Below are 288,358 nucleotides of genomic sequence, written 5' to 3'. Positions count from 1 at the left end.
ATTATTGATTCTTCCAATCCATGAAGATGGGATATATTTCTACTTTCATCAATGTTTTATAATTTTACCATAGAGATCTTTTACCTCTTTGCTTAAATTTATTTCTAAGTATTTTTGTAGCTAATGTAAATGGGATCACTTTCTTGATTTCTATTTCAGATAACTGGCTGTTGACATAGAGAAGCACTACTTTTTTTGTCTATTGATTTTATAGCCTGCAATTTTGCTGAATTCATTTATTCTAAAAGATTTTGGGGATCAAGTCATCTGCAAATAGGGACAATTTGACTTTTCCATTTGGTTGCTCTCTCCTACTTTGTCTCATCTAATTGCTCTGGCTATGACCTCCAGTGCTCTATTGAATAAAAATTTGCATTATATCTTAGTGCAAATCTTAGAAAGCTTTCAAATTTTCCTTATTCAGTATATGTTAGCTCTTAGTTTATTATAAATGACCTTTACTACATTGAGATATGTTTCTTGTATACCTAATTTGTTCAAAATTTTTATCATGAAAGGATGTTAAAGTTTATCATATAGTTTTCTGAGTTAATTGTGATGACCATATATTTTTTTACCTTCTTTCTGTCATTATGGTGAATCACATTGATTTCAATATATTAAACCATCCTTGCATTTTTGGGATGATTAACTTGGTTATGGTAAATAATCTTTTTTCATGTGTTGCTGGACTCAGTTTGCTAGTATTTTGTTAAGTATTTTTGCATCTATGTTCATCAAGAACCTAGGTCTGTAGTTTTCTTTGTTGTGGTGGTTTCTTATCTGATTTTGGCATCAAGATAATGTTGGGCTAATAGAATGTGTTTGAAAGAATTTCCTCCTCTTCTATTTTTTGAAATAACTTAAAAGAGAATTGTATTCTTCTTTAAATGTTTGGTAGAATTCATCAGTGAAACTACCTGGTTCTGGACTTTTATTTGATGTGAATTTTTCTGTTTTTTTTTTTTTTTCTCTCCAGATTCAACCTCATTACTTGTTATTGGTTTATTCAAGTTTTCTATTTCTTCATGATTTGGTCTTGGCAAGGTGTATGTGTCTAGTTCATTCATTTCTTCTGGATTGTTGAATTTGTTGTCACATCATTCCTCATTTTAATCTCTGGAGGTCTATTGTATTTCTATGATGTCAATTGTAACATTTCCTTTATCCTCTCTGATTTTGAGTGTTTTCTCTCCTTTTCTTAGCCTAGTGAAGGGTTTTTCTATTTTATCTTTTCAAAGAACCAGCTCTTTGTTTCTTTATTTTGAATTTTGCAGTCTCTCATTTATTTCTACTCAACTTTTTAATCATTTCTTTCCATACACTAATTTTAGGTTTAATTCTTGTTTTTTCTAGCTCTTTGAGTTGCAGTGATAGATTATTTACCTGAGATCATTCTGTTCTCTTGATGAGGTCATTGATTGCTATAAACTTTCCTCTTATAGATGCTTTTGCTATACACCAGAAGATGTGGTATGTTGTCTCTCCATTTTTATTTGTTTCAAGGAAAGTTTTTCCTCCTTCTTTTCAATATTTTTCATAGTTGTACATAATGATGGGATTGTTGTTACATGTTCATACATGTGCACAACATAATAATATAATTTGGCCAATGTCATTTCCCAGTATTTCCCCTTTCCTTCCCTTCCTCCCTTTTCCTCCTCCATCTCTACTCTACTGATTGCCAATTTTCATAAGATGCCCGCCCCCGACAGACATATTTCATTTTCTTTTCCTCTCTAGCTTCCACATATGAAAATATATGACCTTTGACTTTCTGACTTTGGCTTATTTTGCTTAACATATTGTTCTTGAGTTCCATGCACTTTCCTGAAAATGACCTAATTTTAATATTCTTTATGGCTTAACAAAACTCTGTTGTGTATATATGCCACATTTTCTTTTTTCATTCATCATTGATATACAACTAGACTGGCTTCACAGGTTTGGCTATTGTGAATTGTGCTGCTATAAACATGGGTACATACATATCACTATAATATGATGAGTAATTCTTTAGGATTAAAAAATCAAGGAATGTATAGCTGGGTCATAGGGTGGTTCAATTCCTAATCTTTTTAGAAAACTTTATACTGATTTTCATAGTAGTTATACTAATTTATACTCCCACTAATCATGTTTTTAAAAAATTTTTCCTTTAAAATTTTTTCTTAAATAAGCTGAAGTGTCAAAGATTTTCATTTCCCTGATGGCTAGAGATGTTGAACATTTTTTACATATTTGTTGGCTATTTGTATTTATTATTTTGAGAAATGTCTATTTAGTTCATTTGCCTATTTATTAACTGGGATTTTTCTTTAGAGAGAGAGAGAGAGAGAGAGAGAGAGAATTTTTTTAGTATTTATTTTTTAGTTTTCGGCAGGCACAACATCTTTGTATGTGGTGCTGAGGATCGAACCCGGGCCGCACGCATGCCAGGTGAGCTCGCTACCGCTTGAGCCACATCCCCAGCCCATTAACTGGGATTTTTTGTGATTTTTTTTGGTGTTTTTTGAGCTCTTTATGTATTATAGATATTAATCTGTTGTCAGAAGAGTAGCTAGCAAAGATTTTTCTCCCATCCTGTGGGCCTTGCTTTCATAATCTTAATTGTTTCTGTTACTGTGTAGAGCATTTTAATTTGATGCCATCCCATTTTTAACTCTTGGCATTATTTCCTGGATTTTATGGGTTCTATTAAGAAGTCATTGCCTGCACCTATGTGTTGGAACACTGACCCTATATTTTATTCTAGGGTTGCAGAGTTTCTAGTCTATTTCCTAGGTCTTTGATGCATTTTGAGTTGACTTTTGTTCATTGTGAGAGATAAGAATCTTGTCCCATTTTCCTACATATGTATGAATAGTTTTCCCAGCACCATTTGTTAGTATATTTTTTATGCAGTGTATGCTTTTGACACTTTTTTTAAGAATCAGATGACTGTATCTGTGTGGGTTTAACTTTATGTCTTCTATTCTGTACCATTAGTCTATGTGTTTGCTTTTATGCCAGTACCATGCAGTTTTTGTGACTATAGTTCTGTAGTATAATTTGACATTATGTATGACGCATCCAACATTGCTTTTTTGGCTTAGAATTGTTTTGGCTACTCTAGGTATTTTATTCTTCCAAGTGAATTTAAGGACTGTTTTTTCTAGTTCTGTGAAGAATGTCATTGGTATTTTGATGGGAATTGCATTGAATCTCTATATATTTTTTGGTAGTATGGTCATTTTAACAATATTCATTCTGCCTATCCATGAACATGGTAGGTCTTCTCTTCTTCTCTTTTCTTCAGTGTTCTATAGTTTTCATTGTAGAAGTCTTTCACCTCCTCCTTGGTTAAATTTGTTTGTTTCTTTGTTGTTTTCCTTTGAGGCTATTAAGAATGGCATTGTTTTTCTAATTTCTTTCTCAGTAGATTCATTATTGGCAAATAGAAAAGCTATTATTTTTTGTACATTGATTTTATAACTGCTATTATCCTAAATTTGTTGATTAACTCTAACAGTCTTCTGGTGAGTCTTTTGGATCTTCTAATTATAGGATTATATCATCTGAAAACAGTGATAATTTAATGTCTTTCTTTCTTACTTTTATCCCATTTATTTCCTTCTCTTGCCTAATCACTCTGGCTAGAATATCTAGTATTATACTGAGTAAGAGTGGCAAGAGTGGACATTTTTGTTCCATATTTTAAAGGAAATTGCTTTCAGTTATCCCACATTCACTATCATGTTGGCTTTGTTGTGGCATATATAGCCAATATATCTTCTGATATTAAGACAGTGCTTTGGTCTGCTTTCTTCACTGCTGTGACTAAATTACCCGACCAGCACAACTTTAGAGGAGGAAGAGTTTATATAAGGGCTCACAGTTTTAGAAGTCCCAATCCATAGACAGCTAGCTCGATTCCTCAGGACTTGAGGTGAAACAGGAACAACATGATAGAAGAGTATGGCAGAAGGAAACAGCTCATATAATCAGAAAGCAGAGAGAGCAAGTCCACACTCCAAATACAAAATATATATATATCCAAAGCCATGGTTCAATTTTCCACCTCCTCCAGCCATACCCTACCATTTCAGTTACCACTCAGTTAATTACTATCAGGGGATTAAATCAATGATTGGGTTAAGATGCTTACAACCCAATCATTTCTCCTCTGAACCTTCTTGCACAGTCTCACAGGTGAGCTTTTGGGGGATACCTCACATCTATACCATAAAAGATAGACTCTTTATATCCTTGGTTTCTTCAGTGTTTTTGTCATGACTGGGTGCTGAATTTTATTGAAGGCTTTCTCTGCATCTAATGAGATAACTAAGGGATTTTTGTCCTTAATTCTATTTGTGTAATGAATTACATCAATTGATTTGCTATATATAATCATACTTGCATTTCTAGGCCTAACCAAGTTGGTTATGATATACAATCTTCCTAATATGTTATTGAATACAACTTGCTAAGATTTTGTTAAGAATTTTTAATCTAATTTCATCAGAGATATCAGTCTATAGTTTTCTTTCCTTAATGTGTCCTTATCTGATTTTGATATGAGTATGATACAGACTTCATAAATGAATTTGAAAGTGTTTCATCACTTTCTATTTCATGGAAGTTTTGAGGAACATTAATTCTTCTTTAATTCAGCTGACAATCCATTTTTCCTTGTGTGATGGTTTTTTATTACCGCTCTTATCTCATTGCTAGTTATTAGTCTGGCTAGGTTTTGTATGCCCTCTTGATTCAATTTTGGCAGAATATATGTATCTAGAATAGTACTGATTTTTTTCCCTAGGTTTTCCAAATTATTGGAGTGTAAGTGTTCAAAATATTCTCTAAAGATCCTTTGTATTTCTGTGATGTATGTGGTGATTTCTCCTTTTCTTCTCAATTTTTCCTTTTGTTTGTTTAGATAAGGAATTATCAATTGTGTTTATCTTTCCAAAGATCCAACTCTTTATTTCATTTATATTTTGTATTGTTTTTTTACACTCAATTTCATTGATTTCAGCTCTGGTCTTAATTCTTTCTTTCCTTCTACTATTTTTGGAATTGGTTTGTTTTTGTCTTTTCAGAGGCCTTTAGATACATCATTAAGTTGGTTATTTAGGGTCTTTCTGATTTTTTTAAATAGCTATGAAAGCACGCATAGCTATGAACTTTCCACTTAAAATCACCTTCATAGTGTCCCAGAGATTCTGGTATGTTGTCTCATTTTTCTTATTTGATTCTAAGAATTTTTTAATTCCTCCCAATTTCTTCGTTCACCTATTTGTAATTCAAAAGCATATTGGTTAACTTTCAAATGTTTATATAGTTTCTGTAGAATTTATTGGTGTCAGTTTCTGATTTTATTCCATTGTGATCTGAGAAGATACAGAAATCAAATCGATTTTTTGTATTTGCTAAGAGTTGCTTTGTGGCCTAAAATATGTTTTATTTTGGAGAAGTTTCCATGAGCCACTGAGAAGAAAATGTACTTAGCTCTTGTTTGTTAAACTATTCTATAAATGTCTCTTAAGTCCATTTGATTTATAATATTTTTTAAGTTCAAAGAATATTTACTGAGTTTATGCCTGGATAACCTAACTATTGGAGAGAGAGGTGTGTTGAAATCACCCAATATTACTATACTGGGGTCTGAGTCTTTAATTCAAGCAATGTGTGTTTTATGTAATTAGTTGCACCAATATTTTGAGGCATATTTATTATCATTATATTTTCTTGTTGAATTGTTCCCTTTACCAGTATGGAGTGATCGTCTTTGTTCCTTCTGATTGATTTTGGCTTGAAATCTGCTTCATCAGATATAGGAGTAGCTAATTCCCTTTGTCATTGGGTTCTATTTGCATAGTATCTCAATTTCCACCTTCCCATTTTAAGTCTGTGGCTATCTTTGCCTATAAGGCGAATCTCTTGGTAAGCAGCCTGTAGTTGAGTATTGTTTTTAAATCAATTCTACCAGTATTTTAATTGGAGAGTTGAGAACATTTACAATCAATGTTATTGTAGAGAGATGTTTATCTCTACAACGTTTAATTTTGTCTTGTTTCTCATTTGCTTAGCTACTCTTCAAATGAGATTTGTCCATTTGTGAGCTCTGGGGTTTGTTTTCTATTTCTTCTTTGTGAAGTATTAAGTATTTTCTTAGTGCCAATTTAGTAGTCATGAATTCTTTTTAGTTTCTCCTTATCTTGGAAGGCTTTTATTTCTTCTTTGAATCTGGAAATAGCAATCTTGGTTGACAGTTATTTTCTTTCAGGTCTTGGAACACATGATTTCAAGTTATTTTGGACTTCAGAATTTGTGCTAAGAAATTAGAAATAACTTTGATTGGTTCACCTCTGAATGTGAACTGATATTTTTTTCTCTTGAGGCTTTTAAAATTCTATCCTTGTTCTGTATGTTAGGCATTTTAATTATAACGTGTCATGGAGAGGGTTTTCTTTTAATATTTTCTATTTAGAGTTCTGAATATACCTTGTATCTGGATGGCTATTTTATTCCCAATGTTTGGAAATTTTTTCTCTTACTATTTCCTTGAAGATGCTATCCATTTCATAGCTTGCATCTCACAACCCTCTTCAATTCCAAAGATTCTTAAATTTGGTCTCTTAACATTATTCCAGAGTTCTTTTATATTCTGGTCATGGTTACTTATTTTCTTTTCTTTAAGACTGTCTGAATGTTCAAGGTTATCTACTTTGTCCTCCAACTCTGAGATTCTTTCTTTAGCATGGTCTACTCTACTAGAGAGACTTTCAATTGAATATTTTATTTGAGTCATTGGGTCTTTCATTTCTATGGTTTCTGTTTGGTTCTTTTTTGATATCTATATCTCCTTATTGAATTTCTCATTTATATCCTGTATTGACTTTATTAATCCATTCAGTCATTTTTTTCTGTGTTCTCTTCAAATTCCTTGATTATTTTCATAATCATTCTTTTGAATTCTTTATCTAATATTTCTTCCACTTCAATATCTTTGTAATTGGTTGCTGGTGAATTATGAACTTTAGGAGGTACAATGTTACCTTGTTTTTCCATATTTCTTATATTCATATATTGGGTTTTATACATCTGTTTAGATGGATTTCTCTCCCACTCTTATGTGTGGGCTTTTTTAGGGAACAATTTTCTCTTGCCAAAATGTCCTAGAGTGTTCTAAATTGAGACCCCTTGTAGGTGTGTTATCCACAACTTTTTCATTAGTTCTGGTTTTTGTTTTGGTTTGGTTTGGTTTTGGTTTCTGTAAGAGTGGATGTCCATTAATGGGACCTAAGGACTCCCACCTCACCCATTTGGACTTGGTGCCTGGTTTTGGGGGCAGAGGTGTTATCTTTTATATTCTTTGTATTAAATTATAGCTGAAGTTTGAGAGCAGTTAATTTGTGTGTGGAGCAAGGTGTACCATCTTTTGGCTGGATTTAGTTAAGCAGAAAAGTCTCTACCCTATGAACTTGTAGTGTCTCTGTAGATTCCCAGCACCTCACAGAAAATGGGGAATAAACATCTAAAACACTAATTACCACAAAAGCAGGAATGTTGGGGTCAGAAATTATCAATAGCAAAAGCAATAAATAACTGTGATATAGATATGATATTAAAGTAAACAGCAGGTGTTAACTATGTCATCCATAGTAATAACTACAAGAATATAAATGATGGGGATAGGATATAAGCCAAACAGGTTTAAAAGATGGTAAAAATACAGTTCATTAAGAGAAACAAAAGTATGATAAAAAGGTAGAATAAAGGTTAGAATGTTTAAAAGGTGAGAATGCAGAAGAGATGTGGCAAGTAATAGTTATAAAGAAGGAGAAAAATAAAAAAAAACAAAGTCAAAGAAGAGAGAGAATAATTGACAGTAGTAGGAGGAGAAATAAGAAAAGTAAAACAAAACCAAAATAAACAAACCAAAAATTCTTAACACTCAAAAGATAAGGAAAAAGTAGCTATTGTTGAAAAAAAAAAAAAGAATACTAAAAACCCAAGTGAGGGGGAAAAAATTATACACACACACACACACACACACACACTTCTACATATGTACACACACAAAAATCAATCAGTACATCAAAAACACACAGACAAAAAACTAACAAAAAAACATAATGAACAATGAAATAATGTCTCAACAGGTGTTCAAAGCAATCATTGAGAATGGATGGTCACTGCCAATTCTGGACTCTCTCTTTCTCTCTTTTTTTTTTTTTTTTAGGTGTCAAGGATTGAACCCAGGGGCATTTAACCACTGAGCAACATCCCTCAGCCCACCCCCCCCCCACCTTTTATATTGAGAAAGGGTCTCACTACATTGCTTAGGACCTTGCTAAGTTACTCAGGCTAGCTTTGAACTTGGGATCCTCCTGCCTTAGCCCCCCGCCCCCCCGAATCACTGGGATTACAAGTATGCTCCACCACTCCTGGCCTAGACCCCCCCTTTTCATTTCTTCTTGTCCTATGGAGGGAGAGAGACCACAAGTGCAAGGAAGTGAGCAAGGGCTGAGAGTATTAACCCCTTTCTCCTTTTATGTTGCTCACTGAGCTGTCTGGAGTGATCTAAAATTGAAGCTGGTTGGAATGGCTCTCAGCTCCTCCTCACCAGTATAAGGTAAGGCAGAATGGGAAGTACTGTTTAGAGTTTTAGAATTTTGTCTCAACCAACCAGATGAATGAACTTTCAGGGTGGGGCTGTCACAGAGCTCTATGAGGGGAGTGGCTGGGGCTTAGGTTTAATCAGGTCTTAGGGACTTTGTTGGGTGGTATCTGCTCTGGAGAAATTAGATGAACACACCCCTAGGAACAGGCAGATGCCAATCTCTCCTGGAAGTCTGGATCTCAGGAACCTTCTGAGAATTCTGGCAGGGCAGGGGAGCCAACCCTCCTTATGCTGTACTTCCCATAAATATGGCCTTCCTGGGCTTAGTTCCTGAGTGTATTCACACATGCTGTTCGTTGTCTTGAACTTCAGATAGTCATATGAGCTGCAAGACTCAAAGGGAAAGTGAATTGCACCCCCCTCTACTTTTCTGACTGAGTACAATCTTCTCTGTGACCGTTTCACTTACATTCTGCTAAGTGCTCCCTGGGTCATACAACAGGTGTTTGCCAGACAGTATGGTCAATGCTTGCTAAGATCTCCCAGGTTCCTGCACCAGCAAGCTACAGCATGGCCTCTTCAAGGTGGCTCCTGTGTCCACTTTCTACCAATTGAGAAACACAAAGTACTTTCAAACACCAGTTTGCCATGCAGCCTTTGGATCAGCAATGTTCAGGCTGTTTTTCTTATCTAAAGATTTTTCTATGTTGAATTTGTCTATTTTGTTTCTTTCTGTATTTCCCCCCTCTGTGGTTAACCAGCACTGCTGCTGCTGTTACAACCTGATTGGTTCCAAAGTACTCTTTCTTATTGTTTATTCCATGAATCCAAATTTCTGAGTCTGTACAGACCCTGGCTATTGGATATTGAATTTCAGTTAATTCCCTCTTAGACTCACCTCACTGAAAAGCACTACTCCTGTTTTAATCCTGAGCCACAGATCAACTGGAAATGCATGCAGCCTTCCTCTAATCCACCATCTTGAATCTATTTCAAGAAATTTTAAAAATTCTTTCTTGAGCTATTCAAAAGTTATTTCCATGTATTTGTGTAGTTTTCAAAGTTTTTCTTATTATTGATTTCTAGCTTTATTGTACTCTGGTCAGAAGATACTTGATATGAATTCAATTTTTAAAGCTTTGTTGAGTCTGTTTTGTGGCTTCTGATATGATCTACTCTGGAAAATGTTCTATATGCTGGTGAGAAAAATGTGTATTCGGCAGCTGTTGGATAGAATGTTCTATAGGTGGCTGTTGGGTTCATTTGGTCTAGTGTGCAATTAACTGTTTCTTTATTGATACTCTGTCTGAATGATCTATGCATTGCTGAAAGTGGAGTGTTAAAGTCCCAAACTTTTATGATATTGGAGTCTCTTTCTTTTTAGGTCTATTGATATTTGCTTTATGCTTGGATGCTTCAATATTGGGTGCATATATATTTAGAAGTGATATTTCCTTTTGTTGATTTGACCCTTTTATCATATAATGACCTTCCTTTCTCTTTTCACTGCCTTTGATTTATGGCTACTTATAATTTTTCTTCTATTTGCACTGAATATCTTCACTTTCCTTTCCTTCACTTTCAGTTCATGTGTGTCCTTAAAGGTAAGGTGGCATTTTTTTGTAAGCAACATATAGTTGCTTCTATCCATTCAGTCAGCCTCTCTTTTAATTTAGGAATTCATTCAATTTGCATTCAAAGCAAGCATCAATTGGTAAGTTCTTACTACAGCTGTTTTGTGACTTGCTTTCTGGTGTTGATGTAGGTTGTTTCTTTCCCCATCTTTTATAGTCTTCCTTAGTGGATAAGTGAATTATTCTATTAGTGAACTTTGATTTCTTATTCATTGTTTTTGGTTTCTTTTTTATAGATTTTTTTTCATTGTGGTTACCATGAGGCTTATATAAAATGTTTTGATTGTAATGAAATATTTTGAAGTGATAGCAACTTAACAGGATCATAAAGATAAGAACAGAAACACCGATGAACAGAACAAAGGAAAGCATGAGCATAAGAAAACTCCAGTTTTAGAAAAGATAGCCTCTTCAACAATTGGTGCTGGGAAAACTGGAAATCCATGTGCAACAAAATGAAATTAAACCCCTATCTCTCACCATGCACAAAACTCAACTCAAAATGGATTAAGAACCTAGGAATTAAACCAGAGACTCTGAGTCCATAGAAGAAAAAGTAGGCCCTAATCTTCATCATGTGGAATTAGGCCCCCCAACTTCCTTAATAAGACTCCTATAGCACAAGAATTAAAACCAAGAATCAATAAATGGGATGGAATCAAACTAAAAAGTTTCTTCTCAGAAAAAGAAACAATCTGTGAGGTGAACTGAGAGCCCACATCCTGGGAGCAAATTTTTACTACTCACACATCAGATAGAGCACTAATCTCTAGGGTATATAAAGAACTCAAAAAGCTAAGCACCAAAAAACCCACAAATAACCCAATCAACAAATGGGCCAACGACATGACATGAACAGACACTTCTCAGAAGAAAATATACAATCAATCAACAAATATATGAAAAAAATGCTCATCATGTCTAGCAATTAGAGAAATGTAAATCAAAACTACTCTAAGATATCATCTCACTCCAGTCAGAATGGCAGCTATTATGAAGACAAACAACAATAAGTGTTGGTGAGGATGTGGGGGAAAAGGTACACTCATACATTGCTGGTGGGACTGCAAATTGGTGCAGCCTATATGGAAAGAAGTATGGAAATTCCTTGGAAATCTAGGAATGGAACCACCATTTGACCTAGCTATCCCTCTCCCCAGACTATACCCAAAGGATTTAAAAACAGCAAACTACAGGGACACAGCCACATCATTGTTTATAGCAGTACAATTCACAATAGCTAAACTGTGGAGCCAACCTAGATGCCTTTCAGTTGATGAATGGATTAAAAAAATGTGGCATATATACACAATGGAATTTTACTCAGCAATAAAAGAGAATAAAATCATGGCATTTGCAGGTAAATGGATGGCATTGGAAAAGATAATGCTAAGTGAAGTTAGCCAATCCCCCCAAAAACAAATGCCGAATGTTTTCTCTGATATAAGGAGGCTGACTCAAAATGGGGTAGGGAGGGGGAGCATAGGAGAAATAGATGAACTCTAGATAGGAAAGAGGGGTGGGAGGGAAAGGGAGGGGAGAGGGGATTAGCAAGGATGGTGGAATGTGATGGACATCATTATCCAAAGTACATGTATGAAGACATGAATTGGTGTGAACATACTTTATATACAAAGATATGAAAAATTGTACTCTATATGTGTAATAAGAATTGTAATGCATTCCACTGTCATGTATTTTAAAAAATAAAATCAATTAAAAAAAGAAAACTCCAGTTTTCCATTTCTTCCCACATTTTGAATTTTGATACTCCATTTTACATTTTTATATATTTCCTATCACTTAACATTCATGTAGTTATTATTTGTTTTGTTTTGTATTCTTCACACTAAGGATATGAATGATTTATGTATCATGCTTACAATATTAGAGAGTATTTCTTAATTTGTATAGTTACTCTTACCAGTAAGTATCATGCCTTCCTCTGTTTTCTTCTTACTAATATCTTTTCTTTCAGTTTGAAGACTTTTTTGTACAAAAGTCTGGTGGAGCTGTATTCTCTCAACTTTTGTTCAGGAAAGTCTTTATCCCTCCTTCATTTGTAAATGATAGTTTTGCTACATAAAATATTCTTGGTTGATAGTTTGTGTTCTCTTTTTCCTTCAGTACTGTGAAAATGTCATGCCACTCCCTCCTGGCCTAAAAGCTTTCTACTGAGAAGTCTATTGTCAGGTAAACTGAGGCAGCCCTCCATTTTATTTCTAACTTTTCTCTTGCAGCCTTGAGAATCTTCTGTTTATCTTTCCCCAGTTAGAGCTTGATTGTCTCAGGGTCGAGTTCATTGAGTTAAATCTGACTATTTAAATTCGCCCTATTCCTGGATATTTGTATTCTTCTCCAGGTTTTGGAAGCTTTCTATTGTTACTTCTTTGAATAAGCTTTCTACCTCTTTGACATTCTCAAGTTCATCTTAATCCCTCAAATCTCAAATATTTGCTTTTCTAATACCATCCCAAAGGTCATGAAACTTTCTTCATCCTTCTTCATGTTCTTTTCTTTTTTCCTCTTTCAATTGTGTGATTTTAAATAGCCTGTTTTTTAATATTTTTTTTAGCTGTAGATGGACACAATACCTTTGTTCATTATCATGTGGTGCCAGGGCCTCATGCATAGTCAGCCTAGCACTCTACCACTGAACCACAACCCTGGCCCAAATAGCTGTTTTTGAGCTCACTAACTCTTTCTTCTGTTTGGTCTATCCATTTTTAATTTTTTCAAGTCTATTTTTCAGCTCAAGAATTTTTCTCTTTTTTTTTTTTATAAATTACTTCCATCTCTTGGTTACATTCCCCTGTTTTCCTTAAGCTCCCTGAGTTTCCTTAAAATGGTTGTTTTAAATTCTCTAAGACTTCTTTACTAATTACAGCTTGGTTAATTTCTGTATCTTAGTTTGAGTACTAGGTCAGTTCATTATTTCCTAAAAGCTCTTGATGTTTTTTGACATGTAACAATGTCTGGACATTGAAGGATCAGGTTTTTATTGCAGTCTTCTTAATTTGATTTTGTTTGTGCCTATGTTTCCAGAAATTCTAATGAGTCTTTTTGTTTCCTCTGAGTCTATAGTCACTTCCAGTGTTTCAGCACTAGATGATGCATAGGTCCAGCTTTGCCAGGAGTCTGCTGTTGATGTTTTTTTCAATGCAAATCAAAACTACTCTAAGATACCATCTCACTCCAGTAAGAATTTTGCAGCTCTTATGAAGACAAACAACAAGTGTTGGCGAGGATGTGGGGAAAAAGGTTCACTCATACATTGCTGGTGGGATTGCAAATTGGTGCAGCCAATTTGGAAAGCAGTATGGAGATTCCTTGGAAATCTGGGAATGGAACCACCATTTGACCCAGCTATTCCTCTTCTTGGACTATACCCAAAGTACTAAAAACAACATACTACAGGGACACAGCCACATCAATGTTTAAAGCAGCACAATTCACAATTCACTGTGGAGCCAACTTAGATGTCCTTCAGTGGATGAATGGATAAAAAAATGTGGCATTTATACACAATGGAATATTATTCAGCAATAAAAAAGAACAAAATCATGGCATTTGCAGGTAAATGGATGGCATTAGAGAAGATTATGCTAAGTGAAGTTAGCCAATCCCAAAAAAACAAATGTGAATGTTTTCTCTGATATAAGAGTGGTGACTCAAAGTTGGGTAGGGAAGGAGAGAATGGGAGAAAGATTATTTCTAGATAGGGAAGAGAGGTGGGAGGGAAAGGGAGGGCGAAAGGGATTAGCAAGGATGGGGGAATGTGATGGTCATCATTATACAAAATATATGAATGAAGATTTGAATTTGGTGTCAACATACCTTATATACAAACAGAGATATGAAAAACTGAGGTATATATGTGTATCAAGAATTGTAATGCAAAAAAAGAGTATATGTAAATGGCATATTTTGGCGTGAATGTACTTTATATACAGAGTTATGAAAAATTGGGTAATAATGAGTGTAAGGCATTCTACTATTGTCATATATGTAAAAAATTAACTAATTCATTCATTAATTAATTTTAAAAAGAGAGAGCGGGCAATCCACACCCAGGTTTGTCCCAAATACTCTGTTGGTGTTATTATTCATTAAAATAGAGTATCTAGAGAGATAGACTATAGACTATCTCTGTTCCCATAAACCTCTTCCTGAGGCCAGCATATGCCCAGATGCCTCATTCACAGTTACTAATCTTTATTCAGACATTTCAGGATTCTACCCAGCTCTGGGCAGAGTCACCATGGATGGGCCAAAGGACATGTCACCACAAGACCATACCTGTGGCCACCAAAGCTACCAAACTGTGTTAACCCTTGATCACATAGCCCACCAAACCAGCAAAACACTGGTTAGGACCATGGCCCATATTTCTATTAGTTGCCTATTGCTGAAGTGGATTTTTGGCCCAAGACCATTGCTACCAACCACAAGTGATGCTGGCTGGAAGAGAAGCCTGAATAGACTAGGGCCCTGTGTCTTCCCCTGGCATTGGAACTGTTCCAGAGACTGTCCACAGCCAGGCCTGGGGCTGGCCTGTGAGGAACTGCCCAGTGTTGTGTTTCACCAGCCTAGCACTAAGTTCTAGAGTAAAAAGTCTTAAATTTACTACCCTGTCCTACCCCTAGCAAATGAGGTCTTGCACCACCTTATGCTGCCAGAGGTTGGGCTAGTGTTTGTGATTGCAGACCCTGGACGACCCAGGCTGATGCTAAGCCAGTCATGGCTGGGTCTCACAGTCACAAAGACCTGAGCAGTTTCAGGGGTACACTGAGACCCATGCCCACACTGGTAGTCATATAAGCTGTAACAGGAGTCTGTTCCTCTGGGGTGCAGGTCTCTGCCTGGTGTCAGGAAAGTTCTAAGCCCTACGCTGTGGGAACTAGCCTGGTAATACTGTGCTACTGGAGGTTGGGGATGGAGTCAGTCCCTTGGCCACCAGTTTAGTGTTAAACTGGATTGAACATGAGTATTCCAGGCCATGGGGCCTACATAGTCTTGGAAGAAGGCAGTTGTTCTGTAGATGCACTCTAAGACTGCAACTGATGTGGCAGAAACTCGGGCCTGTCTTATAGCTTCATAGGTCTCTGCCTGATTCCAGGGTTAGTCTAGAGGCTCTGAGCTCTGGCCAGTTCCTCAGTTTCTCCTGGGTGTGTGGTCTCATCACAGTAGGCCTGACCCTGGGCTCTGAGACAAAGCCGTGTGCTACTTTCATGCCCTGTTCTCCAATGGATGGAGTCTTGCTACCTGCCCTGCTGCCTGAGGTTAGAGACATGGCGGAGGCAGGCTTTCTGCCACTTGGCCTGGCAATACAGTTCCAGCAACTCAGTCCTCCGACTGGCATTAGGGATGATGGGGCTTTGCTCTGGGTTTTACTGTAGTAGGGCTGGTACTGAGTTTCAAGACTAGGGCCCAAACTTAATTGCTTTTCCTTCCTCAAGTTGGAGATATTACACTCCATGGTGGGTCGCTCAGTGTTGGGCGAGGTGGAATGAGGCAGACAACTCCTTCTTTCCTGTCTTCTTCAATGTGTCTTTTCATTTTACTACGCTAAGCAGGCAGTATGGTCTCTTGCCTGATCTCGCTAGCTCTGGTGCTGGCAGTTTGGTGTGTGAATAGCTGTTCAACTTGGCAGGTTTGTGGGAAGAGATGGCCAGAGAATCTTAGTCGCCATTTTACTCTGCCTTAGGCATCACTGTTTGTTAAAACTCCCCAGAAGATTCCATCATACAACCAGGTTTGGGAAGCACAGGTGACATGTTGGGCAGTGTTACTTAAACCTGTTTTTATTATTACCTCCTCTACCACTTTCCCAGGAGCCCTTTAAGATATTTTTTTTCCTAATGCTCCTCCCATGAAATTTTCATACCACAGACATACTGTACTGTCAGCTCTCCGTATCTGCAGCTTCCATATTCACAGTGCAACCAACCGTTGATTGAAAGTATTTGGAAAAAAAATCATGTTTGTATTGAATATGTGCAGCTCTTCTCTTGACATTATTCCCCAAACAATACAGTATAATAGCCATTTACATAGCATATATATTTTATTCAAGTTTTATATTTTAAATTATACAGGAATACAGATGTAGGTTCTTTGCAAATATAATGCCATTTCATAGAAGAGACTTGAACGTCTCAGATTTTGATACATTTGAGGGGTTCTGGAACCAATCTTCTACCAATACCAATGGACATTGTGTGTGCATTCATGTATGGCTGGTGTACCTGTGCTTTATACAATTAGGAAAGCGAAAGCTTTTGTCTCTTTCCTCCTGTCTTCAACCCCTTTTCACCCCCTGGGGGGCACTACTGGCCCTGTTGAGAATATACAGTCTAGAGAAGAAGAAATAACCTTGGAAAGTTGTTTATAATGATGAAAATAATACTCGATACTATTTGAGATTCAAGAGCGTTAATCATTTACACTGAAGGAAAATGTCACTGTAGGCCTAATAGCATAGATACAAGAATACAGTGTGGCCACAGATCCACTCTGTTATGTTGTAATTGAACATGTTACTATCAGATGTGATGATCCCCTGCTGCTAGATTCCTACTAAGGAGAAGTGAAAATGTTTACTTTTCCTAGAAAGAAGAAACAGCTTTTATGTTAAATAACTCCCAATTATTCAGTCGTTATTCCTTTTTCCTATTATTTACAAGATTGATATCGTTTGTATTTCCTGATGGAGTTTTGTGCCTTTTTGTGGTATCTGATCACTTTGTTATTACTCACCACTTTAACAAAAGTCTTAGCATGAGTTTTAACCCAGAGGGGGGCATTTATTCACCCATAACACACTGTGATCGTTATCATTTTCTATTTTCCCTTTTACTTACAACTGAAAAAATCCTCAATATTTCATAAGATACTGCAAATTAAATACAAATGTACAGCCTTGTAAATAAGCTAAGGGGCAGAAATGCAGGACTTGGAAGTTTTCGTTACTCTCTTCCACGACCTTCAGTGTCTCCTCCCCCATATGGCAGCTAGCTCCACTGCTACCCCTGACACTCGCTTTGTCACCTTGGGAAAGTCACTTCATTTTGCCTTGTTTTCACCTCCTGTTTATAGAATTGAAAACTATCTTCCGTACCTCAAAGTCTTCTGGTGAGAACAATCATGCAAAGCTGTTTTGTAAAAGCAGAAGGTGCTGCCCAGATAGAAGGAAATGGTGACCTGATGCCACTGAACAAGCACTTATCAGTCACCCAAGTTCCAGTCCTACCTTCACATGCAGAGCCCAGAGAAAGACAATACACCTGTGCCTTCAGCGAGATCCCACAGACAGCCTTCTGCCAACAAGTCTTATTGGTTTTCATAACATGTGGATTCTTGTCTCTCCAAAAGAGAAATGGTGGGCACCCCATTCAGATAGGAACCAAGGGAGAAGTGTTCAGGCCCTCTACATATTGTACATGACATCAGGGGTTGCAGAACTGGTTTTGGAGTTTGAATCTCTGGCTCGTCCTCAGTGCTGTGATGGATAGTCACAGAGGTGCCTCCTCAGTATCATCACTGCTGGGCTCCATGCATTTGCCCCCAACACCAATGCTGGGTCCTTTATTAGAGAGTAGCCCCCTAAAGGTCAAGCACTGGGAGGCTCCATAATGGGCTTCCAAGCCCCTACATCACTGACCCAAATTAGATGCTGACTGGTGGAAAGAGGAACTAAACAAGGCCCTTGTTGAACAGTCAGGGGCAGAGGGATCAGTAGGGCCAGAGTCTTATTAATCCCAGTGTCCTTCTTTATCAATGACATCATCTCAAGCCCTCCGCTGACATGATCGCTTCCCACTTTCCCTCTGGTTTGTCCCTGGAAAGTCCTGTCATAATCCAGAGGAGCAGGGCGCTGGTCCGTTCCTAGCATCCCGGTATTTCTTTGCTCCTATTCTCTTTCTCTCAGAAGCCCCGTGGCAGCAGCTTTTAGGACTCACTTAGCAACCATCCAAAAATGAAATGAGGCTACTCTGAGCGAAACCTGCTGTCAAAGCCCACTGGGCCCATTAGGGCTCAAGACTTCTCCGGCTGCTGAGGACAATCTGTCACAATGATCCAGTTACCAACAGCCCCTACTGCAGGGCACAGGGAGTCAATCAAAGCCCTCCTGTGTTCAGCAGTCATGGGCTGGAGAGTACCTCTGGGAGCCTGAGAAAGGAAAGCCAGATGCCGGGAAGGCGTTGGCTGAAAGAGTGACTTACTAAGGAGCCACATTAGTCACCTCAGCCTTGGGGTAAATGAAGTTTGCTGTAGGAAGCTCCCTTGGCAGGAGTTCCCCTGAGGCCTGCCAGCTGCCTTAAAAACACTTTCCTCTCCTTGCAATTAAAAAGCCACATGCTTGTGTGTCACGCTCCTAAAAAAAAAAAAAAAAAAAATGCAAGTAATGTATTTCAGCAAATAGAGGTGACAGGACCCCCAATCTCAAGTCCATCTGTGGTGGAGCTTTTCAAACCCTGCACTAATGGAGAGATGACATAGGCCAGCTGGTTAGAGTTGGAGCCAGAGAGGTGGGAGAGGCCTCAGCTCTGCTGATGGCAGTAAGACCAACGTGTTTATTTTTTAATGATGAGCACTTCAACATGAGCAGCCTATTTTGACACTCGGAGCCTCCCTGAAGTTCAGCTCCATTAAATTGGGTAAGATGGCCAGACCTACGTAATACGGAACAGGAAGACGGTGGTGGGTGTACGCAGTTGTTTAATGTTTTTTATGTTCTTGAGAGAATTCAGCCAGTCACACAAAATCCCAGGAACGTGGGCTGACACAGCAGTTTCACTGAGCTCAAAGCCTCTTCAAACTGGTCCAAGCATCCTCTCTATTTTATTTCTCAGACATCCCAGTTGCATTGGGCACTATTCCAAAAAAAGGACAGCCACTTCCTGTCCTGGTTTAATCAGTATCATATTTTTATAACGTAGATAAATCTGGTATAATCTGCACTGCACTTAAGGTTGGCTCTTGAAACTGGAACACTCTAATAACCAATAACCTCCTGGTGAGGTTGCAAGTACTCATGACAGGTTATCAGCAATGATAAGTGTCACTTAAGCCCAAGCCTACTCTTACACAAAGTGTGACCTGTTCTAACTTCCTTCTGAGTTCCCAGAATTGCTCTTCCACCCTTTCTCCTGTTGAGAATGAGGAACTTCTCATACCACTTGCCCAGCTCCTATCCCCTACCTCAAATCCCAACAGATCACAGACTGGAATATTAGCACCTCAGTTTCAAACTGTTTGTACCCTCTACTTGGAAGGTGATTTTCTGAATTGTTACTGAAATATAAACTTTACCCTCCATCTTCATATGTTGGAATGTATGGCAGCTACCTGGCTAATCATGATATATAACTTATTCTGACATGTACAATGTGGGTTCACAGGAACTAAAGGGCCTCTCTGAACACTCGTGTGCATTAACAGACTGGAGCCTTTTGGGTAGAGTTTAACTTCAGGGCAGTTTCCCAACCTGCATTCTGTACTGTCAGAAAATGTTAACATGACTTCATTATGAAAAGGACACATGGTCTAATAGGTTCGGAAACCACTAAATACCAAAGGTCCCTTTTGGAAATTCTCAATGAAAATTATCATGGTTAAAACCTTAAGAAATCCCATAGTACAGAAAACTTCCTTTTACCCAGAATTTTCTAAACTCATTTGAACCTAGAATAGCTTTTGCTCGGGTACCCCCAGAAAGCACAACTGTGGAGATATAGGAATAAGACATCTCTAATTAAGAAGATGTTGCTAAATTAGGAAGGATGTAAGAACATCCTGTTAAATGAAGTTCAGATGTGGAAAGAGCTATAAAGCATCCTGGCCCTGACATTGCTAGTATTTATTGAGCTTGTATGTGTCAGGCACCATGCTAAATCCTTTACCTATGCATAAGTCCTTTATGTTAACTATTACAACAACTCCATAAGGTAGGTCTGACACACACCCAATTTTATATCCAAGGAACAGAGAGATTAAATAACCTGCATGGGGTCACGCAATGTTTAATGAGTGCTTTGTCGCTGCTCTGTATCCTTAACCAACAATACTTCTGCTTACTTGTGAAGACTTTGTATCCTCAGCGTTGCCTCCAAAGAGACTTAAATGATGACTAGTATGGATCAGGAAGATGGGCAGCTCTAGAATATAGAAGGCAGAGTGTTTTCCTACTTCTGCCCTGCCTACTGCACTTATTATGACCTACATAAGATGAATAACTATTGAAGTGATGGATATGCCTTGGCCAGTATTTCCAATGACAGGGCCCGAGTGGTCCTTCTTGGTTTCTGTCATGGAGTTTACTACCCTTCCTACTCTGCAGAAGCAGAATCTCTACCCTGAGCCTCAGAATGAAGACATTTTTAATTGCGCAGAGCCTTACCCTATGCCAAGGAACGGAACCATCCTCTAGTTCAATGTGACTCCAAGTGTGGTCCCCAGATCACCAGCATCAGCCTCTCTGAGTATTGACAGAAGGCCAAATTCTTGGGCCCCATCCAAATCTGCTAAATGAGCATCTGTGAGGTGGGAGTCCAAGAAACCATTTTTATTAAGCCCTTCAAAGGATTCTTAGACACTCTAAAATTTGAAAATCCCTGAACTGATTAGCTTAAAGCTCTCATTTTATGGATGAGAAAACTATATCTTAGGTCAAGTGATTTACTCCTGGTCCTAGAGTGAGTAATGGTAAAAACAGATGGAATGACTCACTGTTGGTTTTACCTACCCAGTGTCTATAGCCTTTTCTTTTGATAACAATATCCAGATTTTTCTTGGAGAATTTCCCTCCTCTCTGTGTTCATGTGTTTTGGATGGGGCTAACTCAGTTCCCAAATTCAAGGGTGGGGTCATGAGCCAATCTGGCTATACAGGGTATAATCCCACTCCAACACCAACCTAGCCTCCAGCAGGAATGGACACATAACTAAGGCAAGCCAGTGAGAGTGGTTGTAGGAACTATATTAGAATCCTGGGAAACAGGAACTTGTTTTCCATAGAGATTGATAGCTAATAAGGATTAAAATAGCTGTGTGTCCTGAAGCCCACCCAAATAGAAGTCCCATCCCATCAGGATTTTCCCTACTCTGAACTCCAAAACCTTGGTTTATAGCCCCAGAAGTTCAGGCATCTATTTAAGGGACACCTGAGGAGACACAACTTGTTATTTCATGATGGCACAGCTCTTGATAATGTGGCCTGTCACTCTGGTTTGAGAATCTCATGGAGTTTACTAAACAGGGTGATAATCTTCGAGCACTAAAAGCCAATGTGGCTGTGATGGGAATCATTAAATCTTTCTTAAGTCATGATAATCCTTAACCCATATGGTCAAGATTGTTCTGATCTGGACTCTCTACTCAATAGAAGTATGGATGCAAGATACTGTGGAATTGCCTTAGACACACTATAGAAAGGAAGCAGTAGTTCAAGACCTCTGTGTTCAATATAATGTAATTTATCGAAGTACTTCTAAACAACAAAATATCTTCACTTTGAAATACAAATTTTTGATTCTGTTTCCTCCCTGATCAGTTAATAGTCTGAACTTGAGAAAACCATCTCCAAACCTTGCTATAAAACTGTAAGAACACATTCATTGAGCAAAATGTGCTAAACACCATGGTAAAAATTTGGTAGATATCATCTCATCATCCTAGAAGCATCATTTTGAGGAACCAATCACAGTAGCATCCTATGAGCTAGCTCTCTTTATATACCAGGCATTGTTTCGAGTACTCAATAATGTGCATAAACATATCAACTCATTTTATTCTCCCATCCTACTACAGATGTGCATAATTAGTAAACAGCAGGGAAGCATTTCAAATACTAGACATCTAACACAGATTATTCTCTTAACCATTGTATGTTAGTACTTATGAGGCGCTGGTACAGGGAAATGGAAATGGCTGGAGAAAAGGCTTGTTATCTTTTATTGTTATGTTTTTGTTTTATCAATTACTGTAGCAGGTATGAATGACATTTCATTGTGGGTTTGATTTAAGTTTTTTTGATTTTGATTAGTGATATTGAGCTTTTTTTTTCATATGCCTGTTAGCCATTTGGATGTCATCTTTTAAGAAATGTCTTTTCAGGTTCTTAGTTGGGTATTTGTTTCTTAGTTGGATTATTTGGATATTAACCTTTTATCACATATATGGCTCATAAATGTTTTCTTCCAATCCATAGGTTGTCTCTTTATACTTTTGATTTTTTCCATTGATGTGCATAAGCTTCTTAGTTGGTGCAATCCCCTTGAGCTCATCTTTGAAACTGTGAACTTCCCCAGACACAGGAAGACAATGGAAGAAGTGAGAGAGAAATGCAGCCATCGCTGAGATCAATAAAATTTGCAGAGTTCAGCGAAGGAAATTTTGGCTTGAGTGTTCATGACACCAGGTTTCACTAGGGCTTTTTACTTTCCCATGTTCCTGTAAAATGGGAAGCTTGACTTGCCCTGTGTCTTGTAGAGAGATGTTAAGATGGACCAGTTACAATATTTTGAACATTCTGAGCTATTAATATGTCCTTCAGAGTACCATGAAAAGGCTAAATCATCATCTACTTCTGCATAGCCCTTTGAGTTCTTTTAGTATGTTTACACATGATAGAGTCTCCCTAGAAAGTTTGATTGCAAGGACTCACCCAAAGGGAAGATGGAGTCTTGCTGGTAATATACAAGGGAACATTCTATGGCTGAACCCCCTAAAAACTGTGACTAGCAATAGTATATTCTAGATCCAGGTTTATTAGCACTAAGGTCTTAGTGCATAGGAGTCTACAGGTCTTCATGCTAGTATTCTAACAGCAGTATAACCAGCTCTTATCTCATTATCTGCTTCTCTTACCCTGACTTCTCAATTCTCCTGCCTTCATTGTTTTCTTAACCTTCTCTACTTCCATTAGAACTTCTAGTAATTAATGTTTCTCATTCTTCAGAACATCAGGTTATTCAAAACTTTAGTTTATTCATGACCCCCCACACACCTTTTTTGGGGGGGGGAGGGTACTAGGGATCAAACTCAGGGCCTTGCACATGCTAGACAAGTGTTTTATCCCTGAGCCACATCCCCAGCCCCCCATTCTCTTTCATTTGATGTTGCAGCTTAGACCTTTGCTTCTTCCTTCTTTCAATATTTTAAAATTCAAGTTCATTGTAGAGAATAATTGTCTACCTGGTTCCTGTGTGAGCAGAACTTTTTAACTGGGGTCACCTCATAGCCATTGTCTAGGCTGCACATGCCTTGACTTGGCTCAGTTGCCAGCTTCAGGTGTAAATAAATTACTTCAGGTGGGGCATGGGACGGGGAGAGAGCTGGCTTCACAGGGAACAGAATCTATTTTCCAGGCCTTTCTAGAGGCATGAATATAGAGAAGACTTCAGGCCAAGTTGTCTAGTTCCTGTCTGGGTTAGGAAGAATACATATAGAAAATGTAGGGATTGTCTCAGTAGCAGGGGCTTTCCTTGTCATCAGATGTGTGCTGGGAATAAGACTAATAAGATTTAGTTTTTCTTTCATTAAGTAAGTCATAATTCATATAGTTACAGAGGAAGAAGATGATATCTAGAGATGGTGATTCTTTTCTAAAAGTTTGATTATAAAGGGAAGAGTAACTCAAGGTGATGGCAGTGTTGGGCAAAAGATTAATTCTGGTGTGTGTGTGAGGATAAGGAGCTCTGACCATACTGGCTGATGATAAAGCCATACTGAGGATAAGGGAAATCTGATGATGTCTTTCAGTTGCTTCTCATTGCTGGTTTATCCCATGCTGCTTACCATGCACTAAGCTTGGTGCTAGGCTCTGGAACAAAATAATGCCCTCCCTGAAAGCAAAAATAAACTGAAATCTGTTCTCTACTCTTGTGTTTCATTTTGGATCTAGAATGTCACCCAAAGCCTCAGGTGCTAAAGGCTGGGTTCCCAATGCTGCAATGTTCAGAGGTGGGACTTTGAATCAGGAGGGCTCTGACCTCACCAGCGAACTCATCCATTGATGGATTAAGAATTTGATGGCATTATTGGGAGGTGGTAGATACTGCAGAAGGGGAGGCTGTAGTTGGAGAAAGTAGGTCTTGGGACCATGGCCTGCAAGGATATATTGTGTCCCCACCCTCTTTCTCTGTCCACTTCCTGACTACATCAGTGGAGTCGCACTCTTCTGCCACACCCTTTGGCCATGGTGTTGAACCTCATCTCAGGCCCAAAGCAATGGAGCCAGCTGACAATGAAACCTCTCAAACCATGGGCCAAAATAGATCTTTTCTTCTTTAAGTTGTTTATGTCAGGTATTTTGGTCATAGCAACAATCAGCTAACACTTCTCCCTTCTTCCCTGAACTCCTTATTCCTAATCACTTTCATATGTGCTGCTCATGCTTACCTTCACTCAGCCCAAGTCTTTCCAACTCCCATCAATTTTTTTTGTTGTAAGAAGGATCAGAGAAGCAACACAGTTGTTGCTGCCTTGGGAAAAGTCCACAGGAGCCTGGTGATTTGGCGCCCCCCAGGGGCACCCAGTATGCCCCATTCCTACTCTATGATGGATAAGGAGAACTGAAGGGCAGAGAAAAGCTGGCAATTACTCTGGCCCTCCTGAATGACACTTTATTGATGTGCCCCGGACTTTTCTTAAAAATCAAGGTTCAGGGAAAGGGGAGGTGTAGCCCCTGAAAATTTTCCTTGGTGTAACTGAGAACATGAGACTTAGAGAGTCCTAAGGCACACATTGGAGCCTAATTCTGCTCTGCCCTAGTCCTATGATGTTGCATATGAGAATTTTCTTAATTTGTAATTCAGGGTCAATAATTTATAATTTGAATGCTTCTGTTAAAATGAAGTGAGACAATGATTTAGAGATTAGCTTCAAAATGAACCAGAGAGTATCATAATAACTACATCCTTGACCCTAAGAGTCTAGAGGGGTCCCTGGTATTTCAGAGAGCGAAGAGAGCGAGAAGTGACCAAGCCATTCCTACTACTAGAGAGTCATTTCTCATCCTGAGAACTGGAGCAGCCCCAGAAACATTGAAATGGCTCAGAACAAGGGAACCTGGGGGTGTCGGGTGCCAAGTGGCCTAGGAATGACCTCGGGGATCCCAATGGGTACTGATTGGCTGACCTATCCTCCAAACAGTCAGCCAGTTCCTATGGATCTCGACCATGCATGATCCAATCAGGTGAGGTTGTGAGGCTCTCCTTGGCTTGCTTTTCTGTTAGTCTTTAATCATCAGGTGGGAGTCGGAAACTCATTACCTTGGCAAGAAATCCCAGGCATTGTAATTGGTCTGTCCCTGAAAATCAGGTCATGGTGTTTCAAAAGACAGTTCTCTAAAGAAAGAGATTTTTTTAAAAGAAAACACCTAAACTTTCTGGCATTTTCACAGAGATATTATTGATCAACTCTCCTTAAACTCTGTTTGTCTACCTTCTACTATTGTTATTTGCAATATGTCTTATTGAAGTAGAGGGTCAGGTAAGACTGACCTGTGTAATGAAGAAACCAAACAGAGTTTTAGAAGTGGTAAGATTCCCTTGGTGGAATTAAGTCATCACTGGGACTTAGGCCATCTGTAGAAAGATGAACTGTGTGTTCTTAGGGATTGGTGCCTTCCATCAAAAAAAAAAAAAAAAAAATCACAGACTACCAGAGCTAAAAGGAGCCCTAGAGCTTTTGTCAGTCCAGCCCTTTCGCTTGATAAATGTCGAAACTCAGACCCAGACAGATGAGTGTTTTTCCCAGGGTCACCTAGAAAATGAAAGCATTAGGATTTGAACCCTAAGCACAAAACCTTTTGTCTCATTAGCTAATTCTGCTAGATGTGGTTAGCTGTGTACGAAGAAAGGAGATGGATAACCCCCGCCATGTTTATACACCCAGAGACATTCATACAGAGGGGCTGAACCAGCAGAATTCATGAGAAAGTATTGGGGACTTGAATAGTCAGATGTGTCAGTCAGCAGGGAGGAGCTCTCTGAGGTATGGGGCATCTCTGAAGGAAGGAGAAAAACTGTGGCATTGGCACATAAATTCTCAGAGACTTCATGACAAACTTTCAATCAATCACACTCTACAAAACAGAAAAGCATGGCAGTAAGCATAGTCATCCACCTCTGTGGCATTGGTGTCTGGAATACCCATTCAGTAATTCCCACATTAATGGAGGGTACACAGTGGGTCAACCAAGCCTGTGCCAGGTGGTGGGAAGAAAATGTGAAGCAGATATTGCCAATGGCCTGGAGATCATACTTAGTGACAAAGACAGAAAATCAAATACTCACATGATCAAATGTAAAATTACAACACGAAGAGAAAATAGAAATTTCACATGTACAATATCTATGTGTGTTTACATGCAATGAAAAAGGATGAGGCAACCAGCCACATTCACCGTAGGAGGCTTTAGAAACAAAAATGCACTGATGTGTCAGAAACCAACATGGTGGCCTTTGCTTTTGTGGGTGTAGTCACTGAAAAGGACTGCTTTTAAGAGTCTGGCATTATCTATTTCTTGATCTGAGTGCTGGTTACATGGTGCACTTTTGTGAAAATTCATGGAGCTAAATTTTCATGTATGAAGTTTCTGTATGTGTTACATTTCCACAAAGAGTTTGCCCAAATTGTATTCATGTAATATTTTGGTATTAATAAATGAAAGTTTGAAAATGTCAACAGCATAAAATTCTCCAAAACAGATATACAGAAATAGCATCTGTCATGGGCTGGCAGTGGAGTCTTACCTTGTCAGGGGAATTGAGGCAAAGCTTTCTGAGAGTGTGAGCTTTGAACTGAGATCTCAAGGATTGAGGAGTTTTTTCGTGGAGAAGGAGCAGCATGTGTGTCAGGTGGTAGGAGGAGACATGGCATAAGTGAGCAATTGAAACAATGTATGTCAGACAGGAAAGTAGTCACTAAGAGAGAAGATAGATGAGAAAAGACTTTAGAAGCAGGTGAGGCCAAGTAATTCAGGATCTTGTTGTCCAGTTTAAGAATTTGGGTGTCGGTCCTAAGAACTGTGGTTAGTCATGGCAGTGCTTTTAATGGGGACTGTCATGATGGGGCCTGCTTTTCAAAATGATGTTTTTTGCTTCTGTCTGGAAGACGGATCCAAGGGGTAGGTGTGAATGGGAGAGAACCATTAAGAGGCTAACACATAGTAGACCAGGCTGTTGGTGGTAGGTGAGGAGGTGAATTGATTTCAAGGGTAGAAATTCAAGAGGTATTAAATAGTAATATCATTAGGACTTAGCAAAGGAGCACAAGTGAGAGGTAGCAGTGATAACCCAATGTAATCATCCCATCCCACCTAAGAGGATTGGCACCAAGAAGCACTGGTGAAATTCAGTCCAAAGGCAAAGGATCCTTAGAAGCCTGAGAGCCCATCATAGGACTATCCAGTGCCACAGACACCCTCCACCTCCACATCTCACCACCTCGTCACTTGGCAAGCTACTTGCCACAACTCTTTTATCTAATAAATACATCATATCCAGATGCCCAGGTGAAAACTAAAAGGCATAATAAAAGGCAAAAGACAGTTTTAAGAGACAGAAGTCATCAGAAGTAGCATCAGATTGGCAAGGATGTTGGTGTCAGGTCAACGGCAGTGACTTAGGAACAAAGCCCAAAGCAGCCTGCGATGTGCAAAAGAAACATCAATCAAGCACCTGAGGGAACCTCCTGTATCCTCAGGGTCTCCTGGCCAATCCTGGATCTCAGCCCGTTTCCCCCAACCAATCCATTGGGACAAGGGGCCCTTTTTCTGTCCCAAGCCCTTTCCTTCCTGCCATAAGCCCCATAAAATTCCAGTCCGGTAGAGCCCCCATGCGGTTGCTCCTCAGACCCTCTTCCTGTCCACTCTGTCTGATAGAGTTCTGCCCAGGAGTGAGTCTCAATAAAGTCTCATTCAGCAGCCTTTTAAACCTGCCTCCTTATGGTCACTGCCGCTGCCTGACCTTACAATTGGCATTATCAGATTTGGAATTTAAAACAATGGTCACTCTTGGGAATTGAACCCAGGGCCTTGTGCATGTGAGGCAAACACTCTATGGGTTTGATCCTCAGGACCACGTAAAAACAAATAAACAAAATAAAGGTATTGTGTCCATCTACAATTAAAACAAATATTTTTTTAAGAAAAATGGTTATTAATATGTAAATCTTTCTAATGGGTAAAAGTAGACACATGCAAGAACATATGGACAATGTAAGCAGAGAAGTGGAAATGCTAAGACTAAAAAAAGAAATACTAGAGATAAGAAATGATAATAGAAATGAAAAACGGGGACCAGACATGGCTGAAGTTCTCTTAACTTGAGGATATCTTAGTAGAAACCTCCAAAACTTAAAGAGAAACAAAGACTGAGGGTGGGGGAGCAAAAAACCCTGAATAGCTAAGAACTGTGAAACAATTCTAAGAGGTATAAGAGAACACCAAGCAGGGTAAGTGGCAAAAAGCCAAAACACATACCACAACAAAACTTCCCCTGGGTATATTATACTCAAATTGCAGAAAATTAAAGAAAAGCAAATCTTGAAAAAAGCCAGAGGAGAAAGAGTTCATATAGAGGAAAAAGAATTGCATCCAAGTTCTCCTCAGAAACCTTGTAAGCCAAAAGAGAGTCGAGTGAAATCTTTATTTTAAAAAAATCACTGGGAGCGGGAGAGGGGGGCATCAGTCTAGAATTGTGTGCCCTGTTGCTATGGTTTGGCTATGGTTTGAGTGTGTCCTCTAAGGGTTTATGTGTTGGAGACTTGGTCCTCAGTGATGATGTTAAGAGGTGGTGGACCTTGAACAGGCGGGGACAAGTGGGAAGTTCTGAGGTCATTGGGAATGCTGCCCTCAGACAGGATTAAGATACTGCTGGTGTCTCTTGAGCTGTTTCTCAAGAGACATTGTTATAAAAGAACAAGCCTGGGCATCCCCAGCCTCCTCGACTTCCTGTCTCACCATGTAATCTCTCCCTCCAACAGGCACTCTCTCCAGTGAAGCCATTCACTGTGAGGTTCTTACCAGAGCCAAGCCAATGCCAGTAGGATGTCCCTGAAGCTTCAGGCTGTGAGATAAACCCTTTTCTATATAAAGTAGCCAACCTCAGGGATTTCATTATATTAATAGAGTAGTCTAATACACCTGGGAAATATCCCTTGCAAAGTAATGAAGAAATAAAGACTTTGTCAAACAAACCAAAATTGAAAGTTTGTTGTCAGTAGACCTGCCTTACAAGGAATGTTAAAATAAGTTCTTTAGAGAACAGGAAAATTATATAGGCCAGAAACTCAGGTCTATATAAAAAAAGTAAACACTGAAGAAGAAATGACTGTAAGTAAAATTAAAACTTCTTATTTTTCTTATTTGATCTGATATAAAACACTTTGTGAAAATCAAAACAGTAATTATTTTATTATGTATGCTAATATATTTTTACATATATGAATTCATATATATATGCTTTGGTATATTCATGTATAAATGATAGCAATGAAAAGGTAAAAATTAGGATAATTTTGTTATTATAAGATGCTTACATTACCCATGAAGTGCTAGAATGCTATTTGAATGTGACATCAGATTATATGGAGATGTATATTGCAAACTCTAGGGCTGCCACTACAACAGTTAGAAAAAAAAAAGTGTAAATTGTATACTAACAAAGAAGAAAATAATAGAATCATTAAAATGCTCAGTGAAAACCAGAAAAAGCAGAAAAAAATTGAAGACAAAAATAGAAATTAAAAAAGTAAATAGAAAAACTATAAACCTTAAATGATAATGGTCTAAATTCACCAATTAAAAGGCAGAGATTGTTGGAATGGATCAAAACACAAGATCCAACTATATGCTGTGTATAAGAATCCACTTTAAATATAAAAATACATAGAAATTAAAACTAAATGGATGGAGATAGATATGCCAAGGTAACACTAATTAACAAATACTGGAATTATCTATATTATTTCAGACAAAGAAGTCTAAAGGACAAGAAAATTTATGAGGGACAAAAATAGACATTACGTAATGACAAAAGAATTTATTTTCTAAGAAGACAATAATCTTTAATGTGTTTGTACCCAACAAGAGACTGTCAAATTATATGGGGCAAAAACTGATAGAACTACAAGAAGAAATGGATGAATCCACTATTATAGTTGAAAATTTCACCATCCCCCTATCAGAAATGGACAGATCCAGCAGACAGAAAATCAGTAAGAACCTTATTGAACTTAAAAGTATCATCAATCAAATGGATATAATTGACATCTATTGGCCACTGTATCAAACATCAAAAGAACATACATTCACTTCAAGTTCATATGGAACAGTCATGAGGATAGACCATAATCTGGGTCACAAAACACATCTTAACAATTTTAAAGGAACAGAAATCATACACTGTTTCCTCTTAGATCACAGTTAAATTGAACCTGAAAATAACAGAAAGATAACTGAAAATTTTCATAATATTTGGAGATTAAAAAACTCACTTCTTAGTAACGTATGGGTCAAAGAATAAATTTAAGGGAAGTTTAAAAATGTTTAGAACTAAAAGAAAATGAAAATACAACTTCTCAAAATTGGGAGGATGCAATGAAAGCAATGTTTAGGGGGAATTTGTAGTGTTGAATGTATTTATTAGAAAAGAAAGATAAAAAGTCAATATCAAAGTTTCCACCTTAGATCACTAGAAAGAGAATAAATAAAGTAAATCCAGAATAAGTAGAAGAAAAGAAATAATAATAATTTGAATGGAATCAAAGAAATTAAAAATAGGAAGTCTATAGAGAAAATGAACAGAACCCAAAGCTGGTTGTTTGAAAAGATCAATAAAATCATTAAGCCTGTAGCCAAGCTAAGAAGTCAATAGAGAAAATTCAACAAAACTAAAAGCTGGTTGTTTGAAAAGATGAATAAAATCAATAAGACTCTAGCCAAGCTAACTTAGAAGGTGATAAAAATGATTAATATCAGAAATGAAAGAGAGGACAGGACTCCAGATGCTATTACCAGTAAAAGGCTGCTCCAGGAATGCTACATACAAATGTAATAAACTAGAGGAGGCTGAACAAGTCCTTAAAAGGCCCAATTTGCCAAAACACACACACAGGAAGACAGATAATTCAGACAGTTCTATCTCTATTAAAGAAATTATATGAATAATTAACCTTCCAAAACAAAGAAATATTAGTCCCATCATGGTTCACTGGTGAACTCTATCAAACATTCAAGGAAGAAATTATGCCCATTCTTTATAATCTCTTTCAGAAGATAGAAGCAAAGGAAATACTTCCTAAGTTGAGCTAATACTTTCTTATGAGCTGGCATAACACTGATACCAAAATCAGACATAGATAAGTTCAGGTTGAGTATCGCTAATTCAAAATGTTCTGAAATCAGAAGCTTTTTGAGTGCTGACATGACACTCAAAAAAGTGTTGGATTTTGGGGGCTGGGGTTGTGGCTCAGAGGTATGTGTGAAGCACTGGGTTCAATCCTCAGCACTAGATAAGGGTAAAATTCAGATATTATATCCACCTATAATTGAAAGATAAATGTCTAAAAAAGTGTTGGATTTTGGAGCATATTGGATTTGTAATTTTCAGATTAAGCAGTGTTTAACTGGTAAAGTCCATACAAGTATTCCAAAACATGTAACACTCTCAAATCTGAAATTTTGATCTCAAATATTTCAGATAAGGAGTACTCAACTTACATTTTAAAAGGAAGCTATAGGCCAAGATGTCTCAGGAGTACAGATGCAAAGGCCTCAACAAAATATTAGCAAATTGAATCCAGCAATGTTAAAAAAAAAAAAAAGAATTGTACACCATGATCAAGTGGGATTTATTCCAGGTACAATAAGGGTTCAATATTAAAAACTCAGTTAAATAACTCATCAAATCCTATGCTAAAGAAGAAAAATCACATGATTATATCAATATATGTAGGAAAAACTGATAAGACACCTATTTATCACACATACACACACACACACACACACACACACAAAATAAGCTCTCAGTAAACTAGGAATAGAAGAGGAACTTTCTCAACTTGAAAAAGTATGCCTGAAAAAAAAAAAAGTTATACTAATGGTAAAAAACTCAAAGCTTTCTCACTAGGAACATGAAAAAGGCAAAAATATCTCCTGTCACTGCTGCTTTTCAAATTGTAATGGAAGACCTAAATAATACAGTAAGAACAAAAAAGGAAATAGAAAGGAAAGAAGAAAAAAAATGTCTTTTTTCACAGATAACATGATAATCTATGTAGGAAATCTGAAAGTTATTCCTGGCTCTAGTGATTCTAGCAAGTTTGTAGGACATAAGATTAATATGTGAAAAGCAATCACTTTCATATATTATGAAAATTAAAATGTGAAATTTGAATTTTGGAGCAGAATACTATTTACATTGGTACTCCTGAAAGTAAATATTTAGAAGTAAATCTAACAAAATATGTATGAGATCTATATGAGGAAAGCTATAGAATTCTCATAAAATAAGTCAAAGAATAAAGAGAATCCCATGTTTATGAATATGACTCAATATTGTCAAGATATCAGTTCTCCCCAACTTAATCTATACATTCAATGTGTCTCAGTCAAAATCCAGGCAAGTTATTTTATAGATACCAACAAATGAATTATAAAGTTTATAAGGTGGGGGAAAAGGTCCAGAATAGCCAACACAATGTTGACACAGAACAGAGTTAGAAAACTGATACTACCTGATTTCAAGACTTACAATAGAGTTATGGTGATTATGCAGTGTGATGTGAACAAAAGTATAGACAAATGGATCATCGGAATAGAACAGAAAGTTTGGAAATGATCCTGTATAAATATTGACATCTGATCTTTGACATAGAAGCAAAAGCAGTACATTGGAGAAGAGTCTTTTCAACAAATGATGCTGGAACAACTGGGCAACCACATGCAAAAAAAAAAAAAAAAAGAATCTAGAATTATACTTTAGACCTTTCACAAAAATCAAGTCAGAATAGATTATGGGCCAAAATGTAAAGCCCAATAATATAAATCTCTTAGAAGATAACATAGAAGAAAATTTACACAACCTTAAGTTTAGATATAACTTTTTAGATATGACATCAAAGGTATAATCCATAAAAGAAATAATTGATGACGTGGACTTTGTTAAAATTAAAAACTTTGGTTGTGACAGACACTGTCAAGAGAATAAGATGACAAGCCACTCAGTGGGGGAAAATATTTGCAAAAGACTGATAAAGAACTTCTCTAAAATATACAAAAAAAAAAAAAACCTTAAAGCTCAACAATAAGGAAACAGCCCAGTTAAAAATGAGTCAGAGACCTTAACAGAGACTACATCAAAGAAGGTATACAGATGGCAAATAAAAAGATGCTCTACATCCTGTGTCATCAAGGAAGTATAAATTAAAACATCAGTGAGATCCCATTGCACACCTATTAGAATGCCCAAAACCCAGAACACTAACACCACCAAATGCTGGTGAGAATGTGGAGTAATCGGACCTATCATCCATCACTTGTGGAAATTTAAAGTGGCGCAGCAAATATGGAAGACAGGTTGCAGTTTCTTATACAACTACACATACTTTTACACACTCCAGCAATCAGGCTCCTTGGTATTTACCCAAAGGAAGTGAAAACTTGTCTACCCCCACCCCCCAAAAAAACCCTGCACATGGATGTTTGCAGCAGTTTGTTTATAATTGCCCAAAGTTGGAAGCAACCAAGATGTCCTTCAGTAGGTAAATGGATAAATAAACTCTGGTTTATCCAGATAGTGGAATATTATTCATTGCCAAAAGGGAATCAGCTATTAAGCTAAGAAGAAACATAAAGGAGTCTTAACACATTATTACTAAGTGAAAGAAGCTAGTTTGAGAAGGCTACGTACTCTATGATTCCAACTAGATGATATTCTGGAAAAGGCAAAAGGAGAGAGTAGTAGTGGTTGCCTGGAGTTAGAGGGGAAAGAAGGCCTAACAGTTGATGCATGAAGTACTTCTAGGACAGCAAAATTATTCTATATGTACTCTAATGATAGATACATGTCATTATATATTTATCAAAACCCATATCATGTATAACATCAAGAAAAACCCCTAATGTAAACTGTAGATTTAGGTTGATAATGTCATGCTGATATAGGTTCATTTATGTAATAAATATGCCACCACGGGGGGGACTGTTGATAATGAGGGAGGTGATCGTGTGTGGGGACAGCAGATCATGCAATATCTCTGTCCCTTCCTCTCAACTTTACAATGAACATAAAACTGCTCTAAAAATAAGTCTATTAAGCAAAAAAGTACAGTAAAGGAAGCATATTTCAGAGCTGCACCTCCGCCCACAGGCAGGGTTTTCCACTGTGATGCAGAGAGAACAGTTACTCCCTCCCAGTCTCACACAGTACCATGAGAAGGGTTTTTGCTTTTTTGAAACTGAAAAGCCCAAAATATCTGCCCCACCCCTTCTGGTCCCCGACCAAAGTCACCTCAGACTCCCCCAGAGAAGAACTCCAAACTCACCTTCTCAAGAGAGAACCTACTTAAAAATTTGAAAATGGCCATTTCTCACCTTTTTCTATCCTACAAACTATGAAATTATGGTTTGTTGACTTCGCTAAAATATCCCTTATTCCAGGGTTTGAGTCCTGAGATTGAAAGGAACCCCGGAAGCTTCTTCTTCTTTTTTTGTACTGGGGATTGAACCCAAGGTTGCTTAACCACTGAGCCACATCCCCAGCCCTTTTTTATATTTTATTAGAGACAGGGTCTCACTGAGTTGCCTAGGGCCTTATAAGTTGCTGAGGCTGGCTTTGAACTCCCAAGATCCTCCTGCCTCAGCTTCCAGAGCTGCTAGTATTACAGTCATGAACCACCATGCCCAGCTCCCAGAAGTTTCTTGCTTTAAGAATTCTTTCTGAATAAAGAAAAGCTATCAAGATGGTTTCTCATGCCTTATCTTTCTCAGGAGCCTCAGTGCAGATCATTTCATGGAATAAAGCAAGAATCAGAGGGAACATCCTTTAGCTCAGAAGTTTCATAGTCAGTGCTAAACTTTCAAGCACTGCGGCTTTCCATATTTTGATCATTTCTGTAACTCATGATGTCGGATTCTTCTAATCTAGAACGGTGAGGAGGGATGGATTGAATGACCCATTGCTTAGCATAGTAAATCTAGAAGGTTCAAAGAGCTCAATTAGCACAACAGAGATAGTGACGCATCCAAGATTACTCATATATGTAGAGGTTTATTCTAGAAGGCCAAGCCCCTGAATTCTGCCTAGCAGTTTAACTACCCATACCTACTGCAATTGAATTGCTTTTCAATTCCTAGACACTTGAGGAGTGAATAAGTGAATTAAAATACTGTAATATAATTGATTTCCAAAAGATGTTGCAGAAGACTCCAATTTTAGCATTTTTTATCTTTGCCACAACTTTAATTCCTATAAATTGGGATGTTAGCACTTGTTATTCATTTATTAAGTCAACAAACTCATCATTGTGCCGTCAGTTCCAAACACTGGATCAGACAGACCTTGGGACTGAATGATGAGCAACAACATAAAATCTACTAAGCTTAGAGCCTAGTGAATATAATGCCCTAAAATCTAACATGGAAGGGGAAACTGGAGCATTTCTTTGGCGAAGGGAACCTCGACATAGAATTTAGTTGGTATTTCTTCCAAGGTCACATGAAGGTAGACTAGCTGAAACCCAGTCATGGAATAGAATAGAGAGAACAACCATGAGTTAGAAGAGATAAATGATCAATTGTTTCTCCTCTTCACTGATAATTCCCAGCCTACCTCCTGAATGTCATCATTCTGTAACATTCAAAGTCTATCCCTTGATTCAATAGTTGGATTAACATGCTTTAATAACATGGCAGTGTTAAATGACAACGGGCATTCTGATGGCAAGAGTAACGTGATAAAGTATAAAATATTTGCCCTTTTTTAGTCAGTTCCATTTTTCAGCATAGGAAAATAAATATTTTTTTTCACTGACTTTGATCCCTCTTGCCATTCTTTATAGCAAATGTTAAGAGACTTTACATATTGCATATCTACTCATCTCTGTCCAGTCTTGCTTTGTCGTTAATTCTTTGGGAGATGGATGGCTGTGTAGCAATCCTAATTCATGATACAGGACTGTCACTAGCCTATAAATAATTAATGAAAGGGGACTTTTCTAGTGAAGGAGTCTGTCAAGGCCATTAGATTTAAGTCCTATTTCAGTTCCCTTCCTGTAACTTTTTATTGAAATTTTTACAGTATAAAATCAACTTTTTGGTAATGCAATAAAATGACACTAATTCAGAGTGGGGACTGGGAGTGGGAAGGCCAGTTAGAATGAATGAAAAATATGTTTTCTGAAGGGAAGATTGATTTCTTTAAAAGAGAAACATCCATGAATTAAAATTATGTTATCCGAGGCTTTTCTAGTAGAACTGTTCTATTAAGAGACTATTTGGATACCAACAGGGACTCACTCTAGCTTAAATGTGAAGGGACGTAAATGGATGGAGGTCACAGCAGAGGCTTCCAGTAGTTGCCCCAACTCCCCTGTGTTCTCTGATTCTTATATGATGAGGACTTCTTCATGAAAATCTACCTGTTTTTCTGTTTCTGTCTCTGGCTCACTGGACAGAACAGAAGTGTTGGAAGTTAACCATCCTGAGAGGAGCCTCAGCTGATGGAAGAACAGGAGTTAGTGGATAAATACCACTCCCAGTAAGACAACTCTAATCATGTTCTACAAAGTCTCCTACAGATGCCCCGTGAAATTGTACTCCAGCGACCTGCAGCAGCAACCTTCTCTCACACATATGTTACACTGGCTTCCTTCCTTCCTGGTTTCAATTTCCCATGTCTCTGCCAATGCCTCTTGGGATCACCTCCCAAAATCCTTGCACTCAAATTCTTGTTTCAGATCTACTTCAGGGGGAATTCTGCTGAGGAAATTAATGAATGACTTCAAGACATAATCTCAATAAATATCTAGGGACCACTAACTAGGTATAGCCAGGTAGATAAAGAAATCAACCTATCCATAATAAAATGGCACTCTATGTTAGTAGTTAGTGAAAAAGGGTTTCCAATTTAATGATAGATCTACAATTTTTAATAACAAACATTGCAATATTTTCTAAATAACACATTTAAAGGTGTGATGTATGACTTTAGGCTTGCCTTCCCTGTCTGAGCAGAGAAACATAGTTCTCCTGACTTCTACCTGAATGTCTACTGGATCTCTGTCCCACTGATCATATGGTGGTCTAAGACTAATTCTCTGTTTGGCTAATGCACGTTATATCCATGACATAGTGTTGTTTTTAAATTATGAGTGTGAGTTCTTTGTTTCCTCAAACAAGTCACATAGGAACTTAAGCTATGAAGTCAGGAATTCTTGAGTCTGTCCTGAATCTGTTCCTTTCTCTTACTTTCGATTCTCTGCTTTTTTCTTATTATTTTATTGGGTTCTGCTGTTGGCCCAAGTCCAGTAATGCCTGTGGTTTCAGTGACTGCAAATTTGCAAGGAAAGGAGAATTTGATTGTCTCAACTAAGCCTGTGTTGATGCAATTGGCTAGAGCCACCCATGCTGACCCCACCAGTGAGGGTTGTTAGGTAAAATGTCAGTTCCAAGTGAAGAGGGATGGGCCAGTAAGGTACATGCTATGGAAATTGCAATATTAACATCAAAATATCTATTAACCTGAATGTATATTGCTATGAGTAAATGATACTTCTAAAGTGCTTGATGTTATTTGAAGGTTATTTTCTTAAATAGAATAATCTTCCCCTTCAATCTCTGCATTGGTAAATTTATGCTAAACCTAAATAATTAGTGATATTTAATTTTACTTCAAATGTAACATTAGCTGTAATAATTTTCAAGTGTTTCCTTTTTTCCTGCCATATTTCCTACTTGTTTTCATTCTCCACATGTTGTTAAAAGAATAACTATAGATACAATATATTTAATAGTTTATTTGAGCAAAGAATGATTCATAAATTGGCACTCACACAAGTTGCAATGAAGTTAGTAATATTATCATTTAGTAAAAAGTAAATGAAAAGCCTAAAAAAAAAACTATCAAGTAAATATAGACTGTCCTTTTCATGTGCTTGCATACTGTCAAGAAAGATCATTTTTATACCTTATAGTAAAAACAAAAACCAGAAGGTGTTCAGAGAACTCTGCCCAGCAGTGTGAGCAGCAGGCTTTCAAAGACCACACCAAAAAGCAAAGTAGAGTGTGGGAGACCAACCTTGCATGTGACTGAGTCACACTCCCCAGCTGGGTGCTGAGGCACTCAGTTACAGAAATGTGGCAGAGCTTTCCCCACCCCTCTTGGGTTCGAGGGTCAGTGTCTCCTGCAAGAGTGTGTCTTGCTATAGCCCCATGGGTGAAGCTATGCTCACCTGTTCCTTTGTAATATAACCCCTTGCCTTGTTTAGGATAGAATCTTCCATGGAAGTGCCTTGTGTGTGTCCTCTTCTCTTACTGTGCCTTTGGGTGTGGCCCACCCAGATGTCAGTCAACCTGCTGACAGTGGACATCATGAAGATAGACTCAGCCCCCTGAAACCTGACCCCTTCCCTCATTTGAATAGCTTCTCCTCAATAAAAGGGGTCAGCGCGTGCTCTTGCTCTCTCTTCCTGTGGACCCTTAAGATCAGAGGAGCCGTCACAGCAACCCCAAAGAAAAAGGTATTTGTGTCTCTTGTGTGGTTACTTTGCGCAGCCCAATTAGCCCAGTTCAACTGAAGTGACCCCTGAGCCTTTTAGTCTCGAACAGAAACTCGGCAGTAGAGGAATCACCAGATTGGCTACAGCTAGGCCTCTGCCTACCTGGACACATGTGATGAGGCCTTCCCCTATTGTCCATGGTGTGATGAGTTGGTTGCCTGTGATTGGATGAAGTTCAGCTGTTTGCATTTGGCTGCCATCAGGATATTACAAAAACTACACTGTTAATTTAGGTTCTGATTTGTTTGTGTACTAAGTTAGGTTGCAGTTTGGTACATAGGAACTCAAAAGTACAGAAATCGCCTCAGGCAATGGTCTACTGTTTATTTAACATTGTGTCAGCATACTTTAAACAATGCTCTTTTCTCATTAGAACTAAATAACTTTTGTGGGAAAAAAATAATAATGATAATAAAAGACAATACGTGAGTCTGTAAATTGTGGCTTCTTATGAGGATCCATTGTGGAAATTTAAGCATATGGCAGGAAGCGGGAGATGCTAACAGCTACAGGCCAATTAATTAATTGCATTGATAAGGATTTGCAATCACTTTGGTGTGATTCTGTGTGCCAGGGTTAAGGTTTATCTCTAAGGCTGATAATAAATTAGCTTAAGTTTTGTGCATTGGGGCTGGGGTTGTAGCTCAGTGGTAGAGCACTTGCCTTGCATGTGTGAGGCACTGGGTTCAATTCTCAGCACTGCATAGAAATAAATGAATAAAATAAAGGTCCATCAATAACTAAAAAAAAATTTTAAAAAGCATTGTGTGTGTGTGTGTGTGTGTGTGTGTGTGTGTTGATGTTAGCCTTGGAGGCAGCCTTGCAGAGGGATTAAAAACAAGGATGGGCTTTGGCACCACACTGTCTGCTTGAATCTTGGCACTGCTACTTATGGGCGACCTTGGACAAGTTGTCTAAATAAACTTGCATGCCTGTCATCCTCTTGCGTGAAATAAGAATCAAAATGCTCTGCCTCGTAGACTCATTTTTAAGATGATTTCTGGAATGATACTTGAACTTATATTTAGTAAGTTACATTAAAGCTAACAAGAATTATCATTTAGTAAAAAAGTAGATTAAAAAACCTAAAAATTAACATATAACTATCTAGTGTTGTAGAAAAGTGTTTACATATTATTAGAAAGATAATTCTTAAACTTTGTGAAAAAATGGAAAATATTTTTTCAGAAAGGTTTAGCATTAGACAGTGGGGATGGGGGTTTGAAAAAAGAAAATTAACATTCATTGAGCATCAGCTGGATGCCAGAGACTTTATGTACTTGACCTTGTTTACTCACAGTTTATTAGGATTCAATCCAGACCTGTGTGGTTCCAAAATACAATAAAATGCCTGTTCATCCCTCCAAAATAAAATACCTGCTCATCTTACTCATTGAGCTATGTGATAAGGCAGGACCATGGGTTTGAGTGTACCTTCAGTCATTGTGATGTTAGGTGACCTCTCTGATCCTCTATCTCCTTCTTTTTCCAAACTATCTTTTTCTTTCCATGTGAACAAACTCATCCAAGATCATTTCCAGTCCACTCAAGTCCCTCAATGTTCTGATCCTGTTTTCCCACATACATCCCTGGGCCCTGCTTGCTGTTGGGGCTCTACTTGCTGTTTTAGCTCTACTGTCTTAGCTGCAGCTGCTTAACCTGCAAACCCAACATAAGGCAGGGTGAAGCAGTGCTTGAGCTTGGATGTGCAGGAGCTGAGCTCTTGGGTGTTCCCTGAACTTTTTACTTCCTCTTGCCTTTCCAGGAATCAGAAAGAAGATTGTATTTTTGCCGAAGCCCCAAAGGAAGGACACTGAGGTGTCAGGGCTGCTTTGGGCGCCCCGCTGTCTGGAAATCCTTCCTCTGTTCTCAAATTTCAATGAAGCAACTGACCTTTTTTTAAAAAAAGCAGATTAATTGGAGGTTTCTTATGTTTTATAGGCTTGTTTTGTGGGAAGTTGTTTGGATGTAAGTCCAGGGAGTGATTTGATCTTTGTCCATGAAGGTCACTGTGCATTACCTAGCATAATAGCTAGGTTAAGCAAAATATCACTAAGTGCACAGGGCATTCTCATAGGTTTGTACAACTTACCTGCTCCTATCTATTTAATGTCATTTATTTGTGCATAGTTTACAAGCAAATATTCTCACTACTAATGAGTAGTTACAAAGTAAACAAGAAAGTATGCAAATTCTGGTGATGCTCATTAGCAAAGGCTTTTCTTACAATAGATTAAATGCCACTCCTCAGGATCTAATAAACTGGACAACATATATTAGAATGTTCTCCTCCTTTATCCCCCGCCCTTTACCTAGTCAGAACTAATGAAATGCCATTTATTTAATGACATATACATTGCCTATTTCCATTGTATCTGGGAACCTAGTCATGCAGTCTTCTTTCTTTAATTATCTGACTCCAAAGAACATTTCAATAGTCTTTTCAAGATCTTCTGAAGTTATTATTTCACTTTTAAATAAGATTTACTCTTCCCCTTGAAACACATAATCTCTAATCATTTTTTCTCAGAATAAAGTTGACAATTCATTTGTCTCCTAAGCAATAAGACATGACTACCTCTGTGCATAATGAAGGATTCCAAAGCCTGAATTTATTGTGAAGCACCTAGCAAAACTAATTGCATTTAGCCCCAAAAGTCTAATCTGTGTAAAAAATTAGAATATATACACTCATTTGAATAGTGTATTCAAGAGTGCCAGAAAGGACTTTAGAGATCATTTATTATCAGCTCAGTTTACAGATGACAAAACTCAGGTCCAGGAAGATTAAGAAACTTCTGAAGGTCACAAACTAGCATCAGGCAAAGCTGGTTCTAAAAATCTTGCTTGCCGGGGTCTTCAAACAGTGCTCATTTTTCTTAAACTAACTTACTTTCTCATACATAACACTTTGTTTAAAAAGAGATTAAAAAGATTTTTAAACGTACTTAGAAATTTAACTTCTTGAAGGACATACGTATTTTAAATCTTATACCAAGACCAGGTCAAATGCCATCTACTCCATCTGGGAGAGCTTTTCCTCTCTGAGTTCCCATATGACATCCTTAACAGTCACTCGTCTCTTCCTTTCTTATATCACACTTTCATGTATACAGGTCTTATCTTTTCTATTACCCATTGAGCTCCCTAAGAGAAGATTTTCTATCTTTTACAGCTTCTTGATTCTCTAAGTGCCTAGGACACTGGCTGTGTCAGTGTGGACATGGAACCTTAATTTTTCCCTCTCCTCCCTGTCTACCCATCTCCCTTTCACCTGTAAACTTCAAGTGCCAAACTCCAGGAGTCTCTAAACTAGTATGGACTCTTCCATTCTGAGGAAATTTTTGTTTGTTTTAAACCAGTAAAAATGATGGTACAATGTGGATGATACATGAGAGTCTGTAACTTGAAAATGTAATGGTATTAAACTTCATGCCTTTCTTTCTGGCTTTCAGTAAATGCAAGCAGGGTGCAATAAAGCTCAAGTTAGTGGGACATTTTAAATAATTAAAGAGTTTAAATTTATTTTTGTTTTCACCCAGCATTTTTAATTGGCCTTTTTTTTTGTCATTGCTTCTAAAATTAGGAATAAGATTAAGATTGCACTGCCACTTAGAAAAAAGTCAAAGATCAGGCAATATAATTTAAATAACATTTTGTCTTCAAGATATTTTGTGTCTTCATCCATTCATTTGGTCAACAATTCCTTATTGAACACCTGCCATGTGCCAGTCTGATACAGCAGAGTATAAGAAAGAAATGGTTACATTCCTTTAGAGAACTCATAATGCTGGGCAAGACAGGTGAACTAGGGAGACAACAGAGAAGTATGCACATTTTGATGGGCGAAGCACTTGCACTCAGTCATGAGGACAGTAGAGCAGGCTTTCCAGAGACAGTAGCATCTCAGCTGAAGCCAGAGGGGTAAGTGAGAGTTAGCTAGGTTGGAGAGCCAATAATGGTAAGAATGTTCCAGATAGAAAACCACATTTACAAAGTCCCAGAGCCAAGAGAAAGCATGATGTGTTTCGGTGATGAGAGGAGTCCAGAAGGTTTGCAAAGGCAACTCAATTCCATCAGAAGCCTCTATATTGTAAATAAATGGAGATGGGCCTTTGTAACCTTTCAAGAAGCAGCACCTGTGATTTGCATGTGCATGTTATTGCCAGCAGAAATACAGTTCTGTATTATTATATTAACAAATTTTCCAACAGAAGTTTGAAGTCTAGATTTTTATGAGAAATCTGACTATTTTTAAATGTTGGTAATTAATGCAAAAAAAATTGAAACACTGGTCCAATAAAAATAGTCTGCCAGCTGAATCTAACCAACAGTAATTAGTTCATAATCTTTCATGTAGAGTAGTCACTCTCAAGGTATGGCTCAGAGGCTGGCCTTAGCATCACTGCTGAGTATGTGCACAATGGGAACTCTCAGATGTCACCCCAGAAGTAATGAATGACAAGCTCTGGGGGCTGGAGCCCAGTCATCTGTGATTTCAAAAGTACTTCTAGCAAGTCTGATGCAGCTGATGTTTAAGTGCTCTGGTTTGGACATTTTTTTGTGAATTGCTTGAAATCTGAACTTTCTAAGGTCATCCATACAATGAATTTTGGTGAGGGATTTCTTATGTCCCGGCCAGATTAAAATTCTACAGTTTAATCTGTCTCATGTCTCCCCTTTCCCCCAGGTCTCAAAATCAACCTCACACCCTCTATAAAACCTTCTAGTACCTCCTTCCCAAATCTATAGATAATCTGTCCCATCTGTTTGTCCCCAGGGCATTTTACAGTAACCCTACTAATAGCATTTATCATTTTTAGTAATGTTAATAAAACACAGTCTAGAAATAACCAGAATATTCCATCAATATGGAACTCTATATGTTATGATAATGCACTGAAAGACAGGGATTAGAAAGACTGAGCCTAGTCTTTCTTCACTGATCTGAATGGTCTCCAAGATACATTAAGTGAAAAAAGTCAGGTGTAAGAGAATGTGCATTCTATGCTACATAGAGTGGGCATTAAGAAAAAAAACCAATATTTTATTGACTCTAAGGTACCCTTTATTGTAACTGTTATTATTTAATCACTAACAAAGAACAAACACTGTTGCCTATTAAAATTATGACATCATTAATTGAAAGACATTAATGTCTTTCAAAGATGTAAAAAAAAATATGTGGTTTTAGTACATTTGCATTTGCTTGTGTGTGCATGTAATATCTCCTATTATCATATTTGATATGACAGAGCTGCTCTGACCCAGTAGGCTCCTCACTCTGGGAGGGCGGTGTCGACTACAGAACTTTGAGTTCACCTCTGAAAGCTGCTGAGAGAAGCCACAGAGTGGTATGATCACATACTGATGTATAATCTTTGCATGGTGTGTTGGTATACTAGTGCCCTTCTCTGGTGGTCAGTTTTTGCACCTCCTGCTTGCTGGTTTGGAAGTCAATAGAAGTGAAACAGTTCTGAACCAATTCCAAGCTGTGATTCTCATCCATTCTGGAACAAGGACCAGATGCTGCAATTTGTATCTGCCCTGCCTTTGAAAGCAGGCAAGACAATTTGGCACTCCTTGGGTAATGAGACACCACCACATCAGTCTTAAACTGAGTGTTTGCCAGTTCAGATTGTTCTCTTAGAAGAGTCTTTGGCCTTGGAATAGGCAAGGTGTAATGGAATGCACAGGGAGGTGTTCCTAACATGGGAAATGCTAACAGTTTCTGGAGTTGATTCCCTTTGGTATTTCCCCCAGCAATGAGCATAGGTTGCTTTTTAAAGGAAGATCATCAAAGGTGAGAAACAGGCTGAAAACTGGGATCAGACTTTAAAGCGTGGAAACTGGAATTTGACTCGAGGGAAACTCTCCCTTTTTAGGCTGTTTATTAAGGATTTGGATTCCCAGGACATACTCCCAGGGAGTGTGTGGAAACTCTGTAAAGTCACATGGGCTGATTGAAGCCACACTGATGGAAAGCATGCTGGGAATTAGACACTGCAATTACGATGCCTTCTTAACACTGTAATAAGGCATCGATTGTCCCTGTAAAAAGTACATTATCCCTTATGGTATTCTACTTGGGTAGAATGTTCTAGAAGTTTTCATTTATTTATACATGGGACCCATACTTGAATCTGTATAATATTGAGTAATCTTAAAAAAAAAATTTATTTATACAAATTGACCAGCCTAAAGAATGCTGTAATGAGTATGAATTCTCTGGAAATATTTAAATGTAAATGACCACCATTGGGCTGTTTGTCCTTAAGTGAAATTGATCCTTGAGGTCACATTCACTCCAAATATTCCACATGCTGAAACTTCCCAAAAGAGAAATCATGCTGTCTTTATTAAACTTTAGCAAACAATAATCTCATAATTTCAACAGATATTTCAAGCTAGTATCACCTTTATGAGTCAGCTTCCCCAAGAGCTATCAGTCTGTGGAAGGCCAGGGGTGTGATATAAGCTTGTGCTAAGAGTCCCACCAGCTCGGAGAATGCCAAAAGAGGCTTCAAGCTCCTGCTTTTCCCAAATTTTGCCTTTCTGGGACCCTCAGAGCAGCCCTAACCGTATTACAAATTTCGACAGTAGGGCAAAAATAGGCACTTTGCCTTCTGAGGAATCCCCTTCTACATGCAAGTAAAGTGTGGAACATAAGCTACTGGCAGGCTGAAAACAGGTGTAATTTAGAATCTCTCTAAAAATTAGGGGCTCTGAGGGTAAAAATACAAGGAAAGTAATTTTGCAGAGCCTCATTAATATAAGAGAAAATTGTAGTGTTAAGCAAATAAGACGTGTCTAGAAGCTTTAACTGACCAAAAATAAACATGACTGAAAGAAAAAGCAATTAACTTAAGGTATTTTATTTAAACCCATTGGAAGAAAAATATTTTTTGTAATGACCTAAAGGTAACTTAGCTTATTGTTTTAAAAAATAGTTCAAAATTATAGTCAAAATTGGTTTAATTTATTGGATAGAATTACTTACAGTAGGGGAAAAAGTCTCAAATAGTATCAAATAAAATATGTGTTAGAAGAGCAAGTATTATCTAAATTATGACATACCTATGCACTGGAATATCATATAGCTACTGAAAAGAAGTACTTTCCAAGTGCTTAAACCATTTTGTGTTCCTAGAATCACTGCAGGAATTCTAGTTGCCCATGTCTTATTGTCTGTTCATCTTCTTTACTTTGGTCAATGCAGTGGGTGTGTAGTGGTATTTTGTTGTGGCTTTATTTTGCCTCTAATGATGAGGAGTGTTGAGCATCTTTTCATGTGTTTATTCATTCATCTTTTGTGAAGTGTCTATTCACATCTTTTGTCCATTTTGTTATTGGGTAGTTTGCCTGTTTATTTTAATACCACACACACGCGCACACACACACACACACACACACACACATGTGCACATCACATTCTGGGTACAAGTGTTTTGGTAGATGTATGACTTCAAATATTTTCCCCTAGTCTGTGATTTGCCTTGTTTATATAGTTGTGTCTTTCAAAGAGCAAAGGTTTTTAATTTTGAAGAAGTCCATTTTGTCAATATTTTTTTGGTTTCTTGATTTTTGTGTACTATTTACAAAATATCTTTATAATACAATATCTCAAATATATTCTGTTTTCTCCTATAAATGTACCATTTTATCCATTAAATTTAAGATACATTTTGACTCATGTTAAGTTCATTTTGTGTATGGTATGAGGTAATGAATTATGTTCACTTTTTTTTCCATACAGATATCTAATTGCTATTATTTTATATAGTTAAACCCTTATCATACAAAAAAAAAAAAAAAAAACTTACTACATAACCGAGCAATCCCATTCCTCAATATTCAGCTATAAGGATTGAAAATGTCCACACAAAGGTCTGCATGTCAGTATTTAGAGGAGCCTTATTGGTAATACCCAAAACTGTAAATAACCCAGACATCCATCACCATTGTCCATTAAGGTGAGTTGATAATCAAATTGTGGAATATTCAAACTATGGAATGAATGCTACTCAGCAAGAAAAAGGCACAAAAATAATGTACTATGAATGAATCTCGAAAACATTGTTAATTGAAAAAAATAGATACAGAAGATTATATGAGGTATGATTCTACTTATATGAGATTTTAGAAAAGGCAAAACTATGGTGACAGGAAGCTGAGACTGTCAGGGGAAGAGGCTAATGGCAAAGGCATGTAAGAAAATATTTTAGGACAATAAAAATGTTGGGTTTTTTTTGTTTTTGTTTTTTTGGAATGGGGTGTTAGGAACTGAACCCAGGAGCTCTTTACCACTGAGCTATATCCCAACCTTTTTATTTTTTAAAATTTGAGACAGGGTCTCACTAAGTTACTGAGGCTGGCTTTGAACTTGTGATCCTTCTGCCTCAGCCTCAGGAGTTACTTCTCACCAAGTTGCTGATGCTGGCCTTGAACTTGTGATCCTCTTGCTTCAGCCTCCTGAGTCATTGAAATTATAGGGGGATGCAACCACACAGGGCTACCTATCTATTCTTACATGTGTTTCTGCTTTATCCATTAGAGTTCTTAGCATATGAATCTTAGTTGTTTTAAACTCTGAGTCTGGTAGGTGTAATTCTAGTATCTCTGTAATTCTAGTGACTCTGATGCTCACTCTGTCTTTTCAAAATGTGGTTTTTGTTTCTTAGTGTACCTTGTCATTTCTTGCTCCAAGCAGGGCACAATATATTGAGTAAAAAGAACTGAGGTAACGAGGTCTTGGCGTGTGGCTGTTGTATATTTATCTGGCTGGGGTTAGGCTATGCAAACTAACTACTTGCTATAGGTATCAGACCACACTTTCCTCTGGTTTCCTTGTTTTTATCTCCTTGTTGTCTTGTATTTCCCTAAAGCGTTGTAAAATACATGCCCAGCTCTTTTCACTGTACTGCCCTGTTATTATACAGGGACCCACTACTGGTGGGGTTTCAGAGAGAAGATTCCTAGAGTTCTGATTAGGTCTCAGTCTAGTCTTGAGCCTGTGCCCCTGGGCTACAACCTTTACAAGTGCTTCTCAGTTTCATTTTGTCCCTGGCACCAGGAGAAACAGGAAGGCTAGAGGTTACTACAGTTGGGCATTTCCCTTCTGCCAGGTTGGTCAGGTTCTGGAAAAGCCCCTGTAGATGGCTCTGATTGAAGACTTTCTCTTGAGGGCAGGCCACGTGAAGAAGAACAGAATACCTTGAGTGTATTTAAAATGTCTACTTTGCCCCTTCCCCTTAGGGAAACACAAGATGATGTGTTCCAGATCTTCACTGTGAGAACCTGATGAGACTCCTGAAGGTAAAGTTCACTCCCTGGAGCTTTTAGCTCTCAAACTGACCAGCGGAGCCTTTAGCAATTCCTTAATGTTAGAGTAGTTGTCCTATCCTGGTACTGCTTACTGTGAGTTTTCTGCCCTTGGGTTGCTGCTCAGGTAGATTAGGACTCCATATCTGCCTGTTTACTTTCACGGGCTATCTTCCGCCCTGTGATCACCATTCTAGGATAAAGCTAAGAAGAATTGTTAACTTTCAGTTTGTTCTATTTTTCTCTTGTCATGTGAATGGGAAAGAGATCTTCAAGTCCTTACATGCTGCAAGGAGGCTGCAAGTCTCCCAAACATCTCTAGGAGTGATAATATTACACGTGAATTTTTTTCAAAAAAATTTTTTCCTACTAGATTAGACAGCTTTGTGTTGTTATAGTGAAATATCTGAGGCAGGCTACTTCTGAAGAAAAGAGGCTTATTTAACTCTCATATCTAGAGGTTCATGGTCCCAGGTCAATGGGCCTCATTGGTCTGGCCTCTAATGAGGAAAGTGGATGGCAATGGCAGGAGGTCGTGCCACCCTTTCTCAGGAGATTTGTTATGTTAAGCCAGAAAAACAGACAGCCACCGGGGGTCCCACAGTTCTCTTTGGAGGTGCGCCCTCAATGACCTAAGGACTTCCCAAAGGTTCTATTACTTTCCAGAAGCTGCTTTTCCCTGAGAACCAACCCTTTACATATAGCCTTTGAAGGACCCTCAGATCACACACAAGTGTGTGCTTGCACTTCTACCTTCTCTACAATGTGCATGTACTCCTTTTATAATGGAAAAGAGCATAACTAATATTCTTTATAATAGAGAATAAGATTAGTCTCTGTTTCTTGACTTGAAAGAAAATATTCAATGTATTGTTAAGTGGGAAAGACAAGTTGCAGACAACAGCACGATATTAAAAAAAAAAAAAAAACCAATAACAAACCAAACGCCTGAAATATCCTTAAAATACAGCTGAGAACTAACACGATTTATCCTCACAGAGCTTTCAGGCTATGATTCCTTTGTCTTCCTTAGCACAAAGAATCCAGGAGATTTTTGCCCAGGCAAGGAGCTACTGCTTGTACAGGGGCTTCCTGAAAGACACACAAACTCTTTAGTAGGCAGCATTGCCTGAGAGTCATGTCCTAAGATGATTTGACCCATCTTCAAAATTCTCACCGTGCTGTTTCCACCAATCATAAATTATGTCATGACCTATACTGAATCCTAATCATATCCAATATGGAAAGACACACTTGCAATCAAATTTTAATGAAATCTGATCTTGATCTCCCTCAAAGAAACTGTCAAGATGGCAGGCTCCTTCCTGAATTCAGCTTCCTCTTGTAAAACAGATTGCATTGGTGATGGTGGATAGCTGAAATTTTACAGCATACCTGCTTGTATGTGATTATATGACCAAGAAGAAAGGTGACCACATCAGGCCTTTAAAGCCGATTGCCTTGTGGGAGGCGAATTCTAAATTAATGTTCTTTGTACTATTTCACTGGTTGTGGTGGACACATGTCCAATTTTTAATCCTAGAGAAGGAATTTAATTAAAACTTTTACAAGAGAATTAAAAAATACATATTATTTGCTTGAGGGACTATGAGTCTGTTCTCTTTGAGGTTTATAATCCCACAGTGAGCCTTGCTTCACAGCTGCTCTTGGTTTGCAGAGGATGAGGCCTCTTTCTTGTACATAACAAAAAGCAGTGTTTATAAACAGGAAACTGCCTTCTCTCTAGTCTCCAGACTTGGTGGCCTTGCTTGATTCAACTAGAAAAACTTGGAAAATCCTTACAGAATCTGATGCAGAACACAAACATCTCTTGCATAAAGGGGCTCAGTCATCTGGAACATGTCACTTCTGCCCTCCATTAAGACCAGCGTCCTAAACAACACCAGGGACATACACAGCTCACCTGGATCACAGTCAAGCCATTCTACCCTGTCAGTCATGGTTTCTCCCCTAGGGCCTCATCTTTTGTCATTACCCCCACCCTCAGGCAAAACAGATTCAGATCCTCAGATTCACAGCTATATAAACAAGGATAGAAATGGCACTTCATCTAGTTCAATGCAGAATGCTAAATGGTTAGACTTGCCCATTCCTTTCAGATATCCATGTAGTGAGATTGATTGTTAACATAAAATTCCTGTGGGAATGACATTTATTCATAAGGGGAGAATGACTTTACCTTTCTGCTAAGCAAGCCAAAGATATTTCCCCCAACTGTTAATCAATCTGAATGAGGTCTAAGTCGGGCGTAAATGAAGATTGCTGCCTTGTAACATGCAAGACAGAAGAACTATTTCAGAAAAAAGACATTCAGCCTTATCAGTTATTCCCATTTATGTTGATTTATTTTTTGGGGGGAAAGGCAATTGTATGCTTGGTGTTCATGCCTGTTCTAGTGATCTCATTCAAGACCAATGTGGCTAGGCATGGTGGCGCACGTCTGTAATCCCATCAGATCAGGAGGATGAGGCAGAAGGATCTCTGAGTTCAAAGCCAGTCTCAGCAAAAGTGAGGTGCTAAGCACCTCAGTGAGACTCTGTCTCTAAATAAAATACAAAATAGGGCTGGGGGTGTGGTTCAGTGGTTGAGTGTCCCTGAGTTCAATCCCCAGTACCCCATCTCTCTTCCCCCCCAAAAAAGACCAATGTGGCCTCATATTATTTCCAGGAATGAAATAGTAGAGATTAAGAATCAGATGGATTTAGAGCAGCAGTTCTCAAACCCGAGCATGCATCAGAATCGCCTGGAGGCTTGTTAGACTGCTATGCCCCATCCTCAGTTTCTAATTCAGAGGGTTTCACATGAGCAATGAGAATTTGTACTTACAATGTTCCCAAGCGACACTTGTGCTGCAAGTCCAGGGACCACACTTTGAGAAACACTTGATTTCCAAACCATCAATGCTTGAAGGGCCCTTAAATAACCTCCAGGCTATTTCTTAATCTTGTGAATCTTTCTGGATGTTTTATGACATTTACAAGTAACTTTTTTCTAACATAATGAAAACCTTTGGCAATGTAAAGGAGTATGTCCACTGAAAGGCTTACAATTATTGAACAACTCACTTTTCACACTTTGTAGAGGAAACTAAAATTCAAACAAGTCTGGCAAAGCCCAGAATAACACACATATTGATTTCTAGGTCAGGGCCACACTGTATCTCTCACCTGAAAAATTATAATAAGCAGCTTAAGAAAGGAGGTTGTTAAAAAACTTTACATCCTGCTACACTCCAAGTTCATGCTCCCATATTTCTGACTACACATATGGTGATTGTTCCCCAAGATTATATTGTGACACTTGTAGCCATCTTAGTTTATGTAAGTAATGACACAATATTTACACAACCTGACAACATACTTGTAAGGATATATCCCATTGTTAAGTGACAATGTGACAGTATCCAGTTCCTGTACATTTGGGCTATATAACCTTTTTAATTAGAAATCAAGAGGTTTATTTAAAATATCCCATTCTAGGGCTGAGGGACTTATTTAGCCAAGAGGCCAGGCTGGGCAAGGGGGCAGTCAGGGCTGTTCTGAAGGTGGCTCTGGAGTTGATTCCAGAATTTCCACATGAAAAAGTGAAAAGTGCGTAGGAACTTGAATCTTCCTGGATGTGGAACTGCAGACATGGCTAATAGATATAGAGTACGACCAGAGGTGGTAGCAAATGCCTGAAATCCCAGCAGTTCGGGAGGCTAAGGCAGGAGGATCACAAATTCAAAGCCAGACTCAGCAATGGCAGGGTGCTAAGCAACTCAGTGAGACCCTGTCTCTAAATAAAATACAAAATAGGGCTGGGGATGTGGCTCAGTGGTCCTGTGGCCCTGAGTTCAATCCCTGGTACCCCTCCAAAAAAAAAAAGATGTACAGTGCTACACTTGAGGATCCCTGTGGATACCCGAAACTACAGACAGTACTGAACCCTATCTGTACTGCTTTTCCCTATATACATATAACTGATAAATTATAACTTACACATTAGGCACACTAACAGTTCAATAATAATAATAATAAAATAGAACAATTATCAAATATATGTGCTTAGCGTGAATCTTAGATGTGACCCAAAAGTCCATGTGTTAAAGGCAAATTATCTCAGGTGGTACTGTTGGGAGTGACTGAGCCTTCAGGAGGTGGAACCTCTTAGGAGGACTTTGGAGCACAGGGAACATGCCCCTAATGGTAATTGTGAAAACTCGGGCCCCGCTCTCTTCTTCTCTTGCTTTATGGCCAAGAGGTAAGTAAATGGTTTTACTCTGTCCCACACTCCTGCCATGCCATGCTGCTTCACCCAAAGCAACAAGGCAAAGAGATCATGAACTGGAACTTCTAAAATCGTGATCCAAAACAACCCTTTTCTCTAAAAATTTTTTTAGTTGTTGATGGAACTTCATTTTATTCATCTATTTATATGCAGTGCTGAGAATCGAACCTAGTATCTCACACATGCAAGGCAAACGCTTTACCACTGAACCACAAACCCAGTCCTACCCTTTTCTCTTTATGAGTTTATTACCTCAGGTACTTGCTATAGCAATGGAAAGTTAACACAATACTGCAATAAATTATGTGAATATGGAGTCTCTTTCTCAAAAGTACCTTATTGTACTGTACTCACCCTTGTGATAGTGTGAGATGACACAATGCCTATGTGATAAACGGAGTAGCAATTGTTGTGTGTATCTAGCCTACCATCCACCTTCTTCCTTCAACAAGAGCTCTGCAATACTGCACAGTTGATCAGGTAATGAAGACAGCTACTCATCCACTGAGGGGTGAGTAGTGTACACAGAACGAGGATGCAGGACAAAGGGACGATTCATGTGCTGAGTAGGACAGAGTAGGGTGGTGTGAGGTCTTGTCACATCACAGCACACCATTTAAAACTTATTTCTGGAATTTTCCATTTAATATTTTCAGATTATACTTGACTCAGGGCAACTGAAACCATGGAGAGTAGAAGAGCAGACCTGTCAGGGCCTCTGTAGACCATGAGGCCTAAAGACCTTGGTGCTGTCACTGGGTGGGTCAAATGTGAACTTGGTTTCTATATTCATAGCTGGCCTCCAGTAGCTTTTTAAGATCTGCCTATAGCTTGGGCCTAAGGGAATGTCCTGTGGAAAAAGAGCCACCGTAATGGTGCTCAGCCAACAAAATTGTGTTTCAGTGGTAAACTCCATTCTCAGCCAAAAGAGCCAGAAAACTAAAGCAGGACTTGTCTTTATAGCAAGCCCAGATGTGTCAATGTGTCAGGCATATGGGTGCCTGGGGCTTATCAACAAGACCAGTTCTAGGACTCATCACTAGAGAGGTGGGGCAGCAAGGAATATGTGCTCTGAAGTCACCTTCCAAAGTAGTTCACTTCACCTTCCAAAGGTAGCCTTGGTGCAAAGGCCACAGCTATTCAATCTGGTTTGCATTATCCTTATTTGTAAAATGCGAACAAGAACTATACATTCTTTATAAGGCTCATGCAGCTAAATATAAGAATAGAATTCAAGGACCTGGTGCATGGCCTGATCCTCTTAGCTTCCTCCTTTGTTCCTAGAAAACCTCAGAGCCTGCAAATAACTAGGCACTCTGAGCCTCAGTAAATGCTCAACAAAATGGCTGCCATGATGTGGTACATAGATGGACGTGCATGCTCAGGGTGATCCACCACTCCGCTGTCGCCTCACCACTGTGGCATCTGAGATCACAGCTGCCATGACCCACCTACCAGGTGGGGGTCAGCCATGAATACCAGGTAGTCACCACATTCACATTTGCCCCATCCACTGACAGCTCCCAGAGTTTGCTGAAAAAGTCTTAGTCCCCATGGTTTGTTCAAGCAGCAGATAGCGTATGCTTAGTGTATACTTTTTTTTCCTTGTCATGATATAATGCCTACATGATTAGATGAATGACACAGACACTGTGATGAAGAGTTGAGACAGCTGTTTGTGATGACAGGTGTGTAGTGTACATATATAGCATGCACATGCCAGGCAAAGGGAGGATTCATGGGTTGGGTAGGAAGGAGCGGGGTGGCTCTCACTTCCATTATGGAGCAACACAACAGAGACAGGAATAGAAAACACTTCGCACAAGAGATCTTGAACCATAAAGACATTGATAGCTTTAAAACAGCAATACTTTTGAAGTCAAGAGATCACAAAAAGCACATACAATTTAGAAAATGCAGAAATGGAAGCAGGGAAAAGCTGTTATCTTTGAATTGAAACTAAATCATCTCATTAAGAAAACCTCATATGGCTTCTTCTTTCATGGACATCTCCAGTCCTCTTCTAGTTGGCAAATCCCACACCTGGAATTCATTCATGAAAGATGATGTTTAGGGAGAGGAGTTTCTCAGGGGGGCTCGGCATGGGTCAAATTTCCTTTGAGACTCAAAGTAGGATATAACATTGGCAGTTCCACCTGATTTCTCCTTTGACAATTCTAAAGGAAGTTCCCATCCACCCACTAGTGAGGAAGGAGAACGTTTTGATCCCATCATCAGTTTTCGGGAAGGATGCACCTATCTTTGGGCTGGGTTTTTGAGAACTTTAAAATAAAAGAGATAAACATGACCCATCAAATGCAAAGTATGTGCCTTGATAAACAAGTACCTACTAGTCAATTTTAGGACAACTGTGAATATGTGACAATGACTTATACCTTAGAAATTAAGGAACTATGGCTACTTCCTTTTGGTATCATCATGTGACTGCGGCTGACCTAATCTCAGGAGATTCATGCTAAAGAATCGGGGTAAAGTGTGATGACTAAATTAACTTTTCAATTGTTTGCTGAAAAGCAGGGAGGGAGAATAAAACAGTAATGATTGTCAGACCTTAGTAGAAAGGCATACAGGTGTGTTCTGAGCCAGTCTTTCAATATATAAATAGCTTTAGAGACTTTCTGGTTAATAAATAGAACCTAAGCCATGAGACAAGGCTGAATGGGACTTAGGGTGGCTTGGTCTGTGGCACCATCTCTGCTATCTCGAGTCAGAGAAGCAATAGTCTCCTGTCCCTTGGAACCCACCTAGATCATTCCAGGAGACAGGCCCTACTGATCTCCCCGCTCCTTCCCCGCTCCCCCCAAGCCCTGCCCAGTTCTCTGCGGAAAACTGCCACCTCAGGCACAAGGATCTCAATCCCCCAGGACTAAAAAACAAGAGGCAACATTTGTTGAGCTAAATTATTTCTTTATTAGGAAAGCACCAACACCACATTCTTCGAAATTACTGGAATTTTATTTGCCTCAGGCTTATGACTTGCAACCAAAGACATTGTGCAAAGAAAGCAAAGATTAAGTACACTTTAGGGAGAAGGAGACAATACACATTGGTAACAGAGGAGATCAGGTGGACAAAAGAAGCCATCCAGTACACTATATAGATTGCAATATTCAATAGCGTTTTCAAAACTTTTTAAACCAAGAGAAAAAAAAGTTAAGCAATGTTTACAGTAGACATAAATCTTATACAATTCAAAAAGCATTTTTTTTCAGATCATAGAGCATAAAATGGAAAAATGTATATGCAGGTGAAATCTAACTACTGTACATTTATCACCTATTAAAGTTGCTTATATGTACCACAGTGTAAAAAAAACAATACCGAACAAATAAAAATCTTGAAAATTGCCTGATGAAAAATAAAATAACCAGTGGCTTTTAATGGCTTCTCCTGGTTATCAGTGCTACAAAAGACAAAAATCTCATCTGAACGGGTGATAAAACCAGGCACAATCAAACCGTTACCAAATTAGACCCACCCATAGAAATATACTATCCACCCACATATTTTCCATCAAAAGCTTGTTTTAATCTTTGAATCTTTGAGGCCCATTTGGTCACAATATGTTACAAATATTTGTGTGAGTTTTTTTACACCATGATATCATATGTTTGTCGGGCACTATCCTAAAGCTAGTTTATAGATGATGAAGAAGACATAGAAACAACCCAGCACCCAAATGACAATGAACTCACTGGGCAGAAATGAGAGAGAGGGGAAAGGAAAGTGTTCAGTTCTACCATGGAAAAAGGTCCATCGGATGAATCACTCGTCATCGGTCCCACTTGCTTCTGACTGCTCCTATAAGTAAAAAAAGATGAAATGAAACAAAATCCCATGTTTAAGGGGTAGGGGAGAGGCAAAGGAGAAAAGAGATGACTTTTAATGCCCCAGATCTCTTTTCTATACCTACGTAGCAAGGACAGACTCTAGGTCAAGCAGGGCAGTTCCTCACTGAAAAAGCCAAACAACATCTACAGCCATGCTGCTCCCTGCTGCCTTTCACTACAGCTTCAAAAGTTTATGGCTAATAATTTGTTTTTAGTTCTGTTTCAGAAAACTCATGGAAGAAGAGGAATACCAGGCATTTGAGGCCTGCCCATTGGTAAGTCATCTAAAGACAACAAAATTCTAAGTACACTTGAAAACACTTGGGTCAAGGGGTTAGGATAGGGGTGGGGTGGTAGTTCTGAAACTTGCCAGCCAGGCCAGAGTGGAAAATCATACTAACAGAGACGCTAAGACAGAAATCTATCTTTCCAGAAAGAAAAATACAGAGGGGTAGACAGCAGGGAACCCGAGTTCCTCAGGCAAGTGAACAAGGTGGAAAGCAATTTAGAAGTGTCTGCCATTGTTCTACTAAACAGGCACCTGTTTAGTACTAGACTGGGTCACACCACCCAGGACTGAATCCAGCCCCATGACCTGGAGCAAAACACATATGACCTAAGAATTGGCTTATTATAGCATGCAATATCTTGACAGTGACATCTTCCACATGATGCTAATGCAAGCATTAAATATGCACCTATTTCAGGGCTTAGCTCAATAAATGCTGCCTGAATTTTCCAAATATTAAAAATAACAGGTCTAAGTATTTGATTGTATGGCACCTTATGTAGCAATACAAAATTGACACCAAACTTTTGCTCTTTCTTTAATCATTAGTTCATCTAATCTGCTATACACTAGGCACCATGCTGGGTGTGATGGATATAAAATATTAATCAGCCATGAAGAGAACTGTAAGTGCGTACACGGGCAGACACAAGTAAGGGGGGGAGGAGGGAAACTGATTCAGAAGCATTTCATTTTTTAATACTATAAGAATAGAGTTTGGGGCTAACATATCCCTTGTTGTAATCCTGCAGCTCTGTTCAGATCCCTCCTCGTGGAACCTTTCAGGCGAGAAGGGGTGAGCATGACACTTACATTTTCATCCTGCTCTTCGTCGCTGTCAAAATCGCTCACTACAGGTTTGGCTTTTCCTCGATTTGGCCTTTTCTTGCCCTTTCCTTTGTCTCGGCCTTTCTCCTCTTTTTTATTGAGCTTGATTTTCACCTTAACAGACTTGGCTACAACGAAAAACAAAACAGACAACGATGAAGATTTTCGAAGAAGTCTTTTTATAGACAGTAAAATGATCCCACCTGGAGAACAAACCAAATGTCCCGGAGTGCCCAGAACCTCCCAAAGCCCTGTTCTCCTTTCGAGCTGCTGCTTGCTTTCACAGGAACGTGCCTCTGTGTGAGAAATTAGTCACACAAAACAGTGACAGAGAAGCAGATGTCTCAGAGGTGACTAGATCCTCTCCCTTTCTCCTAGTGGCTAAGCAGGGACAATGAAGTGTGTGTGCAGTTATTTAATAGAAATTTTATATTAAAAAATAAAAGATAATAAATGAAGCCAATACTTTTACAGTGTAGATAACTCTAGTTGATTTAAAAACAGTCAACTAGAGTTGAATAGTATTTTGAATGACACAGGCATAAAATGGAAAGTAAAATCAAGACATGCCCTTGAAAATTTCTTTCCCCCTTCTCTCTCCCTACAGTCAGTTCTCTTTCTGGTAATTATTTCAGTTGTGGGGACAGTATAGCCCTACAACCACTTCTCTGTGTGTGTGTAATATTTTATACACTTGAATCTTCATAGTCCTTACCTTGCTTTTTACTTACATGTGGGGCATTTTTTATCTAGCACTTAAAAAGTTTCCATCTTATGGTACATGTTATTTAGCCAGTCCCACAGTGTTGGGTGCTAAAGCTTCCAGCTTTACTTCGAGGACAAATGAAGTGAACCTGCTTATTAACTTAGCTTAGTAGAATTTGCGGGGGGCATGGCAGACATATACACATGGTACATTTCTATCAGTGCCCGGTCAAATTACCCATCAGAATGACTGCAACTCGTTTCCATTCTCACTTTGTGAGAGTTCAAAGTGCTGTGGTACAGACATAGGTATGTATCCTGACCCACGAAAGAATCTGTTCCCTGGCTTCCTGGGACAACCATCCATTGATAACACATTCAGTAAATGTGATGGTGAGGTCACTGGGAACATGGGGCTCTCACTTAACCAGTTTTCAGCTTTGCTAGAATATCGTGTTTGGTAGGTTTTAAGGCACCTGGATATATTGTACAGGGGGGGGAAATCAAAGCTATGGAAGGAATCTGAGAATGAGAAATCTTCAAATTTCTTTTGTGAGGTGAATGGACCCACAAAGCATTTACACAAAATCTCCTGGGGTAATGTAAGCTATCAAAAGAGGTGAGAGTAGGGTTATTTTGAACTAATGTCATGGCTGCATGGGCCCTTCTTCTATCTCAAAGGAGACAAAAGCTACAAATCCTAGTACACAAAATGGAATTCTTACTCAAGCTTCTATTCCTTATATATCCAGGTGTCTGCAGTTTAATTTGCTATGAGATGGTGAGCCTTGGGTGTAGCAATTTAGCACAAGATGAGACAAAAAAAAATAGATTAATGGAAATGTATAAAGATATGGGGAGTCCTTTAAAAAACTTAATGCCATCAGCCAGTCATACAGGCCATTTCCTTTTTGGGGGGGGAGGGTTGGGGGGCTGAACTTACTCAACCACTAACTGACATCCCCAGCCCTATTTTGAATTTTATTTAGAGACAGGGTCTCACTGAGTTGCTTAGTGCCTCGCTTTTTGCTGAGGCTGGCTTTGAACTCGCAATCCTCCTATCTCAGCCTCCCAAGCCACCAGTATTCTAGGCAGATGCATGACTGCACCTGGCCATACAGGGCATTTCTGAGTAATCTGGAAAGAAAACATGAAGTGTCTTCATCTATACAGGGTACATCTTCTAACCTGGGAGTACAGAAATCCATGTGAGGTATAAAAGAACAGAAGATTGACAGTAAAAGCAAGAAAACACATCTTCAAGAGCATAATTCAAATGAACCCTGGGACACTAAAGTTATCATGCCTGTGTGCTAGTGAATTTGTACCTCTGAAAAACCCACCTGACAAGCTGATGTGGACAAGCAGGCTAACAGAGCAAACCATCAGGTTCGTCCTACCAATAGCTGTCTAAGGTTTTCTTATGTCAGCATATGTACACCTGAAACGTTCTCAGTACCAAATTGAGAAAGGTTAAATTCATGACAAAAGGCAAAATCAATAAAAATAATAAGAGCAGGTAAGGGTGTGGAGAGAGGTACTTAGGTGTGTGGGTGAGAAGGTAAACAACTTTGTGGCAATATGTATGCATCAGAAATTTTAAAAATGTTTTCATGGCTGGGAATGTGGCTCAGTGGTGAAGCACTTGCTAGCAGGCAAGAGACCTGGGTTCTAATCCCCAGTACAGCAGCCCCTCAAAAAAAGTTTCAATGATTAGAAAAGCATTATTTAAAATAAAGGCCCAATTCAAGTGTAAAATTAATATATTTTTGGTACACTCATTAATGAATGTTATTAACATATCTTGATGATGAACAACACTCATTGCTGTGGAATGATACAAACATGTACAAAATACTGAGAAGAAATTTCTCAAAATGTTGAATTATATATTGGCTAATGAAATTGTAGAAATTTTTTTAAAAAAATAATTCTAAGACAACAGTGCTAAGTATATAATTAGAAACAAGCCTAGAAAGTTTTTTCAAGTATGGCCTGAGTGTACAACAGTATAGACGTAATTCATGAGATGTACTGAGGGCAGGTATGGGGTAAAAACAATTAGAAGAAATTTTAGAACTTTGAAGACAGCTTTTACCTTTGAAATATTAATACTGCCTTGGTATAAAACTCAGAGGGTATCAAAAAATATCCTAATGTAATATTTTAAAAACAACTAATGCAAAAATCCATGATGAACAAAATTTTAAAGATCACAACAACAGCCTCTCACACACACAAAAAAAATTCTGACGAATAAAATGGACCACGGTTTCAATTCAGTTTGATACATTCTCAAAAGTGTGGCTTGTGAGCATCAGTTTCCTGTGGGAACGTATTAGAAATGCAGATGCAGACATGTGAGCTCCACCATAAGTTACTGAATCAGAAACTTGGGTGGAGCCTAGTAATCTACACCCTCCGAGCCCTCTAGGTTTCTGAAGTAGTAGTAGGTGGACTTCACACCAAGTTTGTACTGACCTTCAAAGGCACCACTCCAGGAGTGCTTAGTTCTTTACCTGTTTACCTCAATTTTAAGATGAGGAAACCTGAGCAGTACGTGGCCTAAGGTTGCCCAGCGAAGACAAAGCAGACTATGAGCATCTGAAGAAGCACTTGTACAGGTAGAAAGGGGCAAGGCAGCACAGGGACCAATGCCCAGCCTTACCCTCAGACTCGGATTCTTCCTCCTCTTCCTCTTCCTCCTCCTCATTGCTTTCTTCCTCACTCTCTTCCTCTTTGGCAATTTTCTGCCGAGCGCTCTTAAACACTGACTGTAAGACGATGGAATCTTCATAGATCTGAGGGGTCAAAGTGGCATCTGTCAGCTGAGGACCCAAGATGCACATGCTCTTCCTTATGCAACACACCAGCTTTGTATTTCATGAATGATAGTGGAAACATCATCAGCTGTTATGCCCACATGAAAACCCAACAGACCCAAATATAGGCACACACATTCCTACAGGACCAAGTCCAAATGCAGTTAAAATCATTTCAAAGTGTGTGTGTGTGTGTGTGTGTGTGTGTGTGTGTGTGTGTGCTTGGGGGAGACAGGTGGCTCTTTATAAAACCAAATTTTTATTTGAATTGTTCTATTAAACACAATGGTAATACCATGGCAAAGCCACCTTCTTTAAAATGCTGTTTCCTGTTACTGAAATTACCAGTGCTGGCCAATATTCATTCAATCAACACTTTTTAGTGTACGTAATGCATACACCTTGAGCACAGCCTTGTGCAGGTGTTGAGAGAGAAAGTTCAAAAAAAAATTTTAAAACAGAAGTTCTATATGATTCAACAATCCCACTTCTGGGTATTTATCCAAAATAATTTAATAGCAGGGTCTTAAAGATATCTGCATTCTCACATGCTTAAAATGTTATTTACAATAGCCAAGAGCTAGAAGCAACCCAAATTTCTATAGATGGATGAAAGGCTAAAATGTATATACATACAGTGAATTATTATTCCATTGTGAAAAGCAAGGAAATCCTGTCACATGCTCAAACATGTATGAACCTTGAGGACATTATGCTAAGTGAAATAAGCCTATCATCAAAAACAAATACTGAGATTATTCACCTTGTATTATTCAAGCAAAGTAGAGTGATAGTTAGCAATAATTAAGGTAGGGGAGGAGGAGAGTTGTTAGAGACACAGAACGTCAGTTCCACAAGGTGGAAAAGGGAAAAGTCCTATGGATCTGTTGAACAACCATGCGAAAAAAAGGAACTTTTAATAAAGGAAAAAGAAATGTATTCCTTAAGAAAGTGGCCAGGTAGCATGTGGTAAGCAGCAGCAAGCACGGCAGGAAAGTAAAGGACCGAGAGAGAACACTGTGGGAGGGGGCTGCTGGGACAGAATTTGCCAGAGACATCAGTGTTGATGGATCCTAAGGGTGAGAAAGATACCATAAGGTGCGAAAGAACAAATGGGAAAGGTGGGGAGTTCAGAGTAAAAATGATGCAGCTTGTACTGAATCAAAGTCAGTTCTCTGGCTATGCTGCTACACTCTGCAGGATCTTACCATCTTGTAAAGATGTAAATGATGCACAGAGTCTCTGTATACCTTACAACTGCAGGTGAATCTAGAGTGATCTTAGAAATGCTAGTAGAGGTACATGTGAGAAAAGCAGATGTCTAGGGGCCCCATCTGATTGGAGCATCAGTGGCAGGAGATGAAGCTAGAGAATGAGATTAGGGGTTGACTATAAAAAGCCCTCCACAGAGGTTATCTGGATGGTGTGGGCAGCAAAGGGGTAGGAGAAGAAGGTGGTTGAGAAAGAAACTAGTATCCAGGGCAGATTAGAAGGAAAACCAAGCAAGAGCCATTTGTCACCCCATTTCAGTTGTGAGATGGTGAGAGAATGGACAGATGGTGAACTGGATGCATATCACAATTAATAATGCCGTACTGACATAAAGAATCCAAAGATCTACCTACAGATGAAAATGAATTATTCCCTAAAGGCTCCTTTTGCTAGCTCTTCTACTTCCTCTGTCTTGCCTTTCATAACTTTCCTCAGAGGGTCTCATGCCATGGTGAAGGTAACAGTACTATTAACCTGGAAATGCAGAATCTGCTCAAGGCACATTCTGATGTGATGAATGGAACTGACATGAAGACAGACGAGTAAGATCAGGAGAGCCGCTGAAGGAATTAGGTGGTGGTGTGACACTGCATTAACTGGCAGCCACCTTGACCTGTCATGTTGTTCTTTCTTCTTCATTGGGCATGAGGACAGAAATACAAAGAGTGAGTTCTTAAGACAGGGTGTGAGTAACTGAGGTGTAATTAAAGTCGAGGTGCCCTTCTCCTCATTATTTTGATAAATTTGGTGTCACTTATATATTCTTAGACTTGTTAAGTGAAGTGAATGTAAAGAGAATTGCAATTGGGCTGACAAAAAGGTTCTTTTTTTAATTAAGAAATTAGAGGCACTCTATGCCTCTGTGTTTAAAATCATGATATGTTCAACTCCTGATGCAAGGTTATGATAAAATGAAGATAAATATAATCCAATACCTAGTCTCTATAAAAGCAAAAACAGTACTGCAGGCTTTCAGCATTACCTTAAATGACTGACTTGAATTCCTCCTCTAATTATAAGACAAGCCTCGAAGGGAAATGCAAGGAGACAGCACAGCTATGGCACAAAGGTAATTTGAAAATGCCAAAACCTCAATTGACTTACACAGGGAGCACAGAATACAGCTTTTTAGTTTTTCACTCTCCTTCTGGTACAGTATGGCAGTGATTCATAGGATAAAAGTTAAAAGATCTGCTTGAAGGAAAGCAGGCACACGCTTAAGGTTAAAAACTTCAACTAGAGACACACCTGTGATCCCTCCAAGTTGAAGGTCTGGGCGTTGTGACAGAGAAGCATGACATCTTTCTCCAGATCTCCCAGGCTCCGGTACTTATGATTACGAATTCTTTCCTGATGGAAATTTTGGGGGAAAAAAAATTGAAGAAGAGGACAAATGCAACAATTATTAGTTGGTTAAGAAAGTCAGACTCTCCCTCTGTCTACACAGCATGGGGCCCTGCCAGGGGTGGGGGACTTCACAGCCCCAGGGGTAAGGTTCACTGAGACCACCCTCCCACTAGTGTTCCTTGGTGTGTGTGGGGCGGGGGAAGGAGGAGCATAGGATGGGGGACAAGAGTAGCAATGGGAGGGGAGAGTCTGAAAGGTCTTCAATAAAAGGCAACATAACATAACACAAGCTCCCAACATGAGTAACACACGTGTTACATACATGAGTAAGTAACATGCATGGGAAGGCACAAGGACATCCCCACCTTTCTGGTGGCATGCCCTCTGTAGATCTCAAGTGGTCAGACAGGATACCACTGCTGAGCCCCAACTACACAGTTCAATGAATCCACATGACTGCTTTATTTAGTTGAAGAATAAAGTTAGTAAACAAAATATCTACCTTTATTTTTTTGAAATCCACTGGCTTCCTAATTAATTCATAGTACTCTGGTAACTCTTTCCTGGAAGGTAACTGAATGAAGACTTCACTGAGCTGTCGCCCTGAACTGCAGGATGGGTGAGACAAACAGAAACAAACCAGATCAAGCACTCCTCGGTAGAGGTTTTATTTCAGAAAACATCAACAAAGCAAATTACATCCCATGCCTATAGACACGGGTCTTTTTAAGTTGAGGAAAATCCCACAACTATGCTGGAGATTAGTGCCCCTCCCTTGTGCCAACTTCAAATCACATTAGAACACAATTAGATCCCCACTTCTGTAACACATAAGATATGGGAAGTGCACTGGGGATTACTTTCAGACTGAATCTCTCTCATTATGAGAGAAATATTTTAAATAACCTATTCAGCCAAAAATTCCATTTTAAAACGAATAATAGAGTTGGTTAAAAAAATGCATCAGGCATTATTTCTATACTCCTTTGTCTTCAAAAATTCACTTTATATTTAGAAAGTAACTCAATATGTTAGAATATACTGTGGAAAGCCAGATGAAAAGCTTTTTGCATGCACCCGTGACTATCTTTTTGGTCTTGTTCCTTCTTGAGTATTGTACATACTGAGCTGCGCATACCTTTCTCACTTGCCCCAGGAAACCCTTCATCTTGCCTAATGGCACTTATCTGGGTGGAACAATTTATGCAAAAAAAAGAACAAACATACTTGGCAAATGTGGATGCTGCCTGTTTGTGGAATCAGTGCTGAACCCTTCCCCAAATTTGTGGTGGGTTTATTTAAAAGCAGCTTTCAAAGTGACACATTCTTAGCATGCTGCAATTTTTGAAAAACAGCCTGCAAAGCATCAGAAGCCTTTCACATCCCTTAATATTGGAAAGCGTCATGGTTAAAGGAACAAAGATATATAATTGAGGTTCAAGATCCTAATAACTGATTTGGCCTATTCAGATCAATAACAGCTTGTGATACATGGTATAGTCATTTTCCACAAAACTTTCACTCTCCCTTTATGATGCCATCTCTAGTTCCTTTGTGCAGCCGGAAACAAAACAAAACAAAAAAAATCATAATCACTGCCATGTAGATTTCAGGTGATTCCAGGAGTGTGTGGGAATGCGGGAAGGCAGTGGCAAAGCACGAGTGACAATATGCTGTTTTAACCCACAGTCCCAGTTGTACAATTAAAAAATAATCATAATGACAGTTATCATAAAAGAGGCATGCGCAGTAACTCAAGTGGTTGCCTAGCAACCAGCAGGGGAAAAGCTGAAGTGCAAAAGGGGCCTGCATAAATTAACCGAAAATCCTCTGTCAAAGGGATGGGCCAGTTTTTCTGCTATACTGGGTCACTGTTTTTTTGTTTTGTTTTTTAATGCATATATGGGTCTCATGAATACTAAAATCGGGGGCAAACAAGAGGTTTGTAAAAAGGAGACTAGGGAATTGGATTTTTACATTATTGTGGCAAGAATCAAGGTGTTCTTTCACTCTCCTGCCCTCCCGCCCCCCACCGGCTGCAGGTTGAGAAATGCATTTGTATTTCTGTAATTTATGCCATGTAGTATGTGGCCCAAATGATTTTATTTACTATCACCTTCAACACAGGGCCACGATTCCTGATATATTTTTCTACCATTCTGAGATTTATACACACAAACATTTTACCTATTTCAAATAGGTAAACATAGGAAAGGCAATTTGGAAGAATTATAGATAGTCATTTTTCTCGGAGTGGCTTCTTTATAATTAGCATTCTTTATAACCTAGCATCAACCCAAAAGTCAGACCTCTTTGTAATCACAGATTTAGCACCTGACCCTCCATGGCATCTTTAGTGTCATTTTCTACATTGCCAACAGATGGTGTCATCTTTCTATTGAGAGATTAGAAGCACATTTTTGCTTTGTACACCTGTGATGGACATACCCTTCATTTCAACTGTGCTACTGGTGAAATAAAAAGTAAGTGGTATAGACCAAGAGTGCAATAAAACTCTAAGAGAGGCACGGTGGCAACAGCAATCTTGGTCTACTGTCTCTGTCCCTGGGCCCTAGAACTCCCAGACCCTATAAGGAGACAAGTCTGGAGTTATCCGTGCTCATAAAGGAGAGAGCTGAATGTTCTCAGACTGTGTGCCAATACTGTAAAATGAGAAATAAACAAATTTATTCTGTTTCAAAAATAAGGTCCCATTTGACTCCCCTCCTAAGAACAGAGGACACCGGCAAAAGAAAAACCTAGAAGCCACCCAAGAAAGCTGTCTTGACTACATTGCTTTCTTTATTATTCAAATATCTAAGTGCCCACCAGGACATGACTCCCCAGTTTGTCTTACTGGCCAACTTCTCTGCTATGGCAGTATGACCAATCCCTTCTTTATGACCCATTCCAGGTCACCAGCATGGGTCCATCTCTCATTCCATGGTTGGAAGTTTCTTTATGATTTTTTCCTTCTTCAAATACCTCATGATCAACCCAGGATCAAGAAGCCATTCTCTACAAAAATGGAGGAAATTTTCCCAATTATATTTAACTCTTGGTACCTCACCGCTCAGAAATCCATTCTTCTGTGTTTTTCTCTCCTTCCCACAGGGTGCAAATATTTTACATGTACGCAAACCCTTCCACACTCCTGCTGGAGCAGTGGCTCCCCTGGTATCTCAGGAAAATCTGGGGTCCTAGGCAGCATATAGCTTTCACATGACCAACAAAATGAACTCAGGTGGCAGAAACATTTGCTAATGGATTGCAACAGTAACTTGCTTTTATTCAAAATTACAGGTTAAATTTAAAAAAAAAAAAAAAAAGAGGAAGTAAAGCAGCCTGACACAGTTTTGAATTTCCTGGGATTTCCTTCTCAAACTGGAGTCGAGCAAAGGCTTTTCAAACTGTTTTTCAGTGCCAGAAAGTTTTTTTTTTTTTTTAATTTAAACTATAAAACAATGGACTAATTGTATAACGGTTTACAGAAGGTGATCTGATTTTGTTGAAACACTATCCTCCCCTCCAGGTATTTTCCATTATGTTATTTTACACAATTTAAGGCCTAAATAAATTGCTACTTTGAAGTACACTGCTACCCATGGTGGGTCCACGGAAGGTTTGGATTTCAGATTCATTTCATACAATGACCCATTCCAAACTACAAAGTGTGACTCTGCTAAGAAAGGGGTGTGGAGGCAGTACAAATGTATTGGATTTAATAATTTTCAGGTGTGAGTGCCAAGCACCTTGTCTCTCCAGCAAGGTGAACAGGCACAGGGACATGCCAAGATGTCATATGTGTGAGATGGAAAAGCTTATGGACCACTTGCAAATGATGGTTTGCAAGCCCTGCATGCACAGCCCACCCACATACCCTACTGAGATTTAATTTGTTATGCTTCATCTGAAAACCTATTTTTTTCCCATTACCTCCACAAAGCAAAAGGCAATATTTTCCTATCTATCCAAAATGACTGTAAAAATGGAGACTGCATATATTTTACACTTCACATAATTATCAGCTTTACCATTGATGACATTTTAGGTATAGTTCAGCCATGCTAAAGATCGGCTAAGAAAACCTATTCCTTAAATGTACTGACTGCTATGTCTTTCGGTTATTTTTTTTTTTCAAAAGTACAATGCAAGAAATTTGATACTGGGTGAGGGTCTTTTATTTTTTTCTCCTCCATTTAATTTATTTATTTTTTACCTGCCCAAGCTGATTGACTGACAATTTCAAATAGATAATTCTGAAAAAGAGATCTTTAACCAAAGCTGAAATAAGTTTTATCTACAATAACTAGTAAAGGTAAAAATGTAACTCTCTTAACTCCATAAGAAAATGATGTCATGATTTAGAATACTCACTTGGGGTCAAAAGAATTTCACAGAAAAGTTACAGTCCTGAAGGAATCATACATAGAAAATCATATGGGGAGAAAAGTTTAAAAGCTGGGTCAACATTTCAGGGTAGGAGGTGAAAAACCGTGCTTTCCAGGATCAGAATCCTACGGAGCTGAATACAGACTGCTGAAGAACTTCCCCAAGACCGCAGTTGCAACCCCTTATCCAGAGAAGACTCAGAAACCTGAGTTGGTTCCAAAATAGGTGTTGCAAACACTCAGTATTCACTACAGACATCTCATCGGATTGAGAATTCATAACAAACTTGGAACCTGACCTCCAAGGCTCTTGAAGCACAGGAGAAGCAACAACAAAACAGCAGGATGGGGACAGATCTGTTTTCGGTTGTGGAATTGGTAGTTGTTAAAATCCCCCTAAGGATCAAGACAGACTCGCTACATTATGTTCCTCAGTTACCAAGAAAAAAAAGGTCCATCTAGCTAATGTGAGGCAGAGCTAGAGCGATGTCAGGAGATGTTAAGGCCCCACTAGCCTTGGCAAGAAAAGCCCCAGGATTTTACTCACATTGACAGGCACACTCTGAAGCATACTTTTACTTCTGTCATTTATTCTAGGCTGCAACAGGTAAAAGATGTAGACATGAAGATGTCCATCAGAGGATTATTTAAATTAATTAAATGATTCAAAGCAGCTGGAATGTTTAACAACCAGAGAAAGGACCAGAGAAATGGAATGCTAGGGATTCTACAGTTGTGTGCTTTTAAAGAATGGAAAAAATGCTTGTTATGACATTAAAAAAAAAAAAAAAACCCACAGGCTATAAAATTGTAAGTGAAGGACAACTTCATGGTTTTTAAACAGACATAGAAAAGGACCAGAGGAGATATGCCAAAGCATAAACAAACATTAATAATGGACTCTAACTCAACAAATGAAGATTTATAATCAAATGTAATTTAGAACCATACTATCCATAAAGTTGGTCTCAAGATTATTTGGTTACCTTCTTGAAAAACATGCTCAAGGTAAAGAATCCAGTTTTATTTTTCTTAAATAAATGATATCTAAAGGTCATATGACCAACATTTATTGTATCAACAAGGACAGCACATTTTGCCAACTGGCACCATTTTAATGCTACCAGTAAAGCCAAATAAACAAAATAACTACATTAATATTTCACCTAAGATAGTGCAACCATAAGAACCTATTGTACAAAATTCTTAGCTATTTCTTCAGAATTCTCTTGCTGCATTTACCAGTCACGGGTGCTTGCAAAAGGACATGAGCTTTAGAAAAGGTTTGTTGTTGTTGTTGTTGTTGTTAGTTTTTATCTTTTCTGACAAGCATTTTGAGTAGACATTTTTGAGATTTACCACCTATCACTTGACTTTTAGAAATACTGACTGAAGACGTCTAGTTTCCTCCCCCTTTTCCCTTAACTTGACATTTCCTAATAGCAGGTAGAAGCTTGGAATGCTCACTGTCCTCTATCTAAACATGACGGCTAAATGGGCTGCTGCCTCCCTGAGCAGCCAACTGCTCACTTTCGCCATCTCATCTTGGAGACCCGCTCATGTCTCTTAAGAATGCTTTCCTTCCAAAGTGTCAGGACAGAGCTCCCCGCTTCTACTTGAATATTCTCTCCTTTTATCTGTGCTGTGTCTCCATTCCTTAATGGCAAAAATGCTTTGAAGCTTTTGGCTGAATTGTGACCAAACTCAAAAGCACAAAGCTTTTGCAGACAAAATCAAATACCTTTCCATCTGTGCCCACCTCCAAAAGACTGCTTTGTTCAAAGGGTGGGCTATGGCAGGCACCAGAGCACCGCTTTTCTACAATGGCCAATTTAGTAAACTCTTAAGACAGACATATGAGTGGTAAATCTAAGTAGGGAAAAAGAGGCTTCCTGTGAAAATATAAGAACATGTATACCCAAATAACTGTAACTGCTCTCTCTGAGAGCAATCCATTTTTTGAATCAAAATATTTAAGGAATGGTTTTGAACACAGTTTATCTGCCCAGTTTAAAAAAAAAAAAAATCCATTCTGGTATTTCTATCCAGGACTCCTTCCCCTCCAAGAAGGATCATTAGTGCAGGTGCTGGTCTAGAGCAAGAGAGGCAGAGAGCCTGGGAAAAGGGCCTTCAGGGATAGGGTAATGTTGGAAGCTAGGGGAGGCTTTCTATGCCTCTGAAAGCAGACAGACTAAGTGTATTTGTGGGTTACCCACCTGCTGTATGTGGGTATAACTGGCTGAGCACCATAAATAAGTGTCAAGTCACCAGGAGTCACAGCAGCCTGCTCCAGTAAGCAGTTAAAGAATCAGTATTTGTAATGAGTGCAAAATAAAGCACTGAAACCCATATTTCCATGAGTAGATTCTCTCTGGACGAAATGTCATATCTGAGCTCTAATTCAGTACTTCCCAAAGTGTACTCCACAGCACACCTGCTTAAGAGATAATTAATGGTGTACCTTGAAAGGAAGGTTCACTGGTCAAGAGGAGTTTGGGAAACAGAGTTAAATAGCTTACTTCCTAGCAAGGCTCCCCAATCTCTGACTGAATTGGGACTCTGCAAGAGGGAGCTAGAGGTGTAACATTGGAAGACCACATTCTGGGAGGCATTATCCCAGCCAAGGGACCAGGCTTTGACCTCACTAGGCTACTACTTCACAGGGCAAACTGTCAAACCTATGTTGGGTCCAGAGTGTCTAATACACAGAATGAACAAAGAACAGCTCTTCACCTAGAGCTGGAATTTCCTAAAAATCCACTTGATTGCACTGCTGTTTCACAGCAATTTCTCTGTAATCTAATTAGATCTGCTAAAGGCAAAGGTGCTTGGGCATGATAGACTGTCATAGCAGTCTGCCTCCCCCATTTAAAGGAATACAGAATGTTTGGTGCCAAAGATGCTAAAAATAAATTTTGTCTAAAAGACCTCGTTGGCTGATCCTGAAGGAGTGGTCAATACAATGGAAGGGCTGTTAATAGCCAGCCATGGAGAGAATTTAAGTTTCCTGTTGTGGAATATGTGGGGCTGGGTATCTACATACACATGTGTGCACACATGTATCTACCATACCTCACACATGTCAACCCTCTTTGCATATACACTCCCATAAACATTACCACCATTCACTTATCACTCAGAGAAGAAAGCCAAGTTATCTAAACCCTCTGCTCATATTCAGTGTACCCCAAGCCTATCACTCATACCTGGAGTACGTCTTCCTACCCACTGCCACTTCCTTATTTGAAGGAAGTATCCTCTCCCACCTACCATGCCCCTAACAGATGCCTCCTTTACTCCATCTTCCACTATCAGTGCTATTTCCAAACATGAGTGCACCCATGTCCCTTGTCTGTCTCCTCAAAACAGAGCTCTTGACAGTCACTGAAGGTGCTTAGAGACCCCAATCGTAGAAGATAACACCTGCATTCCTCAGATCGGCTCTTCTGCCTCTCCAGCCTTGACCCCTGCTGTCCCCCTGCTACCTTAAACCAGCCACCTAGTCACACTGGGCTATCTGTGGTCTCTAGAGGAAGCCTGCTTTCCATACTTCCATGGTTGCCTACACCCATGTACCAAGCACATGGTCTCTCATCCTCCACCCCCCTCAGCCTATTCTAGTTGGGCAACTCCTGTTCCACCTCAAGTGGACTTGAACTTTTTCCTATTCCTGCCCCATCTCACCCCTCGGCTCCTCTCCACACATAAACCTTATTCATACTAGGTCTGCATTATTATTATTATTTTTCTTTTGCAGTGCTGGGAATGGAACCTATTGCCTGGTGCCTCCCGGGCAAGCACTCTGCCACTGAGCTACACCCCCAGCCTGCAATACTTATCATATAGCTCTTTCCATCTGAGCTTTATAGCACTCTGTTTTATTTATTTATTTTTACCATTTTCAATACTTGAGACTGACACAGAAAATGCTTAGTGATGTGAAACACATGAAGGATTAAAAAAAAAAAAAACTTCTCTGAAGGAAGGGTTAATTCATTATAACAGAGCCTCTGAACATCACGTTGTCAGCTCAGGCTTATGGGGAAAGGAAGCCTGTGTGACAATTAGGGACAAGACAGGTTCCAAAAAGCCCTGAGGAGGCAGGCACCAAGCCCCCTGCTCCACCTCTGGAAATGACAGTTTGAATGTACTTAGTGAAAATGGATTTGTCTAGGTCCTAAGTACATACAGTAATATTAACTGCCCTCAAAAAGCCCAGGCATGACATTGGGAGCTTGCAATACCCTTTAAAGTTATTAATCCACTTTACATGGTCACATGACCACCGTGACGGAAGAGTGGAAAAGGAGCAAGTGAAAAAGGATCTGGGGCGGTCCTTGCTCATGGGGATGGGTGTTTAGCCTGTGTCATGGTACTAAGGTCATCAGGCTCCATTCTAGGTGGTGGAGGTGGATGTGCCCACCAATCAGTTCCTTTACTGTCCAAACTTACAAAGTCAAGTGTTTGCTGTTTCAATTTCCAAATGCAAATCCAGACTGAGTTTTGTTCCCCTCCCCCATAATGGCAAAAATGGGGCCATTTTCTCAGTAGACACTAAGGTTTGTATGTTAGTTTCTAGCATTAATCATTGTTTACTGAACAGCAATAAAAACCATTAGAAATTGACAATCTTGTTCACCAGTTTCATCTCCACATATGCCCAGGTAGGTACAAATCACCCACAGTTCATAACTCCTTATACAAAGAGGAATACCATAAATGGTGGTCAGTATTCATCCTGAAATACAGGATACAGCCTCAGTTCTTTCCTTTTGGCATTAGGGAAAAAAACCAAAGTGGTGTAAAGGATGTTACGGGATCAATTGATAAAGCTAGAATATGGATGGTAAAGCAATGTACCAATATTTCCAAAAAGGACAGCCTGATTGAAAAGGGCAAAGAAAAGCTGGTTTCAAATGTGGATAGCAACTTCTCACCCTGGTGTATCAGGCGTGCCCGTCTCTCTCTCTCAACCAACATCACCCAGTTCTCATAACCTCTCTAAGGGGAAAGCATTCCTGCTTCCCATCCAACTGAAGCGAAGGTGCACAAAGGTTAGACAGACTGGCCTAGAATGCTCAGCTCCCTATGCGACAGGCAGGCCCAGCAGTCACACCCAGAAAGCCAAGCCGGCGCACACACAGGAGGCAACTCAGCAGCGGGGCTGCACACCCCCAGATCCACTCCAGAATGCAGAACAGCGTGACCAGGCACGCCGCTTCCTGTTGCACGGGATCAAGCCACCACAGGTGCTCTGCATTAAGCTTCTAAACCAAGCACAGAGCCAGGAGACCCACGGAACACACACCACAGGCTGTGGTGGGAGGGGAGGCAGGGAAAGCCATCTCTGAGCTGCTGCATGGGGGCCGACTTTTAGATGGTTCCCACCACCTTTGAGAGGCATGCACAGACGCTTCCAGATTAAAACACAGCACAAACAACTTCAAAAGCATGACAGATGTCTATGAATATCTGTGCCGGCATTCCCCCCACTCTCCATGTTGGGACAATTGAGAGGCAACCAGAAAATTTTGCTTCCAAAGGCTGATTCCTTGAATGGGTCCATTCTTGTACCAAGGGATACCTGTATTCAGAGGCATGGGAATACAAGACAGATCCTGACCTGTTTCCTTCTATTTCCAACTGAGAATTACTGGGCACCTTCTCCACGTTACACCTGTGGTAGAGTAGAAAGAACACTAGAGTCAGAAGACCTGGATCCTCCTCCCCACCTGGCTCCTTCCTCCCAGGCTGGGCCGCCTGGAGAACTCATTTCCCTTTCCAAGCCTGTCTCCTCATCTACCTGTTTGGTTGGGAAGATCACACAGGGTGATGTTTGAAACCGCCATCTGAAGAAATACAAAATTCTCCAAAACTGAGGGGAAATGTATTTCCTAACCTCTCTGGACTTTTCCCACTTTGTCCTGTTCCCTTAGCCCCATTTCCCTCCACACATATCCCATCCATGGTTCGAGAAACAATGGAGGACTGGTGACCACTTGCTAGAGGTCTGTGAGATCCTGCAAAGGTGATGTCAGCCCATCTGCATCTGGCACCTCACTTTTATGATGGGGATGATACTTACCTCAGAGAGTGGCTGGTGACATTAAGTAGGATAAAGCGGCTTTGGTACAGCAGCCAGCATACAGAGGGTGTTCCAAGCATCAGCCAATTTCAGCCTCCGAACACCAACTATGCAGGCAGCTCTGCTTCCTAGAACTCTGTTCTTTTTGAAGGGATCACTGAATGAGTGATCTTCAACTGGAAATGAAAATAAGCTGCCACCTGAGGGCTTCGCCCTTCTACAGGCCTCTTCAGATGAGGATTTTTGACACTGTGATGTGAGTGTTCCTTTGTGGGGTGGCAGAGAGCAGCTGTCAGGTTGGACACATCCTAGAAAAACCCTCTGTCCCATCTAGATCTTACTCTAGGCAAAGACGGCACCCTGTGGCAGACATGGCCTACGCCCGCCCTCCACAGAGCTGCTGCCTCACTCTGCCTTTGAGACCAAGGCATTCAGAGAGGGACCAGCAAGAACTGTGGAGCGGAGGCGTGAAAGTGCATGCTGTATTCCAAATATACAGAATTAATTGGAATGTTGAAGGCACACAGAAGACCAGGAACACGCTGGAAAAACAAAGCTGGCAAGGTTAGGTTCAGAAGGTGAAAATGTTTTTCCTATATTAGGGGAAGCTATTAAAAATTCTAATTGTTATTTTTGTCTGTGTGTATAGTACTAGGGATTGAACCCAGGGGACTGAACCCAGGGGTGTTCCACCACTGGGCTATATTTCCTGTCCTTTTTATTCCTTATTTTGAAACAGGGGCTTGCTAGCTTGCTCAGGCTGGCCTCAAATTTGTGATCTTCCTGCCTCAACTTCCCAAGCAACTGGGAATACAGGCACCACACACAGCTGAAAGTTCTTAAGTAAGAGGAGATGACATGATCAGATCATGTGCCTCAGAAAGAAGGCAGGATGAGGAACGGACTGTAGGCAGGACACACAGACAGACAGCAGCTGTCCCGGGCCCAGCCAAGGGTGAAAGAGCCTAATGAAGATGGCCTGAGGAAGCAGAGGAAGGAGCTCCTTGGAGAGGGTTCTGAGTATGTCCAAGAGACTTGTGTCTGAGTGTATGTCAGAAATAAGGCCCAGAACTGGGAAAACTTCTGGTTTCACATTTGGGACCTCAGGCTTATGATGGTATTGGCCGAAAGGATCTGGAAGCTGAACCAGACCATGTCATCTAGAAAATGTAATAGTGAAGGAAGACAAACCTGGGAACGACTAACACTCTGCCACGCATTTTACAGAATATGCTTATATTCAATCCAGAGACACACAGGCCTAATTCTATGATCTGGGTCTGAGATTACAACTCAATGGGGACACCAGGTTCTGAACAAAGGGAATTCTAACAGAATAATTTCAAATCATTCTGGTAAAGAGTACACATAAAGTCAGAAATCTGATTGTACTTCATTTTTTCTTTCTAAGCCAAACAAAAACAACAAAGAATGCTAAGTAATGACAGATTTGGTTCTCACGTGTGTGGTACTGTTTTCAGAAAGAGAGTGAACACTGGTATGAACAGTTCATTGGATTGAAGCCTTATGATAATAATCAATGTGAGAAAGTCTTCAACCCAGGAGAGACCTAAATGCACTTCTAGTGGGATACTTTGGACAGAAAACCTTGGAGCAAGTTAACATTTTGTTTTAATCAGAGTCTAGCCCTTCTGGAGAATGGGTTGATTATAAGTGGGCCTTCAAAAATAGTAACTTACTCTTACAATAAGGGAAATAATTCAAGTTATTATCCAGTATGTACAGGAGTTAAACAAGTACTATTAGTACAATTAGATGTATAGAACACCAAATCCTAAAAATAAAAGGTACTAGAATGGAATGAAATTGTTGCCTTTATTTTCTCAGAAGAAGGTCATTATAATGGGCTAATATTCCCCCTTCCCCCAAATGACCATAAATTCCACATATGGCCATTGTATCCTCATATAATGGGGCTCACATGACCTTGCCTTCCTTGAATTCCCCAGGCCCATTCCAGGACATCAGAACAAGAGCGTTGCCCTCCACTGTGTGGCGAACTTGCAGGGGCACATGCCTGGAGTGCTGGCTTTGTGGCTGGATTCAGCAATACAGGCTGGAAATAACAATGTGGGAAACATTTCCAGGATGAATGAATGATTTCCCCCCTATGAAAGGAGAGCTAAATTCAGAACAAGCTGAGGCCTACTATGATTCCTAGAGATACCATCAGCCTTATTACAATCAGAGGCAGGAGGAACACAGGCCCAGCCTGGGAAAGAGTAGAGTCTGAAGAGTGAGAGGGAGGCAGGAACTGCGTGGCTGCCATCCCTGTGGCCCCACTTTGTGCCAGCAGTGATCACTGCATCCCTCTTCAAAGCTGGACCTGAGCTGGGCACGGTGGCACACACCTGTAATCCCAGCAGCTGGGGAGGCTGAGACAGGAGAATCATGAGTTCAAAGCCAGCCTCAACAAAAGCCAGGTGCTAAGCAACTCAGTGAGACCCTGTCTCTAAATAAAATGCAAACAGGGCTAGGGATAAAGCTTGGTGGTCTAGTGCCCCCGAGTTCAATTTCTGCTACCCTCACCCCTCCAAAAAAAATGTTGGACCTGACATCCACACTCTGTGCCAAGAAGAATACACCTGCAAATAACTCATCTTCATATAATTGGGAGAGTGGGGAGGTGAAGACACTCTACTCAGACTCTGCTTCCAGATTCTTCAGTAATGAGAACAAAGCTTGCATTGGAAAAGCAAGGCTTAATAAATGCAGAACAAAGCTCCTGATAGGAGGGTTGATAAAAAGAGCATATCAAGGCGCTTCAAATGAGTTCAAGTGTCCAGTTGCAAACTAATTACATCCTGAAAGAGTGTGTAGATTGCTTCTGCTAATAATGTGTAGGAAATCACAGAGAATGGAAATGGAATCAGAAGACTGGAGATAAGAAAATGTCCCAATTTCAAAATGAGAAAGAAAACCTGAGACTGTTATACTTGATGTTGACCCTTGGTAAAAACTTAGAAGAAATTATTCAGATACCATGGGGCTATTTAGAAAAGATAAATAACATCATTAGGTACCCGTAGGAGGTCTCTAAGAAAAAGCCAGGGCAGGCTAACCTCATTTCACTTTTTCCGCAGGGTTTCTGGGTTGATAGATCGATTGGAGAGGCTACAAACATGTTGTATCTTGGCTTTAGCCTTTCCTGATAACCTTGAGAAAGGTTAGATAAATGTAGGTGATAAGGAGGCATGACCTTATGAGTTGACTGATGGTTCATCAAATTGCAGGATTACTGATATGTATATTCATGTCAGCCTGCTGTGATTTTCAGGGGCATGTCATAGAGCCCTGTCCTCTGACCTTTAGAATACCTCAACAATAATTTATATTAAATCTTTAGATGACAAAAATTGAGAAAAGCAAAAATACATAATTTTTCTCAAAAAATGGAATATAAATTTAGAGTTACATCAATAGGCAAGAACAATGAGACCAAAAGCAATAAGGAGGAACAACACATGGATAAGTATAAAATAAGTAGGTCAAAAAAGGTAACGCTCAGTTCAAGGCTAACCTTGGCATCTTTTGTTTGAGAAAAGACCTGCATGTGTGTTTGGTGGGGGAGTGGGATTTTCACCAAGTCATGTGTTAAACGTAAATTAACTCTACGTCAAGGCTGCTGGAAAAAATTAAAACACTCCTGCGTCCTGTTAACCGAATTTTGGTGTCCTGAATAAGCAAGGTAATCACCCCCAGCTGCCAAAGTACCTTTGGAGTTCTGGGTGCCATGTTTCAAATGGGACACTAAGAAAAGAAGAATGTGCCTGTGGAGGTGGACTAGTAGGACTAAAGTCACACTCAGAGAGCAAAGGGAGGTGTTTCAATCTGAAAAAGGTCCTGCGCTTGAGATGCCCGCTTATAAATATTTTAAACGACATTTCTTGGATGAGACTGAATTCACTCTCTGAAGGCACAAGTAGAACAAACAGTTAAGAAGTCAGAGGGCTGATCTATTTTAATGTAGGAAATAACTACTGGGTTCAGAGCTGTCCTTCAGTGTCATGAACTGCCTCCTACAACAGTGAGTGTCCAAGGGAAGGCTGGAGTTCTGACTGTCAGAGGGTGCAGAGGGACACAGAGATCGGACCAAGCAGAGCCAAAGTCCTTTCCAACTTTAAGAATGCCTTTAGGTCTCTCTTTCACCTTTAGCTAACTAGGAATAGGTCACACCTCTGGGTTTGAAATAGTTCCCCTAGACCCTACTCTGCACCATCTTTTTATTTTTTTTTTTAACTTTATTTTTTTATGTGGTGCTAAGGATCAAACTCAGTACCTCGCATGTGCTAGGCAAGTGCTCTACCTCTGAGCCACAACCCCAGCCCTACTCTGTACCATCTTATTCTATATCTCACCCCAGGGGTAATTTTAAATGGCGCGAATGCAATTTGGGATGAATCCCTTTTCAAAGAAACAGTCACAGGTTAAATATTAGATGAACTGGGAATATGATTCTGTAAAGCCTTCTAACAAAGCAGAAAACAAAGCATGCTAAAACAAGTCAAAACAAAGCCTTCCAGTACTACTGGATATAAAGTTTTCTATTTGGGGAAATTAAATGATGAGAACCAGTAGCAGCAGACGAGCACCACCTCCGGTAGCAGCTCATTTATGAATCACACAAAATCACTGGTTCTTCAGGGTCACATTTTTAAAAAGCACCCTTCTTTTTTAAATGAGACCCAACACTGAATACAAAGCAATAAATAGACAACTGAATTATCTTAGGTCTTTATAAAAAAATCAAGACACATCTGTCCCAGAATCATGCAAGAACTTTTGAACAACTGCCTCATGAGAGCTAATTACTTCTTATGTATCTGTTAAATATAGATGGCAATTCTTATTTAATATACTGCTAATCTACCCACCGTCGGGGCCCTGACATAGGACGGAGGTGGCGGGGGGGGGGGGGTGAATGCAGGTGGTTATTTCTTTTCCAGATACATTGAGTTACTATATTAGTAACTAACTTTAATGGCACAAAAATCTCAACAGCGAGATGTACATTTCCCAGTAGCATTTTCTAAAATGAACCAAAAATATGACACTGTATCTAATTAAGGCCCTCCTAATTCGAGTGCCTCCTACTTGAGAACCAAGTTTGGTAAGAGAAATAAAAAATATAAATAGAGTCAGTGCTTTTTCTAGAGGATCACTAATATGAAATATACATGAAACATTCAGTGGTGGGGAATTTAGTACATAGTCTAAAGTACCTGAACGTGGGCACTAACAGAAAGAGTCCCAGGAACTTAAGAAAAAAGTAAATAAACAAATGAGTAAATAAAACCAGGAAAAAGGGAAGGGAAAAATACTTAATACCTGCACACCAAAAAAATTAAATATCCTTTACCTACAGTATAACTAAAGACTTGTTCAACAGTCCCAGGGAAACTGCATTTTCTGTTTCTGGAAATAAAACCATGGAAACCAATATCAGCAAGGGCACTTTCTTTTTCTTTCTTTCTTTCTTTTTTTTTAAACATGTTATCATTTTTTAGTACCTTTATTTTATTTTTTTTATATGTATGTGGTGCTGGAGCAAACCCAGTGCCTCACGTGTGCTCAGCTCCACCACTGAGCCACAACCCCAGCCCAAGGACACTTTCTTCACAGTGCTCAGAGGTCTCTTCACCTACCTGATTAACCACTCACAGTCTCAAACGCTGATTATTAATAATTAAACTGTTTAAAGGACCTAGGTGATATTAACTCATCCACAACTACAATTCCAGAGGGCAACTGAATCTCAAGCAAGTCAGTTAGCCAGGTGTCCCACAGCTAGTGAAAGCCAAAGTCAGCATTCAAAAGCAGGCAGATAGGTGAAGAGAAGAGCTGTGCTCCAAGCCAGGATACCATGCTTTACTGAGGCTAAAAGGATAGACCTTATACTACCCTGCATTTTGGGAGGGTTTCTAGGAAAGCAGTCAGCTTACAGCCATGTACACCATCAAGTCACAAACTCTAGGGCTATGGAGCTAGAGTTGATATGAATGAGGTAGAAAAGGGACGGTGATGAATGGCAACTCACACTATACAGGGGAGATGGTGGGGAGTAATGAGGATGGTGGTAACTGACAGCTTCATGCCCCAAATAAAGAGGATGGCCACTTCTTCACTCCTGTTGATTGCAGCCTTAGGGAGTGTGTGGCAGAGTGTGCCCACTCTGCCACACACTCCCTAAGTTTTTAAGTTTTTCAAAAAGGTGGGCTGGGTAGACAAGAAATGTACAAATTTTATGGACTGGTTTTGAAATGCATTTGCTCCTCCTATGACCCCCTTAAAAACAAAATAAAACAATCACTTGGCAGCACATGGTCCACCAGTGACTGACCTCTACTATGTCATTAAAGGAAGACACAGCCATCACTCTGGAATCAGAGGCCCAGCTTTAAGTCTCCAAAGTCATCCTTGGGCCTTCTCAGAATTACAACAGCCCCCAGACTCATTCTGCGAGAATGAACAAAATGCCTGTTAAATATCCAGGCACATCTGGTCAGAGAAACAGATGTTATACTCTCCTGAGACAAAAGAAAAAAAAAAAAAAAGCTAGAAGAATGTGCATCCAGAGTGATACTCTCTCCTCAGTAATAATTTCCTTACACCAGGGGCTGATAAAATAAGGTGTAATAATCCAAACTTCCGGTCTATGGGAAATCAAGAAGCAGAGCTGGGGGTGAGCAGAAACTTGGCAGACAGAATTACTGATTCTTGGTTTACATGAGGAAGTCTTTATGTTCACTCTGGGCAAAGACTGGATTTGTGGGATTGCCATCACTCCCCTTTGTCGGTGAATAGCAGATCCAAACTCACTGTCATGGGGCTGACCCTTGGTGGCAAATTCAGAATTCTTAAAGGGGATTTTGTTTTGTTTTTAATTTCAGGAAAATACTAAATACAGAGCATGAACCCTAAGAGATCTGTGTGGGCAAAAGGGGCAAGAAATTCTGACCCTTTTCACAGAGGTTTTCTCCTACCCATTCCCCTTCACCATTTCTGAGAACTCCTTACAGCCAAGAAAATCTTACCAATAAAACCTCAGGGTGGAAAGTTTATTACTTTTTTGTTCCTGAATTTTTATAACAATTTCTCCCTTCTTAGTATCATGCGTGTACCAAAACCACAGTGAAAGACTAAAATCACAATTTACTTATTTGTGTTAAACACATCCAGGTGTACAGAGAAACACCTAGGTTAATATCAAAAATCTCTGGTAACTAAAAACTGAATAATACCACTACGAAATTTAGAAACCAAATCATCTGTTTGGTTTCCTATGTTTCAACAGAAATGAGATGCGATCTTCAAATGAAAACACCGTCACATGATTATCAAGTGGAAACCAAATCAATTAACCAACATCAGTTAACCAAAATGCAGCCTAACTAGTTTGCCTACTGTATAGGGCTGATGGACACCTTAAAATGTCTGTTTTGGTTTTCAAATAATTATTCATTGTTTAAAATGACCCGGGAAGTGTCCAGTGATATTCCCACAGCTCATATCCAGAAGTTCCATGAAAAAGAGTGAATGTGCTGAAATATCAGGCTGACTATGTAGAATCACGAAGATGACAACTCAAAGAAGTGCTCAGAAACCCAAGGGTGAGAAGGACAGAGAGAACAGTACTTCAAGGAAACATCGATATGGTTTTCAACAGTGCCTTAGACTTGACATATTTACTTTAAATACATGAGGATTCTCCTTTCTCTAGCAAGTCAACCTCCAAAGTGATTTCACTCTATCATCCCAACCCCTCTGACAGCAACGGTATCATTTCCGAGGTCCTTAAAGGATCCTTTTTCCAGTTTAAATTTAAGATTCTGTTATCTAAACTCATTTCCTATCTAAACTCATTAATAATACATGGTGAAACATCGTACCACATAGCAATAGTGGCCATCCGACATGGCACAAAGTGACTCACACCTTTGGAGAGAAAGCCATGAAACACACAGACAGACCTTTCAACCCACATATGCAGCTTCATGAATCTGGCTTAGGCAGTGTCACCAGTGCTGCTGGCGGATGATGATGATGGAGGCGAAGGAGTGAAGCACTCACCTGTCTTTGTAGTTTATCACAGTATCAATGATGGCGTTCATCTGCTTTGTCAGTTTGGGGGGGTTTGGGGAGAGTTTCTCAGCTGGAGGGCGGCCTCTTCTCTTCTTAGCCTTTTCTACATCTTCCTTTGCTGGATCTTTTTCCACGTTTCTTCGTCTTTTTCTCTTCTTAAGCCGCACTTCCTCTTCCATTTCTTCCAAATTTCCGTCTTCGATGGCCTATTAATCAGAAACAAAAGGAGAGATACTCAAGACAGGAAAATAATCCAGACCAGTTACATACATTTATTTAAGATATCCATATACACATGTGTATATATGTGTGTATGCATATATATATATATATATATATATATATATGCACACACACATATACATACACACTGTGTGTATGTATATCTTGAATAAATAAAATAAGATGAAACTAGCAAAAAAATAGAAGTTTACAGTAATCAATAAAGGAAGAAGAAAAAAACCACCACCACCATATTGGATAAATGCATCTTTAAACCAAGTCTGTTTCATAAGCAAAATATGTTGAAGGCCTGAGACACTCATGGTAAAGATCTGACAAAAAATTAAAACATCTATACATTCAAGTGCCTGAAGATCACTGAATCCACATGAAATTTTAGCTCAATATGAGACAAAAAGACTCTCATTGTCTCATTACAGTAAGGAGGAAAGGTAAACAAACAAGGAGGGGTGGGTGAGGAAACAAAATTCCCCTAAGAATACACCCATACAATCAGACAAGCTTTGACCTTTTCTTCTGTAAGGTTTTACATCAATTTAGTCATGATTCACAACATAAAATCAAAATTCTATCCAGAGTTTGTTCTAACGTAGCAATTAGTAAACAAGGGAACGGGAAGTACAAAGCCACATTCCTTGGTAAACACACTTAAATCACCCGATAAAGAAAGAACACACACACTCACAAACAACAAACACTTTTTTCCAATTACCTGCAAACGCTTGCTTTAAACCAGAGCCAGCAGCACTAATGCAGAGAGATAATAAAATAGCTATAAAAACAACCAGGTATAAAAGAAACCTGTTCATAAAGGGCTAAAAGATCCATGTGACAGACCCAGAAGTTTAAACTTTTTTTTTTTCCTGGTAAGTCTCAAAACTTAAGAAGAAAAATACAGGGGAAAAATGGGAGGGGGGAGAAGAACACAAAAACACACAGAGAGATAAAAGAAAATCTGATCATGGAAAAAGAAATTTTCTAAAAAAATCTTCAAATTACATTTTGAGATTGCTTTCTCACACAAAATAACTGATGTTGTTATTTGTTCCTCCTGCCTCTCAATATTGCCTCCAGTATGCAAATGCTAATCAATCCTTTCTCTTAGCTGAAAGAGCTCTAATCATAAGGCAATTACCTTCATTTCTCCACAGCACCAAACATGGCTAATATTTATGATCATGTGAGTATAACAATCAATATAAAGAGTGATTACAGCTCAGACATAATTTCTTTCACTTATGTACAATGCCTCCTGCAAAAAGAAAGGTTTTGTGAAGAAAACCTGGTACAGAACACAAAACAACCTGGCATGTTAAAAATGCCACTGGGATTAAAAAAATGTTTCCTATGCATCCTCCAAATGTGCAAATCCATAGAAGCAACATGCACACAGACAGAATCCTCAGGGACAGCCTGAGCCTAGGCCTTAATAATCAAAAGACAATTTCCATCACGATCCTACAGTGTTCAGATAACCAGTATGAAGGAGGCGAGAGCTGATGAGTTATGAGGAAAAAGAAAAAGAAAGGAGGAAAAAAAAAAAAAAGCTCCACATTATTTCATTAATATTCATTTGCCTAAAAAGCAGGACACCCACTATACAGCTAAACACACTGCAGCTAAGCGAAGACTGAGAAAAGGAAATTGTCCCGCATATCTTGGAGGCTGAACATGCTAATAATAAATACAGCATGCAAGGCTGTCAACAGTTAATGGTATTGCTCTCCTCAAGCACCCAGTCGCACACAGAAATACGGAGAACACCGGCTTCTGATGTGTTACACACCTACACATGCCTGGGATGTACTTCTACTGAATCTTCAAGACGGCAACGAAAAAGGATATTTACCTTACCACTATCAGCAGGCCGGCTATCGGAAATCACAGTTAGTGGGGATAAAATTAACAAGCCAGCAAAGCAGCGAGCTGCTAGTCTCTTCATCAGCTGATCAGGAAAAAAAAGAGAGCTGGGAAAGGCTATGTTTTCATATACAAGTAATTTTATTTTACTGAAAATTTAATACTGAAAGGATTGTGGATACTCAAATCTGCTGTTTCATTCTACCTACTACAAGGCCCGAAGCCTTCCTCCTTCAGCCTGTTTTAATATTGACAACTACTTATCATATTTTTTTCCCCCTTATTATTCCAGGCAGCAGAATTAGAGATTTTAGCTCAGGTGGTTTCTGATTCTCGCTCGAATTTTAGCAATTAAGCCAATAAGAAAACAAATTAATATTCAAATTTTATTTTAAAAATAGAAACAAGGTATGCTTTCTTTTTGTATTTTATACCTCATTCTTGTGCTTTTTTTTAAAAAAAAAATATGCTGCATGGTTTGGGAGCAGTCAAACAATTTTTAAAACAGAAGACAATTTTTTTTTTCATTAGATGCATGTAAGTAAAAGCAATGTGCATGTTCTCAGGTTCAAATATTTTAAAACAATGTTATTCTTCTCTTTAAAGAAAATCCCGAGCAACTGTGATACTTCACTTTCAGTTTCATGCTGTAAAATTTTTCATTGTTTTTCTTTTCAGTGGGATAAAGGAAGAGGGGCAAGTTGTGAACAGACTATTTTACTCTCACCCCCTTTAATTGTGAAAAAAAAAAAAAAGGAACAAAGCATAAGCTTGTGGACTTTTAAATCTAGAAATCAGTGAGTAGCTAAGAAGCTAAAACAAATTAAATTGCAAACAGAACTAGTGAAAGATGTTTATTACAATTGCTAATACGTGCAGATTGTTATTAAATCTAGGTCCTGGAATGACAAGGAAACACACAAAGTACTGACCATTATTCCCCTTAAATTAAGGCTTTATGCAGGAATGCAGAGAGCTACAAAACACCTTCCCTCCTCCCTCCCCAAAGACCCCAACCACATCCATATGCAGTGCGTCAGGCTCTGATGGCTGAGGGTCTCTTTCTAATGGAAATCAATTCACTACATATTTCCCAATGCTTTTCGCACTTAAAGGGTAGAGTAAGATTTCTCCTGCTTGTCAGGAAAATTCTTCATGGAGATAAACTGTTCTTTTGTTTTAAGAGATTATTTATTAAACTAGCTCAACTGACTCAACTCAGCGCTGGAGGGGGGGGCACAAGAGAAAAAAAAAACAAAACAAAACAAAAAGAAAAAACTTGCTACACAATGCTAAAAGTACTACCCCATAAAAGAATTCCCTTCCAAACCTTTTACCAGCACAATAATGAAATAAATCACAGAAGCAAACCCCCAGTTTCCGACTGGTGACGTGTTGCGCAAGAGTGCGAGCCCTAATTCAACATACAGAAGGCTCCCATGCCGAACTGCCTCTAGATTTAATGAAGTGAATAGGAAGGAAGTCGGGGGAAAAAAAGTGTACAAATAAGAAATTAACACTTTCCTTCCCTACCTAAACGGTGTGCTACAACTACAGCGAAGTTTGGTGAGGCACCTCTTTCCTTAAAGGCACACTGCACCCATTTGGCTCCGGATGTCACGAAAAAAAGCCCCATATGGTGATAAAAAAAATCCCCAGCCAAGTTAAAAGAGTTAAGCATATTTCAGCCAGCGTTTTCCTGAATGAAGCTGGAAATTACTCCTTCCTCCACTGGATGGCAACCTTTATTCCCCCCCCTTTCTTTCTCTCTCTCTCTCTCTCTTCTTTCTTTCAATTTTGCTTAAAAGAAAAAGGCATTTTCATGACACAAGGATGTGCAAGAGCAAGATGCAGACTGGCTCCCTCTTCAATTAGTGCTTAAGAAAGCAGCATGGGGGTTCTGACATGCAGGAGACAGTCGCGCAGGATTTAGCTGCTTTCTAGAGGAAGCACTTTGCAGCTTGCAAAGCACATGGCAGACCCGGGGAATCGGCCACACGTGGTTCCAGTCGTGGACCTCTGTCATCATGACACACACCAACTACATCTTTTATTAAATGATGGAAGGTCCAGAAAGTAGGCATTGTGCTTGTTCTCAGCCCCGCTGGGGTAATGAGGTGCTATTATATGTGACTTCACAATGCCACAGCAGAAGGGATCCTGATTATGAATAGGTAAACAGGGACAAGCACACAAAAAGCCACAAGCCAACTCTGGCGCATTGTTTCCATCTCTGCATCTCCAAGTCCACCAAGCAGCTCAGCACAGCCTTCACAGCAGAACACACCACCTTAAAAAACATCTAAAGGAGCCATTCTAAAGATATTCAGACAATACACAGGAAATTCCTTCCATGTTTAATGGGAAGATCAGTATTCCAATTCAGATATTTAAATATCACAATTGTTACTGCCCAATGACAGTGACATTTCTCCCTGGGGGCGTTGGGGGTTCTTCCTCTCTTAGAAATTCTACTGAGGACCCCAAGATGCTGCAGGGGTGGGAGCAGGTTCGAGAAACCAAGGAAACTGGTTTCTAAAGACAATTACTTCATAGGAGAGCTTTCTGAGGACAAGCGCTGATCAGCAAAACCTCCCTCAAGCCCTGCTGAGACCTTGCAAGACAGTAAAAGGTAATGACCCTCCAAACTGGAAGAGAAATCATAAACAAAAAAGGTAGAACTTTAAAGAAAATTTAAACTACCATGTATGAGGAATGTTCTCATAATAGGAATATTAAATAACAACAACAGACACAAAGCTCTCCCTCAAAGATGCCCCACCACCTTAGTCACTTAGGGTAAAACCAACTGCAGATCTTTTGGATGCAGAATTTCATACTTAGGGTTTTGATTAATGATAGTTGTTTTTTTTTTTTTTAGTTTGTTTGTTTCTTAATTATTACCATCTTTGAAAGTAGCCTGTTAGAAATGAATGCATAAAGGAATGTAGTTCAGTGGTAGAGTACTTGCCTAACATGCAGAAAGTCCTGAGTGGACACCCAGCACCCCACAATACAAAATGTATGCACAAAATTGAATTCCCTAAAATGAAATAAGGCAGAGCCAAAACGACAAATACTGTATGATCCCATTCAAAAGAGAAAGGAGGACAGTGATTGGCGGGGTAGAGGGATGGGGAGTTAATGTTCAATGAGTAGAACTTCAGTTTGGGACAATGAAAAAGTCCTTGAAATGGACCACACAACAATATGAATGCACTTAATGTTACTGAAAGGTACACATAAAAATGGCTAAAACAGTACATTTTATATTATATGTGTCTTACCAGAAGGAACAAAGTCTCTAAATCAATCAAATTTTCCAAATATTAAGGAAAAAAACAAAACAAAACAACCACAGGTTTGTACATGTTCCTACCACCTCAAATGCTTGCTTGCACGCAACACTAGTGACATCTGGGTAGCTTTCCCTGGGAATGTAAAACTTTCAGCATTTCAACAGGTGGCACGTTCAATCTTGTCCAGGTTAATGACTAGCAAGCAGTCCATTCAAAATCTCCACTTAATGATGTAAGAAAATACAGGACATACCTATTTACAAATTTTATACTTTAACATGTTTCAAATATTCAGATGAGTTGATATGAAGGCTGTTTTAACATATGACCCCCCACCCACCCACTGCCATACAAAAAAACTGGTGATATATTCATTTAACCAGACCGCCCATTCACTTCTTATTTCACTCATTTGTCAAGTTGAATACCAATCTTACTGCTAGCTCCCTCTCAGTTGGACTGACATGTAGGATGCTGGCCATGGACAAAGCAAACTGAGCCTCGATGAAGTGAATTTCTGGTACAGTAAGTTTTTCAGGTTTTTTTTAAATTGTTTTTGTTCAATAACCTCAGATCACTTTAATAGAAAGAAAGAAAGGAAGGAAGGAAGGAAGGAAGGAAGGAAGAAAGAAGCAAACTTCTCTCTTTGTACCTATAGAAGCTACATAAAGAAACTGGGGACTAGTGTAGAGGGTTGAGGGGAACAAGAAGAGTCACAGCTTATATATTTCAGACAAGGTAAATTAGTACAATATTTCAAGAAAAGCAATTTGGAGTTTAGAAGAAGACAATGAGTTAAGGGAGCATAAAAATTATTATATGCAATGCAATCAACTAAGAACTCATTTGTACCTTTTGAGCGGTTCTAAGCTCAGTATTCTGTTCAGGGAATGACTTTTAGATTTAGTAGAGCGTAGCCCCCAACACATCTGGTCTTGAAGACCCTACCAAATACAAACATAAATAAAGGATTGATACTGTTCTTACCAGTTAGGCACATGTTATATCCAGCTCCCTTGGGTGGAAAAAAAAGAACCTGAGAGAAATCTGCAAGCCTGCAGGAGGCTTAGAGAAACAGCAAAGAATTTCAAGAAACACGTTTCAGCTTTCTCATTCCGAGACCACTTGTCCGGTTACTCTCAATTCACAAGAGCCAGAACTCCACCCACTTGGCTCTTGAGCAGGGCCAATTTTGTACTTCGAGGTTCTCAGTACATTAAAACAATGGAGAAATGCCAAGAGAGGGTTAACAAATTGTGGTATAATTCTAATGTTTACTATGAGCAACTTAATGCTTCTTAAGTCAGACAGGTAAAATAAAATACAATGACTAAGATTATGAATTAATTTGGTGATCATGTCCAAAGGCATAGTGGAGCTTGAGTCAAAAAATAGATCTCTTCTAGGCTTCCCTCTCTTAGGCCATCCACGAGGTACTGATCCCTGATCCCAGGTAACATGCTATCACAATAAATTCTTTGGTCTATGTACCCATTATGGTTAAGAGCATAAAATTAATGTCAGGGTGGTAAAAGGGGCCCTTTGGGCTTGAGGCAGATGCAAAGAATGTTCATGGATAGCTCCCAAAATGAGGGGTAGGATGGGTGCAGGGGGACACACATGAATGAAGCAATACTAGAAATCAAAAGCAGATTAGTTTGAGGCTCTTTGATGATACAATCTCAACCACAGTTAAGTCTGGGATTGAACCCAGGGCCTTCACATGGTAGGCAAGTGATCTACCACTGAGCTACATACCCAGGGCTCTTAATAAATCTGCAAATACTTATTATTGATACTTCTGCTTCTACTGCTACGAATGCGACCACCACTGCCATCAGCACCAGTGGTTAAAACATATTGTTTGCTGGCTTGCCAGGAATGCAGGGCTTTATGCTCTTGTACTCCTTTAGTCCTCACAGCAATCCTATGAAGTAGGCACAATTAATCTCCCTTCACAGAGGAGGAAACCGAGGCACACAGCAGTGCACCATCTTGCTACAGAACATTCAAAAGTAGCCGACTTGGCATTTGAACTCTGGGAGTTGGGCTGATAAACCACACCCTTAACCAGGTGGTTGTTTTACTTTACAGCACACAACAGTTTTGTTTTTCATCAGTCAAAGGCTAAGGTATATTTTGCTAGGTTCAGGTGAATACTGCAAGTAAAAACAACATGGTCCATCCCAGAAAGACTCCTGGCAAAGATCACACGTGTGCACACCCCTGCACAATCCTTACTTTGCATGGAGTGTGGCACCATAAAAACAACCAAGCAAGGTGATACTGTCTAAAGCCATTTTAATAATCAATAGGGAAATTATGATTGTTTCATGATCTTTAAACAACTTATGTCAAAACTTATTAAACATTGACTTATTGTCGGTTACACCTGTATAGGGAAAACGAACATTTACTTAGTACACTAATTTAATGTATCAAACGCTGAATGGTAAAATGTTTTATATCTGTGTAAAAAAATGATTGAGAGCATTTTGGATAGCTCTTGCCTCCTCCTCTTCAAATAACTTATGACACGAAGCAAATCTTTTCTATGCCTTGGCAAACCGCCATACTTCCAAGTTTACATCGGCTTCCAGTATTTCATCCTCTGCTCTTTCAATGTTATGAAATATCTCACAATTCCTTTAATGTGAAGGAACTTTTGGCCAGTGCCACTTCTTTTGGGACATCTTAAACTTTTTCCATCAAAATCCCTGGCTAAATATCTAGTCTCCCCTTTATGGCCACTTTGCAATCTTACATCTTCTTCCTTCACATAAGTTCTCAACAGGTTGCTTTCAAAAGATATATTTCATCAGCCTTAAAAACTGGATGATCATCATAAACCTGCCTGCACTAATCCTCAGACTCTGGGTGCAGATTTCACAGAGGCATCCTTGCTTGAACTAGTGGTGTCACCAGAGAGTCTAACAGTAACCCTTTCATGTTGACACTGAAATAAAGAGGACAGTCTTTACAGGTAGTAAAAAGTTCCTCTATAGTCTCCATGTAATTATCATTTTCTTTCAATAAGGCAACTAACTTCCACACTTTTGCCTGAATTCTACCTAAACTCACTGGGATTATATTATTATGGTCTTCAATCTAAAGTAGAAGTAAATACTCAATTTCAACCATAAGTGGCTTTCTGTTCCTAGTAAAATTTAATCTAAAATACCCTGAGTTGACTTTACCTTGTTTTTGACATTCAGCAGACTTTTTCCAGGTGCCTGAATCGAAGCCCCACTCAGGCCCAGGTCCTGTGTTGTCTTTACTTTGCTGCAGCCATTTTCAAATGTCATAATAAAACCAACCACATGTCTTGTCGTGCATTATTGCTTCTTGTTTCATTACTGCACTCCCACCTTTGGTGACCAATTCCCTCTCCTGATGAGCTATTTTTTAAGATGTCCCTTAGGTTTGTCACTGGAAGACAAGGAGGCAACACAACTACACACCTTGCTGTCTGTGGCTAGACTAACAGATGTTCAGATTAATTACTGGCACATTTTGAAAGAAGTGATGTGACTGGTCACTGGCCATAATATGCACCTGTTTTATAGTGATTTGTGAACTGAAGAACTAGCAGTAAAGCCTAGACTTTATGTAAAATGAATCATAATTGCTATACCATGTTGTTATGTGCTAAATTGTGTCCCTCCAAAATACTATGTTGAGGTTCCAACCCCTATCAACTCATAATGTGACTGTATTTCCAGCAAGAGAAATTAAGGTATAAAATGAGCTGCCATGACTGTTGATCTTCTAAGAAAAGGAGAATAGGATTCAAGGGCACATGGAATATTGACCATGTTTAAAGGAGGCTATACTGCAAGCAAAGGAGATAGGCCCCAGAGAAAACCATTTCTGCTGACACCCTGATCTCAAGACTTTCAGCCTCCAGATCTGTTGGAAAATAAATTCCTATTGCCTAAGCCACCAGTCTGTGGCATTCTGTCATGGCAACTCTAACTAACAATACATATGGTAATTAAAACTTGTTAAAGAACTGGTGATTATGTCACAGTAATGGAAATTTGTAGTAGTGGAATGGTGTAAAGCAAGCTGCCTAGATGCAGGTATGCACCTCTCTGAATAAGTGACAGCAGACTTTGTTTTTCATGCCATCCTATAATGCAAGGGAAACTGCTCTACCCACAACACCTATTGCCTGGGCAGCCACGTTCTAAATCAGGCGACTTCTCCCTGTTCTGTGAGAATGGCTGCGTGCTTTCAGAGTGACCTGACTCTAGACTTGTGTGGGGCCTAACAGGAGGTCATTCTATAACAGAGAGTGATTGGCTGAGCCAGTCCGTTCACTTCATTTAGGGATCTGAACTATAGGTGTGAAAAAAATATGCTTGGATGGTGTGGGTGTTGAAGCACAATAAAGGTCATGAGCATCTAGGCTAAAGATATCATAGGTAGAATGCATGAATAAACAGAGGACAACAGGGGCAGGCAACAAATACACTACATGAAGAAACAAGAGAGTAGTTGGACCCATGGAAGCTCAAATTGCACCCCAATACACATTTAGCTCAGCTATGTGCAGATACAAGAATACATACAGATGCATATATATATATATATATATATATATATATATATATGTACATATATACATATTCCTATGTCACTAGGGTGTCAGTAGTAGAGTGCTAACTCCAGTTGAAGATGAGAATACAACTTAAAAATGTACAATAAATTTCTTGTCTAGTTTGCATGCAGTTCTAAATATGTTTAAGATTGTCAAATATGATTATCCTTCCTACTCTACTTAATAAAGCTAAAATTTCAAAACAAAACTGAGACTTACTTAGCTAAGAGCTATATGCACATGGCAAACAAAACCTACTATGCAATAAATTTTAAAGTGAATCTTTAAAAAACCAAGAAATTACAGCAGAGATAAATATGACCTGGTTTTACTAATAAACACGGTTCTATTCTGGCTTCACAAGGCTTCCATAGCTTTTTTGTATCTTAAGTCAGGACTAATAGTTTTGCTGGGAATCCACAGCTAAAGTTGAGAAGGATGGGGTGGCAGAGAATTGATGCAAAGAGACAGAGTTCATTGATGCCCAGCCAATGATTTGCACAAATAGATGAGCAAAGGAACTGGCTCACTGGCGGTTGCAAACATATGTAGAAAACAACCCCTAAAATGCATTGCAGAAAAGGAATAACTAGAAAGAATTTTAAAGACTGTACACTTGTTACTAAATCTGAAGGAAGTCAAGAGGCTCCATCATTGATCTCCCCTGAGGACCCTACCTCTGACAAATACCTGCCTTGTCTGGGCCTTTGTGCTTTTTATGGCTTGATTCAAATACCAACAGGTATTTTTGTTCCCAAATGAGTTGATGCATGAGCAACTACATATTTTAATCAAATATCACAATGAAATATAATTGTGAGAAGAGAGAAGGCTCTCATTTCTACAAGCAGTGAGTACTAAGACTAAAAAAGCTGAAGCATGGTGGCACACACCTGTAATCCCAGCCACTCAGGAGGCTGAGACAGGAGGATTGCAAGTTTGATACCAGCAAGATCTTGACTTAAAATTAAAAATAAAAGGACTGGGGATATAGCTCAGGGATACACTGCTTGTCCAGCATATGTGAATTCTTGAGTTCAACATCTACTACCAAAAACAAACAAGCCAAAAACACTCCAAAAAGGTATGTTTCTTTTCTTTTCTTTTTTTTTTAAAGCTGTTTCTTTTTTTCTTTTTTTTTTTTTGAGAGAGAGAGAGAGAATTTTTTTTTAATATTTATTTTTTAGTTTTCGGCGGACACAACATCTTTGTTTGTATGTGGTGCTGAGGATCGAACCTGGGCCGCATGCATGCCAGGCGAGCGCGCTACCGCTTGAGCCACATCCCCAGCCCAAAGGTATGTTTCTTTAAAAAAAAAAAAAAAATCCAACAGCACTGTTGAGTCTGGCAAGAGCTGAGCTGTTATAATTTGGGAAGAGTCTGCACTCAGCGTGCTTTGTTAGTATCAAATTCTCATCAACTCTAAAAACACCCAAACTGGAGATCCTAAGTGACAGTTAAGGCTTTAGTTGTACTTTTTGGAATGGTGAAGATCACAAGGAAGGTCAACTTTGCTCTTTGTCACCTGGTCCATTTCCTCCTTTATATTAGCTTGATTCTGTATTTTTCTAACGTTCCATTAGTCAGATCTTAACTACTTCCTACTTCAGGTTACTGCTCTATCCAAATTCCTGTTTTCCACAGTACTATGATTCCAAGTCTGTCTGTCTATCTGAAATCTAGAGATTGCCAGGACCTGGTCTTACTCAGTATGATTTGCCATTAGCTAGGGTCGGATGTGTGGAATCTCAGAATTCCAGGTTGAAACCCTAACCCTAAGGTGGCAGTGTTAGAAGATGGGACACGTGGGAGGTGATTAGATCATGAGGGGAGAGATTTCATGAGGGCGATCAGTGTCCTTATAAAATAGGCTCCAGAAGGCTCCCTCGCCCCTACCATGAGAGGGCAGAGCAAGGAGCTCCATATGAACATGTGGCATTACCAGACACCAGACCTACTGGTGGCTTGATCTGGAATTCCAGCCCCCAGAACTATGAGAAATACATTTCTATCATTTACAGGTTACCCAGTCTAGGGGCTGGGGATACAGCTCAACTGGTAGAGTGTTTGCTTTGCTCGCACAAGACTCTGGGTTCAATCCTAGCAAAACACACACACACACACACACACACACACACACACACACACACACACATTACCCAGTCTAAGATATTTTGTTACAGCGGCCCAGACTAAGATGTTGGCTATGTGAATACTCTGCAAGGAACAGGAACACATGTGCAACTGTGCAATGCCCCACCATAATCCCCTCTTTTGTGATCATTCTCCCCTCTCACCTGAACGTCCTTCCCAACCTCTGAACCTGTGCACGTCCTGTCCTATACATGCTTCAAGATCAGCTCCCATTCCCCACCGCCACCCCCCCCCCCAACGCCTTAGAATCCTCCCCAGGTGCACCAGATCATTTTGACAATTTTCAAAACACAACTTTTACACAGGGTTCCCTGGCAAAACTGCTGTATTTATTTACTGATCACTGAGCATGGATTCAAGTGTATTGGTTCTAGATATTTCTATATGATTAGTCAAACTCTAGCATCAAACTGTCTTTTCTCTGCATCACCCTTTCTTGCCTTCCCTCTGCTGTCCAGCTACAAATCACCTCCACCGATGATTCTACTTTCTGGCCACACAGTACAATTCCTGAGCACCCACAAGAGCACTCATTTGTTCAAGTTACCAAAAGCCTCCAGATTCCTGTATCTTAGTCCCATCTAAACCCTATTTTATTTACTTTCTCCTCTGTTGTTCCTTAAAAATCACTTTCCTATTTTGCTACTATTGTGTTTCCCTACTTCATCTAACTTCTTTTGTGATCATTCTCCCCTCTCACCTGAACATTTCTCTCTCCTTAATTGCACATTCCCCAACTTCTCCATCCCGCACCCCCATTTTTCATTCTCATGCATTGCAAACAAGCAGGCAAAGGTCTCACAGTCCCCTTCTGAGTCCACAGAAGACATTTGAATGAGGTTGATGCTCTTAGCAGTAACAAGGAGCCTCTGATGGACCCTGGGAGGACTCACTGCTGCAGCATTTCACAACTGACCTTCCAGAAGTGCTACAAGGCATTCCTAGGAAGGCTGTCAATCCTGGCACTCCTGGTGGGGGACTTCTCTATGCATACTTGGATATTTCTATATCTGGACATAGATCCATGCATGGTTCAATATGGTGAACATCTTCTTAGCAGCCCCAAACTACTGATGGGAATTACCTGAGATGATCCCAATCCCTCACCTGAGTATAAAATCTCCCATGGAGATCCCTGGCTTCAAAAACTCTCTCTCTCCATATTGTACTTCTCTTTGGAGAATCAGGATTTCCCCTCTCCTACTGAATATTCCAAATCAAGGCTATCATTTTTTCCATCAACTGAGAAAATATTCTTCATTATGGATCCTTTTGTCTCATCTAAGGGTAGGTAGCATCATTTCCTCCCAATTTTCTAGGCTGGAGACCCTTAAAACCACCAATTTCCCTTATCACACTCCACCGTGCTATCAGCCATCCTGTAGTTTACCTCAAAAGTACTTCACAGTCCTTTCCCTCCAGATCTCCTTGCTCTGGGACAGGTCTCTCTCACAAAGTAAAATTAATGGCATCCCTTGGGGGTTTTCAATTCATCCTTTACAGTGAAAATGGTTACCTTTCGTTTAGAAGGATGGACAGATCCATTCATCCATTCATTCTCCTATTTTAAATATGTTGGGCTCTGAATTTTTTGTATAGACCTGAACAAAATCCAGATACCTTGGTCATGAGTAGGCTTCAGGGTCTGGCCCACTCTAGTTCTTCCTCCCTGTTTCTATCTGTATAATAACTATGTGTCCAACATACAGTCACAGCATGGAAGAGTCCTCACACATTCCCAAGCCTCTGTGTGCTTCTTTTAGCCTGGAATTCTCCTAATCCCCATTGCTTATCCAAATCATGTTCATCTTTTAAGAAAGGGCTAAAATACCATTTATTTTAATATCCTACCTGGTCTGTCCTTTTCCTGTACTTTTCCACAACGTAAACACTTTCATTCAGTTGGTTTAATTCTGCTCGTTGTAAGTTTGTTTTGTTTGAAAATGGGTCTGAGTCTCCTATCAACCTGAAATCTCTTTCGGAAATTTTTTGAAAAGTCATTTTAAAAAAGCTTCCAATGGTACAGAGATTGATGTTTTGTTCACTGGTGGGACCCAAAAATCTTGCTGAAATAAAATCAAGTCTTTGTTGTTTACTCCTCTGCTTTCTCAAAATGACAGGGCTTACCAAGGAAGCACATCCTAACACCTGGCTTAAGTGATTACTATTCAAAGGAAGGCTCCACAATTATACTGTGAATTAAAATAAGCCAGATAAATGGAGCAAGATGAAGGCCTGTTTTCAGTTTATCCTGCTCCAGCTTACTTCTTGAAAACTGCCTTTATTTTAACTGGTAGCATTATACGATCTTACGTCTTGCTTTAGTTTTGAGAGTTAAATGGCTTAAAAAAGATGTTCAACCCTACAGGCAAAAAAAGGAGCATCCAATGTCACCACTGAGCCCTGAAGGGAGATCAACGCCCCTTAGTTCAAAGGCAGAGCAAGCTCTGCAACAGAGCCAGGTAAAAAGGAGGGCAGATAAGGGCCCAGCTTCCCTCCAAACCAGGGTGGAGAAACTGACCTGTAGTAAAAGCCCACAATGTGCTACTGGGCGGAAGGAAATTCACAAAGGAGCCCCTCTGCAGGAGGGGCTGAACCGCCCTCAGGGTTATGTCTTATATCACCTCCAGGTGCCTGTCTTGAAGCTCTCTAGCAAGAGACCTCCCAGGTCATCAAGACCACCTGTTCTCTATCTGGCTGCAGCTCCCCAACCTGTTCAAGAAGCAGATGGGATTCACAAACCAGGAGCCCCTTGGCTTGGTGAGCAGAGGGGCTATAAACTGGGATGGGATTTACTTGTCTTTTACCAAACTCCACAGTTCCACAGACTTGCACAGATGTATATTATCAAAATGTAAAAGGCAATAACCTCAACATTCGACTTTTGCTAAACAAATGCACCTGTTGTGAACTAAATGCTAAATCCCCAAACCATATTCTATGCCTGTCAGGCTTAATTCCCTCATCTGTAAAATGGGGACAATAATATCTATTCCAAGTCCTTAAGGGAATCATTAATGTATAGCATCCATCCTAGTCGGACCTGATATAGAGAAAGGAGGAAAGAACACAAGTACCGAGAAAGAGCCTGATAAGGCCCAAGAAAAGGGGCTCGTGGCACATACAGCTTAGTGGCAGAGTGCTTGCTAAGAATGAATTTTGGAAATGAATTCTGGCTAGGAATTTAACCCTGGAGAGGGGAGAGGAATGCTGTTTGCCAATTTTCTGGAAGTAAAAAAGCAGCAACTAAGCAACTATCTAACACAAGAGAGGTGAAAAGTCAGAGAGAGAGAGAGAGAGAGAGAAGCACAAACAGCTAAGTTCTGTTAAGGGAAAGGAAGACAATCTCTATGCCAGTGTGGGAGGGCATGCCCCCACAAATCCTTTCATGGCCTTCAAAACAAAAAGGCAGTGCTCTGGCACCAGGTGCCCTGTAAAACAGGGTGTCTGCTCTCCAGGCAGCATGGAAGGACATGCAAATAACACCAACCACGAGGACAGACAGGCTGAGGCTTGATGGGCATCAGCGGGTGGGATTTGCTGAAACTACTACAAAAGAGCTGAGCCTCTCAACAGGTTAAAAATACCTCAGAAGGTAATGGCACCAAAATAACCTCTGTTGGTTAGTTTTTGGCTCCTTCTCCAATCTGGTTACGGGAAGGTCAGTAAGATTATAGATGATTCTATTTTGTTTCCTTCACTATCCTGTATCTTTCACTAGGTTTTTATGACAGGAAAATGTCTCAAAAAACCTTTAAATTTCTTATTTAAAAGAAAAACAAAACTCTAGGTATTTTGGATAATGACTTTAGAAATGTAGAGACACAAAATAGTCAAATCACCATTTTATTTGGTAACAAAATATTTACCAGTGGACCCTGAAACTATGTTTATTAATTATGTCAGTGATTCTCCAGGAATGTTGATAGTGTGGTCTGTTGAACTTCATCAAACATCCTTCTCCATGCCTTCCAATGACATACTGTGGGACATCCACTTGGCATGAAGTGGTATTGGTTCCAGGATCCCCCGTGGATACCAAAACCCACAAAAGCTCACTCCCTTATATAAAACAGTATAGTATATGCATATAACCTACACAATCCTCCCATATTCTTTAAATCACCTCTGGATTATTTATAATACCTAATACTATGTACATGCTATGTAAATGACTATTATATATACTGTTTAGGGAATAATGAGAAAAATACGAATATGTTTAGGATGTACAATTTTCCCCCCCAGTATTTTCCATCTGTAGTTGATTGAAAGCATGGATGTGGACCCCACAGATGCAAAGGGATGACTTTACCTTGACATTAATGTGCTGATTTTTTTTTAAGTTAAAAGGAATACAAATGGATTTGGTCTTGATAATTTTGGGGAAAAATGATTCTTTCAATGAACTACTTGGATCCATTTTGCAGCTGTTATATACTCTGCTAGGTAGTGTGCAAAGGATTTTTTAAAAAGGACCAACTGGAATGCTTCTTGATGACAGGGTGCTAGGCAGTTCTAGGTTTTGGTTTATGCAGAACAGCTGAAGCCCCCAACCACCTTGTAAGGAAAGCAGCCCCCTATGGCAGACAGCTGCCCATCACCAGCTCCATCTCTCTAGCACGCTTGGCATGGCGTCCATCATGGCCCATCAGTCTTGACTCTTCATCTTGACTCTTCAAATGCTACAGACAACCAGATGGGACCCTGAAATCTGCAACCTGGATTACATACGGAGTCCACGAACCTGTCAGAGAACCCTTTGCCAAGACTGTGTTATCAAGAAAAAGTCTGACTGAGAACACAAAAGAGTCTGAGTTCTACTTTCTGATAACTGAGTCTCACAGAACTGGAGGTGGATCGAGGCAAACCCACACTATTCTTTCTAGTATCACCAAAAGCAAAGCTACAGAATGACAGGGCAGGAGAAAAGGGCTTGCTCTCCTCCTTGTTTTACACTTTAATCTACAGACGTGGAAACTGAGGGCCCAGGAGGTGTAATGACTTATCCAAGAGGTCACATAGCAAAGCTGTAACAGATCTGTAACCAGAGACCCTGATATCCTGATACTTGATCCACTTCCCTTCTATTAAATTATCAGAGGCAGCTGTACAAGAACAGAGCAGAACCACTGGCAATCTTTATAAGGCTCCACTTTTGAAGATGATATAATTTAAAATGGTTTCTACAAGGTCCAAGGGAAAGATATTCTTAAAAAAAACCAAAACACACAAATAGCATCATGCTTGTAAGGAATGTGCTTTCTTTGACAGACTGAGCAGTAACCTTTAATATTATATTTCAGAAGGAGTGGCCACCCAAGAATCCAGCTTTGCCTAAAGCAAAATGTCATGGTCCCATCCACAATTTTTCATGATTCTGATAATTCATTCTTTAATAGAAAATAAGAAAGGATCTAAAAGGCCGTGTGACATTACACTTTAAATCAGCAGGCTTATATGGGGGACTCTGTACAAAACTAAAAAACAAAAACCCAATAAATTTAGTATTTTATGTCTTTTAACATTGAGTTAAATGAGCTCTATTAATCTAGCTTTTGCTGAAAAAGAAGCTAGAAGATAGCTGCTATAAAATCCATGAGGATTTCTGAGGAATAGCTGGGTTGAAGCAATGGTTGTGCTTTTTTATTCAAATTTAAATAATCTCCATCAATGTGTTCTGAAATTAGAACAGAACCTTCACATTCTTGAAAAGCTCAAAAGCACTTTCATGTCAAAACAGCCCGCCTTCCAAATTCTTTTAAGAAATCTTTCTGTGAAGATGCAGATCGCTGGAATCTAATAGAAGGCCAACAATTGCTACCTTGACCCATATTACTAAAAAGAAAACATGTGATTTTATTGACTTTGCCAAAAAAGATACGGACTGCCACCAAATCTTCTGCAGCCCTCATTTCCGCCCAGTGCTTCGGCTTATTCACCTGTATTTATTGAGAGCTCACTCTGAGGACAAGGCTGCTCCAGGTACTGGGACACAGCAGTGGAGAGGATGGGCAAGGCCTTGGCCTTCCTGGAGCCAGTGGAAAAGGACAAGATACCCTGTATAGTGGTAATCACTCAGGAAAAATTAATGCATATTAAGTGACAGTTATTGACAGGTGCTGGATAGTTCAGCAAGGTCGTCAGGAAGGATCCCTTGCAAAGAGTTCGTTTGAACAAGAAGAAAAAGTGAAGATCTAAGAGACAGGCTTCGAGAGTGCAAAGGACCAGAAAGACAGTCGTGTGGTGCAGTGCCCAGAGAGCAAGGGGAGGAGATGACTGTAGCCTCAAAACTCTGTTCAAGGGTTTGGATTCCACTAAACTTATAATGAGAGGCCACTGGGAAGTTTAAACAGGGGTGGTGATCAGAGCTGATATTTTCTCTAGAAAGTTCCTTCTGACTCCCCTAGAAGCCAACTGAGCTATTGGGAACAAAGAGGAAATCGACCCTGTACAACTCTAGGAATCTGCAAGCATCGCATGCTCCAGATCCTTATTATCTTGGCACCTAACCCTGCATCTCTTTTTCCTTTGTCGATGAATGAATGTGCCAAGCTGTACTTCTTTTTCCCTGGGAGCCTCACTGGGTTATTAGAAACCGCACAAACACAGGTGTGGCTGATGGAAAGCTCAAGTGTCCTGGCAGCAACAAGAAGATGAAACCCCTGCCTTCAATGTCCACAGGCTACACGGTTTGGCCAAGGAAGCTTCAGTTCCTTCCTCCTCTAGAAGTCTGAGGATGGGAAGGGACACTTGTCACAGAAAGTCTAGCATTAAGTAGAATACATGCTGTTTGAGCTCTTGATTTCTTGAACAGTGAAAATCCCTATGAGTTAGAGCATCTCACAATCTGTTTTCATCTCTTAATTCCCATCTGTGTATACTTGCAGACCTGCTCTTGACAAGCTCTTCAAGGTGGCTAACTGTGCAATATTATCTCTAATAGCATCTCTCAAGTCTGGCTCTTAATTGCACTAATAAGACAAGCAGCCATGACTCTGAGGAATAACGCCTTAACAACACCACTTTGCTATCTAAGCACAGTGTATGGCTCAATGTAATCGATAATCAATACATGAACATTGAATTGAATTTGCTTTTACACAGTTTCCATGTACGCCCTTAGGTGTAAGAAGGCAGGAGATGACCATTTGATTAAAAAATCACAGAAAAGCAGGACACAGTGGTGCACATTTGTAAACCCAGCAAATCAGGAGGTTGAGGAGGAGGATTGCAAGTTCAAGGCCAGCCTCAGGAACTTAGTGTGACCTTGTCTCAAAATAAGAAATAAAAAATGGCTGGGGATGTGGCTCAGTGGTAAAGCACCTCTGGGTTCAATTCCCAATAACAAAATAACAAAATAAATAAATAAATGTAAATTAAGTAAAACCACAGTAAAAAGTAAAAGCAAAAACAGTTTTATGCTTTTTAGAGGTCTCTTTAGATTTGTGGAAGGTCCTCCACAAATCAAAGATTATGCAAATTACCCATGTCTTAGACAGTTTGGGCTGCTATAAAAAAGTACTGATGTGATGGTTATTTTATGTGTCAATTTGAGTTGGCTAAGGGATGCCCAGATAGCTCCTCACACATTATTTTTGGGTGTCTGTGAGGGCGTTTCTAGAAGAGATGAGTATTTGAATCAGTAGACTGAGTAGAAAAGGTCTGCCCTCACCAATGTGGGTAGACATCATCCAATCCATTGAGCCAGAACAGAACAAAAAGGCGGAGGAAGGGTGCATTCTTTCGCTCTTCATATCTATGACATCCATCTTCTTCTGCCCTTGGGTGCCAGGGCTCCTGGTTCTCAGGCCTTTGGAATCAGGCACTTATATGAGGAGTGACCCCTAACCTGGTTCTCAGGACTTCAAATTTGGACTAAATGACACCACTAACTTTCCTGGGTCTCAAGCTTTCAAGATGGCATCTCATGGGAGACTTCTTAACCTCCACAGTTGCATGGGCTGATTCCAGTAATCAATTTTCCCCCCTGTACTGGGGATCTGTTTTAATCAGTTTTTTCATGGTTGTAATCAAAAGACCTGACAAGAACAATTAGTTGGTGGGGGGAGGGATTAGTGGAGGAAAAGTTTATTTGGGGCTTACGAGTTCTCAGTCCATAGATAGCCAACTCCATAGCTCTGGGCCCAAGTGAGGCAGAACAGCATGGCAGAAAGGCTTGACAGAGGAAAACAGCTCAGGATATGGGTGCACAGGAAGCAGAGAGCTCTGTTCACCAAGGGCAAAATATAAACCCCAAAGGCATACCCCCAGTGACTGATTACCCAGTTAATCCCAGTGGATTCATCCACTGACTGAGTTACAGCTCTCATAATCTAGTTATTTTACTTCCGCTCCTTCTTACATTGTCTCACACATGGACTTCTGGGAACACCTCATATCTAAACCAGATCAGGAGCAAACCCAGGGTCTCACACACTCTAGGTGAGTGCTCTATCATGAGCCCCAATCTTCTCTTATATATCTCCACATATCTGATTGATTCTGTTTCTCTGGAGAACTCAGAGCTTGTAAACATAAATTTGTCTCTCAGTTCTGGAGGCTAGAAATCAGAGAACAGGGTGCAGGATGGTCAAGTTCTGTGAGGATCCTCTTTTGGCTTGCATGTGGCTGATTTCTTGTATCCTTACATGGCAGAAGACGACTAGAGAGCTCTCTGGTGTCCCTTTTGTAATGACACTAGTCCTATTCGTGAGAGCTTAACTCCTATGACCTATAAGAGCCTTCCAAAGGCCCCATCTCCTAATACCATCATATTGGGGTTAGGATTTCAACATACGGATTTTGGGGGGATATACATATTCAGTCTACAACAATCAACAGACCTGTCCAAGATCTATACTCCAAGTTCCTGGTTGCTAACCCCCATGTTCTTCCCCTATGTTCTTCCTGCAGGCATGGAGGCTCAAGTAGAAAAACAGAGAAAAAGATGGCTAATGGCTGAGAGGGTATAGGTTGGCATGCAGTGTGGTACAAAACCAGAGAAAAGACGGTTAACAGATGAGTGTGTATAGGTTAACTTGCTTGGGGTGGATAAGCCTGTGGCCAAGTCCCATAACATATCATCTTGGTGTGTACATATGTGTGTAAGGGGGTACTGAGGATTAAGCCCAGGAGTACTTTACCACTGAGGTATATCCCCAGTTGTTTCTATTTTTATATTTTTGAGTCAAGGTCTCTCTAAATTACTGAGGTGGGCCTTGAACTTATGATCCTCCTGAGTCACTGGGATTACAGGTGTGCACCCAGTTCATGGTATCTACTTTTAATTCCAGTAGTGAGTAGGGAAAGGGGTTTCTTTTTCCCCCATTTTAACTTTTTTCCAGTCACCTCAATCCTTGCCTTCAAGACATAACAGTTTTTTCTTTTTCTCCTACTGTCCATTAGGTTTTTCTTTGAAATAATATTTTTTCTTAATAGCTAATATATGTATTTTGGGACCTTTTATATGCCAGATTCTATGTACAACCTATACTCACATTTGAACCTCAGAATAACCTCTCGAGCAGGTGCTGAAATTTCCCCCATGGTACAGAAGAGGACAACAAAGCTAAGAGAAGGGATCAGGGCACTCAGAGTCCAGTGCTAATGAGGTCAGCTAGAATTACATTTTTCCTTGGTTCATCAGATTCCAAGGCTATGCCCTCTCTCAATTCAATACCCTCAGCTTTTCAGACAGACAGCCATCAGAAATGACAGTTCCTTTTCTGATACTCTCCTAGACAGGGACAGTGAAGTCACCTGCTCTACCTTCCTATAGCGAACTCCACCCATGGATGATGACTTCATGTCGCCTTATTGATTCACACCCTCCCCAATAAGGTGAAAAAGTGCTGAAAACCAAATCTTTATTTATTTCTCTGCATAATTAAAGAAAATTTGCTCAATCTAAAGATCATGTGAACTTTTTGGGCCTCCTTTGTATCTGTAAACCAGATTTAAATTTCTATGATGATTTCAATGACTGAGTTTGATTTCTGAGGTGAATCCTGATTTTTAAGGAAAAAAATCAAGACCAGAAATTCCAGGCATTAGGTTAAAAAAAAAAAAAAAAACGATCAAAATAAGGCTCTCTCCTTCTCAACCTTTAATATTTATTTAGTTGGCCCTCTGAGGACTGTTTCTTCTGTTGGATTTACCCTACTGAATGCTGACAAAGGGAACATGCTAAGGTCCAGCTGCTGTTAAAACAGTCTAGTCAACGGATATGAAAATAAAATAAAAACTGTAGAAAGTTATTAATTTATTTTTTTTACTACTGTCAAATATTTCCCCAAACAATTCGCAACTCTTACCACCATTAATTAGTTCCCTACTTCCATCCTGAAGTACCGAAGAACCTGGAATTCGGCAAAACCCAAATCTATTTTCTAGGGCCTTAGCTCTCCCTTGTGTATAAAGACGGAAATGCAGCTTGCAAGAAAATTTTGCCCCAGTAAATCTGATGACCCAATTTTTAAAGCTAAAATGCCACTTGATTAAAAAAAAAGAAAAAGAAAAGAAAAGTCTATTCTAGGAAGTTTTATACCTTATAACAAAATTCAAGGACAGATTATTTAAAGTGACAAAACAAAAGCAGGAAAATATTAAAAGTATTACGTGCATTATGTTTTAGATACAGGAGCCAAAAAGCCTTGCCAGTGTAAAATAAAGTATTTTTAGAAAAAAAAGAACACCTCCAGAATAACTAATGCTCCAAGTGCTGAAACCCAGCAGAGAGATTTCAGCCCATCTCTGATTTCAGGCTGGATCATACTAAATCCAGCCCAAATAGCAGAGTCAGGATTTCAAAGATTCCTAGACAGAGAAAAATCCACAGTCTACCTGTTCATACATGTGGGGAATTTTTTTTATTTCTCACAGGGTGTTTCAATAGAATTTCAAATATTTTGTTTGAAACCCCCAATTCTTTAACCTCTCCTCATACTTTTTCCTGTTCTTTGTGATTGAAGTCTCCAAGAACTTGTCTGCCTTTTCCTATGTCAATTTAGCACTTTGGTTTGTCTATGATACAAGCTCACCTAAAGGGGTTCATAACTCTATGTGCATACAGGCACTAACTATCTAGCTTTTTAAGACACCAAAGCAAGCAGAAAGGAGCCATATTTTATTACCGAGAACATCTTCTTCTATATATTTCAATACTATTTTATATTCTCTACTTTAAGCTTTAGGAAAAACACCCAAATCATTGGGTAGCAGATATGATTATGGGGAGCTCACTCAGGCACATAAATCACAGGAAACTGGAGCTCACATCTGGTGACATCAATCAAGGAAAAGAGTGTCCCATCTCTTCTTTCCCTCAAGGTTCCTCTATGGCTGCTGGAACTAGCTATAGCTATCACCAGATTTAAAGATCTGGGGAAGTGGGCCCCAGATCCATCAGTCATAAGGATTTATTGGGGCCTAAATACACAAGGTGTTTCAAAACAAGAAGATGTTCTTTCCTAAATTCCAGAAGCCTATGCAATATAGTAAAATCAGCATCCACACACTCACATTCACGAAGACCCCACAGAAGACAGATGATGCCCTAAAAAAGGTAACAAGATACACCAGCAAATAAAAGGGACTGTAAATCAGTTTTAAGATATCAGATGCACTGTGTGACAAAGGCATACTCTCCAAAATCGGTTCTCTCCACTCGGCTGGCAATTACATATTATACAGAGCACATAATCTAGATTGCATTCCAATTATCTTCAAGTGCTATGGGGCAAAAATCACTCACTCAGCAATTAAATAAATTCAGGGTTATCACTAAGTGTTTTAAGGAAGGGAAGGATTCTGAAGTTGGCAGAAGGACCAAAGGAGCAGGAAAGATGATAAATCAAGGCATTCCAGAAATTACCTTCCAGCCCACTTTCTAACTCTTCAGTCACTCCTATTTTACAAAGCCCCTCCCCTCAAGAATGAGGGCCACCTTAAAATGCCAGAAACATCACAGCCAGCGCACAGTGCGGCTCAAGTTAAATCAAAAAGCCTGGCCCACCAGGTTCATCAGAAGTCTGCCTTTTTGGTAGCTGGATTCCTGCTCTCACACAAAAAGAACAGTGATATTCTTCCCAGAAATTATAAAGACAAGTCAATTATCACGTGTCCTCAAATAACATAGAAGTGTAATATGTGCACACCACACTATGGCAAAGTTACAAACAGGAATGAGCAGAATAGTTTAAAAATCACATTAATGAGCCACACCTTCTAGATGGCCCATCCCCTGCTCAGGAAGACACCCGTCGCTTTGAAGAGGGTTAGGACACAGTGGGTATGCAAAGACAAGTAACATCTTTGATTTCCAAAATAGTATCAGGAGCCCACAGTCCCATTGCAATCTCAACCAGTCTCCACCCACAGAAGACGTTAGGTGCTGGGCAGGGAGGCAAGCACTTTTAGGCGCAAGCTCCTATACTTACAGGAGGAAATGCTGCTGCCCTTTTAAAAGACACCTTCAAAGTTGTTTTTCTTATTTTGGTTAAGGCTCTTTTAAAAAACTTAAAAGAAACCAGCCCTAAATTACCAAGTCACTGTGGCTCATTGTTTTTAGGTAAAATGGAGAAAACTTTGCTCTTTTTTTTTAAATGTGGTGCCAGGGATTGAACCCAGGACTTTAGCACTCTACTGACTGAACTATATCCGCAGCCCTACTTCGCTCTTTATAATTCTAAATTCTAATTCACCTGAGCCCACCATCTTCTCTTTTAAACATGGGAATGTGACCAAAATTGAGCATGCTCAGGAATGCACTTGCCATCTTTCTTTGTGAACACATGGTTATGATCTAGAACTGAGCACACTAAGGGATGTGCCTACCTCTACATGTGATGATGAGCCTTTCCCATATGAACAAGCTTCCCCAGTAAAAGTCCTGCCTTCTTTGTTCAAGGAGAAAACTACTTTGCAAATTAACTCCAGGGCTCTCCTTACTTTTGCAAGTAATAAATCTCTTCACATTCAGTCATCTCCTGGTTGTGCATCTCAGTGCTTTGCACTCACCAAGAAATGCAAATGTACTGTGTTCTATCCAAAGCGTTCCCTCAGTTCCATAGGCCCTTGGCAATCAAGAGCCAAGTCTGGTGGATGGGGATCTTGAGAAAGGCACTAGAAGCCACAGTTACAGAACACTATGCCCAGGACACACAGTATACAGGAAGCTGCTTTGTGACAGCAAAGCAAGGGAAACAGCCTTCTTCCATGGAGAGAAAAGGAGCAAAGAGGCAGAGAGGTACAAAGGTCAGTCCTGAAGACAGTGACCTACTGCACAATAAAGAATTTGTCTGGACTTTTCCTGGGTTCCCAGCATGGACTTTCTACAGTCTTAGAATTTCTGAGTGACAGGAATATCTTTGCTATGTGAATAAAATTACTTTGGGTGGACCACCCTCCAGGTGGCTTCCCATGGGGACTGGTCACCAGAATGACCAATTAAGTGATTAGAGGTTTGGGACTCTCTACCAGCATGATTTCCGGGGAAGCTGGAGATCAATGTGACAATCATGTGACCAATGATTTAATCTAGCATGCCTACATAATGAAGTCCCAATAAAAACTCTGGACACTGAAGCTCAGTGGACTTCCCAGTTAAGAGAACACACTATGAGAGTGATGTGCCTGGATTCTATGCACAGAGGCCAGGGGAGCTGGGATTCCCTCCTAAGCCTTGCCTTCTGCCTCTCTTCATTTGACTGCTTTGCTTGATTTATATGCTTTATAATGAAACTGTGGCTGTGAGAAGCATTTTCCTAAGCTTTATGAATCATTTTAGCAAATTATGGAATCTAAAGGATTCGTGAGAACCCCTGCATTTATAGCCAGTCAGATGTATTCGAGGCCAGGGGATCCCCAAAGTGTGGCTAGTGTCTGAAGTCATGGCAGTCTTGTTGAGGACAATGCCCTTTACCTTGTGGGGTCTGTGCTTAGTAGTGAGTGTCACTATGGGACTGCAGTTGAGGTTGAATGAAAAATTGTCCTTCAAGGTCCAATCTGAGATGGTGGGGAGGGTGGAGTGAGGAGCATGAAAATGAGGCACTACAACTGCTCACAGGTGGATTTAGCAGGAAGTTAACAAAAAGTTTGAGTTTCAGGCCTCTCACAAGCTTTTTCCAAGGCTCTGGAATGATCCCTCAAGGGTGTTCATATGGTCTCAAACTTTTACAAAATCTGTAAACATAAGACATGTTGTATTGCGTGTTTTAAAAAGATCCTAGATCAGTCCAACGACCAGATTCTAGAAGCTTTGGGCTAGATAAACCCTGGCAGTGACTTAGCCACAGGTGAGGAAAAGGCCAGCTCCACTGCATCCCACATGTTCTAGCCCAGTGTGGAGGAAGCAGTCAAGAGTTTGCAGACCCCCAAACAGGACACAAAAGAGCTGACAGTATTACATGACCAACGAGGCCAGGGGTCTTAATGAGATGTCCGAATGTGGGACAGCTTCTGGGTGGAGACTGTGGCCAAGTCACATGTCAAGCCCTCCTGGGACAGCAGCCCTGTAGAGAGACCTGTCGGAAGCATAGGATGGGAAGAGAACCAGGTCACCATCCCCAAGGCCATGCTGAAACCCAGCTTCTGCCTTTATCCAGATGCCATTTGGGGAAGGAAATTAGGATGGGAGCCCCCAGGAAACAGCCCACTGAGTAAGTGAATACTGAACCACCCAGCCCCCAAAATTGGCTACCACCCAAGAAATTAAAGTTTAAATAAAAACAGGGATTTCAAAGCAACTTAAAATATTCACTTTTTAAAAAACTGAATTGTTTAAAACATTATGAACGCAGAAAAAAAATATTCTTTAAAGTCCTCCACCTAAATAGACTCTCTCTAGGACATGGCAGAAATTTTTAGCATACTATGATTACAGGGTAAAACCTGTTCATAATGAAACTATAACACATTTTTAAAGTAAACAGCAGGATCACTTAAATTTTCCATACATGTGCTAAGGCAGAGACTGAGGCAAGACCAGAGTCTTGCCTTCTTGGACTTGGAGCCAGACCACATTTCCTAGTGTCTTTTGCAGCCGGACTGGCCATCTGACCAAGTTCACAGTGGAATGTGGGCAGACATGATGTGCAACCATTTAGGCACAACCCATCAGAGCTCCACATTGAGGGCGCCATGCTGTTTTCACCATTTCCATTCATGAAGACAGAATGACTAAGCTGGCAGAAGCTATATCAGCCTGGATCCCTGAATGACCCGCTAGAGAAAAAGTGCCTAACCAACCAGGAATACCTACCAAGAACTTTTATCTGAGTGAAAAATAAACTTTGATTTTTTTTTGATAGGTCCCTATATAGGTGTATCCATTGTAGCCCAAGTAGTGAACGTCACATTCTTACACATCATCTACATTCTTATATATCGATCCAGAGCTATTTCAGTGTAGTGATCAATGAGCACTTATTATTTGCACATGGAAACCCCAAATTCTAACAACATATAGATCCAGCTGACCAACTAATAAAGAAATCAGGCAGGTTGGCAATGACCAGGAATACTAGGAAACTGGAACTGAACCATGATAGGACAAGCAAAGGAGTGTGAGTGCACAGTGGAAAGGAAAGCTAGCATTTACCTGTAAAGGCACCACATCAGAGGCAGCCGTTGAGTTGGTCCTTGAAGGATAAGCAAAGATCAAAAGAAAGAGGAGGGTAGGGAAATTCATTCCAGAAGGAACATAAGTCCTGAAACATTTTATCCATGGGGCTGTGATGCTAAAGACAGACAACATATTGTTCTATTCAGTCCAGGAAATAGAATCAAGGCCAGTGAGAAGCAGCTACAGGGAGAGAAGCTTCCACCCAAAGGGGAGGAAGAACTAACAATCTGGGCTGACCTTGAACCAGAGGGGCTATGCAGACAAAAAGGTAGTGTGCTTCCTTTGAGGGCTGGCCAGCCTCTTGGCATGGGCACTGCACAGGCTGCAATTTAAGCACGAGATGGTAGCTGCACCATTCAGCTGCCTTCCAACTCTGGGATTCTGTGTATCTCTGATGCCTCAGCCAAGCAGCCTTTGTGCAACATTGCCAGGAAAACAGAAGAATTATTTTAGCCCTGTTAGAGCATTTCTTATACGACAGTCCTTGCCAATCTCCCTTTCAAGGCTGTGTTGGCCGGCTTTGTGCAACGTGTTCAATCATCGGCCAGTAGAGAACATCTCTTCACATCCAGGCCCTTAAGAACCCCTGGAATTTCATTTCATTAGAACAAAAACTTAATAGGCTGACATTAAACAGGATTACTACTGGTGAACAAGAAAACCAATGATACTAGGCATCTATGTTGAGTGCTGTGTTAATCATATATCCTGCTTAAAAGCAAGTTGCCAACTCACACAAAATATAGACAGTTTTCAAATGACTCATTTATAAGAAGATATATTCCAGTAAAGCTCTACTGGGAACAGCTTCCGCCTTCTTGGATGACTTGATATGTTGTGAGGCACCTTAGGGTTAAAATTGCAAATATCAATTTCCGTAGCATAGTTTCATGAAAGAAACTAGTTTTTCATTTTTAAGATGTGACTACTATGGATAAAAAAGGAAGTCTACTAGACTCTAAAAAGAGAAATTCTACCCCCAAATTCCTGGTAAGTTAATAACTTTCCATTTTGCTGAGATCATACTTTCATTTTCACAAGCATTCATTGGGTCTCTAAGACAAGTTAGGCATAGGATTACCATCAGTAATATAAGCTGTATGAAAAAGAAAAAAAAGGGGGCTGGGGATGTGGTTCAAGTGGTAGCGCGCTCGCCTGGCATGCGTGCGGCCGGGGTTTGATCCTCAGCACCACATACAAACAAAGATGTTGTGCCCGCCGATAACTAAAAAATAAATATTAAAATTCTCTCTCTCTCTTTAAAAAAAAAAAGAAAACAAAAGGTGACTTGCACTTGAAAACTTCCTAAGATTCATAATGTTATCTTTCTTAAGAGCAATTGTCAAGACTTGTTTTGTTATGTTTGAAAGAGGTAAGTTGGGCTGCATTCTTGACCAATAAACAGGGCTATTTTGCCTGTAATATCTGGAAATTATTCACATCAAAAATTTGATTTTAAAATAATGGTTTAGATTATGGTTGTTTCATCTGTAACAACATTCCAGGTACTTCATTTACTGCTTAAATAAAAGAAAGGAAATAGAATTTTCCTGAGCTCAGAAATAAGTATTAAAAAAAAAGCCCACATTAAAGAATGAATCTTCATCATACAACTACAAACCCAACAGTGAAACAAAGGAAATTCACAAAACCATATTCTGAGGCTACTGGACTATCTGAAGGTCTATGATAGTGAAATGATCACACAAGAGTTACATTTTATATGCAATTGTTCAGCCATAAACATGAGTGATGCCTTTGTTAGTCTCTTTTCAGAATCCCATAGACTCCAATCTTTTCAGAATCCAGGTCACATCCCTCTCATCATACAACACTCTGAGCAAATCACATCTCAAGGGCTACCAAGCCCTGTCTGCCTCTGATAGCCAGTCTCAAGATTCATTTCCTTGCCTTTCTACCCACCTATCAACTTATGCTCTGGGTCCTAAAATCCTCATCTTGCAAAGCTTGAAAACTGTAATCCCCTTTGAGAAAATGAATAAATTCCCAATGACTACTTCTATTTGATTTGGTTTTTACCCAACTGTGCTTACTATTTCCAGCGTGCATTTACTGGCCCTGTCTGGAATATATGCCCTAGGTTGCTCTCTCTGTCAAGGTACTAAGCCTGCTCCCAGTAATTAAAAGTAGAGCTAAACCTTCAAATGACACAACTACTTTGAACAATATTCACACATGTGGCTCCCATGATCATTTTGATATTTCTATGCTCCCCAAGGAAAATTGTGGGATTTAACTCCCCAATCAAAACAAGGAATCACCATTTTTCCAAAGGGGAAAAAATACAAACAAACCCTAAATAACATTTTGAACCATCAGTGAGCCAAGTCCCAGGCTCCAGTCTGCACTTGCAATAGACAGATGAGATCAAGCCAAAATCGAGCACGCAGTCCATCAGTACCCACTGATTCTGTGATTTCCAACTCTGTCCTGACCTCTCTGGCCTTCAACTTTGTTGTCAAACCAAGACTATATAAAGGCACTTTCCAGATCTGAATTTGCTTTGGGCCTCTGAAATAACACAGAAAACAATGCTATCCCTGAACTATCTCTGTAGGCCTTGCCAAAGTAAAACCCCTGATCAAAGACCATGAAATGAGGGGGAACAATTAAAAAGATCTCTAAGGTCCCCTTCCTCATTCTGATTCTCAGTTTGAGACAGTAAGGCATGACTAGGCAATTGGTCATAAAACATTAGTGGGTCTCAAAGCTCTAATAACTCTGTGCATCCAATGACCAATTCTGCTCTAGCAAAAAAAAAATGCTTCATTACAGGTTTTTCCAAGCACTGCCCCAAACCATAGAATGACTCTACTACACCAGCACAGCGAGTCCACTGTCTATGTTCAAGAGCTCCTCTCATTTTACCAGCAACTCACCTGCTCAGAGAATACCAACTCTGAGCTCCTGATCTCTCCAAGCCACCAGACACACTCTGAGCACCAAGGACAGGTTGAAAAAGCCACACCTACCCTGAGCCACTGCTTCTCTGTGAGGGCATCGCTGTAGTCCACGTCACGACGCTGGCGAGACCCCCTACCAAATATTTTCTCCTCCTCTTCTTCACAGGTCAACCTTTCTACTTCGGCGTCATCCTTAATAATCCAGGAGGGCAGCTCGTCTTCCTCCATTAATCGAGGCTTGCGTTTTGGATTCCGGGCATCTTCCCTCCGCCGGTCCATGTCCATACGCTGGAGATACAAATAAAAGAGTCACCAAAGGTAAGGAGCTTCTGGGGGCTTCTGTTTGGTAAGTATAAACTTCACAGGACCTACAACTTTCATAAGGCGTTGTATATGGCTGCAGGGTCCCTTTCAGTCTCTTTTATCCTGATTGACTTGTTCTGCCCATCCCTAAAGCACAGTATCTAGGGAGAATTTTTACCAAGTCAAATCCCTTCCCTTCCTCTGAACCCATGTTTTGAGTTTAGTTATGCATTTAAAAAATACTCTTTTAAGAATTTCTTTTCTTAGTCTTCATGCGTGCAAAGCTTCCCGTTAAGTAATTGTGAGAAAATTCAAGGTAAGGGGATGCATCTTAAAAATATGAGCCCTGACTGTACAATTAATTATTTTCCTGAAAGAATTCTTTGAGCATATAAAAGAGAAAGTTCATTAAGAACATTTCCTTTTATTTGAGAGGGCTCATGCTTTTAATTAAATAACTGGCAGGGAGAAAAAGTAACCCAAGATATCACTGCAGAATAGCCACCCATAATTGGGCATGTGGAGGGGATATAAGAGGTTTGATTAAGTCAGTTGTCATGAATGCACTGGATTTTCATTATACCACGGGCACTATCAGAGGGATACTCTTCAATTTTTACTTTTTAAAAGTTTAGCTTGTATAAAAATATTATACCAGAGAGAGAGAGATAGAGAGAGAGAGAGAGAGACCTCAGAGATAACCTCATCTCCACTGACCACTGACCATGTTCTATGTGAAACAGCTTCCTTTTATAGACTTCAAAATGCCAACATCCCCACCTCCTGCTCTTTTTAAAAATCCAGTTCACTTTTAAATAAATTGTCACATACTTGGCTTTGAACTAAACAATCTGATAAAAAAGAGCAAATAAAACTGTCACCTGAGTTGCTATATACATTAGTTATATTTATATATCACTCGCTAGATATATTATTTCCACAATCAAAGAGACCATTAATCATTAAGTTATTTACCTTTCCCTTTCTTCGGTTCTATCGTACTGAAACAGGGATTCGATATATCATTTTTCCTTAAAAACTAAAACTGATAAAATGTAAATGAAGTATCTACTACTCAAACCCAAATGTGACCTGTACAACCTATTTATAATTAAAGGTCAAAGCTCCTTAAACTATGCTTTAACATTTTTGGAAATCATTATATTTCCAGAATGGGGTAGGCTTGGGGACATGGTGAAGTCTCATTGGTAGATAAAAGTGGCCAACCTGCTCTGTCATGTGCTATACTTAGCTTGCAATGCTCTGCTTAATCCTGCCTTCTAATGCTTTGGTATCAGAAATGGGAGCCACCAAACCTTCAAAATTAGCTCATGGAGGATGCTTCGTTTATAGAATGATCTAAAGAAGGGTTGCATGGGGCAACCTTCCAATGGTTGTTAGATAACTAATAAGAAAAAAAAACAAAAAACTTTTGTTAATATCCTATACTGAGAAGACCAAATATGGCCACTCCAATTTTTGGTCATACTGCTACTATTACCTATGTGTTTTTCCACAACTGAGAGTACAAATATTTGAGTACAAATATTTTCTGGACTAGACGCAAATCATGTAGTGTGCTTATCTAACATGTATAAGGACCTAGGCTCTCACTACTCCCAGCACCTGCACACACACACATACACATACACACACAGAGCAAATTGCATAATTTGCTTCATTTTTAGGAAAGGTAGATGCAATTAGAGATTCTACTTGGAAAATACCAGTAAAAAATCTTAAGTCAACATTTAAGAAAAAGACTAATTTCTTATTTAGTTACACATAAATATTTGTCTTAAGACTTGATGATAAACCTGTATATACCGGTACAATTATTTTAAAAAGTATTTCTTGCCTTTGTAGAAAATGTAGCTTGTGAAAGCAGAGTAAAATATTTCAGATATATATCTTGGACTGTCAAATTACTTTTTTGGGGGGCGGGGTGGGTAACTGGGGATTGAACCCGGGAGCATTCTACCAGAGAGTTATATCCCCAGCCTCTCCTTACTCCCGCTTTTTTCTAAATTCAAGAAAGGGTCTCACTAAGTTGCTGAGGCTGGCCTTGAACTTAAAATCCTCCTGCCTCAGCCTCCTGAATAACTGGGATTAAAGACGTGTGCCACTGAGTCTGGTACAAAGAACTTTTTAAGGTAAATTCACACATGATATAAGGTAACTTTTTCTGAAGTCAATTTTTAGAAGTGATATAAATGTTTAAAAGAATGGTTCTAAAGAAACGGCTTATTATGTGTTGTTTAGTGTCCATGATATAAAACCAAATGATAAATTTATATTAATTTTAGAAAGAACTTATTTCTTTATAATAATGGATACAGTGTTTAAATATTTGAAACCTGGAGACTTATTCTAGCTCACATTCCATTCTTGTTTCTCACTAAACTTTTTAATCAAGAGTAGCTGGCAAGGATTCAAATTTTATTTCCTGCCCCCTGGTGGAGGTGCTAATGAATAGTGAATCGGACAAAGCCAGCAGATTAGGTTTTTAAAAAAACAAAGAAAATTCTGCACAATCCTCAAAATAGAAGCCAACCTTTAAGAAACAGGCATGAAAAATCACAAATTCAAAGCATCTAAAAAAATGTGTTCCCTACCAGTCTCACCTATTATAAGACTGTTCTTCATGTACCATATTCCCAAGTGAAAAGAAACTGTATCTTGGGCAGACATATACATTTTTTCCTAAGATTTTCCTTTTTTTTTTTTTGGTACTGGGGATTGAACCCAGAGGCTCTTAACCACTGAGCCACATCCCCAGCCTTTTTTATTTTGAGACACAGTTTTGCTAAGTTGCATAGGGCCTTGTTAAATTGCTGAGGCTAGCCTCAAACTTGTGATCCTCCTTACTCAGCCTCCCAAGTCTCTGGGATTACAGGCATGCCCCACTGTGCCCAGCTCTGAGGATTTTAATTTCTATAAATCCCATCCCAAAAGTAAGGAAGGAGAAGTTTCTCTTTCCCTTATTTCAGGGCAGCTGATGAACTCTCCATTTCTGGGCCTAACTTCATTTCTATACTGGCAGGCAGTTTATCCTCTCCACATCACAAGAGAACTTGGACCCACAATCATGCTAAAGTGTTGCTAATCAGCGATCAGCTGGGAAATTGAGGACCTCTCACCTGGGGGTTCTCCAGTCACCTATATTTTAATAAGTTCCTTAAAGAGAGAGGAGGTATCTCTTTCTGATGTGCACCCCTCGTCTCCTGAAATAGAGAATAATCCATACATGTGGTGAACAAAAGGAATGAAGGAATTCAGGTTTTACAAAGGTCTTACCAACACCCCATGTTGGTCAGCAAGTGTTCTTACTGCTCTCTCTCTCTCCTGGGTAGGGTGGCTTACTTAGGGGAGAGCAGAGGAAGCATACACCCCAGTTGAAGAGTTTAGGAGTTATAACTACCTGAATTTTCCTGAGAAAGAGTTAATTGCCAATTATTGTAAACCATTATGTGTGGACACAATCAGTGCTCCCTAGACAAAAATCGCACACACACATGCATGCGCACACACACAAAACCCCACAAAAATAACGTAAGCATCTACACAGCTGCAGCTCCATTCTCAAAGACTGTCTAGGTTGGAACAGCAGAAATTGCAAACCCTCTGGGTCATATTTGGCTGCAGTTGTATTTTGTTTGGCCTGCACTGTTATACAATAACAATAATAAAAGCTCTGAATTTAGTTGCAAACATTCTGAAATCCAGACATTGCATATTAAAAACATTGATTTCCACCTTTTCTGGAAAATTTGTACTTTCTGGCTATGTAGGTCTCACATTTCTACCTGGTCATTCTGTTCTCAGACATAGCACCTCCAATATTTACTCCAGTTGCTTTCCTCACACTCAGTAGATCTAGCTTATCTGAGTTCTGAGGGCATCTCTGATTCCTGGGTTCTGCAGCATTAGACTATCAAAGCTATGGTGAACATGTATTCACTCCCTCCACAATCAGGCTAAATGTCTTTGATGAAAATAAAAATGAAGGTACTGGAGGAAACTTTATATATCCAGATCCATCTTATCTTCATAAAGCCTAACATTTTGCAAGTATCACCATTCATTCAATAATACCTAAAGCAACTAATACACGCAAAGGGCTGTTGTGGTCACTGAATATAGAGAGTGAACAAAACAGCTACAGCAAAAGCTTTAAGAAGACAGCAAACACCACTCTAATGAGCCACTGCACAGGTCTCCCCAACAGCTTGCTCCCCGCAAACACAGCTTGTACTAGGCCTCACATGTAAACCAAATTCAGATCTCAGGAAAATTACAGAAGCTATACATTATGGAATTTCAAAGTTAAAAACACGGACATTAAATTCTCAGATGCCAAGGTTCTTTTATACCTACTTTGTACCAGTGAAATCCAGGCAGTTCTGTTCTTTATATGAAGGCTAGACCTCCCTTTATACACACCTGCAAGATTCCTATGTGCTTAAGCAGGCTCTCTTGCAACAGTGAGAAGACGCGCACCTGTGTCGTTTTTAGTGGCTGTTCCCTGCTCTGACGGGAGCCTGTTTTTGCTTTGTTCTAGTAGGGAGACAGCGAGGGCACAGTTGTAAACTCAAATGTCTACAGGAGCCAGGCAGGTTTCCTGAATGACGCTGGCCTGAGATTAGAAGCAATCTAGGTGTGGGGGTCTATGGTAAGCTGGAGACCACATGGCCTGTCCAGAGGGTGCAGCTGCTACTCAGCACTGGCCAACCATTTCCACACAGAGCTGTGGGCCTGATACTGCCCAATCTCATTTTTCAAGAGAAGCCAGAAATCAGGATTCTTTTTATGTTGGCAACAAATGCGAAATTTTTAAAAAAGGCTGCGTGGGCCAAACAAAATACGTCTGCAGGCTAAATCCAGCCAGTTTGCAGACTCTGAACTAAAGGAAAGGCACAGGCTTCACAGATGAAGTTCTGCCAGGGCACACAGGCTCCAGGCAGCTTGCTTGGCTAACAGAAAAAGGGGGCAGAGAAGGCAAGCATGGGTTGTCATGATTTTCTGCAACATTACCATAAAAAGGTCAAATTCTTCTTCTCGCCGAGCAATCATTTGGTTCAGAGTCTCATCGTCCGGTACTTCATCTTCTTCCTGGGGTTAAAAACAGAATGATTGAACAGGCTTTAGGAGAAAAGCTGGACAGCTGGGGCGAGGTACAAACAAGTGAGGGGAATCTGTCTTCCACGCCAGGGGGGGCCCGTTTTTGAAGCCAGAAAGAAAAGAGAAGGGCCCCTGCATGTAGTACTTGCCATTCGTATTTTGTAAGCTATTCATATCATCTTCCCAGAGCAAAATCTGTCTAGGGAGGAAATGTGCTGCACTCTAAGAAACACTGCTTCTCCTGGGTGTGTATCTTGATTCTGTTACTTTTAAAACAAGTTACTTAATGTCTCCCCGCCTCAATGACCTCATCTATAAGATGGGCGTGACATCTACTTCACAGGGGCTTGTAAGATTTAAATAAGGAAATCCACATGTAAAATTACTTAACATTAATTCTTTTAATTACATGGTCTTAAAGATCGCAAATGTTAATGCTTCTTTTCAAAGCCTCACAAAAAACTTGAGTAAATGAAATTTTGTGACTCAGCACGCAGCAAGACCAAAGAAATAATAGATATGTACCAAATATATAAACTTTTTTTGTGTGTGTGGTTCTGGGAATTGAACCCAGCGCCTATGTACATTCAAGGCAAGCACTCTACCAACTGAGTTATGTCCCCCACCCCCAAGTATATAACCTTTAAGACATGTTCAATCAATGATCAATGAATTTAAGTAGGCACTATTATTGATCATGGTTACAGCTGTGGTTGGAACAATTCAAAAGCTATCATTAACAAACCCTCCAAAAGAGACAATTAAAAAAAGTTACATGAAGTACAGAAAGCAATTACATATGGGCTAAAGCTTTTTACTTTATATTATGTTAAACTGGGGCCTATTATCTATCTGCTAATTCCTCAGAAACCAACAGTTCTCAAGTGTTCCAGAAATGTTATGCTATGACTTCCACACTTTTAACAAATGATTCTAAAAACTGGGCATATACTATAGAACTTATTTTCCAAAATAATTTCCATCATATGCTGAGTGGGCTTGTTAAAAATCAAATGGGGAATTTCAGTATATCAGCAGAGGGAAGAAAGAGGAAAACACAGAACTTCAAACATCCAATTACACAAATCATATGTTTAAAATGAGGCAACTGTTTCACAAAAAGAATATGAGTGAACTAGCAGCTTAAATCAGATGACGACGTCAGTTCCCAAGATAACATCTTATGCACTGTAGGAACTTAATAAGTGTTAGAAATGAGTGGAATTCAATAATGAAAAACCTATGATTTGAAATAATAATTACTGCTGAAAAAAACCTGCTATTCTAGTTCACCTCTGATTAAAGTCAATCTGTCTAAATATTACATTTCATCTGATGAAGACACAGATTAGGTGGAGAGTGGGCTCAGACCTCCTGGTACAAAATATCTGGTGAATGCTTCCTCCAAAAGCAGATGTCCTCCTTTGCCTACTGCCTTTAGATAGAACTCCATGTTATCCTCTCACATCCTACACAATGAGGCTTTGTTGTCCCCAGGCCAAAGATGAAAAGATTCTCCTGTGAACTGGTAGGAAAGCTGCCCCCTGTGACCTGAGTTCCTGGAGAACTGAACGGCTGGGAAGTTGGTAATGCATTTTCCTGGGCTCTCTGTGCCCTAGTACTTCCTGGTGCACCAACTGAAGTGGTGCCAATCCATGCTGCCTTGGATAATCAGGACCAGGGACTTTGACTGTGGTCTATCTGTATCCCCCCTGACTTAACATCAGGACACAGGCTATCCTGAATGTGATAACATTTGTCCAACACACTGGTGGCCTGGAAGGGATGTGGAGCCCCAGTGGGGCTGCTTACAGCTAGAAACAGCTGGCAGGGATTCACTGAAGGCCCCACCTGGCTAGCCTAGTGCCTGGGAGAGATCAACATCTCCTTTTGGCTCAGGAAGGCTGGAAAACTCCACCCAGGTCAGGGACTATTTTTCACAAGGCCTACAAAAAACAAATGAGCAAAAATGCAGTCAAGATCTCTGGCTGAGTACCACCTCTGCTCACAGGAGCCCTGTGACAGTATACGTCACTCATCACTGTGGTTTTTTGAAATGGCCAAATGTGTAAACGACAAAAATTCACCTGACAAACTGACTCCAAGTCTGCCTCGAATATTCAAATTCAAGAATCAGAAACGGTGAATGATTTGAGATAAAAATTCTGGACCTGTCAAGAGTATACATGTATGTATTTTTCATCATTTTTATGAAACCCAATAGATTAACTAATCAAATATATAAGGCCAACAAACTTAGGAGGCATAATAGCAAAGTGCTTTCCAATTTGCAAAGAATTCATTTCAGGATTCCTTGAGATATAAAGATCTACTTCACATTTGAATTCATTTCAGAAACAAAAAAGTATGTGAGCCTTTTAAAAGAATTTGGTTTTTAATTTATAGAAGACTTCAAAAATACATATCCTACTTAAGGCAAAATGAGATTATACCTAAATATATGTGTTGAAGATGGTATTCCATGTGAATATATAAGGTAAACTATGCTTCTGTTTATAAGTGTGGGCACACAAAACCAAATTTGTCCATCCCCAGCCAATTTTAGGGTAAGGACTGTGGTGGTATTTTATAGTTTTCTAGACCTTATAAATATGTTTTTAAATCTATTTCAAATTCATTTTAGATTTTTTTTTTCTTTTTGTGGTGCTGGGAATTGAACTCAGGGCCTTGTAAATGGTAGGCAAGCCTTGTACTGCTGAGCTATATCCCCAGCACCAGAATGAATATTCAGTAAAAAAATGACTAAAATTGGCAATCTGTAAAATATACAAATGGACACCAAAAGATTCCCTAAAAGAAATGTAATCATCACATTCTTTGTACAATCTTGGCAAATAAAAAAGATTTTTTAAACCAGTATTTTTCTCAGCCTTGGGTCAGCTCTTAGAAAAAATTTTAAGGGGAGGTTAAGGTCAAACTTGAACTAAATGAGCTAGTCTAGATGTCTGTGAAGGTTTGTCCTACAAACATGTTGAAGTGCTGTCATCACTGACCAAAAGGCCACAGAGACCAAAGGCTCTGGAGGGCAAAAGAAGAAAAGGCAATGTAGGACACACTTCCAGGTCTCATCTGGCTGAGTTTGTACCTGCCAAGAGCCCTACCTGCAGTATGGCATTTGCCCTACAGGAGGCAGCATTTAGTACACAAGACTGTGCTTGATGGTGGCCTTTTGGGCCCTCTGGCAATAGCTTGCAAGACATTCATTTGGATAACTTTCAGAGGTTTACTGTGCTTGGGATATAAGACAGCAGCTAATTTATTCATTTTAATTAAGTCCAGCTTGAGAAATTCTTTAAAGAACAAAGGGGTTATTCTTAGTCCTTCAGAGACAAAAGGTCACTGTTTGATTTCATAAACTTGGCTTCTTCTAATACCTCATTTTCTTCTTCATGCTCCAATATGGCCTGCAGGAACGCCCTCCGCTCGTGGCTCGAAGACTTTTGATCAAACATGCCCGCCTGGATAACTTTCTGATCCACATTCAGTTTGTATTTTGCAGCTGCAAGAATCTTCTCCTCCACACTGTTCACCGTACAAAGTCTCAGCACTCGGACCTCATTTTGTTGACCAATGCGGTGAGCTCGGTCTTGAGCTTGCAGATCCTGTTTGCAAGAACAATACACTGTGAGGACAGAGGTGCCTGGATTAGCCCTGCCAACAAGCCCCTACATAAGAGGGAAATAAGTGGGCACTATTTAATCCACCTTTTCTAGGGTAAGGTTTTGCTTACATTTTTAAAATACACAAGCTACTTTCTTCAGAAAAATCTGAGGTCATTCCTAGTTGAGGAAGTTTGATTTAAGTCAACCAACCCAACCAGAAAATAACACCTCAGGTTTTGAAATCCATGTCTCAGAATATTGTTTTTCGACATTTATTATTTATATGCATGCATATGTACATTATATATAATGATTGCTCAGCTAGCCAACTTCCTGGGACCTAACTTTATTGAAGGCTTAGTCTTTAGTTTAGAAAATGAGAAGGACTGCTAGGGACTCAGTAAACTGATAAGCTTTTGGGGATAGAAATTTGGCATAATGTACTAAGATGTTAAAATTGAGTATGGCTTGGATTCAGAAATTGCGCTCCTGAAAATTTGTCCTAAAGAAACCACCATGAATATGCATAAAGATTTATAAATAAAAATGTATCTTCTCAGCATTAGTTATTATTTATCATGGTTTTAAAAAGTAAACATTCTACAATAACATATTGATTTTAAAAATTATGGTATTCTACTGTGCATATATACCAACATAGTAACATAAAAAAAATTATCCTGTAGAAAATTTAACTACACAAAGCTATCAGTGCAAATTGTAAGTTATAAGTGAGTTTGTACATTATGACCTCATATGCATTTTTATCTAAACAAGAAAAAGGACAAAAACCAACATGCCAACAATGTTCCTATTGCCGAGTATTAAAATCATAGCTGTTGTTTAATCTTGTTCATTTTGCTTATACATGGTTTAACATTTTTTTTTTACTTGAACCATGTTAATCTTATAAGAAAAAGGCATTATTGAAATCTTTAAATAAAAACCTTTATAAGCCTATGAGGTAGTTACCTAATTTTACAGCTACTCAATAAAAACATGTCCTGTTTATTCACTGTGGTCCAGGTGATGGTCTCTGGGCTGATACTAGTTACTTGTAGACACTTGTCCCTCATCAGATTGTATATATATTTTTAGGGCAAAGGTTATTCCCCATTTTCCACTTTCTTGCACCATGCTTTGCAGAGCTAACACGTAACAGCTGTAAGCCTCTCCTCTTGACCAGCTGAGCTTTTTGGTCATCTGCGTAGCCTAAGGAAGCAGCAGAATAAAGTCTGCCTGGGAGATTCGTTTTTGTTTCAGGGACCTTTGAAATTAAATGACTAATAGATAAATATCTTCTGAGGACAAATTTTTGCCTTAAGTTAATGCAACTATCATAGTGCTGAACCACGAACCTAACCGAAACCCATCCCAATTATTTTCTAAAGAGGAGAATGAGGTAGGTAATTAAAACACAAAGGTGATGGTGGTGGGCAGGGGGACCCTGAACACCCTTCTCCAATTGTCCCTGTCTCAACACATCTTTAACACAAACAGTTAAGCAGCAGCCAAATGACAAGCTCTGTGTCATCAACCCTTTCACCACTTCCTAGAACAAGGGTCAGCAAACATTTTTGTAATGAGCCGAAGACTAAAGATTCTAGGCTCTCTGGGCTAGGAGCAAAAATGGTGCAACTGTTCTTGCCAAAGGCTACTGTCCCTGCCCAACCATTTTATATTGATACCTAAAAATGTGAAAAAACCATTCTCCAATTTGGGGTTGCACAAAAACAGGTGGCAGGCCAGACTTTGACCTTGAGTCATAATTTGCTGATCCCTGATCTTAAAGATGTTCATTAAAACCACAAAAGAACTAACATGCAAGTGAGCCTATGAGTTCCTTGGCCAAAAATGGGGTGGAAGATATTGTAACAAAGAATTGAGTGCTGTAATTATTGAATGGATTGTTCAATACTTCTGCATCTGAATCAGTGGTCTGAAACTTCATCACCCTGATGCAGAATGATGATACTTGAACACAAAAGCACAGTTCAGAAGAGGGCCTCAAGGAAGCTGAGTGGCTAACTTTTCTGAAGCAGCCACATTATTCCAGCTCCATGGGTTAAAAAATCAACCTGTTTCTAATCAATAGTGTGAAAATGAGCAACTCTGAGCAGTTTTATTGCTAATTCCACATTCATGAGTTCTACCTTTGCTTCTAGGTAGGCCTCTTTATCTTCAATTTGTTAAACCCCATTTCCTCTCTTTGCCTTAATTTTGATTCAATGCAATAGAGAAAACTTACAGAAATGTCATGCATGCTGAAACCAGGGTGGTTTAAAAAAAAAAAAAAAACTCCACTGTGTTCATTTTGGGGCTGTGAAACATGTATTAGCAGGGGCTCGGGGGCTCTGTGCTCCTGAGCAATCTAGTTTCTTTAGGTGCAAAGTATTACCTGGAAGAAGGTGTGCAGAGTGCCTAGCAGTTTCTGGAAGAGTTGTAGCTTAATAAAAAGTTAGTTCTCTTATATTTTCAGTGAAAGCTCAGTACTCATCCAGATCACTCTGAGATCACTCATTTCTGAAAACAAAAGTTTGCCCAACCTAATGGCCATGTTTGAATGACAAACAGGCAAAATTGGGTCAGCCTAGATTATTGAATCAGGTGGAAGTGAACCCACCTATGGTAGATGCAAAAACTGGCAGAGGTGCTCAGTTCGAGGAACTCATGGTCAATTAGGACAGAAAAAATTGGGGGTCTTTTTTTTGCTGCCAAAATTTTAGCTCACTTGTAGTTACAAGAGAACACTTCAAAGTCCCCAGGCAATTTAATTTGGTTCTGGAGGTCTCCCTTTAGCTACTACTGGTCAGAAAAGTTGTGCCCTCAAAGTTTGCAACAGAGAAGGAAAGATGTGAGGAGGGAGGGAGCAGAAGAGGGCACAGATGTCTCAGCATTCTTTTCCATGGGAAATCAGCATTTCCAGAAAGAGAGATTTCCTTTGGCCCTTAGATTTGACACTGTGCCAGTGAAGATGAACATCTGAGAAAATCAGATCAAAGACAAAAGACAGCAAACTCTCCATTCATCTTCAGATGGTCAGCAATAAAAGCAAAGGTACCAGCAAGTGGAGTAATCTAAATGTCCAAGCAGAATGAAACTCCTGGAGCAAAGGGATCACATATTCCTTTTCCCTAGGGACCACATGACAGGAACTGCACCTGTGCTTACAGAACAAATACTGAATGCAAAATTGTAAAGAGGGAAACTGCAGATCTCTCACGTGAATGTGAATTCTACCTGCGCTCTGGGATGCAACGTGGAATATCAAAATACATATAACATGCTTCCTGAAGACTTGGAACTAACAGACTGTGCTGGTGGCTCCCCATGCTTTTCAAGGTCAGAACATTGCAGTGGTCATTCTATGTGAATTTTTTTCATCTACAGAGAATGACTGGGGAGCACGTGCAGTGCCCAACTCAAGAAGGTGTGTGAGCCTCTCAGCATCTCCCAGGAGCTTTACAAGGAAGCACCTAGAGCACTGAATAGGAAACTTGGGGGTGGGGCAATAGGAAACAGGAAGTAGGCATATTCTTAAAATGCATCCTGAACTCTACTTCTTGCCCAAAACAAATGCTCTAAGTCTTTTTGCTCAACCTTCAAAGAAGCCAGTGAGATGGTCAGTGATACTGGAGAGGAGGCACAGCTCCTCCTGAGGAACCTGGGTGAGGTGGATGTACAAGTTGTAGAATTCCTATGCAACGGCTGCATTTTCATTATGTCCATGATCTTACAGGCAGATACATCACCTCCCATGGCAATGTCGGAATCCAGCATCACAAAGGATGCATTCAATATGTATTTTTTAAAATCCATCTAAATACTTCTTTAAAAAGATAACTCCAAACTTACCTGGTAAAAAGACTTTACAATGACAGATGTTCCATAGAATATGAAAATATATATTCACATATACACACACACACATATATATACACACACTATATATATATATATACTACACACACACTATATATACCACACACATACACACACACACATAGATATTTGGTATTGGGTACTAAATTCAGGGGTGCTTAACTACATCCCCAGTCTTTTTTGTCTTTTATTTGGAGACAGGTATAAGTTTCCCAGGCTGGCCTTGAACTTGTGATCCTTCTTCCTCAGCCTCCTGAGTCACTGGGATCAAGGGCATGCACCACCACACTTCGCTCATAGGATATTTTTTCCATGATGATATTTTAAACAAAATACACAAAATAGAAGATTAATTATCATATACTAATTGGCCTTGAGGAAGTTACTTAACTTGCCTGGAACTCAGCTTCCTTGACTGTAAAAGATGCAAATACTAATGTTAACTATACTGTAGGGTAGTTTAGAAAACTGAGCTAGGCAATGCACATGAAGGGGGGTTGGCACAGAGTAAATGTAGTGTGAGTTGCTATTATTGAGTTTTCTTTTTTTTTGGTGCTGGAAAGCAAAATCAGGACCTCTTGCATGCTAAGCTCACATTCTACTACTGAGTATAGTGGAACATTTTTGATTTATCCTTGACCAGATGTGATTTGCTCAAATGGCAATCCCGGGAGATGGGATTAAAATTTAGCAGGAACTCAGTTTTTCCAACCCAATCTTGAGCTCTTCAAAGGCCTGTGTATGACAACCCAATATCTATGCTCCGGGGGAGATAAGGAAAGAGCTATAATAATTGGCTGGGCTATTTCTCCTTTGGAGAAATGGCCTAGTCGTTTAGAAATTTGCTCTGTCCCATAAATGTGAATGATGAAACTGATAATCTTTCAGCTTCTCTCCAGAGAGAGGCCTGGGCTCCTGAGTCAGATCTGCCCACCTGATGAGGATTCCAGTCACTGTCAAAGATGACCACCGTATCAGCTGCCTGAAGATTTAAGCCCAGGCCTCCAGCGCGTGTGCTCAGCAAGAAAATGAAATACTGGGACCCAGGTTCATTGAATTTCTTCAGCAAAGCAGCACGATCTTCAGACTTGGTGGTGCCTGAGGGGATAAGAAAAATAAATTTGCCAATTAACTCCTGTCTGAAAATGGCAGAGAACTAGACAAAAAGGCCTGCTTCCTTGAGACATTTATCCAGACTTCTACAAGTTGGTGAGGTAATCACCAGGGTTTTTATACTTTTGAAAGGAACTCTGAATATTTTGCAATTAAAAAAATATAAAAGGAAAGATTGTTTAAACATTTCTGACTGGGCACCCTTGCAGCTTAACAAATTCTACAACATTCTTACTCTAATCTAAGACTTAATGGAAACATTTCCTGGATTTATTTCTGGGTTGTAAAATACCAAATAATAATAATAGAAAAACCCACCCACAAACACACATGTGCCTAAAATGGTTATTACAATGGCTTAAAGCAACTTTGCTCACAGGCACTAAAGCAAGGACACTTAGTTATGCCAAGAGAATAAAAACAAAAGGAAAGTTGATTTCTACTACTTTGCTGTTTAGCTCGCTATTAGGTATGCTATGGGAAAGACATAAAATATGAATGAAATGTTTGTTATCTGAAGCCACAATAACATTTATATTTTTAAAAATGTAAGCCCTAGTCTGTATCTCAGGTTAACATTCTGCTCTATTAGGTTTAAAGGATGCCACGCTAAAACCAATCAAACATGGTACACCCTTGCGGTGGTTCACACCATGGAGTGTGGTTAGTGAATGAGCAGAGAACCCCAATCTCAGGATGTGGAGCTCACTTCAGGGCACATTTGTGTTCCAAACTGGCCAGTCATTCACATACTATCCATTTGTGATGTATTTATCCAGCCTTTTCATGAAATACATTGTGGAAGGGAAAATGAAAACAAAAACACAAAGCAACCAGCACCCCATCTGAATGCATTTCACCAGGGAGTGCAGAGGCTGGGTTCTGAAAGGGGCTTTAGGCTGATGGGAAATACATATGCATGTTATATGTTATATGATACTCGCTGACTGGCTGCTATACAAATATTATTTCTACATGTTGTTCTTTTTTTTAAGGGTGAAAACATACCAGCAATTTATTTTGCAGGTTTAAAACATTTAAGTGACTAGCTAAAGGAATCAAGTTACTTATGAGGGTCAAGTTCCCAAATGTGGGGGATCTGTTTTTCACATCCAATAAAAATAATAAGTACCCTCCTGAGAAGGGAAGAAAATCAATTCCCCACACACAGCAAATGGGGATTAGAAAGAAGGAGTTTGAGGTTGCTCCCCATTTAATGAAGCAAAGTTCTTTAGACTCAGTGTACTTCCTAAATTAGATCTCTTGTTTGGTGAAGCTGGTCAAATCCTCCAGGATGAATGGTAGGAATTTAGATTTGGGGGAGGAGCATTAACCTGCTCTGCTGAGTGAGGTTTTGAACATGTGGAACCTTTTTATTTTCAGAATTGGCTGTCTGAGACCATGGGAACCATTTGTTCATGATGCTGGAGGAAGACATGTTCTGTTTTGCCGTGCAAGCTTCTCTCTAAGGCCTTTCCAGTTACAATAATTTTTTTAATTACATGGATTAATGGTTCCCATATTTACTCTCGGCCTTAAACTGAAGAAAAAGCCAAAGAAACCAAAAGTAAAAAAAGGGGAAAGAATGGGGCTCCCAGAGGTAATGACATCTGTTTTCTGACAGCAGGATATAAAAACTGTGCATCTATCTACTCTGAGGGTAGAAGTTCAACAGTTTTAATCAACTGAAAAATATCTGTTAATGTATTAACCCATTATGTCCCATCATCCTATTTATGGAACACTTAAAAAACTTAAATTGAGCAACAAATATCACTTATGTAACTCTAAAATAAATATTTGTTTTTAGAGTCATAGTGTTTTGAGGAAAGTAATAAGTGAATAGTGATAATATGCATTAATGGTATATTATTAATGATAATAAATCACACCATAAGTTCTAGATTATGATTTCTAATCTATTTTAATGAAGCTGTGTCAATCTCATTGAGATATTTGCAGAATATAAACTTGGGACCTAGTAAGTTAAGAAGATATAAATAAAACTAATTGGGGAATAGGCCTACTTGGGACAAAATAATTTTTTAAATGCAAAACAAAGCATTGAAAAACAAAAAGAGTGTCAAAATTACTTAGTCATGGAGTTCTCAGGCTCTATGCCAGATACCTCAGGCAAACAGATTCACTATATATCTGGTGTGTATTTAAACTGTGTAAATAGCTGGAAACTTGACAAGTTATAAAAACAAACAAGAAAAGATTCAAATGCTTTTTATGCAAAGCTATAGCATTTCTTATTATAAGGTTCAGAATCAGGTGGGCTTTATCACTGAGTCACATTCTTGGTCTTGTTTTTTTTCTTTTTTCAGACAGGGTCTCACTAAATTGCTGAGGATGGCCTCAAACTTTTGATCCTCCTGCCTCAACCTTCCAAGTAGCTGGGATCATAGGTGTGCACCACTGTGTCCTGCTAGATTTTCATTTCTATTAAAGATCCTCAAGTCAAGATCTTTACTGATCATCTGCAATCTTTTCAATATTGTTCAGAAAGATTCAAAGGCAAATGCTCCTTGCAGGTGCACAGAATTTACCCTGCTCAGCACTAGCATCAGTTTCATGGTCTTTTAGACTGATGTAGAACATATCCAATTATAAGAATATGATTAATAGCAAGGGCAACTGTTTAGAAAATTACGGAATTTGCCAGAAGGAACACACTAAGAGACTTTCACGATTACTAATTTTAACTGAGTTTCAGCTGCTCTTGGAAAATTTCATCTTCTGAGATAAAACTGTATCACTACCTCTCACTCAAAAATCATTTCCAATGAAAACAAAAACAGGAACGAAATAGTAGCTAAGCCTATTCATACAACCATAATCTTTGCAGAAAATCCTTGCTGAGCTGTCAACAAGTGATTTTTTTTTCCTGAAGTCACAATCTGAGATATCAAATTCAGCAAAGAAAATCTGAAGACATTTTACTAATTGGTGATGGAGTATGTGTGTGGGTGTGTGCAGTTGGAAGGGTATATAATAATTTATCTGTGTGTATTGATTGATTCTCCAACAACCCTCTGCTCCCAAAATGAATGGCTGCTGTTTCTAGTAGAAGAAGCCTGTGCAGCCGTCTCCATCCATCTGTAGCACTACGCAACTTACTTGTCTCTTTCAACTCAATGAATGATAAGAGCTCTGATGTCTGAACAGCAAGTGGCTCATTTATCTTATGTCTCCAATTCCTAGTCATTTTCAATTAGTCCAATTAATAATTTTAAACAAGTTCATAATCATTCTTAAAATGCTATCAATTCGGTAAGCCAATACTATTTCCAAGGTGGGGTTTATCTACTGGGAATGCTAAAACTGAGCTCATTTGGAATCAGAAAGATGCAAGTTAAACCCTGTTTTCACCATCTGACCTTTGTTTTCTCATCTGTTAAATGGGAATCATAAGAATAGTGATAAATAAGGATCCACTACTCATTGTAGAGAAAATAAATGATGAAGAAAAATCAATCAATGAAGCAGAGCATGCATCTGCTATTACCTAGGTGTCATCGATGCTCCATAAACATCAGCTGTCAGGACAGTTATTACTAACAACAACAAGGACTGCAACCAATAGACTATCAGAATTTTTCACACTGGCAAGAAAACATTAGAATGAATTGTTTCAAGGAAATCACTTCTTACCAGTTTGATAGATTCAGTTATTCCCAGGTTGCTGGCCTCTGAAAGGTGAGGTTCGAATGGAGGGCCACAAGTAGCAAACATATTTATATAGGACATCTGGCTATAAATCCAGGGGGACATCAAACCCTCCCCTGAGCACAGCGAAAGGTGGACAGAGTGCCACACTTTGCCACACTGGGACAGAGGCTGGTGGGGAGCAACCAGTCAAAGAGAAAACAATCAGGAGTCTTGCCAAAAGAGACAGACTGTGGATGATACGTCTGAATCTATAAATTCAAAATTAATGTTTACTTAACCATCCGTCAGCTTTCAGTGACTTTGGAGGGGAGAGGTAAAAGGGCTTTTAAATCATCAAGTCTGCCAGATGGTTAGATTAGTAATACTCCAAAAGGTAGGCCAAACAGAGAATTCACCTAAAAACTCAAATGAGAAAATGTATGAGAAGTTTCAGTTTGGTATATTTCCAATTATATTTAATTAATGGCAAAAGGGAGACAAAATATTGGATTGAAAATCAAATAAAACCTTCTAATCAAATAGAAACTTTAAATTTCCTGTTCACTTAACAATAACATTAATACTGCATTTGATTAAAAAAAAAAAAAAACAGGTATTAGCAGTTCTGTGATCTTTGTACCCAGGGATTAAACGCATCCTGGCTGTAAATTAGCTCTGTTTCCTCCTCACCACTCTTTGAACACATTCTCACCTGCCACAGTATGAAAACTGTAACATCTTTAATCTCTAAAATGTTATAGCCAGTATTAAATTCATAAAAGTAACTTAGGGAACATTACCAATTTCATCTTTTCTTCCCATTCATATTTGCTAACTAATGTTTATGATGTGGTATTTCAATTTTACTTTTGAAATCAGACTAAATGCTGATTTCGTCTGCAAAATGCAGGGAACAATGAAGTCAAATCTCCTAACAATGTGACACGTAGGTATGTTCTCTTGAGAAAAAGAGAATTTACTGATAGATATAACTGGAGATGAACATTATACTGCTATACTAGAGAAAGGAGACATAGCTTTTATTCCCTTAAAATATATCTTCTCAGGAAAAGGTAAAGGATTTTCAGCATTTTCAACATGATGCATAAGCATCATGTTGATCCTAAGAGCAAGGAAAATTTTTAAAATTTAGTGTAACTGTAATACTCATAAGTGACTCTGAATTCATTTGTGTTGGCTTAAATGTAGAACAACTGCACAATGATGTAAGCTTATTGAAAGGTAGAGAATGTAAAAACTGCCACCTAGAAAACTTGTACCTGGGCTCAGGATATAGCCTACCATGTGCAAGGACATGGGTTCAATCCCAGTATCATAAAAAATAAACAAACAAACAAACAAAAAGACAAACTTTGATTCTCCTCCTGCGTTTTGACCAAGGCTGGACCTAAGTGCCTCCTCCCTTCATTTTCAGAAAGCAGGGATGCTGAGTCTCCTGCCTCACACACTCACCATCAAGACGCAGGTAAAGGAAGTTCCGAAAAGCAAAGTAATCCTCCATGATGGTCATGAGGGACGTCATCTGGCAGAAAAGCAGCACGCGGTGATTAGTTGCTCTCAATTTGGGCAGAATACGATCAAGTAGCTCAAACTTTCCTGAGGCCCGATACAGCTCAGCCCTGAACCCAAAAATGCAAAACAAGAAGACCGTATTACTGCTGTCTTCTTGAAGGATCGAGTAGCTTTTTGCTGTTCTCCCTGTGTCTTGTATGTAATAAACATTCAGTAAGGAAATGTGGAACCAATGAATGAATACCAGCTCTAAAACAAAGTATTCAGTGGAGAAAGAAAGTATACTATTCATAGGAAACCCATAAAGGGTACATTGTACCTGCTAAGTATGACGGTAGATTCTAGAAAGAAAAGGAAACCCTTTCATGTTCCTAGCCTTTTCGCTTTCTCCCTCTAAATTCTAAGTCTTTATGTATTACATGCATAAAAAGGTTAATTTAGGGCACTCAGTGATCAATTCAAATACTTATTGAGTACCTAGTATGTAACAAGCACAATGTTGGGCATGGGTACAGAGATAAACAAAATGGGTGATTATTAACTATGATTAGTCCAATGAAGAAAAGTAGTGGGTCATGATAAGAGGGCTCATCCCAGTGTTTGACTCCTTCTTCAGATTAGAGAAGAGTTTGGCAGACCTGGGTGGGCCCTAGCCTGCTGCCTCTTTTTATAAAGTTTTATCAGAACACACAGCCACGCTCACTCATTTATTTTGTCTGGTTGCTTTCGTGCTACACTGGCTGAGCTGAGTAAGGGTGACAGAGACTTCATAGCCCACAAAGCTGGAAATCTTTTCAATCTGATCCTTTACAGAAAAGTCTGCAAATCACTGTGACCTCCCTGAGGAGAGAACATTTTAGCTGAAAGTTGAATGATGGTAAAAGGCATGCAGGTGACCAATGGGGGCCGGAGGCTTAGAGGAGGAGATTCCAGGGAGAGGTGAGACACATGTCGAGGCCCTAAGCAGAAAAGCAGCCGGAGAAACTGGAAAAAGTAATGGTGAGTAAAACCTAAGTGAGGGGAAAGTGCTGAGACAGTACAAAGAAGGGAGGTGGGTACAGGGACTGGCCACGGGGCTCTGCGCACTCCACCGATGTGCTTTAAACAGGGGAGTGAGGTTGGTCTAACTTTTGGTCAGTTTGGTCTTTTTGCAAGATCATCATGGACACTGCATAAGAGTGGCTTGGGAAAGGGACAGGAATGCTGGCTCGCTGCTGCAGAGCAAGTAAAAAATATGAAGGGACAGTGACAAGAGAGGTTGCCATGATATGGAGAAAAGCTAAAGTAGGGCCTTTTTGCTCCACAGTAAACAACTTTTTTTTTTTTTAAGCAACAGGGCTGTATTATATGCTATTACAACTTAATTTTAGGGTTAATACTGCTTGGAAAGCTCCAGTGCACATGCAGTCTACAATACTATTACTGGATATTCTGCCTTTTGTTTTGGTTTTTTTTTTTTTTTTAATTTATTTTATTTATTTACTTTTTTGGTTCTTTTTAGTTCTACAACACAGTAGAGGATAATATGATGTATTTATACAAACATGAAATACATCTTATTCTAATTAGGATCCCCAGGCCCTTAGTATGCTACTTTTAATAGTCATATTTTCAAACCTATGTCTTTCTGCTTTCATTCCTCAAAGACCACTGCCCCTCAGAGCCGCACACCCTTAGCCGTGTTTCCACCCTGCAACCCTGTCCAAGCTGCAAGAGTGGAAGTGGCCACAACTTCCAGGGGAAAGCGGCAAGGACAGGCAGGAGACCCCAGTGTTGTCACTCTGCATGGGTTTCAGTTCCAAATTCTCCCAGTGGCCCTGTCTGTTCTTGGAATCCAGCAAGGACCCCTCTATCCTAATACATCATCTCTGGAGCAAACCCAACAAAACAGGCTGTCCATTAGTGAAGTCTTCATCTGTCTGTCGCTGCAAGGATGATTCCCTTCAATGTCCACTGCTAATGAAAAATCTCTTATACAGACCATTCTGGAGTGAATGACTGCAAAATCGTACACATTTATAGCAGATGAGACATTTCCTTTCATGCACATGAATGTTAAATATCAACGTGAAATTTAATAAGATAAATTTTCTTCCAAGCCCAAGCCACACTTTCAGTTAGAAGTGACAACCCTTGGAGGCTCCAGCAACGTTTTAGAACACTAGGAGACTATTAAGTCTATTAAATGAGATCTATGTCCTTAGAATAACCACTTGCTCAAGGCAAGTAGTAATTTATGCCAGTAAAGTAAAAGAGAATGCTGATATCATTTTGGTTAACAACTTCTGCCCCTCCACGGTGGAGCAAGGAGGACCAAGGACACTGGTAGTATGTATTTGCATAATAGGAAAAAAAATACTATAGAAAATGGTAGTGTAAGTAGAACCAATAACACTATATTTTCAAAGAAAAAAAATGTAAGATTTACCCATTGATGACCCCATTTGAATAGCCCAGGTGTTCAGCAAAGGATTCCTTTAAAAGAGAGAAAAGAAGAAAATGACTTTAAAATCTAAATATATTATTATTGTTGTTGTTGTTGTTGTTATTATTATTATTATTATTATTATTTTGCAGTGCAAGGGATCAAACCCAGGCCTCACATGTGCTAGGCAAGTGCTGTTCCATGGAACTAATATTATTGACCTAATGGTTTCTCTTTTAATGAGTACGCCCTATGGACTCTTATAGTCAAAGGCAACAAAATAATCAATGAACAAGCAAATACTCAATGTAGGCTGAACTGGAAACTCAGTGTCTTTGAGGTCAGGTTTTCGTTCTGCTCTAAGTGGACTCCCAGAGGAGAACGTGAGCTCGCCAATGCAACAGGCACTGAGCATCAACCAGCCCAGCACGGAGCAGGCATTTGTTTCTGGGGACCCACCCACAAGGAGCTCAGATCAGAGTCTAGGTTGGAGGAAGAGCACAACACAAGCAAGTCAGGATTAATAGGGAAACATAAATGTAATGTGAAAACAGTTACCAATAAAAATAATGGCTATTATGTAATGCAGTTCTTAACTGAGTGAAATCCTAACATCTCTCGCATCCGGTGCTTTTGTTTTTACAGTGAAGGCCCTAAATGTACTCTACCCTCAGTGTTCAGCTTCCACTTTTAGAAGACAGAACTTAGTTACTGAACTCCCTCCAGATTCAGAGGAAGAAATATTTGACTCTGTTCTGGGCTCTCTCCATTCCTGCTTTATGGAAACAGAGACCTTCTAGGGGTAAATACATCACACCTCTACATTAGCCACCAGCTTTTTCTCCATATCTTTCCTTTTGGTTTCTAGTCTCAAATATGCTCATTATTCCTGGCAGGCTCCAGCCACTCAGGGCCCTGTGGCAAAGCCAACACAGATGACACACTTCCACTTCCAGATCTGGCCACTCCTTTCTAGATTCTTAGGCTCCATCCCTGTCTAGCAGGTTGGGAAAACCAAAGAGATGGTATGTGTCCGTGGACCATGATAAGGTTGGGTAATCCGTATCTTTTTAAAAATGCTGCTTTCATATCTCCATTTCAAAGTTTCCCAGAGAGGCAGTGAGACCAATCTCGAGACCGGGCTTCTGAAATAATGTGGCATCAACAAAGGACTGTGTGGAAACAAAACAAAGGCAAATGCACAGGATACTTCAGACCCATAACTGCCAATAGATCAGCCAATGACTGTGGGTCTCTTATTTCTAAAAAATCAGCTCTTCAAAGTTTTTTTTTTTTTTTAATGTTAAAAACACTGCAAGTAAAAATCTGTTTACTGACAGCTACTTATAAACAGGCAGGCACTGGGGCTCATTGCTCCAAGCTTGGTCTCCTTTATGACCCTTCGTCCTTCCCAATACTCCAGACAGAAGCTTGAAGACAGAAGACGTCATCTGCCTTCCTTCCCCACATGGCCCAGCACATTTTGAAGGTTAATTTTTTTATGGTAACTGAAATGAAGTAAGACACTTAATTTTCATAATTTCTAAGTCCCCAAAGCCCTCTATAGATCAGAGTAAATGCCTTAAAATTGTTCTCAGGAAAAAATGGGACAGTAGGTGACAGGTCAACCTGACACGACCCTCATCATTTTCATCATTAAGACTTTCCCCACACCCCCAACCCCATATCTACCCAGCACTAATTCACTGACACCTTATGCCTGATTAACACATTAGTTTCCAAGATGCTTCCTGTTTTCTCACTTAAAAGTTCACCTATCTGCTGGCTCTACAATCTATTGTTCCCCTCTTATTACAAATCAAGCAGGCTTGAGTGACTTTCTCTACCAAGTTACAGGGACACAGTGGCCTGGGACATGAACTCACTAATGCCTACTGAATTCTCCTTCATCTATATATCTAAAAATGTGGCTGGTTGGTAAGATTGTTTTTAAAACTGTTATTGCCATATCATACATTTGAATCAAATGTATTATATGTCAAGGTCATTTTACTGTCATGTGTAACTAATTAAAACAAATAAAAATAAAATAAAATGTTAACCATGCCTAAAAAATAAAAAAAAAAAACCTGTTATTGCCATTGTCACTTCCCTTCAATCTATAAATATGCCCCCTCCCTATGTTAGAGTCTGGTCTCAACTGTGCTGGGTAATCCTCTATGAATCTAAGTGCTCCACAAGAATCCTATGTCCATGATTCTCTCCCCTGTGTCCACGGAAGCCTCCCTATCCAAGGACACTCTCCTCTATGTGTGGGTCCTCTTCCTTATGTCTATGGATCCTCTCTCGTACATCTCAGACACTCTCTCCTAAGGACTTGAAGGACACAGCAGGTGAGAAGTTCTCCTAATTTCCCTGCACAGTTGAGATAGGACTCTAGCACAGGGAGGGGTAGGGAATAAATACTCTGACCTATCAGGTGTGATTGCCAAAAATAAAGGAGTAAAAAAGAATATTCAAATTTAAAAGTATTCCAACACTTTTTAAAAATCCTGTGATTAAGTTTTAATTTTCTAGAAGCTTTTATTTATTGTTTTTAAATGAACCGGTGTAGACACTGGAGTCCTGAAGTGATTTTCCTCTCTCTTGCCCAATTTGCAGTGGAAACTAGGCCCTAGACTGGCAAACAATGCCCCCAGGAGCATGTGATTCCTCAGCAACACTAAAAAAATGGATATGGCAATGGCAGCTCCTCTTCTGCTACAGCCAATTGTCCCTGCTAGAGTGAAACACTACCAGTGTTGGAAGCATGTTCACATGTAGAGAAGAGGGCAGACAATGTCCTCTCCCCTAAAAACAGCTGAGCATCAGAATAAAAGCATCAATTTACATCATCATCACAGTAGAAAGAAGACAGAAAAAATATCAATCTAAGTAACAAACTACAGCCAGTTTCTTTCACAAAGAAAATATTGAAAGAACACCTTTATCTTTAATATTTACAAATACATCATTTGAATATTTTTGACGACATCCTTTGGAAGAAACTAGATGTGGCTGTCATTAATTTCAGAGCTCCCACTGGAACACAGCAATTCACTCAAACCCACACCTGAGCCATTGCTTACACCACTCCTCGCTACTTTGAACTCTTGGTTATAAAATTCCAGATGCTCAGGTGCCAATGAGAATCCATAACCAGGAAATTCACATTTATTAATTCTGCCTGAAGAACTATTAGATCATCCCCTTTTGAATTCTATACATAGATTCTTTAGACTTTTTTTTTTTTTTTTTAATCTCCAGGTCTTTTTAAAATTTTACTTTGAGACGGGGTCTTGTGAAGTTACCCAGGCTGGCCTCCAACTAGCCATTCTTCTGCCTCAGGCTCCTCAACAGTTGGGATTGTAAGCATGCACCGCCACATCTGGCTTGATATTATTTTTTTAACTAGCACTAGTAGGATTAGCACAAACAGAATCAAAACACAGGACTCAAACTTACCTCAATGTGCTGAAACATATATGGGTGATTGCAGATTTTTCTCAACTGCATGATAGTGTTCATAAGTGTCTTTGCACCTCCTTTCCCCTGAGAACAAATGGAAAGAGAAGAATAGAACTAATTATTAATTGATCAGATATTTCCAATTTTTAGAAGCTAGGCTTCAGGGTTAGGAGTGTAAGTCAGTGGTAGAGCACTCGCCTAGAATGTGTCAAAAATCCCAGGTTAGGTCCAAAATCTCTCTCTCTCTCTCTCTCTCTCTCTCTCTCTCTCTCTCTCTCTCTCACACACACACACACACACACACACACACACACACACACACACCAAAACAATAAAAGCTAGGCTTCTTATAGAAAGGAAAAAAGACCATAGGTCTTCTCAATAACATACACACCTTGCGATCCACAGTTCCTGTTGTTACATGGCTGCTTCTGAGTTAGATATAATGTCTATCTTATGATTAGCTTATCCTATAGGTAAAGCATATCTTAAAGTATTACATTAAGTTAATGGCTGAATGACTATCTACTCTCTAGGATTTTGGAAGTCAGAGCACAGAACAGATGCCCAGGGAGTAAATCTGGATTTCAAAACCTTTTCAGATGCCACCCAACACTGAGACAGAAGGTGTTTTCTGCAGAATTGACATGAGTAGAGATAACTCTTTTGGTAACAAGAACATATTCCTTTCTTCCTGCCCCAACATAGTTTAGGGGTTAGAAGATTTCTCTTGGCAGCAACAATAGCTACAAAAAATGCCCAGTAATTCTTTTTAACAACTCAGCATGAGCAGAGATGCTTCTCAGAAATACTCCACAGCCATGAGAAGACACTGCCCAGCACCTCAAGCTATGCCAGCTTCCTTCCTCAACATACCTTCTTATCTTTCTCAGAACCATCTGTGAGGAGGATCCCCTTCGCTTGCATGTGGCGATACAGAATCTTCTGCAGAGCTGACATGTCACACTTGATCACATATTCAACCTGAAGAAAGAAGAGCAAGCAGGTAATAGGAATAGGGAGAAGGTGCCATTCTAACATGATTGTTGAGACCAGATCTGGTGCCACTCCTAAAGCACCAGGACACCTTTCCCCCCTTCTTGGATTCACAGGGTAGGGCTGGGATGGGGTACTGGAGGAGACCATGGTCCTCACTATTAAAGGTACCAATATGATAGTGAGAACCCTGAAAGGTTATATATAGCAGAAGCTAGGCTGTTTTCTAAACTGTCTGGACTTAGTTTCATATCTGAGAGAGGGAATGGCTTGCCAACTGTTCATACTCAAAATTTTTCAATATATGGTATCTCTAGTATTTCTGCTGCCTCCTAACCACACCTCCTTTCATATGAACAATTTAGGAAAAACAGCGGCTAACCAACAGCCTCTGGTTTTCTTTGTAAAACATTTTAATTTGGTCCTATATGGCTATCCCTAATGCTAGCCTTAAATAAGCTGAGATTTCACAGCAGGCCCAGGTTGACTGTCACTAACCACTACTCTTGAGAAATGAAAGGACGCAACATAGGTGGAGGAGAAGAATTAATAGACAATTGGTCACAACTCTATGGCCATCAAAAGGCCATTTCCTGTTGAAACAGGACAAAATCCAATTTAAAACAGTTAAAGGAAATTCATATGTCCATGTTTTATCACACACCTGTATTACTTTATCATGCTCCTAATGCATAAAATCTGCCTTGCTTATTTCCTATTATTATTTTTCTTTATTAAAAAAATTCCCAAGAATACAAATGTGCAATTTTCATAAAAAAAGTCAGATTAATGCCTAGAAATCTGCAGAATGTGATTAAAAGTAATCAGCAAGCTGCCTAATGTTTAATAAACCGATTAAAAATGATTGGAGTATTTTCAGCTCTGAGGGCCAGAAAGAAGAGGTCACAAATGAAGAGAAGTAGAATATATTCATTTCACTGTTGCTTCAGAAGGAACCTGTCAGACTGGGGGGGACCAGGGTTGATAGTCTTATGCTTCTCACTTTGATGCATCAAGTCAGGTTATAGAAAGGCTTGCTGTTTTGCATAACAGTTAAGAAAAGCAAATAAAATAACCCAAACATGCTTGGTCAGGGAAAAAAAACCCAAATCCCCAAGTTTAATAAATAAGTGTGAACTTAATACAGGCTTTGTGTTTTACATACTTGATCACGCTATATGCTTAAGTATCTCAGCATCTCTCCTTTTTCTTTTTAAATATATTTTTTCAGTCTTGTTGAATGATAACTGACAAATAAAAACTGTATATATTTAAGGTGTACAGTGTGATGTTTTGATATACATATACATTGTGAAATGATTACCACTAACCTACTTTTTCCAGAGTTCTTGATCACTATGAAATTTGATCTTGGTGAAAAAAAACTGTTAAAAAAATTCAGACTTTAACAAGGACAAAGATATAAATGACATGAAGGGCCAATATTATGGAGCTCTTTCTATGTGCCAGGTCCTGTGAAAAATGCTTCATGTGTCTTTTCTCACTGAAGTCATAATAAGAGCCACGCCTGATGGTGCATACCTATAATCCCTGTGGCTTCGGAGGCCGAGGCAAGAGGATCACAAGTTCAAAACCAGCCTCAGCAACTTAGTGAGTCCCTAAGCAACTTAGCAAGACCCTGTCTCAAAATAAAATATTTAAAGGGCCAGGGATGTGGCTCAGTGGTTAAGTACCCCTGAGTTCAACTCCAGGTACCACCTCCCCCCCAAAAAAAATACAAGAGCTCTATGGTATAATCACCTTTAGTGTACTTTTTATAGCCAGGAAATATGAGCATCACAGAGGTTAAACTACAGGTCCAAAGTGATCCAGCTATTCAATGGTGCAGTTAGGATTTGAAACAGACATCGTTCTTTAAGCGCTATACTATGGAAGACCAAGGAGATTTTCAGGCTTCCCAGCTCTGCCTGGTGTTCACTTTCCACTAGGCCACTTGGAAGGCTTATTCACATCCTCCCGAATGTGGGGAGGATGCCAAATCCTGTTTCAAGGTGCAGAGGGCTGAGGCATGGCATATCCAAAACTAGGGGATGAACTCTTAACCCATCAGTCAGCTACTGCTAAGGGCTAGAGGGTAAGAGCTTGGAAAGCAGCAGACTTGTGGGACTATGCTATGGACACAGGGATCCAAGTGTCCTGCAGGTAGTCCTGTCTGTGAGAACTGAACTCTTCCTTAGGATCTGATGGCTACTCTTGGAAGAGGAAAGTACCCAAGCCTCCTCCCTCATGTGATTAGAGGGTAACTGTTTGATACACATGATCAAATAATTAAGTTTCACAACTGCATTTTTCATTTGCTTCTGGAAACTTCCAAACAGCTCTGAACTTTTTTTTTTTTTTTTTTTTTTTTTGCTTTTGTACTTTTATCTAAGCCCAGGATGTCCTTGGCCTTGAAGCTTCTTTCTAAATTCTGTTGTACTTTGAGGGCTCTTTTTGAGATTTTCCCTAATCACCCTATCAGTCTATCACAAAATTAATTTTCCTCTTTAATTCTCTCAAAGAAGATGGTCATAAACTTATCTGATGACATTTTTTCATCATGAAGCCCATCTTCCCAACATGTTCTAAATATTTATTTATAAATTACATGCATGCATTAATATTAATGTTTCAAAATATGATGAGTTACTTTTAGGGCAAGGAACAATGTTAGAGACAGCTGATTTATATCCGTATTTCAAGATGCTAATTTGATGATACATAATATTCTTGAAAAATTCCTGCCTCATTACCCTACAATGCAGCTGATAAAAACTCACTCTAGGATTGACAAGGAACTCAAAAAACTTCACATATACCCCCCCAAAAATAACCCAATCAATAAATGAGTAAAGGAACTAAATAGGCACTTCATAGAAGAAGAAATACAATTGATCAACAAATATATGAAAAAAATATTCAACATCTCTAGCAATTAGAGAAATGCAAATTGAAACTACACTGAGATTCCCTCTCACTCCAGTCAGTATAGCAATTATCAAGAATACAAGTAAACAGCTCAGGAGGCTGAGGCATGAGGATAGAGAGTTCCAATCCAGCCTCAGCAAAAGCCAGGCGCCAAGCAACTCAGTGAGACCCTGTCTCTAAATAAAATACAGAATAGGGCTGGGGATGTGGCTCAATGATTGATTATCCCTAAGTTCATTCCCTGGTAGCTCCCCCCACACACACACAAAAAAAGAATACAAGTAACAATAAATGTTGGTGAGGATATGGGAAAAAAGTTTCATTCATACATTGCTGGTAGGACTATAAACCACTTTGGAAAGCATTATGGAGATTCCTTAGAAAGCATGGAATGGAACCATCATTTGACCCAGTTATCCCATGCCTCAGCTTATACCTGAAGGACTTAAAATCCCCAAACTACAGTGATACAGGAGCATCAATGTTTATAGCAGCTCAATTCACAACTGCCAAGCTATAGAACCAATCTAGGTGCCCTTCAACAGATAAATGGATAAAGAAAATGTGGTATACATATACAATGGACTAGTACTCAGCCATAAAGAAGAATAAAATTATGGCATTTGCTAGTAAATGGATGGAACTGGAGAATATCGTACTAAGTAAATAAACCAGTCCCAAAAATCCAAAAGTCAAATTTTCTCTCTGACATGGATGCTAACCCATTACAAGGGAAGGTAGGGAGGGGAAGTACAGAAGTACATTGGATTAGTCGAAAGGGAATGAAGGGAAGAGAGAGGAGATGGGAATAGGAAAGACAGTAGAAAGAATCAGACATTACTCCTCTATGTTTATATATGAATACATCACCTGTGAAACTCTACACCATGTACAACCACAAGAACAGGATCGTAATCCTAACTCCACATATGAATAATATATCAAAATGCACTCTCTACTGTCATGTGTATCTAAAAACAACAAACAAAAATATTAAAAAAAAAAGAATCAGAGAAGAGACAGGATGATCTTCTTTCCATTGTTTACCTATATTTATATTATTTGATTTCAAACTTTATTCCTTTGTAGAATCTTTTTAAGCCCTCTGGGGTCTAGAGTAGTTAGTTTAGTGAAAAATCAGATAAGGGGTTGGGATGCAGTGGTATAGAGCTTGCCTAGCATGGAAAAGGCCCTGAGTTCAATGCCCAGCACTGCAAGAAAAAAAAATCAGACCATATCAAATCTGCTGATCTGGGTAAAATATATGGTTTCCACAATATGTAGAAAACGAATGCGCAGGCAGTAAGGATGAATGGGCAGTCAGGTGCTATACTGGTGGAGATTCCTGCTGGGATAACCTAGGCAAGCTATCCTAGACATGTCAGACCCTCTGATATACACACTCGGTATGGTGTCAATCTGAATATTAAATAACAATATAGCTTAATGTTTTTATTTTTTAAGAAAAAAATAAACGTGTGGAGTTTCTAACATCATTCTGCATCTGAAGGGATCACTAGTGTGCACCCTCCCTCACACACATCCCCCTGTGTGCGCACCAGAGACTCCTGACCTAAAGCACCTGAATGCCTGGACCATTCACCCTGCTGGGCTGGGTGATGTTGCCTTCCATTGCTACACCAGCATCTGGTGTAAGTACATCCCATCTTCCAAGGCCAAGTATGTAGACCCCTCATCCCAGGCCACCCATTTCTGGGGTAGCACCTATGCCTGCCATGAGGCCTGAGTGCAGGACAACACACAGAATAAGCAACTGATAGCTATGAATTGGGAAAAGGGACAGAAACAGTCATCACAATGTAGACACACAGACCGATAAGTAAAAGGCGAAACAGGTTTCTCTAACAATGGTACCAGCTTCAACTTGGTGGAGACTGACTTTACCCTCCACAAACACGGTGGCACCTGAGTATACAGCACCAATGGGAAAGTCCCTTAAAATACTGGTGCTACGAGAAGTGAAATTTGTGATTTCTGGGAGCTAACTCCCCCCATAAGTTAGCCTCGTGAGAGCCACGGGGGCTACTTTTGTTCAAACTGTATGCAAAATTAAGATGTTGATCTCATATACAAGATAATTATATCCTAAGAATTCTATGTTAACAAATGGTCAAACTGGTCCTATAAGTAGGCAAATCTGTTGATTATGCTGATGAACAATTTCTTCCCAAATAACCCTGTAGAAGAATTTAGCTTTATTCATAATCTATGCCGGCATTCTGTCCTTCATTTACAATTCCATTCCAAAAGTATGGATTATTAGATAAATGAACCCAGAGGACTATGTGTGATATATTAGGACTTTATGAACTGAAAGGATTTTTTTTTTTTTTTGGTACTGGGAACTGGACTCAGGGGTACTCCACCTCTGAACTACATCACTGGATCTTCTTAATTTTTTTTTTTTTTTTAAATTTTGAGACAGGGTCTCACTAAGTTGCTAAGGTGGCCTTGAACTTGTGATCATTCTACCTCAGCCTCTCAGTTATAGGCATGTGTCACCATGCTTGGCTGAACTGAGATTTCTAAATAATACAATTCAATTTATGAAAGCTTGGGGTTCTAGAATCCATATCATGAGCAAGGAATGAATGATGGTAATGATTAACCAGAGTAAGCATTTTAAGCTTTTATATGATGAATGTACAAGTTGTCCATCTAAACAAAGCTTTTTCAAGTGTTTGACACAAATTATATCAAAGTCAGGATTGATTTCAGCTAGGCCAACCTCTCTCTGATTAGCCTCATACATCATATACATATTTTAATATATTTAGACATCAATATATACATAGCCAGCTGTGTAGCCGATTTTTGATGACATGAATTAACAAAGGAGAGAGTCAGCACAGACAACCTCAAATAAGAGTTAAATCAAAAAAATCAATTTTCATTTAGCTTAAGTTGTTTTATATAGTCCTTTTCTATGAACTGGACTCTTTCCTGAGAACAGGAACTCTGCTGGCAGATTGGTGATAGTGGTGATGTGTCACAGTGTACTCCCTTGCTCATTAAAGGTTTCACTAGCCTTACAGTAAAAACTAACTTTTTTATACAGCAGAGATGCAGTCATCAAATGGTGGCCCTTCTATACCTGCTTTAGTTTGACCCAAGGAAGTACATGTAAACATGCTCAATACTATTAGACATTAGAGTAATACAAGTTAAAGTTAAAACATACCACTACAACGTGTTGAAATGGGCTAAAGATGTTTTTGAAAACTGACAGTTCCAAGTACTGATGAGAGTGTAGAGGAACTGGAATGTGCACACTTTGAGAGTGGGTCTATAATGTGGTTCAGACAGAGTAGAAAACAACGTAGAAGCCTCTGACAGAATTACGTATACAATGACCCTATGGTCAAGCAGTCACAGTCCTAGGTGTTGACCTAAGTACAATGAAAACCCACGTCCACACAAAACCCTATACATGCGTGTTTATAGCAGCTTTATCTTTAATTGTCCAAAATTAGAAATAATCCAGATGTCCCCTCAACTAAATGGTTAAACAAACTGGGGTGTCCATATAGCAGAATGATACAAAATATCATTAATGGTAAAAAATGAACCAGCTGGTGATAGGAGCAGCAGCAGATGACTCAAACACATTAGGTGGACTGCAAAAAAGCAGATGCAAAAGGTTACTGATAGCCTAATTCCACTCAATGTGGAAAGATAGCCGATTAGGGGTCACCTGAGGCTAAGAAGAGAGAGAGAGGCTGATTAAAATGATGGCACCAGAGATCTTTATTTGGAGAGGAGTGATGGAATAGTTCTATAGTTTGGGTGTAGACATGCTTAATGTAACTATGCATTTAAAAACCCATTGAACTATATACATAAAAAGGAATGAATTTTACTATCTGTAAATTAAAAAGCAGATTTAAAAAACACTTTCTTGATTCTCTTCATAAATACCTTTGAGTACGACTGCTATGAACATATTTAGCCTTTTCCTGCCATCAGCCATGATTCCTCCATAGGTTCTTACATGGGCCAAGAAACACACGTTGCTTGTGGCTATAAGCAGGTGGTAGCAGAAGAACCCCCTCAACCTCAAGAAGGATACTTAAATTTCCAATTTTCCCTAGGTTAAAAAAAATCCTAACAAGGCACAAAATGTGGAGACTGAATGTCAGCCAAACAAGATCAAGACAGCCACAATCACATGCAATGTGACTGGTCTCCGCAGACACTGAATAGTTTATGGGGACAGAGATGTGGAAGGGCCACCGAAAGCACAGCAAAGAAGAGATAACAGTGAGAAAGAACTTGAAGTGGGCAAGAAAATGGATTTCCCCTTAATGACAGAGGCAGCAACATTAGTGGAAGATAAGGACCATGGTATCAGCTGTTGTCACTAGCTGGATAGTGTCATAACTACTATACCCACTTAATCCTCATGAGGATTCTGCAAGGCAGATATGTATATGTTCCAGTTCACTGATGAGAATACTAAGACCCCTTTGGGTAAAATGACTTGCCTAAGTCCACACAGTTAATAAGGAGCAGAGAAGGCAGTGGGGACTCATGCCCACTGATGGGCAGAGCCCATGATTCCCATTCCACAAACGGCCTCCAGGGAAAAGGTAACATGGTTAATTTTAAATCATGCATACCTATCAAGGTATCTGCCGCAGTCTGGCTGGGCACAATTCAGGAGCCACTTGTCAAAAGAAACGAACTTTATTTTTAGAACCACACACCACACCACACAGCTCCTCAGGAAAAACCCTCAGAGCCCAACTGCCACCATCGGCTTCTCCCAAGCCTCTCAACCTCCCCCACTCCTCCTGCTCTTGAGGCCGATTGGCTGGGTCGTGTGGGCGGAGCCAAAAAAAGTCCCCCAATGAGCAGCTCCGTAGTCTGAAAGGGCGGGGAAACAGCCCAATGAGCATCACCGCAGAGGAGCCAATCAGCTAGAAGTTGCTGGGGCCGCTGTGAGCCAATCATCAGATGGCAGCTGGAAGTTTGCTGGCAGCTGGAAGTTTGCTGGGGCCCCTTCAGCTGTGGCTCTCAACATCTCCCCCTCTCTGTTTAAACAACAAGCATGTGGCTTAGGGACTGTGCCTGCCTTAGGTTGTCCAATAGTACATATGGTCCTTACCCGTTATCGGATGAGCTGACCTCAAGGCGTCAGCCTCCTGTCTTAGGTTGGTACCATTGCAATTGGATCTTACCCGTCACTGACTACCTGTCCAGCATACAGCCACACCTGTGGATAGGTCTTTGTACCAGCGGAGGGGTGAGGTTCTTTGCCTCACCTCTTGGCCCCCAAATTTTAGCTGAAGGACCATGACAAGCAGAAGGGAGGAAGATACACCAAGCCAATTGACGGCTCCTTTTGGAAAAATTGTACCACCAATGACACCATCAGCAAAAATACCCCAACACTACCACAAGTCGCTGTACCAACAGATAGTTCACAATGCATACAAGTGAGTTCACAATGCATACAAGTGATACATAGTCCAGGCAAGTTCTGCAAGCAGTTTAGTGATGGCTATTCCAGAAGCTGTAGATTGGTTTTATCTTCGTCTTCACCGGCACTGGAATGAAGATAGGAATTCTGGCAATAATGGCTAAAGAAAAAATTATGTAACATTCCAGAAGGCACTAAAAGAAAACAATTTTCTTAACAATTTACATTATCTTGAACAGAATTATTAAATATAATGAAAAGGAAAGGTGAAAGTAAACAAACAGATCTGTTAACCTCCTTTTTTGTTCACATTTTAAAACAATCCTCAACAGCTGTTTACCCAATTTAAATTAAACCATGTAAATCACATGAATAAAAAAAAAATATTTGGATCCATTTTTTCATGAGCGCTCATCATATATGATATATGGACATACGTACATACAACAACTCTCCTGTTGGTATACCTAGATAAGGCCTTATCCAATTTATGTCTCCTAATAACTTTTGAGAGTCATTAAGTGATTTGAGTTGATCTACTCATATTTGAATTTTTGGTGGACGGACCATGGTTGAGGATAATAGAACTCCTAAATAATTAATTGGAAAATTTAATTGTACTTTATCTATTGCTATCTCTAGATTATAATTTTTAATAAGTTTGTAAGTGTGGCATAACATTCTAGCAATGTGTTTTTATCTTTGTGTGCTAATAATACATCATCCATATATACAATATCACCCACAGAGTATTTTACATACCTTCAATATTATACCCCAGTTATTGAAGAGTACAGTATATTTATGCAGGAGACTTACTCATGACAATCATAGAGGAAATACTTTTTTTTAAGTTTATCATCCTTTAAGGGTACTCAAGAAACTCTCTTGTAGAAAGAACTACAAAGTAAACATTTAGTAAAGCAAAGAATTCCTTTGTGGTATACCTGATCCCCCCATAATCTTTATGCTGCAAATGTCTGAATTTTTCTGGACTGGATTTTCTTAAAGCAGGACATATACTTTTAATTTGTAATGTTGTTTCTAAAGGTCTACCTACATTAGCGAGTCCTGGAAGTAAATAAACAAGACGATTTATGGAATAAAGGACTTCAGTCAACTACCTTTTATTTTATACCTCTTCTAAAGAAAAAAAAATGAAGTCCAGGACATACTAAAATCATTAGCAATCCATCAATAACTTGCAGGACCACTGTAACAGCAAGACAGGAAGTACAGCAAGACAGCCAACTTGACCACAGCACTCCCTTGCTAGCTTATCTATTCAGCAACTCAACTCCATCTTGAACAGAAACCCAAAGAGGCCAAGACCACAGGAAGTCACAGTGAGTATCAATAGCACTCAATCCGTAAGATGCATACACTAGCAAAATAAGATACTTCAATGCTTAGACTTTTACTAGGATAAGCATGACATAATTGTTTAAAAAATTTTTTTCTATTAATGAATAGGAGATATTTCAGGGAATAAAAGTTTCTCTTGGCAAAATGATCACTTTTGTAAAGCATCTTGCCAACTCCAACTTTAAAATGAAGAGGATGAACCAATCTGTCCAAAAATAGTTGTTACCCAGAAAGACCACAAACATATAAAAATAAGACATTTCAGAATTAGCTGATGTAAAGAAATGCAAATAAAAATATCTCATGCAACAAATAATATGCAATGTTAAACAATCTATCTTTAAAATTTACACTTCTAATGTGTAGGGTTTCCAAAATAAGATCAGAGAAATATTAAAGTAATACTCAAATTCAAGCCAAAACTGTAAAGCTAAGAAAAAAAATTCTGAAACACTGAAAACTCAGTTTCCAAATCTTAAATTTTAGGTATAGGACAAAAACCAGGTCCCAGATGGGCTGGGGTTGTGGCTCCGTGGTAAAGCACTCGACTCACACATTCGGGGCACTGGGTTGGATCCTCAACACCACATAACAATAAAATAAAGATATTGTGTCCAACTACAACTAAAAAAAACAAAATATTAAAAAAAACAGGTCCCAGAATAATTAGTTGATGTGTCTGTAGTCTGCAGGACGGTGACATCACAAATATCAAACACTGAACAAAGTTCCAGGAAATTAGGCAGATGCTTCCTATGCCCTTTGATGATAACAACACAAGTCCCAAACCATATATTCTTATTGGATTACAAGCAGAAGAAGTGTAGTTCCTGCAACAGTGAACTCAATGAGGTCAGTCACTTTAAAAAAACAAAAACAAAAAAATCTCAGGTTAAAATGTGATGAGACTCAATGAATTTGATAATTTCATAAAACCTAGCCAAAATCTTTTAGAAACCAGGCTGAGAATGCTATAATTTCCTTTCTCTCTCTTGCTCTATTTTGATAGAGCACTTTTAGGATATTTAGGATATTTTCAAGACACCTGTAACTAAAATATAAACTTGTTATTTTAGAAACATGATTTCAGGGGCAGGTAGTCAAACATATTTGCAGGGGGTAAAAAACTCACAACTTTTGATTTTGCAACATACTTTTTCTGGAAGCTGAGATTCAACTTCTTTCTTCAGTCTCCTCAATAAAAATGGTCTCAACACCTTATGTAGACGCCTGATGATCAATATAGTTTCTTCTTCATTTAAATCCACCTACAAGGGAATCTTGGATGAATCTGACTTTTTTTAAAAAAAAGGATATTTCATATAATAAAACTTTATGTTACATGTATTACATGTGTCAATACATGATTGAGATATTTACATGCATTAAAACCAGGTTATGCTGGTCACATATGCCACTAAATTCTCTTCCACCTTCCCATCAGGTGGCCACAAAGTGACTTCCAGATATACATTTTTGTCTAAATACTCACTTCCATGGAAAAATACCCAGAAAACCAGTTTTAGATCAGTGTGTTAACAGCCCAACATTTCCTGGATTGACTGGCAATAAAGACTGCAGATTGAGACAGAACAGGAAGAAAAAGAGCAATAATGTGTTCCTACTTCAAGCTTCAGCCTTCAGTTACCCTGACCTGTGGTTGTTGCAGATGTAGAAACTCACTGGGATACAAGGACTTGAACATGAAAAGAGGAAGAAGACGAGTAGATCCAGCTTATGCTGGTGGGTCTCTAAGACCCTCTACCTGCCCTCTCTGCTCTGATGTTGTTCAAGTTCTATTTTATAAAATCCCCATATTATTTCATTCACCTTCCTCTGTTAACCTCTAGGGGGAAGAGTAGATCAAAACTACTTTCCACAAACGGACCAATTACCAACCAGCCGACAAATGGCAGCTGTGCCTACAAGGAACCTCAAGATTAGAGGGCCAGAGTTCAAACATAAATATTCCTATCCTAAAACATTCTTAGTGGCTTTTCATTCCCATAGTTAAGGAACCACTAATCAAAATGGCATGCATCCATTTCATTTCTTCCTTTCATAAGTGAATTCTAAAAGAAGATAGCTGAAGGAATGATAATAATGAAATGGAAGTAGTCTGCTCTAGTTCTGATGAGGATTTATGTGCATTCAAAATGGAGGCTCACGCTGAAACCTAAAAAACATGGTGCAGGAAATGAATGTAAACTAGTTTAGTTTTACACAGAAACTCTACATGGAAATACTTCAAAGAGTAATCTATGTTTATAACATGGAAAGATTCATTGTAGGGTTTGTATTTAGTTGATTGAGTTGACCTGGTTAAATGAATTTGGTAAATATCTCCAGGTCCACCATTTCTGTGGCTATAGCAGTCAAGCCTTCCTCCAAGTCAGGAACATTCTCCAGTGGCCTGGGACACAGGCTGGCAAAAGGCAAAGGGGTCAGAATGCCCCACACACCTCTGGATTTGGAGGGGAAAATAATCCTAGAATAAGCTATATCCACCCACTGATTGGAACCATAAAGCAAGTCACATGTTAAGCCACCCTGTGGAGATTTTGTGGCTCTACTATTCTCAACTTTAGGCCCTTTGATTTCATATCACTGTCATGCATTAGGGAAAAAAAAAAAAATTCAACGAGTACCCTTTCACCAGTCATGGCAAATGGAGCATTAAACCACTGTTCGAATGTGCTGCAGCTCTTGAAAATTGTGGGGAGGAGGAAGTTCAGGAGGGCCCAGAGTTCAGGAAGCTTATTCTGCAGTGGGGTCCCAGTCAAGAGGATTCTCCTGGGGGCCACGTAGTGAGTGTTCAGGACCTGAGTCAGCTTGCAGTGGTGATTCTTCATTCTGTGGCCTTCGTCCACTATCATGTATTTCCACCGAATCTGCAACACAAAAGGAAGGGCCAACAACATACATTGAGCAAGAGAAAATATAATTTCCAACACGCAGGTGAGGGTGCGGAAAAACCTAAGAATCCATACTTGGTACAAATGTGGCATAATAAGAAGAATAAACAATCTCAACACACTATTTCCCAGGCCTGATAGAGCATATAAACTATCTTGTGGTAATGGAATGTTAAAGCAACATTCTTCTGCAGAGGATGCATGACTCCAAGTCACCCTTTATGAGGAAGGAAACTTGGGCCCAAAATGAAATGGTTGATCCTGCATCTCCCCTCCAGTTCTCCTTCTATCCATACTGTCTTATGTCAGCTACTCCAGACTTCATGGCCATGGCCCTGCTCACATAAGCACAGATTATATAAGTACCCACTTGAAGCCAAAGTTCATGTCTGATGTTTCCAAGATAGTACCAGCAGGAATCTATAGCTGAGATACTCTTAGCTTTGCACCTTCTTCTTTTTTGGAGGGGGGTGGGCAGCACCAGGGATTGAACTCAGAGGCACTTAACCACTGAACCATATCTCCAGTCCTTTTTTATGTTTTTATTTTGAGACAGGGTCTTGCCATTGTTTAGGACCTTGCTCAGTTGCTGAGGCTGTCTTTGAAATCATGATCCTCCTGTCTCAGCCTCCCAAGCTGCTGGGGTACAGGCATGCACCACCAAGCCCAGCTTGCACCTTCTTTTCTCTTAATATAAGCTAGCTACTACCTTTAGGGCTTGGCACAGTGTTGGTTTTTATGTTGTACCCTTTTGTTTTGTTTGAATTGATTGCTAACAGTAAAAAGTTAAGACTATTTCACATAAAAATCTGAACGTTCAACTTCTTCTCAAGCATCTGGGTTCCCCCAGTTCATGCATATTTCTTACCTGCGAGATCCAGAACTTGTTTTATCAAAAATAAAAATATACTCACTGGCAAAGAGGCAATGCAAAAACCTCATTCCTCTGGTTATGTCAAAACTGCAAAATTCAACAGGACAAATTCCCCCACATGACTATCACAAAGTCAATAATGGCCATGGCATGATCCTCCTTCCTCTGTCTATTCCTTTTCTCTTTCATATCTTACCCTCAGCCCTCTTCTGACTGATGGTGAGGGATGTTCCACTAAGCCTTTCCATTCCCTGCACAACAGTGGCAATGGCCAAGAAAAGCATCTGCTGCTCAGATGTCCCTGGACCCTGCTGCAAAGCTCTTAGTGAGAGGAAGCTGACAAGCAATGTATTTACAGTCCTCACCTTCCTCATTAGAAGCACCAGTACACTGGGGAAAAGGAATAAAATCATCAGTCTGGCTGGAATATACAGGCAAAAGAAACCACCAGAATTTTTTTCACTTTCTCTACAGGGTTTAAGAATGATTACAGTTGTACAGTCAACTCTCCCAGACTTACTGAAAGCATGAACAGAGGCCTGCAGACCAAAAATATACTAAAATAAATACTCTTAATCAACATTCCTGCCTAATTTAGCTTATGAAATAATAAACAAGGAAGCAGAGGCCTTTGATTTTGCTATTGGGTCTACTACTAATTAGGTCTTCCACTTGGAAAAAAATTACTACCCCTTTCTGGAGCTCCAACTCTCCAGCAACAAATAAAAGCAATGTATCTCATTACCAGGCGTCTCCAATGAATTTTGAAATACATATGCAGAAGATACGATGCGAATTGTTTTAAAAAGGATCTCAAATGTACAAACACATTCCCTTAGTAATAATGGAAACACGTCATTTTTGACATTGTCAAATTCATCTCTGACTGTGAGGAATGGGAACACAGCACTGTTGTCAGTGCCATCTCAATTATTAAACCTCCCCTGGGAACACGTTTCCTTTATGCTATTTCCTATGATGCCATGAAGGGAACTCTCAGTTCCCAGAGAAAAGGTTTAATGCAGAGATAGAACAAACCCCCAGAAACAGAGATTCTGTTCAATTCTGGCCATAACTCAGTTTCAGATTATAGTGGTTTCAAAACCCCACAGGGTAAAAGAAATTACCAAGGGGGAAAAAAAATAAGTTTTCATGATTTGTTCCATGAAAAACCCTACTTCCATCTTTCCACATGAACATATTAAGAGATAAGAAGATATAAATGGAAAAGAAAAACCCTTCTCTGTTGTGCTAAAGGACAACATAGTACATACAAATGAGGAGACATACAGGTCACAGAAACAACTCTTTTATCAGCTTCAGATAAATAGTCACAGAACATCCCTGAGTAATCTGAGCAATGATCGCCCATCCTTTTACCAGGAAAAAACAGAAACAGACACAGCACAGGAGACTCAGCTTGAATAAGTGCTCATACGGAAAGGGACCATATGGAGAGGTACCTACTCATCTTTGGAGAGAGAGAGAGGCACCAGAGGAATGAAGTTACGCTGACAATAACCCAGGGCGACAAAAACAATTATTTCTTCCCAAGCACATTCAGGGTTATTAGAGAGAGAAGCTGCCAAAGGAACCAAAGAAACCCAGGTGAATTTTTTTAAAAGATGTCAACTCATTAGCTATGAGAAGATGGGGAAAATCCCAGCATCAATCACACTCACTCCAAAAAAAAAGACAAAGAGAAATCCATGGCCAAAATATATCACACTCATAGAGAGAGAGAGAGAGAGAGAGAGAAAGATCAGCCATCCAATGATCAAATTATACCATTGAGTATAATTTGAGTGATACTTTACACGCTGCAGAGATGGTCCATAATTAGAGATAAAAGAATTTCTTTAAAAACATACCTTTGCAAGAATGTGCTTGTCTTTTATAATGTACTCGTAAGTAGTCAAAAGGACATTGAATTTGCCACTCCGTAGCTGAGGGACAAGGGAGCGGCGCATGGCAGGGGTACCCTGAATGGAAAGAAAAATATATAGATTACCTGATGGAAAGTACGTGGGTGCTATTTCTCACTATTCATAGCCTAATGGAGCCTAGACGTGACATTCCCACATGTGTGCATTATCATATCCTGATCCATTATCCATGAAGAAAGTCTTAGCTAAATCACGCACATCTTGACACTTTCTAGGCCCTTATAGGAAGGTTTTCCCACTTAAGACATAGGGAGGGGAAGAGAAGAGGAAATTGCAGCAAGCTTGCAGTAGTAGGGAACCCGCTGATCGGCTGAAAGGCTCCATTTCTGTGGGAACATGCAGCAGGCAGCCTCGGCGCCCTGGTAATTGCCTGGCTTTGCAGGAACATTCGGCACTGTAGCAGCCCACAGTGAGCCAGTCAGCAGCACGCAGAATGTGCGATATTTGTCATTTGTATTACTCTCATCAGAAACCTCGCAATATGATAATTAACAATTTTCTTCTGCATTTCACTATCTGAAAGTAATTATGGTTTATTACAGTAATCTTCTTGGGATGATTAACTCTCACTGTTTAGTACATGATGTACATGACAAAACTTTACAACCAAATACAGTTCACAGATGTGCATATGGAATGAAGAAAATAGGGTCTATTTTTTGCTTTTCCACATTTATATATAAATACAGCATTCCAAACCTTGTAAGAAATTTTCACCACAGAAGGAGCCCATTTGTCAAATTCATATGTCCAGTTAGAAAGAGTCCTATAGAACAATGACAAAGAAAAATACAGTAAAAAAGACATTTGTATAAAAGTCAATGTCTAAAAAGATGTTCTTATTTATTTTCAGACTTTGCCTTAAAAGGGGCTAGAGAATATAAACTATCTCAACTACATATTGATTTTTTTTAACTTATAGATGGACCCAATACCTTTGTTTTATTTATTTATTTTTATGTGGTGCTGAGGATCAAAACCAATGCCTTACATGGGCTAGAAAAGCACCCTACCACTGAGCTACAACCCCAGCCCCTACACATTGATTTTTAAACATGTGGAAATAAAAGACAAGATGAAAATAAACTGCCACAATAGTGACAACTTTGTGTTTCATAAAAAAAGAAAAAACTTAAGAAAAAAATGTTAAAGTACATGAATACAGAAAAACTAAATTTTAATATGATCATGAGAAACAGCAACTGCCACAGCGAGGTGGGGAATCTTTAGAACTAGTCATATAAGTTCAGAGAAAAATTGATTGAGGGGGGAAAATCATAAAACCATGTGAAAATCTTAGATAAATCAGGGGAAGAAATACTGTATGACTCTTTTGAGTCAGAACATGCAGAACAGATAAAATGCAAAGGATGCCCACGTATAGTGGAAACAGACAATTCACACAGAAGGGTCTGCAAACAGTCCTCATTTAAAGAAAATGCAAAAATATCATCCAAGTTCCAAGATTATATCAGCACTGAGATCTATGACAAGGTCTTTCTCAGTGAATAAAGCTGCCCTCGTCAGATCCACGCACTCCCAGGGACGGTGGCTGTGAAGAGTTATTCTTTCACATAGGAGCCTCCACTGAAGACCCAGGAGGAAACACCTAGTGGGTGAGGCAGTGGGAATGTAATGGTAATAGCAAAAATTAGTCTTTCTGAAGCAGCAAAGCCACTGAAACACAAAGTGCGCACACTTAATGCAAAATTCACAGTTATAATTTTGATTTCCGTTCTGCTTTAAAAGATTAAGGAAAACTTACATAGATAATCTTTTGTGTATGTCAAGAAAAAAAATTTTAAAAATACCCACCTATATCTTTCTCTTTTGTGAGCCACTTGAGAGATGATTGACAAGACCCACTAATACAATGATACAGTGTGCAGGCTGTGTAGACAGCAATGCTAATTGCTGATAAACTCACTTGGTCCCATACTTAAGTAGCCAATCAAAAAGGCTGGGGGGGGGGTAGGAAATTAAAACCTAAATTCAGATTACATGCACTTCGTAATCCTACTACATGATACAATTCTGTCTTCCGTGAGAAACAAGGACAAGCTACTAATAGGGCAATCTACAATGTACAGAACGGTGACTGTGGAATAAATGACTTGACTTACGAAAGGGGAACAATGATGAGATAGGGGCCATTGAGTCTTTTGTGCTCCATCAGATAAGTGATGAGTGCAATGGTCTGTATGGTCTTGCCTAGGCCCATTTCATCAGCTAAGATTCCGTTCAAATTGTTATTATACAGGGAAACCATCCATTCCAGGCCCTGGAGCTGAAATGAAGAGTAATTGCTTCAATTATCCAAGATCTGCACAGGTAATTAATACTAATACAACTCAAGTGAGGCTGTGACTTCTTACCTTCCCCGTGCTGTATGCCGGGTTTCCCACAGTAGAAAAGTGGGGGAAGCACCAACGCAAAAAGAATTTAAAATATGAGCCTGTAATCGTCCCTGCTGCTTGGCAGGTGTTGAGTGTTAATCAGATTTAGAAATGATGAGCTGCAGCATACTGGTGGGATTTTAAGCAGTTCTGCTGCTCATCCCTACTTAGCATTTCACAGTATATGACATTCTAGAATTATTACAAACGAAGAAAACCCAAACCCAAATCTATTCCAAACACTCCAAGAACAAAAAGCCAACAAGAGGAACAAACCAGAAGGCAGGTTTGGCACACAGACCATTAATCATTAGAAACATGCTTCTCTTCTCGGTGATGCCCCCAGGGTGCATCCCCTCAGTGAAGAAGCACTGACCAGGGAGCCAGGGCTACTCTGCTGGGCCCATGGGAGGGCATTTCTTTTCTTGGCAGAGAGAATGTTCCCAGGCAACACATGGAGACTCTGCCATGTGGGTTCTCCCCAAAGGCGGCACACTGGGAGCTGATCGCCTGGAAACCTGTTCGACATATTTGAAAGCACAGAAGCCCTGCGCTTTGGATTCTTCTTGTTAAGTACAAAAGGAAGGTAAGAATGCAAAGTTGTTAAAACTCCCTCCCCAATAACTAACTCCCTTGCACTATGATATTAAAGATGTTGTGTTTAAAATGGCAGAATCAACCATCCACCCCCACCACCCACACAATGTATAATGCATACATGTAGAAGTCAATTTGGCTTACCAATGAAGTTATGCTCATTAAAAGGTTAATAAAAATTCACTGTATGTAAAAACAAAGTGAGTTATTTGTGTTTTTAAAATATTTATTAAATGACTATTCTTTGCAAAGGATCACCAAGGAGCTATAACAGATGGATACTAAGGTGTGTAAGATGCAAGTCTCCCTTCAGAATCCTGCAGTCAAAGAGGAAACAATAAACATCTATACCCATGTACTGAGAAGTAGCCAACAGTGCCAATGTATGTGCTAAAAACTGTATTAGCCAGAATTTTTGTTAGGGAGATTCTACAATGGTTTGAAGAAATATTTTCATGAGCCGCATGGAGTACCTGGTGAAAAAAACCAAGTCATCCTAAAGGTTTCTGCACAACTACAGCAAAACCAAGAGACATTGAGAGAAACAGAAAGAGCCTCAAAGAGAACGGGCAAAAAGAGAGGGAAGAAGGGCAAATAAATGGAACCCACAAGGTGCTGGACAAGAGAGGCTGTCTGCCTGCAAAATGACCCTGATGCCACCAGACTTTTAGGAAAGTCAGCTAAATGCCAGGAACATTGGATACTTAGTGAGGATAATATTTTTTTTAATGAAACTGGAAAAGAGACTGAATTTTGTATCTGTGTTAATTCTGGATAAAACAAATGCAGAAACTAGCAGTAGAAAGGACTAGAAATTCACAGTAACTGTAGACAGTGATGGGGACTTTCCTAGGCTGTGGGATTGCGACAGGGGCAGGTGTGGCTCTCCAGGAAGTAGCACCAAGGCCACAGCTATGTCAAGGTTAAATAAATAGTAAATGTACAAAATCCTGTCAGGAGCAAGACAGAAAGCTTACTCATAGAGAGGATGACCATGGAAAGCTGTGAGCCATAATTCAAATTAATTAGTGAAAAAACAGAGAACACATCAGGCAGATAAATGTGCAGATTTCCAAGAAGAAGAAACTTCACCAGGCAAATATCCAGAGGGAGATTGTACAACCCACATCCAGGGAATCTTCCAGAGGAGGGGAGAGGAACAGGACTCACATTTGGAAGCCAGAGGAGGGAGTTTTGAAACGGGAGTGAAGAGGAACGCTTACAGAGATGCTGGAGGGAATCACATGGCATTAAAAGTTACTGATGAATAATCCAAAAATGAATCTCTTATATAGGTACACGATAGTCCGTTAGACTACACCATAAGTTAACATCTATGTCAGGGAGAGACAGCAGTGGTCCTCCAAGTGTGTTCCAGGGACTCTGGGGTCACCCAAGACCTTTGCAGAACACCCAGAACATCCTAAGGTCAAAATAATTTTCATAATACTATAAAGGCATTACTTGTCATTTTTACTGCACTGACATCAGCACTAATGGTGCAAAAGCAATTGCGGGCACAACTGCTGGCACTTTAGTACCGATCCAGGCAGCATGGTACAACCAGTTAAGGCATGCTCCCCTCTCACGTGACAGCAGCAAACAGTGCCAACTTTTAAGAATGGATAGGACCTGGTGCCAAGAAGCTTAAGAACCACTGACCTAAAGCATGCACTTCTTCATGCATATTCTATAAGATACACATTTTATAGGACATTCATAAGTGATATAAAAGAATGGCCTTGGTGATAAATACAAACTTAAGCAATATAAATAAAGATATTTTACTGCACGATGCTGATGTGCAGCATGGATTGCCAAGAGAGGCAAATGCCAAGGGGACCATGTCTGGTTGGCTTGGGGCAGACCAGAGTTATGCCTATGGCCAATAGTAAGAGCCCCTACACAACCACACACGTATCCAAATTCAAAATAGAAAATAACATAATGGTCCCAGTTACAGTTGACAGTATTTCCCCCAAACCATTATTATTATCATATATATTTTTAGTAAAAACTCATGGAACAAATGTTCCAATGAACACACTTTGAGAAACACTACAGGTAGTAAAAGGTGCAAGAATGGACCTCAATTCAGGCAGATCAAATGAAAATCTGTTGTTGATAGCCTAGTTTTTAATCAAAGCACAGGTGCTCACAACTATATGGTACCTTTCAAAAGAAAAAGCATAAATGTAGTAGATTATACTAGCTGGTAAGATCCATAGCATGAAACTCTAGCTAAAATTAAAACTTTTAAAGAAATATTTCATTTACTTCAGGTACGAAGGTTTTCTATGTTAAGAGGATGTGGCTGGATTTTCCATTTTGAAGAGATCCACACCCAGTGAAACTTTCCAAATGTTAAGTCAGTATTCCTTATAACAAAAATTCATCCCAAAAACTATAAGAGAAAACTGGTATGGTGTGTCCTGAAAAAGAAGACAACACGTGTAGAAAGACGCTGCAAGAAGGATTACAGACTTGATGGAGGGACTCTCAATATAAGTGACATGACCTAAAATGTGTCACCATCTTCAAGCCATCAAAAGCTGCATGACACACTCCAATTGACCTCAGGTAACACACAATGGCTTGCCAAGGACACACGGACATGCCGATCACCTGGTAATGCTTCAGGGTCCCATTGATGAGGAGGGCAGACTGCTTCTCCACCCGTTCCGAGATGGCATGAGCCACAGTGTAGTAGGACTGGGACCCCCTGGCACTGTACTGCATGCTGTATTCATCATCCACATCTTGCTTCGCAGTCCTGAGGACAACAAAACAGAGACTCACACATGGTCACTTGAGTGTGTGTGGTATTTCACCCAAAAAATGAATGGAGAGTCTAAAACAGCTGCAGTACAGATAGTTTAGCAACTACTACATGCCTTGTACTTAAAACATATTTGCTATAATCGTCACAGAAATGAAGCAAGGTAAGCATTATCCCGATTCTAGGCATGTGAGGAACTTGAGGCTCAGAGAGGTTACTTCCTCTGCCCAGGCCACAATAGGTGTCCTTGATCTCCAAAGACTGAGAGGGGCTTGAACCCTACAGTTACAGATTAATCTTCTGCCAATGAATTTGTTCTTTTCACAGAACATTGGCTAAAGACTGGAGGACATATGAGAGAGGATCAAAGAGGACATTACAGGGTTAAGAAGGAAGGAAGGTAGTCTCTGATCTTTTATGGCTTGTTAATGAGGCCGTATTTTACTCCATGGGCAATGAAGAGCCATGGAGGTGTTCCGAATGCCTTCAGCAAAGGAACAGGAGTGCATTGGGAGAACAAAGGTTCTTGAAATGGGGCAGCTAGCTATGGAAAAGGGCGGGGGAGAATATTAGGATGTTTATTTCTGGTTTTCAGAAAACAACTCAACTTTTAAAATTTTCCCTTTTGCCTACTGTTTCACAACAATTTTCTTACAATAATACAACTTTCCTTATAATAATGAGCTATCCAAGCAGAGAGATGTGTAGACCACTGATAGGATGGTAAGACCTGGTACTCAGAAGGGTGGAGTGGGGGTTGAGGGGCTGGGTGGAGCCCAGGGCTGACTCAGCTGTGGCAGCTGGGGTGAGACGGGAATGGCATTGCAAACTCGGGCTTCTAGGTGAGGGTCTCATTAATGGAGGCAGAAAAAGCAGGGAAGCAGCTTCACCAGATAAGGATAAATCTGATTATTCCAACCTGGGACAGAAGTGCCAGTGACAGGTGTGAACAGGCCACAATGGAGGAGGGGATAAGGAAGGAGAAGAGTCGGGGAGAAAAGGAGGGTGGGAGGAAGGTGAGGAGGAAGGGAAGAGGAACAAAGGGAGGAGATGAGCAACATGGAGCCTGTGGACCTGGGGGACTGGAGCTCAGTGACTTCTGAGAGGCTGCGGGGACAGTGCCAAGTCAACTACAGGGCATGAAGATGGCTCCCTCCCTTAAACAAGAGTTTCTAAAAGAAAAACCACACAGTGTGATCCTCACGCAGTATATCTCCAAGGGAGAAAACAGAGACACATACTCGATGATCTGCTTCGCATCTTTCTCGGAAACTTCTTCACTGTTTGGATCCAGAAGGATTTTCTCTTCGGTTTCCTGCCTACTAGACTCTTCTTCTTCATCCTGGGAAAGGAGCAAAGATATGGGGAAAACTACATTTTTACAAGGGAATTTTATGATTGGCATTTCCTGAAAAGACAAGTAACATCCAACTTTATGAATGAAGCCAGTGAATACAGTGAAGAGGAAGTGAATTTAACATCTACTTACCAGGCAACTCACCACTCCATTGTTGTTTAGAGCATTGAATGGGAGAATGAAAGGGACCCTCTGGGGACACTAGACCCTTGCTCCCAAGACTAAACATGTAAAAATCATGCCAAGAACTTGCATGTTTGTCATCATGTGGTTATCAGAGAGCCTGGTACACCATATCTGCTACATCCTTCTCTCCAAAGTCAGGCTTCAGACATCTTAATATACTCCTTCTCCTAAATACGTTCCCTATGAATATGCCTGCAGAACTCTTGAGGACCCCCCAAGTGCTCCGTGCAGAGGAATACTGCTTTCTGCTGCTGCTTCACATCACACATTTCTGAGTATTCAAACTTCTTTTAATCTTTCTATTTGTAATTATTGAAATTTCATAACTGACCTAACAAATACCGTAATTATTTCTTAGTTTCTATTCAAAGTATCCAAGATTCCCATTTTATGTTCTAGACATTAAGAATTCCTTCCAAGAGACTGAGAAGTGTGCTTCTCTTTAGGTAACAAGTATATCAAAGGATTCAAACAAAAATCACATTTAGAGAGAAATCCAGAGGATCGATAAACTCATTAAGCCAAGACCATGGTACTCTTTTTATCTAAGTTCTCAGGTTTGCACCTTCAAATAGACTCTAGGGCTCATGGACTCAGAAATTTTTAGGCAATTAACTCTCACTGTGAACCACTCAGATGCATGGGACTGCCCTTCCCAATGTAATCCATCGTCAATTTTCCCCTAAAGACCTTTTCAACATCTCCAATTTAATGCCCACTTCTCTTCTCTTGGTCCCAAATGAGTTTAGAATTCACTGAGCTTCCCCATCAGCCAGGAGCCCCAGGAGATCAGTGTGCCACTAGGCATGTAACATCAGAGCTCTTGCACATGCTTAGCTCCAACCTTCACCTGAAAGTCAACCCTAGAGGAAGAAGGGACAGAAGGACTCTGGGTCTGGGACTCCATTAAGAAAAAACTTTCCTCCCTTATGAACTTCAATAGTAAACCCCAAACACAGATGTATACATACCTCCTCCTCATAGTCAGAATCACTCTCTTCACTGTCAGATCTAGGGGCAACTTCATAACTAAGGAAAGGAATAGAGAAAAAGAGGGGGTTTAGTTCTTTCAATGGTGAAACAATAGACACGCAGGACTTAAGGAGCATGTTCTGTGTACAGGTGACAGACGCAGAAAAGCACTTCCACCGTCTCAGCAAGCCCACATTGTTTTAGTCTCAAGGACTTTACAAGGATCATCAAAACCTAAGAAGCCCAAAGAACACCAGTAATGGTGCTTTCATGCCATACCCAGGATTCATTTCCAACCAGGCGTCCAGCTGACTTGCTTTGGGTGCTTCTGGTCCAAAGAGGACTTTGCCAGTTTCTGTGTGAGTCACTTTGACAGGCAGGTCACTCATCTGACTGCTCTCATCTATTGGCTAGAAGGGGGGGAAAAGTCATGTCACTGCTGGATCTTAAGACACCCTCTCGGTCTGCACTAGACATTTCTCAGCCATTTGGCTGCCCAGCATCTGAAACCTTTCCTTGTGTTTTTAAGTTTCACTACCTAATGTGTCTGGGGGGGAAGTGAGAGGCCACCTCCCACTAAAGAACTCCCTGGCAGCTAAGGTGCAGGTTCGAGACCTTAGCTGCTTCAACTGTATGCATTCGCCAACACTCTGATTTAGGAGCCAGAAGTTCAAGGCAGTGGGGACCAACCGGTGCACCAGAAGAAGGCAGATCATAGTGGCAGCCATGTCAGTGAAGTGCCTTGGGCTCAGTCAAGCTCCCACTCCCAACAACAGCCAAGTAAGTCTTCAACAGATTAGTTGTACAGTACCATACTGGGCAGAGTTCTGGGTCTGACTCTCCGGTATTCCTGGAGATCTGATGAGTTACCAATATCCTCCTACAGGGTGAGCAGCCCTAATCCAAAAATAATCAAACTCCAAAGCTTTTTGAGTCTGACATGACACATACAAGTAGAAAACTCCACAACTCATAGAACAGGTCACAGTCAAAACACAGGTGGACTAAAAATATGGTGTAAAATTACTTTCAGGCTATGTGTGTAAGGTTTATGTGAAACATAAATGAAATGCATGTTCAGAGTTGGGTCCCATCTCCAAGACAATCTCATTATGTATATGCAAATTATTCCCCAATCCAAAAAAAACCTAAAATCTTAAACATTTCTGGTCCCAAGCACTTAGGATAAGGGATACTCAATCTGTACTACATTCCCTTTTTTACCTAAGGCAGGCAGAGTTGATCTTGGTTTTCTGGAACTAACAACCACCACCTCAACTAACAGTCCTAGGTAACTATAGCAAAGCCTTGGTTTCAAAGATTCAGGAAAGAAAAGGTACTATAATTCATGCTATCTCATTAGTGGCTGGACTGGCTTCTGCAGAACCAGTGTTCTTTATCAAAATCAAACTACCAGGTATCTAACTCAACCACTGTCCTGTATGATAAAGAAAAGGGCCTGATTATTTATAACCTGGTGGACTGATCAAGGCTAAGCTGAAGTTCATTACTAAGCTCTAAAAAATGTCTTGCTCAGAAAATTAAAAGAATAAATGAAATTGCAGAGGTTGTATTTAACCTACTCGAGAACAAATTGTCTCAAAAGGCCCCCAAATGGAGCAATCCTAGGCAAATGAATGCTACTGATGGGATACCAACTTCTAGGAGCACATTCCCAGGTAAGATGCTTGGAAATGCTTGATTTGTGATTGCTTCAAGTTTACCTACTTCCTCAAGAGCAATAAAATGGATTAGGCAATTTATTATTTCAAAGAATTTTTCCGAAGTTATTCTTAATTGGTTTTGTGGTCAAATAAATAAAGGAAACACTATCAGCTGTAATTAGGATTACTGTATAATTTACTATTCCAATTAAGCAAATTGACAGGGAAAACAGCATGCTGAAGGCTACCTACTATATCTTATAGGCTATGACCAAAAAAAAAAAAAAAAATACTTCTTTACTCCCTCAACAAAGCACTGTCAGAATAAAAAATATATAAACAATATACTAGTGATTGTTCACAAAAAATAACCTTAAAAGAAGAAAAAGCTTACTCCAGTTTATTCTTTTCCCTTTCATGCAGTGTAACAGAGTGGTTTCAGGCACCAATAATTTGCGTGGCAATATGATGTTTCTTCCTCATTAATGCAAAAGGTCATCCATATACTCACAAGCTAAAGAAGGAAATCGACCACTTGCTATCATTTCCCTTGGAAAAAAAGTCATATCTGGAACTATTTTAATAGAGCTTGCTTTATTGCTAATGTCATGCCTCAAAGAAAATTGGAAATCACTGCGGCTGGAATTAGAACTTTGGCAAAAAACACTGAAGGAACACAGAAGATTAATAAGAGCATTATTTCACAACAAACTGAGCAAGATGTCCACTTTGCAAACTTCAGCAATCAGAATTCACATGTGTTAAAAATGAAAGTAGGGGGAAAAGGTATATGTCACAGGTCCAAGATCAGTGACTAATACTCCCAAGAGATAATAAGAGAAAGAGCACAATGACAGTAACATATTAAATCTCTTCTTGCATGCTTGCTAATTACAAATAGACATGCGACATGCTTAGGTAAGGCAAGCTGGAATCATGTCTAAGTGCTCTGATAGATAGTATTCTTCCCTCATAACAGCCCACTGAGAGTTTCTTCACTTAGACATTTATCCTGATCCTTTCTTCCACTGTGATGAATTACAGTAGTTAGACAACATTTATTTTCAAGGTTTCTGCATGGAAGGACCTTTTTTCTGCATCCAGACTGTGTGAGCACACAACAGGACTCGTGTGCACAGTGATTCTAGAATGAGAAGGGGCATCCCATGCCCAGCCCTCCAAACAGGCTGATCAAGGTGTGAGGGAAGAAGTAGTTTCAAACAAACTTTCTTCCTGCTCTGCTTGGGGGATGTGCCTCCTCACTGTGAATCACTGGCAACAGATCCTTGAGTTTTTCAGAAAAAAAAAAAAAAATCCAATAAATAAATAAATAACTGTATCCTTCTGAACCAAGAGAACATTGGAAATACCAGGAAATAAAATTGAGGACTGTGTTCATGTATTTACATACATGAGCTCTACTCTAAGCCTTTAGAGTTGTCAAAAAATAAGTTAACCAAATACTTGAACTGTTCAATTTATATTTGTTTGTGTGTGGTACTGGGATCAAACCCAGGGCCTTGTGCATGCGAGGCAAGCACTTTACCCTCTGAGCTATATCCCCAACCTCTCAATTTATATATTTTTGTAGTTCCGAATTAATAAACAACTAGGGAAGCTGGGTCATACTTAATGCTTCTGTATTACTAACTGAGCAAATGTAGTTACAGAATCACATAAAATTCACATACATTCCATATACTCATCAATAGGTCTATCTGTGCACAGAAAATTTTGGAAAGGTCCACAAGAAACCTTATCAGTCTGAAATGGAAGCAGATTGCTTTTCATTGTATCCCTTTTACAGCATTCTGATTTTCTACTATGTACTACTGTTTTTAAAATGATTAGCTGAATAAAAATAAAATTAGTACACACACAGAATGGTACTGCACTGTATATGAGAGGGACTCCGTTCAGCAGAGCGTGGTTGCAATGGGGGCAACTTCCCTTACCTCTCCATCTGGTCCCAGGGCAGACTCCCCACCCTCTGCATTCTCTTCAGCCTTCTGCAAAACAATGTCAAATGTTATGTGTTAATCAAGAGGATGGGACAGGACTTCATGACAATTCTTTGGTACATATCCTTATTTCATTATGGCCCATAATCATCTAACAAAGCTTAAGTGTGAATGTCTTTTTATTTCTCTTTGCTATCTGAGACAAAGCACAAAGCATGCATTGTATTAGCAACTGGCAGAGAGTCATTTAAAGCCAGATGTGATTCAAGGCCAGCACACTAGAGATTTGTGGATTGCATCTTTAGAGACCCAAAGAGCGTAAGACATGGCAGCACTGAGACAGCAGTGAGGACAAGAAACTTCCTTCTTGTGTTTGGCACCGTGGAGACAAATCCTGACATAATTAGTTCAACTTGCCTATTCCCTAAGCAAGTTTTCATCAGCAATAAAGAAGCGCATTCTAAAAATGTCCATCAAGAATCAGCTCTGGGCTGCTCCTGGGTCATAAAAATATAAAATAATACAAATTTCCATGAGTTTCCTGGGTGTTTTTCATTCTACCTAATTGGCTTTCGTAATATACACATTTCCACAGTGTGTATATAAGGAAATTGGATACAGATACCATGATCTCATGAAAAATTCTGTCATCTACCTTTTCTTAAATATTTCAATATCTTAGTCCATTAACCTCTATGTGCCTCAAAGACAACTAAATCAGTAGCTAAGATTATGTCACCTTTTATACAGATCCAAGAGAGCTCATCTGTAATATATACAAAATAGTCTGAAACTTCTTCCACTTATAATAACCTCTCTGACAAGTGAAAATATTTCATATCACCTTTACAGAATCTTTATTTTATAGTTATTACTGAAAAGCTATATTATTTCTATGTAAAACAACGAGAGGGAAAAAAAAAACTTCAGTCATTTCCTTTGTCAAGACATTGAAGAAAATGAGCATTTCTCCCTTGGGCTCTTTAGTTAATTAAAAATATATATAATGATATGGGATCAATATTAACTCAACTTCACTTACTTAAGACATTGATTCTATTAATATATCTTTGCCTTCCATGAAAATAATTCAATAGTATCTCAACAAAACAACTTTTATTGAAAATGTTCAATGTTTAAAATCTAACCTTTTGTTCATACTGAAAAGGGGCAGTGTTATAAATGTTTAAAATTTTTGAAGATCCTTTTATAAAATAACTCTCTTGCCAAATATCCGCATGTGTATATATGCCAAGGCACAGGCATACAACAATGTAGCTCCTACCAAAGCATTTGGTTATGACAGTCCAAGAACTTAGTTTTCTGTCTATGCCACTCTGAAATAAAAATATTTACAAGCTCAAAAGGAATGATGGGCTTCCCAGTGCATCAGGCCCTGCAACTTAAGGCTAGGGAGGCAGTGAACAATGGCAGAGGCCCTCCCTCAGCAAAGAAACCATCCCTGCCTCCAGCCACTGAAGGACCCGTCTTTGGAAGTCTCAGGCACTGCACTCAAGGGATAGTTTTAATTAATGGGAGAAAGTCAATTAATCCCACCATTCTTTCCATGCAAACCAGAAATAAGCTACAAATTTGGCCAACAAAGAAAATCTAATGAGACAATGAAAAAGTCAATTTCAAATATCTAGCAAGTGGAACTGGATCACCATTTCAATGAATAGAACATTTAAAAGCTTGAAACACCATAAATGAATAGAAGCGAAACTATTCTGAAGGATACTTTCCTATGAATATACTACGGACTAGCCAGCATTATCTAAAAACTGCTTCATAATCGGGCCCTTTTAGTATGTAGAGTCCCCTAAACTATATTTAAAAATTCTATTAGGTATCAAATGCAAAGGCAAAGCACTATTAGATTTAAGCCTCCTGGTTCTGAAATTAGGCAACCTAAGCGTGAATCCCAGACCTGGATTAAGTACAAGAAACCTTCACTGTGATCCTGAGCAAATCTGCTTCTCTGTGTGTCTTGGTTCCCTCTTGTGTGAAATAGGGATGGTAAGAGTCTCAGGGTTGCTGCAGGGCCAGATCACTGTTTCAACATGCACAATCCAACGTTCTACATAAAGTATGCCAGAAGTGTCCACCTCTACAACATAACCAAGCCAGAGCAGTGTGAGGCTAGTCTTTCATGTCCATAATTAAGAGTGTCTCTAGCATTGTCTAAAAACTGTCTCACAGGACTACAGGTTTGGGGCTTCTATTTGTTTTGCTTACTGAGGGATTCTCACACCTTGAAGAGCTGCGCTTAGCACCTAAAAGCCATTAAATAAATAGTGGGGGAATGCAGGAATGAACAAAAGCACCAAGAACAGCACCTTCTACTTTGATTATACTCACTCAATAATTATTATTGTAATCAGTCACCAATATATTTGCAAGTCACAAAATAGTTAAGAATACACACACACACACACACACACACACACAATTTGTCATTGGAGTTCTGTGTGACCTCTCTCATATATGCCCTGTCCTTAGACCCACTTTTGCCACATTGTTTTAAGAGGCAGAAGCCAAGTAGTGCTCTACTCCATGATGCCCTTTCTCCCATGATGTTTTGGGTTCTTCCAGCTTGGTAAGGGTCTCTGGTTGGTGTGCTTTCATAAATCCATGTTCTCACGTTAAACCAAATTTTCATCTCAAAATAAAAAGAACAAGCAAAACTAAGCCAAAATCCTCCCCTATTTAAATTTCTATCCAAGAGATTATGACTGGTGCTACTATGTGAGCTAACTTTGGATACTCTCCAAGCCCTTGGTGAAGTGGCCTAACACTACTGCAGCAGCAGCTATAGCATCTCCTGCCACCTGACAGATTTTCAGAGTTATCTGCAGCATGAAATCATAAACACAGGCTCTTAATATTGCTGGCTGACACCCGGGCTTACATTCATTGACTAAAAAATACCAAAACAAATACTGTAATTCATTCATTAATCAAGCTTGCACTGGCTTCTTCCTGTCTACAAAAAGTTGAGAACTAATTATGCTTCTGTAGGGAGAGAAGAGTCTACTTAACCTAGTCATACCAAGAGATAGAATGATACAAATTACTCCTAACTGGAGATAACTTGTTAGTAAAAATCATTCAAACTAAAGACGATTTGAGTTCACAACTTCCAAGGTCAGTGTCAATTCCCATCCTCCACTTAGGAATGTTGGCGAACAAAGCTACGGTCAGGCTACTCATCTTCTACACAGAAGGTGTGTAAAATAATGAGCAACGGGACTGCAGAGGGAAAGAAATCCCTAACTATGAAAATCCTGTGTAAGCTGAACTCAAGAAGAGGACTTCGGTGGGGCACTTTATTTAGTTTACCACAGCACAGGGGCTACAAAGAGCCTCATTTTGTAAAGAAACAGTTTTATGTCGAATATTTTACAATCTATTATAAAGTGAATGCATTTTATTCCCCAGCAGGTATTGTTACAATATGCTGAAACAACATTCCAACGTGCTGGCATCTTAAGGACTCATTCTGCTTCGATGGAAACCTAAGCTTTAGGAACCACTTGGGTTACTTTTACTGTCATTTAAGCAGTGCTGTGAGCATTAAGATAGGTTATCAGGCAATAAAAAAATGCCCAGGAATATCAAATTAACAGGCATTTGCACATTACCTGGGTTGTATCTTAAAGACAAAACCAATTGGAACATTCTGATTCCACTAACTGGTCAATCCAGTTAAACAGGACTTTGATCCAAACTTCTGGTTTCACCTATTTGACATTAAACTACTCACATAAATCTAATCATTGTAGCACTGTGTCTACCTACTCTTTTACTAGGCCTTATACCCAAATGGGCAGAACTGCTTACAACCTTTCTTTCACTTAGGAGAATTTTACAGGTAAAAGCTGCAATAAACTGTACAGTCTTTGGAGAAATGGAAGACAAATTTAAGAATTCAGAAGAATCAGGAAATAACTTAAATTTAAAACAAAAGCCTCACCAACATCACTATTTTTGTATTTGATGCTTTTTTCACTATAAATTATGACAACAGGCTTTTCTGATTTTTTTTTAACCTATCTACAAAGGTTGCAAAAAGATATTTCCTATCACTACATTGACCAATACAGCGTGTCAGGACAGTTCTCCCTCCAAGGAAACAGTTCTGAGTTTTACTTATAATAGCAATCAATGAGAGAGAGAGAGAGAGAGAGAGAGAGAGAGAAGAACAAAGCAACTTAGAAAAAAAATTAATGTAAGAGAAAAAAAAATATAAGAGATCTGTGGCACAGTGAAACCCCATGGGTTTTCTGAGCACATGCCAATTTGTATCTCAGGTTTTCAAGAAATGTCACAAATAAATAACAAAAACATAGTTCTGCTAGTATACATCCCATTGAAAGATGTGGAAAGGAGAATTTCATATTTATATTTGGCTTGATGTCAAATAGCTCTGGAAGCAAAACCTCTGAAAAGGCTAGACTGCTAAGCAGTAACAGGGGTGCCCTCTAGCATAAGCTTTTGACCAGGTTAGGCAAAAACATATCCTAAGGCACTGCAAGAAATACCTCATTACCACCAGGAGCCATTCTAAATTAGAGCCTATGTAATTAGAAAATTCTCTTTGTAGAAGTTCAGGAGCCCAGTGGTAAGCAGAGTCCACCAAAAATAACAAATCCTCATTTTTCTTCTGCATGCACCAAGAGTCAAAGAATCTATCACTGAAAAAGACATCCTTACATTAATAACCAATTGATCCTCAAGTACAAAAATATGGTGACCATTTACATAGTCAACATTACAAAAAATATGCAGTCAATGGACAAAAAAGTATTTCATTTTCAAAAACCTACAACCACATTTCAACTACATGATCACTCTTTTATATCACAGAATTCTTGGTACAACAACTAATATTTACTGAGCACTTAATATGTACCAGGAAGAATTCTAAATGCTTTATATAAACTTTCCCATGTAAACCTCACAACAAATCTGTGGGGTAAATAACTTCCTATCACCCTCTTAACAGACCAAGAGATTGAAGTACTGTGTAATACATCCTTTAATAAAATATCTAAAAGGGAAAATTAATATGCATATTTTTCTTATACAGTTATGAATTTACATGATTCAGGGAGTACTCATCCAATTTACTCATAAGGCCATGTTCAGTCCTATTTCCATATACCTGGTGGCTTTATCTAGCTCCTTCTTTCTTATCCTGTCATCACCCTGTGGATATTAGAGAATAACGATGGCAGAGATCAGAGACCTTAAGGTCATGTTAAATGCACATAACAGCACCTTCTTCCTAAAATACTGCAGAGACTGGTTCCACATAATTTTATATTTTAATACTTAAAAATTCTTCTTCTTCTGACCCTTACGTAGATGCATATAGTTGACTTCTTTTTCTTCCATTTCAAAGGCAATAATGAAAGACCAGGCTGAGAATGAGAAGTTTCAAAAATGATTTATAAATATATACTACACATAAAGGCCCCTAATGGTGAGAAGAGAAAATTAAACAAGGTCATGAGAGGTTAAAGAAAACCCATGCCTTTATTCAAGAGTGACAGTAAACAGAAAGACAAAGGCCTTCTGTTACGTTGGGCTTTTTTATTTTCTCTTAAAGAAAAACCACATACTAGTTTACCACTGAAGGTAAAAAACAATCCTTTTCCAATTAAATTTCAAGGTCAACCGTATTCATCTTCAATGGCAAGTTTTTTTTTTTTTTTTTTATAGTTGTCTATCTTTGGGGTCCTTCAAGTGTTGTGACCAGCGCAGGGCTATTACATCTCTGAGTAATGTAGATTTTCTCAAAACAAAGGTGTACTGATGCCTTTTTAATTTTAAAAAACATGGATCGGCAGAGCATAATATTAAATGCTCTCAGAAAAGGCTGAAAGGGAGAGCTCAGAATTTCTAAGCTTATGGATGCAAAAGTTTCCTCCATCAGAGGAGCTGGAACAAGCAGCTCTCAATCATTCCCTCTATTGGAGGGTAGAAGAACTACAGATAATACAAAGTGCTAAATAATGTGCTTTTGAAAGCACCCTTTTCCTTTTTTATTTATTTATTTATTTATTTACTTATTTATTTATTTATTTATTTATTTAATTTTTAGTTGTAGATGGACACAATACCTTTATTTTATCTGTTTATTTTTATGTGGTCCCAAGGATCAAACTCCATGCCTCACGCATGCTAGTAAAGTGTTCTACCACTGCGCCACAACCCCAGTCCCCCTTTTTCTTTTTTCTGCACTTGAATAAAGGTGCATCTGGAATTGGTAACACACTTTGAACTAAGTCGTAAACCCCTGTCAAAGAGACAGAGTACTGGACAGGCTAGGAGGAATCTGGTTCTTTCCTTCCTTTTTTATCCCATTTCTGGCAAGATAGTCCAGGAGGGAAACACAGCCCCTTCTCCATGGTCCTGCTAAGGGCCTAGTGCTGATATGCTAGGTGTTCTGAGCACATGATGGGGAAGAGGCTGATGTCAAAGTAAAATTCCTCTGCATTTACCATGTGAAATGACCAACAGGAGAAGCTCAGAGATCTCCACAAGGCAGGCTATCATTACTTTGATACCTATTATTTATTTGTCTGCTAGAAGAGCAGGGCCCACCTCTAATTTGACTCTGAGTTTCCCTTCACAGCATTTAACCACAGTTTATAATTATATATTTGGGTGAAAGCTTGATTAATGTCTGTCTGCACTGCTTTTCTCTTTAGCATACAACCTAAGCTCATAGCAAGTATTCAGTTAATAGTTGTTGAGTGAAAATATAACACGGAAAGAACAAGTGATATTAATAAACCTGAGGGCAAGAATTTGGAAGGAGAGAGTGCCAAGCTACAAATTCTGTAGAGTAAGCTGTGCTATGAGAAATATTGTAACAAATCCCCACTCTGCACACATCAACACAAAAACATCAGCAGCATCAATGACAGTCAACTATCTTTCTTTCTTTGTCCATGATGATAAGACTACCAAATACCATGGCAGGAAACTGTTTCTTATAAACCAGGAGCTCAAATCCAGGCCATTAGCTTTCATTTCTTCACCAGAAATATAGGACATGAACTTGAACACCAAAAACACCAATGATAGTGACAACCTCGGCAAGACACACCCCTAGATTAGGAAAAAACAAAAACGGGGTCCACTCATAGAATTGTATCTGGTTTGCCTGTGTTCCTTTCACTAACTCTGACATTGTCTTTTTAAGTCAGAAATTTGGGAGCTAGAATTCTGCAAAGTCTATGATGCTGCATTGACAAGAAAATGAGGTATTCCTCTCCAACAAAATGTCTAAATTCAAGCCCTGAGTCATCCCTCGTTCGTCTTCACAATAAGGTAAGCTATCTTACACTAAGGAAATCAGGGTCGAGAAGGCACCTTCTCAATCATTTATTCCTCCTCCTTAATTATGAAACAGGTATGAGAATTCAGGAGCCATGAAATTAATTATTTTTTGAAAAACATTTTGTTCAATTATTCAGTGTAGAGAATAAATGATTAAGTGCTACCAACCCTCAATCTTCACAATTCTGATGAAGACTTTCTGTTGATGTTTGTACCTGGTATAATCAGAATTTATCATGAAAACAAAATACAGTCGTCCCTCGGTATCCATGGGGGATCTGTTCCCAGACTCCTGTGGACACCAACCTCTGAGGATGCTCAAGTTTCTTGTATAAAATGAAAGAGCACTTGCATGTAACCTAAACACATCCTCCTGCATACTTTAAATCTTCTCTGGATAACAGATGCCTACACAATGTGTTACGTAAGTCACTGTTAAACTGTATTGTTTATGAAATAGTGACAAGAAAAAAGTCTGTTTACTTTTAATACACACAAAATTTTTAAGAATATTTTTTATCCTAAGCTGTGCACAGTGGCGCACACCTGTAATCCCAGTGGCTTCGGAGGCTGAGGCAGGAGGATCACAAGTTCAAAGCCAGCCTCAATTAAAGCGAGGCACAAAGCAACTCGGTGAGACCCTGTCTCTAAATAAAATACAAAATGAGGCTGGGGATGTATCTCAGTGGTCGAGTGCCCCTGAGTACAGTCCCTGATACCCCCTTCCCCCAAAAAAATATTTTTGACCCTAGATTGGTCAAGTTCGTGGATGTATATTCACAGACACAGAAGGCTGATCATCAGCCAAGAACTAGCTAGATTACTGGACTATCTGAATTTTAAAGAAATCTGCATTCAGAGGCCTACACTCAGCAAGTCACTTCTGAATTGAGATATAATAGCTGAAGAACAGAGATACGAAATATTACCCTTCATTTCTCATCATAATTAGGTTATATTTTACATAGGACTATTTTTTTTTCCCTCTAACTACCTAAAACCCTTATCTGCACACTTATCTCACTGCAGCATCAGGGCAGCAGAACTGAATGAGCAATTTTGTCATCACTATCTGTCCAAATAGGCTGAAATTTGTTCCAAAAAAAAAAAAATCCTAAAAGCTACCTCGTACATCTTCCTTTGGCTTATTTCAATCTGTATATTGCATTATTCTTAATTTTCATTCCAGTTTCTTAACTCAGCAGTCTCCTGCCACACTGCCATTAAACTTAAGCAAACACTTATCTGTATGTTTTTATTCTTCCTGCCAGTTGTGTGGTACTCAATTTAAAATATTATACTGTATTAAACAATGAAAATAGAGACTATTACTTTGGTGGAGTACATCCTGTCCTTCATACCCTTATCTCCAATACCTGGTCTGTTCCCATACCAATTTATGCAGTTGTTGGCATTCAATAATCCAAACCTTCCATTAGTGTAGGAAGTGGTGCTTAATAAAGAGCAATACTCAAGCTCATCCCTGCCGGAAGAGCAGAGGCTCAGCCATCAACACTAGAACACCTACCTTCTTCTTCCTCCTCCTCTTCTTCTTCTCTTTGGCAGCTTGTGCTTGTTTATGCTCCCAAACCAGGTTGGTCAGATTGGCCACATATTCATCTGTCTGCTGCAAAAGGTAAGCTAAGCGCCGGTCTTTCTTTTGATCAATCAGTTTCCTATAGCCCTCTTCATCTTCAGCCTATAAGCAAAGGAGAGAGTGATGACAGCACCCTACACATTTTCTGACAACTGCATTTTAGGTTCTTCTCTGCTACTGACCCTCTGAACTTTGGTGGTAAGTGGAACAAACCGGATGAGCCAGGTTTCACAAGCCATCACAAGGGGCCTGGGACCAGGCAAACATACAGATGTACAACACCTGTGTCTGGGGACCCTGGGGTTCATAGCAAAGTCAGGGCACAAAGCCCCACTGTGTGTGTGTGTGTGGTGCTATCAGCACTTTGAGTCGGTGCTTTGTTCTTCTGTTTCCTTAACTGCACAAAAATAATTAAAATTTGACAATTCCCTTCTGAAGTCTATTTTTACTTCATATTTCAGAAAATCTTAAGTATAATAAAAACTGGATAGAATGGTACAATCTCTTATATAACTAACAGCAAGCAACAAAAATTAATGGGTGGCAACTCCTGTTCGATTGCTACCCTTCCTTCCTTTTACCCCAAACTGATTGTTTTGAAGCCAGTTCCAGACATAAGATCCTTTCATTCATAAACACTTCAGTAAGTTAAGCAATCAAATAGGCTTTTAACAAATAATTTCTTAGAAACAACTAAGTATAAGAAACATTGTGGATAATAGGAAAGGTCAAACTTTGAGAATTCTTTTTTGTCAGAGACCTGCATTGCTGAGGTGACTGGAGACAAGTCATTTAGCACCTGAAGTCTGATACTGCTGAGCGATAAAACAGATACGATGATTTCCACTTCCACCTCCCATTAAGCAACATTATGAGGTTAAACAGAATAAAACTCTGATGTACTCTGAGCCACTTAGAGAGAAATCTTTTTTATACAACCCAATTAAAGGACACTCCAAAATATTTTCCTCATGTGATGCCTAAATAAAAGAAGTAAGCTGCAAAATCTTTAAGAGGCAACTGCATCACAGAAAAACTCGTGTCTTCAGTGCGAGGATGTCACTCCAGCATTTGCCCGAGTGACAGCAGCTTCATCACTCAGTCTGGCGGCTGTCTGCCCCATGAATGAGCGTGAACCTCAAATGCTATTATAACTCTAATTGCTTTTGGTTATGGTTGATCTCACTTGAAGAAAGAGTGATAAAAAACTTCAGTTTCTCTATTATCTGTATATTCCATCATTTAATTGCAAAAATTAATGATTTGCAAATGCCTAATCATTAGTGTCAAACCAATCTGTTACTGAAGTTCTAATATAGTTTCACTTCAGTTGAATCAGACAAATTTGACTGCTGACTGCTCCAATTACTATAAAATGGACTCCCTAGCTAGTGAGAAATCTCTTGGACAGTCCCCTCCCTCCCAAAAACAGAGAGGGAGGCAGGATAAGGCAGTAAGATTTAGGAACACCTGGAACCTTTTAAAAACATAGTGTCTACTTTATGGAATCTAAGAACAATTAATGAAAATAAAACACAGACTGTAATACCAGCAAGGAAGACAGTGTCACTCAGAATTTCCCAGGTACATAACTATGGGCTGAAAGTTTCTCTTCACCCACTCAGGCATTATGCCCCAGACAGTTCTGCAGGTCTCCTATCATCAGGACCGACTGCTTACACTTTTCTAAAATCTAGAGTGTGCTTTGTCCAATTTCAGAAATAAATAGCCAATAAAACCAAATACTCCAACAATATAAAGCTATCCCTTATAGATCCACTAAAAACTAACAGTGCAAATGTAATGATCCATGAATAGCTCTTGAGAATAACACAGCTGCCACAAAAAAGCAACATCTCAAAATTAACTTAAAAATCACTTTTTACACTGTTAACAGAATAATTTCTGATTAGCACCAAGAGGCTCCAAAACCAGGACCTTCTTAGATTCAAAGATAAGACCTAATAAGCTATTCATTAAAAAAAAACTTGATCACATCAGTTACACATTCACATTTTTTTCTGCAATTTGTATTTGGGGTAAAAATGGGAGTTCATAACTCACTTGAATCAAATGTATGAAAGATGATATGTCATGAGCTTTGTAATGTTTTGAACAACCAATAAAAAAAGGCAAAAAATTCAGTCATTTTTAGTATATTCAGACAGTTGTGCAACCACCATTACTAACAAGTCCAGAACATTTTCATCACTCAAAAAAAAAAAAAACTTGATCATTCATACAGGTAACTTAGTGGTAGAGTGCTTGCCTAGCATGCACAACCTGGGTTTGATCCTCCAATAGCGTGCACGTGTACGTACACACACACACACACACATACACACAGACAAAAGGACTTGGCCGTTCATCTCAGAGAAGTGATGTTTTTAGAAGAAACTCATTTATAATTCTTCCAGATCTAATTATCAAACTCCAGTAAAACACCGTCCCTGTCTTTATGTAAGTGAGAAGCTACAGTCTGTACAGCAATGGTACAACACCACATTCATCAAGTTTGGCCCTAGATCTATGGCATAGATCTTTGTATAAGAAAGAGAAGACACTCAGTCCATCCTCCAGAAATTCAAAGAAACTTTTTAACATGTTTGATAAGCAGCTTTCATTTCTCCTGCCTTATTTCATATTCTCAGTGCAGAGAGATGTGAACCGAGCATCCGGCTGGGCTCCTGCAGGGGGCCCCCTTACCATCAGTCTCCGCATTCTCTCCTTTTCGATCCGCTCTGTCTCCTTCTTCTGCTCCCTTTCAGTGTTGGCATGCCAAGTTGCCACTGCTTTGGAAAGCTTCTGGATCTTCCCAGCCACAGATCGATGGTATTCCTTAAAATCTTTTGCATGTTGCAAAATACTGTTCAGGTATTCCTAAAGGATTCACAAGGGGGAGAAAAGGATGATTAAGATGCACTTCCCAACATCAAGGTATCAACTTAGTCCAAGACTCTCAATGTACACATAACACAACTCAGACTAGAATCTATTTTGGGACAGGTGCCCTGGCCTCTGCAAGTGAGGGACAGGCTATGGGCCAGTGGGAAAACGCACCTCTCCATGGCTGTGTTATTGCATATCTGTAGAAGAAAAGCCAACTCCATCTCTGGGGTGTGGCTGCTTCAACATGGGAAGATCCAGGACTAAAGAGACTGGCAATGACAAATTTAAAGCATATCGCTCCTGCACTCTAAAATAAACCTGAGGGACCTGGTATTTCCAGTGAAAAATCACGTTACAAAAGTAATGTTTCCTCTGCTCTAACTTAAATATCTTAGAACGGTGATATAAAATATGTTTATATGAAGTGAAAATGGCACAAATTTGTAGTCATTTTTTTAAATAGAGGAGGGAAAATGTATACCCTATTTATACTAAAATTCAATATTTTTTAAAAGGAAACTAAGTCACTTAATTAAGCACAAGAAAAAAAACAAAATGTAAAAGATTATAAAAACAAAATTAAATCCTATATCAAACTATTTCAAAATATTCCCTACAAAGGAATATTTTTAAATATCTGCCCCTGTGAAACCTTCTACTGGGCCATCAAAAAGCCCAGGATCCCATATTTATACTTGTAATAAAAATAACTTTTTGCTCAATTCTTTCCTTTTCCAAGTTGCTTTTTCCCAGGATTTTGTTCTGGGAAACCCACCTATGCCTACCTGTTAGGCAGCTTTCCATGAAACCATGACTATGATACCTGTTATCGACTAAATGTATGATGTGTTTGCAGGGCCCCACCCCCAACTCATATGCTGGAATCCTGCAATGTGATGGTATTAGAAGTGGGGCCCCCATGAATGGAATTAGTGCCCTTATAAAGGAATCCCGGAGAGCTTGCTTGCTCTCTTCCTGCCATATGAGGACACGTGAAGTCTGCACTTTGCAAACCACAAGAGGGTCCTCACCAGAAACTGACTTATGCTGGCATGCTGACCTTGGCCTTCCAGCATCAAGAACTTTGAGTAGTAAATTCCTGTTGTTTCTAATCTACCTGGTTTCTGGTATTTTATTATAGTAGTCTCAACCAACAATATTTGACTGCAATTCAAGAAAGCTAGGTCCTAAACTTCATTCTGCTGCTGACCAAGTATGTGATCTCGGGCAGGTCACCCATTTATCTCTTGGCCTAAGTATTCTGATGTATAAAAATGATGTCGCTGAACTATGTAAACTCCAAGAGGCCTTTCTATTTTTGTGATTCTCCCACCACCTGAAAGGGACATATCTGCAGTCATTTTGACCCTGTCCAATGACCCCATCAGACACCTCTATCCAGGTAAAGCCCAGTTCTAAGGACCTGGTGTTTCTGTCGGCGCTTCCTCTCCTGCTCGATCTTCTGCTGCTTCTCCAGCTTCTCAGTCATGCGGGCTTCTCGCAGAGTCTGGCGCTTGCTCCGTTTGTATGCTTTGGAGTTGAGAGCCGTCTCCAGGGTGGTGTCCCTGCGCATGCAGGCCACCACCTCCTGTCTCAGCTGTCAAGAGGAGAGCTGTTAGACAGTCTCGGGAACAGAAGCTGGATTCCTGAGCCCTGACCTTCTCTCTTTTCCATTTAATGGAACAGAACTACTTAAAGTTTCTCAGTCACGGTTAGCCTAAACTAAATGAAGGAACTAAAAACATGTCAGATTCACATGGTATTTTCCAGGATGGTATAAATTTTCTTTCCAAATAATTCAGATAAAAAACAATTATAGTAATGTAATAGTAAAAAGGGAAAAATATGGATGTTGTCCTGACTTTAAATTAATTCATTCTCTTTAATTACTCTCATGATGTTATTTAGTTAATAAGCTTTAAATTTTTTTACTTTGTTTTAAATGTCATGCTAAGATTCTTGTGTGTTTAAAGATTACCCTTAATGATGATTTGCAAAAAGAATAAAAGAGGTGCTTTCTATTCATGTCATAAGGTAGCAGTAGGTACTCAAATAATATGAATTCATAACCTAAAATAAATGATGCAAAATACCTGTTTTGCTTTCCTCACACTCAAAAATAATATTCTTTGCAATATATTTAAATTTTATATTATATCATGAGCTTACTGTAGGTGATCATATTGTATGCTATATGGCAGCAGGAGAAGGGGACTTGGGAGCACACATTACAATACTCATTCAATTGAATCTGAAATCAGCATCAATTGCAGTTAATGTAATTGGGAAACTTTATAGGTGACAGATTTTTCAATACTATCAAACAAAACTCAGATACCAGTAAGAGTCCAGCACAATGAAGCTCTTTTGAATCTAAGCTTATTCCTGAAAATAAATTTAGCTAATATTCATTTAACAAAATTTTATCACTTTCATTAGTTCATATTATGAAGTCACCTATAATAAAGAAATAAATGGAACTTGGAGGATTTTCTCTTTTTTTTTAATTTAAACTAAATTCAAATCTATTGCCAAGTAGCATCCAGCCACTGATGCCTTTCTGTAATGACAACCTATAAGTCAAATGTACATCCAAGTTCACATGATAACAGCACAGGAAGTAGCCTAAGGATTTTAGTCACATCCTCTAACAGACCAAATCATGCAATTCAATACTTTCAAACTATATTTATTTATTAATAATTCATTTTTCACGCCCTGGCCTTCAATAAAACAAACCCATCTAACTAGTAATGAAAAGCTCTTTATCCTCTTTGACTTTATCTGGCAATCTGTAGATGGGGAGACCTGCACCTTTGGGGTCAGCATGGCAAAACTCATCAAAGTAAAAATTAGTTCCACCTCATTTCACAAGTCTCCTACTGATTTGGAAATCAGAAAATAGATCATTTTGCTAGTTTTTAAGAAGTGACTACTTAAAACTATAATAAGACCAGATAACAACTCATTGATTAGTCAATGTGGGATCAAGTGCCCCAAAGTTAGGTTTTGAAAAGAGTAATCAAGTTACAAGACATTGTTTCATGCACTTCTATGAGTAATGAGCTATATAGTAGAAAGGCTATCACATTTTAAAAAATTATTTTCATGACTAATATTTTACCTTTGTGCTTACCAAGAAACTCTAATCAACCACCTCCTCATTTTTCCTTGGCACCATAAAGGCAAATATGAGCTAGCCCTAATTGTTCTCCAGGTTTTTCATTCACAGTAACAAATGCCCAAACCCTGATTTTGTAAACCAGAGTCCAGGGGAAGAAATGTTTCTGATGTGCAGAAGAAAAAAACATAATAAGCAATTCATCTATACTATTAGCTATACTCAGTTGGTCTAAAAGATATGCTAATTTGCTAAGTTTATGTCTTTATAACAACATTGAAGAGACTAAAGGAAACACTCAGATCACCCTTTAGGAACAATTACATTTACTTCCTACATCTCAGATTCACTGGGGAAAAGGTATTACCTGACGTTGAAAATTGAGCAACCGAAGTGCTTTCAGTTCCACGGTTGCTTTGGTTCGTAAATCAGGTGGCAAAGAGCCAGGCAGATTTTCCAGTTCTTGAATCCTATGAGCTATGCGAGCCTGAAGTCTGAAAGGAAATAATAAAATGGGGGGAGGGGGGAGATGAAAATATACATTACGATTTAGTCTTCAATGATCAACAATAACCTCAGTTCAAGTTCATGGCAAAACATACCAGTTACTGACAGTAGATTTCTGACACCCAGCTACATTGTTTGATGTTAAGCTGAGAAAAGCTACCTTTGAATTAATATAGACAGGTGCTATATGTTACCTAACACTCTGACTTTCTCCATAACTTCTCTCTAACACCCGGAAAGAAAGCTCATGCTACATCTAGGGGGAATAAAATCAAAAGTTCTTGCTCATTCTTAACAAACAGAAAATGAGAGACAGGAAAATCTGACTTGTTCCCTAATTCCCAGGCAGCCAGAGTGCACAGCTGAGACCAGAATTTTCTTTTTAACCTCCAGTTCTGTCCTAAGGCAACCAGGCCATTTGTACTCCTTGCCAAGACTCTGATGACAACAGCAGCTAAAGCAGAGCAGGCAAGAGCAGTAGGAACTGAGGCCACAGAAACCAGCCAACCCCAAACATTCAGACAGCCCTGCCAGCCACAACCACTTCCTCTGTGCAGAGTGCTTGCTTGAGAAAAGAAGACAAATTAGGCATTTTTCAAAAATCAGGGGCATCAGTACATAGAAGTTAAAATCTAAGAGTTTCTAGAGAAGGATGCTGGGAATTCTGATTTTAGACTCCATCAAAAATATAACTGCAGGTACTTCCCCATAATGAAAGCAGAACAGAAATACAAGACGTCTCTCTTCATTCCTTTGGAATACCATTATTGTCACAAATACACACTTGAAATAGGTTTTAAATCCTATTCTTATGCGTAATTATGTGTCATTTAAATGTATTTGCCTCGTAAATTGAGGGCAAAACTGTGTTGGAATAGAGTTCATAAAAATAGTAATAAAAGAAGTAGTGAGTTAACCTAGTAAATACTAACTATACTAAATTAAGTGCATTTAATGGATGATTTTATTTAATTATCTCTCACAAACACAAGTGCATGTGCACAAGCACACACTCATCTCACAAGGTGAATACTACAATGGTCCCATTTTACTGATGATGAAAATAAAAGAACTTTTGGACATCATAGGACCAGAGTTGAAACCCTCATTTACCTGATAACAAAACCACTGTGATAATAAAGTTAATCATTAAAATACACTTTCTGAGAACTTTCCTGGCCTCCACTACAAAAGTTGGAAATTAAGGATTCTGTCAAAAATGGCTATTACATTATTTTTCAACCTTTATGATGTTGCAGAGTAATTTGAAAGAGTAAAACCTTGTAATACTTAGGTGCTGCAACGGATCTTCATACTTCCTATGGCCTAAATATCAAGATGAGTGTGTGCCTAAAAATTTCAGATGTTTGATTTGGGAGGGAAATAAAATACCATCTTTTTCAAACATTTAAAGATGATTAAAATAAAAATGACTTATTTTCCACTGGCTTCACTATAAATAATATAGATGATAGATTCCTATTTTATTTGGTACGCTTGCCATTGATTCTGATTTGCTAAATGATTTATCGCCATTGTGTTCACATTATCATCACCACCTAGCTATTACTTTACAGTAAGCACACCATTGCAAATAATAGCACTTTTAAATGGTCTAAACACCTAACAGACTAAAATTGTGTGAGTTCAAACAACAACGAGAAGATTTTACCATTTTACTTTTCTGGAAATATCATTCAAACTCTCTCAAATTTTTCCCTCATCCCAGTCATGATGGTCATGGGGTTATTATCATGGTTTTTTATTTTTATTTTATGAAACAAATACAAAATTCATTTATCCAATTCATTTTATTAACCATACACATAGCCCCAATTCTCCAAATATAGCAGCAGATGATGTATCTTGATACTCAGGCCATTAGGAGGAAAATCCACTAGGGGAAAAATGTAAAATACAAACAATTTTACCTTTGAAACTACTTTACTTTATGGCCTTATGATTATGCCCATAAGAAAAGAAAATCGAATATTGTAGTGGAGTGAGATGGCTGCCAACAATTTGGCTATCCTGGTTCTAGATTTGTGACAGACCTTCCGTATTTGAATAACCTAGAACTCAAACTACCCCTTTATATTCTGGTTTGCTCTTGGACAAAGTGAGCCAGGTGCTAAATCAGAGGGAATAGCTGCCTTTTCCTTAATCTTCCAAAGGACTATGGAACTAGGAAATAAATAACCTCATTGCAGGACAAGTGGCTGATGATGCTGAGATTAAACCTCACTGAACTACAAGGGGAGGGTAAAGGAAGGGCAAAGGGGGAAGGGTAAAGGAAGAGGTGGGGAGTGGGAGCTTGCAACAAGGGGTGTGGTTGCCTGAGGCACTAGAGCAGGTAGGAACTGGGGGGTACACTTCTTTCTCCCTGTGATGACTGCTTCTCCTAAGGGCCTTGTCATTTGTTAATGAATCTCAGTCCCCAACACAAAAACATCTCTCTTTTATGAAAGGGAAGCAAGAAGTACAAAGTAAAAACTCTGGAAGAGGCAAGGAAACCTTCACAATGAAATGATATGCATTCAATTCTGCACATGGTGGGTAGATAGCAAAGGTACAGGAGGGGCTTCTTTAACATAGAAAATTATATCTTTGTTGTTGTTGTGCTTAATAGAAATGTTCATTTTAAATAATGCTCCACTCCAGACAATTTCATCTTCCCATCAGTGGGATTCGGCAGGTAGTCTGATAAAGAGATTCAGGATTCTGAACTTCCTGAAACAACAGCAAGATGTAATACTGCATGACTGCGGGAGACTCATTTAGTGTCCTCACGAGTACAGAAAATTGAAGCAGAATTAGGTCACTCAGGTTTTTCATACAGATGAACAGTAAATCAAGAGGGGTTACTGTTCTGGCAAGAAAAAGAGTTCCATTAAAGGCAACAGATATTTGTTCAGGTCCAGAGAAGAAGTTTATGATTCCTGTAGGAGAGTTATTTGAACAGAAAATGACACTGGTACATTTTGTTCCTTCAAGGAGCTGAGTGACACTTTAAAAAGACAGAGAGAAAGCATGTGTATGACTTTTTGTAACTTTGCTGGTAAAGCGGCTATTGGTAATTTTTGAGAAGAAATTTTCAGGGTTGCAATGGAGACTAGGGCAAGACCAAAAATACCACCAGTAGGGAGCCCATGCTTGCTCCCGAAACAAGTAGACTGTTTTCACACTGAATTCTGACTCCATTGCAGATAGGGCTGATATATTCAAAGATACCCTTCCCAAATAAACCCCTTCGACTGTGAAATGCATTTCCCATGCAAACATTCGTGGAATTAGTTTACACGCCAATGCGACAACTCCTGAAGTACTTTTGTTCAGACATCTAACTCTAAATGGAAGGAAATGAACTTGGGTGTAATGAGACGGCAAAGGAAGTATGCCAAAGGGGGGTAGGAGCAGCGGGTAGAAATCTCTCCCTGACACTAACTACAGAAAGAAGCAATAAAATTCCATCAAAAACGAAAGGATCCAATTTAAATAGGGAAAAATGTCTTAACTGGAGAGCTTGTACAGATCTGAGGCAAAGTGTTCACATGCAGAAACTTATTTATGCTACGACGTACTAAAGAAGGTCAATTTGTCAAAATTCTGATTTTATGATGAACAAGGAAAAGCCAGCCAACGGACTTAAAAGTTAAAAAAAAAAAAGTAAGTTCTCATAATTTCCTTGCAGTTTTCACAGACAAGGTAAGTGATATTATAAGGGCCAAAGATATTAACATCTGTTAAAGAATTTCTGACAGATAATTTTTGCTCAAAGTTTATCAAAGTGTAAAAGAGGTTTTTCAAGACATTGTTCAAATCTTTAGCCAGATGATAAAAATGCAATGGATCCTTCCTGTAACCAGGCTAAAGACTAGTAAGCCATTCTACTACAGAGAATCAAAAGAAAAGAGGTTTGTGACTGTCTTGAAAAAGTATCTAAAGGCCTTAATCTAAACTTTTTAATAGATAAATTTAGTCTCTGCAGATAAACAATTTATCTTCATATAAGCAAAAAGCAACTATTACTCTATAAATAACAAAGATATGGTCCTGCAATATTACCAATAGAAACTTATGCTTCTTCTCTAGAAGGCCATAAAAAAATTCAGACCCAAGGTTGTTGAGATCAATGATTTCTAAAGCCACACAGTTTACAAAAGATATTAAATAATAATAATAATAATATGAAAAATAGCCATTCCACCACATTTTACAATGTGTATAATTTAAAAGGAACTGATACAAATTTTTTATTAATATGGGGTTGGAGAATAAAAGATTTTCATAACCATCCATTAAGATCACACTTCCAAAAAAGGTACAAATATGAGCTCATTACAAATTAGCCCTGCAATTAAAATTCTGGTGAAAATAATATAGAAAATTTAGGAGTCAGCAAAATAAACAGTTAAAACACACACACACACAAAAGAAACAGGCTAAGGAGAAAAAGCCAGATATTACACAAAATTTCTTGATAGAGAATGTCTTGAGGGCAATTCATATGATTTAACAAAGGTACAGCAGCTTTGCACCTTCAGAGTAGGAAAAAAGAATGTTAGTTCTTAGGGAATCCAAAATTTAGAGTAACTTCACAATGCCTCTTTACCCTATTGTTGACTTTTCAATGTCTATATTAACATACACAAAGTATTACACATGAAGACAGTTCTCCTGCCTTGGCTGGGCTAGTATTTGACACTGTACCACAAAACTATTCACCCAATTGAATCCACATATCAGTTTTGAAATATTGTTTGATGATAAGTATCTAGCATTCTAGGTATATGTGAAATTTTGAAAACTACAACTTAAAGGCTCTTAGCTGAGGATAGTAATGAAAGAGTAAAGTTATACTTCTCTGCCAAAAAACTATATACATCTAATTCCAGTTACTATGAATCTTTCCAAGTAACCCTCAAAATTGACTAATTTTAGTCTAATAACAAGTCATGTGCTTGTCAATAAAGATTAAGGTAATGTTTTAAAGGGGAATTCAAACAATGTATACTAACATTAATTAAAATTTTAAATGCTGATTTCCTTTAAAATTAAATAATATTGGGGAAATAATAATAATAACTAATATTTACTGAATGTTTCTATGCCATTATGTCTTCCCAATTCTATGAGAAACACCATAATACCTTCTTTTAACATATGAGTACACTGAATCACAGAAAAGAAATGTAACCAAGGTTATATAGCTAGTTGACCATAGCATACTTTCTGAAAAAATCTAGGATCCACAGTCTTGGTTTGGCTTTATCTTGGCTCAATACTAAGTGAACTCCCTTTTGAGTTGACATTCACCATTTACATAAGGGGTCTGCAATACAGTGTACAGGTCAAATCCTGTCTACAGTCTGTTTTTATAAATAAAGTTTTATATTGGAATGAAGCCAAGCAATTATTGCCTGGGTATTTTACACAAAACGGGCAGAGCTGAGTATTTGTGCCTGAGAGGTGCAACTCTGCAAAGCATAAATTTTCTTCTGTCTGGTCTTTTACAGAAAAAGTCTGCCAAACCCCAATTTTGGATAAAAATGCCAAATTCAGTGAAAATTAAGTTTCTGAAATAACATTTTAAATAAGGACCCCATTTGAAGATACTTACACAGGATTTTCCAAGCAATAGACCAAAACATGTGTGATTTAAAACAAAGAAAATATTATAGCAAGCTACCAAAGCATACTTTAGTATCATGAGAAGTGCTACCAATCTGAAGGTCACCCCAACACAGCATACTCAACATCTGATCACCTCATAGACCGTCAAGGGCATAAACTGACAAACAAGGAAAACACACTGCGTAACCTGAGAGTGAGATGCCCATATCCTTGGGCTTTTGATGTCTGGATCCCAGCACCTGTCATGCATGGAGGGGATAAAGTTTTCTTGACTGCATGACCAAAACCACAGTCGGCCACCACAAAGTCCCAGCAATGGCACACAAACTCTTCTCTACAGCTTTGTTCTGAAACCATTTTCGTGGCATGAGTTTCTGCCTCCAGAGTTTCCTTTTGGCTCTTCCCTGTCCCATAACAGAATGACCACAGCCTGAGGAGGCACCTCAACCCTTGTGCAGGACAGCACTTGCCAGTCCTATGGCTTGACCCTCCCAGGCAGGGCAGTACCTGTATTCCCGCTCCTGCAGGATCTCCACGGGGTCCAAGCCTTGTGGCTTCTGGATAGGGCTGATGCGGCTCTGCTTCTGTTGCAGCTGCAGGATGGGCGAGGGCTGCCCGGGGGCTGGTTGTGGCACGGAGGGCCCCGGCACTGCTGCTGCAGGCTGCTGTGCGGCTGTGGGGGGCGCAGGCGAGGGCCTGCCGCTGGGCGCAGGCACAGGCAGCTTCTGCGGGGTACTGGGGCCGCTCAGCAGCTCGGGCCCCGGGCCTGCAGGAATAAAAGTGACATGGGCAGGGGGGCAGGGCAGGCAGGGTGGTGCCCACTGGCCACACACCTGTCCCTGGGGACCAGAGATGAGACCCCCAAATGTCTTAAAATACATAAAGGCAAGAGGACATAAGGAGGACAGGAAGGAGGGAGGGGAGAGGAGAAAAGAGAAAGGGAAAAAGAAAAAAAGGATCTGGCATCTATCCCAATAGGGAAATGGTATTAACTAACATTGGTGAACAAGGTCCAAAAATGATTCATAGGTAATAAATTAAGGATATAGCGGAATAGCTTTTAATGCAGGGCTATGATGGGCTTTTAAAAAAGAATTACAGGTGCATTCAAATTTCAGAGGCATAAGGGAGTTACATAACAAGGGATGCAACTTCAGAGGGGTCCACAGCAGCCCCTTTACTGCAAACCTCAGACCCAACCTAGGGGCAAGGAGTCTGCTGGTCTTCTTATGTGAGCTAAAAAGGGCTTACATTTTTCCTTAGTGGCATTTAGAACATATTTCAGGCTTCATCAGTAAATCTCAGGAACTTATTTTTTTTTTAACTATATATTAGAAAATATTTCTAAAAACAAGTCAGCGGGGAAATCTGCTTATTTCACCTGATAAAAATTTGCAAATGATTAAGATTCAAGAGAGCATTTTTCTCATGTTATCACAAGCAAATAACATACAACCTTCAAGCTTATCAAAATACATTTAAGAAGTTTAAAGTAATTTTCCACATTAAATTTCATAGCTTTAATTGCTAGGTATAGATCTAAATAAGAAGTGCTACATCTCTACTCCTGGATGAATTTTTAGTGATCTTAAAATTATAAATAAGATTAGTGATGCTACCAGATGAGTTAGTAAATACAAAAAAATTTAGTAAGCATATGTTAAAGCTACTAACAGGCATTCTTCCAACTATTTTCTATATCCCTTCTAAGAAAAAAAAGTTATTAAGTGGTAACAAACAATAGTCTATAGACTTCAGAATGGCTTAATAATTAACCATACAAAGACATACATTATGAAAAATGGAACACATTTATTCAATTTCCAACAAATACCATTCAGAAATGGGATCAAATAACAATGCAAAGAAAGCAATAAGCAAACATTTTGACAGGAAGAATGTGAAGAATCAGAACAAACTGCTTAGGAAACCACCTTGTGTGTCATCTGTGCTCGTGTGTCTGTGTGTGTGTGTGTGTGTGTGTGCGCGCGCGCGCGCACGTGCATTATTAGTCTTTCTTCCCCTCCTTCTGAAATTAAGCAAAACTTGCCAAAAGATATAAAGCCAGATAAGATTTCTTCTCAAGGTAATTTGCAGCCCTGGTTCTAGGAACAGATGGAAAAAATCTTGGGAGGGAGGGTGCATTTTCTATTTTTATTTTTTATTTCAAGTATTTTAAGTTTCAGGTATGTACTATCATAATGAAATTTTTTTCCCCAGCTAAGTATTTTCTTTTTTTCTGAATGGGAGGTCCTTTACATAATGCATAGCTCTTCCTAATTTTTTATTTAGAGTTCCTTTCATCCATATATTAGAAACCAATTTCTAAACATTAAATCTCAGGGTTGTTAAAGTACTGGAATGAGTTATGGAGGGGAGTTTTAGAATATTTTTCCCCTAGAGGTCTTTAAAGTAGGGTACATTTTTCATTTGGGTTGCTTTAGGTAGGATTTGGTCAAATGAGAGGAGATACAGATTTCTAACATTTATTTTAATTCCCTGTGATCCTATGAATCTCTTTAATAAGCTCAAGAATTTAATACATTTAAATATATTGGAAGCCATAGTTTAAGTATACTAAATAGTGAACTTAATATATTTAAATCCTCTAAAAACCATTGCCTTCAATGTAAAGAAAATTGGGGTTTCACTAATAACATCACAATAATTACTTTAAATTCAGTTTTCAAAGTGTTTTTTCTCCTTTCAAAGTTCAAATAATTCACAAAGTCCTAACAGTACAATAGGGTTACACAAGTCACTCACTCTGGGCACTCATCTTTTGCATTGCTGTCTGTACGACTGATGCAGAATCCTAGAAGGACTCCTTGAGGTATTTTCAAGTCACCATTTTTAAAACTGTATTTAATCAAAGAAAGGTATCCAGTTATTTTTAGTCTGTGTCTCCAAACTAAATCTGATAAATATATGGTTAGCGTTCTTCAATTGCTAAAGATAAGACATTCTAATCTGGTTGACCCTTCCTTAACACCGAGAAACAGAGAAATCTAAACATAAACTTACATCAAATCTCTAATTTAAAAGTTCTACAACTTGATATGCACTAAGTAGGTACATTTAAAGCATGTATTTCTTCTCCCCAAAAGAAATGATAAGTTTTGTCTGAGCTCCAGCACCAAATGGTTGCATAAGCCTGAGCAAGTAACTTAACCACTCTATGCCTCAATTTCTTCATCTATAGAATGGGAAAAATAATAATGCACCCCTCACAGGGCAGTGGTGTGATCCACGTTTCCATATATTCAGCCCTCATCTTTATCACCACCAAGGAAAGGGAGATAAAGGAGCCTAATTTAATTACTATATATTATATTCTGCTTTACAAAAAAAAAAAATCCTTGGAAAAGGAAACTTTGGGACTACTCTTTTCCATAGCACAGTTCAGAATGTCTCTACAGTTTAATACAACTTAGCACAAAAACTTGGACAAGTCCACTTCATGTATGCTTCCTGCATCTGCCATCAGTGCCACTTATAAGCAAACTCCATTTCCTAACTAAACACTACAAGTTTAATTACTGTGTCTATTTTCTCCTCCCACCAAAAGATTATATAAATACTTCTATTTACAGTGGCTAGGGACCCAAACACAATTTGCTGCCCATTTTTTATGTTTGGTGCCTGTCCCTCAGGTGGCTTATAGTTCATTTGCATGGTGGAGGGTCTGCTCTCTATCCACAGAAATCACCTCTACTCCACACATTGATGGTCTACCACCTACATAACACAGGAACTTTCCCTGACATCTTCAAATGGAAGACAAATTACATTCTTTAGCTTATCTCTTAGCCTCTCTTCAATATAAACATTTTAAGCTTAATTGTCAGAGGTACAAAATGCTATCTACTTCTTCATTCCTCACCTTAGAAGTCAAAGTAGAAACATGCCCTGGACCTCCAAAAGGGGTCCCAGCACTGCTTAAGGGGGGTCCTGAGTGGATGCATGCCACCTCATCATGCCTGATTTTTAATAGGGCAACAAACTTAGTAAAATACCCAAGTCTCACATGCACAGAAATTCTATGCATTCTGAACTCCCACTTGGCACAAAGGATATTGATGCAAATAACCATTCTTTGCCTTACATAGGAATTCAAGTGGTTTCCACAGGTTGGAAAAATAAATGTAATGAAGAGTATGGGACATGCCAAGAAATATTTCAGAAACAACAACAACAACAAACAAAAAAAGTGTGAGGAGAGATAAGCACTGAAAAAAAAACTGAACAAAAACTTTCTAACATAAGTTCCCTCCCTTCACCTTCCCCAAACCAAAACTTTTTCAGTTCCCTTTTTTATTTGCTTTAATCTCCAAAAAGAAAATTGAATCAAAATGAAAAGAAAAGGCTGGGTCAGACTGGAGTGGTGCCCACAGCAGGTAGGGTGTGTTCCAGGGCAAGAGTGGCCCATAATTCAGACTGGAAACCTCTAGAGTTAGGCCTTCAGAGTTGGGCCTTCCATACACAGTGCCTTCAGGCGAGCCATAATTCCCTGGGGGTGGCCAATGTGACCGCCCTTTTGGTGAATTCTAACTTTGGAGCTGGTTTGAGGCAGACCATCCAGCCCAAAGCCTTCTCTTCACCCATGCATAAGTAGAAAGTGGAAGAAAAAAAAAAAAGGGAAATGCAACTGTCTCCAGGTAAGTGGACCTACTAACTTTTATTGTTTCCTGAAATATTAACCAGGATGGTTATAAGCAATTATATTTACTTTACTTTTAGAAGGGAGACAAACAATAAATAGTTTAATGTTAACTTTAAAAAATTTGGCCTTATTTTAACTCACCCTCATTGCCAATCTAAAACATGCCTTTGGCAAGAAAGTTTATCTTACTATGAAAGTTTATCTTACTAAGTTTAGAGGATTTAAAAATAGTGACTTGAAAATACCTTACTATCTTACTTAGTAAGATAGTAAGGTCTCCCTGGGCAATCAGATTTGTGGACAAGTACTGCAAAGGTGGTGGATGAAAGCTCCTAACGGTAACAGGATCTTCTTTTCTTCTTTCACTCATGGCCTCCTTGTCCCCTCTGCCATAAAATCCTATCTTCCCAAATATGCTCATTTCTAATGGAGCCCAACTGTTAGAAAATACAAGATATGAACAGTGGGTAATAAAATGAAGTTCCTCCAATGGCAAAAATCTGATAAGGGAAGACATGGGTATTGGAGGTGGGTATTAAAAAAAAAAAAGAATAAGATCCCTCATTTCTGGAGATGATCCAGAAAATGCATGCAGAGTTGGGTTTATGAGAACATGAAGTATTGATTAAGTACATGTGCCCAGACAACTGAAAACTTCATCCTTTAAATTTTACTACTTCATTCAGTCCCATTATTTTAACCTTGGATGAAAATGTTTCTCAAGTGAGCAATTCAGCTTCCTACATTCTTAACACTTTGGAATTTCTTCCTGCTGAGTCTAGGTCATTTTTACAACGCCAGCGCTTGCAGAGGCCTGTGACAAGGTGACACCCCAGGACAAGCTGAACATTTAGAGGTTATGCCCAAGAGACAAGGTCCCAGACCACCATCTTTGGGGAAGTTTAGGCTTTGCTCCCTTCTCTCCATCAAGTCATCAGCTATCTGGTCATGACTAGCTGGCCTCTGCTCAAAACTTGTTATTTAAGACTGTCATATACCAAGGTGAGAAGATAAGATGACCAATTTTGTTGACACCGAAGCAAGAGTAAAAAGGCTCTACAAAAGAAGAGATGCTACATTCTTTACATACAGAGCAAAATGCACTTGCAATCTGGTACTCATACTCCGAGACAGATTCTTTCTTTTGTCCTGATAAGTTTGTCAGGGAGGATACTAGATAGGAAAGGGTCAAGATGAACCCTTAAGTCAGACTGCTGGGATCTGGATCCCAACTCTCCCTCCAAAGGGAGTGTAATACTGCAGAGTGCACCTTACCATGGGTAAGCTAACAGGTTTGCAGTGGGTGCAAGCTACACACACATATACATATTATTTTCCTCCTATATATCTGGCTGCATTCTTGAGAGCTGAGATTTTACAGTTTTAAGGCCTGTAGAGGGTTTAAATTGCCTTTTTCAGCACGATTTTCTTGTATAACCTTTCCAGTCATTACTATTAAATCTTATGTGATCCTCTACCTACCAAATGGCTCAGCTCCATAGTAGCTACACAGAAATCTTGGTGCAATCAATACTTTTTTTCTCTTTAAAAATCAGTTGCCTTAAATATTCATCCATGCATCCAGCATAATTTGGTCAACTTCATTCCTCAGTTCTTCCGTTTTCCTTCCACTCCTCCCTCCTGCTTGGACCCGTGCTTCTACCCTACTGATCTCCCTTCTGTTTTCACAAGATCTCCTTTTTCATTCCTAATTTTCTCTCTAGTTTCTGCATATGAGGAAAATTACTTGACCCTTGACTTTCTGAGTCTGGCTTATATCACTTAGCAAGATGTTCTCCACTTCCATTCATTCACCAGCAAATGCTGTAATTTCATTATTCTTCATAGCTAAGTGGAATTCCTGTGTGTGTGTGTGTGTGTGTGTGTGTGTGTGCGCGTGTGTGTGTGTATAACATTTTCTCTATCCATCCATCTATTGATGGGTGCTTAAGCTAATTCTATAATTTTACTAGTAATGGACTGTGCTGCTATAAACATTGGTATGTAAATATCACTGTAGTAGGCTGATTTTAGTTCTTCTGAATAAATACCAAGAAGAGGATAGCTGGGTCATATAGTGGTTCCATTCCTAGTCTTTGAAGAACCTCTACACTGCTTTCTAAAGTGTTTTTACTATATTTGCAGTCCTACCAACAATGTATAATAGTACCTGTTTCCCCTATACTCTTGCCAGCAATTATCATTATTTTAATTCTTGATTGCCATTCTATCCGGGGTGGGATAAAATCTCAGTGTTGTTTTGATTTGTATCTCCCTGATTGCTAAGGACATTGAACATTCTTTCAGAAATTTCTTGACAATGCATTCCAATTTTATATGTAACTATAATGCATCAATTAGAAATTAATAAACAAAAGGAAGACGAGCAGAATAGAGGACTGGGATGAGGGGGAGAGAAGAGAGTAGACTGGGGATCAAAATGGAGAAAGCTACATATATGCATTTATAAACATGTCAAAAGGAACCCCACTATTATATATATATATATATATATATATATATAGAGAGAGAGAGAGAGAGAGAGAGAGAGACATTATCTTTATTTATTTATTTTTATGTGGTGCTGAGGATCCAACCCAGTACCTCACATGTGCAATGCAAGCTCTCTACCACTGAGCCACAACCCCAGCCACTGAAACCTTTTTTTTTAATTGCCATGATCTGAATGTTTGCCATCCCCCCACCCAATTTTTATGTTGAAATCCTAATCCCCAAAGAAATAGTATTAGAAGGTGGGGCCTCGGGGTGGTAATTTAGCTAGAGTGTCAGAGATCTCATGAATGGGATTAGTGCCCTTAAACAAGAGGCCCAAGAGATTTCCCTCACCCCTTCCCTTCCACTATATAAGGACACAATAAGAAAGTGCCAACTATAAATACAAGAGAAAGTCCTCAGCAGACTCCAAATCTACTAGCACTTTGATGCTGTACTTCTCAGCCTTCAGAACAGTGAGAAATAAATTTCTGTTCTTCTTGAGCCACCTAGCTTACCCTATATTGTTATAGCAGCCTAAACAGACTAACACAACCACTTTTTTCCCTGTTTTTCGGTGCTAGGGACCAAACCCAAGACCTTGTGCATTCTAGGCAAGTTCTCTGCCACTGAGTTACACACCCACTGGCCCTGAGACACCCATTCTTAATGCTATATCTACAGTTAACAAGACGAGTTTATCATTCAGGTAAGGCAACTCTTAGAGCTGACTCTACCAGAAAAAAACAAACTCAAAAGATAAAATATTTAAAAACAAAAAAATTCTGATCTGAATTATTTCCCACTGTTCGAGTCACAAAACTTAAGAAGAGTGCTAACATAGCAAACTAATTGTTCCTTAATGACCAGCATCTCAGGACTTGCCCAAATAAGTAGAAATCATTCACAAGAAATGTTATCGATGTCCAGGGAGCATCCCATTCCCCACAATCCCAAGCTCTCATCAGAGCTGAACTATAAACTCTGCTTGTCCATTTCTTAACAACCACCATCCTAGATGAAACAACCTTCATAGAACATCATTCTATAGCCCTTTGTATTCCTCTGTGTTCTATCACCAGGATCAAGTTAGACCACAAGAAGGCCATGCAAAGGACTCTGTCATCTCTACCTATTACATAATATCATAACTTCTAACTTTATGCCACGGAGACTAAGACATTGGTCATGTGGAATCTGTTACTCTAATATGAATAAATTTTATTGAAGTTTTTAATCATGCAAAGCCTCTTGCAATAATAAAGATGAGGATAACAGTATAGTCAGGCTTCCATATCTACCAGTTCCACATCTGTGAATTCAACCAACCACAGATAGAAAATAGTCAGAAAAAATAACTGCCTATGTGCTGAACATGGACAGAGTTCTTTTTCTTATCATTATTCCCTAAAAAATATGGAATAACAGCTATTCACATAGCACTCAATTACATTAGATATTTCAAATGATCTAGAGATGATTTAAAGCACAAGGGAGGATATGCATAGGTTATATGCAAATAGTATAGCATTTTATATAAGGGACAGGAGCACTGTGGATTTTGGTATCTCTTAGGAGTCCTAGAACAATCATCCTCAAATACTGAGGAACTACTGTAATTTAAACAATAATCTTACCCAGGAAATCTACTTTATATTTTCAATCTATAAGTGGTTTTGTGTGAGAAATTGGTAAGCAACTTCCTTCCAAATGGTGAGAATTGTTAGGTATAAGATCCCCTCTCCTTATGGCTGTCAGGAAACTCAAGTGGCCTTTGAAGCTTGACCACAGCAACTAGGAGGGCTCTTGCGATCCCCACATCCCTGACCTCAATTTCTTACTTCTTTTAATACTCTTCCTTGTTTCTGATTTTCTATTAATTATTTTACTACAGGTATAATTCTGGTAGACCTCCTTAAATGCTTTTCCAACAAAAAGGAGAAAAAAACAACAAATATAAAAATGGCTCAGGTGGGACCTATTCAAGGAGGGAGTTATGTTGATATATCACAGTGGGTACAAGTGTCCCTAACCTGAAGTGTGTGGATAGGCTTCTGAGAAAACATGAAGATTTTGCAAGAGAATGAAAAATTATGGGTGATTGTGCTTTCTTTCTAGGTCAGCAGTTCACATGAGTCTCCAAAGGTTAAGAAACACTGCTCTAGGACTCTATAGCAGTGGGAGACCAAGAATCTTGGCCAATCTAAGTGGAACAAGAAAAGAGAGTCGGCGAGGTATAACAAAGGACTGAGTCAGCCCTGGGCTTATTCCAACCCAGCACTGTGTGTGTGATCAGTCTTTCTTATCCGAGCTGGACCATGGCATTATTCGTTTGGTTGCATATTAACCTACCAGATGGTCTGTTGTAGTTAACAAGGGTCGGCTGCTGCTGCTGCTGCTGCTGCTGCTGCTGCTGCGGTGTCTGCTGCTGCTGTTGCTGCGGTGCCTGCTGCTGCTGCTGCTGTTGCTGCTGCTGTTGCTGCTGCTGCTGCTGCTGTTGTTGTTGCTGCATGCCAGGCAAGGTCCTTTTCCCCTGCACTGCAAGCTGCAGTGTTTCGGGGAGGGGCTGGCCCCGGGCCAGCATTTTGTAAGCCAAAATCTGTGCTCTAAGCTGATGCAGCTGGACAGGACTGAAAGGCGAGGGTCCTCTGTTGGGCTGGTTCATGGCCTGTGGATCGCCCGGGATGAGGGGCCCTGGCTGGCTCGGTGGCATCTGGGGTGGCGTTGGGCCTCCTCCAGATATAGGGCTGGAGACATGCTCTGGGGCTCCCAATGGAGACGGGTGTGGTGACATGTAACCTAAAATAAAACACAAGGAGATCATGGCCCTGAAAGAGAGGTATTCTTGAATATACTAATACTAATACTCTATACTAATACTCTACAACAACACTATATGGTAAAAAATTTTCTCTAATTTATCAGTTATATATAGTATATTTACTATGTAATGGCATATTATGTATGCCATTAAAATTTTTCTAGCAGCCACATTAAAAAAGGAAAACAGGTGAAGTTCATTTTTTTCACATTTTTTAGCAGAGCATTATAGGTATACATAATGATGGGATTTGTTTTTACATATTTGTACATGCACACAATATAACCATATGATTTGGCCAGTATCACTCCCCAGCACTTTCTCCCTCCCTACCTCCCAGCAGAGTTCATTTTCATGACCTAGTTTATTTCAAATAACAAATCCAAAATATCCCCATTTCATAATATAAAAATTATCGATGAGGTCTTTTGTGTCATTTTTTTCATACTAAGTCTTTGAAATCCAGTTAAGTATTTTACACTCACAGCACATCTTAGTTCCGACTAGCCACATTTCAAGTGATCAATAGCCACTTGTATCCTAGAAGGCAAACTGTTAGTGGTTGTTGTACACCTAAAGCAAAGGCACCAGAGGACAGTGCTATACATTAAAAGTAGCTCCAACTTACGGAATAAAACCTAAAGGCATCTAACATATCTCAATGGGGAATGAAGAGTGTCTTACAGGGAAAGCAAATATCATCTGGCCTATTATTATGCAAGTTACCACTAATTTCCAGTTATTGAGGACAAGGGATTCTACACAATTTCCCAAATGAGTTCCACGAAGCAGAGAGTGATCCAAGGACCAAGTGCAGGAGATTTATCCGGGAGGTGCAGGGACACTGGTAGGGATTTAGGAAGGTGATATAAGAAGGGAAGGCAGCCAATAAGAAGTGTATTATCAAGCAGTTGTTGCAGTGGGTCATGAAGATTAATCCAGTGCAAAGCTCTGGGATAGGAAATAAATAAATTGCTTCCAATTATCCCAAAGAAGGGATGAAGAAGCTGGGGCATTTAGACACTTACAATCATCAGTCACTGGTTATAACACAGGCTACTACTACCACTCAGGGAGATTAATCACCAGTCTCCTTGGACTGCTCTGTTGTGGGTAAGGTGGTTGTTGGTGGAAGTAAACCAAAGTGGTGATTCCAGCCAGTGGCAATCAGACAGGTAGGGGTACAGGAATGGTAAGGAGGACCCAAAGGTATGGGGGAAAGCATGCACTATTACATCAGTCCTCCAATAACCCCAGAAGATGTGCACTATTAATTCATTTTTTAAAGTGAGGAAACTGAGGCTCAGAGAATAAGTAGGTTCAGAGAATAAATCCTGGCAGCTCCAAGATTTAAACCAATACCTGTCTGGTTCTAATGTATACACTCTCTTTCCATGGTCTAATGTGTTTTGCTATGCAAAAATAAGTTAAGGACTTAAAAGTTTCTCTTAGCACCACTTAGCACCATTTAGGATATAATACAAAAACGAGAGTAACCTGTTAGGTTATAAGAGATCTAAGTGGGAAATTTAAGAATATTTTACTTGAGGAATGAAAATTAAAATGGACAAAAATTCCCAGGCACTTAGTTCAGGAGACAACCTGTATAGCCAGGCCGAAAAATTTCTACAATGATTGAGGGCTGTTGGAGGAGATCCAATATGGAGGAGAAAATGAAGTGACCTACAGTATTCCAAGACTCTCAAGTTCGAACAAAGTGCTAATTAAATCAAAAGTGTCACAAAACACAGTAACACACATAGAGGAAATGTCTTTGCCCTATTAAATGTTATGTGTCAAATTATAACACAGATCATCATACAGGTGATCATTAGGTGAGGACTGTATATATAAATCTGTGTCAAGTTTGACCTGATAAAGCTCTGTGCCTCCATGTACAGTCACAGAGGCCCATGAAGGTGGGACCACCACCGAACAGGGACTCACAAACACATTCACAAGATCAGAGAAAATAAAGGATACAATTTCTTTTCTTTCTAATTGCCATTTGGAGATGGGAGTAAATGTAGCATGATCCCCTGAGACAAAACAGGGTTCTGTTCTATGGATTGGTAAGAAGAGGAAGTCCATTCAGGGAACTCCTGCTCTGAAGAGAAAAGGAAGAACTGCTAAGTCTCACTGCCCAAACCCCTACTACTCCATAAGGGAGGACAAAAACCAATCAGCAATTAAGGCTCTAATTAGTTGGTTTTATAAGAAAGCCAAGAAGATTTCCCTCCAATTAGTCTGAAAGACTAGCAGAAACTCAAGTCCCAACATGTTGGTATTTATAATAAACACTTAGAGGACATCAACAACATATTCTTAACTTCTATCATTAATATTCTTCCTTTTTGATGAGCATTATGGTTTAGATCTAGAATGAGCCCCAAAGGCTCAAATAATTGAAGGTGTGGGCTCCAATGTAGTGGGGCTTATAGGAAATGATTGGATCATGAGGGTTCTCATCTCATTTATGGAATAATCCACTAATGGATTCATAATTTGATGGCGTTATTGGTAGGTGGTGGAAACTGTTGGAGATGGGACCTAGCTGAAGGGAGTGAGTCCATGAGGAAGTATCCTTGAGAACTACATCTAGTCCCAGGCCCCTTTCTCACTCTCTCTTTGCTTCCTGGCCACCACAAGGTGAATAGCTTTGCTTTTCCATACCCTTCCACCATGATGTGCTGCCTTATCATAGGCCCAGAAAAGAATTGAGACAGCTGACCATGGACTGAAAACCTCTGAGACCTTGAGCCAAAATAATTACTTCCTTCGTTAAGTTATTTTTTCAGGTATTTTGTCACAGCAATGGAAAGCTAACTAATACAATGAGGCTTACATTCATCCCTTAATTGTAATGCTGGTATAAAATGATAGTTTGCTCATTATGGCATCTTTCTGGACAACCCTACACCTACTGTGGTAAAATGGGCCATGTGTCTTCTGCTTTCTGGTCATTCCCATTTCCTAAGGTTGACAAGGCATCGGATGCCTGATACAATGGGCCAAAATACTAAACAATGAAATTTTTACTCAACTACCTAGCAATGCTTATCAGGTCTATCCTTTAAACTATGAACAAGGCATCATTACGAGGGTGAGACATGGCAAAGCAATGTTGTAACAGTGAGATGGTTCCATTAAGCACAAGAATGCAGACTCTGAGAACATGATCACTGGAAAGTTAATGCCAAGAAATTTTACCTGAAATTTGATAAGAAGAAACGGGGGGTGGGAGGAATTTTATCCCAGAATTCATAGAAGATGTTAATAGAATCATTCTGTCACAGTGTGACATTAACACTGTGACAGGGTCCCAGCTACAGAGATTTTTTTCCCCCTATACGAAGAGCATTTCATAAAACTTGAGGAAAAACAGAATCTAAATGATGTAACAACATAACATATTTTGGTAATTATCCTTAGTTGAGAAAACAGGGTGAAGAAATTGCCTGAGAGTGAATATACATTTGTCTGAGGATGACAATGTTGATGCAGATTCTGCTCTTTCTTAAATCTTATTTGATTGGCTCATTCAAAAGTAGTTAAAAAGTGGCAGTTTCCCCTCCCTGGTCTTCAAGGGCCATTATCTCCCCAGTTTCACCTTGCCTCTGAGAGAGAAGCACTAACCTCTCTCCTATTCATAATCCTGAATTTGTAAGTGCCAGATTTAGATGAACTTTCTCTACACACACATGCCCATTAAATATTGTATACCTGCCTATGATGGCTTTTTCTGTCCAATGCACTAAAAATAAACAATGTTGTCATTTGGACCATAAGGTACACCATCCAGTATTTATTGAAGGAAATGGTTTTGCTTCCCAACCAATACCTTAAAATAACCTAATAGGTTGCTACGTAGTTAAAGCTAGCAGCCTTTTGATCAATACCACACCTCTCTGTACCTGTGTGTTTATAAATGGCTTTCTCTACAATGGAGTTTTTAAAGATACATGCTATTAAGCAAGTCTAAATTCTTCTAGATCATTATAAAGAATAGGACTACATTATACCAACACTCCTTTATTCAAAAAATATACCTTTAATTTATTCCCTAGCCCACAATGCACTTTACTATTTTAGAGAATAACATTACACGTTAATTTTGATTCCACTGACTGCAGACCTCTGCATTTCAAAGTAAGTATAACTTACAGAACTTATATAAAAATTGAGATCTACTTATAATTGTTGACTTTTGAATGCATATGTTTCTTTCTATACCTTAACTGAACAAAACTTACAAGTGTCCTTCCAGTCATGTGCTAGACATCTTGCCTAGTGTTGGAGACTCCAAGATAAATAAGAAGATAATTCTTCAGTTGAAGAAGGGAGCCAAGCCATTGGAGAAATTTTAAAAGAAATAAAAGCAAAACTGCTATCAATTCTGACTTGTGCATTTTCAGTATTTTTGGTGTTGTTGTTTGTTTTTGTTTTGTTTTGTTTTGTTTTGAGGTTTTTCTGTAACTTCACTACTAGAGTCAGGAGCAGAGAAAGCCACCACCTGGATTTAAGAATCACTGCATATAATTCATCTACACCACTCAGGAATTAAAAATGTGATCTTTATTAGCTCTACAAACATATCTGGGCCTTTAGAATTTAAACTATAAACCTAGAAATGCTGTTTTAATCCATTCTTAGCACTAAATGGGTCAATTTTTTTCTTCTTGTATTGTAAAATGCCAGAATGCTTCAGACTGCCTTTCTGACAATGGTCAAGATTCTATAAGTTAGGTGTAACCATCATACCTGCCTGCCACCAAAATTCAGATCAGAGTTGGGGATGTTCAAAAGGCCCATTTAGATATTAGTGGAGAAGCACTCTGACGCCTCCATAACTTGTCTATTTTTATTTCAAAAAAACAGCAATTCTATTTTAGAATTACTATTAGAACTAAAAGTATACTTCTCTAAATGCTCCCAGACAAATATTTTCTTTCAGTGGATGGATATCTGGTCATGGATGAAGGAAAAACTCAAGCACACTTAATTACATAGGAGTATATACAGCAATGTGTAAACCATAGTAGTCTTAAATTAGAATATTTACATATCAATGTCAATTAGTGGTACAATAATGTATGCCTCTCCCATGCTGAATTAACCACACTATCATTCTGAAATCAGGCTACAATGTATTTAAAAGACTTTAAAGGCTATGGTGCATGCCTATAGTCCCAGTGACTTGGGAGGCTGAGGCTGGAAGATCTCAAGTCCAAGGCCAGCCTCAGGAACTTAGTGAGATCCTGTCTCAAAATAAAAAAATAAAAATTGAGTGGGGACGTAGTTCAGTGGTAAAGTGCCCCTGGGTTCAATCCCTAGAATCAAAATTTTGTAAAAAGTGCTTTGAAGTATTTTAATATGTCTTCAATAGTGACAGAAGGAAAGAGAACATGTAAGGCTCAAAGGAGAAAAGAAATCTAACCTATATCCATCTGGTCATTGTTGTGAGTTTCTATGTTCCTCTCCATACCAAAACATGTGACTATGACCTTATCTGGGAACAAGATCTATATAGATGTAGTCAACTTAAGATGAGGTCATACTAGGATTAGGGGAGGCCCTAATCCAATGACTAACATCCTTATAAAGAGAGGGAACTCTGAATACAGAGATAGACACAGGGAAAATGTCAAGTGAAGAAAGAGACAGAGAACTGAGTGATTCATCCATAGGACAAGGAATGTCAAGGATTACTGGCAGCCAGAAAAAGCTAACAGGAAGCAAGGAAGGCTTCTTCCCTAAAGCCTTCAGAGAGAACATCACCCTAGTGCCACCTTGATTTTGAACTTCTGGCCTCTAGAACTGTAAGAGAATAAATTTGTGTTGTTTCAAGCCTCTCAGTTTATGGTCATTTGTTATGATAGCCCTAGGAAAATAATACAGCCACCCACCAGTGATAACAACTAATTTCACTGCCAGAAAACACCACCTTACAAACAATGTAGGTACTCACATGACCTTCACATCTACACTGTTGTTGGCAGGCAGATCTGATTCTCTTTCTGGCCCTGTCACTTACTAGATGTATAAACTTAGGAAAACAAAGTAAATTTGCTGAGCTATAGCTTTCCTATCTATGAAACAGTGGTAACATTATTTACCTTACAAGATCATGGTAAAAATCTTGGGTAAAGTACATAAAGCACTTTGCAGCATGCTTGGACACATGGTGGCTAGTAAAATTACTAGGACTTTGTAAATAAAATTGTCCAAATAAATCATAAAGTTATGTTGGTAAGGATAGGGGTAGTTTTCTACAGGGAAAAGAAATCTTTGAATCTGACCCTCCTCAGACACATTTTTTGGAAGTTATATAAAACATACAGAACCACAATCAGGTGTGCAGCAGACACAAACCTTGGCTGTGTTGATCCATTGGACTCTGGGGGGGACCCATTCCTGGGTGAGGTGGTCGCATACCGGTGCCCTTCATGGATCCACAATGGATATCTTCCACAATGCCCTTTTCATGCATCCCATCGATGGGCTGAAACATTTAAAGGGCATCAGTTAGACAATTCTTTAAGGTATAATATCTCTAACTGTAGTTTAAAGAACTCTCTCCGAAGTCTTCAAAAGTGTGACACAGTCATCCATTACCCACTCTATAGTCACATATTTTACATCTCACAGGTGAGAGGGGAAAAAAAACTTTTACCAATAAGATCAGCTAAATTATCTGGAAATCAAAAGTTAAGGCTTTTAAAAAAAAAAACACTGAACTTTTTTACTCAGCCATGTCACAACCTGCCAATAAAAATGAAGTCCTGTTCACAAGTACACAAATATAAGTTATTTTTTCATACCCTTTTGAAGGAGTCTTGAAGACTATTGTAAGATGAAGTGAGTCTGGCGTCTGAGGAAGACTATCCGAAGGATCTGCGATGATCTATTTTGTTGTTGTTGTTGATGTTGTAATTTTTTTTTCATTGGAGAGGAAGGAACTATGGAAAGTTAAAAAGCTGGAAACCAGAAAGTTCCATGACAGTTGGGAAGAGAGGAACAGACAAGGCAGAGAAGGGAATGGGGGTGAATACAGAAAAGGCACAAGTGTGAAACAGACAGCTAAGCTCCAGGGGGAGGAGGGCTGGAAGAGGTTAAAGGCACAGTTTGGAAATAAATTTGACTATGGGGGCTGGACCCCAGATTGAGGCCCAGTACATGACAGACACACAATAAATAGCTATTGAATCGACATTAATCCAATCCAGAATTGGGCAATGGAGCCTGTGTTTGAAAAAGGAAAAGTCTATTCCTCCCCAAACTGTAATGGCCATGTTCAAAACAGCCTGAAAGGAATATTTCCAGGAGTTTATAGAAACCAAATGACTTCAAGCAAGAAAGTATGAGTGTTTGCAGTTTTGGAGAAAAGAAAGTTAATTTCTGCAGAGTCAAAAGCATGCACTTGAAAAGAGGAAAAATTTACCATAAAGAGGATGTTCAGAAGAAAAATGGGAAAAATCTGGTATAAAGAGTGTCACTGAGCCTGTTAAATAGTAATAATAGGGAGGAAATCAAAGCAACACAGCAGATGTATTTAGGCTACTTGTTTATTTATTTCCAGTAATGTTGAAAAGCAAAAAGCTGAAGCTCAGGGGGAGAAGGAGGGGTAAGACAAGGAAGAAAGCAGCCTATAAAAAGCACATAAGAAAGTGAGGCATCTGGCCAGCAGGTGTGAGCCCCATGCTGCCTCTGGGTCCAATCCTCACTGGGAATAGGCCAGGGCTACAGGGAGCTAAAGGAGGACGGCAAAGACCATAAGAATCACAACATCAGAGCCACACGAAACAGAGAAGAGCATGAGAGGGTGAGAATATGAGAGAGTGTGAGAAAGATGGCAGGTAACCCAAACAGAGAGACCAGAAGAGAAAAAAAAAAAATCAATAAAACCACCACATACAAAAACAGAACATGGCCCCAACCCTCACTTACATGCTTCATTTTAAATGACTAAATAATAAATAAAGGTTAGCTAAATATTATTTCCTTCTCATTTTCTCTTTCATTTTGAAGGTGAGACATCCATCCCCAAGTCTTTCTAAATTTCTGTAATTCACTTAGGCAAGTGTTTACTGGAAATAGATTGGAGCTAGAATACAGCTTTAAATTAATCTAAACACAAGATAATTTAATGATTGTAGTGTATCAATAGGTTCCCACAAAATATGATACAGAAAACAAGCGGTTTTATTTCTCTAGATGTCTGACAAAGTGAAAATGGATTTAAAGGGGAAAAAAAGGAGAGAGGGAACTTGGGGATACTGCAGAAATATCCATGATTTACTACTAAATCAAAATAGGAAGTAACGAATAATGACAACATGATTCGAGACAATATGATTCTATTACGGCAAAAGAAAAGCAGAAAACAAAAAACAAAAACCCTCCCACCTATATATGCACATCTGTGCTAATAGGACGTTTTTACTGAACATGAAGGAAGATAAGGTCAGAAATGCACTACAACAGGCTGTTACCTGGGATGAAAACCAGGATAACCGTTTTCCGATTTATTTCAGTATTGTTTCTCTTTTCAAAATAAGCACATACTACTTTCCTGATTTGAAAATCACCAAATAACATTTTTTTAAAAATGATTCTTCCATATCCTCCCTTAAAACTGACCTAAAGTCCTACACAATTAGAGGTCACTTTTTTCTGTGGTGATCTTTTTGTGTTAAGTCAGCATCTACTGCTTGTCTTCTCTGATGGTTAACTTTCTGTGTCAACTTGACTAGGCCCTGGGGTGCCGAGATATTTGGTTAAACATTCTTTCTGTGAATGTCTGTGAAGGTGTTTGGCGATGAGATTACCCTCTGAACTGAACTGAGGAAAGCAGGTTGCCCTCCCCAGTGGGTAGGCATCATTCAACCCACAGGGGGGCCAAAACATACACAAAGGTAGACTTGAGGAGATGTTGTACACTGGAGATCTCTCTCTCTCTCTCTCTCTCTCTCTCTCCTTCTCTCTTTCTGACTGCTTAACTGGGATGTTGCCCTTCTCCTGACCTCAGACTAGGACTTACACCTTTGACTCTTCTAGTTCTCAGGACTTTAGACTCCAACTGGACCAATACCACCAGCTTTTCTGGATTTCCAGCTTACTGACTGCAGATGTGGGACTTCTCAGCCTCCATAACTGCATGAGTCAATGCTTTTTCATAAATCTCTTTATATCTTCCATTGGTTTTGTTTCTTTAGAGAACCCTATAGATCTGCTGAATATCAAGCAGCAGCCCCCCCCCACTTGTGATGTCATGCAAAGGGGTATAAAAACCTCTACATGTCACATGAGACAAAACTTTCAAAAATTGTACAATGTCCTCACAGATTCTCTTTAGCTACTACTAACTCGAAGCAAATAGTTGCAAGGGATCTTGTTGAGCCTCGAAAGTCTCTTCTCTTGCTGAGCATGGTGATGTACAGGAGGCCGAGTTAGGAGGATCTTATGATTCAAGGCCAGACACAGCAACTTAGCAAGACCCTCAACTCAAAATAAAAATTATAAAGGGCTGAGGATGTAGCTCAGTGGTTGAGCACCACTGGGTTCAGAACTCACAATAGAAAAGAAAGATGTCTTTTTCCTCTTCCTCATATTTCCTGTGAGGGCATAATGCTAAACTGTACCAATCTGATCATCTTCACAGCAAAAATCTGAGTCTCATAAATAGAGAGGATCATTATTATCTTAGTCCAGAAACAAACAGCTGGACCTGAGAACTGCAAAATCAGTCTTCTTCCAAAACCAGAATAAGACTACTTCACAGAAAGACAGTAAAGTGCATTTTAAGGATTCCTAAAAATGATTTAATTTCAATAAAATGTTTTTAAAAATCTGTAGAAAAGAAGAAAAGGACTCCTTCCTTCTACTCTTAGAATTTTTTTTTTTGTACTAGGAATTGAACCCCAAGGGCACTTTATTACTGAGCCATGTACCCAAGTCCTTTAACACAGGGTCTCACTAAGCTGCGGAGGGCTTTACTAAGTTGCTGAGGCTGTCCTCAAACTTTTAATCCTCTTGCCTCAGCCTTCTGAGTTGCTGGAATTAGAGGCATGCACTACCATGCCCAGAGACGTTTAGTGATCTAATTTTAAAAAGTAAGTATCAGAATTTTTAGGGAAGAATAATCCTCAATACACTCATTTGTACATGATATAAGTTACTTAACAGAGACAGGAAAAGACAAGACTTATTCACTAATAAACTCATTCACCAAGCCAAAATAGCTTCAACCCAAAAGTCACAGAATCTGTCAGAAATGCACAGCCTAACTCAGTATTTTAAAAAGCCAACATCTGATTTTCATGACTGGTACATCTGTAGCAATAAAAGTGCCTCAAAATGTGTGTTTTTAATAATATACAAGATAAGTCAAAGATCTGGCTTGATTCTCCTTGTTAACCATAGTAGGAAAAAAAAAGTTGTGGGTTATCAGGAATATTAGCCATCCACGACTCAGAAGACAGATCAAAGGGGAGAGTAAACTCTAACCTTATGCAGCTGATGCACGCCTTCCTGTTGGAAGTCAGAAGAGCCCATGGTTGGCATAGGATGTGAGACGCTGGGGGGTCCAGGACTTGGCCCCATCATACTGTGGACAGAACCCGGGGATGGTCCTGGGCCTGGACTAGGTCCGAGGATTGGTCCAGGAGAGGGCCCAGGCCCTGGCGAGGGCCCCGGGTGGGGCATCGCAGCAGGGTCTGTGGGTGTGGACATTTACTTCTCCTGTCTCTGTCAGGCAGTAGAGTGACACTAAGTTGGAAAGCAGAGAAAAAGAAAGGAATGTTTTAAACATGATGTTAAGATCAGAATAAAACAGTCGTTAGCATTTGATGGTGCCATTTCTATAACAAACATCAAACAGAACTGCCCGGTCTCATCCAGATGTTTGAGTGAGTGTGACATATATCTGCCTGCCCCAGTCTTTATGAAGACCACTTGTTTAAAAAAACACACTCTAAATGATTCCCCAGAAAGATATAAATCATTCAAGATACAAAAAGACTCACTGGAGAAACTGAAATTTAACACATAAGCAGAATCTAAACAAGTTTGAAATTTATTACTGAAGTCAACTAATGCTCTCCATTAAATACTGTCTTGGACACCTTATAAGTCATTAGCCGTCCCCCCAAAGCCATTAGAATAGAAACCCCTTTAAAATGTATCCAAGAAAGACCCATTTTCATGAGTCAACAAGCATTCAAAACTTCACAGAGAATTCCAGATAGTTAAAAGGAGAAAAAAAATAGAATTTCATATAGAGAATGAAAGACAAGCTCCAATCATGGAAAAAACAGAAGATATGAAGATCAGACAAATAGATGTTCCAATACCCACATCTGTGATTACTAGTTATGTAACCTTTAAATGATTTAAATGCAATGGTATGTGTAAGAAACATAGCTGGACCTGACACAACAAACGGCCACTCTTATTCAGGGTTATTCCCTCTGCTATCTCCACTGGACCTTCAGTGATCAGAAAAGATATAGTAAGATGTGGTCCTCCTGCCAGAGACTAATTGAAACTGAGACACTTGGACAGTGAAGGCCAGTGATTTGTCCCAGGCCTTGCTCTGCTCAAGCATCCCTGGGAGATGTGGTCCATGACTAGTGGACCAGGGTGTAGGTGCAGACATTCTGGTTCTCCAATTTCAGCAGAGCAAGGTTAATTCTATCACCCGTGCTCCAAGGCTTCTGGACATCCCTACCGGGGACCTGCCTCACACACTGTGTACAATGGCACCTTGGATATGAGCAGAAATGAGGAAACAAGATGTCATCCAAATTCAACAATCCCAGCAAGAGCTGAATATGCTAATAACTGTTCAATATTCTAACGTTACCTTAGAGGCACACATCTGTACACGCAGAAGTTTTTTTTCCAACCATTAACCCCCAGAAATACAGAATGAGATATCTTAGGTAACTTGCTTACCTACCATTTAGCAGCAGAGATAGAATTAGACTGCAGCCGTCTAATCACCCAGAACAGGGCTCTTTCCATAGTGAAACCAGTGGTGAGAGGAAGCACCAAACAAAAACATTAGATCCATTCCTCCTTACCCACTGTCATTTCTGGCTGTGTGTCTAGAATGTGAGGGACACAAAGGCACAGTCTGGCTCTTCTCCACTCCTCTATCCCCAGCACCTCCTACCAGCACACAGCAAGTACTCAAAGGACAGCTGATGAATAAACTGAAGGTGAAATTTCAAGGGCAAACTTGAAATTTCTAATTTTATAAATGAAAACTAAAGAGTAATCAGTGTTTGAGGTGTGTCTGCTTACAAAAAAAAAAAAAAATTAAAGGGTAGGTAAAAATTTAGGCCCTTCCAGTAAGTAAACCAGGGCTAAAATGGGAAGTAGGAAAAGGCTACTTCATAAGGATTATAAAAGCAGGGCTACAACATGGACGTAAGAGAACCCAGTACAACTGGTTTCTAAAACAGGGGAGTATCAAGAGTATCAAGGGTGAATTATAATCCTGAATTCACCAGAAAGCCAAATATTATTATTTATTCTTTGTTACTAACAAAGCAGGCAGAAGTAACTTTTTTTTTCCTTCCACCCCCACTCTCACACAAACACACACATGTTCAGTCAGCACTTTAAATTTAGGAAGCTGACGTCAATTCAGGGGTACTACAAGTTACAATGTTCTTTCATGTATATCAGCAAACTAATCCACCCTTTTATTTTTTAGTGAATAAAAGGAAATTGCTTAGTTCCTGTTATGGTTTACCTTGAAATCAGCTTCAAGAGGTATTCTGATAATATACCACGAGTTTTGAACAATGAAGATACAAAATACTCAAAAGATAGGCTGATTCCAACTTCTCAAGTTGTACATTTTAATATACATCATTATCAATTTCATCTGAGAATCTTAGAGTGTGTTGTAACTGCTCACACAGAGTCCCATAAAAATGCTCCTTGTTTTTTTGTTAAAGGAAACTATTAAAAACTTCTTAGAGGGAAAAGCATATTGGAAGGGAAATGGAAAATCATAGGCACATAAGTGGAATGTTAATATAGGAACATGTTACATAGGAAAACCATTTAATAAGAAGAGAACCCTCAGACTCATGGATGTGATGAACGGGTATGGCTCACAAAAATAGTATAGTTTAATCTCATGCCAAACAGGTAGTGAATGGCAGGAATCTGAACTCTCACAGAAACTGAGTGTGGTATTCACTGACTTCCAAGCCAAGCAGAAGTCCAAAGACCTGGGTCCAAATCTTAAGACCACCCTACTGGAGCCCTGGGGAAAGTGCTTGGGTTTCCTCTAGCAGCTGTAGGCTTCCTGTAGACTCCCATAGGATTATCTCAAAGGTACCTGCCTTGTGAATCCATGAGTCTATGCCCGCTGCCCCAGAAGCATCTCAAAGACTCCATCCCAACCCTGTATGTGGTAGAGTTCACTAATGAATCTCCATGTCAAAACCAGGGCTATCCCAGGATCTGCTTCTGGCTACCATGACCCAAGGGTACCCAACAGGAGGACCTTACAAAGATGAGGCCAGTAGTTCTGACCTCTTATTCTTGCTCACATTTCTGGTGGCAACTTTCCTGCAGAATAAACCTGGGGGTATAAACTGCCAAGAGGTACAAGTCTCAAACCTCAAGCAGAGGCACATGTTATTACAAGTTAGTATGGTTGAGGTTTGAAGTCTAGCATTGGCTAACTCAGCTTCTCCCTATGGTATCCATAGGAATCCTGACCCCTTTTCTATTCTCCAAAGCACAAAAGAGAATATGGAGATGAGGTGGCCAGGGTGGGAATGGGCACAGGAGGGCAAGAGGAGAGGAAGGGGCTCAGATGACCTTGATAGGTGCAGGCAGGTCTGTCCACTTGATAAAACCCACAACCTATTTTCTTTTGTGTTCAGGAAGGAGATGTACATTGTCACAGAAGGACCTGTTCCACATTATGTGACTAATACAATGAGGAAAATGTGCCTAAGGGAGGGTACAGTTACCTCCCATAGGCATGCACTGTGGGTTTCCTCCTCTTCCCCATAATGCTTTCCTCTCTCCCAGACAGGACTCCCTGAGGGCCAGGCCACTGTGTTCCTAGGCAAGAATTTTCCAACAGTACACCGTGTCTTCTTTTGGTTCTGACATTCCTGCCTTTACAACTGGGGAGTGTGTGTTTTTAGAAAATAAAAGGCGCTGGCGCCTCACACCACACCAAACACCACCGTCAGTCATCTTCGGCCCAACTGTCCTTCCCCTCCTTAGCTGAAAGGCTCAGCACATCCATCTGCATATTAAAAGGAGTTCAACCCCATGGAATTTTAAGGGTCACCACTCCAACTATGACAACCCTGACAAAACTTACGACGTACTGTCTAATCACGACTCACAGAAAAAATCTAAGACCCTCACACACATAGCAATATTTAAACATACATGTGCTTCATAATAATTTTAGTGACCTCAATTGAGAAGACATATTGTCATGACCCCCATTAAAAAGATGAAGCCAGGAAGGCAGGGAGAGACAGCATGGCCTACCCAAAGTCACATCTGTTAACAGGAATGAAACCCCAAGTCAAAACTTTTTTATGACTTGACTCTCAGCCCAAGGATGAGCTGTTGTTGCAAAGACCAGGCCAGCCATCTGCCAGGACAGACAGTTTTCACTAGGGCCAGAACAATGTGCAGGGGTGGAAAATGGAGGACAAAGAAACAAAGATGCAAACCATGAGGGAGGTATTTTGCAAAGATCAGGATTTGGCTGGGATCATGCATTAAAATATCAAGGGAGAGAGAAGTAAAGGAGAGCTCTAGAGAGAATATGAGGTGAAGGCCATGTCACAATCTGAAGAGGTTGGTGATGTTGAATCAAACACCCAAAGGATGTGTTTTCCGCCTTTCTTCTTTACGGAGTGTCCACCAGGCACAAGGTATGTAGTGCACACAAATATGATCATATCTGAGTGCTTCCCCCAGGACTCTGAAAGTCTGCTAGGTAAGAAAGACTAAATGCAAAAATGGCAACAAGATGGAAGACCCTCCAAGACAAGGAGACATACACAGTTAGAATGTCCACACGGTGGCAGGGTAGGAGGGATGCTTTCAGCTTGGAAGGTGGAGGAAGGAAGGGGAATCAGGGAGAGGCCAGACCTTCAGTTAAAGAAAACAAATGTTTCTAAATCAGTTTGGGGAAGGTCACCAACCTAGACAATACCTCTTAAACTGCCCTTTACCAAAGCTCATAAGGAAGCACAGGGAAGTTTGCATCTCCAAAATATCTTTTCCTACTGCTCACTTTACAGACAGACTTTGAGAGCCACACTACAGGTAAAATATCAGAAATAAGAATTGAGCCCAGTTCATATCCCTAACAATAACTCAGTCTTTTTAAAGTTTTCTGGTTGCTACTGGAGAATGATAAGGCTCCAGAGATAGTTAAGATAAGAGTTCTTTTTATGTCTGTTTGCTCATTCAGAACATCTCTGACCCGACGCCCTGATTCTTGTTTTCTATGTAGCTTTCTCTATAAATGAATTGCTAATTCCTCCACAGAAGTAGCAACATTGCTAGAACTGGGACACAGCACTGTTATTCTTGATGGGAGAGCAGGCAGTGGGTAAGGAGAACAGCAAAGAAGATAAAGGAAATAAATCTACCAGGAGTCTTGTTTAGAGGCCAAGGTTGTCTGCAGAGATGGTGAAACATTACCAAGGCCCACGCTGCTTCTTGGTCTGAAACATACAACTTTAAACAGTGTACAATATGATTTGTGCCATAAACACACACACACACACACACAAAATCACACTGGCATTAAAGCTAAGGTTATGAATCATTCCATCAAAACCCTAGAAAGGCATTGAAAACACATCCTCATGGTTATTCATGTCAGCTAGCCCTCCCTTTCAAAGTCAAGTATGTTTTTAAAAGTTGTTGGATTAAAACTTTGCTCTTTTGTTGTGCATCTGTGAACTCTCCTTCATCCTTCAATCAGGGAAACAAATTAGGACAGGGTGTGTGGAACTGCTGCCTTCACTCTAAATAAACTGCCTTGGGACCACCCTTGCCCAGAGTCAGACCTGGCAAAGGCTGGAGGAGGCTCTGCACAACAGAAGATAACAACAAACTGCAGCACTAATTAGTCCCCCATGAGCCCCAGGCATTGCCTGTGCTGGATTCTGGCTCTTCACATCATCATCCCCACAGATACCTTGAGCTACCATCATGTAAGAGTTTACCTGTGACTCAATCTGATGGCCTCCTTAGTGAGGACTGATGATGTTCCCACAGAGGAAAAATTGTTTCAAAAAATGTGACTACCAAATGACCCAAAGTGTTGGAGACCCCTCCACAAAGAAGCACTGCAGCAAGGTATCCCTGTAATCTAGGACTCATGTCCATTGGTAGCTAGAGCCTTAATCACAGATAACTTATCACTCCAAAAATTCAGGTGAACCAAATTTCTAGGCAATTTGTCATAACAAAAGCCAACAAACTAAACCATTGAAAGCCAGTTTCAAAGCATGACACCCCCCAATACAATCACTCATATACATTTACATGTATGCCTGCTCTTCCCAGGTCATGTTAGGGTCCTTTGCAAGGCAACCTCATTTTGGATACTGATAAGAATCAATAATAGCCACTTCCTTTTCTTTTTGCTAAGATATTTTTATTTATACATCAAACATACAAAAGAAGAATTTGAAATGCAGACTTTAAAATTCCTAGTTGAGATGGCACACTTTTACTTAGCAGTGCAATTCAACCATTATATTCCGAATGAACCAAGGTTATATACATGAAGGATTATTTTTAATATGCCCAACTTGCCCTGACTTTCACAGCAGCAACAAAACTTCAACAATGAACCCTTCAAGTCCACTGCAATTAAAATGGATAATTGCCATTTATGACCTTCTTCAGGTTACAAATTCCTTACCTACAAAATAGACATAATAGAAACCAGCTACAACCTCAATTGCAAGATGAAGCAAATAAAATATTAGATAGATATGAAGACATTTTGTAAGCTATTGGATACAAATGTGCACTACTGCCAGAATTCTTCTAAAGGCTCCAATTCTCATCTTAAATTTGAATCTACAACTCTCCAGATTAATCTAAAATATTACTTTGTTCATGCATCCTTTTGACTCAAACCTTTTGAGAGACAAGCCTTCAACACACACTGGATAAAATATTTATGCTATAGCCTGGAAGTCAAGTCTTTCTACAATCTCTGACTATATCTTCTGAAAACTCTTCCCAACTGGAACCTCTTGCCCCAGGCAGCCAGGTCAAAACAGGTTCAATGGTCCTCCCACAGCTTGTTTGGGCTTGATGCCTGTGATCTCAGGGTTTTCTTCTGATCTGGTATGATTGGCACTCACCACCTTCCCCAACCATACACCATATCTAAGACCTTATCTGCCCTATCAACTCAAGAGAGCTTGCCCTGATCTCTCTGTACCAGAAAGCCTGAGCAGTTTATATTTCTACTTCTATGTTTAAATGTTCAGGTACATTTTGTAAAATACATAAATTCTCAATTACAGACCATTGATTTTCTAACAGAATTTTAGACTCTGCTTAATAGCATTTCAGAACAGCACAACAGCAAACCACAAAATAGTTGCAAATATTTGCAAAGCTATTATATGCCCCATTCTACAAAGCACTGGTTGAAGATGGGACAGGGTTTACCTTACAGACATTCAGTTTCCAGGGTAACGACTCATCTCCCAGAGGATTGGCAAAAACTAGAATACACCACATCAAATAGGTAAAGAAATGTACAACCACTCAAAAGAAAAAAAAAACATAACTGATGTGTAAACTGATAGAGGGTCCCCTTGGAGAATTTGTATGACAATCCTTTTCTTGTTGAGAAATTGTTTCTTTCATTTTTAAGTAATTTTAACTCACAAATTCTGAATTCAGTTTTAAAAGGGAGGAGATTTTAGCTACATTTAATGGTTTTGAAATTTTAAATTTTATTTCAACTTGTGTGGATCCTACACATCAATTTATAAAATGGCCAGTTCATATTTAAATTGGTCAGACTGTAAAAAGTTTCTAAGATAACAGTACTTGCACAGATGTAGATCACATATTAGTGTAGGAATGAGGCTTATATTGATGTTTGTCCACCTAATAGAATATTTTATGTTTCAAAATCCATTAAATTATACAAGCATTTGGCCTGATTATAGCTGTCTAAATGTCCTGCAAATCTTATATATCTAGTAAAGTATCACTTCCATACTAGGTTTCCATTGCATAATAATATATTTTGAACCCAGAAGCCTAGAAGTTACCATTTATGTCAAAAATCAAATATTTTGTATTCCATATCAAAAGTATCATTTTGAGTGAATTAAAAAGATGTTTATAGACAACATTCAAAAGACCTAGCCATTTAGCTACTGGCTTTCATCCGCTCCATTGTATGTTTTGCTAAGGCATAATTATTTAAACACCTTTAACTATACCTTTAAAACTTTTATTACTTAAAAGTTATATTCTGAACACTTGCAAGGAAAAGAACTACATTAACATGAGAAATAATAAAATTAAAATAAACAGTAATAAAGCTTTAAAGTTTTCCAAACCCAGGTTGCAAGATCCTGGTGATAAATACTTTAGGCAAATAAATATGCTGTCTTGAATAATGAGTCTGACAGACTGTAGTTTTAGAATCCTATATTCCCTTCCAAGTATTAAAAGTCACAACTTTCTTGGGGTTGGGTTTGTGGCCAAGTGGGAGAGCGCTCACCTAGCATGCATGAGGTACTGGGCTTGATCCTCAGCACCACATAAATATAAAATAAAGATATTGCGTCCACCTAAAACTAAAAAAAAATATATTTTAAAAAAAGAAAGTCACAACTTTCCTTATGGAAAACATAAACACCTTAGGCCTTCCTAAATACTCTACCAAATAAATTACCACAATCTGTAGCTTCTGTTCCTAACTACTTATGGAATGACCCATGACTTTATTAACTGGCTAGATTAATATATTAAAGTTTCACAATAAGAACTCTTTCAAAGGTGACAGAAAATTTAGCATCCCTCTATTGGCCAAAAACAATCTCTGAAATACCAAATTTAAAGAAAAGGAATTATTTAGAAGGTAATTTTTTTAATATTAAAAAAAGTGAAAAGAAATCAGCAGTAGCCCCCAAGTGTAGCTTTTCACATTATGGAAATAGTCTGATCTGTTCACCAGAAATCATGTACAAGGGAAATGTGACTTATGTATAGATTTTTCTAAGGCCACTCATGTTAACAACTAACTCTCCCTTTCTTCCTTTAAAATCACATTGACCAGAAACAGTCAAAACTTCTGGTGGTTAAAATTAGGCCTTACTAGCAGTCCCTCAACTTGCTAGAACTGGGAAATAGTCCTTAGCATTTTATTTGTGATAATTCAGTTGTCCTCATGGCAGCATGTCAAGATGTCATAAATAGTGATTTATTATTTCTCTGGGGTATCAAAAAGCTGCTGAGCTAGGAGAATTTGACAAAGGCCTTGTTTACAAAGTAAGACTTCTAAAGGAGAAAAAAAAAACATGACAACACTGGAGGACAGTGTCACTTTTATAATTTATGAGAGTTTTCTGTTTATGGTCTTGCTCTAATACATAATAAGTCTTTAAAATAAAAATGTCAAAATATTACAGTATTATAAAGGATCCCAATTTCCTTCTAGAAAAGAATGACATGAGCTTTTACAATGACCTGTAGAATGACTTATCTTAAACTTAATCAAAGAAAACCAGTCTTAAATAATTATCTACAAAGAATTACTTTCTAGTTATACTCTGTTAGGAATACTTGAAACAGAATCCAAGCATTAACAATATAATGCAAGCAGAGGCACTTTTTTTTTTTTTTTTTTTGGTCAATTCTAAGCCTCAGGTGTTGGTCAAAGCACTTTTCAAGAAACTTGATGAGAAATGCTCAAAAACCACTTTAAAAACGAACAAAAGAAAAGATCTAAGGCTGCTTTGAACATGCTCTTGCGGTGAATATTTTCTGTGAAACACCACAGTGAAGCTAGTGCCAATGCTGGGATGTAACTGATATAACTCATAAGAGAAAGGCTGCACTGAAGAAAGCCCTCCTTCTCTTGCCCTGGAGGGTTCTGATACCCCAATCCCTAATTTATTTTAAAATGTTCTTTACCAATATAGTATCTCTCTTTAATGCCATCAACAAGGTAGATGGACCTCTGATCTACAGAGGAAGTTTTTTTTCCCTCAGTCTACTTTAATAAATAGCTTTTGAACCTAACAGGTGTCTCTAAATCCCCTTTTCCAATAGTAAACATCTGAGTTAAAAAGGAACATTAAAAAAGAAAATCTGGGCTAATAAAAGGGCAATTAGATTTCTACAAGAAAAAGTGTGCCCCAATTTGCATAACAATGCACCAACTAGGATTCAAACCTGCCACACCTCTTAACACTTCACCTGGGTGCTACCAATAGTACTGAAGCCTAACAACTGCAGTGAGGCCAACAGGCTTCAGGTAGTGACCCTCCAAGTAACTGGTAGAAAATACTACTGAAAACATCTGCTTGTGCATATACAAATATATAAACACACACACAGCATCAGGCATGGTTTTGTTTTGTTTTTTTGGTTTTTTTTTTTTTTTTTTTTTTTTTTGAGTAGAGTTTTAAGGGATTTCTGAGTCCTACCTGGGTAGGTGGGCAGGAATTTTCTGCTACTCAACCCCCAAACAACAACCCAAGCAATCTCACCGTTCACAGGAGCATTCTGTTCATACAAGCAAAGAACACAACCAGGTGTAAATTCAAAAAGTCCTTTGAAATGGAAGTTTAAGATTTAACTCTGCTATTAGGAACGCGGGGACGTTAAAAATAACAACTCAATGCAGTAAACAAACGTGTATCCTTAACGTCTTCCTTATGCTTCAACGTTACACATACAAAGGAATACAGGTCTACATAATAACCAGAAAGGAGACAATGATGACAGCTCTCCAAAAAATCACGAACCCGGCTAGATTTGCTTTATCAAAAGCACCAGCCTCCATGACATTAGGGAAGAGGAAAATGAGGAGATAACCTAGCAAAACTCTCCCAAAAGTTATATAAACAAAGGAGGGAGAAGCCCAGTGTGGGCTTTGCACCCATGTGCTACTAAAATTACATAACACTCAGTGCAGACACTGAATAAGGAATGGATTCTGCACAACACCCCCACTCCCTCGGACTCCAAGCCTTCGTCCTTGTCTTAAAACATCCAAATGCTTGCTTGGCAAGAGCGAGTGGACAACTTGGAATATTTATTTTATTGCTAGAGTAAATCCTGCGAGAGTTGGAAACACATTTAGGCCCGAAGTTTGAATGTGCAACAGCCGCTGGGAGCCGCGACTCACACTCTCTGGACCTGGAGGAGAAAGAACTGACAAGCGACAGCAGCCGGCAAGGCCTCCTTCTTCTCCCTCGCGGTGCCTCCCGCTGGAAAGTTTTCCACGCAATCGATCGAAGGACAAGGAGCCCATTTCCCCCGCCTGCCTGACTTTGCAGGAAAGGCGAACCGAGAGACCGGAGGGGGCCGGCAGGGAAAGAGCTAGAAAGCTCCGCACGCAGCGGGCGGCGGCGGCGCAAGCTCCTTACCTGAGGGACGCGGAACAAAAAGGGGCGCGGGGCTCGCGCAGCCAGGGCGGCGGCGCAGGCGGCAGTAGGCAGCGGGTCTCAACGCTGCAGCCCTAGGCCGGCGCCCGCGGCCCGGCCCCCGCGGCGGCCGCTTCCTCCCTCGCGCGCGTCATGTCACGGCGATCAAACATGTCTGTGTGCGCTTCGCTGCTGTGACTTCCTGATTCTCCGCGGCTCGCGCGCGCACACACACACTTACACAGCCACACGCACACGCCACCCCCACCAGCCCTTGCCACCGAACCTCGCCTAGTCCCCCCCGGGCTCCCAGGGAGGGCGCGGGCGGGAGCCGCTATCAGCGCGCTGCTCCCGAAGCACTGGCCCCGGCGCGCACAACACACACTCACACTCACGCGCAGACACACTCGCGCCTGCCCCGAGGGCGCGGAGACGCGAGCCGCGGGATCTCACCGCCCCCTCCCACCCCTCCACCCTACTTAGCTGCCCTGCCAAACTTTTTTTTCCTGCCTGATCCACGTCCAACTTCCCTCCACCCCACCCCACCCCCCACGCAGCCCGAACAGCCCCTTGCTCACCAACATCCCCTGCAAACTGCAACCCGGATAAAAATAATGCAATCCAGGCGGCGGAGGCGGGGGCGAGCGCGCAGACACTGGCAGGAGGCGATTTCCCCGCGTGTACCGGAAACCGGCCCGAGTGCCCTGGCCAGGACGCGGGTGTCCGCTGGAGTCCGCACCGCTGCGCCCCGCCCCGCGCGGTGCAACTGCTTGCAGGCTGCGAGGCCTGGTGCGGGGCACCCGGTGGCACTGTGCTCAGAGTGCGCCCTGTGGCCCGAGGGCGCCTAGGGGGTGGCGCGCTGGACCGGTTATTTGGGGAAGTGCATCGCGACACCTTTGCAGATGGCATGGCCGTGTTTTGCAACGCAAACGGGAGGGGGGAAGACGGCCGGGTGGAGGAGGGAGAGCAGAGGAAGGGGTAAACCAGGTTGGGATGGGAATAAAGCAAACTCGCAAGCAGGGAACGAGAAGGAAGGGGTGCGTGTCATCGTTGGGAGGAGGCTTCCACCCAGACTCCCCGCCTCTCGCCCTCGCCACCCCTTATTCCCTCCCCACCGCAGCCCTTCCCCTTCCCGGGAGAACGCCACCGCAGCTGCCCGGGTGCGCGCGGGTCCTGTTTGTGACAGTCAGGCAGAGAGGATTATCCGGATCATGGCCTCCCTGGCCCGCAGCCGCCGCGGCTCTCCCGGGTCCCAGAGCTCCCCTAGCACCCAAACGATCGCAGGCGCCCCGTGTGCCCGCGGCGGTAGCCAGGGGAAGACACGAAGCAAAAGAAAACAAACCCGGGGAAGGGAAGGGGAGGGCAGGGTAACGGAGCCCGGGTGGCACCTCCGACCTCCTTCTTTGGGGCCTCCTTGCTCCACACACCCCCGGCCCTGAGCACTGTGGCCGGGGCCGGACACACCGAACTTCAATACCCAAACCCACACTGCTGCCAGTACCAGAAATAGAGACTCCGCAGCGCCCCGGGCACAGATCCCAGGGCAGCCCCCTTTCCTAAAGGCCTATCAGTCAGAGCCCCCTTGCCCGCCCAAGGGAACGCAGAGAGTGGAGGTTGACACCTCCGATCCAGCATGCACCGACCCTGCAATAGTGGCCGCCGCCGCCTCCTCGGCGCGCCGGCTCCGGCTCTCCCACGGCGATCTGCTCGCGTATCCGCAGCCGGAGCCCTTTAAACAAGTACCCGGGAAGAGGGTGGCAGCCGCGTTCATTGGCAACCTGCCGCCAGCCCAGGCTCCTCGCCCTTCTTTCCCGTTCCAACTCTTCCGGGGAGGATTGCTTGGGATGAACTGTCGCGTTTCCATTATCCTCCTTGGTCCCCCCAGCCCTTCTCCTCCTGCCACCAGCCCTCTCCATCTCAGCTTTTAAGGGGATGGGGGGATTGCAACCTGGCCGAGCGTGTGTTGCAACGCTGAGTTGGCATCGCATCACTGCATACCCAGAGTCAGGGCTGTGGTTTGTTGGGATTTCTCCCCTCTTGCCCCCGTGAAGTAGTAATTATTACTGTTATTATTAGAGCAGCGAGGTTCGGTTGAAACTTTCTCGTTTCTTCCACCGCCGCCCGGGAGCTGTCGTTAGAGCATTCCACCTGAGGCCCGCGGGGAGGAGGCGGGCTTTTTTGTTGTGGCGGTTGGCCCGCCTGTTTGTTTTGGTCTCCGTGCATGCACAATAAATAATAATTAGGATAATAATGAATAATCCCAGGCGAAGGCGGCGCAGTGCCGGAGGGGTTTGCCCGGTGGCTGCAGCGGAGAGGCCAGAGGGAGGGAAAAGAGGAGAAAGGAGTTGTAAGTTATATTTACCTTGCTCGCGAGGAGTGTGCTGGCTGAATCTCTTCCCTCTCTGAGTCACCCAGAGTACAGAAACAGAGGGAGAGAGGACTAGATTATGAATATGACTTCATTGATGACAGCCATCCCCTCCTCTTCCTAAACTCCGGCTCCGCCCCGCGTCCCACCCTCGCCGCCTCCACGGGCGCCGGAAGACGCGCCGCAGTTGGCCCCGCGCGCCGCTCCTCCCTGCCCGCCCGGGCGCGGGTTGGCGGGACGAGCCTGTCACTCGCCCCGCTCAGCGACTCCGGGAGCGCGGGGGGGGGGGGAGGGGGGTATGCAAGAATGTGGATTGAGACAGCTCTACTGTATGCGTGGATCCGTGTGTGTCTGCAAGGCGCCGGCTCTCGGGCAGTGTTTGTGCCTGGAGCAGGGAAACTGCGCAGGACGCGAGAGACCCAAGCCCTGCTGGACTTGGGCGCCCCTTATCTCTTTTTTCTGGCAGTCCTCTTCCAGGGCCGCTGCGGGGCTCCTCCAGGGAGGCTGGGGAGGAGGAGAACGCCTAGCGAAAGGGAGGGCAATCGTAGTAATAGCGCGTAGTAGTTTGGGGGTATGTGGAGAAGGTGCTGGAATTTAACTGTGCCTCCGCCTGTCAGTGCGAGCCTGCATAGAGAAAGGGAGGGGACAACGTAGGTCTCCGAGTGACACCAAAGCTGTTTGTGGCATAGTGTTGGCTGTGGAAAAAACGGGCATTATCATGCCAGCTGAAACTTTTTCTGTCTCCCTCCCCTCAAGGCTTTCATTATAAATCTGCCTCCTTCCCCCTACCCAGTAAAACGGGAGGCGGGCACAAAGAACACTCCTGCCAAATCTGTCTCTTCTCTAAAGGACTGCAAGCTTTCAAATGCCAATGAAGGAGAAACAGCTGAGAGGCCAAACGCCTTATAAATAAATAAACCCGCCCTAAACCCTCTGTTTACTTCGTGAACTAGAAGCAGCCCTTTAACCTTCCCTCACCTGTCATCTTCCTGTGAAACAGACAAAAATATGGGAAAACAACCCCTGGGGGCGGGGCGGGCAGGTTGGGGGGCCATTGAAGCCTGAGGTCTGCTTCTGATTTAAGAAGAGGAATAAATCTCTTATTCTCTACAGACCATAGTCTCTTCTCTCTCACCCTACATTTAAGACCAATTAAGGCTACAAACTGTAATCTCCAGCACGTCGTGGTTTTGAGACTTCTTGCTTCAATTTTCCTTGAAATGCAGTATATTGGCCGGCCCTATAGGTCAGTGTTTGGTGAGACAATTTTATTTTTAGTTTTATGAAGTGTGAAAGAATGTTAGATTTTAAATCAGGGACCTATTATTTTAGACTCAGATTAATGTAGGTGCTTGACTCTTAAAATTAAAACTGTTCCTATGAAGTAGCATTATGAAAGTATGATTTATCCCTTATTTTGTAATGTAATGGCTTAAATTAGTCATTCAAAGTGCGCTGTGACTATTTGGTTGAGGATCCCCCCCCCCCCAGGAAAATCCTGTTTAAGACCATTTATACTGTTGCAAAATTGGCTCTCTTTTAGCAACCTGGTCTGAAATGCAGTTCTAGGATGCTGGATAAGTTGAAGACAAGAAACAATGCAAAGTACTGCCAAATACTGCATGTGGTCATTAAGTGCAAGAATTGTTTACATCCCTGGGACACTGCTGAAAGAAGTAGAGCTTGAAAGGGCACCATTTTCACTGTGGCTGGGAGAGTTAGTGATGACCCACCCTATAGTTTGCTGAGGTCTTCCTACTTGCTTGTTAACTTTAGCTTCTACATTTTCTGTCTATTCCAAAGTGAACCTCAGACTACAAAAGATAACACATCTAAGGAAATAGAACATAGTATGCCCTGAAGAATCCATTGTAAGAACTTGGTTTTCTGCCTGAGGGTATGCTGGTATAACTTTAACTGGAAAACATATAGTGAGAAATTTTAAACAAGATGAGTAGTGTAGTACATATATATCATAAATACTAACTTTTAACTCCCTATTAAGTTGCAATTAATAATGTAGCCAGAAACAGTCATCTACTGTAAAGTGATTTAACTTGATGACAATGCTTATTTCATTGAGAAGTGTTAGGTTTTAACTTTTGGGGGCCTAATTTGTTTCTCTGACATGCCAACCTCACATGGCAGGTTTTAAAAAGTGAAGACTTCACCTCTATTTACTTGTAAGTAATTCCCTTATCCCCTTATGATTCTACCTCCACCTGCCATGCCAAATTTCAGTAAGAACAACCATTTTATTAAGACACTGGAAGAGACTAGGCATTCCTTCTGTTTTGTTTTTCTGGGTTTTTTTTTTTTTTTTTTTTTTTTTTGGTTTTTTTCTGTCAGAGAAAAAGTGAAGAAGAAAACACTCCTTTTTATACATGTATATTCTTCACATCATATACAATTTTGATGCAGTACTTGAATGGGTTGGTATCTACATACATGCACAAGTATGGGAATGGAAAAATACCATCTATCATTGGGAGCAAAGATGAAATGCATTGCAACTCTTTTTCCCCTCACATTGGTCTAAGAATGCTTCATCTTCTCCCTTCAGGTCTTCCTTCTGAAGAATCATCTTGTTTGTAGCTTGTACTGCTACAATAGGAATTTTTTAAAATAAGGCCTAAACTTAGGAGAAATGAAAAAGCAGTATTACTTGTTCAGTCTAAAAAGAAGAGTGTAGAACATACAGTATGATCTCCATCTCTGAAGTCAAGCATAATTTAACAATTAATGCTAAGGAAGAAAATGATGGGGGTTTGGGGGGAGGCTGTTTATTTGGTTTGGTTTGGTTTTGCAGAGAATCACACAAAAACAAATATGGTTGGAGGCTAAAAGGACCCTAGGAAGCTGCACAGGATGTTATATTCATGTGAAGCTTTTCCTTTTGGACTTTGATGAGTCATAATGGTATCATGGGGTATAAGTCCCTTTTTCATGCCTGTGTGGCCATAATCAATTGTTACATACGTCTGTGTTAGTTGACATTCTGTATAGAGTAGATGCTGGGTTTGAAAACTGATATCTGTCACAAAACCTTCATGAAAAAATATTCCATTCATAAAGTTAGGAAGCTTCTAGTCCTAACAAACTGTTAATGTGAACTGAAATGTTGTCTGACTTCAAACAGGAGCAGATAAGACCATTTAAGAAATGAATACTTCATCTTTAGTAATGCAAACTAAACTTTGACGAATTGAATCAGATGTTGTTTAATTTCGTGAAAAGTTTAGAATTAGTAAATAAAATTATTACAGAAATAAGCACTCACCTCTTTTTTCCAATGAGCATTCTCAATAGATTTTTGTCTCTCCACAATCATTCCTCCAAAATAGAACCATAGTTTTCATTGTGATCATATCACTCTCTAGTTTTAAAATCTTTGTTTATTCTCCATCCTTGTTGTGATAAATTTCAAACTTCTTAGCATGTCACCCAATGCTGTGCATGGACAGGTCTCTACCAGCCTTGTTGATTGCCCCAAAATGCCTGCACTCTGGGAAACCTGGTCTATCATCTAGCTCCTGAGAGGTTGTATTGGTCACACTTCCCTCTGACAAAAATGCATGACTCACCTGTGAACCAGCATCCTTATAGTGGTCCTCCCTGCCCTCCCCGCAGCAGAGGAAGCTTGTCCTACTCTGCTCCCATAGCAACCAATGTGTACCTCCATTAGAGCACTTATCACTTTGATGTGATTATTTGTTTGGTATCCTCCACTAGATGGTTAGTGCCTGGAGGGTGTAGAACAAGTTCAATTCATCTTTGAAACCTCAGCAATTAGCTGGATGCTTAGCACATTGTATGTGTGTGTGTTTTTTCTTAACCACTTTGTTGAATGAAAAGATGAGAGATAGATAATAAAATTATCTGACATAGAGAATTTAGCAGGTCTTCACTATTAATAATTATCATGTTAATTAAAACATTACTAAATGCTCAGAATCTTTATTTTGTAAACTGAAAGGGCTTGGAAAATGTTTTGGGGTTTTATTTGGCTTTGTTTGGAGGAGGAGAGATGAGAAGAAACTATAGCTCTTGTGGTCATATAAAGAGCATTGACAAGAGGTTTTGCTTGTGTTTTTAAATCAGGCCTAGAAGTAACAAGAATGCATACATGGCAATTATGTAATAGAGTAGTTACCATTCTAATTGCAAGTTCTTTTTATTTTTATTTTAAATTAAATGCCAGAAGTTGTGAAAAAACCTGTATACATGTCATTTCATCTACTTAACCTGATGAGATATGTGACATTGTCCCCATTCACGGATGAGGAAAACTAGAGTCAGTAAGCAATTCACCTAAGGAGGGAGGAGTCTCCAAAGTGGAGTGAGCAAGCAATTCATTGTGATATTGGAAGATTAGAAATTTTATTTATTTATTTTCTTTAATGTCTGAAAATGTAATGATGCAATAACCAAAAAAAGAAGCATTTATAATAATGTTTATTATACTTATCCACCCTAGTGTCTTTACATGATCCCAAGTAAATTGGTCATGTGCGGTGTATTGTATCTGAAGAATGAGAGAGAAGGAGCCCCACAGAGGAAACACTGATTCCTCTGCTCTTTCATGGACATTAATCTCTCTTTAGGCATTGACATTGCCTCAGGTTTATAGTTTCAACCTTAAATACATTCAAAAGATTATATTACCATATTTAGTTTTAGCCAATCAACGCTCTTATTTGTAAAGCTGGTGGTTAAAAAGACTTCTGAAAAGAAATCCAAAGATTGAGATAATACTGATAATGCAAGCACAGGTGAAAATCGGGATCAAAATTACCACTTTAACCTCTAAGAATTCTTTGCCAGCCATATTAAGAAGTAAAACAATGACAGTCTAATTAGAGCTAACAAATAAGTGGAAAATACCACAATTATACAAGCCTACTTGAGGTATGGATTTATATTAATTACCATGAAGGATAAATTCTGACCTACGCATATATTTGCCTTGAGATATTCACTATTGATAATATAATATCATCATAATTAGCAAGATAATAAAATTTTTTCTATCATCTTCATCTCATTTTTCATCACTTGTATTTTGTGTATGTTTTACAATGTACTTTCTATATTAATACTGAATGTGTATTATCAATAAATTCACATAAATCATGCTTTCTCTGGTTTTGTCTTGTTGGGTTTTGTTTTTATTTTGCTTTTTATGTGCAAGGGGAATGATCAAACAATTCAAAGATGACTAAATGATGAAGTCAGAATTTTTAATTCAACTTTGTAGAACTCCAGACTCAGGGTGTTATGTGTTGCTCATATAAAAACAGCTCAATAATTTGTCATGGGTACAAGTTTTTAAATCCATAATGGAGATTCTGTGGGGGTGGAATATAAAAGATCTTCAGGGCATTTGAGAATTCCCTGAAACTGTTCAAAATTCCATGATCATGTTAATATGCACTTTTGGCAATGACTCCATACATTTCACCATTCTCAAGAGGTTCTTCCCCTAAAGAGGTAAGAAATACTAACAAAGAGGCATCGGTAATATCAATGACCTAGGATAATTTTCTGATAAGAAATCAGCCCTCTGCATGACTTATGAAAAAAAAAACCTATAAAACTCAATATTTCTCTAGATAGTTCAAATGCACTTTTTAAATTTTTTTAAACTTTTTTCTGGGAGGAGGATGTTCATGGATTGAACCCAGAGGCACTTTACTATGGAGCTATGTCCCAAGTGCTTTTTAAAAATTATTATTATTTTTTTTTTATTTTGAGACAAGGTCTTGCTAAGTTGCTTAGGCTTCTCTAAGGTGTTGAGGCTGATTTTGAAATTGTGATCCTCTTGCCTCAGCTCCGAAGTTGCTGGGACTGACTACAGGCATGCATCACCACACCTGGCAGTTCAAATGCATTCTAGCTGCTCAAAGGAAGTCTTCATTTACCTCCAGACAGGGCTTTCTGAGGATGATTTGGTTCTTAAGGATTTCTCAATAATACTCCATTATATATTATTGGCTAGACAAGGAAAGTTTGGGAAAGTGTTATTATCATCATCATGTCTTGGAGGCTTTGACATGTCTTGGGGCAGTTTTACAGTAAGAATCAGAACATGACTTCATTTTTTATCATACAATGTTCAAATATGTAAACTTTTGTTTGGTAGGCCATTGTAACTACTCCCCTTTGACTTGCTTTGTCATTTCTGAATGATAATGTGCTTCTGTACCAATGTGACACTGTGGTTGACCTCTGAGCTCCTCAACCCAATATGTGTACACGTCTCCCATGCTATTATGTGAAATTGTATTGTACTGTTTAACTTTGTGTTACCTTCAGCTATCCTGGATTTATCTTTTCAGTTACTATTTATTGGCAGTTATTTGTATGTACCCCTTTTCTAGCTTGGCTTGTGTTACGTCACCCACAGGATTCTTACTTTACTTTAAGTTCAGTACACAAATGCAAACCACAGTGATCATTTCAGTCCCTTTTCTATACTTGAAATTCTCTGTAAATTCAAGAGAGAAATAGAAAATAAGTCAGAAATATATAAAAACAGAAGTAACCATTGAAAATACCTTAGATGACACTTTAAAGAAATTGAGATAAATAATCTACTTTGGGTGAAAAAAAAAAAGAAGTTAGCCTTCACATAGGTAGTGATAAAATGCATTCCACAACAATATGGCTTTATTTTAATTTTCAATAGTGTTACTAGCCAGAAAGTGATACATATAAATAAAGAAAAAGTATAAGAAGTTTGGGAAAGAGTTGAAAGCATCTGGATTCTGCATGGGGCAAGTTTTAATGCTGGGCAGGAAGCTTTTATCTCCCTTTCAGATAAACTCAGCTGAACAGTTACCGACTTCAATGAGTGTTGGGCATAAAGAAAACGCTCAGATTTGTTCTGGAATTCTGCATATTCAATTGTTTATCTTACCACAAACATTGTGATATCTGTTGGAATTTTGCTATTATGAAGACTATCTGGGGCCTTTTGGTAATAGACTTCTTTAAATAGAGGAAAAAAACAGGACTTGCTGATAAGAGAATTATACACTTTGCCATTGTTATTAAAACTCAGGACTTAAGGTTTAGGGATATGTTTAAATTTTTAAGACATTTACACTTTACATTTTATTTACATTTTATTAAAATATGTTAAAAATATAACCACCTACCAGAGCATTTGTCTTTTTTGCTATCTTAAGTTTATTTATTTTATTTATTTATTTTTTTGCTATCTTAAGTTTATAGGGTAAGAAATACTAACAAAGAGGTAAGAAATACTAACAAAGAGGCAATTGACATTACTAACTGTATCTACCATAACCTGATGTTCCACAATTCACATGGCCAATGTTTTTTTTTTTATTTTCACAAGAACTTAGTTGCTAATGCTAGCATCGTTATCATCGTCGTCATCATCATCAACTACTGATAAATTAATGAAAATAGTAAAAGAATAATGATCTAGTAAATGACTATGCCTACAAACAGCTTTCAATGCTAACATTGCTGATACTTGAGCTATCACAGACCATCTATCAATCTCTTACTATGAGTAGTAACACTAAGACTTCTTACTATAGTCACTGCTTTAAAAACTAAACCCCAATCTCAGGACCTCTGGTTCCATGCACAAAATAAGCCCAGTATACTAGAACACATGGTTGCATAGACTGTCCACAGCCACCCTAGGTTTAGAATCTTCGTCTCCTCAGTTCCAGTCAGTACACCCTCCACTATCCCGCACTGTTTCTCTTAAAAGAAGAAAAAGCAATTCTCTGGGATCTTGTTCGGCAGCTCAGTGACAGCCATCAGTGCCCAACTGATGAAGTGGGCCGAGCACCACCCGCTGCAGGCTATCAAATGTATTTTTATAGACTGTGGTTTTCCAACTATTTTAACAACTATTCACAGTAAGAAATGTGTTGTATATCATGATCCAGGATACACATACTTACTTAGTGAATTGTTATCAGTTAGGGTTCAACCAGGAAAACAGAAGGAATTTAATTCAGGGAATTGGATACGCTGATGATGGAAAGAGTTTAGAAATCAAACTGGGAGCTGAGTAGCAACAGTGAGAAGTCATGGTCTCCCCTAGGCTGGGAAAACCAAGGGACAAGGAAGAACTAACAAATCCCAGAGCCCAGGGTCTCCTATTAAATCTGAAACCATGTGATTCTCAGAGTGATGATGAGTATAATTGTTGCTGGAGTGGAAGAAAGGGAAAAGGGAAATTCCTTGCCATTTCTTTACTTAAAATTTAAAACTGACACATAAAAATTATACATATTTATGAGATAACACATGATGTTTTGATACATGTGTACATTGTATAGCATTCAAATCAGGGCAAGTACATTTATTGCCTCAATCATTTATCATTTCTTCCTGGTTAAAACATTCAGAATCCTTTCTCATGGCTTTGTTGAAATCCATGCTCTACTATCATTATCTGTGGTCACCCTACTGTGCCATAGCACATCAGAACTGACTTGTCTTATCTAACTAACTCAGTGCCTGTTGACCAGAAACTCTTCCCAACTCCTCCCCCTCTATTCTCCTCAGACTCTGGTAGGTACTATTTTATTCTCAGCTTCAATGAAATTGTTGAGATTCCACATTTGAATGAGATCATGAAGGGGATGACTTGTCTTCCTCCTCTCCTCCTGCAGGCCAGTCTCTTGCTTGCATCTCTTACCAGTCAGGGTCCTGTTTGCTGCCTAGAGCTGACAGAAGGGGGCAGGCAGTGCAGCCTGCCAGGGTCACTGTTCACTTGCCTCAGAGAGCTGAGCACAAGATGAAGGATGGATTTGAGAACCAATGGACCCCGTATCTGAAATGAAGTTTCCTAAAACAGGATTTACCTTAAGATCAATGCCCTCTGAAGTTAATATTTTCTTTTGTTTCTTTTTAATTTAACATAGATACACCTTATCATGACGCATAATTTGCAGTGAGTAGATAGGCCCTATTTGGACCAACAGGGAATAAATACATTTCATGAATTTGTTGCCTGGATCTAAATATTCTGATTTTAGGATAGGTTATTAAAACATAGGTCTCATAATCAGGAGTTGATGGATTCTACTGTATGAACCTTAAATAAAACATTTTTACTGGGTTCCCATAATTAGACTATTTTTTCAGATAAATGAATACAAAATAAATAGTGATGGATGACAATGAAGTACACAAATCAATCTCAGTTCTTCTTTTTCCACAATCAGCAAACAGGAAGATATTATATTTATCAATATTTCTATTTTTTTCTGCATAGATCTCATAATCAAGCAATAGTAGTTATGACTATAAAAGAATCATTCTCTGTAAGTCATTTTTACAAAGACACTGATAATACTCAAACAAGGATAAGAATATATGAGCACACCCCAACAATTGTGAAAAGATATTAAATGGAAAATTTAACTAAAATTTAGGGACAACTAATAGCATATAAATATACCTATAATTACACATGTAAAGTTTTATACTTTTGGAAATCCAGTAAAGTGGAAACATCTTAATTCTAACTGTCTAACAAGAAAATGTTAGTTCATGATTATATTTTTGTATAAGCATGATGTCACATATCGTGTTAATGAAAAAATCTATAAAATCCCCCCACCTTGGTGAGAGTTTAAACTATTAAATTTGCCAGTAACACTTCCAGAACCAATGGTTTAGTAGGCTCATGGTGGATTTGTTTATTGCTGGCCATGGTCAAGAATACAGAATCTGGTCTCTGCTAATATGTAATATTCAGGACACTTTTTGAAAACTGGATGAAATACTCAGAAAAGGTCTTCATCTAAGTCCATCCATTCACATAAACATTGAAACCTAAAGCATTAGGCTACTTATAACCTAAATACATTCTTTTGTAGAGTTGAATCAGTTTTAGGTTCATGGCAGAATTGAAGAGAAGGTACAGAAATTTCTCATATCCTCCCTGCAGCTGCACATGTGTGGCCTCCCCCACTCTTCCATATCCCCCTCCAGAGTGGCACACTTGTTATCAACTGAGAACTAACACTGACACATCCTAATACCCAAAGTCCAGGGTTTAATCCAGGGTGTTTACACTGTTGGGAGTTTTACATTCTAAGGGCTTGGAAAAATGTATCATGACCTGTAGTCACCATCACACTATCATACAGAGTATTTTCACTGCTTTAATAATCCTCTGTATTTTGCCTATTCATTCCTCCCCAGCTGCTGGCAACTACCAATCTTTTTATTGTCTCCATAGTTTTACCTTCCCTAGAATGTCACATAATTGGAATCATACAGTATGCAACCTTTTCAGATTGGCTTCTTTTACTTAGTAATATGTATGGAAGTTTCCTCCATGTCTTTTCATAGTTTGATAGCTCATGTCTTTTTCACACCAAATAATATTTCATTGTTTGGATGAACCACGGTTTGTGTATTGAAGGACAACTTGGTTGTTTCCAAGTTATAGCAGTTATGAATAAAGCTACTATAAATACCTGTGTGCAGGGTTTTGTGTGGACATAAGTTTTCAACTCCTCTGAATAAGTACTGTTATGATTTAGATATTAGGTGTCCCCCAAAATCTCATCTGTGGGACAATATAAGAAGGTTTCGAGGTGAAATGATTGGGAGAGCTTTAACCCAATTAGTGTGCTAATCCCCTGATAGGGATTAACTGTTCAACTGTAGGCAGGTAGGGTGTGGCTGGAGGAGGAACATCCCTGGGGATCTGCCTTTGGAGTGGGTACCTGTTTTGTCCTTATGGAGCAGAGCTTACTCTCTGTTTCTTGGTGCCATGTCCTGAACTGCTTTCCTCCACCACACCCTGCTGTCATGACTTTCTGCCTCATAACAAACCCCAAAGAATAAAGTAAACCATCTATGGACTGAGATCTCTGAAACTGTGAGCTCCCAAATAAAATTTTCCTCCTCCAATTGTTCTTGTCAGTGAAAAAGCTAACTAAAGCAAGTACACACCAATCTCAGGACCTCTGGTTTCATGCATAAAATAAGCGTAACATTCTAGAACACATGTGTAAGAGTACCTTTAGATTTGTGAGAAACCATCAAGTTATCTTTCAAAGTGGCTGTACCATTTTGGGTGTTCACCAGCAATGAATGAGAGTTCCTGTTGCTCCACATCCTGAACAACATTTGTGGTTTTCAGTGTTCTGGATTTTGGCCATTTTAATGGTTATGTAATGATATTTCATTATTGTTTCAATTTTCATTTTACTAATAACAAGATGTGGAGTACGTTTTCATGGTTTGTCACCTATATATCTTCTTTGGGGAGATATCTCTTAAGGTCTACCCATTTTCAATGAAGTTGTGCTCTAGTTTGGATGCTGTTTCGTGTGTTGGAGCGTTGATCCTCAGTGTAGTGAAGTCAGGAGGTGGGATCTTTAAAAGGCAGGGCCAGTGGAAGTTCCTTAGGTCATTGAGGGCATCCCTTGGAAGGGAATACTGGTCTCCTTGAGTAAGTTGAGAGAGTGAGTTGAGAGTTCAAAGTTCTCTTGAGAATGAGCTGTTGTAAATGCCTGAGTCTGATCCCTGAGCCTCTCTCTTTCCTCCTGTCAACATGATTGCTTCTTTCTGTGCACACACACACCATTGCCATCCACTATGATATGATGCAGATAAGAGGGCCCTCACTAGAACTGAGTCGACACCAGTATTAGGCTGTTAACCTCCAAAACTGTGAGCTAAATAAATCTCTTTTCTTTATACGTTTGTCTACCTCACATATTTAGTTATAGCAATGTAATATGGACTAATACAGGTTGATTATCATGCTTATTATTGAATTTTGAATTCTTTTTTATTTTGAAAAACAGTCCTTTATCAGATGTGTCTTTTGCAAATATTTTCTCTGAGCTTGTAGTTTGTCCTCTTATTCTCTTGACAGACATTGTCTTTTGTAGGCCAATTTTTTTAATTTTAATCCAGCCTATCAATTATTTCTTTCATGAACTGTACTTTTGGTGCTATATCTAAAAAGTCATCATCAAACCCAAGGTCATCTAGATTTTCTCCAATGTTATCTTTCAGAAGTTTTATAGTTTCATATTTTATATTTAAGTCCATCTAGCTTTGTACATTCCATTTTGATTTAAGTTTTATAAAGGGCATACAGTCTATCTCTAGAGTTTTTTTTTTTTTTTTTTTCTCGTATAGGTATCCAGTTGCTCACCACCATTTGTTGGCCATCTTTAATTCATTATATTGCCTTTGCTCCTTTTGTCAAAGGTTAGTTAATTATATTTATGTGATTCCATATCTGGGCTTTCTATCCTCTTTCTTTGATTTATTTGCCTATTATTTTGCCAATACCACACTGTGTTGATTATTATTGCTTTATACTAACTCTTGAGGTCAGATGACGTCAACCTCCCAACTTTGCTCTCTTTCTTCCATATTGTATTGGTTATTCTGGGTCTTTTGCTCTCTATATAAACTTTAGTATCAGTTTGTTATTATCTAAAATAGCTTTGTAAGATCTTGACTGGGATTTCCCTGAATCTGTTGGTAAGGACTGACATCTTGAAAACATTGAGACTTTCTACCTATTGAACATAGAATATTTTTCCATTTATTTAATTATTCTTTAATTTCTCTAAAAGTGTACAAATGTTCCTCATGTAAACCTTGTATGAATTTGATTGGATTTATACCTAATTCCATCTTTTGGAGTACTAATGCAAATTATATTGTGTTTTTAATTTCAAATTCCACTTATTCTTTGTGACATATAGGAAACAGATCAATTTTTGCACATTAACCTTGTATCCTACAACCTTGCTTTAACTGCTTTATAGTTCCAGAAGTATTTTGTTCATTCTTTCAGATATTCTACATAGATAGATGATCATGTCACCTGAAAATAAAGACAATTTTTTTCTTCCTTTACAATCTGTCTACATTTTATTTCCTTTTCTTATTGTATTATCTAGGCCTTGGTTAAGCTTTTAATCAGTGTTCTTCTGAATCATCACAATTTTTCTTCCTTCCTGGACAACATTCCCCCATGTCCCCCCTCCAGAAAAAAAAAAACCCACTTTAGTGACAGATGCATTGCCAGGCATAAAAAGCTTTGCTGTATATGAAAACTGATGTAATACTGCCAAGAATGAAATGGGAAAACTTCTAGGAAAAGCCAAATAATACTGAATGACATAGGCATCAATATTTGCACGTTTAGTCAATTTACCTATTGAGAAAATGTGGAAAGTAAATGTGAGGAAATAACACTAACCTCCATTCCAGATCCATTTTGGAAATCCATAACCATCTATAACATCCTTGCTGAAGGCAGGGCTCTGCAAGGCTACGAGATGGGATTGCCATCCCCAAGGGAGAATTTCGGTGTATAACCTCCCAAAACTCAAAAACTAATAGTTTTTGGAACTACTCCAACATGAGCTACTCTTATTCAAATGAAGTTCTTACCTGGACAAGTCATGTGACCTTGGACAAGTGAAATCACCAGTGGGCCCTTTTATCCTCACTTAAAAAATAAGAGGACTTAGGCCAAATAATCTCTAAAGTTCCTATCATGTTAAACTCTGTTTCCTCCTCTGTAGATTGGTGACAGTATTATTATAATGGTACCCAACATAAGGCATTATTATGAAGATTATAAAAGGAAATAGATGAATGCATATACCATGTTGCTAACACAGAGGAAACACTTGCTAAATGAAGCTACTATTTAGTTTAGAAGTTTTGTTTTTTTAGTTACATCAGACCAGAAAGTTAGAAAGAATGACTTTTTCCTCAGTTTTAATTGTTTTCAACCTCTTATAGGTCAGCTACTTGATAAGCTACTGGTTTGCATTGGTCTCTTTGTTCTAGTGGTGCTAGGGACTGAACCCAGGGCCTTGTGCATGAAAGCAAGCACTCTACCAACTGAGCTATATCCCCAGCACCTCCTAACAGGTTTTAATACTTTCTTTTTCTTAAGCAAATTATATTCAGTCTCTTCCATGTTTCCTTCTTTTCCATACCTTCTTAGACAATCCCCTGCTCAGGCCTTCTTGTTGAGCTCTTCTTGCTTTGAATACCCTTTCAGAATTCTTGGCCACTTCTATGACTTACAAAACAGAGTGTCAAATCTTTTCTGCACTCCAAAATTTTAGTGCTGTCTGCAGCTGCTCCAAAGCCATCCATATTTGAATGGTTTTTCTTCACTTTTTTTTTTAACCAGGTCTAAAACATAATTCATTGTTTTACCTAAAATTAGCTTTCCAAGCATCTTTTTTGCTGTCAATAATTTTTATTATTTGCACAGACGTTTTGTGTACTGATGTACTAACCACGTTACGAAAAATTTGATTAAAGAAAAAAGTCACCTATAGTACTACCAGCCCAACCCAATCATTGTGATCATTCATTTGTAGTTCTTTCCCTTGGTTCTCATTGTATATGTTTTGTACCATTATAATCACAGTTTAAAATTCTAATTGTATCTTACTTATAATTGCAAGTATTCCATAAGGATTTTCTACATTGAAAACCCTTTATAATAGATTATTGTTTTACTGTTCCCTCTGTTTCCAGTAACTCTGATCTCCAGTTCAGTCACCATGCTTGGCTAACTTCAGTCTCATTCACAGCACTGTTTTATGCATCTTCCATGTGGTCAAGAATCTTGACTGATTCATCACTGCTCAGAAAATAAAGTCCAGGTTTCCTGTCAAGCACTGAAACCTCTCCTCAAACTGGAGTCCACTCTTTCCAGCCTCATCTCCGATTTCAGAAACTTATCTTAAGCCAAATTGTACTACTGATTATTTCACACCCCAAATGATAATTACCTCAGCCCTTCTTCAAGCCATTCAGCCTGACTGTGATGCCTACTTCCCCCAAGATATGTCCTTTAGCTCAGTAGCAATCCCCCTGAAACCTTCTCCAGCTGCACCACAAATTGTGGTTACTCTGCTCTTTTTAACAATTTCTACTTGTTACCTGAACTGCTTTCTTGACGAACTCTGGGACGCTATCTCCTAAGTCACTGTGTCCTCCGAGCTCAACACAAAGGGCACGCTCAATAAATATTTATTAATGATGATGATGATGCCCACAGTCAGCACAGCTGTTCTGCTTTCTGTGATAATGATGAAAGCAATATGGGGACATTTTGGAGAAAATTCACTATAGTCCTCCTTAAATGTGCCCCCAAAGCCCAAGAGATTTACATATATTCTACTCCAATAGCATAGACCTAATCACTGTTGGAAGGAAGGAAGAAGGGAGGAGGGAGGGAAGAAAAGCATTGAACTGAGGGAGGAGGGAGGACAAGAAAGAAGAAAAGGAAGGAGACTTATTTTGCATTTTCACATAATTTATTTCACTTATGACATAACAGAGATAAAGGAATAGCTTTCTTAGATTTTAACATCTATATTACAAAATGCCTCTAGATTCAGTTTAAACAGAAATAGATGAGTCCAAATGAGGACGCCTGGCTTTGTAACTACAACCAGCACCTTTTAGTTGCACCTTGAGTAGTAGAACATGATAACCAAAGCCTTGGGCTCCCAAGCGCTTTGCCTAGGGTGAAACTCTACTTGTCAACTTGCTCAAATGTGGTCAAGTGACTCAACTTTTCTAGGACTCAGTTTACCAACCTGTGGAAAGGGAGGCTAGCACTGGTGTTCTAGAATGAGTTTAACAACCTGCTCTCCTCCACAAGATCCCTGAGTTGGGATTTCCACAAGTATTCCCACAACTACTGACTTCAAACTACCAACAGGCTTACAAAATTCCGAAAATTTGGCAACCAGCTTCCACAGGGTACCCTGCCTACAGGGTTATTATGAAGATGAAATGAGCTAATACATGCAAAGCAGTTAGAATTAGCCCTGGCACTTCATGATATTTATTTGGTGGATATTAGTTATTTTTATTAAACCATTTTATTTTTATTTCTTCTATAGAAATGGAGGCTAGAAATAATATATTGGAGAAAGCAGTTGCCTTGACTTTAGTTCATTTCAACTTCTTCCTAATCACGTTTCATGTTCTCTATGGCCAAGTAGCCCCATTGACTTATTTGAATTTCCTTTACTTTTTTTAAATTCATCTCTTTTGGAGCATTCTAAAAATCAGGAGTCTGGCTTAAAGCCACATACCAGGAAAGAAAAGGGGTTGTAAAAGGTGAGGATAATCCCCATTGAATAACTTTCCCTGAAAAATCATTTTAAGAATGGCTTACGTACTAACTCAACTAGATATGAAAGTTTGTTCAGATATGATTATTTATTGCCCATCTTGGGGGAGAATATGAATTTTGCTCCACCTAGCCTCCTTTCAAAATAATTTTATTCTCCGGTATTCTTCCTGACACAAAATAAATAAGAATTTTTATTAAAAAGAATCTCAAAATATATTACTGTAAACAGTGCGACTTTTTGCTTTTTTATTTCTGTGGGTATTTTCATGACTTCTAGTAAAATATATGCTTACGAATATTATAATTTGCTGAGTGTTTCATCAGAACTAACGCTTATGCAATAAATATTTGCTACTTACAGAAAACATGGCATTTTTAAATATTTAAACCAAAAGTCACTCTTCCTGTAAGCAGCCTGAGGTGATCTGTGAAAATGGTCCGCTACTCTCTTGACCCGGAAAACCCCACAAAATCATGCAAATCAAGAGGCTCAAATCTTCGTGTTCACTTTAAGAACACCCGTGAAACTGCGCAAGCCATCAAGGGTATGCATATCCGAAAAGCCACCAAGTACCTGAAAGATGTCACATTAAAGAAGCAATGCGTGCCATTCTGGCGTTACAATGGTGGAGTTGGGAGGTGTGCCCAGGCCAAACAGTGGGGCTGGACACAGGGCCGGTGGCCCAAAAAGAGTGCTGAATTTTTGCTGCACATGCTTAAAAATGCAGAGAGTAATGCTGAACTTAAGGGTTTAGACGTAGATTCTCTGGTCATTGAACATATCCAGGTGAACAAAGCACCCAAGATGCGTCGTCGTACTTACAGAGCTCACGGTCGGATTAACCCATACATGAGGTCCCCCTGCCACACTGAGATGATCCTCACTGAAAAGGAACAAATTGTTCCTAAACCAGAAGAGGAGGTTGCACAGAAGAAAAATATATCCCAGAAGAAGCTAAAGAAACAAAAACTTATGGCACGGGAATAAATTCAACAAAAAATAAATGCAAATAAAAGGAAAAAAAATAAACCAAAAGTCAGCTAGCCATCAGTTCCATTCATCAGTTGGAACCCCCAGATCCCGTCATTTTTCTATAGAATACTTTGCTATTTCTTGCTTCGCTCTTTTTATCTTGCCTTTCTTTTACAACTTCTGGATTTCTCATTTACTTATTCCACTCATGAAATGATTTCTAATTTTGTTTTGTGAATTTTATTCACTTCTCAATTTCCAGGTTGCTCCTTTCCTCCTCTTGCTATTATGTAACTTTTTACTTCTTTTCTGAATAGGTGCCTAATGGTTATGTTCCAATATTAGGGAGTCTTCAGGTTTATAAGGATTGCTGTTGGAGGAATGCAAGAGACAGTGAAAAGCTGAGGCTACCATCCCATGCAAGTGCATGCTTGAGATCTCCCTATGTAGGGAAGAGTGTGGTCCCTCCCAACTTGTTGCTACTACCATTTCTTCCCATAGTTCCCAGCATCTGGCAACCACTTGTCTATTTTCTGTTTGTGAATTTGACTTCTCTAGATATGTCATATAAGTAGAATCACATAATATTTGTCTTTTGGTCACTGGCTTATTTCATTTGGCATGATGCTTCCAAGTTTTTTTGCATGTTGTAGTGTGTGACAGTATTTCTTTCCCTTTTATGCCTGAATAATATTCCCCAAAATTTATATACCACATTTTGCTTATCCATTTATCTGTTAATGGACATATGGGTTGCTTCCAGCTCTTGGTTATTGTTAATAATGCTGTTATGGACATGAGTATACAAATCTCTGTTCTAGAACCTGCTTTCAATTATTATTTTTTAGTTGTAATTGGACACAATACCTTTATTTTATTTATTTATTTATTTTTATGTGGTGCTTAGGATCAAACCCAGTACCTCTCATGTACCAGGCAAGCGCTCTACCACTGAGCCAAAACCCAGCCCCATCTGCTTGCAATTCTTTTGGGTACATACCAAAAAGAGGAATTGCTAGCTTGCATGGCAAATTCTACTTTTAATCTTTTAAGAAGCTGCTCCTAATATTTTCCCTAATGGTTGCACCATTTTACAGTCCACAAGGGTTCTTATCCTCATCAGCACTTCTTTGCTTCCTTTTATTTATTTAGAAATGAGGTAGTATTACCATTTTTATACTACTGATCTTTGTTTAAACATGTATTTCTATCATTCATCAACACAATTCCATGTTCTTATTTTTTCAAAGTCCCTTGAATTCTGGATTACCACTGTTCTCATTTTTGTGCCAAAGTACAGTACTTTATTTCTAACCAACCAGAAAATGCAGAATCTATTTAAATTCCACAACACGCTTGTTGTTATGGTTTAGATATGAGGTGTCCACCAAAAGTTCATGTGTGAGACAATGCAGGAGAGTTTAGAGGTGAAATGACTGGGTTATGAAAGCCTTAAAACTAATCAATACATTTAGTCGACTTGAATTGATTAACTGGGTGGTGACAGTAGGAAGATAACTGGAGGAGGCAGGTCACTGGGAACATGTCTTTGGGATTTATATTTTGTTTCTGGTGAGCGAAGCACCAGGAACAGGGTGCTCACCATGCTTCCTGATGACCATGTCCTGCACTGCTTTCCTCCATCACATTCTCACTCCATGATGTGATGCTTCACCTTGGGCCCCAAAGCAATGGAACTTGCAATCTATGAACTGAGACCTCTGAAACTGCAGGCACCAAATAAACTTTAACTACTTGAAAATTGTTCTTGTCAGATCTTTTGGTCACAGTGGCAAAAAAGCTGACTAAAACACTTGCTAATGAGGTCTCTCTCTCTCTCTCTCTCTCTCTCTCTCTCTCTCTCTCTCTCTCTCTCTCTCTCTTTGCTTTTTCCAGGGCAAAAGCTACTCTGCAGGACCATCCAGGTTAGGTAAATACCTCTTCCTAGCTGGAGGGCAGTAAGCCACTTCTGCCTGCACTACAATTAACCTGCTTATGACTTCCCTTTCTGCTTCCTTTTGGTCACCTTTACTAAAGTATAGTTTATGTGTGAGTATAAAATTTAATGCATTTTGACAAATCTGTGTGGTATTGAAATCACCAATACAATCGTGATGTAGAACATTTTAAGAGATTGCTATTTGACCTCAGTCTTAACAAAACAAAACTACAGTATTCATACGCTACAGGAGCACAGCTAGGTGTGATGGAACACACCTGTAATCCCAGCTACTCAGGAATCTGAAGTGGAAAGCTCATTTAAGTTCAAGAGTTTGAGACCAGCCTGGAAAACATAGTAAATCTCCATTTCAAAAAAACAAAGCAAACAAACATGTAAAAAGCAATAGCATAAACTACTGTTCATAGGTTACAAACATCACCACTCCCATATGTGTAGCCTTGCTTACAATTTCTTCTGGGACTTTTCTTTTCTTGCTGAAAGATACCTCAGACTACAAAGGAGAGATGGGAAAACTGTGGAGAGGAGCTGAGAGGAGGGGAGAGGAGAGAGGAGGAAAGAGTATGTTTATTCTAAATTAACATATTTAAATACAAGTAATACTGGACTACTACCATATGTTTGTTTGGGTTTCCTCCATCTAGAGTGAATGGTGATATTCCTGTAGTCTGAATAAATGATATTTCATTGGACGATTTTCCCTCCTTTATTGTGCCTACAAATTTACAAGTGGGTTAGCATCCTTTTCCTTTTCTTTTATTTCTGTTTCTTCTCCAAGATGGTCTTCTCTGAAATATGGTTACTTACTTCTTCCTGATCAGTCATCTACTTTGAAATGTCCTTTCTCAGTTGAGATACATCTATATTGGTCACATAAAATTTACTTATTTTCTGGAAGTTTTGTTTTCCACTTAACAAACATATTATTGAGTACTTACTCTGTGCAGGGTACTCATTGTTCTTCCAGGAATTTGTTTCATATCAAACAAACCTGAACTGCACATTTATTAGTTTTAGGGAAAGTTTTCATTTTACCTTGCTTAGAATTCAACTAGAAACCAAGTATTTTCTTTTCCTGCATTATCTAGGATGGTTTTTACTACAGACACTCCACAACTATATGTAGCTTTTGTTAACATTTTGCCTCTTCACAAATACCATTGTGTTCTGCAGTTCAAGCACTGTTTGGTATTTATCAGATTTCTTTTTTTAACTTCCCTGGGAGCATATTATTAGCCTTTATATATTTTTCAATTTTTCTTTAACTGCTTTAATTGACATCCTTTTAAGTTACCTTGAAATATATATTTTAAGACTTCTGCCCTATCCCTGTCTATATGCAACTTAATTCCATCTTGGCACTTCTGAAACTTCAATGTTGTAAATGAATTCTAACACTAAGAAGATGCTGTGTGTATAAAGTCCGTTCTATATAGTGGGTCTACAGTACTCAGTTTCTCTGAAATCTCAATAGCTCTTTGCATCTAAAAGGTTCTCAATAACATTTAAAATTTTAGAATTTTAGAACTCAAAAAAGCATGCATGCAATAAAAGAAAGAATAGATAAGTTGAACTTCATTACAATTAAAAATTTTATGCCTCAAAAGACTCTATCAAGAATATGAAAAGACAGGCCACAGAATGGAAGAAAATATTTGCCAACCATATATCTGGCAAAGATACACACACACACACACACACACACACACACATATATATATATATATATATAATATTTATGTAAAAGTTCTTCCAACTCAACAAAAAAATGCAGACCACTCGATTTAAAATGAGTGAAGGAACTGAATAAACATTTCTCCAAAGAAGATATATTAAATGACGAACAAGCACATGAAAATATTTTAACATCATTAGTCATTTTATTTATTTATTTATTTATTTATTTATTTATTTATTTATGGTGTGGGGGATAGAACCCAGGGCCTTGTGCATGGTAGGTAAATACTCAAGTACTGAGCTACATTTCTAGTCCAATAATATCTAATAAAATATAACATAATCATACGTATTTAGTGAAGAATAAGTGTGAAGATGTGAATAAACAATCAGAACCCTCATACATGGCTGGTGAGAATGTAAAATGGTGCAATCACAGTGGAAAACAGTTTGATGGTGGTTTCTCAATCATCTAAGAATAGAGTTACCATATGATTCAGCAATTCCATTCCTAGGTATATACCTAAGAGAATCAAAACAAGTGCTCATACATAAACTTGTACATGAGTTTTTATGGACATAATATTCACAGTAGCCAAAAACTGCATGCAACTTAAATACTCATCAACAGAAGAACTGATAAACAGAAAGTGATATGTCCATATAATGGAAGACCATTCAGCTATAATCATGAAGAACAGAGATGTGCTACCACGTGGATAGTCCTGTAAAATGTTATGATGAAGACTGGGGATGCAGTGTAGTGGTACATGTGCCTAGTGTGTTGAAGCCCTGGGATCTATATAGCACTGCAAAAACAAACCAACTGAAAAAACTGAAAGAAGCCAGATATTTAAGGTCACATATTGTATGATTCCATTTATATGAAATATCTAGTATAGGGAAACCTATGAATACAGAAAGCAAATTAGTGGCTGCTAGTTGGAAGAGTGGAAGTGACTGCTTACTGAGTATGAGGCTTCCTTTGGGGCTGATGAACTGATAAAAATGTTCTGAAACTAGATAGCAGTGATGGTTGTATAATATTGTGAATATGCTAAATACTATTGAATTACAAGCGTCAAATAAATAGTTAAAATAGTGAATTCTAAGTTACATGACTTCTCCAACTTTAAAAACTTATGGATGAATATATAACTCATGTAAAGCAGAAAGGGGCGCGGGAGATCAGGAACCATGGAACAAGAATGAGGCACCCAAAGAAGGTTACTGGGGGGCGCTCCCGGGAGAGGTTCACTGGTCCCCAAAAGGGTGTTAGAATTCATTTACAACTTCCGGGGGAAGTTGCTGGCAGGAAAGGCAAGAACAATGCTAATACGGGAAACTGGAGGTAGGAGGGCCTAGGCCATCTAAATTGCAATTACCAACAGCAGGTTGGCCGATGGGAGTTTAGGGGGATCATGTCAGGGTTGGTCAGGGCTGATGTGAGATGCAGGGGCCATTGCTTCCCCCAGCGAGAACTGTGGTGGTTGGGTCCATTAACATGTCAGCTTCTGATTGGTCATTTTGGGTCTCTTCAGCCACATGGAAAGTCCCCGCCCACTGCCCCCCATGAAAGGGGAGGGGGAAGGGAAGCCTGTCCACCTAACAACTCACTCTCTGTGTGTTATATGAAGAGGATGTGAAGTCCATGAAGATATTGCTTCTCAGTGGGCATGGTGGTTTACACTTGTAATCCCAACAACTCAGGAAGCTAAGGCAGGAGGATCACAAGTTCAAGGTCAGCCAGATAAGGCTTAGTAAGACTCTGTCCCAAAAAAGAAAAAAAAAAAAATAGATGGGGGACTGGTGATGTGGCTCAGTGGTTAAACACCCCTGGATTCAATTCCTTGTACCAAAAAAAAAAAAAAATTGCTTCTTTCTCTGGAATTTGAGGTTGAGGTCCTCAAGAGATTGACAAGTAAGATAATACAGAATGAAAGTACATTGTCTTAACATACAGACAGGCTGCTAGGGGACTAACTCTACCTGGCATTACATTGATGATTATGGTATTAAGCCTTTTCAAATAAGACCAGCAACCAAAAAAGAGTCTTGGGAGATGGGCTGAATGATTGGCTAACTCAACATTTTTTGATGTTCCGCTTGTGATAGGTACTGTGCTAGTACAGGGATTCATTGGCAGACAAAAACAGATGTCATTACTCTTGAAGATTGCTTCCGGGATAGAAACAGACAGTACTTATCAACCACTGACAGACTAGGTGAATGCTATGAGGAAAAGTAACACTCTGGTTTGGAAGTACAGAATAAAGAAACTTGACCTAGACCTTAACTGGGAAGCTATTGTAGTGAACCAGGGAATAGATGATGATGCTTGAGAGGTGAGGAGAAAAAGAATGAAACAAGACCTATAGAACAAGAGTGGAGTTGGGAAAGGCCCGGGAAGACTGGCTCAGGCAGACTGCCACCATGCACACAGTATGGAGGCATTAAAGCACATTGCTGAAGTTGGTATGGTGTGCTGTAGGGTCACCACAACAGAATCCATGACAAGGCTGTGGGAAGGTGTCGGAGAGGTCTGCATGAATCAGACCACTGTGGAGCTCATTGGTGAGTTTGGATCTTATCTAAGCAGACATGAAAAACTGTCAATTGACTTAAGAAAGGAACTATGACTACTTCTTTCAGATTGTACAAGAACCATTCCAGGGTGGCTGCGAATTGATTTGGGGACAATAAAGGAAAGACACCCTTGAATATACAATATATAATATACAAGGGAGGCAGACAACTACTCAACCTGAGAGCTAGTAACCATCTGGGCCACCCACATCATGAAGATGGGGAACCACAATCATCATTTGTTGATCCTGTGGCACATGCACAACTTCACTATCTTCTCCCCTACTGCCTGGTGGGTCCTGGTCTAATAGCTTCACACTAAGCAAATGAAAAGATGCCTTGGAACAGAATCTCTGACACTTTGCTTTCAGAAGCCCCCCTTCCGCATTTTGATGTGATGTTGTCACCCATATAAACTATTTCATGTGCCACTCCTAATGTCACTCTTGGCTCAAAGAAGGGGCTTAATAAATACTTGAATCAATGAGTGCATATATTAAAAGGCCTATTTCTCAGTGTACCTGCCACACTAGTAACATTAAGGAGAAAAATATACACACATTAGAGAATTATGGAACTCTGAAGACCACACTGCCAAACTTGCTGATGTCTGAGTTCCCTTTTAAGACAGAATGTTGCCCTTACTCTGCTCATGCTATGTAAGAATCTGTCATCTTTATCACCAATGTATTCTGGTTTTGATTGGTGTTCTACTCTCAAACTTGTTGTATGTGTACAGTGGGTAAACTAATATGTGATTTATATGATTTAAAGAAAAAAAACTATCTCATGTTCAAAAATTTCAATGAAGAGACTAAAATGAGTGCAAACATTTCCTTGAACTTGTGTTTCAAGGTGTGTAGACTCTATCTTGAGAGTTTCATAATAAAATTAGTAATTCCTTTTCTCAACCAAGCATGAAGGTGCATAGCAGTAATCCCTGTGACTTGGGAGGCTGAGAAGGTAGGAGGATTTTAAGTTTGAGGTCAGCCTCAGCAACTTAGAAATATCCTCAGAAACTTAGTGAGATTCTGTCTCAAAATTAAAAAAATGAAAACTACTGGGGATGTCATTCAATGGTGAAGTGTCTGTGGGTTCTCCATGTTAAATTTTTTTTTGCTTTTTTTCCCCTAATTTGTGTAGCTTGTCTAAAATGATTTCTGTTCACCAGAAATGTTATGTTCAATAACATAAACAGTGTCAAGGACACAATTTCTGAGAGGCAAGTCTTCAAACATTATGGTGATAGGTATAAAACATTCAGACTAGAAATTGAGAAATTAGAACTTACATGTTTAGAGTTTAACAAAGAATAGTTAAAGTCTCAGGAATCAGGAAGAAAGAAACATGTGTATTTGATGTGGAAACCCTAATACCCTCCAAATATGTGAGTGTGTGTGTGGGGGGAGTGTGGGTGTGTGTATGTATGTGTAAAATTTATGCATATATTTCTTGGCTGGCTTGGTCTACTAATTATGAGGCAGAAATATGGAAGAAAGGTTTGTTTGTTTGTTTAGAGTTAATTTGTACAGTTGAAGAGCTAATACTAACTTTTTTTCATGAAAAAAATCTGGTGGCGCTATAGGATTATCATTTCTCTTCACGACCAGAGGCTACTTTGAAACTAGCTGGTCTTCCTGTTGATGTTTTAGTTGGTGGAAATGGGAGAGTATAGTTGGGATAAGTAGCAAGAAGGGTGTAATGCGGAAGAAACAAAACTCAGGTCAGGTTGGGGAGGCATGGAATATTGTGCAGCTAGAATTCTCCTGCATTTCCAGATCTCCTCTCTAGTCTTTTGTGCCTTGCTGTGTCTGAAGGAACCTGGCCCTCTTGTACTGCATTAGTAGGCAACTTTCTTTCTTCTAATTGGTACCAATGAGAACTCAGCCACCTTTAGGAACTCCAGTGAGACAGTGAGGAAGAGGTACTCATGGTTGAATCTCCATTGATAGCATGCCTCCACCTCAGGCCATACTTTTACTGGAGTGGGGGGCATCCTCTTCTGAGACAAGTTGTCCAATGTGACACAACTTGGACATGAAAGAGCCAGGATTCAGCTACTTCCTCTCACCCTACAGACACCAACAGTTCTCCTTTCTTGCTGACCTTGGGATGCTTCACCACACTCAGATGGCCTGCCCCTACCTTTGTAAATGTCCCTTCATTAGCGTGACTCTAATCCCTTTTGAATGCCCCATCTGCTTTTTTCTAGGAACCCTGAGGGATGGCATTGTCTTCTACCAAATGGAGCACTAAACTCTGACCAGGTGATCTGGAAAAACCCCAGGGTTTTTAGGGGATAGGACAATGTTTTTACTGACCTCTTTCTTCAGCCTTAGTAATGAAAAATTGGATGCTTAAACTGTAATCTGTGTTTAATTATTGATGGAGTAATGTTAACCTTCATTAGTGCTCAACCTCCTCTGGAAACCCAGCTCCCCAATTAACTATAAACAAATTTATGAAATTCCTTTATAAATTAAGTTTTGAACATGTAAAATTGGAGATGCATGAGGAATAGCCTAGGGGTAATGTGTTCTAAGTGTTCCAACATCAAGTTGTTTGCTTCAGAAGGCAGTGAGTTCTGCATCACAGGAGGTGTTCAAGCAGAAACTGGAAAAGCAAGGGTGAGTCACAGAGTGTGCTGATTTTAAGGTCTTTTGCAATGTCTAAGAATTCTAAGCTTTGTGCTCTAATGTTTCACCACCATCATATTTATTATGAAAATGATGGCTATTCGGTTGAATATTCTAATAAAATGGTACATGAACAGTTTGCACCCAGACTTTTAAGCATAAAAATCTGAAAGAAAATCATCTTCATTATGACATGGTGGACGAACTGGTTTCTGGAGACAGCTTTCATGGAATAGCTGTATTACATGGAAATGGCCCAATATCATTCTCTTGGTTTTCTCACATTTTTTCCCATAGTGCAATGGCAGGAATTCAATGTGAAAAGATCTGGTACAAATGTAGGTACTCAATACATGCTTCACATTCATCTTTAAGATGTTCTTCCTGCTACACCAAGTTATGGTGTCTAGGTAAATAAGAATGTGTTTAAGAATTTTTTTAAATTAAAAAAAAAACTTGAAGTAATGATCAAGTAATGATCACTTTAGCATCTCACATCTTACGTGGTATGGTAACTACATTGTATAAGAAAGAGTCTTCCCTGAGAGAACTGGTATTTTAAAATATTAGTAAACAAATTCTATTTATATGATGTTATTTACTTTATAGCCATTTTGTACCATGAGCATCAGCCAGGCACTGTTACCTTCATTTATAAAGGGAAAAGAAAAAAAAAATTTTTCTGGAACCAGAGTGTTGAGAGCCACAGTTTAGTCAGAATGACGCCTGGCATTTTTGCCAGAGGGAATGGTTGAAAGGTGACCCTGCTCCAGGATTAGGGCGGCTCCGGGATTAGGGCAGATCCTGCAGGGAATAGGGCAGCTCCAGGATTAGGGTGGCTCCTGCTGGGATTAGGGTGGATTCTGCTGCCTCAGGTGCCCGCTACTTTGGAGTTCCCGTTGAGTTCTCCCGGGGTTCTGAGAGAATTGGCATGTGGAGGCGTGGAGGGAGGTGGAGGCAGTGTGTTCCCGGGAAGTGTGTGTAGAAGACCCGTGAGAGTTTGGGAATAAAGGTTGCTATTTGAATCTACAAAGCTGTGTGGCGGCTCGGTTATTTTGTGCCCAGCCAGACTGGGGCACCAGAGACTGAACCCAGGGCACTTAACCACTGAGCTAATCCTAAACCTTTTTTGTATTTTATGTTGAGACAGGGTCTTGTTGTATGGCTTAGGGCCTCACTAAGTGTATGAGGCTGGTTTTAAACTTGCAATCCTCCTGCCTCAGCCTCCCAAGCTGCTGGGACTACAGATGTGAGACACTGTGCCCAGTGAAAGGGAGGAATTTATAAAGGGCCAAAGCTTCACGTATTACCCTGTAAGAAGTTACATTTCTATTGACTCATTCAGACATTTTACTCAGGTTGGGGGAGATAAGATTAAAAGAGTAAAAAATCAAAACAAACACAGCCTCATAGATGTGCTACCTAAATTCAGCCCAATCGTCCTCAAGAACAACCGCACATTAATAGAGCAGGAGGACGTTCCTGGGTTGGGATACCCAAACAGAGAACCATGCAACCTAGATTCAGAAAACAGGCTCAGGAGACTTGATCAAATCCTGGTTCTTTTGTGGCCAAGTTGTGCTACTTTGGACAAGCTTTCAGCCTTTGTATGCCTCAGTTTCCCCATGTGAAGGAAAGGTATGATTGAACTTCCACTGGTAAAGTTTAGACGAGATAATCTAGTTAAAGTGCTGGGCACAGCTCCTCCTGCAGAGTGTGTTTTAATAAATAGGTGTTTTGACACCAGGGAACACCAGCAGGAAGCTAGTTTGCTTGGAGCCATAGAACTGTCTAGTGGCAAAGAAGAAAAGGGGGTCTAATTCCTGTTCAGTGTATTTTGTTGTAAATGAAATAAAACTTAATCAAGTTTTGAAACATGGGAGCTAAGAAAGTCAGCTACAGAGGGAACAAGGACTACATATTCGCTATCTACACTCTTTATGCTGCTTTTCCACGAGGTACAACATCTCCAGTTCCTAAGCAGAAAGCATAAGCAAATTCAATTCCTCCAGGATGCTTTCTTGTCTTCCTCCTGCGTATGACCCTGCTCACATCTATACACCTGGTAACATGGCTCATTTGTGATTTGAGTGACCAAATCCCCTTGGACAGGTATAATGAAACAGGCTTACAAGTTTGACTCTTGCCCTGATTAATAATACCACATGAGGCCCCAGTGTAGACGGTTCTAGCAGGACAGAACTGGATGTTGAGATTAAAGAACCAACGTAAAGCCATCATTGTTGAGACTAGCCTGCGCCTGGTTTTATACATGCTCCTCAGCTATTTTGAGTCACTGGGGACTTATCATTCTCGGCCTCAATTCAGAAAGCATTCTTCTGGTCACACGATGTAAGCAGGAATGCAGAAGCCTCACAACCAGCTACCATGACGTTCTTGCTGATAGGACAGGCTTTACCACCATGCATTAAGCCTCGATGAGTTTGGGCAATCAAGATGTAAATAGTAGTGAAACTTTAACCAAGATTTGCTTGACATGATTCTTAAGCCTTTTCTTTGCTTAGATCTGTTCTGTTAATAATATTTGTTGTTCCTTGTCTTTTAAAGCCATTGCACCTTGACCCCAGTCAATTCCAGAGAGCACAGGTTGACCTAAATCTTTATTGGGCTCTTGAGAACCCATCTTCCTGACCTTTCTTGGGATAGAAGTAGAGCCTCCCTGGGTTTAGAAGCTGCTTTTCTCATTACTGAGGACTGTTTTGTATTGTTTTTCTGGTACTGGGAATTTGTTTTTCTGGTACTGGGACACTTTACCACTGAGATACATCCCCAGCGCCCCCTCCCTTTTTCTGAGACAAGGTCTTGCTAAGTTGTTGAGTCTGGCCTCAAACTTGTAAGCCTCCTATCTCAGTCTCTTGTGTCACTGGGATTTCAGGTGTGTGCCCCCATTCCTGCCAGGACTGTACAGTTTTAATTCTAATTATGAAGTCCCTTTTACAATGATGTGTTTCTGGAAGAGATTGGGAAGTGTGTACCCTCAAACGCCAAGCCAGCAAAACAGTTGTAGCATATGTTAAACTCTGAGTAATTATAGTATTTACTTACTTCTTTGCCAGGTAAAGAGGGACTTTGACATGAACTGTCCTCAGAGAGTAACATAGGAGGACATTCCAGCCCAGGGATTATGAGATGTGGCTTAGCCTATGAAGCTGTGGTTTCCAGACGTGTGTATCAACTCAAATCATGTGGCGTGTCTAGGAGATGCCTTTCTCACGTCGGCCACCTTGAGATATCTATTCATCCCTCTCCTTTCTTAAAGACTAAGGTGACCTTTTCCTGTTTTTTGTTAAACATGAAGAATTTAAAACACACCACTTTAGAGGGCTTTGCTTAGATTATGTGTCTGGATTTTAGCCAGTTTATATGGTGTTGATGTGGATTTTTCATAATATATTATCCAGCAACACTACTCTGCTGACTTTTGAATCCTTTTGGGGAGATTCTGCATATTCAACGTGTGCTCCTCTCTTTTGATTTAATTTCAGTTACTTAACTGTACTCTTTTTTTTTTTTTTTAAACTAGGGATTGAACCCAGGGGCACTTAACTACTGAGCCACATCCTCAGCCCCCACTTTTTTTTAATCTTATATTTTGTAACAGGGTCTCAGTTGCTTAGGACCTCACTAAATTGCTGAGGCCGTCCTCAAATTTGTGATTCTCCTGCCTCAGCCTCTTGAGCTGCTGGGATTATAGGCATGCGCCACGGTACCTCGTTTAACTTTACTCTTAAAACAGGGAGGAGTTTGGTAACCAGTTTTCTCTTTGGAAAATATGATAAATAGTCCCCACCCTAATGTCAATGATGATACAAGCCAAATAGTCCCCACCCTAATGTCAATGATGATACAAGCCAAAAGGTAATGTTATACTCTTCCATACCAGGGGTCACCTTCCATGCTAATTCAGGCAATATTTATTTCTAGGAAGGCACCAGCATGGATCTTGGTTGATTCCCAGCCTTGTCACATGTACCACCTTTGATTTTCATCTTCCACACCTGTAAAATGGGGTGTTAGAACCAATCCCTTAGTCTAAAGAAGCTGAGATAATACAAAGCACTGAGCTTGGTGTCCAGGAAGTGATTTTTACTGTTAGTGGCCTTTCCCTTTCCTTTCAAAATGTTCAGAGAGATCACTTAAGAGCCTGGATAGGGAAGAAAATTTGTAATTCCTTTGTTTCCTTTCCCTTCCTCTTCTGTTCCTCTCTTTCTCTCTCCCTCTCCCTCATTTTTTTTAGTGCTGGGAGTCAAACTCAGGATCTCATCCAGCTCAGTATCTCTTAAGGAACATCTGCACAGGAATTATAAACTGATATTTTCCCCTAGTGTTAAATAGGCAAATGGTAAACACCTGCTTGACCATATATTTCTCATGGAGGAAAGAAGTAATAAATTGGTTTATATCAGACTTAAAAAGAGGTGTTAGTTTCTTTCAAAAACATCTAGTTCTTTAGTAAAATTAATATTGGTGTATTATTCCAATTCCCATTACCTATTAGCTGATTGAGCATCTCTGAAATCCAGCTTCATTTTTAAATGACAATTTCTTTTCTTTCATTTTTAAAATTTTTTTCTTTTCTTTAATTCTAATTTTTTTTAATTTTTAAAATTTTTTTATTAGTTGCTCATGACAATACAATGATCTTGACGTATCATAATTTGATTCAAATGGGGTATGAATTCTCATTTTTCCACATGCAGGATCACATTGGTTATACAGCCACATTTATACATACAGCAATACTAGTGTCTAATTTTTAGTTTTTATTGGTTGTTTTTAGATACACATGACAATAATCTGTAATTTGATATATTATACATGCATGGGGTACAACCCATTACAATTTTGATTCCATTCTTGTGGTTGAGCATGATGTGTAGTTACACTGGTCATGTATTCATAAAGGAACATAGGGAAGTTCTATCTGCTTCATTCTACTGTCATTCCTATTCCCATCCTCCCCTTCCCTTCATTCCCCTTGTCTAATGCAATGAACTTCTATACTTCCCCTTCTTACCCTCCCTTGTTATGGGTTAGCATCCACATATCAGAGAGAACATTTGACCTTTAGTTTTTTTGGGACTGGCTTATTTCACTTCTCATGGTAGTCTCCAGCTCCATCCATTTATTGGCAAATGTCAATAATTTTATTGTTTTTTTGGCTGAGTACTATTCCATTGTGTATATGTACCACATTTCCACATCTGTTGAAGAGCACTTAGGTTGGTTCCATAGTTTGGCTATTGTGAATTGAGCTGCTGTAACACTGATGCTGCTACATCACTGTAGTATGCTGATTTTAAGTTCTTTGGGTGGGTAACTGGGTCAAATGGTGGTTCCATTCCAAGTTTTCTAAGGAATCTCCATTCTGCTTTCCAAAGTGGTTGCACCAGTTTGCAGTCCACCAGCAATGTATAAGTGAACCTTTTCTCTTACATCCTCACCAATATTTATTGTTACTTGTATTATTGTATTATTATTGCTTTTAACATTCTGTCTGGAGTGAGATGGAATCTCAGTATAGTTTTAATTTGCATTTTTCTGATTGCTAGAGATATTGAACACTTTTTCATATGTTTTTTGGCTATTCAATGACAATTTCTAATTACCTCACAGAACAATTTAAAGTGGAGAGTCTCAGACTTCAACATGTGTACGAAGTACCTGAAGATTTTTGTTAAAATGAAAATCAGCAAACTTGGGAGTGGGGCCTGGGATCTGCATTTCAGGCCACACTCAGGAAATAACCAATTGCTGGTTTGAGGACTTCATTTTGAGAAGCAAGAATTTGGAGGATTGTGCATAATGTTATGCATGTAAAAAAACTTGCAAACTCCTGGGAAAACAGGTAGGAGGTTCTACCCTCAGTGGCAACAGTATTGGAATATTCTACTTGGACATTTTCTCTAATGCAAAACACTACTGATTTTTGCATCCTTTCATTTTACATTGTTCTTTTCAGTGCTTTTAACAGTATCTGTATCAACAATACATTTTTTTTTAGTGTGGTTAATATGAGGTCTGTGGAATGGACCTTGACTTCCATGATATAGATAATGGAAGGAAGAAAAGGAGGAAAAGCAAAGGAGGGAGAAAGGGAGAAAGGATGGAAATACATTCAGGTTTTTGGACAGAAATAAATGTCTCTTTTCAGAGATAAGAAGATGTGATAGAGGGCTGGGGTTGTAAGCTCAGTGTTAGAGTAATTGCCTAGCACGTGTGAGGCATTGGGTTCAATCCTCCATAGCACCACATAAAAATAAATAAATAAAATAAAAGGTACTGTGTCCATCTGAAATTTAAAAAAAAATAAAAAAAAAAGATGTGATAGAAAGAAGGCAGAGGTCCATAGGCATATGCATTGAGTATCGGAGGGCAATAGTAAGTGGAGACAGACTAGTTAAAGGTATTTATGTTGATGGCCAAATTAGGGATGCTACTGTGAATAGCTATGCTTGATAAATTTCCAGAAACTATTTGTGATGTTTCATCTGTCTGTATGGCTTTAACTACTCACAGGCCCTCTGGAAGTGAGACAAAAACACAGAGAAGTTATTTTTGTCAAAAACATTTTTTAGATCCAATCCAAGACCATGGATCTTATCTGTAAGTGAACAGTGCTTATTGGGCACTCGCTGTGTGCACAACACAATGCCAGATGCAGTTCCCTCTTCCAGGGCTTTGTGGTAGCCCCATGGCACAGCCAAATTGATGCAAGCACCTGAGGACAGGGCTGCTTTGCCTCATCATTTTTGGCAAGTCAGACATTCCTTCAAAGTTTTGAAAAGACTTCAGAGATAATTCTGAGTTAGTTGCTTTCTACCAACATTTAGACTAATAACAACAAAAAGATAAGCACTTAAAAGCGAAGGTCCCTCAGGATTCTTTATTCAAATGCCACCTGGGACTGTCACCCAGTCTCAGATTGTATCCCTTTCTACCTCGTCACTCCTGCTCATTTCATGATAATCAGGCACACTAGAGGTGCTCCCCCCCCCCTTCTTATTTTATTATCATCTGTCTCACCCAGTCTGATTCAGGGATTTTTGTTGCTTTGTCCACTGCTGCATCCCAGCAACTAGAATTGCATCTGCACATAGCAAGTGCTCAGTAAGAATTTGTTGAAGGAATAAATAACTAGTGGAGATTTATAGCAGATAAATGTTTAGCAATGTTTTCTTAAATAGCAAAGGGACTATGAGAAGGGACTATATAGTTTCATACTTGTAGAAGCTATTCCTGGATTTATGCAAATTGCATCTGATTTCTCATAATTCAACTTCTTTTCTCTTCAACACATAGCTTTCTGTTTCCTACTAAAGATGGTGTACGATATAACCCATTGCCCAAGAATTAATTAGTGTTTATTAAGCAGTACATGAATAGGATGCCTCTTTTTCTGTACCTTTCCAAAAGCAAGGTGCTGATGAGGTCATGGAGCAGATTCCCTGGAGAATTAACTCTCTGAGTGAGAAGTCTTAGTGTTTGAGGGCTGAAGAATCTCTTCCTCCTTGTCTTAGTGATAAAGGGACCACAGAAACAGAATTGCGGAAAATGGATAATCTGTCTGCAGGCTGTTGAGGAGAAAACCTCTGAAGGGTCCTGTAGATCTCCCACAAATATCCTCAATCAAGGGGGAGCCTACAGCATCTCCTGAGGCAGAAGCGGTGGTCATGAATGCCAGGCCCCAACTGGAGGTTTCCCAGGGTGGGGCCAGTTGATTCCCAGTCAAGCCCCAGTTGGGACAGTATTTCTCTCCTTCAGTAGACCACCAATTTTTGGAAGCCCTGGCCTTCAGTTTAACCCCAGGGTCATTTGGAAGCTACTGGGATCACCATGGTTTATCATCTTAACCCTTTAAGGGTGGTATTGCTCTAATAAAGCAGAGTGTCATAGTGACCTGACCTTGGAAATGACTGGGTGAGATCTGAGCTCCAGCTTGTGAATCCTATTTTCAGTCTTCATGCAGTTTGAAGATTTAGCCCAATTTCCAGACCATCCCCTACCCAGGCTTGAAAATGGCTTTATTTCACACTTTGCGGCAGGAGGTAAGTGGGTTTCTATGTGAAAGTGATGGTGCCAAAGACATTTATGAACATTAAAAAATGTCTGAACGTGGCTTAAAACCACTCAGCCTATTTCTCATCCTGTGCTGTGCCTTGTGGAGCGTATGCAAGTTCAGAGCTCTCTTTGAAATCAGTAGCAGTTATGAGCTTGGAGCAACTCTGTGGGGCACTGAGCAATATAATAAATGAGCCCCTTTGAAGACCAACCATTGTAGCTGGGCTCTTTTTGTGTGATTTGACACTGATTTCTCAGGGGTATTCTGTGGGATGGGAGTGGCCCTTCAACACAACACCCTCTGATTTTCAACTTTGGTCTCAGAGAGTTAGGAGGGGCAAAGCAAAGTGAGTCTTCCCCTTTCCTCAAAGAAGTGGGCCTAAACCCTTTGCTATGCTTTTGATAGCAACACCTGGGATACACCATCCCCATTCCCAGCTAAAACCAAACCAAACCAAACCTGCCTTTCATCAATGTGTGCTACCTGGCCAAGGTAGCAACAAAAGCATCAGAAACGAGGAAAAATAAAATAAAACAAAAACAAAGCTATTGTCTGTCAGAAGATAAAGCAGATTTATTTGTATATGGGGGATTTTTCAGATCATTTATTTTGTTAAAATCAGAGAGTCCAATCTGGAATATTTTTCATGTTCATCCTGTGACACAGCGAGGCAAGTTGATATTTTGAAACGGAGATAAAATTTCTTAAGTATGGTGTTCTTAAAAGGGAGTTAAAGCTTTTTGATTTTATTTCTGACTAAATATTCCTAAGTGGCTTGTATATATGTGTCTAATAACTAAGCTCAATAAGATAAGTATGTTCAGGATGGTTACCTTTAAACATATAAGAAGACTGAATTATTTGGCCTGATTTTTTAAGTACCAGTTGGAGTGACTACTTGAATGCTACCTCCTGCACTGGATGCAGGTTCAACCTAATTCTTACTGAAGTCCTTTATTTCTCACTTTGACATCAATATTGTTAACACTACATAGAAGATAAAAGAACTGAGACCAGAGAGTTCCAGTGGCAGAACTGGTGTCTAAACCCAGACCCTGTGACCCCACAAACAAGCCCTCATTCCAGCCCTCTCTCTCTGCAATTAAAGTAACATATTATTTATTTACAACAAGAGCTACATAAGCAAATACTGATTCAAGGTTAAATCCTGGTAGGAAACCATCAAGAAGGATTATAAGAAAAGTCAGTAGAAGGTGAAAAGGATCTCAAGGAAGCTTGCGTTTCTAATACACATGCGGGATAAGAAAGTTCCAAGTCCTTTCCACCATCTTTGAAACTCTTCCTAAAGGAGGGACAAAAACAGAAGAGTCTTTATTGTTATCTACTGATAAAAGACCTCCTTTAATTTACTTTCTTATAGTCTACCCTCATTCCAAAATGAAGCTACGTGGATATTACATTAAATAAAAAATAAATGAAGTGTGGATAAAGAACAAATGGCAGAATAATATTAAGTGGAGAGCAGAGGAAGATTAGCACATGCCAAGGCAGGCCCTGCTGAGAATGAAGGCGAAACACAAAACCAAAAAGATCAGTTGTAAGATAACAATAAAACAACAGCCAATCTGTACTGAGGGCTTATGATTTGCCAGAAACATTACGAAATACTTCTATGTTGATTGTCTCATTGAATTCTCACTGAGGCCCCATGAAGTAATGGCTATTATTTTTGCTCTGTTATAGGTGAGGAATTGAGACACAGAAGTTAACAGGCCCAAGGCCAACCAGCTAATAGGTAAAGGATGCTGGATTTGAACCCAAGCATTCCAGCTTCAGACCATGAGTCTGATGACCCCTGACTCTGCACCAGGTAAACACATAGACACATTGTCTCCTGGTACTGAGGTCTAAGGGAAATGGCTCTTAATTTCCTCACGAGAGGAACACGAATTGATACAGAGGAAAGTCCTTTACAATACAAACCATGCTGGGAGGCCCATGGCTGTTTCTTGTTGAGTCCCTCAGTGCAAGCCAAGGCCCAATGCCAAGATGTAATTCAGTAAAAGTGAGTAATAGTAAAAAGGGCCAAAACAATATGGCTCAAGTGTTTAGCGTGGATGGTTTACCTTGATTCTGAGATGTAATCTAAACTATCTGAAGAGATGGATGGACTTCGTGTCCTTCAGGCAATCCTCTAAGGAGCCTCCTTAGCTGTAAACATTCCTTGAGCACTGCTGTGCAGGAGGAAGAAGAAAAATCACGACCATACAGAACGGAGACCATAAATCTGGAGTGAAACTAATCTCAGTTGTGCCTTTAATGTTACTCGGCAGTCCAATTACACGTGCTTCTCCCTTCTCCCTCTGCTACTATTCCAAACCTTCGCCACTCTTCAAAACGTTCAATCTTCTCTCTTTGGGATGACCTTTCTTCTAATTTACAGACTAGCAGCAATCAGCAGTGGCTTCTTTCATTTTGCCACCCCTTCACCCATAAGCCTAGCTCTATTGGCATCTGCTCCTTCCTCATCCTCATCTCCAGCAAAAGACAATTTTCCTGTCAAAGGCAACCCCAAGCACAGGGACTATGGATATTATTCCACTTTGTTTCCTTAGGAAATTTCATTTAGCAATGCCTTTTTCTTAACTTCAGTTTAAGAATATGTTGATTGTTGAGTTTAAGAATATGTTGATCATTTTCCTTTAAAAGACAAACAGCAAACAAACAAAAGCTCCTTAATGACCCTCATGTTTCTTCCTTTGGTAACTGTTCTTTTAGAAAGTGCAGCCCCAATTTACCATCTATGATTTCACATTCCCCATTCCTACCTTGGTCCATTCTAACATGGTTCTACCCATATCACTGCACTGACTGCCTGGCTTTGCCTCCTAACTCAAAACTATTCTTTGTTCTTGAAGCTCCAGGTTTGGCTTCCGTGACATCGCTCTTCTCTCTGTCCTGGATGACTTCCTTCTATATGACTGCTCCTTCTCCAGGGCCTTCGTTGGTATCTATTCCTCTACACTCTCCTTAAATACCCATGTCTTTTCCCCCCACTTTATACACACTTTGGGGGGTGGGGTCTTGCCCCTGTCGATGTTTTGTATCTAAATATCTATCCTAAGCTCTGGTTCCATATCTTCAAATGTATTCCAGGTAGTTCCACCCTCTGTCCTCCAGGAACTGCCAACTCCTCACATCCAGAATCAAGCATATTCATCTCTGCTCTGGAGCCCATCCTCAGCTATTCCACAAAACCTGCTCTTCCTCTGATATTCTTTATATTAGTGAACGTTTAGATCCTTCATCTAGTTTCCCAAGTCACAGTCTGGGATCTTTCAATTCCTTCCTGTTAGGGTTTGGAAGTGAGGTATCCCCCCAAAGCTCACCTGTGAGATAATGCAGGAAGGTTCACAGGAGAAATGATTGTGAGAATCTTAACCCAATCAGTGAATTAATCCCCTGATAGGGATTAACTGAGTGGTAACTGAAGTGGTAGGGTGTGGCTGGAGGAGGTGGGAATTGGGCAGGGCAGTGAGGTATAGATTTGTATTTGGCGAGTGGAGACCTCTCTCTGCTTCCTGATCATCACATGAATTGTTTCCCTCTGCCACACTCTTCCACCATGATGTCCTGCTTCACCTTGAGCCCTGAGGAATGGAGCCAGCCTTCTATGGACTAAGATCTCTGAAACCGTGAGACCCTAAATAAACCTTTCCTCCTTTACAGTTGTGGTCTGGTCCTTCAGTCACAACAGCAAAAAAAGCTGACTAAGAAACTTCCTCACTTTCTAGTCATCATATTCTATTCTCTTCTTCTCCTTGCATGTGCCCATATTGAACAGGGCCATGAGCATACTTGAGTAGGTCCTCCCACTCTTTTAACTACTGCAATATAATCCTTGACATTTGCCTGGCCACCAGGAATTCCTATCTCTTATCTCCTTTCACTGTGGTTCTAGAGTTCAAATACAAATTTTGATTTTGTTACCCCTTTGCTTACAATTGATCATTGGCATCTCATGACTCAGAGCATACAATTTAAAATCCTTTGTCTGCCCAGAAAACACCTATTCATATTTCATCTTCTTCTGGGAACTTTTCCAGGACAGATTTAGATGTGTTATCCTCATCTGCCACTCAACTTTGTGGATCATCCAATTTGGTAATTCTCATTGTATTCACATGTTTGCAAGTCTCATTCTTTACTTGTTTAGATGCCTTAAGAACAGGTCCTTGCCCTCTCAACTTTGTATCCATAGCATGCAGTATACTAAAAGACACTCAGTGAACATTTAGTGAATGAAGTAAATTGTGTGTGTGTGTGTGCATGTGTGTGTGTGAATGCATGTGTAGGCAATGAGTGGGAAAACATTTACCTGAGGAATCTCAATACCTTCATTGCCAAAATTAAACTCAGGAATACCTACTTGATTGCATATATAATCCTTGAGACACACATATTCTAATTATAATTTATATTGCTCAAAGAGTATATTTTTTGAACCACTACTGGTACATGCATACATTTTTAAGAGTTCTAGATCATGATGGTAATTAGGTTTAATGTCCTTGACCAATAGGATCCAGTGATTCTCATTAACTAACTGAAGAAGATGCTGGGAAGGGATGAGTGAGGTCTGTGTACATATACTGTTGAGACACCCTTCTTCAAAGCACATAGGTTTCAGTATTTCTACCAACAGACCCCTCAGCCCCCATCAGATAAGTTTCAGACATTCATCAGACCATTGTATGTCGAGGGAGGGATGCAGAGTTCCTGTAAACTATTGCATGCATCTCCCCTATGGAGTTCTACTTTCAATGTAATTTTGTACACTTCTTGTTATATGAACTTTCTCTTTAATTTCTCTCAGCCAACAAGAGACCAATGTTTAATTGCTTTCTCATAGAAACTCTCCCTCCCTCTCTAGGGAATTATTAGATACAGAATTTAAACATTATACATTGTATAATAAAAAACATTAAGGTTTACTGGAAAACTAGAGCTAAGAGATAACTGGTTTGTTTACCACACCTTAGAGGCAGGCACTTGACCTGGACAGCCATTTACACATTGGATGACCAAAGGTAAGTCTCTTACCCTTTCTCTCTCATCGTTTGTTTTCTGTTTTGCTCTGAGATTTGTATTTCAGGCAAAATGAACCTCTAACTTAGCCTGGCTGTTTGGGGTCTTTTGGTCTAGTCTCTAAGAACATTCAACCCCCATATCATGTGTTACTTTAGCTATTATACAACAACTAACACACTATTAGAGGTTTACTGCCTGACATTTTCATCTTTGCCATATTCTTTGAAATGATGTAATGGTGGATAAAGCGAAGCCTGGAGCATGCTTCATTCATTGGACATTTGACAGAATTTGAATTTTAATGGCCAAACTATGAAGCTAATTTAATGGCCAAACTATGAAGCTGATTTAACTTCCCCTTCCTCTTTTTAACCCTTGAAAGAAAACCAGATTATTCATTTTGAATCAAATGAGAATCATACAAAAATGAGAGTCACAGAGGCAAATAGTGGGAAAAGAAGGGGAAGATTATTAATGACTTTTGAAGTAAGAAATGTGCATTCTGGCAAGTGGTGCTCATTGGTCAAGTCCAAAAAAATTTGTTTTAAGTTTTTTTTTTTTTAAATACTCATCTTTCTTCTTAATTAGGGCTATAAAGAGTCAGTCCTACAACTGGCAGGGCTAACTAAGGTATGTCTTTTGTCTCTGCTTCATAAGGTTGTTTTAAGAATTAAAAGTGGCAACATATAGGAGGGCAACATGCCAATTATAAAGCTCTCCATAAGCATGTAGCATCACCAGAGCAGCCATTTCTTACAGACAATTGGCTTTTTGGTCACTAATTTCCATTGTGGCTCTATGGGCTATCATCCAATAAGTTTCAGGAAGCATTAAGCCTTGATGGGCACTGCAGAATTTGCCCCCATAAGTATACCAAATATACCACCTGCAGAGATTTTATTTGCTTTAAAGGCCAAGGATCTTTTTCTCATTTTAAAAATGCAAAAGACTTTCTGTTTTTGAAATAATAAGTGGCACTGACATCTCTCAAGACTGAAAGCACTATTGTCTCATTTTAAGCACCACCTTATTATTAGGTGAGGATGTTGTTGGCAGGAATGAATAATTAGGTAACTCTTTGTAGGCACGTTTTATTCAGGTCCCAAGGGGAATATACAATTGTAACATCTCCTTGGATTATTTCACAAACATATGGCAAATGAAGCACCTGAGCCAGATGTACAAGCATATTATAGTATGTCTGTTTTAACTTAAAACTGTGAAATACATCAGATGGTGAAGTTATTTTGGTTGTGAACATCCATCATGGAAATAGTATGGAAGCATCTTTTCTTTATTGTCCATTTTACTTGGACTGGAAATAATCAAGAACAAAATAGCTTGGAAATCATCACTTGCAGAATAAGATTCCAGGTAAAGTTCAAGACCTAATGAAGGATATGGCCTGGATTTACATGGGCTTCAGCCATCTCCACATAGTTTATTAATGTCTAGTTTCAATATTCACTGCTGGCAGGTCTGGAATCTCAACTTACCCATGATTATTTTCAGTCCTCCTTTCTTTATCTCATGTACTCACTCCTCTGGAGATGCATATGGGTGATTTAATATGGAATTTTTTAATAATGAGAATATATTCTCTACTGATTCAGTAGGGAGTTTTTGTTGTTTTTCTAAGTCTATTTTATTGTTACAACATTGAGGCTTATTTTACTAAAGAGTCCTCATCTGATAGTCACTTCTTGGAATCACAGTAATCTAAGCAGAAATGCCCATCTCACTGGCTAGTGGGAACACTATATTTCAGAATCTATGGCATAATTTTTAATCTGAGTTTCTCATGTTTCAGAATTAAGAGATATTGATGCCATTGAACTCCCTAGTGTATAGTATTGCTCTTGGTCTAATAAGAAAATAAAGAATACATAGGCATGGGCAACTATATTTTTCCTTTAATATATAGTGCAAATTCCATTAGCATTAATGAGTGTTCTGCCCATGTGCTGAGGAGAATGTGAACCAAGTCACAATGGTATCTATTATTCTACCCAGTTAAAAAAAAAAAAGATCGGTGGGCTTGCATCCCATTCCTGAGCTTCATCTGAGAATTAGAAGTACATAGTGCTGAGAGTATGCAGACGGCATGGTGGCAGTGTTCTGGAGAGAAGACACTCACTTTTTACAGCCACTATGGCAATAGAGTGGAGGTTTGGGGCTTGAATTTCTGTGGTTGGCAAATTAAGTTGACAATAGAGGCACACAGAGTCTTGGATAGTCTGGCTTTGTGTTGCATTAAAATAAGGAAACAAAATATTTATGAACTTAATTCTGCTTCTCAATTTGTTTCTCCTTTGAAATGGCAGTTCTCTGCATGATGATATGTCTAGATGAGCAGTTCAGATGCATTCCTAGCCAAGGCAGTATTCCATAAATGTGGTGCACCTGTGTTTTCTTGGTCACCCTGCTGTCACTGGGGTACCTTAAAAAACGCTCTCTCTGAAATAAATGAGTAGGGCTGGGGAGAAAAGGGCAGGATCTTTCCACTCCCTTCTCTCCTCAGCTTTTCTTTAATTTCTCCTCATTTGAAAAGCCTCAGAACACTGATTTAATTTCAGGTGAAGATGTCAGGTTAATCCTGTCCAAAGATGTGGAAAAATCCCAATATGGGACTGCAGTGGACCTGTATGCCCTCCTACTCTACCTATCTCACAGGGATATAGCTATATTTATAAAACACACATCTAATATTGCAGAACTGCTAAGGTCAGGGCATTCTGAGCCACATGGTATCAGGCAAAACAACCACACAAAACTGCACCATGCAGAGCCCCCCCCCCCCCCCCCCCTTGGTAAAGCTGCTAACCCAACAACCTTTCTCCTGGACCCGTAGGGGCCCTAGTGTCTTAATGACCCCTGACCTCAGCAAGCACAGCACTCTGATGAGTCTGAGAAACGGACTTTCAGCATTGGGAGAAATCACTAAAAGCCAAACCAAACGACAAGCAACAGAGGCAGACAACAAAACGAGAATACTGATTCTAAGCCCTTGCCTTCGTTTCCCCCGTGAAGATTTAAACTTCTGACAGTAAAAGCAATAATGTTCTGACCTTAAAGGCCAGAGGTTCTGTTGCTGGTGGTTGTTTAAAGAATCATTTCTCAGCAGCACTAGTACCACTGGCCCCAGCAGTGGCGGCCCTGGTGGCGGCAACCACAAAAACTGGAGTTCAGTCATATTGGCATCAGATTCTGGAAAGGGGAGGGCAGGAGGGAGGGAGTCTATTGGCCTAAAAAGCTGAAACATCTGCTGGAGTTATTAACAGCTTTTTGGCTGAGTTCAGCAGCAGGGCACCTTGTGGTTGATAGATTCTTCTCTCAGCAATTCAAAACAATGCAGTTAAAGCAAATTTCTCATTTTCAGAGCACAGCTTAATGAGGCATACAGTATTTTAAAAATAGTCACACTTAAAATGGTCAATAGCAGTGACTGCAATCAGTGGTTACCTTCGGTACTCTATTGCATTGTTAACTTAGCCAGGGTGATTGCATAACATGGATTTTTCAAAAGACCATGTAGCTCACAGTTAACTCACTTTGTAGGAATTTACATTATTTATGAAGTTTATGCAGATTATCCTAGGGTGTAAATATTGGCAAACTTGATCAAAACCACTTAGAGACCTCGTGGTCTCCCTTCCCAAAAGTGTGCATTAAGCCACTTTAGGCTCAGAAGTCCAATTCCAGGAAAGGTTCCAAGGGGGCAAATTTTGAAGATGAAATGACACCGAACATGTGGAGACAGCCTGAGCTGGAAAAGCAGTGGGCTGGAAATCAGGGTCAAGGGTTCTAGCCCTAGTCCACATACTAACTGGCTGTGTGAGTCCATGGGGGGAGTCACTTAATCTTTCTGCTTCAATTTCTTCTTCTATAAAATTATGGGGCCAATTAAGGGGTATGTCTCCAAATGTTTCCAGCCAGCTCTGCCATCCTGGGACTGGTGGAGTTCAAATCCAATTTTAAAGTAATCCTCCTTATGAAGTCTATGAATTGTAACCAAGCCGAGACCACTCACCAATGCGTGACAGTATGTTTGGTATTTGGGTGGGGGCATCAGACAAACACACTGCAAAGTGAAAGAGTGCTGTCAGTCACTTCAAGCAAAGGCACCATATGCTGTAACAGACGTGGGCAAAGTACAACTAGTCCCAGCTGGATTTGCTAGCCTGTTAGTTTATCTGGCCAGATGACAGTGTCCAGCCCAAGGAAGGGTCACGCACAGCCTTGTGCACTACTGATCCCACATGCTAACTTTGGCAGAAGGAAGGGGTGGCGAGGGAGAGAGAGAGGGCAGACCTGCGGTAGGCCAACATCTGTGGCGGAGCTCAAGTCAGCCCCACTCCTATTTCATTACTTGCCCCAGTGCCCAGCACATGGTGGGAGAGAAGAGAGAAGTTTGCCAAGTCATTGTTTCCCCCAGGCAAATAGATGATCTGATCCTCAACTGCAGAGGGAAATCAGATGAGGACAGCCCCTCCCTTTCTGTATTCTGATCCAGGAATCTCTACAGAGAGATGAGGTATTCCACCTGTTCAAAAATTATTCTGCTTGATTCTAAGATAGCTGCACATCCTAATAGGCAAGGGTCTCGTGAGGGTGCTTATTCTGTCTAGAACCAGATAGTTTCTACCACTAAGGCCGAAGGCTTGTGGTCCAAAGTCAGATCACTTTGTTTGATCCTGCACTTGAGTAAGACTCTCTGGTTTCACTCAAAACTGCTGGGAGCAATGTACAAGTTAAATGAATAAGAACAAATCAAAGCCTTTCCACCCTGCCTGAGGGGTTTATGTGGTGTGGCCCATTGATTCCAGAAAGAACTTAAATGGAAACCTTCCCAATGTCCAAAGCCTTTGTGCAGGCAGATATAGGAGAAGGGTGCCCCTAACTGCTTTGTTGCAGCAGCCATTTGGGTGGCTCTAGGATTGGTTTTAGATGGAACCGGATATATATGAAGGGAAAGTTCACCCTTCTCTAAGAAGCTGCGAGATGCTTCTGAGGACAACTTGGGCCTTTGCTGCCACTGCAAACAGAGCTGATGTCCTGACTTGTTCTCCAGGAACACCAACCAACATGCAATTCTGAGGGTTGCTCTTACCACCAGGGGCTTACCTACTTCTGAGTCATTGAATCCTGGGACCCTGCATCATCAGGTTTAAGTAGCTCTTAGAGAGCCTTGATTTGGGTGGATATTAATCCCAGGGACTGGCCTCTTACAGGGGCACCTTAGGTGGATCTGTGGCCTATTGGCATAGATATTCCTCTTTGTTCCAGTGTTACAAGGAGACTGCAGTCTTATGCAACAGTAAAGGGGCCACCAGAGGGTTTGAGGTAGGGCAGGACCAGCCCAGGCAGAGCCACATGAGCAGAGTTTCTTGTGGGAAGCTATACCTGAACTACTCTTCTGCAGAAATACAGGAAACATGGGAAGGGAGGCTCCAACCTCTGCTGAAGACAGTGACCAGGGTTTGGGAGAAATGATGTTCAGTTCCTGAATTCACTGCTACTAATCTTAGGGCTGCAGACTCTTGTGCTATTGTTTGGCAAGTTTCTTACTGAAGCCTGGGGATTCAGGTTGTGACCAGAGCTGCTCTGCAGTTCCCACTCCATGGCACTTTGAATGGTAGACACAATCACAGCCACAGAATGACCTCAAGCTGGCCTTTTACAGGTTTCTAAAGAGAACACTGAAATAAGGACGATAGGAAAAAACATCAATTTAGTCACACACACACACATACACGTACACCAACAATCTATGGCAAAAGACAAGTGTCGACATGCTTTTGCATCTTGTGACATCCTGAGCATGGCTGTTGATTTGCTATGTGTGTGTGTGTGTGTGTTTTAAACACCACATCACCTGTCAAGTCAGGGCATGCATGAGATCCAATAGCAAACAATTTTGTATTACTGACTAAAAAGTGGTAGTGTCCTATTTGAACTTTGCCATACTTGACAGTAGCCATGCTAAAAAATAATTCTAATTTAATGCCTCAAAGGGCTTGTGTAGTGTTGAGTAAAATTGAGAAATAGTAATTAGGAAACTTATGGGCTATCTTCATTTTGCCCAGCAAGCTAATAGTTAATTTTGAGTAAATTGTTCTCCCTGTATATGATAATTTGACTTTTTTTTAAAAGTAAACTATGCATCGTTATCATTTACTATTATACTGTAGGATGTTATACATTTTTCAGATTTAATATGATTTTTGGGGGGTTTAGTCATAACTGAATTACAACCTGATATCTTACAATTGGTAGGATTAGTCTTTTATAATCTGAAATGAGTCTGGTACTTATTTGTTACTTAGAGGAAGGATATTTCTTAGGGCTACTATATAGGTGAAAGACAATGAGATGTATTCTTGGAATTCTGCTACAAAGTAACTACATCCCTGTAGCATTCCAGGCTGCAACACAGATCATCTGGTCTTATTTCATTGTTAATGGGGAGACAGATTCAGAGAGGCTAAGCCACCTTGTCCAAGGTTACACAGTGAGGTTTTTTAGAATATATTCCACTTCTCTGTACAGTTTTAATGTTAAAACTGCACTCCCTCACGAGACACATTATTAAAGATACAGTAACTTAGCTAGCACTTTCTCTTTTTTGTACTCCCCTCAATACTCTTTTAAAAATTTTTTAAATTAATTAATTAACATTTTTTTTTGTAGTGATAGGGATTGAACCCAGGACTTTGTGCATGCAAGGCAAGCACTCTACCAACTGAGTTATATCCTCAGCCCTTCAACACTTTTTTTTTTTTTTTTAAGGGAAGAGTGTCATCTCTCTGTTCTAAAAGGAACAGAAAATTCTCCTTTAAAATTCTTTAGTGAAAACACTATATTGCTATCCAATATTAACATTCATCCATTCACCAATGAATAAATGGATATTTTGATCTATTGAAATATGAAACTGGCTGCAACCATAACAAGGGGCTCTGGGAAAAAGATGTCTATATTACTGAGCATTCTCAGAGCCCTGCTGGAAAGAAACCAGGGGTGCTTAACTCCTCAGCCACATCCCCAATTGTTTTATATTTTATTTAGAGACAAGGTTTTGCTTAGTTGTTGAGGTTGACTTTGAATTAGCAATCTTCCTGCCTCAGTCTCCTGAGCCGCTGGCATTACCGGTGTGCACCATCATGTTCAGCTGCTGTGAAACTTTTTAAAGTATGTGATTTAATTATATCAACCCCGCAAGGTAGATACTTGTTATGGTTTGGATATGAGGTGTCCCTCAAAGTTTCTGTGTTAATGCAGGAATGTTTGGAGATGAAAGGATGATATTGAGAGGTGTGAACTCATCAGTTCATCCTAGTTTGTGACTGGGTGGTAACTGTAGGCAGGTGGGGTGTGGCTGGAGGAGGTAGGTCACTGGGGGAGAGCCCAGGGAAGTGTTCATCTTTCCTGAGGTTCCTTCCACTTTTCTTTTCTCACTCTCTGCTTCCTGATGGCCACGAATGGAGCAGGAGTCCTCCACCACGCCCTTGCACCATGATGTTCTCCCTCACTTGGGCCCAGAGCAATGGAGTCGACCTATAATGGACTAAACCTCTGAAACCATGAACTCAGATACTCTTTTTCTCCTCTGTGTTGTCTTTGTCAGGTATTTTGGTCACAGTGACAAAAATGTTAACTAACACAATTCGTTTGTATAGATAAAGAAGCTGAGATTCAGAAAGGGGAGGTACATTGCCCAACATCATATCACTACTCTGTGGTAGAGAAAGACTTTAATTCTAGGTTTGTCTGACTTGACCACTTCATTTGCCTGTATGTGCAACAGATATGTTGAATAACGTTATGTTTAAAGGAATTTAAAAATTGTGTATCATAGGTAACTCCTGCCATGAGAGTTCCAAGGGAATAACCCTAGATATCCCAGGGAATGATCTAGGGTGCATCATGTTAGTTACGATGGTCCAGTACCACATTTCATGGGAAAAGTGGGAGGCTCCAAGTCTTGAGAATGTGGTGGGTAGAACAGGGCATTTTACTTCGGAGAAATAGATTCTGGTAGGGGATGCATGGTAAATAATCATGAGTAGATCATCCTGGCCAAAAACAAAGATTCCTTTTGGGAAGTCATGAAACACTTTCCATAAGAAGCTTGGGGTTTGGACCCTGAGAGCTGAATAGCAGAGTAAAGGGTCCAGATGAATACTTTGGGTAACAGTGGAGTATAACAGATTACTTAGTAATGAATTAGAGAAGCAGCTAAAGGAGACAGGGAGAGTATCTCAGATTTTACTATGGTAGTTCAGGCAAGAGGTGGTTTTGGTGGTGTGGGTGACAAAATGAAAAGAGATTTTAGGAAACACCCAGGGAAAGAAGTACTATTCTCAAAAGATGTGGCAATTGCTTGGGAATTGGTGGAAGGACCTGAAATAATAAAGGCTGACCAAATTTTTTGCTTAGACTAACTTGTTGAAGGTTTAATTGTTTAACACCTACTTCAACCTACTTCCATATTCCCTGGAGAGACAGCAAGTGGCCCAGGCAGCTCACTCTGGGCCAGGTGATCTGGGAGCCAGGCTTGGATTGACAGGAATGAGGATGTCATGAGAAGAACTAGGTTTACCCAAAAGACAAGAAATTGGAGGAGAGATTAGAGTAGCTCAGGTTAAAACATAAGTTAGGCAGGTGATGACAAAGAATGATATCTTAGTAGGGATCGGAATTGGGAAGAGAAATTAGCAGTTTCTTCTCTTTACAGGAGAAGTAAACCAGACTGTCAAGCAATTCCAAGTTATGGACGGCAGTCTGGGTGCCCGTGCCTCTCCCATTCCCCTCCTCCTAGTGCCTGAGTGTTACCGCTGTTGACCGGTGACGAGTTCTTGCTTCTCCAATGTTGAAGAATAACACCAAAGAAGCACGCCGAGGCAAGGTCAGAGTAGAAATTAGAGGTTTATTAAAGGACAGCAGAAAAGACTTCTCCCGGAGGAAGAAGGGGACCCAAGAGGTGGAATCCTCCGTGGAAGGGATGTTGTCTCCCCTTTTTATAGTTCTTTCAGTGATGGAATGTAGGTGGGAAGGACCAAGGGGTGGGACACATGTGGACCAAAGAAGTAATCTGGTCAGGAAGGACTTCTGAGTCAGCACCTTTTTGCTGGGGGCTGTTCATTAACATTTCTTTGAGGTGGACTTTGGCCTAGGGCCTTTTTGGGACTTCATTAACATTCCATGAGTTGTCCTGTGTTTTCCCTGAGTCATTCTCCGCTCGGCCTCCACGGCCTCCATTTTAGATTTCACTCCATATTAGACCCGATTTACCTAGCTACACTGACTACCTAACTTTAAATCTGGCTTCATGAGCACACATTTCTGGTGTGTACATTCCAGTGCCCTTTCTGGTGTCACTAAATTTCTATCAAGGAAACATAACATTTGAATAATTCTATTTGTTTGTCTCACAGGAAGATATCCAACTATGTCTGATTGCTTCAGGTGAGTTATGAAATATTTCCATTTTATGAAAGTCTGTAGGGCAGTGCTTCTCAGAATTTAATGTGCATACAAATCATGTGAGGATCATGTTGAAATGCAGCTTCTGATTCACTATATCTTCTGATTTGATATATTTGGGATATAGTAAATCACTATCGATTCTGAATTTCTAAGCTCTCAGGGGTGGCGGCTGCTGGTCTTGGATCTAACTTTGATACTTGGACATCCTTATGTTATTAAATCTCCTATGGCCTTCTGTCACTGATTAATTAAACACAGCCTCATAGAAATAGACATATTTAATCATGGAAACTTAAACTCTGTGGAAGGAGAGTCATGTAACCATTCTCTTATATGACCAAAGGCATGGAGTTAACAGCTCAAAAGAAGAGCCAATGTATTATGGATGTGACTCCCAGAGTGGGTGGTCTCAGAAAGTGTCACAAAAAAAGGAAGATTGTGAGCAGATAAGAATTACAGAAGGTGAAGAAGAGAAGGAAATAATTCAAGCTTAGGAGGTGGTGTCAGTGTCACATTATTCAGATTGCTACAGATTTGTAGCACATTTTAATATCTTATTGCAAAGGTCCTCTTATTACTCTGATATCTCACATTTTTTTTGTGATTCTTTGCATTTTTTGGTTTTGTTTTGATTTGATGGAATCTTAGATCAACAATAAGTTTTTATTTTATTTTATTTTCATATTGAGAATGGAACCCCGGCGTGTTCAACCACTGAGCCAGCCCCCACCATTATTTTAAAATTTAATTTAGAGACAAGGTCTTGCTAAGTTGGTGAAGCTTGCTTTGAGCTTGCAATCCTCCTGCCTCAGCCTCCCATGCCACTGGGAACAATAAGTTTTAAGGGAAAAGATATGTTATGATGAACCTAATTAGATTTCATTATGTTTAGGGATTGTTTGAAGAAGCATTGAGATTTCTCTAATGTAAAGTCTTCCTGTTATTTTGTCTTTCCATTTATCAGAATCATTATGCTTCTCAGTAAAAGTTTACAGTTTTCTGGAAAAAAAAATTCTTTTTGAGTGGTTTTTCTCCCATCCCTGCTATTACACATGTGCCTGTGTGTGTATGTGTGTGTATATATATGTGTGTGTGTGTGTTTTCACTAATGATTTTTCAGTGACTCCTACTTTTGTATGCTTAGCATTAGCTTTGCTTTGGGGTAAACTATCCTTTTGTTAGAAATTATCTTTTACTTATTTTATACCCCAAAGTATTGCAGTTTATTTCCCCTTTATATTTTCTAATCAATTTTAAAACTTAAGTATTGTTATTGCTAATACATAGGAGAAACTCCTGAAGTTTACATACTTAAAATACACATTCATTTCACTTATAATAAGTTTATTAAACCTCATTAGATTCATTCGATGAATTCTTTTTTTCACACAAATAATCAAATCATCCCAAGATAACAGAAATCATCTCATTTGTACCTCATTTAATGTTCTCATCATACTCAATTGGCACAAACTTTAAAAAATGTTTAATCACAAGATTAAAAATGAATATCTTTGACTTTTATTTTGTCTTCTGTGGTTTTATGTCTGTGGTTATTAAATCATTGTTTCATATATCTTTTCTATGAAAATTGATTTTTTAAAAATATATTTTTAGTTGTTGATAGAACTTTATTTTATTTATTTATATGCAGTGCTGAGAATTGAACCCAGTACCTCACACATGCCAGGCAAGTGCACTACTGCTGAGTCAGAGACCCAGCCCCTGAAAATTGATTTTTGTGTTTAATTATGATATCAAATGATAATTCTGGATTACCTTTAGTTCTTCAGAAATCTTGTGCTTTTCTGGTTTTGCTCCTCTCTTTATTTTTTAGGACTAACAAATAAATAACATTTTAATTTTAGTTTTTATATTTCTAAGGTTCTTACCCATTTTTAAAATTAGTGTTTAGGTATAAAATTACTAAGTCAGAACTTTTTCTTTTAAAAATCTTTAAATATTTGCTCCATTGACTTCTGTCCTTACCAAGTCAGACAGGGCTAGTTTTTCCACACCTGCCTCCACCCAGAAGCCAGTGTGGAGGAGATTCAATACCAGCTCTCTATGGTCCCACAGGGATACATCAGCTCGGCTGCGGAGAAGCCCTTGGGACTTGGGCATACCTGCAGAGCTGTGGCTGGGATGCACTGCATTACCCCTGCAGCTTCTGCGTTTCCCATGTCTGCGTTGATGGAGACATGCTGAAAGGACAGACAGGGAGCTGAAAGTCTGCATGGTGGTGGGGAAGTTCAGGGGAAGAGATGGTACAGCCTAAGCTGTGCCTTGAGGCGTGAAGAGGTTTCCAGGTCAAGGAATGACAGATGGGACAATTCACTGTAAGAAACACCATGGATGCACAACAGAGAGAGGAGAAAGCAAGCAGTTTCTTGCAGGTGAGCCACAGGGTGCTTGGAGGGAATGGCGGGAGATGGAGGTGGCAGTAGGATGGGACCAGACCAAACATACTGTGAGGAACACCATAAGGAACATTGGTATCATTCTGAAGGCAATAACTACCCAAACCAATGGGGATCCATCCAAGTGAATGTGCAAAAGCAGTGTCAGACTTATGTGGGTAGTCAGCAAGGAATCTGAGGGTGAACCTTTTGGAACCTAGATGAGAATGAAGATCTGGAGTTGGGCAGTGGAAATGGAGTGGGGACAAATGTAGGACAGGCTTTCAGGCTGAATTGACAGGAGCTGTAGCAGATGCAGAGGTGGCATGAGCATCATTCTTCCTGTGTGGGAAACCGAGAAAGGAACAACAGGGGAAGTAGATTTTTAGGGCAAAAATACCAAATTCAGATTGGGACATTGGTCAACTATGGAATATACAGAAACTGGCTGGAAGAGAGTTAGAAACGGGAGTCTGGAGATGAGGAAAGGGCTCTGGGCTGGCAAAATAAAACTGATGTGCATAAGTCAGGGGTGGTGAGGTTAATCAATGAGGGGGATGGAGAGAGGAGATGGAGAATAGAAAATAGGACAAGGAGTGGAGGCCGAGGCCAAATGCTATGAAGAGTGAATAAGTCAAAGACTGATAAAAATCTGGAGCTTTGCAATGTAAGAAGTCTTAAGGCTTCTGCTTGAGGAGTCCCACTAGGGTTGAGGAACAGAAGTCCAGGAACAATGATTTTGAAAGCAATCAGGAAGCAGGCATTTTTAGTTTCTTCTACAAGCTGGAGGTTTAAAAAAAACAAACAGAAATAGATAGGTGGTTGATAGAGAGGCTAGGAATTTTGTTTGAAAGCAAGCCCCTAAATTAAGTTGGCCTTTCTTGAAGTCTCAAGTTATTCTTAGCCTTAGTTCCTTGACTGGGCCATAGGATATGTCTAAAATTCTGCAAATTATTCTTCCTTCATATTCTACATATTTACATTTTCCTCCAGAAGGTTGTTAAATTGTATTTTAATGCTTCTTATCTTAATGATCCTACTTGACAGGAAACAAACACAATTTCACGGAAGTTAGCAACCTAGAATTAAAAGATACCTTGGATCATTTTGCCTTTCCTACTCCCCCTCCATCCTTTTTATGGCATTCCTGACATATTTTTAGTGATAGTAAAGTGTACTTCAGAGGGAAATCAATTACTTGTTGAACATACCATTCCTAAAAATATGTCTGTGTTTGCTCATCTGGGATGTGTTTAGCTGCAAGTAATAGAAGCCTCCAATCAAAAACTGTTTAAACAAAGATGAAAATATATTATCTCATCTACAATATATTGGCTCATCTGAGAAGTGCTGAGGTAGGCAAAATTTGTAAAAATCAGTGCTTTTATACAATATCGAAGACCCAGGATCTTCCATCTTTTCACTCAGCTATCCTCAGCGAATGAGCTTGGTGTCCCTCATGTCACAATATGCCTGACATTATTGCAGTTATCACACACAATCCTCAGATGTCCAGCAAAATGAATATCCTATATGACTCAGGCCATATACATATGACTCCTTTTTTCCCCCTTTGTCAGTGAAAAGATTTTCCCCAGAAGCCTGCAGGATATTTCCCCTCAGTGTTGAGTTCTGGTGATGAGCATGAAGCTCTACTTCCTGGGTTTGTATTCTGACTCCACTTAGTTTCCTGCTATTCTGGAGGTTGAGGCAGGGAAGTTCAAGGCCAGGCTGGAAAATAGTGAGACCCTGTCTCTGCAACTATTTTCATCTCTTAGTTCTCAATTTCCTCAGCTATAACTTAGTCATAGAATCTGCCTTGGAGAGTTGTTGTCAGAATTAGCAATAATACATAGAAGCATTGGAAACCTGCCTGACATATATATTAAATGCTTAGTAAGTGTACATTACCACATGACGTTAATAGTTCTAATTTTATTACACATGCATCTCTTCACCAGTCACTGAAAGAACCGGATGGAGTCAGTCCGATTGGCTATGAAGAACTAATATTCATCATTTAAATGGGGTGTAGAGAAATAGATATGTGTATGGATATATGAATAAAAAGTGAGCATTGTTAATAGGAGGGGGGAGAAGGACAGGCAGTCTGGGGGAGGTGACCAAGCGTGTCACACAGTGTACAAGTTGCTATTTGCTTTCATTCGGTTCATTATCAGTTTGCAGAGTAATGCTGGGAAAAAACTTGACACAAAATATAATGTGCTTCCCATATACTATTGACATGCTGATAACGTACACATACTTAGCAATTCATGCTTAGATCCTATTAAGTGAAACAGGAAAATACCTCACAATTAGTTATAACATCAACTCAAATGCTGCTTTAAAAGCTCTTCTGTTTCTCTGTCAACTTGCAAAACTTTTTCTGCCTACCTTTTCTCACTCACTTCTCACAGCAACCTGGTGACATAAGGACAGACATTATTATCATGGTGCAGATGATGAAATGGAGTCTTTTAGAATCTAGTTAGAACCCTGGGTGCAGAAGGAAAAAGTGGCTGAATTCAAGTTCCAATCCAAATCACCCATTTCCTAGTGAAGAAGTTGCTTATGCATATCATAGTGCCTTTCATATAAAATAAAAGCATCCTGAATTGTTTTCTTCAGCCATCTTTAGCAGTGGCTAACTCCAACCCATGGCCAAAATTCAAATATAGATGCTGAGTGTATGCACTCAGCCAACCCTGGCTCTTTGCACTGGTCAGTCTCAGGGAAGCGAACATGCGCACTTACAGGTCAGTATTTCGGGAAAGGTTATCTGGAAGACTTTGGTATTGTGAACATTGTTTCTTCAAGTACCCATCTGCTGATTTCTAATTTTTGTTTTTAGCCAAAGGTGGCAATAAGGTTTTTGGAAATGTGATTGCAGAAAACATGCTGTATGAGAAACCCGTTCAAAAAAGAACTGATCACTTAAGAAAACAGTTTCATCCTAGAAAGGTAAAATTTGGATAAATCTTCATGAAAACCATGTAAAATTGCCAGTGATGTACATTTCTTACCTTTTTTAAAAAAAGAAAAAACAAACTTCATATTCAAGAGAATAGTGACCTTTTAAAAACTTTAGTTAACATTTTGAGAGAAAGTATTTGGTGGGCTTTGTAAGACTGCTACAATCAGCATTATTTATCATGATAAGTTCAGTGTTTCTGCTAGAAGCTCCAGCCAGGGCCTCTGCCCTCTGGACATCTGGCTAAGTGCTTCTACATCCCATTTCCATTTGTGACAGCCCAGGGGCCTCCCTGCAGTTTCTAGGTGTTGTTAGGGCTTAAGTCTTGGGTTTTCTTTGCCTCTGTCTCTAAGATCCTGGCATGAAACTTAAGAGTCTGGTCCAAGTGAGGGATGAGGCCCTAGTCTCTTCACTAGAGAAAACATACCAAAAACCCCTAAAAAGCAAAACCAAACCAAACAAAAAACAAAAATCCAAGAAACCCTAAAACTCACTGTACGCATTTCATGAGTTAATTAGCCACGCTGAGGAGGATCGGGCAGTTCACAGGCTGGGCACTCCGAGAAGCGTGGAGCCTCTCTTTGTCTTTTAATTCCCAAACGGAACTGAAATGGACTAAATGGATAAATATTAGTGCTTCTCTCTCAACTACAACGTATCTTCTGAGGCCAAGGCAACACATTCTTGCTGTCTGCTCCCAGGCACGATGCAGGACATCTTTTCTCAACAATATTCTCTTCTTTGGAGCAGTCTGGTATCACCTGTTGGCATCAATCAGCATGTTCCTACTGCTTTGCCTCTGCCATTCACCCTGTCTGGTGTCTGAACCACAGCAAAGTAAAAATAAAAATTATTGTTCAGGGTTTACTTGTGGGCTGGGGGTGTGTAGCTCAACGGCTTCACACTTGCCTAGCATGCACAAGGCCCTGGTTTGAATCCCCAGCACCACAGGAAAAAAAAATAAATAAATTTTAAAAAGGAATAAAGAAAAGAAAAACAAAAACAAAAAAGAGAAAAAGAATTTACTTATTTTAAATTTTTTTACAATTCTTTTCCCCAATGAAATCATGACTTTACCAGAGGATTAGCAAATGTCCAAATCCACCCTTTCGACACCATTGTGCCTGTGACTCCTTTGATTTCCCTACAGTTGTGCGATTGAGTAGTTTTGACAGAGACCATATGGCTCACCAAGATGAAAATATTTATGATCTGATCCTTTACAAAAGTTAAATTTGCCAACCCTGGATTTCAAAACTCTCTTGAAAATACTTTACTTGTGCATAGGGCTTTACTGTTTACAACATTTCCCCACATCTTGCTTTTCTTGATCCCTTAGCACTTTGAAATACCCATTCTCTTCATTTTACAGATGAGAACATTTGAAAGAACATTTAAAATATCTGCTAGCCCAAGATAGCAGAGACAATAAGTGACAGAGTCAGGATAAATAAAATTGTATATATGCTTCATATGATGTCCTTTGGAGAGGAGAATTAGCCTTCATTTGAAAGAGGAGAGACCTACAAGTAAACTTGCCAGCTCATGTGTTTCAGAAGGGGCCACTTTTGCCCATGACTCTTTGGCTCTTCCTACAATTGGCAGGTTGGTCCTACATTGGTGGCCTATTTTGTTCACTCCTGAATTTGGGCGGTAAATTTGCCTCCACTAATCTTGCAAGAGCTGGGAGATGCCAAAATAAAGATGAAATACCTGTAGATTAGTTCTTCTTAATGGTGTACTCGTCTGGAGAAGGATGGGAAGGCATGGGAGTAACCAGGCACAGATATGTGGGCACCTCAGAGCCTAGCTGCTGCCTTGACTTGGCTTTGCCCCTGGTAGAGACTCTCAGCCTGAATTTCTCACTCTGAATTTGGTGATCTTTGCACTGTAGACTATTGAAAAATGTTAGCACAAGTCAATGCTTATGATGTCATAAGGAAAAGACAAAAGAAGAGCGGGAAATTTGGTTGGTTTCCACATCCTCAGTTCCTTCCTTCTCTGTAGGTACATGCTGCTCCTTGCATCAAGTGGTTGGGAGAGTCTGTCTCCTTTTTCCGTGAATCTGGCTGATGTTAGAGATAGGTATGGGGTGCAGGTGCCATCTGGACCTTCTGAGACTAAGTAATAAGTTGGCAGCTTCTACCTGGGTCCCTTGGGAGGCTTACCCTGAAACATTCCCTCTCAGAACCTCCCTGCCATGCTGCAGGAAATAAAAGCTGCAGAGAGAGGTTACACGCTGTGGATCTAGTCCTCCTCTGTCTTAGATTACCACCTAGCCAACAGCCAGCATCCAAGTCCAGTGGCTTGAGAGCGCCATCTTAGATGATCAGTCCAATGGAGCCTCTGATGACTGAGAAATTACAGCATCCAGACAACCCATAAAACCATGAAAGTTAAGACATTGTTTCAAGCTACAATATTTTGGCATAAATGTATTCATCTAAAGATAACCAAATAAAATCTAGTAATTAAAAATAATTTAGTTATAGATAAGAAGAATGAACACACTTTATGAAACCAGTATGACCAATTGAGGAATTCACTGTCCAATCACGACCAAAAAACAGATCTCCCTAGGGTCAGTGTGGCTAAACAAGATTTCATGCTCTTTTACCTCCTCTACTCCTTTCACAGGGAAGGGGTGTAGGTTGCAGTACGCATGAGGGGTGAGATGTAGACAGGAAGAAAGTTTTTGTTTTTCAGCATAATAATATTTCAAAGTTATGTTTATTGTTAGTTAGAGGAAGTTTCCTCATGCAGTTGCTTCAGGCATAAGAATCCTATCTTACTCATGGGGAAAACAAAAATTGAACATAAGGGAAAATTTGAAACACCTTCTCAAGATAGAGCCATGAATGAAGGTGTGTTAGTTGGATTCTCATCCGGACCAAAATACCTGACGTGAACAATTTAGAGGATGAAGAGTTTATTTCAGGCTTACAGTTTCAAAGGTTCAGTCCATGGCCAATTTCATTGCTCTGGTCCTAAGATGAGGCAGAACATCATGGTGGATGGCATGGCAGGGAAAGCAGCTGAGCTCATGGCAGCCAGAAATCGGGGTGGGGGGTAGGGGGAGGATAGATACAGGCCAAGGCCATGGGTCCAGTGACCTACTTTCTCTAGACATCCTCTACTTGCCTACAGTGACCACCAGGTAGTCCATTCAAATAATGAATCAGTCAAATGGATTAATCCCCTGCTGAGGTTACAGCTCTCATCATCTAATCATTTCACCTGTGAACATTCCTGTATTGCCAAACATAAGCTTTTCAGGGGCCACCTTATCTCCAAACCATAAGAGAAGGTTTCCAAAGCTTTGACCTAGAGATGTGAGGTCTTGGTTGGGGGAAGGGTAAAGGAGTGAAAAATAGAAGAAGGGTGTTGGAGAGACTCCAGAAGTCCATGGATTTCCATCTGAGACCGACTTTGCATGGCCTGAAGGCAATATGATGGGGAGAAGGAAGAAATGCTTTGCTCCACCTGCCGTTCTTCAAGTATACTCCCATGGGCTAATATATCAAGACTAGGCATCTCCCCATGTTTTAAGATGTCATTAAGGTCTGAATTTCAGTAAGCCAGTTTTTTTTTTTTTTCACAAAAAAAGAGGTTGGCCATCTTGTGCAATAAGGGGTGCCTGAGAACGTCCTCCTTCAACTTCAGAGGGAGAACAGTGGTCCACCATTATGTTGCTTAGTTTTGGAAGCTCTATGTGTACGTGCAAGCAAGTGTCTGTGTGAGTCTCCAAGAACAAGGTTAATTCTTTGGAACACAAGTATAATGGTTAGCTTTAGTCTTCCTTCCTTCGGCATCTCCTACTCCCACCCCAAGCTTGGCGCTTTTACTTTCTTTCTCCTTCCTTCTTGGTTCTGAATCTGTCTTTTTCCTATCCAGATCTATTCTGCACTCGTTTCTGCTTGGCTCTGCCTAGGGAAGGGAGACAACTTACAGGGATTCCATAAACGGGCTTTGTTGGGGTTTGGATATGAGATATCCCCCCAAAGCTCCTGTGTACATGGTCACAGGTGAAATATGAGCGTATGAGAGCTAAAACATAAACCATCCCTTCTGGTTTGAATGGACTAACTGGATAGTAACTGTAGGCAGGTGGGGTGTGGCTGGAGGAGGTGGGTCTCTGGTTGCATGCCCTGGAAGGGATTTCTCTGCCGTTCTTTCCTCTGTTTCCTTGGCTGCCCTCTTTCTTCTCTCTCTCTGCTTCCTTGGCTGTCGTGAATGGAGTAGTCCTCCCCCATAAGCCCTTCTGCCATGATGTTCTGCCTCACCTCAGGCCACAGCAATGGAGTTGCCCACCTGGACCAAACCTCTGAGCCATGAGCTGAGCCAAACTCAACTTCTCTACGTTGTTCTTGTCAGGTATTTTGTTCACGGCTAACTAACACAGGTTCCTTTGCCCTCCGTCTCTGGTTGAGTTTTGCCTGTGGGGAGCCCTGGAGAGAAACTGAGGGAAGGTTAAAGTTGAGATCAGGGTATGTGCTCCCCTGGTTGTGTCCCTGCAGGGTCACCTTGGGTCAGTGGTGTGCACAGGGCCCAGCTCTTCTCAGGGCAATTCTCTCTGCGTGACTCACATTTTGGGTTCCAGTAACTGCTTCCATCTCTACTGTCTTGGTCCTCAGACTGGTAACTCTGTGTGTTTATTAGCCCAGGATGCTGCATTAACCCTGTGGCTTCCCTACAACTCTGTAAATAGTCTCTTTATTAAATTCTTCTGGATGGATCCTAATTTGAGAAGGCCAGCTATTTCCTGCTGGGAACCTGACTGATATAGTATTTACATAACTGGTCATTTACATCTCAATATAAATTCAAAGTTTTCCTCTTCCTGGGCTATTAAAAATTTTACTTCAACTATGGCAATAAAAAAAATTGGTCCCCAGAAATCTTATGGATAAATAATTAGGTATAGTTTGCATTGGACAGGGAGGAAAGGTCAAGGAAATGAAAGCCTGTCCTTCATGAACCACACCCAAAGGGAGCTGTTCATTTATTCTAACATCAATTTAACATAATACCCTTCACTTAACCTTTATGAAAGTGTTAGTCATGTAATTAATGGTGAGTTGAGAGTGGAGAGCTAGTTTCCCTCTCCCTGGTAAGACTGACACAGCAGGAGGAGGAGGATCAAGGGGAGGAGAAGACCCACCAGAGGTGAACCTTTCCTACTCTAAGATTGTGATAAGACTCTCACAAAATTGGGATGCAGTTGGCAATGCTCTTAAATGTCTTCTAAATAATTCCTGAGCTTTTAAATGGAAGATCACCTCAAAAGTAAAGAGTAATGTTGGATTGTGCTGTGTGCTTGTAGACTTTCTGCTCCTTAGGAAGAGATGCCCAAACCTTAGGCTGCCATTCAGGGTCCCCTGGCTTAGATCAAGTCTTACTTTTCAGCCTCACTTTTATTTCTAGCCCTTTTCTCTCTTTCTATTATTTCTCCATGCAGCTTAATCTTCAGCTAAATCAATCAACTTCTTGATTTCCAATCATGTGTACAATTTCCCACCTCAGGGCCTTTGCACAGCTTACCTAGCAGCTGGAATTTCTCCCTTTGCCTGCTCAGCCCTCCCGCTGGGTAGCCAGCTCCTACAGGAAAAGACACTTCATTTCTTCCTTTTGCAGATCCCTCCATGTTCATGGAACAGTACCTTGCATATTCTAAGTATCCCCAAAAGAATTTGTGAAGTAAATTAAAGTAACTGATCCAAATGGCAACTTTTCAGGAACTGTTTCTAATTTTCTTTGCTTGAGAAAAACAGACAAAGTTAAGACTCAGAAATAAGAGAGGTAGACCACAAGGATTCCATAATATCCTAATCCTTAACTCTTTCATTTCAAAGTAACATCTGTTTGTCTATCTATCCATCTATCTCTCTATTAGAGCACACTCAGCATAATTATAAGAACATGGATACAGTCTAGATTAAAAAGCAATCTTCAGTATTGCCATTTGCAGGAAATAAGTTCTACATAAATCCAGAATCCATCAAAGATTGAAAATGTGTGCATTTTGGGGGTGATTTGGAAGAGACAATATCTTTGATGATTTTTCCTACATATATTTGAGCCAAAAAAAAAAAAAAAAAAGATCAGTGGATCCAGGAAAAAAAAAACAAATATTTGGGATGCAGAGTTAAAAGTTAAAGCATTTTTTTTTTTCAGATTGGAAAAAAAATCTACTTTTCTCATGTTTGATGTTTCAAAGAAAGTCCTTCAGCAAGGAGTTAAGGTTGGATGTGGCCCAGTGCCTAGGGAGGTCTCGGGGGAGGCTGAGGGAAGGCAATGGATGAAGCAGCTCAGAAAATGTTGCTTCCAAATTTCAGAGTTATTCCCCAAAGATGGGCCCCAGCTCTAACATTTACCCTGTACCTTTTAATAGCATCTGGGGAGTCATTAAAAGCTTTTGGTGTCACTATTTTAATTAAGAGTGAAAGTTCTACACGGGCCAGACATGCTGAGTCTCTGTCAGTAGTGGTCACTGGGGAGAAATGGAATGTCAAATAAATGTGGGCTCTTAGCTTCTTACCACGGGGACCCAGAACCCCTTATTTAAAGCATATTTTGAAGAAAAAACCTCAACTAGCAAGGAAAGAGAAGCTGGCACACTAAAATGGAATATTAGCAGTTTTTCTCTAAATCTGTATCTTTACCTATACCTAAACTTCCACCACTTATGTCCACTGAAATTCTAGAATACATAGTAAAACAATTAAAGAATTTACATTTTTTATAAACATTGCAAAAGTGTGCTAAAGTTGAATATATAAACTAAACTTAAATCTTAATATACGATTTATGACAGCATCTGTAATATTGGGAATCTTGACTTTAAGCTGCATCCTGGGATACCTTGCCCATATGATTTATGTGATTTTGCAATCATTGAGGTAGTAAAATGTGCATATAATATACCTTCTTTCAAGATTGCACAACACATTGCTTTTCGGCAAACTATCAAAGTACTTTGATAGTCTATTTTCTTCAGGTTACTCTTTACCTCTCCCACCTTTTGTGATAAACAAAGCAACCCTCTTTTCAAAACCCTAATTTATTATAAGACACAAATGCTGAATGAGCAGATTCTGGAACCCAACTACATTCTTTCAGCTTTGGAGGGGATCCAGGGATATTTACTTTAAGTACAGTGCAATCTCACTATAATAAAATACTGTATGCGAAACATTTCCCAATAACTGCTTACATTAGGATGTTATGTAGTTAGCCATTGCTACTCTACCCAGGGTACACTATATCAGAAAAAAACACTAAACTTTAACTGTTTCCTCCTTTGGGATCTGAGAAATCACTTTGCACAGATTAATGTGTGATATATTCTATGCTCTGTAAAAATGGCACTTAGATGCAGATTTTAGTGTGTTGCCCTTTGTAGACAGCTATGTCCATACAAACATGGATCTCTGAGCACAAACATGATGAGCTCACATATATGTAGAGAACTCTTCAGCATGCTGAAACCAAACCAAACCAAACCCAAATCCCCAATCCGAAAAAAAAAAAAAAAGTAATTTACATATAACTTTGCATGGTCTAGCAGTACCACATGCAGGAAATACCTCCAGAGCTGCAGACACTAGTGTGTTAATGTCTTTGATTACTTTCATATGGTACACTTGGAATTGTTAAAACACAGCTGCCACACATCAGAAGGTACTAGAAACAATCTGTTGGACAATACAGCAAAATGGCAGTAAGTGAACTTCAGAAATACCCCATGCTGGTTACCAAGAGAGGATTTACATAAAAAGAGAAAACCAGCAAAAATTCTAAAAGTGCCAAACAGATCAGTAAATACCTCCAAAGTCACTGACCTTTTGTGGTCTTAAATGTCCCTTTGATATTAAAGTTACTGTGCTGTATTCTGATGGAAAAAATAATAGAAACTTTTAATATTGATCAATATAGTTTTTCTTTTCCTTCAAGATAATTTTGTTTGCTAAGAGCAGAACTTGACAGTTTTGGAGGACTAATTACAATCCAAAAAGCGAAATCACCTACCTAGAGAAATCTCAAGAGGCAAGTTGGTTTACATCCTAGCTTTTAAGGGCAGTGACACCTCATCTGGCACAGGCAGTACCTGTTCTATTCTTAAAACTTTCCAATGAGGATGATTCAGCAGTGCGTCTTAGAAGCACATTTGGTGTCAACTAGCCACCTAAAAGGATTTGGAAAACATTAGCCCCAATCCCAGTGGGTATGCGAAGTCACTGAGATACACCAGAGGGACCTGAACCCTGTCTGAAACAGTGTCCTGTTACACACATTCCTTAAGCAGGCACAATTTTGAGGATCAGAGTTTCCATACGGTATGCAGATGATTTTTAGGGTTGCTAATGCAGTGAAAACTGATCATCTGTATTGCTGATAGGTCACAAATTCTCATTAGTGATGTGCTGTTTTAACAGTACTGGGTTAGAAAAGGCCAATTCAGAACTGTCAAGACATCTGATACCCCAGCAAAATGTATGTTAAAGTATTGATATGGGAAAGGTGTTAGCGTACAAAGGTGCTAGAGATACGAATTTGAAAATGACCTGTCAACCCATGTAAACAAATCAAGGTTACTAACTTTGAGGTGCGAGTTCTCTGGGCTCTTGTTTACCTGGAAAATGAATAGGAAAAATGGTACAGAGACTTTTTTTTTTTTTTTTTTTTTGATGTTGACCTATGGTGAGTAATTCTTCCAATTGCAAAGAAATTGACAATGAATGTTTGAATTAATCAATTCACCATTTCTTAAGTGCACGCCCCATGTATCAGACAGCAATATGCTAGGGAATATAGCTGAGGATATGACAGCAAAATGCCCTGGTTTCTTTGGTGCTCTTTTGTTGCTGGTTGTATTAAGGCCACAGACAAGCAACTAAAAAGAATCTAACATAATTAGAACTAATGATAAGTGTCATTAAGAACATGCAATTGCCTAAGCGAGAGGGTGGTTGCTGGTGAAGTGATGGGAGAAAAAAAAAAAAAAAAAAAAACCACCAAAACTGCCTAGTCAGCAAAAGAAGCATTTAAGTTGAGGGCTGAATAACAGGAAGGAAGCACCTTTGCAAAGTTTTGAAGGAGAACATTCCTAGGTAAGAGTAACTTGGCATGTTCAGGGACTGAATAGCCCATTCAGACCTGAGCCTAAGGGGAAAGGCCTGCTGCATTTTTATTTAAGCAGTTTGTACATTTTTAGATTCTAGGCTTTAGGCTAAAAAATTGATGCAGTTTGATGATACTGAAAACCATAGTTGATATGGATATAATTTTAGTTTTTACCTATTGTCCCAACTCTCAGAGAAAACATGTTTTCTCAAAAGGAAGACTATATTGTCACTCATTTTTTTCTGGTTCTTGTCACGGCATGCAGATATTGGATCCTAGCCCTGTTCAGAGTCCTCAGCTCTACCCCAGGCATCTCTCAGGTCCCAGGGGTAGTTCCCATATGTTCACAAATGAATACATCATTTGCCCTATGGCTTTGTGATTTCTCTGCCCAGGCTGTTATGTGGGAACTGCCCCATCTATTGATCCCACTGTGTCCCCACCACGGGGACTGGGGCCACCTCTTCTGGGTGTAACTCACTTTATTGCCTCTCAGAATAACTCTAGAACCTTAAAAGTCTTCTTATGAAGACTTGTACCTCTAAAAATCCCTGAGGTGCCCAAACTGCAGGATTTCTATAAAGTAGGGGAGAAAGACCCTTTTGTGACACTGTCTTGTGGAAGGACTCCAAACATGTGGCTACTTGTGACCACTCCTCATAGTCCAGTGACAGTCCTAGCAGGGCTGACAAACCTCTCCCCAGGTCCCTGCCATCTAGTGGTTAGGACATACACAAGTGTGTGGAATTCTAGCCAGGAGACAAAATGCTATGGGGATCATGAATGACCCTGCTCTCCAATCCATTCATTTCCTCCAACAAGTACAGTGCTCAGTGTCCAGCTCTTTGTTCTCCTAAATAGATCTCTGTCTTGGGAATCATGCAAATATAAATTTGGCAAGAGCATTCTTTACAGTTCCTCCCTATGCCCACACATGGCCGATTTCTAGAAGTGGACACAGCTTTCTCTTGATTTAGAACCCCATGGGGATCTACGTCCACCCTCTGAAACTCTCCATCTCCTTCTGCGTTAACCTGTTAGGGTCACTGTTGTAGACATGTGGAACCCAGCAATGAGTGAAGCTGCCCCTGGCTTCTGTCCCTGAGCACCTCTGGCAACTAAACACAAATGGATTTCTTAGTCTCCCTCATGAGAAGTTGACCTTCACCAATGCCAGGATCTCTTTCAAGCCTGCAATGACTCCCCCCCACCCCCACTCCCATCCTCCCAGGACATGACACTCTCTGATTCTAAAAGTTTTTTTTTTTTTTTTCCCTGAGCCTTTTCCTCCTTGATGACTGGCAGTTGTTAGGAGTTGCAAAGCATTGCTCTTCATACACCGTCTAGACAGATGGAAGGGCTAATTCCCCAGGCTGCTGATCCAGCCTCACATTCTTAATGTTGCAGTTGAAGGCAAGCCTCTGGTTCATACCTCCAAGAGCACACTCTCCCTGGTTTATCCCTGATTCATAACATGGGTACATTTGATGAACTACCACCTTTGTAGCATGCTAAACCATGGTGACAAACCCGCAGAGCTCTGCATTTTGTGAAATGCACAAAAACACTAAAGGATGGAGGGTCTTTCTTTGCTTGCCAGACTGTGTCCCTAGTAAGGGGTTGTCAGCCTGAGAAAGATACGTCTCCTTGCAACTTGGTCATCTGGAGGGGTTACATGTTTTGTGATTTGCATAATGACAGTTTGTGCTGCCCTGACAGGTGTTAGTCGGAGTGGTTCATTTCTCCATTCTAATTATCCCCTGGGAGCTCGCCTAGAATCTTCATTGTCTTTGTCTTCCCACCAGTCTCACTGATTCAAAGGGAGAAGACAGACCATTTCCATATTCCCTGCCCCCCTCAACTTATGTCTCTTAATTGAGCTTATCAACCATAGTAGCTGATAATAGAACTACCCTAGATGTTACCAAAAATCCTCCAATGAAAGGGATCTTCATGCTGGTACCTCAGCTCCCAAACTGGGCACGGTCACAGCACCACAGCTAGAGTGGTGAGCATCTTAACATGCCTCCTGAGGCCCTACTGAAGTTGTAAAATATTTTCCTCTTCTTTACAGAAGTAACCCAAAGTCCAGCACGACTCTTGAACGTCAATGGGGGCCTCCATGCCAACAATTGACAAGGAATTTGGCAGTTGGGGTGAAAACATGGTCTTTGTTCTGACATCTGCACCAGGAATGTTCCAATAGGAGAAAAAAAAAATTAACCCTTTTACATATGTTGTTTTCAGCTTGTACTAATAGAAAATTCTAGTCCTCTTTAAGTTATTCCTCTTTGCCCAAGTTCCTCAGAATTCTTAGGTAGAATAGCCAATGAATTTAGAACTAATTCAGGTCCATAACCATGCCTTGTCTTTGTCTTTGTTCTTATACAGGTCCCTGTGCTTGGTGTCTGGAACCATGTCTGATGCCTACTTCTACCTCTCCCACTAGATAATGACACATCAGCCCAACTGTCTTCCCAGGGAGGCCACAACCTCTGATGGACCCAGCTGCTGCTTTGGCAGGCTTCTACCCTCACAGCTCCTGTGCCACCAATGCCCAAGTACCCGTGAGATGCCACGGCTGTTCATAATCCCATTGTAAAATGGCAAACATGCTTTTCTTCTCTTTATCCCTTTATTATACCAGAGGGTTTCCAAATCAATACTGCATGTGCTCTGAAATCATAGAATGGACCTCCTGAGCAGCCATATCCATTTTTACTTGCAGAACCCAACTCTACTCAGAACTCAGATGTTGGGTCAGGGACTAGGCTAGGAGCTAATCCAAGTGACAGATGCTCTGATGTATTAATAATCACCCCTGACTGGCTCTGTTCCTGAGTGAGCTTGTGCTTGGTTCTCTTTTCCATTAGGATGATATCTGCCCAAGAAACTCCTTAGCTCATCATACAAATAGACCTATGGCAGACCCATCCTGCCAGTTGGCCAGATGCATGAAGCTTTCAGCTCCCCCATCCCATACATGAGCTTTCCAAGAGTGATTAGGTCATCATTTTTTTTCTACGTACTATCACTCTGTCCAGTTGTTGTATAAGAGAATTTGAAATATTCAACTACTTTGGCAATGTTTTAAGTGACAAAATACATTAATGAGAGATTCATTCGGTAATTCTCTTCCACACCCTATTAATGCAGTAATGTTTCAAAAGGTTATAACTTGGATTAATTTGTTTGGTGGTTAATGAGGTCATCATGAATCAAAAATGTGGAGTAAAAAGTTAGTACACTTCCTCATTTCTATTCAAGAATATGTATAGTTGATGAGAAAGTAAAACATCTGAATTTAAATGGAATTCATAATTGTTTCAAGAATCTTAAACTCTATCATTAGAACAATGTGCCACTATTCTTGGTTGGGCACTCCATACAGGTACATATGTGGGGTTATGTGTATAACCTCCTTAGAGACTAACGTCTTCAGGAACCTCCTTCTTTACTTCCAAAAATGCATACTGAGATTTTCTAGAAGGTTGTTGATAAGACTTTTAAATAAAGGTGGTGAGATGGAAAGGTTTCAATGCTGGTCCTATTGGTGAGCAAATTTAGTGACTTGCTAGAGGTATCTCAGCACTAAAGCAATGATTCCCA

At 39.5% G+C, this 288,358-nt stretch overlaps 2 protein-coding genes across 11 annotated transcripts; one reads left to right on the top strand and one right to left on the bottom strand.

Annotated features, from left to right (window-relative positions):
- Positions 1–55,594: 55,594 nt before the first annotated feature.
- Positions 55,595–221,743, bottom strand: Smarca2 (SWI/SNF related BAF chromatin remodeling complex subunit ATPase 2). 10 transcript variants are annotated; one of them, XM_071600594.1, is made up of 34 exons: positions 221,633–221,743; positions 208,127–208,387; positions 203,993–204,122; positions 197,152–197,598; positions 188,151–188,409; positions 181,870–181,996; positions 179,805–179,978; positions 178,199–178,372; positions 175,424–175,594; positions 166,537–166,590; positions 163,197–163,327; positions 162,917–162,974; positions 161,644–161,744; positions 160,249–160,396; positions 156,754–156,917; positions 155,330–155,396; positions 154,556–154,666; positions 151,544–151,786; positions 150,050–150,163; positions 139,040–139,147; positions 138,161–138,247; positions 134,699–134,745; positions 132,211–132,377; positions 126,905–127,068; positions 121,861–122,088; positions 118,379–118,456; positions 113,111–113,329; positions 82,322–82,539; positions 73,769–73,822; positions 64,257–64,362; positions 63,656–63,757; positions 60,982–61,114; positions 57,594–57,736; positions 55,595–56,462 (listed from the first exon to the last, which is right to left on the bottom strand). In XM_071600594.1, exons 2-34 carry the CDS (start codon positions 208,349–208,351, stop codon positions 56,427–56,429), a joined length of 4,788 nt encoding a protein of 1,595 aa, XP_071456695.1. In that variant the 5' UTR covers positions 208,352–208,387; positions 221,633–221,743; the 3' UTR covers positions 55,595–56,426. The 10 variants fall into 10 exon arrangements, with proteins under 10 accessions (XP_071456695.1, XP_071456696.1, XP_027810581.2 ...); XM_071600595.1 differs by lacking the exon at positions 221,633–221,743 and adding an exon at positions 220,914–220,937; XM_027954780.3 differs by lacking the exon at positions 221,633–221,743 and adding an exon at positions 219,849–220,303.
- A 16,465-nt stretch (positions 221,744–238,208) lies between these two features.
- LOC114107360 (large ribosomal subunit protein uL22-like) lies at positions 238,209–238,833 on the top strand. Its single transcript, XM_071600429.1, has one exon. It carries the CDS (start codon positions 238,231–238,233, stop codon positions 238,783–238,785), a length of 555 nt encoding a protein of 184 aa, XP_071456530.1. The 5' UTR covers positions 238,209–238,230; the 3' UTR covers positions 238,786–238,833.
- The last annotated feature ends 49,525 nt before the right edge of the window (positions 238,834–288,358 follow it).

Source organism: Marmota flaviventris, chromosome 13, assembly GCF_047511675.1.
Source record: "Marmota flaviventris isolate mMarFla1 chromosome 13, mMarFla1.hap1, whole genome shotgun sequence".
NCBI lineage: Eukaryota > Metazoa > Chordata > Mammalia > Rodentia > Sciuridae > Marmota > Marmota flaviventris.
Note: the sequence above shows the minus strand (reverse complement) of the source record. Positions and strands in the feature narration are given on the sequence as shown.

What these genes read in the sequence shown, in the direction of transcription:
- Smarca2 (XM_071600594.1), bottom strand. Translation starts at nt 208,351, where the DNA reads ATGTCCACACCCACAGACCCTGCTGCGATGCCCCACCCGGGGCCCTCG. An exon ending in GCGTGCATCAGCTGCATAAG is followed by an intron (nt 204,123 to 208,126) that starts GTTAGAGTTTAC and finishes TAAATGTTTCAG; the next exon opens with CCCATCGATGGGATGCATGA. An exon ending in TGGTTGGAAATGAATCCTGG is followed by an intron (nt 162,975 to 163,196) that starts GTATGGCATGAA and finishes TCCTTTCCTTAG; the next exon opens with TTATGAAGTTGCCCCTAGAT.
- LOC114107360 (XM_071600429.1), top strand. Translation starts at nt 238,231, where the DNA reads ATGGTCCGCTACTCTCTTGACCCGGAAAACCCCACAAAATCATGCAAA.